Raw genomic sequence first — 278,520 nt, 5'->3', positions numbered from 1 at the left:
TTCTATGCAAGTAAGGATATTTTGAAATTTAAATGCCTTGAAAAATAGGTTTCTTTTAACACATTCACCTTCATACACTGTTTAGCCCTATAAGTCAGTATTACCATGGAGGCATGATATCACTCTACCAGATCAAGCATGTGATTCATGGTGGCCTCTGCTTCTGCTTAGGCAGTTTGGTAGATGATAAACTAAGATTTATTTGTAGATTAAGGCCAAAGTGATATTTTGTTGAAATAAAATATCAAAGGTTGAATTTTCCAGCTTCCAAATGTTAATTTTAACAAGAACTGGTCTAAAAGAGATTCAGTCTTGCTAATGCTGAGAATAATAAATACATCTACCAGAAGGTTTCAGTCGTTAACTCTGAGAAGCCTTGTGAACTTACCCAAGTCTGATTAGATTTCCATAAATTGTTTGTTAGTGTATTTTTAACATAAAGGGGGAAAGTTGAAGCAGCCATGGTGCTTAGATTGTTTGGGAATTATAAGAGCTGAACTTCTGTATATTAAATATTTACAAAAGTAGATGGAAGAACCTGAAACACTTAGGCAGTAGCACTCTCATGTTTCTGGTCATGGTATAAAGACACATCCTTTTGGCTTGTCCTCATGGTGCATTGGGAATTCTTAATTCCTGTGGTTTTAATTTTTAAAAAATTATAAAAATTTCTGATTTTCCTAATTCCTGTTATTTTAATCAATGAAAGTTACAGTTAGCTACTCACCCGGTTTTCTTCCATTTTTACCTTTTGTTTCCCACAAACATTTGCTGTGTCCAAATCAAACCCCCAAGAAATGTGTTTTCTCTTAATGCTTGATGCATTTGCAAGTCCACTACACCAAACTAAACTCATTCCAAGGTTGGTCAGAGATGCTCGCAACAAGTAACCGAAGGAAACAGGATGTTTTACTTCTCTCCCAGGCCTGTGCTCTACCAGGCAGCCTGTCTGACCTGCATATCCTCCTCATTCTGCCATTCTCTTTTCCTTTTCTGCTAATCAGGAAACAGGTTGTGCCATTTAAATTATTCCTATGCTTTTCACCTTGCCTTTATGTCAGCGCTGGACACTTTATAAGCTCTTAAAAAAAAAAAAAAAAGGCAAAAAGAGCAACATTAGGATCAGAACCAGTTTTAACTTCCCAGGTGCAGTTCACTTGGCTGCTTTCCAAAGCCAGCAATTGTTTCAGAAGGACTCATTGCATAAATGTGACTAGAAATGGGACCCCTTCTAGTCATAATTAATTTTAATAACATTTTGCATAGTAGCATTTCAAAATGCTTTATATTGTCCTAATCTCACAAATAAAAGAACTGAGTCATCAGAGAGTTAAATCTGCCATTAGACCAGATAGTGGGCTTGGACATAATTTTTTGACATCCAGTCCTGTCCTTTGATCACAGGATTTCTTCAGTGCATTCAAGCATATAATTTCTGTTCATTATCCCACATATATTATTTGTTTCAAGATGAATCATGTCTCCGTACACACGGTATAAAACTGTAAGTCAGCTTTATATATTTATTTATTATATTGATTTTTGAAGTGCCTGGTGGCCTAGTATCCATACTGATTTACCAGCAACAACTCTTGACACACAAAGTTGATTGTTCTGTCATGTTTATTATATTCTGTAAACAAATTTCATTTTAATCTTGGGGAAGGTGAGCTTGAAATAGTTTAGTTTACAAAAATCTTGACACTTTAGAAATTTCTTGAAGATGGATACTGCTTGGTATGTTGTTGAAATGGTAAAAACTCCTCTCTCGAGCAAGTTGCTTGAAAAAATAATAGATTATAGCTTTCTCAAGTGTATTTTGAAAGCTATATGAGACAGTAAAAAGCCTCAACGCTCACTGCAGTTTTACAGTTCAATTTTCTAGTAGGCTCCCAATTACTGACACTCATTTAACACACTCCATATCATAACCTGGTTGCAGTGAGGATTTCTGCAACATGTATAGACAGCGAGGCCTGTGGAAAAGAAATAGAGACCGATTCTTGATAGATGTTTTTCAGACATCTTTATTCTCCAGCCGCATGGCCAGACGACTGCCAAAGAGCCCCGACAATCAGGGGACCAGCAGGGAGTAGGGAAACCCCATGCCTCTACCCCAGGGTCGCCTCCCCCCAGACCCCACAGCAGGGGGGAAGAACCCCAACATAACCTAGTTCCTGACTATCTAAATCCTTTTCCAACATGGGAGTGGTATGGTGCATAATGTAATGTGTTAGGATATGTGATTACATGGGAAACAGATAAGAGGTTTCCAGCTCCTTCAGATCTTCAGGGTTTCAAATAGAAACCTAAGAAGTTTCTAGTGGAAGTCTAGACATCTGTGCCAATGGGCTTGGTTACCCTCCAAGGCCTCTCCAGATGAATGTCCAGGAACCTTCCGTCTGTGCTGTCCCTGGCTCCAAGTCCATGAACTGTATGTGAATAGTTACCCAGTTACACTTCCTGCTGGAAACCTTAGCAAACTAAACAAACCCCTTAACCAGGCCTGTTAATTAATCTCAACACCAGGAAGAGATAAAACCTGATAAAACCTGCCTAAGTCAGTAGGACCAAAGACATGTTTACACTTAAGCAGGTGCTAAATCAAAACAAGCTGCTTAGCAAGGAATTCTGCAGTTTATCCATTTTCTCCATGCTGTATATTTGTTTAGGGCTATTTATAAAACAATATAGCCACTGAGTTAAAAGAAAGAAGAAAAAAATCTTCATATTAATTACACTACTCAAAAAATACCTGTACAAAAATAGAGATTAAATAAAGCAGCACAAAATCATAATTAAGGCCAGTGCCTGCATTCATTTTAATAGACAAAGCTGTATTTTAATATTTGAAGAGTAGTTACAAGTTGACTGATCCTTGACCAAACTTGAACTCTACATGTGCCCAATGATTTACCATATCCTGGTGTTTTTCGCAAGGGCAATCAGTACACATATTGTGTAAGTACCCAAAAAGAGTCTATTTCGGCAGATTTAAGATCTCTTGCATTCAAGAATAAATTCACCAGCAGCAATACAGGAGGAGGAGTTGAACAGCTTTTGTACCTTCTAGAAATTTATGCTTTTCTAACATTTTATTGACTAATCAAACATCCTCCTACAAGGGAAAGTTATAAACACCAGCAATTTAAAACACGGTCTGTGAAAAAGACAATATCAAAAATGTATTTAAATGTCATGCAAGCTGTAAAAGAAGCCTGGAATACTTTTTCCTCTTTCTAAGGTACTATCAGAATGTCATTCTGTATTCTCTAGTGAAATCTCTAATCAATTTTACAGTATAAAGTGGGGCAGGGAGGAGATTGCTGAACTAAATTAGAACAATTAAAAATTGTGTAGGGAATTATCTTGAGGGACTGAGAGCATGGTTATCACATATAAATGACTGCCACTTTACATTCAACCTGAATCAATGAGAAAGGAGAGAGAAACCTCAGACTGAGACCTGGTTGAATGGCAGATCTCAGAGGGTTGTGATCAGAGCCTAGTTGGAAGCCTGTAGCTACAGTGTCCTCAAGGTCAGTCTTGTTCCACTTACTCATCAGTGACCTGGGTGACCATCAGCACATTCGTTGATGATACAAAGCTGGCAGGAGTGGCTGACCCACAAGAAGGCTGAGCTACCATTCAGTAAAACCTGAGCAGGCTGGACAGTTGGGGACAGAGAAATCCAGCAAAGCTCCACAGGGGCAAACACAGGCCCTACACCGGGGGAGGAAGAGCACCTGCACAGGCTGGGGGTGACCTGCTGGAAAGCAGCTCTGCAGAGAAGGACCAGGGAGTCCTGGTGGACAAGAGACTGTCCATGAACCAGAACTATGTCCCTGTGGCCAAGAAGGCCAGTGGCGTCCTGGCGTCCTGGTGTCCTGCACTGAGAAGAGTATTGCCAGCAGGTCAAGGGGGCTTTTATCCTCCTCCTCTACTCAACTTTGGTGAGGCCACCTCTGGGCTGTGACCAATTCTGCACTCCTCAGGACAAGAAAGGCAAGAAAATGCCTGAGACAGTCCAGTGGAGGGCTGTGGAGACTATTAGGGGTCTGGAGTTGTAAAGAAAGGCTGGGAGAGCTGGGCCTGTTTAGCCTGGAGAAGAGATGACTGTGAGGGGACCTTATCAATGCTTCTTAAGAGAAGTTGTCAAAAAGTGCTGGTGACAGGAAAAGGGACAATGGGCACAAAAAAACACAGGAAGATCCATCTGAATAAAAGAGAAAATATTGCTTTGAAGGTGACAGAGCACTGGACAGGCTGCCTAGAGAGGCCACGGGGTGTCCTTATGTGGAGATATTCAAAACTCACCTGGACTTGATCCTGTATGACCTGCTTCAGGTGAGTAGAGAGGTTGGACCAGAGGATCTTAAGAGGTGCCTTCCAACCCCAACCATTTTGTGATTCTGTGAAAGGCAAAGAAGGGTGTTGAAGAGGGGAGATAAGAGACAGAAGGGAAAGGAAAGAGCAGGAAATTGTTGCAATTCTGTGTCAGTGAGAGAAGAAATTACTAAACTGGCTTATATGTCTTCCTCACAAAAACACCATTCCCAGCAACCTTCTTGGTAGTTTCAAGAAGACAAGGATCAATAAAACCAGAAATTATGCAAAATTTGCACTGCACTCCTGTGCTTATGGCCAGTTCCTTTACATTAAATTGACAGATGACAGGAAGACTCTGAGACAACACCACATCCTTTTCCTAAGCATTCCAGCTTGCATGCTGAGGCCTGTGTATCCAGTAGACTCCAAGCTGGATGCTCTTTTGGTTCCCCTCTGTGTACTTTTTCTCTAGGCCTTACTTCAACCTTGTTCATAGCCCATTTCCTACAGAATCAAGGTTAATGTGACCAGATTTTGTGTCTGCCCTCCATTAATGACTTAAGAAGGAGCAACTTTAGAATTTCACTAGGTCTTTTAATCCCAAAGATAGCTTTAAATCCTATAATTGGGAATTACTGAACAGGTGGAGGCTACAATCTGTAGGTCATCATCTCAGGCTGCTTTTGAAAGCCCTACAGATAATTATTATTACTTTCAGGATTATTTTATTATTCACCTTGGAGATTTTATTAACTCCCAAGGTGTTGATTCTCAGAGGACTGGCAAAAGAAATATCGTGGGCACAAGAGAAGAACAGCTCAGAACAGCATGATATTTAATCACAGGCTGTAAATACCTTTTACAGACTTGTCTGTTTGCAACTGTCGCTAAGCATAGAAAATTACTAAATTAGTCAGCTTCATTTATACTCTTCTTAAGGGAGATCTTGGAACATTAGTTAAATTACATTTCAGGTTTAAGGATAATAAAGCTATGTATTCCTCTTGGAAAAGTAAAACAATATTATAAAAAAAAATAAAATACAATAAAATCATAGCAACTATATCAAAGGTAAAGGGCCAAACTTTGCCCAATTCTCTATTTTCCCTTCCATAGGGTTACAGAGTTCAACAGCCACAGGAAGCACAGAGGACTGCAGGGGAGAATTGCTTCCCTGGTTCCTGCAGCTTGGACAACCAGCACTAAGCAATCAGGAGGGTAATCAAGGAGAAAGGTATCAAGAGTTGCTATAAGAACATCGTGTCTTACTAGGAATTTCCATTGCAAGTAAAATTCAGAGTTTAAGTTTTATCAAAATATCTTGGAAGAGAACTGGAAGTGTCACTGCAGTGTAAGCAAACATATATTCTTAATCTTTACCAGCTTTCCTAGATTCTGTTTCTTTCTTCTCTTCCCTTAAAATATTTTGGATTGTGTAGCAGATCCAACTCTGCAGTCTTTGCACCTGAAGATGTGACATACCAGTAAGGTTTGTGGTTTTTTTGAATCCACCAAGCTTTTAACATGTGTAAAGCAAAGAATATTCATTCAGGCTTCCCCCCCCCTCCTCCCCCCACCCTTTCCCCCAGAGCACCAGAGGTGTGGACCCATGCCTGTGATTCTTTCTCATTGACTGGAATTTTGCATTTCTACGTCAGCTGGGCCTCCCTGCCCGCAATCCTTGAAGGCTGAGGTTTGCCCAGAGTACAGAGAAAATCTTGTGCAAACAATCGCAGCTGCAACATTTTGTTTCTTTGTAATCCGTGTATCTGTTGCTTCAATGTTATTATGATAGTTACATTTTTTTATCTAGGTTTTAAGTTTCTAAGTGAGGAGAATTTTTGTTTAGAAGATACTGTTTTCCCTGGTATTTGTTACAATCGGCTGTGTTTCAAGTATGTCCGGAGCTAGTCAGCTGTTCCTGCAACTGAGACTTGGTTTTCTTCTTTTTATCCCTTTCATCCAGTGGAAAAAGTTTCCTGCTGCTCTCCCTACTGATACTTGATATCCTATCTCCAACTGATGTACATCTTTAACTTTTAAAGAACAGCACCTCAGCTAGCTCTGCTAATTAAGACTCTTTCCGGTTTTGTATTGTTTGGTTTTCATTTGTTGTTTTGGTTTTTTTTTGTTTTCATTGAAAGATTATTTTGGAGGTATTGCTTCTCAGAGGAATTACTTTTTCTAATCCAACTCCCTCTTCTTAACAATAATAATTTTTAAAAATCACTTGCTCATACTTTGCAGCAATGTATTTATTTAATCTTCAGCATTAAAGGAACGCTTAGAGGGAGCAAAGCAGCCAGTCAGCAGCTTTTTTGAATGTCTGCTACAGGTCATTATAATGCAAAAAAAAGTAGGGAACTTGAGAGGTTTGTTTTTAGTTTCTCTAGAAGTGTTTTACATTCTAATAGCTTTCTTGATAATCATCTTTCCTCCTCTTTTTTCCCACAGGAAATAATCTTTCTGGCCCCAACAGCAAATACTTACGGTGGAAAGCAACAGTGGGAAGCCATTAATATGTAGTTATTGATCATGTTTTCAAAATGTATCACTAAGTCAAAGACTAAAAGCTGTCCACTGGTCTTTTTATGATGACTAAATGACAAAAATGCTTCCAAACCATTCAGTGAACACTAAACTCCCTGCTAACCTTTACAAGTATTTGTTCCCCACTGTCTTTGGGAACAGGAAGCTCCAAGTGGCAAAAACCCACAAGTACACAAAAGCAGGAATACTGAAGGAATGTTGCTTTGCTAAGTTGCGTAAAGTCATTGGCTCAAGGTCAACTTCTGTGTGATTCCTGAAGTGTCCCCAAACCAGCTCTGCCATAGCCTCAATCAGATCCTTTCTTACAAAGCTGCATCACATTCTGATGAAGGAAGTAGAATAAACCCAGATATCTGAACCTGCAGAACCTACTTTAAAAAAAAAAAAAAAAAAAAATCACCTCTAAAATCTCCTTGATGAATTTAAGGTCACAGCTTATTGGTAGTCCACTTTCTGCCGGTCAGGGATTTACATTTCCTCCACCAAGAAGGAAAACTTTTCCACCAAGAAAGTTGATGCCAAAACCTAAACCTCTGGCCAAGACTATTTTCCCTGTAATAACATATCACTTGCTTACTCTTTTATAAAGCAAACTCTTCAATTACTTCCAGAAATATTCTGGGCTTCTGCTCTTCTCTGTTGTATTTTAACTTGCCCTTTTTATTTTTGTGGTGTTTTTCAGCATCCTTTCCTGCTAGCTGTTCAAATTTGATCCTCATAATTCACTACATGTTTTCATTAAAAAAAAAGTGAGGCTTCTCTTGGATAGAAAAGATCATAAACAAGAGGTTTCACCTGGTCGAAAGAGCCTGGCAAAATCTGAATTTCATATGGGAAGGATCACAGAGTAGAACACAAGTACAAGAATATAGAGCACTTTTGATGCAGTTGATGAATGCATAAACAAGGTCAGAAAAAGGTTAGAAAATGAAATGTAATTTGTAAAGGGCTTGGGGATTTGAATACTGTATTGTGAAACACAACCTTAATTGGGAGGAGGGGGATGATAGAAAAATTGCATGATAGAGAACCTTCGGCTTGAAGTACAAGAAGCAGCTGAAATAGGCACAGAAGCAGCCATGGAGAAGTACTTCTCATGTCTATGACCCTGTTCTACAAAACCCCAAAGGTAATTCTAGTTTTACTTGAGGAAAAGGTGGTCCATGTGAACACAAGGTGAGTGAAAGCAGTACAGGCATTTAAAAAATAAGATAAGCTGTTTCCATAGGTATAGCCTAAAACTAATCATTACTTCTATGACCCTTATCAGCAAAACAAGGAATTCATGCAATAAAATTTATGTCCAATGAATTTAGAATAAATTAAAGAAAGGCATTTTTAGCTGAGATAGGCATGTAGAAAATAGTGCTTTGGGCAGTTCAGGTAAATTTTGTGGCTGAATAATTTCATAGCTGATAGTAATACATGCAGTTATTGCACATACCAAGCTAAGGATAATTAAGATAAAGGTGATTAAATCTCCTTCTCATATAGTATAAATTAAATTGCCAAAAGTCAGGAGGGAATTTCTTCTTCTGAACTTTTTTATTGCTCACTGTATATTTTTAGGGAATATTTGAGTATGTTCACCAAGAAGCCTCTGCTTCTTGGATACAGCTGGTAATAGAAGAATGGATCACTGATATCATCTGGCATCAGATTATTTTTGGTGTCTGTGGTAGAAAGCCACCGGGCCTGCAAACACAGCACTGCAGAAATTCGCAGTGAGAACCATATATTGCATTGTATGTATATTCAAAAGGATGCTAAAGTATTCATTTAGCCATCTTTAGTATGTTTTAAATTTCCTGGTTTGGTGTTCTGGAAGAATTAGAATCCTTTCCTACATTGAGTATTCGTAACAAATGCTGCTGCATGTTGGCGTGGAGATCTGAGGGAAATGAGTCCTGTCACCAAGCCTTTCTGCTGCCTTAATGAGCTTCCCAGCCCTTCAGTGGCTGCTGAGGAAATCTAGGTCCTCAGAGGGATAATCCACTGCACAAGCAGTGCACATTCCCAGCTGTTCATCAACTGGTGCTGCATGTGTAGAACACACACAGATTAGGTTTTAGTTTCTATACTTCTGTTTTCACAATTGCACTGTGAATGGGCATTACTCTGTTTTTATAAACTTGTCTGTTTCACTAATGTAATACACTTGTCAAAAAGGCAGAAGGAATCCCAGGATGTATTAGAAAAGGTAGTCACAGCAGGGACTACCTGCAAATCCAGAGGCACACGGGGTAAAGAAGTAGGGGGACTGTAGTACAAACACTGCTGAGACCTCATCTGAAACACCATGTCCAATTCTGGTCTCATATAGTAAAAAACAAAAAAGAAAACGAAAACAAGTATAGATAAAGGATAATGACATAATAAGGTAAATGGAGACTCCCATCCTCTTGTAAGTGAAGTCTGTAGCTTGGCTGGTTCCACCTCATAACAGAAGAGCTGTGTGTGGACAGAACCATTCATCACAAGTTTCTGCACAGATGTACCCTGAAGGCAAAATATACATTTAGGCTATAAAACAACATTAGTGTGCAGAAAATATATCCGGCATAAACTGATACTGGAATTCTACCCCTAAATTTCTAATCGTGCACAGGTCCTAAAACAGACTTCAAATATGAGCAATGGGGACAATAAATGTCTCAATTAAACAAAACAAAACAAAACAAAACAAAACAAAACCAAAACAAAACAACAACAACAACAAACCGCCACAAAACCACAAACAAACAAACCAACAACAACAAAACAAACAAACAAACAAAACTCCCCCAAATCAACCAACCAACAAGCATAGTTAAATCACAAGAATCCTAATCACTCTGTCCTCTTCAAGACTGAATCAAAAATAGCAGGCTTCTTAATGCTGGGTAGTGTAATATCTGTAAGGAACACCAGACATTCCCAGCAATGCTAGAGCTGTACTTTAAATTCAGCATCCCACTATTTTCAGTTGTTGCAATTTGGAATGAGGAGGGTGATACAGAGAAGCATAACCCCGTGTACATCCAGCCCACCTCTAGTTAAGAGTTTTGATATTTCTCTGCATCTGACCATGTGGTTATAACAGAATTTTTTTTTTCCAGATTACTTTTTAGCTGCACTTTTCAACTACCTGATTTTGTTCATCACAATTCAGATACCTCCAGTTGACAAAGCTGTGAGTGAGGATTGCATTTTACTACATAACAAAGTCATTTTCAGTGGCTGTGTGAAAAATATGTCTACCACCATGAACAGAAAATGAAACTGTGCCACATATCTGGTTTATGAGGTGAAGATCCCCTTCCCTCTGGGAGCCACTCAGTATCACAGAGAGATTTGAAATAAAACTTCTCACAGAGAGATTTGAAACACAACTTCTCTAACAGCCTGCTCTGATAACACAGACTCAGTTAGAGGCTGGAAAAGACCAGAGTTGCAAAACCTGCATCTGAAAGACTGAGCTGTTACTTCTCTGCTGCAAGCAGATAATAAAAAGTGTTCATGGAAACCATTTTTAAGCTTATCTAACAATCCCTGATTAAAAAGACCTTGAAAGATGTGAATTACAAAGGACAGGCAAGTATCTAAAATGGCAGGGGGAGTCATCATCCTTTCCACACTTTTCTAGTGGTACCCCACCTTGGTAGCATCAATCCCAAAGATATTTTGCCTCTTAGTTCTCTCCCATGTTCTCATCTGTCTAAGGCTCTGCGCTAAGGATTCCTGGCTCAGAGGAATATCAGAGTCCATGACAGTTAAACAGATTGTGTGTGTGCATGTCAAACACTTCATAATGTAATGAGAACTCCTACTCATGGATAATAAGCCAGCCACTTCTAGCAGTTTCCCCTAGGCCTTCACTCAGCTCATGGACTATGAGTAGTCTGACTACACCAACTACCAACCCCACATCAGTGGCTACATGTAAATTCAAATCTATCTGCAGTACAACTCTTCTATCAGGATAGTTCACATCGTCTTATCTCGGAGACACCTAAAAACCAAAACCAAGCCCTTACATGCATGTGTTTATTAAGAAAGATTGTACATGGCAGATATACAAGAAAAATGTTTCAAATGTTATCTGAGACAATTTGTGCTTTTTTTAAACTTGAAGATCAGTTCTATCAAACTGTTTCCCTACACATGAAAACAAAAACAAGGTTAAAATAATATAGATCTGTCTTAATTTCAAAACAATCCTCCAAAATGAAGGCTGATGAAGTGATTAATCTATTGATTTGAGGCACTGAAACTTAACATAGTGCTTTGATGTAATCTCTGGCATAAAAGGAAAATCGCTGGAAATGAAGGCCACAGATAAAATAGGAAACTCCAGGTAAAGGCAGTTAACTCTTCTGATTTAGAATTAGGCCTTCACACAGATCACAGCTATGCTTTGCAACAAATTCTTGGAATGGTTGTCCTTTGCAAACTGATTATATAAATTTCTTCACTGGAGGGTTCAGCACCCATAGCAATTAAATCAGGAAGCTCAGTAGGTTTTCATACTACTGAAAAGTCATCTGTGACTTCCTGTGGCATCTCAAGACTGGGAATGTAAAATTATAACACAAATTTAGTGAACATGTTCAAAAATGAGGATGGATGTACTGGAATATTTTTATTCCTCCTTGCCTTTTTCAGACTGCTAAAATTAGCAAAGGACGGTCTGTCCTTATATTAATAATGGCTAGGGAGTAGAGATCTTTCTTACTCCAAGAGCCTAAACTGTAGGATACAGCTCTTACAGGATGGCAATCATATACTTGTGTACATGAAAACTCTCAGCTACTGTAGAGAGGGATTTTTTGTTACTTCTTAAAATACAGTAGCACATCTCCTTATTTTGTGTTAAATACTAGTTTATTTTTAATTTTGGTAGAATTTTCCCAGCTGCTAGGTGCTTTGGTGCTAGGAAGTACTTTTGCAGTATTCTTCTGTATAATTAAGCAATTTATTTAGCAAGTATTTCTCAACTCATGCTGTTCATAATAATCTTGGCTAAGAAAATCAAAGCAGCATCTCCCTCAGCTGCTATCAAGAAATTCCAAGGTGATGATCATAATTCTTCCATACATAAAAGAAGAGAAAGGCAGCACAGGCCTGATGAAAGAGAATTTTTGTGCTTTGAAGACAGTCTGAAGACACTGTCCTTGCATTTCAAAAGCCCCATAAATTGCTGTTAACAGGGTCAAATGAAGCACTGAACACAGCTCTGCCAGGAATGAATTAAGACAGTACTCAAAGAACAAGCACCAATGATAGGCTTCTCCTTTAGCCAGCTTTTAGTGGACAAGAGTTTTTGCTTGAGAATTAAGATGGAAAGTAGTTTGTTCAAATGGCTAATAATCAAGAAAGTGAACTGGATTAATTCCTGTTGGATAATAAGGAATTATCATCTTCTTTCCACTGTACATAATTCAGTTTTATGAATCCACAGCTATATATACATTAAGAGTCTTTGAAAGGTTTGTGGGGTTATCCTGCAGTTCTTGAACTTTTCTGCTTTCTCTGTGAATGGATATTTCCTTCCGACCTTAGGTGGGTATGCATTCAGGAATAAAGATAAGTCTAAAAAAATTATTTGCTTTGTTAGAATTATTCATCTTGTTCCATTAACCCATCAGCCATGGATAAGAGGACTCAGAATTCAGATCTTGAGCCTCTTCAGTCTCCTTTGGCTTGGCACTACACAAACCCCTCTGTATCATGTTTTGACAACAAATAGGTATCGCTGTGTAGACACAAGCTTGAATTCCACTTCTGTAAGAAGCTGGATGTGAGGCATTACATGCTGCTAAAACCAAAACTCAGCAATTTGCTTTGTTAATGAGCTTTATTTTTTATATATTTAATACTTTAACATTTAATAACTCACATCACCATGTCCATTTCAAATGGAACATACAAAGCAAAAGCATCACATGATTATTAAGAACTGCACTCACTCCATGTTTTAGAATATAAAAATTTATTGTTTTGATTATAATCCAATTTAATGTCTTTAATGCACCAGAAAATAATTTTCATATCTTGTGAAGTATCTTGAAGACTATTCTAAAGATAGTTTATGCAGTTATTACAGTTGAAATAATCTCTTTGGCAGCACAGACGGACCTGTGGAGAAGCACTTATGTGTTCTTGCTGCCTGTGCCATAGTTGTTGATGAGACATACAAGGACAATGGCTTTAATAAGCCTTAACCTTCTTCAAAATTGGAGGATCATCACCTTTGATCCTGACAGCAATTTCAATATATAAATACATGCATTCATTAATATGTCCATGTTTTGGTGTGGGAGCTGAATAAATGATCTATTTATTACATTTAGGCAGGTAAAAGGAAAATACCAACATAAAATAACATAATATAACCAGCAAATATAACTGTTTTAATAACTGTGGAAGGCTAATACATATTACTGACCCAGTTAAAGATCTCATTTGTCTCAACCCTTAAAAGGAAAAAAGGCAGAAATGCTGAAGGTGTCACTGAAGGACTATTTATTTTTTAATGCTACAAATACTGCTGCTGACAACTACATTTAATTAAATTACTTACTAGGTATTGACTAATTAACTAGGGCTTTGTACACAGAAAGGACTCTGGGAAGTTATTATTATTCCACTGCTTGTAACTCAATATCTTTGCTAGCGCATGTGTGCATGGTTTCTGGTTCAATCTCTGCGAACTGATATCCCAATTATGCCATTGCCACTCATAAAAAGCACCAAGTCACATGCAGTGTTATTTCCCTCAGAACTGTGAGAAAGAGAAATGATATCAAATTACTGGCTGAGAACATGGCATCAGATCCAGTTGTTTGATTCCCCCTGTAGTCAATTGCATTCATTCCTGTGTCACTGAATATTTATTTTATCCAGTTTCTTTCAAGTCTAGATGGAAATCAAGACCTTCAGACAGCAATAGTATAATGAAACAGAATTATAATTATTATGATTTTGATGGCTCTCTATTTTTACAAATTGCTTGATATGGACCAAACCCCAAACTGCTGAAGTCCACAGAAGATTGACATGAGTAGACTGTTGGAAAGGTGTCACATTCAGAAGAATGCAAAGTGTTGAGATCTCATTTCCAAGGGAAATACTTTCATTTGATATACATGAAACAAGTGTACATAAAAAAATCAGAAATACAATTTTAGGACTATGACATATGGTCTTTGTTTTTACCCTCTTTAATGTAAGCCTTGAGAATAATTCTTGGCTTATTTTTTACCTTAAAGGACAACCACGTTTTATTCAATTCACTAGATCTTCATGGGAATATTACTCTGAATATTATTGGAATTAGAGTTCATTGGATAAGCTTTTTTCATGCATATTATGGGATATTTAAAAGACACATAGATGTGGAATTAGGGTAATGATGTAGTGGTAGAATTGGCTGTGTTGGGGTAATGGTAATTGAGAGTCAAAATGAAGTACATATTTCAAGTTTGAATTGGTTCTGCTCAGGCTTCCAACCTTCCCTTATCACACACCTGTTATATTAGAGATTCTTATGGTAGCAGGATTTTATTCCAGTAGATGGTAACAGACATTAATATTGCTTTAATCTTGTGTTTAAACAGCCTAACTACAGTGAGCTCCTCCAGCGTAAATCAGAAGCCTCAGTAATGAAGACTTGTTCATAATAAACCCCATATCTTCATTTCAGGGAGACAGTTTCACCTTACTGATTTTATTGAGAGAGGATTTCACTGTATCTTTTAATCTAATGAGAGGGATTAGGGTTGCAATGTCAATAAACATTAGTGACTAGGATTTTGCCCTTATCAAAATCCTTGCAGTGGGCATATAGCACAGCACAAATAGAGCAGAAGGAAGTTTGGGTTTTTTTCTGGGATGCAGGGGTCCTTTACTAAGGATCCATCACTCTGGATAAAGAACCCCTATGAGCATTATTAAAAATATTTTTAGACTGGTGTCCACCAGATTTAAGCCAGATTGATTTGAAAAGTGTGGTTAGTTTTACAGTGAAGTACAAGGATTTTTCCACAAACCAAAATCTGACACTGCAGTCTCCACTGTTGATGATAGCTGAAAGATTCCTGTTTCAAAGACTGCTTATGACAGTGAAGGGAATGAGATAAATTTGTCTTCACAAACAAACTGTGAGTGTGCTGATAGGTAAAGATAGATACAGAGAGATGAAAGAAGCAATGGGAAGAACAATAAATTCCATAGGAAAAGAAAAAGGGGGGGGATACATTAGAAGGGGGTCTCTATTAGGCAATTCAGGGAGTCTGTACCTCGCAACTTCCTCAGCCAATGGGGAAAGAGAGAGGGAAATGCAGCTGGGAAATTAGAATAAAAAGGAGGCTGTATCGTCTAACAGTTTGAGAGACCCCAGGGGAATACCCCACGGCCCCTCCCTTTATGCGAATAAAGTAACAGGACTCCTCTGTCTCTTTTTTGGACATAAACCTCTGGTGTTTGTGGATTAGTTTTTCTGACAACAGTAACTGCAATAGAAACTGAGCCAGTACCTTCTGTAAACCAGAGATAAAAAGCATTTTTTCTGTGTTTCAACAAACTAAAACCCCTCCAAAAAGCTTTTCATTCATTTCTGTTTGAATCAAGTCAAGACAATATAATCCAAAAGCACTTTTCCCTGTGGATAAGAGACAGCCCACCACATCCCAGGTCCTGCTGTAACCTGAGGAAAACCTAGACCACCACCTTCTAATCTCTATCTCGAAGGCTGGTAAACCAATATAATTGAAACCTACCCTGATGCGATGGGCCAGCAGACTGAAGTTACAAGGAAAACCTTATCTCTGAAGTATCAATTTCCAAACTAACATTCAACATGCATGTCTATCACAAACTCTCGATCTTACTTAAAACTGAAAAAGAAGGGACACATGGATCATTACATTTAAGTGGCCAACTCTCCCACAAAAAACTCTCCTATTTTTCTGACACTCACTGTCCCACACGAGATGACTTCAATATCGTAATTAGCAATATTCTTGTTTTTTTAGTTGAGTTACAGCGCCATTTAATACATAACAGTACCTGCTCAAGTAAGATAATGCTGCTCTTTAAGCATATTGCAGTGGTTATCTTGCTGAAACAGGACTTCTATTGTCATGACTTACTAAAACAGCACTACTAAGAAGAAGGGAAAAAACTCAGCAAGAAATAAAGTGAAATGCAAAGTCAGATATCACTTTTTTCCTTATGATGAAAATACACCTTTTAGTATTTTCTGTGGAGTTCTGGCATGCATATTACTGAGCATGTACATACTATAGCTTTAGTTTCCAGTATATCCATTATATTTGCCTAAAACTGATGGAAATTTAATGCTATTTTGGAAGCCTCAAGTAGTTTATAAATTCTAGGGGTCTGAGTATACTTTCAGCGGAGTCCCTGCTACCTTTCAGAAGTCCCTGCTGGCCCTAGACAACTGGAATGCCATTGGCAGGAAATGTGTGAAGTAACATGCTAATTTGTGGAAAGACAGGTCTCATTCTGCCAGTATAGAAAATCCTCAGCCCCAAGGCAGGTCTAATACACCAAACAGGTTTCTTAATGCATTAAATAATATCTAATTCATCTTTCCAAGTATCTAAAAACCAGATTGGAACTGAATCTCCAAAACAGGTGTTTTCTGATTTCTAGTCCTTTGACCACTAGAATCTTCCATTGAAAAAGCTGGATCCTCAGAAATCTTTTGAGAAAGAAATATGCATTGCATTAACCCCTGTATTTCATAATCTCAGAGAGAGGGAGATGTTCACTAGGCAACATTCGTAAAATGTTAGAAAAAGCAGCAAATAAACAGAAGTTTTGCCAGAAATAAAGAACACATGACAAAGTTTACTTTTACGTTGTTTTTACTTGTTTGAAGTCCAGAATTTATTTTACATTCCCTCAATCTTGGGCTCTAAAGCAGAGTACCAGAAATGAAAAAATGCCAAACAATCTGACATGGACAACAGGGAATGTTTGGGGTTTTCTGTAGTCCCATCTGCTGGTAGTTCTTTACTGTAACATGGAAGTTAAGAATGGTTGTGTTCACAAGTAGTGTAGTGGATCAATGGCCCCATTTTTAGGGTGAAGCAGTGCTGAGGACTCACCATCCACATCACACTGATGCCCTAAAGATAGGGTGGAAATAAATCCCCATAGACTGATGTCTATAGAGCAGGTATCTGTTTATTGCTGCGGTGATGGTGAGGGGGATTTTTCCTCCTAACTCACCCACCTTTGTCAAGTGCTGTGGTATATTTATACAGTAAATTTTGCTTAATGTTGCTATGTCATTACAGCATCATCACATATCCGCTGGAACTAATTTACATAGCATGATCTCATGGTTATTAGATAATTCTTTGCACTATGCATGCATTTCCCCAGTTCCAAGGTCTTGTGGGGGTCTTCTTTGATGAAGACTTCTAAAGTCTTCTTCGCACTTGAACTTTTCAACTTTGTCTTCGGGGCACGCGCAGTTACGGTGCTCTTCAGTCCGTCTGGTCTTAACTGGCCTAAATTCTTTGTTTTGTGGCTAAGTGGTTTTGGCTTGCCAATTTCTCATTAGTACTACACTTACCTATCTCTAAAACTATACACCTGGTGTTTTGTTTTGTTTTCTTTCTCTTTTTCTCTATTCTGCATATAAGCAACTAGTTAACTATATACTAGCCATTACATTGTATAAAAAGTTATTAATATTAGATTATATGGGTATCAAAACTTATGATTCAGGTTATATAAGCATCAGGATATATAGCTATAGAAGTTATGATTCAGTCTATGTAAGTGTAGAAGGCTATGCTTCAGGTTATATTGATAAAAAGTAATGATTTAGGTTATATTGATATTAAGATTACGTAGATATATTATAACCCAAGCTACATAAGCACTTTGTTACTTTGACCTAAGTTATATAGACATCAACACACTGGTCTGGTGGGTTATTTAATCCTGGCTTAATTTGCTGCCAGGGCCCAAATGCCCTATAACACCTACAGTGTATTTGATGTACTGCTACCATACACTTTTCTGTTCATATGCTGTATAACTCCCTGATTATGTGAGCCAAAACAACATTTAAGCAGGCAAGATCAGGAGATTCCACTCCAAAAGCTCATTTCTGGTCTGAACTAAACCCTTAACATTAGTAGCATATTTTCTGCTTCTGATTTCCTTCCTGGGTCTTTGCTCTTCATACCTATCCTGCTGTTGAGATTTAGGATTTTTCCTTTTGTTTCTTACTCTCACAGAATTTTGTCCCATCTGTCGTTAAGAAGCCATAACGACCGATACTTAAGAGAGACAAAAGAAGTTGCCACAGGAAGGGTGTGGCTGGCTCTTCTCGTAGCTGGGGGGTTTCTTGTGGAGGAGCAGAGATACCTCGAGACGTGGGCTGGGCGCAGCTCCCTGCTCTCTTGCTCTCGCGGTTTCGGAGGAGAAACAGGCTGTGGTTGCTGTCAGGAGATTTCAGCACCGCTGCTTGGTTCCGTCTCCTGCTGCCTTCTGCCAGGAGTTAAGCTCTTTTTGTGGGAGCGGCCGTTGCACTGGAACCTTATTAACACCCTACCTCACTAAAAAAAGGACCCTTTCACTATCTGCTCGGGTGCCTCAGGGGAAACTTCGGGACCCCGAGCCCTTTTCCCCTCCAAAGGAGCCTCTCCCGGCTGTGTTTGGGACCCGGGCTGCAGCTGCCCAGGCCCCGCCGTTTCCTTGCCACTGCTCCGGGTTTTTTGCTACGCTGTAGCCACGTACCCCCTGCCTGCTGGGACACCCCGCGGCTCCTGCCACAGCTGCCGAGTTTCTGCTACCTCTTGTTTGCTACCCCGGGTGAGCTCGCCCGCCCTGCCATTCTGGCCGCTGCTCCGAGGTTCCTGCTGCACCTCATTTTTGCCCCCCAGCCCGCCCGCCATTACCACGAGAGGGAGACGTGACGGAACTCGCGCCACAGCGCCCCCTGCAGCTGTGGGGGAACCATCGCACCGGCCCTGCCCGGCCGGGAGCCACCAGCGCCCCTGCCGGCTGTGAGCGGAACTGCACCCGAGGGGAAAGTGCTTAGAGAGCAGAAGGAAACTTTATTGGGTTTTCTGTTCTTGTTCGTTGTGTTACCATTGTTGGGTTTTGATTTGCCTTGTTTTATATATACATACTAGTAAAGAACTGTTATTCCTTTTTCCATGTCTTTGCCTGAAAGGTGCTTAATTTCAAAGTTATAATAATTCAGAGGGAAGGGGGTCATATTTTCCATTCCAAGGGAAGCTTCTGCTTTCCTTAGCAGACACCTGTCTTTCAAACCAAGACACTTACCTTGGGAGTAGTCTCAGAATCACAGAATCATTTAGGTTGGAAAAGACCTCCAAGATCGAGTCAAACCTTTGACCCATCACCACCTTGTCAACTAGACCAGAGTACTGAGTGCCACATCCAGTCATTTATTGAACACCTCCAGGGATGGGGATTCCATCATCTCCCTGGGCAGCCTGTTCCAATGCTTGACAACCCTTTCCATGAAGAAATTCTTGATGTCAAATCTGAACCTCCCTGGGCATAGCTTGAGGCCGTTTCCTCTTGTCGTGTCCCTTGTTTCCTGGGAGCAGAGCCTGACCCCCACCTAGCTGCACCCTTGTGTCAGTGAGTTGTGGAGAGTGAGAAGACCCCCCCGAGCCTCCTCTTCTCCAGGTTAAACACCCCCAGCTCCCTCAGCTGCTCCTTATCAGACTTGTGCTCCAGACCCTTCCCAAGCTGTTTCCTTCTCTGGAAACACTCCAGCCCCTTAATGTCCTTCTTGTCCTGAGGGGCCCAAAACTGAATGCCAGGTTTACATTGAGGCCTCACCAGTGCCAGGTACAGGGGGACAATCACGGCTCTGGTCCAGCTCGCCACACTATTCCTGATCCAGGTCAGGATGTCACTGACCTCTTGCGCATGTAGGCCCAGCTGGCTCATGTTCAGCTGCTGCCAACCAGCACACCCAGGTGCCTTCCTGCTGGGCCAGCCTCATTACAGTATTCCATTTAAACAAGGATGGATGAGTTAAAAACAAGCATTTAGCCTGTTTATAATCTACTTGGATATGATGAATACTGGCAACAGTATGGATTGTTCCAAGGGTAACTTCCAAACAAGCCCAAGAGAAAATGTGCTGTGTTGGTGGGACTAACTGCAGGTAGCCCGAGGACAGCCAGCCAAAGATCTTCTATACCTTAATTCCCTACATCACACACTGCTGCATTTCATATGGTTTGTTTGGAGTATCACATTGGAGTATCTAGCCCATAACATTATTTAGCTTTTTTGTAAAACTACAAAGAAGATAAAATAATCCCAGCAGATCTACTATTTGGCTCAACACCCGGCAAGTGCTTAACCAAAACACAAGGGTTCTTCTATGTTCCTGCTCCTGACCACACCAGCAGCACAACCCATATCCCACAGGATCTCACACAACCCGGTTCCATAATCCCACCTGTAGGACCACACCTGATCCAACTCCTGGCCCTGCTCCTTTGCTTTTTGCCAAGCTCCCACAGTGCTGTTGCCTAAACAAAGAGCTTTTTCAGGCATCAGAAAGTTACAACCTGGCTGCAAGAACCGTATCAAATCCTATTTCTGATAGCTAAATTCCGTTTAATCTATCCATAATCCTTCAAATACTGTAAATGTTTGTCTTTCGATTAAGAAAACAAAGCCAAACCCACGGGGAGGGGGGTGGGGGCGTGCTGGTGTTGAATTTCAACGCTTTACAGGACACTCCCACCGAGTGTCTGGGGATGCACGTGTGCTCCATGCTCCCTTTTAACTGGTATTCATCGCAGGAACTCCTTCCTTGGGAAAGCAGAGCATCCCGAGGGTGTACTAGCTCCTTTCTCTGGAAGGCAGAGTATCCGGAGGCTACGCCAGCGGACACAAGGCGGGATGCGATCCCGGTCCATCCCACCGCAGCCGGGACAGCAACTCCCGGGCATCGATGACTCGGCGCTCAGGCTGGCCTGGGCAGCGCCCCACCACGGAACCCATCGAAGAGTCGGCGCTCGACTTTTACCAGCGGCGTCCTGAGGCCGCGGGCGCCATCTTGGAGCCTGGCAGGGGCGATACCGGGGGATAAGGCCAGGTTTAGGGTCCGGACCTGGGGAGGGACAACCCCAAATACCAGCACAGGCTGGGGGTGACCTGCTGGAGAGCAGCTCTGCGAGGAAGGATCTGGGAGTCCTGGTGGGTGACAAGTTGACCATGAGACAGCAGTGTGTCCTTGCAGCCAGGAAGACCAGTGGAATCCTGGGGTGCACGGGGAAGTGTGGCCAGCAGGTCAAGGGAAGTGATCTTCCCCTTCTACTTGGCCCCAGTGAGACCACATCTGGAGTGCTGTGTCTATTTCTGGGCTCCTCAGGGCAAGAAGAACAAGGAGCTACTGGAGAGGGTGCTGCAGAGGGTAAGAAAGATGATGAGAGGTATGGAGGATCTCTAGTGAGAAGGGACTGTGAGAGCTGGGCCTGTTTATCCTGGTGAAGACTGAAAAGGGATCTCATTAATGCATATAAATATCTCAAACGGGTGCCAAGAGGACGGTGCCAGACTCTTTCCAATGGTGCCCAGCGACAGAATAAGGAGCAATGGCCATAAAGTAAAACACAAGGAGTTTAATCTCAACAGAAGGAAGCACTTCTTTACACTGAAGGTGGCAGAGCCCTGGAACAGCTGCCCAGGGAGGGCGTCAAGTGTCCCTCTCTGGAGACATTCCAAACCCACCTGAAGACGTTTGTATGTCACCTGCTCTAGGTGACCCTGCCTTGGCAAGGCTGTCGGACAGGGTAATTTCCAGCCCTAACAATTCCTTGACCCTACGACTCCTCTCCCGCTCCCCGCCGGCCGAGGGCGGGGCGGCCGTGGGGGCCCCGCGCATGCGCATGCGCAGCCGCCGTGCCCGCCTGTCCATGGCACAGGCGCGGTCGCGCTGTCCCTGCAGCTTGCGGGAGGAGGAGGGGAGGGGAGGAAGAAGATGCCGGGGAAGCTGAAGGTCAAGATCGTGGCGGGGCGCCATTTGCCGGTGATGGACCGCGCCAGCGACCTTACCGACGCCTTCGTGGAGGTTGGTGGCAGGGGCAGCGGGATGGGCGCGCCGGGCCCGCGCGGCGGAGGCACCTGCCGGGCCCGTCCCGCACCTCCGTGCTCCCGGGAACCAGGGGCAGGGCGAGGAGACAGTGCCCTGAGCTGCACCGGGGCGGGTTTAGGTGGGACATCAGCAGGAATTTCTTCATTGAATGGGTGATCAGACATTGGAACGGGCTGCCCAGGGAGGCGGTGGAGTCGTCGTCCCTGGAGGTATTTAAGGAAAGACTGGACGCGGCGCTCAGTGCCATGGTATGGTTGTTATGGTGGTGGTCGATCATAGCTTGGAGTCGGTGATCTCTGAGGTATTTTCCAACCTAACTGATTCTGTGATTAGGCAGACGTGTTGTAAGGAGGATGGAGAAGTAATAAGATCATCTTTAAATCAGTTATATTGCTTAATATATGAGTGGTTGTACAGGCTTTACTTTTAAGGCCAATATTCATCTTTCCATTTAAAATGTTTGAAATACTAAAATATTTTCCAAGGGGACTTTTAGTCAATAAATATTTGATATTATTTGTGCGTTTTAATCACTTTATTGCACCCAGAGTATCTAACTTCAACCTTCTTTACAGTCATATACTTAACAGGCAATATATAGGGTGTTTCTCAGGCAGGGATTGTAAAACAAGCTGAAGTGCAAAATAAGTGGAATTATTTAAGGCCGAGGTTGGAGGAGGCTCTGAGCAACGTGATCCAATGGGTGACATCCCTGCCCATGCAGAGGGGTTTGAATGAGAGGGACTTTAAGGTCCCTTCCAGCACAAGCCTTTCTATGATTTCTGTTATTTCTGTTACATGATCCTTATGTTTTTCGATTCATTATTTCCAATATGGATGACTTAGAACATTTCAGAAGCATTCCATAGATTCAGGAATCATACTCTCAGAAAAATCAGAGCTATTTTAAAATAATGTGCTATGAAAATCCATGTCTTGTACCACAAATAGTGATTGAGGTTGGCACAATACTAGAATTAAGGTAGGAAGACAGAATGCCTTTCTAGAACTGTATACACTGAAAAATATGATAATATTAATATTAAAAAAATTGGGGTATATAAGTCCTGATTTCATTTGGTGCTTAAAAATTTGGTTGACATTAGACTCTAAGGGCAGTGCTTAATGGGAGAGTTACCTGTAATAAAGTGAAGATGTATTTCAGCTTTTCAGTGGAGCTGAAATAGTACAGCTATTTTTATGTATTTATATTTTATTACATGAAACTTAGCATTTCACTGTTTTGTCAGCTGTTTCACTGGTCAGGTTTTAATTTATAAAATCTTCTCTTGTAGGTTGCCTATTAATCCAGTTTAAAATTACAACAACTGTGATGCTTGCTACCAGGAGACAGGGAAAACAGAACTAGGAAATACAGTTCACTGAGTTTCATGTGGCCTGTTTTTACTCTGTGTTAGGAGAAACAGCTCTCCTCTTCTGTGGGTTACTTGTTCCTAAGCGTGCTGTCTGTGTAGCAAAGTAGATTTTTGAAATTCATATAGTAAAATACTAGCATAGCAAAAAAGGAAAATAAAAATTTTCATCAAGACCAGTTTGCTTAGCTGGGTTAACATGAGTTCCATGAGTGTCTTGGCACAGATAAGGCTAAAGAAATACACAGATGGGGGCCTTGCTTTTAGGATTGTTACTTAGGAACAGTGTGGAGTAACTACCCTTTCCATGTGTGGAGTAGGCAATACAGCAGGTGAGATTTACTTCAAAATAAATTGAGCTTGAAACTATTGTTTTATTTTTCTGTATGAGATTGCTGAAAAACTTTACAATGTGTTTTTCCTTAAAAAAAAAAATGAAAAGCACATGTTAAAGTTCTGGTTGTTTACTAGCCTTAAATTTCCTTGTTAAATATTGCAATATAAACTTAGAACTAGAAAAGAAAATGAGAAGAGACTTGAGAGCTCTTACTTGGCTCAGGTTATGCAAAATTTGGACTTCACCAGTATGAGCACAATGATCCTTGTCCCAACTCAGAATATTTTGTTACAATTTCTTCCATAAATGTGCTTTTAACTTTGCACAGTGGACAGCAGTGTGGTGTTTGGTTGTCTCTACAAGCTTCAATGAAGTAGCTGGAGTACTGGGGAAATTCAGTTATAACTGCCTGGAGCTCTAAGGGAACTGATTTACTCCTGAGATAACATGTTAAAATAGGTGGGGTAGAGCTCAGGGCTGTTGCATCCTGGCAGCTTCTGGAGTCAGAAGCTCCCTTAACTTACAGCCAGTGCTAACATCACTTTATTGTACTTAAGCAAGTGCAAAATCTCTTCAGAGCTGGGATATGCACCTGTGCAAAATAATCACTATATTATTGAAATGTATGAAGTGGTTACTTAATACTGTCTTGAGCAGAAGTGTTAAAAGAATTACTACACAGTTTTCAAATCCAGGCCTAAATTTAGTCTCCAAAATGCATTTAGACTTTTAAAAGGTAACAGCTGTCAAAATCTACACACCTCTAACTCCAGCATTTCTTTTCTATCAGTATACTCATTATTTTCTTTAAGATTATTGAATAAACTTAAAAATGTAACTTTCAGTATTTTTAAGTACCATCAGATACTTGGTATGAGGTGAAGTGCTCATTTTTTTGAGAGGCAGCAAACTTGCAGAGAACTGCAAGTGTTTGTGAATGATTTGGAATGAAAGCTGCAGTAAGATAAAGGCTTTTACATGGTGCTGTGTGGTTTCCTGATGTATGGAGCATCACAGAAATTCAGTTTCACTTTAAAAAAGCAAACAAGAAACCCCCACAAAACCCAAATGGGCTTTGACTGAAGTAGACACCTGTGGAGACCGTATGGGTGCTGCTGAAATAGGTTATAATGTGGTTGAAGGTGCAATAAGCAATAAAAGTATGGAAAATATCTAATTTTTAATAGTACTCTCTCTTTATTTCTCAAATCCAATTTGGTTTTATACTTATTTTAACAATTGTCTATGAAGCTGATTGAGAAATCCTAGAGAGAAGAGTAATAGGACATAAACTATCAATATTTTTAATATTTTTTTCTTATAGAAGGCAAGGAGAGTATGCCAAGTGACTTTGAAAAGCCAATATAAGTGATATTTTTGCCTCTCAAATGATTGAGGAGGAAAAGAAACAATTTTAGTAGTATGAGAGAGAGATGATTGGAAATGTCATTGATACATGGATACTGATGTATGTAAATTGATTTTAAAAGGCACTCTCAGTGAGAAAAAATGATTTGTTGAAATATGTATTTGAAATTATTTGCATATGTCAATTTAAGGAGTTTCAAAATTTCTTTATTATTTGTAATTGATAATTGAATGTTTGTATTTTTAGGTGAAATTTGGAAATACAACATTTAAGACAGACGTATATCCCAAATCACTTAATCCTCAGTGGAATTCTGAGTGGTTCAAATTTGAAGTAAGTATTTTTTAAGAGTTTGCCTGTAACTATGTAGACACTCTGGTTTAGCTGCCCTTAATGAAATAATTGCATTTCAGGCAGAAGATGAGTTTTGAGCACTGAAGTGTGTTTGTGTTTAAATACACAACAAAGCCTTTTCAGGAAACCCAGCTCCAGTCAGTCCTTGTTTGCTGAGGGCATCTCATTGGCTTTTAGGAGTGTTTGTGAAGACAAAAGCTTGCTAGGTTGGATTCAACTTAAATTTTCTATTAGAAAAGAGAATACTGCAGAGAAGGTGGGGGGAATGTAGCAAGGATTAGGCTTTTTCAGTACAGTTATCAGTACAAATATGTATAAATATATGAAAGTATGGGTGTTCTTGTGGGTTTTTTTTTTTAATTTTGAGCAAGGAAAGTTAATTGGTATTTGAAGTCTTACATTTGGTTGCAAAGATAATGGTCTTGTCAAAGGAGAAAATGGAAAATTCCTATGCAAAGATTACAAAATAAAGAGCTTGGACAACAATTATTGGACACTTTATCTTACCGTTTCCTTATGTAATAATGAGAGCACTCAGCATTTTCCTATAATTGCTTGTTGCTTTCCGGGATTTAATTTGTTGATATCCTTTGACATTATGCCCTGAGCAAGTGTCTACATGTTCCTCTTTTGTTACTACATTTTTTTACTACTTAAAAAATGAGGATGATGTTTAGAATAAATTAATTATTAAAACACTTGAATGTGTAGTTCTGGTTCATTTACCGTGTTCTAAGGCAGTATCACAATTCTTCAAATACATGAGTCATCTCATTGCTGTTAGCAAACTTAATTCTTGGTTTGTGACATTCAACATAAAAAGTTGTGAAATGTCTGTCTTAGTCATAAAAGAAAATAGTTGAATTATCTGTAGATGGATTATTGCTTTTGTTTAGGAAATTGCATATGTAGAATTACTGAATTTTTACTGCAGACTGTGTAAAATATCTTCTTTTAAGCCATTGACCAGTGATGAGAACACCATAATCTTAACTTCAGAGTGTAATAGTCCTCTGAGATATTTTATCTTAAATTTTCTTTTTTTTCTTTTTTTTTTATTTATCAGTATGTGTTGTGGAGATGGGTGGGCAATCTAGGAAGTGTGACTTAAAACACTGTAGAATTTAAAAATGCCTAATCACTGTAATCTTGCTTTTCTATTCTTCTTCCAGTGATAGCTCTTTTTCCAGGATCTCATCAGTCTCTGAAGGATAAAATCAAAATAAGTGAACGTGTTGTTTGGCTTCAGGAAACTGAAATTACAGATTTATCTGTCAGGTTGCTGTTCGTAACTCCTCTCTTCTGTGTTTGTTTTTCATCAGTGTTTCCCTGCACATTTTTAAATACTCAGATTCCATGTTAATATTTGTTTTCCAGGTAGATGATGAAGACCTCCAAGATGAGCCTCTCCAGATCACAGTTCTTGATCACGATACATACAGTGCCAATGATGCCATTGGCAAAGTGTACATAGATATTGATCCTCTGCTCTATAGTGAAGCAGCCACAGTTATTTCAGGGTGGTTTCCAATTTATGATACCATTCATGGTAAGATTTTCTAATTTAAAACAGTCTTGTTTGAAATGTAATCTGCTTCTTATAATCTTGTAAACTGTCTTCAGAAATTTGTAATAGTTTTATCTTTGGAGTTGGAAAACTACTTTCCTGGCTTTTTTTTTTCCCCTCCCCTATTCGTTTCTGGCATGAGAAGATTTCTGGCATAGGAGTTCAGACCAGTGCTTGGCAGAATGCCTTCCATAGGACTTGTGACAAGTGGGAAAAATCTTCACTAGTTGCTGCAAAATTCAGATTAAAAAAAAAAAAGACTCAGACATATTCATCCAATTACCACGTGTTTGCTAAATGAGTGTAACTTTGCTGGAGTTATTTGGGGTGTGCCTTCCTGAGACTTGGGATAAACTTAATTGAGATGAAGGGACAGAATGTGAGATATCTTCAACAGGATGAAATTCCTTTTCCATGCAGCAAGTGCTCTCAGTGTTAGGTGAATTTCATCAGAATGTCTTGAAGGTATGAGAAAATGAAGTTAATGATATTTTTGCTTTTGATTTTAATGAAATAGCTTTTGTCTCAGAGAGCCAATGTCAGTTTAGAGCAATTAACTTGCCGATTGAATACCTTAGTGCAGAACATCTCTGTGGTTGCCATTATCTCCCTCGTTCATTATTCGGGGTGAATTAAATGACCTAATAATATTAAAAGCTAATTATAAATTATTGTTGGGCAATAATGGTGTTTGCCAGATGCTCGTCATAACTGATGCAAAGTATTTTTTGCATCTAAACCAGTTATAGCGAACAGAAATATCGAGAAATATTGCATGTATTTTTTTAATTACCTTTTTATCCTATGCACATTTTCCTGTCACACATTTTCTTCTGGAGCTAAATTATGCAAACACTTGTTTCAGGATGTGTACAGCTGGTAGGTTAGAGAGAGTTAGATTTCTCTATATTTTTTCAGATATGTTGGTATTTCACAGCTTTTTTCTATTTAAGTAAAATTGGAATTCTTATATTTTCATGCTCATAGCTCTAGATTCCAATTATCTTGACTCTTGGCAAACATTAATTGATGCTTCCTTAAAAAATAATAAATACAGTGTTCGTAAGTTTGTATTAAAATTTTTTTCTTTCAGCTCAACATGATTATTTGTGAAAATACATAACCCTGCGGCATTTCCTGTTATAGTAACTGAAGGCTTCTTTCTGTTGGCATTTTGGAAGGGAGATGCAGCTGATTTTATTGCAGTAATATCTGAGTTGAACAACAAATCCAGTGCTGCTCTTTGGGTATCATGTACTGATGTGGTAAAGGCTTCTGAAGATGCTAGAAATCAGACTCATCAAGAAGTTTAGTCCTCAATATGTCAGAACCTATAATATGTGAAATGATTTTGTTACTGGGTGGGGAAAAAGTAGAAAAAACTCAGAACAGGAAAATAGAGAAGTCGAAAGGGAATGGTTGTGTGTTAGAAAATATTCTATTTCTAGTAAGGTTTAGTCATAGTTGAAAATTAAGCTTTGTCTAAAAGGTCTGTAATTCCTTATTTTTTATATATTTCTCATCACAGTTAGTATTTTGCAAGCACTTCCTGTTCCACTTTGTGGTTCTAGAAAGAACCATAAATCTTTCTCCTTGGGTTGAACTTCAGAGAGGAGCTTTACTGCAATTTTGAAATTGTTTCAGGGATGAAATTCAGCAGAGAAAGCACCCTGCAGCAGAGGCCACTGCAGCATCAAGAGGCTGATGGCTTCTCTTTTCCCAGTCCCATCTTTCTTACAAAGTCTTGTTTGGTGCAAATAGGCATTTGAGGAGTGTTGCTTTTATTGCTTCAGCCTCAAAGCCTTGGCAGAACTAAAAACTTCTTCTGAGTCAGTGTTTCTGCAGCAGACCTGACAAGCAAGGATATGGCTTCCTGCTCCTCTGGGATTAATTACTAATAATAGGAAATAATTTGTAGGTCTAGTTTTGTATTGAACAGTTATATTGTTATAACTTCTGGTATTTAATTTTTTTATCAATAGGTATACGTGGGGAGATCAATGTGGTGGTGAAAGTAGATCTCTTCAATGATTTAAACAGATTTAGGCAGTCATCCTGTGGAGTCAAGTTTTTTTGCAGTAAGTAGAGGAAAAAAGTTTATTTGAACAAAAACCTTTTTTCCTCCTTTCCTTTCTTTGCCTCTTCTGTTGGCCTCCCTTCTCTTACCACCTCATTGCATAAACCGAGTGGAGATAACATTGGAGCAAAATGCAAAGAATTGTTTAGTTTGCTTTTCTTTTTTAACACATTTTTACTGTTCGTATCTCAAAACAATGTAAATAACTGATGGGATTTTTTAATCTCCATAAGTTGCATTTCAGTGTCTGTGCATACACATGCGGTGTTATTTTGGGTCCATATCCTTTTAAAGAGGCACAAAGTGAAAAGGTTTCATAATGGTACATACTGTAACTGGTGCACTGAACAGTTATCTTATCAGGGTTCGGTGATCTCACAAGCAAAACTGCCTGGGTATGTCCACATTGTCAAAGAAAATTGTCTGGAAAACTTTCTGGAATCATTTTTATGTCTAATTTTATGTTTTTCTTGCTATTCTTGGCTCATAGACCTATGTCTTACGTCTTTTATGTATATATTTTTTAACAGCTACATCTATTCCTAAGTGTTACAGAGCAGTAATAATTCATGGATTTGTGGAAGAGCTTGTAGTTAATGAGGACCCAGAGTACCAGTGGATAGACAGAATCCGTACTCCCAGGGCATCGAATGAGGCTCGGCAACGACTCATTTCACTCATGTCAGGTATTAAACATGTGGGCTGTAATGGTTATTGCTACTTCTAAAAATGTTCAGGATTTGAATAAGTGCCTTGCTTAAGATTGTATATGAGTTTTGTTGTTAATTATGTTGATTTTTTTCAGTTCACAGTGTCTTCTGTTTCTGAGGATTATGTTTTTCTAATTGATGGACAGGGTGACTGATTTTTTTTTTTTTTTTTCTCTTCCTGACGAGGCCATGCTGCTGCCTAATTTTTTGGTTGCTTTTAGCAAGGTCAAACCTGTGAAACTTTTCTGAAGATGTTCTTAACCCATATGAGGAGTATCACTAGAATTTTGACTCAAACAATTAAAGTAATGAACTTCACCCTCTTTGAACTGTTTTGAAGTGTGTGAGCAATTACACACTATCTCAGATACAGTGTATATCAATACTTACGTTACTCATCCTATCTCTTTGTGGTCAGGCTTGGTTCATTGTTTCTCAAGCATCTCCTGTGAGGAAAGGCTGAGAGATTTGGGATTATTCAGCCTGGAGAAGAGAAGGCTTTGGAGTGACCTAATTGTGGCCTTCCAGTACCTGAAAGGAGCTAGAAGAAAGATGAAGAGGGCCTATTTGCGAGGGCCTGGAGTGACAGGACAAGGGGAATGGCTTCAAACTGACAGTGGGTTTAGATTAGGTATTGGGAAGAAATTCTTCCCTGTGAGGATGGTGAGGCCCTGACACAGGTTGCCCAGGGAAGTTGTGGCTGCCTCATCCCTGGAAGAGTTCAAGGCCAGGTTGGATGGGGCTCAGAGCAACCTGGTCTAGTGAAAGGTGTCCTCGAGATCCTCAGTAAGTAGTGCAACATAAAAGATTATGGAGATGTTAGTACCTTCATTGGGAGGGCCAGCACGCTGTGGGGGAAAAAGATAACTAAACTGTTGTGATAACTAACATGAAGACACTTTTTTTAATATAGTTCCCATATTAGTTTACAGAATTCACATTTGCATATTTCTTGCTGTGCATAAGTAGTGCAGGGAGATAAAGTATTCTGCTAGATTTTATTCATGGCAATAGATAAGAGGATAAAAACCCAAAAGAACTCACAGCATTACTGTTTCATCTCATGTAATAAAATGTGTGATACTGTTATTGGTGGTCACACATAAAGAATCTTGCATAAATCTATAACTTCTGACAGTGAGCCAGGCTGTTTCACAGATCTCTGTCATATTATGTATTATGTTAAAAAGAAACTTTCATACTCTATCTCAACTCTAGAACTTTTTCAAGACAAGTACGGACTGTAACTTCAGTTAAGAAGTTTACAGTAGTAACCTGTGCTGGTAATTTTAAAATCAAACTTCCAGAAAGCAGTAGAAACCAGAGCCAGGAGTTGGACTTAGGTGATCCTTGTGGGTCCCTTCCAACTCAGGAGATTTTCTGTGACCATTTCATTCCACTTGATTTCTCAGCAGCAGTGACATTAGGACTATTAGGCCATCCTTTGTGACAGTGAGGATTTTTCAGTTTGTTATAAGAGGATTTTAGAAATCTTTCATTTTCATAAGAAGAGAGATGATATTTTCCACCTTAGTTATTACCAAGGCAATCCAACTACATAGATCAATTAATGTTTTTATGATATCCTCCTAAATAAGCATCAATGGCAGACCAGTTTCTTATAGTCACAGTCTTTCAGCCCTTGTGTGCAGCTAATACAGTGGTAATCTTTGGTTTGCAGTAGAGGGGCAAAAAGTATGAATTAAGTTGAAATATGCTTAAATAAATTGGTAAATGAAGAAATGTAGATTTCAAAGATGTTGCATTGTCTTGAACTATATGAAGTATTCAGAGAGAGACAGAGGTTGTGTTCTCGAACTCATGTAAGTTTCTGAATAAGTAGAAAAAAGGAAAAAAAGCCTACTGAAAATAAAGACTAGTGGAAAAAAACCCTGTGAAATAACATGTTGTTTTGGCAATCAGAATGGATTTGGAGAAAAAAGCAAAAAGCTGTGTAAGTCATTAGTATCACACAATGTTATAGGAGGCTGAAGTTGTGACCGGCTCCTTGGCCTAGCTACGTAGGATTGGATTTATTACTTGTTCTACTGACTTGGTTGGCACTCCAAAAGCAGAGGTCAAAGACCACAAAAGAGAATATAAGTAGTTCGCTGCAATTATGAGTTCTTTACCTTTTGTTTTGTAGGTGAATTGCAAAGGAAGATTGGCTTGAAGGTGCTTGAAATGAGAGGAAATGCTGTTGTTGGTTATTTGCAGTGTTTTGATTTGGAGGGAGAGTCTGGACTTGTAGTGAGAGCCATAGGAACAGCCTGCACTTTGGATAAAATAAGTAACACATCAGCATTTTTACCTGCATGTAACTCCCCATCCAAAGAAATGAAGGAGTAAGTATGAATTAGTAGCTTGTAGGGAAACAAGTTTCACCTCTTCTTTTCATACTCATTCAGTTTTTCATAACCGGTGTGATTTCTTTTTTTCCCAGAACTTGTTTTTCTTTTGTAGTTTTATTTGTCTGCAACCCAGTTTTATATTCTGCAATTCTGAAATGTTTTAGGTTGGATGATTAGTTATTTCAGTAGAAGCTGGAGTGGTAATTCTTACTTAAGATGACTTTCTTTGAATTTATGTAGTGATAGTACTACATATCTTGGCTTGTAATCCACCAGTTTAACTGTAATTAGTTCTGCTTTGGCGCTGTGTTTGTGTGATGAACATTTTTGTGAAGGCCTCTCAGAAATACACCTTTAGTCCAAGTTTAAATGTTTATGAGCATATAAGAGAAGATAAATTTTGAATTCTGATGGTTCTGTCAGTGATTTAGACAATGACCCCAAAGAGGTCTCATCTTTTATTGTGTGTTTTGCTTTTTACTGTTGTAAAACAAGTTAGGACTGTGGCAAAGCAGGTAGACAGTGAGCTTGCAGAGCAATCTTTATGATGAGAAGTATAATTTTGTGATTTTTGTCATATGTACTGCAGCACCAAACAGTTTGAATGCAGTATTTTGATATTAATAGAAATTACTAGAAATACACTTGCAGTCTTCTTCAAACTGTTGCTACTTTTTTGCTTGGATATTTTAGTTATCATCTGTTTGGTAGAGCAATCCAGGAAGGAAAAAACTGCACCAGGAAGTGTATTGCATATCCTGTATTTCTGGCTGTATTAATTGAAGTAGCCATTTTCATTAACTTGAACTGTTGTGTCACTACAATAGAGATGAGGCATTTTTGTTGTGCAAGCATCAGTTGCTCTGCAAAATATTGCAAAATATGGACTGACTTTTAAAAATTACTGGTTTCTATTTCACAGCATAGCTTGTGGTGACTTGTCTTGATTTTAAAAAATTGCCTTTAAAAGGACTTCAGGATACAGTGCAGCATAGAACAACAGCATGGTGTTTAAAAACAAAAAAAGATAGACCTGGTAATTATCAACTTAAAAAGTGTCCATAAATAAACCAGTGGCTTTCACTCTGCAGCAATATGTGGAAATTCCACCTCCCAAATTATCCATGTTCAGCTTGGTGATGGATGTTGTCTCAGTTCAAAAAATGGGAATGTTTCTCTAAGGCAGCAAAGTCAACTAATTTGATTCTTCTTATTCTTGGCTTTACTAACTTTATGGCTAGTTGCCAAAGAATCAATGATGCAGTCACAAGCAAGTGCTTAAGCTGTTCCTTTCCCTCCTTTTATTTCATCTGGACTCTTGCATGCTAGGAATTGAAATTCTTAGAGTCTGCTTAGAGTAAGAGATCTCCTCTAGCTAAACTTCCCTGAAATCATTGATAACATAACTTTGCAACCTGTTTGTGTGTATTGTTTTCTTTTCTTCCACCTTGGCTGCAAACTCTCTCAGGTCTCCGCTGGTTCATCCGCCAAGCCATGGATGCCGCTCGACTCACAACAGCCCAATTCACACTGCTACTGGCTCACGACTTACTCAGAACTTCTCTGTGTCTGTTCCCACTCTCATCTACACTGGTACGAGACTGCTCACACTCCAGAGCTGGGGAGAGGCAGCCCACAGGCACAGTGGTCCCAAAGGGCAGGCAGGCAGGCAGTGTAGGCAGGTACCACCCATCTTTCCTCCCTCATTTTCTCGTGGACACACCTTCTGTTATCAGGGAAGAAGCACCCAAGGTGCAGCTGCTCAAACAAAGGCAGAATAGTTTCTTGGAGATGCCTCAGGGTCTCTTCCACAAAGCCACACTCTTCACTTCAACATGCTCTTGCTTCCTGTGAAATTAAGTAAAAAAATAAGGTGATGTATCTGGGAAACATTGATTTGAGCTCATAATGATTTTCAAGCATAATTCAGATACAGTAGGTTTTAAAATGGTTCTAGGGAGGGTCTGTGCCATTTGTGGAAGAGATGGTTTTAGAGAGCAGGTAAGTCAGCTGTGCATAAGTAAACTGTTTGTCAATAGAGTTGTTCCCATAAAGATTCTCCTCTTTGCTCTGTTTTTAGCTGTGGCATGCTGCTGATGCTATAGGATAAGGAAACATATATTTTTTTTACCTTAAAATGCATATGTGTATATACATAAGTGTATAAATATGTATAAACACAACTATAACTTGAAATAATTTTTTCTTTATTAAACTAACTCAGAGCATTGTGTATTTGACCAGATTTTTAAGCCATAAACTTTTCAATTTTTTTCTTTTGCCTTTTTTTTTTTTTTTTTTTTGTCACATCTCATGCCTTTCATTTGGCATAATTGTTTCATTGTAGATGATTAGCATCTCTCTGTAGGATGCTGAGAGGGTAAAACAGCATTTCTTTGCCTCTGGCCTCATTCCCAGTCTCGCATCTAAGGAATAACTGCTGGCCCTGCCCCAATCACATCCTGGTGTTTGGATCATGCTGCTGTCAGCCAGGTCCCTTGGCACAGGATTACTGAATATGTTTCCACCTTCTTCTGGCAGGATTCCTTTCAATGAAGATCCCAATCCCAATACTCATTCATCAGGACCCTCCACCCCTCTGAAAAACCAAACCTATTCCTTTTCACCTTCCAAGTCCTACAGTCGACAGTCCTCTTCTTCTGACACAGATTTGAGTTTGACACCCAAAACTGGTAAGGCGCTTCCACCCACTTTTTGTTTAAGTTGTGTTTCTCTTTATATTTTCATTCAACCCCTTTTTGCTTTTTGGCATTTAAGTTATCAAAATGATGTGAAAATTGAAGACCTCACATAGCACACCTCAAGCCTCAAGAGAATTTCTGTAGGGTCAAAATTTCAATCCTGTCTGTATTTCCACTGTCCTGGATAACCTGAAAATGACTTTTGTGCCACAACTGTATTCGAATCAAAATAAAACATCTTAGAGCATTAAGGGAGTCCTAAGTAATTGCCTTTTTCTTATTTCCTCCATTTCATATCACAGATCATAGGAATGTATTTCTTACCACAATATGTTAAGGATGGTGTTACTAAAACTATGTAGCCTTCAAGCCTACTGTGTTGTGCTCTAAGTTTACTGCATACATTTATCTTAATATTGCAAATGCAATAATAGAAATGTAGCAGCCACTGTCATTTTATTCTCTTGGTATATGGAAATAGCTTTACATACACAGTATACACTTTCAAAGTAACTTAAATTACATTAGAGGTAATCCAGCCATCTTCAGAAAGCATTTTTCTTTCTCTATTGCTTTATCATAATTTTTTCAACTTGTTGTTTCCTCCTTCCTTATTTTTTAGTCTGTTGTTAGAATCATGTCAGTAATAATGTCAGCACAACTTAAAGAATTATTGTCTGTTTATTCTTCGTTATGTGACCAATGCCCTGAATTTTGCTACCATAGGGCAAAGAATTTTGCAGAATTGTTTACGGAAGTGTGGTTAGTTTTATAATGATGTTTTAAATTGTGGTATTTGAAGCTCAGAATATTCTGGTGTCCATCTAGTTAGACAATTTTAAAGCATATTAAAGTAGTTGATTCAGCTTTACTTGATAGCACCCCTTTCAAAAATTTTTCCTAGCAGATAAATTGAATATTGCATTCAAATGGAGTTGTATTAAATATTTCATGCAGTTTATTCCCTAAATATGTTTAAAATATTCCCAATTAGAAAGCTGTCTTTCTCAGTCCTGTCTTCTCTGTCTCATTTTTAAAACAAACAAGCAAAAGAAAGCACACTTTATTTTTTTGTCTTTTTTAAAGGATGGCTGTCCTGTGGGTAACCTATGGTGGTCACTCATTTAAAGGACCTACAGATATAACTGGATGCTTATTACTTAGGAGCACCCCAAATTCATGTGCTTGGTTTACTGAATATTTGAAAACCTGTTTCTTTTGATTAGATTTTTCATGGTAAAGATCATGTCATGTAAAGGATTTAAATGTAACGTAGGTGGTCATCTTTATAGATGTGGTGTGAATTTAGGCATGTGGCAACTCACTGTGAATGTGTTCAGGTTTTAAAGCAGCAGCCTTATATATTTCCTGGCAATGTTATGTAGATGGATAAACCCTGTTGTCTTTAGTCAGTTCATTCAGAACTGAAACAGATTGTGCATTTGGTGCCTCTTATTTGTAGGGATTTTTCAAGTATGTAAAGATACTTTTTTAGCTATCTTTCTAGTATTAAAGCAAACTGTGGGCATAGTTTTGCTTATTAGCACTGTCTTTTTGGCAGCTTTTAACTCTGCTACTGAAACTTGTCCAAAGAGGATTTGCTGGTTACATTTAAAACTTCTGTATCTTGTTATGACAAACTCGATTTTGAATCTTAATAGATTAAAAGGACAGTATGTAATGAGTAATTTGTTTTACTTTTTACCCAAAATTTGATGATGTGCAGAAGACACTTCCATAACATGCTAAATTCGGTGTGTTGTTCTTAGCAATTACTGTATATGTTTAGACCTCTGTTTTCATTTCCCAAGGCTATTACCAAGTTGAAATATTTCAGTGTGTAAGTTGGTGATCTTAGTGGTTAAACAAAGTTAAAGAAATGCAGACTTCTCATGTGACACATCAACCATTATCAAATTTGAGATGCCAGTTTCTCAGATTGGCTGATGTGAAAAACAAAGTATTTTCTGCTATTTCTGCAGTATATTCTTCTTTATTTCTCAGTCAGGTGGTTAGTGTGCTGACATGTCTGAGATGGAGACTAACCTGGAGAAACAGTGCAGATACTACAATTTCACAGTATGAGTAACAAAACACTGGAGGTTTAAACATGGATCTGCTTAAGCATCTAGTTTTCAATAGCTGCAAATCTGGAAAATATTACCTTGATGTCTTCTGTGAAAGACAGTTGTGCTTGTGTTATCCATTCTGGTTTATAAATACATTTGGTGAGAAAGCTTGTTTGTGTTTGAAGTTAGACTTCTGGGAGCAGGGATATATTTTATGCCACTGCAAATGAAAAGAATCAGGCTGACAAAAAGCATGATGTATTTTAATCAGATAATACATTTTGATATGCCATAGCATATGTTTGGAGGAAATGGAGAAGGTGGGAACTCCTTTTCTTGGTGTGGGAACTTAGAATTCTACAAGATTTATCACACTAGAAAATCATAAAACAAATCCATTACCTCTTTGGAAAATAACTTTTTCTATTGAGATAATGAAAGTAATCAGATTAAGTGTGTGCAAAGACTCTGTTATTTGGGTTTTACTCCATACTATTTGCTATCAGATTTTGTTTGACATTTAAAATAATGTTAAATTACCATGTCTCTAAAAAATTAATTTCAAAATAAAGTTAATCAGGTCATGATTTTTAAAAGCATGCTTCTCATGCACATTGTGGAGCTGTATTGTCATTCCATTTCTTTGTATGTCGAGAAATAATTTGCAGTAAGTGTTGATTCGTTTAGAGAAAACAAAAATGCTTCATTTTGATTTCTTTTGTCTGTTTCTTTAGTCATCTTCTGAATCTACATCTTTGTCTCTATTACTTTCCTCCACAGCACCTTCCCCACAGGGACCTAGGATTTTCCTGTTTCCCAGCTCCCCTACACTTTCTTGTGATTCCCCACATCTTAAAAAGTCCTGTCTCCTCCTCTCGGGGTCTAGCATTAAACCTCTACACTCTAGCCATGTCAGCCCAGTTGTTCTGAGGAAAAGCGTTTCTTTAACTGAAGAGCTGCTTCTGGCTGCTTCTGGTAGGATCTATCTATTATGGCCTTTTAAACAAACTTGTAAGGAAATTATGTTATTTGATTAACACACAGATGCTTCTATAACCCTGGGTTTGCTCAGTTAGCCTCCGAAAACTGCTGGCTACATGACTATTCATTCCATCTCTCACCTCTGCCCCAGAAGCTTGAAACACCTTCAGAACTTCTTAGAGGATTTGAAACAATTTCATTTATGCTACAGAATTTCTTCTTTACCCTTGCAAAATATCTTTTGATAATTGGTAATTGGACTGAAATAATTTACTCGATTTGTAATCCCACACATTCTCTTCACTTTGTTGTTCCTGCATTTTGCATGGAGCAAATGCTCATTGCACTTTTTCATGAATTCACTCATAATTTGTTGAAATAATGGTTATCAGATGGCTACCAACTCTGCTTTTTAATTTAACCTTTTAAACAAAGCCCATGTTTTTTATTTTTACTGCTCACTTTTTCATTTCACTGACATGGATTATTTTAATAGATTTCAATTAAATAGTTGATATTACTGCTTTTTTTTTCAGAAACTCTTTTGGTTAGTTTGTCATTCTTGAGTTTGTTTTATGTGTAGTATTTATGCTATGTTTGTCTGTATTTAAATATTGTATAGTCCCCGACAATGATGTTTAGAATCAATGCCAAATAGTAAAAGCAATTTAATCTTGTTTATGGGACTATACAGATACTAATATTTTTGTTTCCTTATCCAAGAACAGCTAAAAATACTCGTTGAAAATTGTAGTGTTTTTATATCTAATTATATAGTAATGATAGCCTAGTAACTCTTGAAAATGAATGAGTGAGTTTAGGAATGAATTTACATACAGTATTAAGTCTGATATTATTTCTAGATCTTCCGGTCTTTGGTTAAAAAAAATAACTGCGCTTTGATGTATATTTACAGTCTTGTTGATCTTTATCAGATGCTTGATAAGAAGAAAAAAGAAAGTAACAAGGAATTGTTATATTGAGTTAGTTACAAATTCTGTAAAAGAAAATCTTGGCTTCATTTCTAACTGTTTGCACTGTGGTGTTTGTATTTCATCCTGCTCCTGACACCTTTTTGTTCTTTATGCTCTGCTTTCCTCTACTACTTAGGGGCTTATTTTTGCTTGCTCATGTTAGCCCTCATGGCTTTTAGATACAAGGAATAGCAGTGATAATGTGTTTTTAGGCATGAAGTATTACCAAGAAAATCTGTTTCACTAGCATTGTGTTTACTTTAGGAAAAACACAATCTTGGTATGTGTTTACTTTAGTGATTTTTTTAACCACAGAGCCCATAATTTACTGTCAGACACTTAACCTGCATCTCAACATGCTCTGCTAAGGGGACAGGTCCTTAATAGCAAATAATTCAACATCAAAGATGTTAGTGAATCTAATAAACTCTCTGCAGAAGAACTCCTATAGTTGGGGGGTAAGGCTGGAGGTAAAAATCTGAAAGAAGGAAAGAGAGAATTACCATATTATGCAAGATTGGAGTTTATCTCATGTTCATTTACAGATAATCTACAGGTTACGTGTGTGCAAATATAGTAATCAAATAAGTGTAGTTTTAAATGCTGAGCAGTAGCCCCTAGCTTATTTGAATGAATCAGATGAGTATTTAATTATGTAAAATAATTTGTAATTTTTTTCAGAGTTTATATTTCAAATCAAAGGATGTGCATTGCCGTTGTATTTTCTTGTTCCTAATCATGCATTATGTAACTGCTGCTGTAATTATGTGTACAGTCTCCTACTAGTAGTTATGAAAGGTGATTTAGTTACCTGAAACTCTCTGAAAACCAGAATTTTATTACTTCTATTAAATAAAAATATTGTAATAATATTAGTGAGAGATACATAACTATAGAGTAGTCTGACAGTGAGACTGTTTTTGATAAGGGCAGAAAACCTGGTTATGTAGAAACTTTATGTGAAAAGTAGATCTATATTTAAATCATAGGCAAAAAGGCATAACAAGAAAATAAAAAAAAGTTACATGTCACAGGAAAAGTTTTAAACCTGCATCTTAAAGTTTTTCTGTTTAAAAGTTGATTTTAATTCAGGTTGACAGCAGAAAAAAATTTTAGTTGAGGGGGGGTTGTCCAAATACTGTAAAATCACTGCTAGTCGTGTAAAAATGAAAACCTAGAATAACCCCCAAACCAAAATTAAATTTTGATGCTCTTTTTTTTTTTTTCTTAAAAATTAAAATTATGGAGATAATTTGACTGTTTTCAATAGCTCAGTTTAATCTATTTTGAAATCACCCTTTGATTGCAAATTATAATATATGTTTCTTTGAATGTCATTTGTACTGATACTCTTCAGGAATGGGCAGTGGGAGTGCTGGAAAAGAAGGGGGGCCATTTAAAACTCTTTTAAGACAACAGACTCAGTCAGCTCTGGAACAAAGGGTAAGGCATTTTATACTTCCATTTCTAATCTACTGAAGTGAAAATTTATCTTGTAGTAAGTTAAATGTTTGCTGTTACTTTCTGTTTGAAAACGTGTAACTAGGTCTGAACTTACTACAAATGTTGGCTGTTTAATAGCTCTTTTTTACACAAATTATTTAAATACTAATATATTACTAAAGCATTAAGGAAAGTGGAGCAATTAACTGTGCACAGCACTCAAGTAATTCCAGTGGTATTAAGAAGTTATAGGAGAAACTGTCGTGTGGTCTCTGTAACGTACTGATGCATGTTAAGTTTAATACTTGAATAAATACATGATGATAAAGTTTTTACAGAAGCCTAATTCAGAAACACTGGCATAGCTTTAAACAAGTTGAAAATCCCGTTTGGAATTGGGAAAACTTTCAGTTTTTGGAAATTGAGTTGGTACATTGCTCCCCATTTCGTGGAAGGTAGCCTTTGATTGGGAACTTGAACCTGAACTACTTGCCAAGCAGAAAAAGACATTTATAAATTTAAACTTTTCCTCTACAGGACTAAAAATGCCATCTGTCATTATACTGAATAGACTATATGATGAAAATAGTGGTTTTAATTAATTGTTTACATTGTGTAATTGCAACTTCTTAGTATAAATTATATACTGCTTTGATCAAAATGTTGATAATGAGGTGTCTTGAAGGAAAAAATGTGAGTATTTTCCTACTCAGAAATAAATTTAATTGCAATTTCTGACTACCTAAACTAGTGACATAGGAGCATGTAAGTTAGTTGAGAAGAAAATCACTTACATCTGTGAAATAAAAGTGCCCAGCTGCTATTTTGAGTAAGTGGATGATTCTCTTCTCATTTCTTGTGTTATCCATGGCTAAGGGAGGATCTCCTCATAGGTTCTGTAGAAGGCGGGGTATGTGAAAAATACTGTGACTCTTTCTAGCCCTTTCTTCTTTTATTGGGGATTCCTAAAGCGTCATTTGAAATACTTTCTTGTTTTTCTTTTTTTTTTTTTGATGAGGCTTTGCAGATGTCTTTGTAATCTTATTTATGCAGAATTTTTTTAATTCGTTGTTTTTAAGAGAATTTTTAAAATCAGTGTACTTTGCATGTTGATACATTTCAGTTAAAATTTTTATTAAGGTATGAATACAAATCCATGGGTTTTTTTCTTTTAATTTTTTAATTTGGCAGAAAGAATGCTTTAAAATGAGCCTTTTTTCTGTTTACCTTTGATTTGACATTCCATGGCTGATCTTTTTGTTTCCTCAGGAAGCTTTTTAAAGACAATAAAAATGTAAATTAAGAGCCCTTAATATATTTTTAGAGCTTGAATTATTTGCACATTATTTTGATAAGGTCTGTGTATTGTCTAGTAGAAAAAAAAGTACTGTAAAATAGGATGGAGACATGCTGAGTCTGTTATTGATGACAATTATGATGTAGCAGCAAAGCATGTGGGCAGTTAATTGATATAAAATATGTTCATTCTGCCTTCTGAAAATTTCATATTGGATGTGTTTTTGCTATGGTGTTACCTCTTTTGGTTACCTTAAAGTGGAGTTAACTAGAATGAATAACATCTGTAAGTTTTGTCTGTTTTAATATTACACACATAAACAGTGCACTCTACTTGTCTGGATTACTTAGGATAGCAAGTATTTGGGAAAACCAAGAATAAATTCAATATTTTGAGTTTAAGGGACCTTAAAGATCATCTTATTCCAACCACCCTGCCATGGGCAGGGACACCTTCCACGACACCAGGTTTCTTAAATTGCTCTTTTGAGTCTTACTTAGTTTATTTGGGTATATGGTAATGCTAAGGTACCTTAAAATAAGTTCATTTAATTGCATGTCTCAACAGCTTTATTTAATCAAATGTATTTTTGGTGTATTACTTAAATAACCCTAACTGTAAGCAGAACGGAGTTAGAAGGGTAATATTCCTCAATTTCTTCCCTGAAAATAAACCTGTGGAAAATACAGCTGTGGAAAACTCATGTACATGTTACATTGTACATTAATAACTGTTAGCAATTCCCTGTACATATGTAGATAGCAAGAGTAACTTTATAACAGCTGTCTTTCTATATATTTTTGACTAAAAATATGTATATTGTATTTCCATTAGTAGGAATATTTGAGGTTATCTTACTCCTATAAAATTAGCCTATGTTTTTGTAGAAATGGCCAAATGCCGCTCTCAATGGTATTTTGTGTCTCTGACTTCCACTTGGACAAATTCTGTTTTCTTCCTGTTTTTACATTCTGCAAGTGCGTGAGAGATCTTTTCTGCTGCCTTTTCAGAATGGGGATCTGTTGGCCTTAATTTCTGAAGGGCACTGCAGGAAATCTGTTGTGTTAAGAGCACAGTTCTCTGGGAGATTCATTTGGCTGAAATCCTGACTTAAGCATCTTTTCTTTCCAGTGACTTCTTATCCACTCATCCCCTCAGTTCAGGTCAAGAAAAACTGTAGGGTTGTTTGGCCACCTTGTGAGATGGCACAGTGAATGTGCTTAGAATAAAAATAATTAGCCAGGAAACGAACAAGATCTTAATGTGGACCAGTTCCCTGCTCTGGTTCAGTCCCAAAAGCTCTGTGAGCACACCCGAGTATTTATCTGTGGGAGTGGTTTAATGATGGGAATGAGTGAATGACTGGAAGGGGATCAGAGAACTGCTTCAGTTGGCACTTACACCAAAGGATGTGTGTAGCCTTATTCCATGTGCTTCTTCATTGTTTTGTGTGTCTTTGAATGAAATGTACTTTAAAAAGGGCACTAGCAATACATGTCTGTGTATATACATTTTTAAATATTGTATTAAGCAAATATTTGAGGATTTGATTGTAACCTTATCAAACTTTGCCCCCCCCCCCCCAAAAAAAAAAATCTCTGTGCAGTTGCGAGGACTAAAACGGTGACAGTTCTTTCATGGTCTATGCAATCAATGACTGTAAAGTAGAATAGTGAATTGGTATTGGTAGAATGATTGACCATCTTCAGTTGTAGCTTGGAAATCGTTGTTTGTCATACACTGAAATACCTTGTGGTTGCATCACCTTGATGTAAAGGTAGTCCTTTGCAAATTGCAGTAACAGAGGGGATTTGTAATATGGCAACTGCATCTGGTTCTTACGAATTCTCTGTTTTCCCTGAAATAACTGTAGATTTATAATTTTGAACTATTACAGTTTACAGCATGTAATTGAGGCAGGAACTTGTATTTGACTAATATAATAATAAAATTCAAAAAATCTCTAAATGAGATTAAAAAAGAAAAAAGAATGTCATCATATGAAATGATGGAGTTCCATCAGTGTCAGAATGAATGACAGATTGTTAGCAGAATTGTGTCAAAATGGTTCAGTGAGGCTGTTACCCAGATTTGTCTGTGGCTCGAATTAACTGGTAGAACACCTTATTTTATAATGTAATACAGGCTTGGGAGTATTGATATATTGATTGAGATAAAGCCATGTTATTATTTGAGGTTTTACTCCTGATTTCTAGTATAGAGAATCAGGCAAACTGGAAGTCTGAACATGTTAAAATTACTTGCAGTACCCAGCCTTATGGAAATGAATAGAAAATGAAAAACCTTCTGAATTTCCATATAGATTAAAAAACATTGGATTTGCTTAAGCTTTAGAGCATGGAGTTGTTTACTTTGAGCAAAGTTGTTTACTTTGTTCACTCCTTACTGCTTCAGCACAGTGTAAATGTGAATGTATCTATAAAATGTAAATGTAGTATAGGCTTAATGGAATTTCATATAGCTGGCACATTCAGTAAACTTTTTTATTGATTTCTGCAGTCCTGGAAAAGCAAATATTTTGAGTATTTCGACTTTTCTGGTAACTTCCAAAGCACTTTGCAATCTTTTAGAACCTTCTGGGGGAATCTTTACTGTATCATTCTAGAGATCCATTGCTGCTCCTGAAGACCCATCAGTCAAGCAGGTTTGCATAATCCTGGGCTGAAATCTTCCTGCTTTTTAATTGCATCATAAGGCAAAACTGCAGGGTTTGGGTTTTGGGATTGTTTTGCTTCTGGTTATTGATACTATGGTTGCTGATTTCAAAGTTTGCCTCTTGATTTTGAAAGTCTAAGCCGAATGAAAATCCAGAAAACATGACGTTTGTAGGACCTTTTAAAAGTTTAAAGAGTTCCTGTAACAAGGGTGGTAAGAATCCTGGAGTATTAGTTTTTAAACCTACATTGGGCTTTAGTTTTAAGATGACTTTTCATGCCATGTATTGCTGGAAGAACCTGATCCTCATTGAATCTGCAGCATGTGTGCTGTTCAGGTAGAAGCTCAGTTGAATTGTACTGTTTCTAAATATGTGAGAAAGGAATCTATCCTATACTTTCTCTCATATAAAATTATGGTATTTATTTGTTCCATTAAATCAGTTACGATTATATGAAACATGATTGCATGCTTTTTATTCTTTTTTTTTTTGCTTTCTGTGTTTAGAATTGCTGAACATGAATTATTGCCTTTCCCCCATAAGTGTACTATTATGTATATATTAGACATATCGCAGAACATCTCTGGAGAAATTAAAATCTAATTTTGGGCTCAACTTCTTTGAATATGACTTTTATTTCATCATATGTGCCTTGAAAAATTGCTGTTATTACTTACTTTGCCTCTTTTATGAATTACAAGCTGAAGTAGTTGCTGAAACTTATCTCTTCATTTTACTTAAACCTGGTAAAAAGTAACTTATGCAAATTAATTGGAAGTGAATTACCCTAGTTTAAGAACTTACAGTTGTGTTTCAAGACCAATGCTTTATTTTAAAAGATGGATATTTACTTGTTTTATTTAGAGCTCACGAGCAGAGCAGTCTTTTGATATTTTTTCGGTATGTTTTCCTGTAATAAGACATTCCTCATTCTTGCAAGACTTCAGTTTGTTTCACCTTGTGCTTCAGAATCAAACTGCAGTCAGTTGTAACAAGAATACCTAAAAATTGAGAAAAATGTTTATTTTTTATCAGCTAATGAAAGTAGAATTAATTTAGCAGTAGTAGTAGTTTAGCAGCCATAGTAAAAGTGGATCGATAGAGGTTTTGTTAACATAAGTATGTAAAGTTTTGATTATTTATCATTGTTGTGCTGAGAAACAGCTCTATGGGGGAAAAGTATTCTTTCACTCTGTAAAAACTCTGCTTTTTTGATACAATGGGTCCGTGAGGACACATGGTTGTGTAGTGCTCAGTAAGCCTGAAGGACATGTCTGGCCCAGTGTAACTGCTTTGCTTGTATTTCAGGGAAATGATCAATTCATTGCATGTTAATTGGCACTCAGCAGTGGTTGGTAAACAGTCATTTAATGTTTGCTTTTAATCATAACAGGAATTCCCATTTTTTACTTTGACGACCTTCCCACCAGGCTTTCTTGTCCACGTTGGGGGTGTTGTCAGTGCTCGCTCAGTGAAGCTCCTGGATCGCATCCACAATCCTGGTATGTCAGCACAGGAGTGACTTCCTTGCACAAGGCCTGTCATCTAACCTTTATAACATATCAGTGCTTGAATAGATACAGATCTATTCTAACAATGTGTATCAAAAGCAGTGTATTTCAGACAATCATTTAAGCTTGAAAAATAAGTTACTCAGTGGTTATGTTTTTAGTGAGAAACATTTCAGCAAGTTAAAGTAGTACTAAAAGTACTTTGAATCAATAACTTTGCACTGAAAACTGTCTTTGAATTATTCAGGTCTTAATTAATTTTTTTGCCATTTTTTGGTATTAAAACTTGATGCAAGTTTTCTATTCAAACAAAAATGAGATTAAATGCTTGATCTTAACTATGAATGTTTTCTCATTTTCAGCTCCTTGAAATCGTTAAGGACTAATGGCTACAATTTAGCTCACAACATGGTTATTAACCTTTACAGCATTGTTTCTGTTCTTGAAAACCTTTACTGAACAGTACTTCAAGATTTTTATTTATTATTTTCCTGGGAACCCCAGTACTAGAACATGTGTATTTTGCATATCCTAGTTCTAATGTTAGAACTAAGTGACTTCTGACTCTGAAGACTTGGTTTAGTCACTGAGACCAGATGAGGAATGCTTTGCGAAAAGTTGGAGTTGACAGTGCACTTAAAAATGCAAGGGAGAGTAGAAATAGTACCTGTAGTGGTTTTGCATGCACTAGTCAGGAGTAATAAAAGGAAGTTTAGGCAAATACATCCATAAAAACAAGTACAAAAACCTAATATTTTCCTTTTCTTTCTATGGCCCAAGGCAAGCAATTCTCCAAGCAGGTAGATCAGATTGCTGCTGATCTAAAGATTCAGTAAACTGGCAACATGAAATTAAATCCAAGACTTAATTTGAATTAGATCCTCCTACTTTAAGGCATTTTTTTCAAGTATATTAGTAGACAATATTGCTCTTTAGTTTTCCTATTTTAAGATCTATTTACGCAGTGAAGTGAATATTAAAAGAAATGCCAAAGTATAATTTATATGTGAGTCTTTCCTTTCTTTGCCACAAAGTTATTTTAGGATTCTGTATTTTCAGCAGATTTCTGATACAGGTCTCTTATGTGCAAAATTTACTGTGCGATAGATGTAAGACAGAATGGGAAAAAAATCAATTTTTTTCAGAAGTTTTAAAAGCTAATTTCTTGCATTATGCATTCCTTCATTTTTACCAGCTGACTGGAAGCAGTATAAGACGTAAGGCAAGATAGAGATGTATGTTTGCACAGCTGCAGTGTTTCTGTGAGACTTGAAGATTGCTCCTGACAAGTGAATGTAAAATGCATGATCCTTGGAACTCAGTATATTGCAAAATAGTGAGAACAAAAGGGGAAATGAAAGCACATGGCTGTGGGAGGGAAGGTGGAGAATTAGAAAAATATTCTGATATAGTTATTATCATGAAGCATTTGAGTAAAATAAGTCTGTAAAATATTAAAGGAAGCAAATAAACTGGCCAGTGAATAAATCAGGAAAACATGGAAGAGGAGAGAACATTTGAAGGTGGATTAAGAACTTGCCAATAAGACAAAATTGCCATATACTGTCCACTTTGGTCACCTAGTGCCAGATTGCTACAGCATGCTCCTTTTTCCCTTTCTATTTCAGCCTCTTATTAACTCTGCTGTCTGTGTCTTTCCAGTTCCTGTGGAGTGGTGTTGTCAATTGTGTTCTTGTTGGTAGTTTTTTTTTCACTATTCTGCTTCTATAACTGATCTACTAATTTGCTGTTTTGAACTCAGCCTTTGTCGGAATTATGGGTAACACAAGATCATACAAACTGCTAGACTGGAATAGTTTCAATTCAGGTATTTTATTAGTCATTCAGTACTACATATGCTGACAGAAATTATGGCAGCTCAGTGAAGTTATTAGAAATGTTCTAGGATATTTAGGTTAATGTTTCAAATTTAAATCTATTTAATCATCAAATGCCTAAATGTGATGTTTTCATTCTATTAAAGACTTTATTTAAAATTAAAACCCATTGTTTTAGTATAAAATAGTATTGCTAAGAATAATTTAATATCAATCTGGAAAGCTGAATGTTCAGATGTTTATTTGGTAGTCACTTTCAGCTCAGCATCCATGAAGGAAGTAATTTAGGGAAAGAACGCATTCTTGCTTACACAGTTGGGATTGTGTCAAGTGTGATTTTTTTTGTTGTTGTTTGGGTTGGGGTTTTTTATGTAATAGGTTGGGGGTTTTTTTGGCCTATTGGTTTGATTTGGAGAGACTGTTGGGTTTGTTTTGTTTTGCATGAGCTTGCACTTTCTTCAACAAAGGCTTTCCTCCTGTTAATTTCAGGAAATTGATGAATGTTTGTTTTTAATAATAGCTCTAAAATAATAGATGTGGTATAGATAATAATAGATGTAAAAATTGTCCAAGAAAAATAGAGAACTATCAGGTTAAAGAGAAGGGTAGTATGTAGCCCAGGATTTGTTGGTTCAAAAATCTTGCATTGTAAAACGCAGCCAGTTTCAGGACTTAAACCATCATTAGTTGAACTTTTTAATCACTTAATTACCTAGCTTGAAAAAAGCCCCAATATTCTTACTTTTTTATGCAGTTTTAGTAATCAAAGTGTGTAATTTCCTTATACAGCTGTAGAAGGAATAGATGAATTGATGCAATGTAGATGAAATAAAGACTCTTCCCTCTCACGTTTTCCCTCTGGAAAGATAACATGCTGTGGAAGAGAGGCAGGTGTAACTTCTCTGCATATAACGTCCAAGCCAGCAGACCTTGTCAAGCCTTGATGTTTATAAAGCTGGCACAATAAGAAGATACAAAGCTGACCTCTGAGGGCTTTTTTCCCCCAGAAACAAACTTTCCTTCTTGGTAATTCAGTGTTGCCATGCAGCTCTGTGTCATGCTCTAAAATTCAGTTTAAATGTACAGTTATTAAAAAGGAGACATTTTTCATTTTGCAAATTGTTTGAAACTAGGGAGAACCTAAATCTATTGGCTCATTTTTATTGTTCCTTGTTACAGTAAGCATCTTTTAATATTATAATTATGAGCTTTTCTGATTTTGTTGGTTTTCTTCGCTTGTTCTAAAGTTACAATCTTTTAAAATTAACTTCCAGTATGAAAAGAATATTATAAAATTCTCAGGTCTGTGACTGGTACAGCATAGTCTGATCCAAGCTGTTAAAAACATGTTAAAATTTTTGTATATTGTGTGTGACCATGAAAAGTTGGAATTCATTGCTGCTTCTTCCAGATTGTTTAGTAGGATGTTTTTATTGAAAGAATTTTATTAGAATAATGGAGTAAATGAGTTACGTACAGACATTAAACATGCCTTGAACTAGACTAGAAAGTGATCCACAATGTAAGATTAGGAAGCTAAGTGGAAGTCAGGCATTCAGTTCTTGACAGACTATCCAAAATTGTTGTCTAAATTTTTTAGAGATTACAGGAAAATGAATGTGCTTATATGTATAAAAAACATTTTACCCAGAGGTGCTTGTTACCTAAAAGTGTTGGTTGGAGTAGAGAGGTCTAAACCAAACAGTAATTGTAGAGTTAATACCTCCCTGAGAACTGGCTGTGTTTCTGTAGCCTTGATGTGTCAGTAGTTCTGTAGGAAGAGCTGGTTAATCCTACTGGTTTGGGACTGAGCAGGTTACATTCATATTCCTGGAAGTACGGGGTTTTTGCAGTGCTAGGTTTGCTGCTGGACAGAGAATGTAATCACAACCATAAGTGGGCTAAAATTATTTTCCTTTTGGAAAATGTTCAGGCTTCATTTCTGCTTGCTTAGTAACCTGTGTAGTGCAGAAAGATTTTTTTTTTTTTTTTTCTTTCCTTGCCAATGGTTTAATTGTGTGTAAGATAAAACAGGAGCATCCAGTGGTAGTGAGAAGTCAGAGATTTGAAGATACTTGAAAATCAGATACAGAAGTAAAGACTGACTATTTCATGAATGGAAAAGAAGCTGTTTATACATCTGGGAATTGCATATAGTTCAATGAAGAGTTGTTTAAGTATAAAATACAAAAAGGTGGACATGAAGATGAATTTGCAAAAAAAAAAAAGTAGGGAGTTGAGCAAAAATTCATAGAAAAGAGAGCACATAAATACAGTGGAAGATACACTCTGATGCTGTCTCTGAGAAAGAATGTACTTACTATAAGTACACAAACATGCAAGGAATCCTCAATCCAGAAAACTAGATCTTTGTTAAAAGTTTGACACTGAGGTTAAACATGGAGCAGAAAGGTAGGCAGTGCAAGAACTTGTTGAATAGAGGCTACTTTTCCATATGGCCATTTCATAGTACCAACATATAGTTTCTCACATAATTAAATTTTAAACTCCTCATTCAGGAAGCTGCTCCAGCAGTGCATCTTCATCTACAGTAGTCAGAAACATGGAAAGATAAAAGATTGTTAAAAATTTCCTAAGAGTCTCCTGAGCTTCTTGTGTGATATCCAGTCTTGCTGTTGGAGTATGAAGTTCTCCAGAGTTAGTTTTGCGTAAGAGGAAATGCAAGAGGAAAGCTTGGCTATGTTTTGGTTCTGTAACTGAATGTTTTTCTTTCACAGAAATACAAACAGAGAACGTGCAAATTATATTTCAAGCTGCTTTCTGGAGTGTAAAGGTGGCCCATTTGTAGGAACACAGTAGGAAATGTCAGAATGTTCCTGTTGGTGTCTGATGTGGTTATCCTTCGTAATTAGTAGGGAAAAATCCAACATTTTAAGGTAGACTTCTTGACTTTTCTTGGAGAATTTCCAGGTTGACTTCTTGTCCATCAGTGTGCGTTGATATGAAAATGGGAGGTTAAGGCAGTCGTCAGAGGCTTTTTCTGAGAAGAGTGAGGAGTGTGATGTTCTGGTGTAATAATTTACTCCAGTTTTCTGCATCCTTTCCAGAGGAGTGAATGTTCCTAAGTAATTTCTATGGTTAATGGGAATGGTGTTTGAATATTCTTTCTGGAAGCTGATACACCCTTACATTAACGAAATAATTTTTGTTGGGATTGTGCATTAATTTTTTTTTTTTTTTTTTGAGAGTTCTAAGTAGATATTTATGTAACTGAACAAAGGGTGGTCACTGTCAGTGAGCATAGAATAGTATTCACATGTTCTGTTAGAGATTAATAAATAAACTTGACATTTAAAATCTTTGTTTAGAATTCTGTGCCTACCTAAGTAAAGCTATTTAATCTGTTCACACTGATTTAAAACTCTCCCTGAATTCTGGCTAATGGTGTGAAAGCCAATATAAACTTTTCCTTGCACAAGTGCTCCAAAAAAGTTGCTTATTGCACAACTACACTTTGGTTTTGAATTGATAGTACACAAGAGAGAACACCTTGGTCTTGCAGAAAATTGTTATTTTTGCACATAATTCATCCTAATTTAAAATACAGGGCTTGACTAAAACTATGGTCTTCATAAAATTTCCTTCATGGATTGCATTGAGTTTTTTCAGCCTTCTGATATTTGCTTCTGTGGTTGCAAACATACAGTTGTAAAACTGTTTGCCTGGGTCAAAATATATCATTGTTAGAAGAAACCAGAATGGTTCTGGTTGAATCAACTCCTTCCTAACTGCTACATAATTACAGGTAAACATGGCCTTGTAAAATGTCTATAGACAGTTTTGTAGGAAAATATACAGACAGAGAATACAAGTTCTAACTGACTGTAAAAGGATTGTAGGAATAACTGATAAATGTCAGTGGATAATATGAGGCACAAGAGATTTTCTTTTTAAGTCTCCTTGGATCCAGAAGTTGAAAGAGGCTTTTCAGCCTAGTTTGTCTTAAAACAAAATAAACAGTTGTGAGTGTATAGAAATAATGAATGCAGAGGTTCTGCGTTCCTGAGGAGTGCAAACAAGGAATAGGAAATTCCAAGAGAGTGTCATTTCATGCCAGATAATGCCATCCCTTTCCTGCTGCAATAAAATAGATAAAATCTGGTTTAGGAAGCCCTGTCTTGTTACAGCACAGTGTCCCCAGTTTTGGGTAACAGCCCCTTTGTTGTAGTCATTTGAAGCTTTTCTTTGAAGATAGCTCATGTTCTAAAATAGGTTGTATTTATTGTGTCAGGGTGACAAAGCAACAGAGACACAAAATAGAGTAAGTAGTTTATTACCTGCTGAGTCACCATTCTAGGATGAATGACTGAAATAATCACTAAAAGCTGGATTGACAAAGGTGCATATTTATGCATGGAACTGATTTTCCAGAGGCAAATTTACTTCCTATATTTAATGGTTTTTTATTTCTGGGCAGTATTTTTGGGCTTGTATAATTCTAAGTGTGATGCAATTTAAACCTACATTTTTAAGTATTGTAAGGTGTTATTTAATAGTTTAATTTTTAATATATTCTGAATGGGTTTTTTTTCTTCAAATGCCTTATCTTTTGACATTACATTTTTCATTTTATTTAACTTGTGTAACATGGTGGTTTCTTTTCCTTTAGCTCCACACTAAATAATTTCTGCTGCTTTGACATTATTGCAGGATTTTTTTTTTTTAGATAATACTTTTTTCAGCTTGTGCTGTTTCTATCAGACCTTCATCTACAATTAAAAGTTATAGCCACTGTTGTGGCTGTATTAAGCCATAAGGGGAACACCCTTCTGCTTCTCCATCTTGGAGTGTATTTTGGGATTAAAGCTAACACTTCTCAACAGTGAGCTGCCACTGAAGGGAATGATGTATGGAATTTTCTATATGGTTTCTATACGGAATCTTTTGGTGGTCATGTAGTGGTTTGGCCTGACTGACCCAGTAGAAAACTGCCCTGCACATGAAAGGGTTTGTGTTTAATCAGCCAGCCAATATCTCATCCTGGAAATGCAGTTTTAATCCTAAGTGTTCTTAAAATTGTCTCCTTAGTAATTGAAGAATTCCTTCAACTTTCAAGTCTTTTTTTTGCTCATTCAGCAGTTTGGGGTTAGGAAGTGAGATGTGTGCTGCTCTCTGACTTCATCTGGTAGAAAAGCACTGGTTATCAATGATATTTTGCAAGCTGGATGTTTTATTTGGAGTTTTAATTTTGTAAGAGTTAAGTGTACCTGTTGTCTTTGGGTGTGCTTACACTGTTGCCTGCTGGTTTAGTGTATCCTAGTTTTCTTTTGATATATCCCAATAATCTACTTCCTTCACTTTTTGTAACGAAGTTTTCATTTGTACATCTTTTAGTCATAAAGATGAATATAGGGAGTAGTTTTTTAAACAAGGATGGAGTGGCTTGGAAACTTTTTTGAAAGTTTTAAGTTAATCTGCTGTAGGTTTAGTTATTTTCTGCCTGAGTTTGTGTTAATCTTTACAGACCAGAGGATTTATGTTTCTGTACAGTTATTTAGTTGTTAAATATTTTAGAAAATTGATAATGTCTGTGTTTATGGGATAACCAGAAAAGATTAAATAGAACTTCAAGGTCCAGGAAAGGTTGCTTATCAACCTAACAAAGGTGTCAAAAAAACCCAACCAGCCAAACCTACAGAAAAATACCACACTTCTTTCTGTATAGGCTGTTATTAGGTTTTTCGTTAAGAAGATACAAAAATAAGGGAATATTGAAGGTGTGGATAATGGCTTTGCCTAATGAAAGACTCAAAGATTGAATCTGAAAGAATATTATTTGCCATTTTTGAAACAATGAGTCATTTATAGATGGTGAAAATTTTCCTCAGATGATTATCCTCCTCCTATCAGAATATTGTGTTATACATGTAAATATTTATTAAATTATACAATGTAAAGTTGGTTGAAATTAATCAGACAGTTTCTACTTTGGAGTAATTTCCTCAGGATGTCTAAGGATTCAGCTTTAAGGATACAGCAACTCTTGTGTATGAGCTGTGTCATCAAGAGACCAGTCTTCTTAATCTTCAGTTTAAAAAAATCTGTATGGACTAGCAAAATGCAGCTTCTGGCTAAATCTTGAAAGAACCTGTACAAGTGAACCTCTAGCAAATAACTTGGGGAAGGTGTTGCTTCTTATGAATCAGAAAGTGATAGTTTCTAGGTGAAAGATCTACACAGGCTACTGTCCCATGGATAGTACAGCTCAACCTTGTATTTTAAAGGAGATGGGTGACTTGGTGGTGGATAGAGCTAGCTCGAAGAACATTCTGGGTACAAAAGTGCTATTTGTATCTTATAAAACTGCTGAATAAAATCAGTTTTGAAAGTTTTCAGTTGGAGGAGGTTTGAGTTGGCACAATTTTTATAGAACACTGTACTATTGACAACATTGTTTCTCAAGTCCTCAGCTATAAAAAACAGTGTGCTTTGCTTCCACTTGGTTATAAATATCCTGCCAATTTGGAAACATTAATAAAGTAAGTTTAATATTCAGCCTTTGGTTTCTCACATAGGGTGCATAATTAGTAGTGGAATTTCCTGTGAACTTTTCTGCTTAAAGTTGTAGAGAAACCTTGGTCCCAACTACTCGGTACATTTGCTAGAAAAGCTTGTGACTGAGTGCTCTGTATGCTTGCCTTTTTGCTTCCACCTAGAATCCAGGGCCATTACTTTCTGTAACCATTTCAGTGAGCTGCCATAGTTTTCAGTCTGTACTGTCACCTGATCCAAGCATGCGCCAAAATACCCACTGTTTCTGGCTCCTGTCTGCTGAATCTGCTTTGCAAACCCTTGGTTATTAAGCTTTTGCGTTAGCAAAAAAACCAACAGGCACTCTCATGGAGTGTGCTGGACACATGCCATCCTGCTTCCCTAACTCCTCTAATTGTTTATGTAAATTCTTAGCTTTACTAAACTTGTAAATGCTACGACGGCATCCTCATGTGAAATTGTGTGGCTCATGTGTCAAAAAAGGCTGCTTGTGAAAATATTTGTCAGAAGAATATGAATGCTACACATTGCACTGCATTCAGTATTTTGTATCAACTTATTATTGCAATGTCATGATGTTTGATTTTAATTGTAGACAATTGTTTTGTGTTCTAATATGCAAAGGTAAGTTCTTGTAAACTGTGAATGTACAGTATTTTTATATAAACATAATTGTTATTTTTTGGCCTCCTTCTGGAATAAAAAATAGTCAAATATCTTAAACAGAGGTCCCAGTCTTCTTTACAAACAGTTGTTTATGCATGACTTATAGAAATATTTGTTCTTGTGCAATTGTTGGATTCTTTGAAAGATATTGGGCCTGATCCTGTTAACTCTGAAGACAGTGGCTGGAAAATACTTCTTACCTCTAATAAGAATGAAAATGATCCATTGCATTTCTGTAGTTAATAGTTTTGTTAGTGCTGATGCTGAACAGATTCTTAGAATACGGGGTTACATGTTGTTTTAGCAAGGCAGAGTTTTGACCAACTTCACAACAGTATGTGTTTGCCATAATGATAAGGTGTTCTTGTAGATGTTAGGTAAGAAAATAGTTAAGTCTCCTAATAACATCAGTAACTTAAACTATAAATTTCAATGGAGAAGAGCTAAATATTTGCATAGAGTTTGGGACCCGTCACTATTTCTACCTTTTCTGTTCACTTTAAGGATCCCCGTTTCCTTTCAACATCTCATTCCATTTCAGTTTTCACTGTGGCTACATTCCTTTTCAATGTCATTCTTGTCTGTAATCTTACCTTTATTTCGCATCACATTTTCTGTCTATCCTTAACCACTTCACCTGTTGCTGGCTCCCAAATCTTCATCATGACTTCACATTTTCTTGCTGTTTGTCATAGAAATGTCACTGGTGAAAAGTAGAAGCAGTTTTTACCACATGGAACCAAAAGGTGTAAAAAGTTATGGTTTTGAAATCTGGAACCTTTTTGCCTAGAAAAAAGGGTTCTCCTTTGCAGGTGGTTTTTTTTGTGAAGTACAAGAATTTGTGTGGCTTAGTGGTTTTTTTGTGGTTTAGTTAGTGTTTGTAACCGGCTGCCTGTGATCCAGTCTCATTGAGCAGGTGTTTTTCTGCATGGTCAGAGAACCACTTTTGCTACTACTTAGACTTTTTGTCTACAGAGAGAAACACATTGCTTATGAAAACAATCTCTGGCCCATGACTGAAGGGGGAAGGGGGAATTGCTCCCAAGATCCTTGTCCATTCCACCAAAAAGAGTTGAGAGAACTTTCACAGAATGTGCTTGTGGTCTCACATCTTCCATACACTCCGAACTTGTCAGATATTGTAGCCGGGCCTTACAATCCATTTCCAAGACTCTCCTTCGATTCAACTACCCCTACTGCTGTTACCTGGTGGCAGCAGAAGCGGCCTCTGTCCAGAGGTGTAACAAGCAAAGAGAAGACATTTCCCACTTTTTGTACTGACACTGAACCGTGCCATAAGTCAAATCCCTCCTGATGGGAGAGAATTTTCTAAAAGTCCTTGCAAGGAGTTTCAAAGATAAACCGAGACTTTTCCTTGAGTTTCAATACTGCCAGATAGTTGGTTATTAAGTCTTATCAGAGGAACAAAGCCACTAGCGTGACCTAGGTACAGCAATAGAGCACAGAAAGCAGGAGAGAAGTCTCTCTTTATCAAGATTTACACAGCCTTTTAAAGATAATTTAACCAATAGTTACTAAAAACGTACATTATTTTCACTTTCCTACCAGTTATTCAGTAACACGGCCAGGAACTGCAGAATTCTCCAGTCATTCCAGACTAATTTTACTGCAGAACATGGAGTAGTAGAAGAAGGAGAAGAAGGTTTAGAGAACAGCAACAATCCTCCATTTTGATATTTTTTACTTTTATCTATTTACTACAAAGAGAAGCCCAAAACCTCTAAATTTTTTACCGTGACAATCTTACATAGTAGTCTATCACCTAATTAACACGACTGTATTTTCTAGTTCCTGTCTGATCGTTGGTAATTTTTTCCAAGGTTGGAGGTTAAAACAGTGTTGTTCAGCGGGCTAAGAACCCCTAAAAACAGGCAGAGAAATATTCTCGGCACTCTGGGTTCCTACATTGTACCACAAATGGTTCTGACAGCTGAGCTGGGGAGCTCCAACCCTGTGTTGTGATGGATTATTTCTGTCAGATTCTCATTTTCCAAAGCTGAGAAGAGCAGGTGCTCCAGGAATCTGAGTCAGGGTTGCTGAGTATCATCATAAGCATTTATTTTCCCAGTCACTGAGTTAAACAGTGTTTTCACACTGGGAGTGAAGTGCAGCACATCAAGATTCTGCCAGTAATGCACTGAAACCTGCTAAAGTGAACTTGGATATAACAGAATATGATCGATACAATTCACAGAAATCCTTTGTTTTGTGTCCTAACGTGTATATTTTTGTTGATTGTGGAGAATATTCCTAAGAACTCTCACTGTAACGTTTTTTCTGTTCAGTGTTCATTTCTTAAAGCAAAGGTTGAATAAACTTAAATCTGAGCATCCAGGCTGCTGCTGGTCAGTATAATGTTTTGAGTTACACAAGCATTGCCATCTAAAGTTAGGTATAATTGAATATACAGACCTCTGTGTTCTTCCTTTGTATTAAAAAATGATCATTAGTTTAGTTTAGAAAAATGAAAGCCTAGTTCTAAATGCAAACTTGAGGTAAATTCATTAATGACTACATCTTACTTTACAACATTTCTGTTTCAGTAACTTTTAAATTATCTTGCATTTTTGTTTGTCATGTTGTCAGAGAACCAACTGTATGATACTGGGATTATCATACACTGTGTTGATAAACATTCCTGGTAGTACAGAATTGGTTCCAAATAAATTTCAGGTTTTGACCTTGGTATTTAAATTATGATTCAGCAAGGAGAACTCAGTGGCCAGAAGTTTGTGTCTGTACTAAGTTCAGTTAGTTTCAGGGAAATTCTCTTAAGAATCTCTCTACTCAGAACCCTTGGTAGCATCTGAGTGCTTATATTTTGTTACTGGTTTTCCCTTTTTGTATCAACAATTAACACAGTTGCCAACTACATTCATTCATTGAAACAGGTAAGAAGTTTTGAGAGAAGAAACAGCTGACAAATTCTAGTTGTAAGTTCACTATTTGTTGACTCCATGTGTAAAAAGCTTGCAAGACAAGAACTTTAGTTATAGGAACTAATTGATGAGGAATTAAAAGATATGGATTGCATGAACTTATTCTAGCAGCACAGGGTTTTTTTGTATTTTTGTATCTTGTAGTTTTCAAGAAAAGCAGGCAGGATATATTTAACATATAACCTTGAGGACAGTAAAGGTGATTTAAATCCATTGGTGGGCATGGAGGGAAGGTGCAGTTTCCAGGATACTGAAGCAAAAAAGCACTGACAACACACATCCTGTACTTCTTCATGTTGTAAATGTAGAGGTAGTTTCATGTCCCTATGGCTTCTCAGAGTTAGAAGTGCCACAAAACTGTCTGATTAGTGATACAGTCTTGAACAGGTATTTTTAAAGTCTGGTTAACAGAGAGAACTGCTTGCAGTAGGAAAAACTGTTTAGGTTATTCCAAAGATACCAAGTGTACAGCAAAGTCAAATATTACTTTGCTACTACAAATACTGTTTCATTACAGTTAGTTTTTCCACATTACAGAGTATCTGTGATGCCTTGTTGCAAGTTACACACTGCTCTTGTGTTGTTGGAAACTGAGAGTGTGGTTTGGAACTGAAAATGGGCAGAGATTGAAACAGTATCTACAGTATTTTGCTGTTATCTGTTATATGGACAGCAATGCGAATGCAGTAATTTGTCAGAACTTGCTCACATGGGGGCGAAACAAGATAATTAGTGAAAAAGTCCCATTTGTGTTTGCTTGAAATGTGATAAATAGGAAGGAAATAAAGTGTCCAGGTACAACAAAACACTTGAATATGAAAAACTCAACTTTTCAGATTAATTGCATGAAGCTTTGTGCTGGCATAGTACAGAATAGTGAACTGATTTATACTTTGTCTTTCAGATGAACCAGAGACACGAGATGCCTGGTGGGCAGAAATCAGACAAGAAATAAAATCCCATGCCAAGGCATTGGGTTGTCATGCTGTAGTGGGCTACAGTGAATCAACCAGCATTTGGTAAATCACAATGATGACTTGATTTTCAAAATGTCACAGAAAACATATTTCATCATCAGTGGATTAAAAATTAACTATTCCAACACAGTTGTTGGTACTGGCTATTCTGTAACTACTTCAGAGAGTTTAAGTGAGATTATCAAATTTCAGTATTAGGTGTGTTTTATATATGTTTACATCTGGGTTTTAGGTTTTTTCTAATGAATGTTACAATTTTTTCTTTTAAACTAAAGCATACAATTTGCTTTGTAGTAACAATATTAATTTATCCATGAAGTTTTCTCAGCCGAGTCTACCTAAATAATTAAGACTGTTCTTAAAAGTATCGTATTGAGGTTTCATTAATGGTTAACAACTGGCAGACCAGAACTTAAATGGAGAACTTCACATTTCAGGCCCAGAAAAAGCTTGTTCTGGGGCCAGGTGTGTCTGATGATACTAAACAGAAAATTACTCTGGTTCCCTATTTTGAATTGCTTTTGGGAAGTAATGAGCAAATTCAAACATCTGAATTTATTTTCTTTCAAGTTGATTTTGCCTAAATATTTTAGGGTAAAAGCACTAAAGATTTGCTTTTTTAAGGAGAGAAGTTGGAAAAGTTTTGGTTTACCATATTTACGTCAGAATTACTCCATCGCTGAGGGATGAACACACCAAAACGAAGCATTTATTCCTTTGCTTGTTGGTCTCCTTGTAAAAAGCATGAACAGTTTGTATTATCTCTTCTACCTTGACTATGGAGAAGGAATGTGCAGAGCATAGGCAATCAGTTATTGGGTTACTGATGCTTATGTTTCTCTAAACGAATTTAATGTGGTAGGGTTTGATTATTGATAAAATATTTATTGGAATTCCCATGCTTGTTGCCAGTTCAGCTTTATTCCATGCTTAAAGCACAAGCCTGTGTGTGTAAGTACTGCTCTGCCAGACATGTTATGTATGCAAAATTATTTTGGGAAGAGAAACAACAACAAAAAAAGGCACATGTATCATTCTAGAAAATGTGGGAAAGATTTTCTCTATTTTTTTTCAATATAGTATTTTAAGTATTGAATACTAGAGATTTGTTTCTTACTTGAGAGCTTGAGAAATATTAAAAGCTCTGTGGTTGTTCTGAGAGCTTTAACTCTGCTAAACCCTAAGTATAGTTGGTTACTTTACATGTGAAATGTACCATTATTGTAGTTCTTCCTAGTAAAATTTTACTGGTTTGCCACTTATCTTTCAAGAAGCGCCCTTGTCAGTGTTGGGGGTTCTTTTTGAAAAATTTTGAAAATTGAATGTTAATAAGATGCTGAGGCTCTCAACTTCCCTTCTACTTTAGAAAAAATCATGCCTTGTTTTTTTTTTATGTTTGGTGTGCTGTATTTCTTTGCATTGTTAACTGTAGAACTGAAATCCATACTTTAACCTGGTTAGCCTTTCTGATGTTATATTATTTATAACATGAGTCAAAGCTCTTTAGTCTTTCTGTTCAATCCTTCTTCATCTTGTATTTACGCAATGGTTATGGTTTAAATACCAGAAGTGGATTGTTTGTGAGTTTTAATGGATAAAATTGCACAAGTGCACAAAATTAGTGGTGATGTTGAACTTCTTTGAGACTTGTACTAGCCTTTTAATCTGATAATTTTATATAAAAGCACCATTTAGGAATTCACTCTGTTGTTATTCTTTTCTCTTATAGTGAAGAGGTCTGTATTTTGTCCGCGTCTGGCACAGCAGCAGTATTGAACCCTAGGTTCCTTCAGGATGGCACCATGGAAGGCTGTTTGGAACAAAGGTTGTCATGGCAGCCTGGCTTCTTTTCCATAGGGTCAGAGAAGGGAGAGGTTGATTTTTTTCCTCAGAGCCAAGATAGTTCTTCTCTATTAGGGTAGGTTACAGTGTTACAGTGCAGGATGCGGGACCAACCACTTTACTGCTTTTCACTAACAACAACCACCACAGGAGTAATGGAGCTCTGCACCAAATTAGATACTCTGTTTTTATTTCTAACAGTCTCAATAAGGTAACACGTTTGACTACTAACACAGATCATGACTCAGCTTTTCCTTTGCTGCTCTTCAGGTCTCTCTTCTCAATTTTATATCACACTATAAAAAATGACACATTTTTAATAACTTACATAAGCCAAAAGTGGCTATGTCTGTAATATGTGTATATATGCTCCATTAAATACTATTTATGTGTATATATGCTCTCTAAATATTCATCAAAAGCTGCATGAGAAATAAAATAGGTTGGTTATAAAACAAATATGATGCCAGATTTGTCCAAAATAGGTATGTGTTAGTTTAAGTTGATGAACAAAATCATGAAACTGAAGGCCAAACATGAGGTTTCCCTTTGTTTCTGCTCTTGCAAATAAATTTTGAAGAATGAGTATTGCCACAAAGTTATTTTTGGGGAAAAAAAGATTAGTTAATGCATATTGGTAATTTATTATGTATTCATCAGGATAGTAATCAAATATTTCAAGGGATTATTCTAGTTGTCAGCAAGGCTATTTATTACACTTTAGCACTTGCATTGCTTTTTCCATAATAAACCAGTCAACGTATATTATTTGTTATTCTTTTACTTTGTTAACAGAAGACCCTTGTCTTTTAGTGTAGATAGAGTATTAAAAACTGTAGCCAGAACTAAAATACTTGTTTTTGTAGTCACTATATGATGGAGAGAAAGAAAAATTATGTTCATAACATAAAGAAAATAGCACTTTTATAAAAAAATATAAAAACAGTATTTTGGTGCTTCTAAGAGTCTTGGCATAGATTAGAAATGCCAGAGGGAAGTAAAACAGGTAAACAGACAAAGTTCATGCTCAACACAAAATATATTTGCCATAGTCTTATGATAACTAATGTTCCAAATCTGTCAGATTTGCTTAAGCACCTCTTCAAAATCACTGAGAAGAATTGTTTATGTGAAACAGAATCAATTTGCAGTGATGCAGTTGACCTGCTTTTTCCCTGTGGTCATTCCTGGGTATTGCTCATGGGGGAGAGAGACTTAAGTGTTTTAAGCAAATAACAAGTTTTACCTGATACCTTATCTTAGGAAATAATCTTGCTGTTCTTTTCACGATGTTAATATATATTGTGCTGCTTCTCAGTAGGGTGATTGGTTTGTTGTTTGTATTCTGCTCATTAAGTTTTTATAGGGTTTTGGACACAATGAATGTAGAAGAGACTTTTTGGTGTGTTTGGTACAGTGAATTCTTGGGATTATATTTAGAAGTCACAGTGCTTAAAGTCAGTTCAGTAATGTTACAGGTTTATATAAACCGTTGGTCTCTGAATGTCCTTTTTCTCAATCCCTGCATAAGAAGTTTTAATGCAAGTTTTATTGATAGTATTTTAGCAAGTAGCGTGCAACCTTTTCTTCTTCTAATTCATATATTGCAAAAGTTGTCACATTGGTATAATGGAGCAGAGTTTATCTGTGGTGTATGATTTAAGTAGGTATCTGTAGGTGTTTATAGACGTGCACTTACTGATCATTGTTAACAAGATGCAGATGTTTTAAGTATGTTCTCCATAATGTATTTTTAGGATGGAAGAAGCTTCACCACCAGGTTGTGGATTTTGCCATATCCCATATGATGAATTGAACATGCCATTCCCTGCTCACCTCACTTACTGTTACAACTGCAGGAAGCAAAAAGTTCCTGATGTCCTTTTCACCACAATTGACCTTCCTGTAGAGGCAATAGTTATTGGGAAGGGATGTCTTATTCAAGCCAGGTATCTGTCAAAATATTTCCTAAGTCTAGTAAAGTTCTCAAAGATCTCAAAGGAGATCTTTGAAAGAATTCCTGTTGCTAAAATCCAGTGTGTCATCAAATCTTATAAAACATACAATTGCTATGTGTTATTGAATAAAATTTCTCTCTGAAAGTATCGTTGCACTGGTCTGGGGTTTGAATTTCAGCTTGTAGGACTAAACCCAGAGAGTGGAAGATGACTAACATATAGTCAGAGATGGGATTGCTATGCTTTTTCTTTTATTCTTTTCAGATAAGTATGGTTAATGCTTTAGCTGTGAGGGCACTTGGGTTTGGTTTGGTTTTGGGTTTTTTTTTTCTTCCTTCCAATGTGTGTCTTGAATAACAGTATTAATAGGAATTTTAAAAGTTCTGCCACTAGAAATTACGGTAGTAATTTTCTGTGCTTGTACCTGAAGTGCTTGAGGTTTGCAGCAAGCAAGAGAAATAGATGTTTGTATTGGGGGTCTTTCTAGAAGAAATGCTGAAAATAGAAGTTTTCAGATGACATTGTCTCAAGGAGTTCTTGTAAAGAACTGGCATTTTATTTTACTGTTGCAGCAATCTAGAAGAATTGAAAAGAAGCTGTATCAGGTTATACAATGAGGGAAAAAAAATCAAAATATCCTGTGATCCCTTTCAATCTTCAGAAATCCATTAAAGCTCTGTCTGTGCTGGTCTGTGTTGCCAGGTTGTGCCGTCTGAAGAAGAAAGCTCAGGCTGAAGCAAATGCAACTTCTATCAGCAACCTCTTGCCATTCATGGAGTATGAAGTGCATACACAACTGATGAACAAACTCAAGCTGAGAGGAATGAATGCCCTCTTTGGCCTGAGAATTCAGATCACTGTGGGGGAAAATATGTTGATGGGCTTGGCAGTAAGTACAGTTGGAATCCTGGGATTCTTTTGCTTTCTTACAGTATTTTTTCAGGAAGGACATGCAGATGTTGTGAGATTTGGAGTAACCAGACATACTGAAACGTCATTTTAAGAGCAAGGTGCCTTAATTATTGTAAAATCAGGACAGACTTGTCTTTCATAATCAGCAGAAGGCAATTCAAGTCTCTTGAAAATGGTAGAAGACAAGATTATTAGAAAAGGGATGAGAGGAAAAGAAGTTTTAAACAGTTTAATGGCACAAATTGTAGAAGAATGATGGTATTCTTTAAACGTCCTGTCAAAGAGATCCCTGTTTCTCAAATTGAATTGCAGTTCCATGACAAATCAGGTCAATTAAGTCTCAGTACATCTTTTGGTTATTTGCCAACAAGGGAAACAGCAAGGTCTGTTGCCTCTTCTTTGATCGAACTGAAGAAATAAATGATAGATTTGAAGTGTCTTAGAGAAAGTCAAGAAATGTTCATTAACAACCTTTTCTAACCCCATTCTGTCATGCCAGGTTAGAACACTGCATCTTCCTGCATCAGAGGGTGCTTGGGTAATTCTGGCTGGCATCTTTTGTCTTTCATGATCTGTTTCCCGTAAATAGAAATCAGGTTGTCACAACCTCAGTGATGCTGTAAATGGTTTGGCCAAGTTTTAAGTCTTCAAAAATTGTAAAAAACTATTTGCTTATGCAAAACATACTGGGGCAGAGGCTTTAATTTTTAGTTTGTTTGGAATTTTTAGGCAAGATTAAGAGTCCCACAATGAAAAATGAGGAGGAGGGAGTATTTTTAAAGAATAGTGAAGTTTTTTCATAAGTGAACAGAAGAGAGAGATCCATTTATTTATTTGCAAGAGATGGTGCTGTAATTTGCATGTTACAATGCTGTTTTAGAATAAGCATTATGGAAGGCTTTATATGAAAGTATTAGGAATTCATGCTTATATAATTGTCTTTTTCTGTGTGACTTTTAAAAAGTCTGCAACAGGTGTGTATTTAGCAGCTTTGCCAACACCTGGGGGTATTCAGATTGCTGGGAAGACTCCAAATGATGGCACCTATGAGCAGCACATATCCCATATGCAAAAGAAAATAAATGATACAATAGCAAAAAACAAGGAACTTTATGAGATTAATCCTCCAGTAAGTAAATCTTTTATTCTTAAAAATAAAATATTTTGAATCAAATATATACACTGTATATTCCACGTTTCTTCCTGAGTCAGTCAGAACATAAGTTATTTTACCAATAGAGATACAGATTTTTTTCACTGTATTTTGGAAAGCTGATGGAATTTTCAGATCTCTTTAGCCACATAGTCAAATCAGTTTGGTCTTATTTAGATATATTTCTCAGTAGAATAATTTTCAGAATGACCTGATCCTTAGAATTGTTAATAAGTTGTGTAGAGTTGAAATTATTTTTAAATCGTGCAGAATATTTGTTAATTCTTACATTGTTTTTAGGAACTACCTGAAGAAATCATTGGGTCTCCCATTCCAGAGCCAAGACAACGTTCCAGGCTATTGAGATCTCAGTCAGAAAGCTCTGATGAAGTTACAGAGCTTGACCTTTCACATGGGAAGAAGGATGCTTTTGTCTTGGAGGTGATAAACATTTTCACTACTCATGTTCATACTTTTCTTCTCCTGAAATATATATTAAAAAAAAAAAAAGTTTTCTTACTCATCTCCAATAACAGTTCCTAAATTGTGTATGAGTTTTTCCCTTTTGTATCAATAGAAGAAGTGAAGTATTAGATTTTGCTTTGTCTCTCTTTCTTACTCTGTTTGCTTAAAGCACAGCTCTATTATGTCTACAGACAATATCTGAAAAGCAATTGCCATGCTGTTCATGAACATGTAGCAATCTCTAGAATAATAATTAAGAGCTATTAAGAAATGTCCTTCTGCCTGCTTCAAGCAGCAGATCAGACTAATCAAAAAGTTAAGATCTATTTTTATAAACACTGAGGTTCTGTGTTGCCACATCTTATGTTTAGCAAAGAAGAAGATTGTATTTTCTTCCTGTTTCAAAGCTCTTACTGTTGTAGTTGAACATTCAGAATTATTAGTTTCCAGAATGGGTTGTATTCAAAGCATTCAAAAAACTGCATGTGCCAAGAGAGCACGTAAAAGAAGATCTTCTGAATTTCAGCTATTGCTTTTCACAATTTAGGAATTCACAACTTCTGACTGTACCTTCCAGTTCTTTCTACAGCTGCAACTATAAAGATCAACACCTATAGATAAATAAAGAACATAGATTTCTTTTACCTCTCTATTCACTAAAATTCAAAGATGTGACTGAACATTGTCCATTTTGAAGCCTTTAATACTCCAGCAAGTATTAAAGAAGGGCTGGAGTTTTGATCATCCTGTAGTACAAATACCTATCGCTGATTGAAAACCACTTTAAAATACAGCCTGTAATTGCAGCCTAAGGTACATTTAAGACTTTGTTAATCTTCACAAATCACCATCTTCATAGAAAATAATCTGGAAGAAAGGTTGTAGATAGGGAGAATGAAGGAGCTGTAACAGCAGTTTGTTTGAAAACAGAGGTATGAAAGGAGTGCGAAAAAATAATGGGCTGGGAGAGGTTGGGATAATAAATTAAGATTGGTTGGTGCTTTTGCAAAAGGGTTGAATACCTACATAAAAAATAGAGGATTTTGTAAGGCATTTATAGAAAAAAAGGACTTTTTATTGTGGTGTTGGAACCCAAAGTGCAGGGAATATTTCTTTGCCTGTCCTGAGGGATCCATCCCCCCAGGGAAACACTGTTTTTAACCTTTGTCCATGGAGAGAGCTGCCAAGGCTTTGGGGTGAACTAGAATCTATAAGGGTGTGAGTTAGAGGATAGTATAATATATAGTTTGTTACAGGGTGAAAAATTTCAAATTTTAGGTTTATTAATATGGTAAGTAGATGAAGGCAAGATGGAGGATCCCTGTGGTTTTTCAGGTCTCTTCCTTCTTCAACTACACCATTTTTTGCAGTGTTGGTAGTACAGAATGATTGGTTAGGAAATGCCACAGTACAGGGCTATGTGAATGGATAGTTCATTAGGCATGGGTAGAAAAGTAAAAATAATGTACGTCCTTAGTGACAATTGGGTGATTTATCTTCAAAAGGGCCTTGAGTTTCCTGCATTTTGTCTTTTGGTACTTGCTCTGCTTCATTCTATGTCAGCAGCATGTAAATTGCTGATAAGATATAATAAACAATCTGAAGACTGAGAAGATCCAAAAGTCCCATTCGTCTCTTACTCCTGGCAAGGACTTTCACCCCCATCCAGGGAGGACATGTGGGGGTTGAGAACCCGCACATGTGGAATCACTTACTACTGTCTTTTTTGAGAAATTGGATATTTGACTGATGATTAATTGGATATCAGAAACAATATTCCAGAAGATTTAGTTAAACTCCTGACTAAGCTTTCAAGAGTAAAATCATAGTTCACTGGAGCTATGTAAGAAAAAGCAGTAAAATTTTCATTGTGATGAGGACATGCTGAAAGAGGCTGGGAAGGCAGTTATGAGAGGCAAAGATATCTGGGTTGGTGTCGTTTAGTTTTTGGGTTGTTTTTTGAAGGAAATAAAAGACACCCCTTTTGCATGGAGAGCAAAAAGGAGACACATTACTTAACAGAGAACCCTTCAATACTGGAGTTAAATTACAAACCATTTCTAAAACACTTGATAAGAAAATGTTGGAAGGTAGAGGTAAATTTGGATCTCTTGCCGGTCAGTAAGACAGGATGAATGTAAAGACATGCCAGAAATATTTACAGAATGTAGCAGGGCACTCAGTCTGATCTAAAATAAGAGTGTTTAAAGGTTGGGTAGAATAGAGGTTATTTTGTTTCTTTCTGAAATGTCTTACTGGCATAGCAACATGATTTTCTCAATTACTCCCTCTTCCAGATTGATGATACCGATGCAATGGAAGATGTACATTCTTTACTGACAGATGTTCCACCACCTTCTGGTATAGTTACAACCATATTTTTCTAATTTATGCTGTAGGCTGCAAAATGACAGAATATGACTAGTTTCATTAAAAACTATTTAAAAAGTTCCAAGAGAACTGACAATATTACTGTTTCTGAAGATTTTTAGACTGAATTACAAGTTTGTAGGTTCCAGGTTAATAAAAGTAGAATAGAGAACTAATTATTGCCTAGTATCAGTTGTCTTTATACTATTTATCATTGTATAGATATGTCATACTTTCCCCAGCAGAACTCCTGGATCTGGATAAGAGGCAAATGAGGTTGTCCATTATATAGAAAATGCTCTGGACATTTGATTTGTCCTTGTCCTCCCTCTTGTCATTGTGAATTTCCCTGTGTTTCGTTTGAGCAAGTCTTAGTTTCCTTCCTAATAACTGGTATCAGTATTAATAATTTTGAGTCGTGTTGAGCACAGAACTGTCCTTGTAGTTATCTATTACTATCACCAAATCTTTTATTCCTCACTGATTATCCAGTCCTGCTGCAGTTGATTTTATTGCCCTAAATTAAGGCCATCAGCAGTCATCTTGTTTTATCCTCTTCTGCATATAAGTTATGTGTTTGAAGCATAAAATCCAAAATTATAGATGTCTTCGCTGTGAAAATGAAGCATTTTTGTTCCTCTTTTTCTAGTCTTATATTTACATTTCCTTTGATGATGCTTCATTCTTAGTTTGCTAAAAGAGACCTTGGTGAAGGATCTTTCCAAATGCTTCCTGATGTCCAATGTAGATGGTATCAGCCTTTTGTCTGTGTGCTTGTTGCGAGCTTGTGAGCAGTGACTGCTCCTTAGGAAACTGGTATCAGCTGCTCCACAGTCTTGTTTTTCCGTCTGCCCATGAACTTCTTTCTCTGGAATAGTTGCTATGGATCAGTAATAGAGATACCTGTACTAGGGAAATTAGTAGGACCAGTCACTTCAGCACCTTATTACTTGAAGATTAAAGAATGTTTTTCTCTGGTAGTGGAGTAAGTTAAGAGTTCAGTGCCAATTAGCTGTTTGACCTTTTGCCTATTCTGTGGTTTATAGGAATCTTTGTTTTTCATTGGCCTTTTTGTTCAGTATCTCCTTCAGACATTTGTTCAAGACAAATAAACAAGGGACTGGTTTTCTGCTATTGTGGGAAGCTCTACTACACTGCTGTAAAAAGAAAAAGCATGTTTTCTGCTCTCATTATTTCTGCATATCCTTTCTAAATCTTACTTGATTCTTCAACAGAATTTCTGCTTTTGATGCTCTGAAAGGCAATCTACTAATATTTATACCCTCTGCAAGCTGCTACACAATTTCTTTTCTAGCTTATTTTTTGCTTTTATATAGGCCCTACCAGGTTGGCCTCTTTTCTGCTTATTTAACTATCTTCAGGCTTTCAGAATTGCTGATTTGCTGTTAATAACTTATTTTACTCTGCCATTTAGTCATTATATTTCTGGTTTTAATTTGCATTCAGTCACTATGGTAGTTCCTTTACAGCCTTTTCTGTGCTCTCTGTTAAAGGTTGGCTTTTTAGCTTTTCATATCACACCTTTTAAAAAAAATTCCTCATTTGTGAATAGTTTATCTAATAGAAATAGGTGGAGCAGTTGTGAATTTTGGATATTGGCCCTTCCTACAAGAATTCTACATTTGTTTTTTGAATGTTGATCTCATTTCTACTATATTATCCAATATTCAAAACCACATTAGGGAAAATATTTGCAAAACCTTGTCACATATGTTTCCTTTACAAGTATTTCTGTATTGTAGTAGATAAACAAGATTTTTTCCCCAAATATTTTCTTCACAGGTTTTTACAGTTGCAACACAGAAATTATGCCTGGTATAAATAACTGGACACCAGAAATTCAAGTAAGGTTATTCAAAATTGAAACTTTTTGCTAAATTGTATTGAAATATGCTGTAGTAATTTAAATGTGTATTTGGAAAGATAAATTCAAAAGATACCCTTGTGACAGAAATAAAAGTAGTATTTTGGTAAGAACAATAGGGTATGAGAACCTGTTTCTTTGTTGGTTTTTTTAATGCTGTTATGTAACAAAGAACCTAATACAGAAATATGAAAGTAATTACAGTAAATATGAACTTAAAGATTTTGGCTTTTTAAAAGGCTTGGCTAGGTTTGAAGCCCCTTAAAGGAAACAGATTATTGACTGTGTTGCTTAGCTAATATATTTTGTTACTTAGTTAACATATATGTTAACATATTTTACATTATTTTCCTTCTTTATGAATTTGCGTTTAAGACACTGGATAAAATATATTGGCATATGTTGGCAAAAAAATAAACATGTTTGTTTCTAATTCAGATGTTCACAGCAGTAAGAGTGTCCAGATTAAGCAACATTAACCCAACAAATCAAACACTCAATAAGAACTTCAATGATCTCTGTGAGAATCTGTTGAAGGTAAGAAACTTATTTCAAATACTTCTTTAAGTGTTCGAATGGAAACCAAGTAAAATTCAGCTATACTGGAAATAACATGTGCCTCATCATTTTGAAAATAGACTGCAAAGTGTATGTAATTAGTTTGTGAGTTGCTATAAAGATAGGTTCAGCCTTTTTCAGTATATTAGGGATTTCCAAAGCTTTTGGAATCTGCAGGAGTCCTTTGACTGGCAGTGTACTCTAGAAATAGAAAGACGGCTCCACAGCAGATTGCATCCTGTCCTGACTTTTCACACATGTAATTCTTCTTCAAGAAAAAATTAATATCATTAGATGACTTCTACTATGAAAAGAGTTTTGATCCTTAATTTCTCTGAAATAAACCACACTTTCTTTTTTTCTGAGTAACACAAAATAATATCCTGTCTTCAACAGAGTTTGTATTTTAAACTCCGGTCTATGATTCCCTGCTGTCTTTGCCATGTAAACTTTACAGTTGCTCTACCAGAGGATGAATTAGTTCAGGTAAGTGAATTGCTGCTTTTAACTTCCAGCACATAGGCATGGCCCTAGTTAACATTTGCTGCTCAGGGTAAACTGGGCTGGGATTTGATTTACTGCTATGTCTGGTGAATTCTTAGATGGTTTTTTTCCTTATTATGTGTCTATCCAAAGAACTGCTTGTTTGCAAAATCATTTTTCAGATTGCACAAGAGATCAACTTACCTAATATGCCAAATATTTCTGATTTGCAGATTGCAGTCACAGCTGTTGCCATTACATACGACAAAAACCAAGCACTACAAGCCAATAAGGCACCTACAGAAAAATCACAGCAAAGAGGTAAATATTGTGAGGCATCTTTTCTTTTTTATCCCCAATGCCGAATGAGTCTGGATTTTAATTTCAGCTACATACACAGATCAAAGACCACAGAATATTCTGAGTTGAAAGGGACCCACAAGGATCATCAAGTCCAAATATATATATTTTTGCAGGGAGATTCTTTCAACACATAGAGGTTTTTCAGAGTTAATGTACTTGACCTCCAGCAGGATGACTTACTTATCAAGTATTAGCTATTTATTTTCCATAATCGATAAATTTGTAGTACTTTCTTATTCTATCTGTGATACTGCTTCAATTATTTTTCTCTAAAAGGTTAGTGTAACAGATAATGACATTTCTGTTGTATTTTGGAACATGTGGTGTAAATCATCAGAGAATACTTGTTCTTATAAGTAAAAATTTTGTCCATACTTCAAGAAGGCAGAAAATAAATTATTCTTAATACTTAAAAAAAAAAACCAACCTCCCTAAAATCCTTAAGCAGGTGAGTAATGGTTTTGGAGCTCAGTGAAGCACATGGAGGGAATGGAAGAGACTACTGTGATCTGCATATGTGACCTTGCTAATGAAGTAACAGCTTATGCTAGAAATGTATGTGTGCAGTCTGGATGTGGGAATTCAGACACAACTCTGAGGATACTCAATTCTTCAGAATGGAATTAGGTAGTAGAACAGAGCCATATGTTTCTAAAACATCAGTTGTAGCTGACTTCTTCAATAATAACAGTAAAGTGTTTTCTTTCATGTGAAATAAGTGTTAATTTTTATTATGGCAGCTGACTTAGATCCAACTGCAGAATCAAATTTAAAATGCATGAATGGACTTCATTTTTTCCTAAAAACTCCAAATCCTTTTCAGTGGAACACAAGTTCTGTTCAATGTTGCAGCTGGATGTGTTGTCACACACCTCTTTCTGCAGACCTGTATCACTTTATGCACATGCTGAAAATACCTGTTCAAGTCAGACCTGACTAAATTGACTCTGCTTGTAATTACTGGCAGATCTTATTTTGCGGGTTAATTCTCAATTGACCATGTTTTCTTTATTGAAGCATCTACAGACAATGAAGAACAGCTACAATTTCCCTTGGAGCTTTGCTCTGATCCCCTTTCTTCTCAACCATTCTCTCCAGCTAAAGGTCAGTTAAGGGGAAGAACGTTAAACTGTTGTTTTTTACTGATTTTGAGTTCTGCTCTTTCATGGTTGCAGAGGCTTTAAAATATGTGTATTTTCACAGGCTTTAAATGTGCTTTGCTGCCTAAACATAATGGGGTATATTTACTCATGACATCAAATTTTTTGAGAGTTACAGATGATGGCTTGGTTGATCATTCTGTCTATATTTCCTGTAGAAATTCCTGTCCTGTAGTTCTGTCTTTGCATTTAGAATATTGAAGATGCTCCAAACCACTGGGTGTTGGGTGTCATTTGACATAATTACAAATTACCTAATAATTAGGCTTGTCTCATACTGTAAATGGCCCATATAAAATACCTCCATGATTTCTCAGCCTCACATAATTAATCTCATTGTTTTCATGCTGGGAAATACTTTATCTACCAATTACTGGTTGCATGCAAATTTCCTTTAAGTGAAAGGAGCCTAAACTTGTATAGTAAATAATCTGTACAGTGCAGCATATTGTAGCTTTTAAACAGCTGCTTTATTTTACCTGAGATAGAGCTGCATTTCAAGAATGGTTGTCACAGTTCTTCTATGATTACATTAAAAATTCAGTTCATTGCAATCAGCTGTCTTTAATTCCTTCTCCCTTGTTGGATTATCTACCAAAATGGTTACTGAGAGGAAATTAAATATCTGGGAATTACTGTAAATGTTTGAGCTCCCTTTTTTGCCTGTTAACATCAGTTGTGTAAAGAAGGGTGCCTACCACACTCACTTGTATTTTCAGTGGCCAGATTAATTTCAGCAAAAAGATCCTTACTGTTTTTTAGTTTTTTTAATGCTTAACTTTTAATTGGCTACATTTTTTATTTTAAAAAAAAGAAGATACCCAGAAATTTCTGCTGGTGTCTCTCTACCCCATTACTGGACTGTTCTCCCTGTGTGCTGGGCACTGACCAGTGGAGGGCAGCCTGTTCCCATGTATCCTTTTTCCTGATGTTGTCCACATTCCATATTGTGCTGTAGACAGAGTCTTTCAGCCAGAAAATTATTCCATCTGTCATTTCCTCATAACTTCATTGTAGTTACATTTACTTAGCAGGTTAATATATTTTTACTTTTCTGTAGGATTGTTGTTTTAAAAATATTTTTAAATATTTGTTTACAATCTTACACAGTTATTTAAAAAATAAAATATTAAAATTGCAAGGTAGATCTAGTAAAGTGAATTATTTATACTAACTCTGTTATCAAAGTACACAGTACACTATATAGAGGGTGGGTTTTTTTCATACTTGACTCTAAAATCTTTTATAAGGGTTGTAGAATCGTGGAGTAGTTTGAGTTGGAAGGGACCTTAAAGATCATCTCATTCCAACCCCTTGCCCTGGGCAGGGACACCTTCCACTATCCCAGGTCGCTCTGAGCCCCATCCAACCTGGCCTTGAACACTTCCAGGGATGGGGCAGCCACAACTTCCCTGGGCAACCTGTGTCAGGGCCTCACCATACTCACAGGGAAGAATTCCTTCCTAATATCCAATCTAAACCTTCCCTCTGTCAGTTTGAAGCCATTCCTCCTTTACTGTCACTCCAGGCCCTTGTAAATAGTCACTCCCATCTTTCTTGGAAGATGTTGTCCTGTACTATCTGACTCTGCTTAATAGATTATCTCAACGGAATAAATTTTGTTTTATTAGAAGTCCTGGAGGGTGCAAGTTCCCACACAGGTATTCCTGCTGCTCAGAGAGGTGAGTTTCCTTAATTTAACCATCTGCCAGAACAGAATGAGCATTCTTGGGATGTTGGTATACCCTTTTTGGATGTGTCTTAATCCAGGAAGTGTTTACTACTTAACTGAGAATGCATGCTCCGGTGTGGCTTAATTATATCCTAATATTTCGATATGATTTTTAATAATAAAAGTTAGATTTGTTAATAATAACAGCCTCTCTGTCAGATACATTGCTATAGCTTTATCTGACAGAAAATTAGACCCCAGAAAGAGAGCTGTTTTGCCTGTGTTAATTTGAAGTTAGCATGTGTTCCTCCCGTTTCTTCAGGGTAATGAAGAAACAGTGTTTGCAACCCCCCCCCCTTTTTTTTAAAGATATGCAAACACCCCTACAACTAATACCAAAAGTCATAGCAGAAACAACTCTTACTTCTTATTGTAATGATAATGGGAGGAGTGTTGGAGGGAGGATGTTGGGGCAAGGAAGACTGTTGTGTAAAGAAAATTAATTTGTGTTTAAAACAGAGGTGTTGTTTCAGCTTGTGACTCTTATCCTCATCACCAAAGCTTTTTTTTTTCAGTCTGTAGGTTAGTTATTGATAAAGACAGTTGGGAAGTTTAAATCTTGATCAGCAGCTCTTTGTAAGGAAAAAAAAAGCAATGAAAATGAAAATTTAAAAAGGCTTAAATAAAGTTTAAAAAGCCATAACTTAAAACCTAAATTGAGATTAAAAAAACTAATCTAGCATAAGTCCTTAATGACTGTATTTGCATGTTTTTTCAGTGCTGAAGTCCCACTCAGACAGTTGGTTCAGAGCTGGGACATCACCAGAAATTGGTACTTTGGTTTGGACAAATCCAAACCTATCCTGTCACTTTTCCTTTTAAACAGACCTGCAAAAGGATGGTTGTTCTCTCTCAGACACTAATCATTGCTTCCTCAAAAAGGAGCATTGAGATGAGCAAGAGACATCATCCATATATTTTTTTTCTGTTTTTTTTTCTTTTGTTTTTCTGTCTGTGTTTCCAGCAACGTCAGTTGATTACAGTTCCTTTGCAGACAGATGCAACAGCTGGATAGAGCTCATTAAACTGAAAGCTCAGACCATAAGGCGCGGATCAATTAAGACAAGTAGGCGGCTGTTTCTACCACATTCTGATAATCTGAGACATATCTCTGATTTCCCAGTGGTGACTTAGTGGAGTGCCCTGCCCAGCAGTAGCATTGCAGGTCACATGTAGAATGAATTACTGAGTGTGAAAACTGCCGACATTGTTCTGTAAGCTCACACAGGGTTGATCAACCAGTAGCATAAAAAGCAAAATAAAGTCTTGCTGTAATTAGTTCTCCATACATGTGTACGCCTACTAATTGTATAACATCCACTGCATGGATGTAGGTGTATGTATGATCTTGGAAAATTGGGGGTGAGAAACAGGAAGCAATCACCAAGGGGACAGTCAAGTCAATGGTCACTAAATTAGCAAGTGGTGAGTTGGTTTTTAGTAGTTCTTTGGCCACAGGTCTGACTATCTTGCTTAAATTAGCAGAGATTAATACCTGTTTTAATGGAAAATGCTGCACTGGAGAAACACAACAACTTTCACACTTCCTATAATTTGTTCCTCCAGCAGAATAAGTTTCAAAATGTTGGCACTTTTTTCTTTACCTTCACATTATAACTGATTGTTGTATGTGCAGCTGCTCGCCTCAATGTTTTCCTTTTGCAGGAATGCCACTCTTCCAAATAAATGCCATTTCAGCTTCTTGTCTCCTTTTGCATGCTTTGCATGATGATTTCCTTTCTCACATATATGGCTGAGCATCACAGGCAGCTGAATGTTGTCACCAAGCTATTTGGAAAACCAGTAAGAAGAGTTTTTGTGTTTTGAGGAACAATGATGGATCTTGATAGTTATTTTCTCCTGTTTTTTTCCCATTTTTCAGCTACTTCCCTTGAAAAAGCAAGTCCATTGGCTGAGGGATACTTACGGCACCGTTCTGTCCCATCATGCACCAATTCCACTGTCTCAGTTGTTAAGATGACACCTCTTTCCTTTCTCCCTGGGGCAAAAATAACCAAATATCTTGGGATAATCAATATGTTTTTTATACGAGAAACCACTTCTTTGCGTGAGGTGAGCTGTGTGGCAAGGATTTATTTTATGTCAGGGAATAATTTTTTGTTAATTGTAAGAATCAGAGATTTTAGTTGAGGTGTGGCACAGCCAGGGAAGAATTTGTGTCACTTGTGGGAAGGTGCTGAGTGCGGAGCAAGTTCCATTGTATTGCTCTTGTCGTGGAGCACACAAAGCTGTTTTGTGTTTGGCACTGTTAGGAAGGGGTTACTTAACAATTGCCATTGCTGTTGAATTGGATAGAACACGAAACCAGTGAGTTCTTAAACAGAACTATATGGAAAAAATGGGTCTTTGACCAACAATGGTAGAAGTTGGGATCATTTGAACCCAAATTAAATGCTAAAGAAAAAAATAAATCATCCGTTCTTCTCTCATTTAGCAAGCTCAGTGATGAATTTTCACAGTGTATTTGGATTTTAAAATTCTTTGGTTAATATAACGTTGCCCATATCATAGATAATGTTATGCTAATTTTAAACATTACATTCTGTGCATTCTCTGTAACAAAACTGTGTGTGACGAGCATCAAAAATTACACTGTGGAGTCCATGACCACACAACCAGCTTAGAGGTGATGTTCAAACCATGATGTCCAGTCTGCATCTGGAAAACAAATAATCCTCTGAGCATGCCAAAATGCAAGCCATGTTCCTTATAATTTTCCTGTCCTTTCGGGAAGGAGCTGCATCTTTGCTTTTGGCCACACAAATAGAGTGTACCTCTTGCCTGGTTTGTCAGTGCTGAAGAGTGCTGTTTTTTCCTAATTACACATTGCTAAAATGACAGAGCAGATGTTAATAAAAATGATCAGGCTTCCTGAAAATGGGCTGTGAGCTCTCTAGAGAAACTTGGATCAGACAAACATTTTGTTTGCATCTTGCAAGTTACTTTTAACTTTCCCTTTTAACTTGAGAAATCCATGTGTGAAAAGGACCGTGTCTTCAAAAGGATGTCAGAGCAGGGAAATGGTTACAGGACATTTCTGTACTAAGTGCAGATTCTGTATGTACAAATTCAATAGCTGATACGCTTTTGTATCTGTCATAACAGATCCCAACAAGGATAGGTCATTCAAGTGTTTGATTCAGCTTTCCTTCATGAAGCTGGAATGTTGCAGAGTCCCTGGGATGCTGTTACTGCGCTCTTTCCAGCACCCGGGGAGCTAATTTAAATTATTTCAGCTACATAGGCTGAGTCACAAACTACTCTTACTGCAGGATTGCCTTGAGTTATAATGGAGTCAGAACGGAGCAGTCATTATATCCAACTCCAGCAATGTGGTTCAGGTCCTACAAGAAAGTAATTATCAGCATTTGTGTTTGTATTGCTTTATGTTTTGCTTGTGGTAGTGCTGAAATATATACTTGAATCAAAAATTAATGATAATTTCAAGTCAGATTAATCCACTGTTGTTAGGCTTTGCTGTTTACAGGTGGATTTTGTTACCTGTTGTCATCCAATGTTGTATTAGGTTTATAATGCATATTTTTTCCCCATCAGTTGTTGTACCTTTAAAAGACTTGGACAAAATCAAAATTCCATGAGAATTATGAATTTGTATTGAATTTTGATTTCTTGCTGCAGTTGACTTCATTCCTGCTTTATGCTGGGTTTGACAAATTATACCTGTCCTTTTTGTTTGTAAATTTTCATCCAAGATATGTTTTTTTAATGCCTTTATGAGTCTGTTCAGGGTACATTATACTTCTAGGAATGAACACAGCCCTTAGAAATTCAGCTCAGTTCAATCTCTTCTTCTACCTGCCTCTTCTGTTTCTTCTAGTGGCACACACACACACAGAAACATGTGAGAAGACTACTGGTCTTGCCTTTCACTTGAATTTTTAAATTTTATATGTATTTTGAACCAACTGTGAGTTCTGTTCTGATCAGTTTCTTTTCTCAGCATTTTCTGGGGATTTTTATTTCTTTGGTTGATTGCCTGGTTCGTGTGCAATAGGTTTTTCCCCACAATGTACTTGCTCACATTCTTTCATAAGGATTTTTAGGAAAATCCATATTTGGTTGTTTTCCTTCTCCTTTCACATTAATTTAAATTCTTCAGTTTCACACCAAAGAAGTAAAAATGCCCCACAAGCACCATCAAGTCAAAAAAATAATGAAATGAGATGGCTAGAAGTTCCTTTGGGCTTCAAGGGGGAAAATAAAATAAATAGTTTGAATAGTTCAAGTCTCTGCTCTGTCCCTTGCTTACTTTTTGAGGGATCATTTCTTTAGTGAGTGTTGAGAACTAATGACAGTCATTAATATACATGAAGTTGCAGTGATCAAAGATAATGGTCACTCCTTACTGGGAATTTCCAGGAATTTCATAGAACCATAGAATGGTTTGGATTGGAAGGGACCTTAAAGACTCTCTTGTTCCACCCCCCTGCCATGGGCAGGGACACCTTCCAGTAGACCAGGGTGCTCCAAGCCCTGTCCCTGGCCTTGGAAACTTCCAGGGATCCAGGGGAAGCCACAGCTTCTCTGGGTGGGCAACCTGTGCCCGGGCCTCACCACCCTCATAGAGAAGAATTTCTTCCCAATATCCAATCTATACCTGTCAGTTTGAAGCCATTCCCCTTGTCCTGTCACTCCAGGCCCCTGTAAATGGTCTCTCTCCATCTGATTTGTGACCTGTTAAACAGTGAATGGCTGTTAAGTTCTCCACACCATTTAGGATTCACTAAATTTTTCAGCTGATAAATATGGAAGAGAAGCACTCAGCATCTTGTAGCTAGACTTAATATAACATGTAATGTGTATTTTTTCCATTCTAGGAGGGTGGCGTCAGTGGTTTCCTCCATGCTTTTATTGCTGAAGTGTTTGCCATGGTGAGAGCTCATGTTGCAGCTCTGGGAGGGAATGCAGTTGTGTCATACATAATGAAGCAGTGTGTTTTCATGGAGAACCCAAACAAAAATCAGGTACATTAGGATGTGAAATAACAAGTGCTGTTGTGGTTTGTATGATACAAATACGCATTTTATGTCTTTAAAAACTTGCAGTGCTGTAGAGCCATATCTGCACAACATTTCTTGATATCTCACGATAATGTTTTAAGAATCCAAGAGTCTTCTTGTATAACACAAAATTATGAGGATGCTTCATAAATACCCAGATGGGTAAAAGAACTGAGCTTGCTAGAGTGAAGTAAATTGCAGGAAATAGTTGCACAGTAGTGCAGAACTTGATATTTCTGATGTTGCACTGTAGGATTTCCATCCTAACTCCACATAAAAACACCTGGAGCTGCTGACGTAAAATGCTCCATTTTGTACATAAAGGGACAAACCTTAATTTGTAAACACAGTAACAGAATGTTCAGTAAATTAAATCTGTTAAAAACAGTAATGAAAGCAAGTACAGATATCCAGATATTTCATCTGTGGTGGTCTTACAACAATCCATCTGCATGTTTGGTAGCACACAAGTGAGCAGATAGAAAAGAAAATGTGGCACATGTTGCCTCGCCGATAAATTCAAATAATTTGTCCTTCTGCCAATCTCTGTTGATTTTTCTGTGTAGTTATATCTAGCAGATATAAGTTAACATAAAATACGTTATTGTTTATTGTTTGGTAACTGGGTATTGGCTTCTTTTCCAGGCTCAGTGTTTGATAAATGTCAGTGGCGATGCCGTCATCTTTGTCCGTGAATCCGAGCTAGAAATGCTGCCAGTGCAGCCTTCTACAACTGCTCCTCAGCCCACAAGTTCTGCAGGAGATGTCACAACATGAAGGCAGAACAAGTGAAGTAGTCTCTGCTAAATATAAAGATTATTTAAAATGTGGGAATGTTTAGGTTTGCATCTTCAAAGTCAGTATCTCTCCATGACATTAATAGCCAAAATCCAAGACAATCACTTTTTTGTTGTTGTTGTTATCATATAACTTACGTAAGTCAGAGTGGTGAACTGGCAGGTGTGCTCTGGTTCTTCTGTTACTCTTTCTGGCCTCTGTGAAACCAGGCAGCAAGTGAAGCACTGGTAGGAGAACATGGATTAGAATAGCAGGCATCACATGGAACTGTGGAAGGAAGGAAAAATGGTGTTGCATTTTTGAGCTGTTCAGTGGGACCATGTTAAGTTGTTATTCAGAACCATTTCTGAGTTTGAGTGTTGTCAGAGCTGATTCTCAGGTCAGGGTGGGAGGGTTGAGAAGTCTATGTTGGAAACCTTTGATGAAGAAGGGAGAGATTGTGTGCAGGACAAGAAAACATGGGCCTGGACTCAGAAATTCCCTTACATCCTAGAGTGTGAAGAGGAAAAAGCAGTACTAAAAAGTTACAGTTTGAATTTCTACACATTAGAAGTATTTTTTCTTGTTTTGTTGTTGTTTTTGTATTTGGGGGGTGGGGAGTGTTATTTGTTTTTTTAGTTGTCTTTTAAAAGCTGCCAGGCCACAATGCTGTGAACCTGGGCATTCCTGTGGTGGAAAAAGAAAACAACAAACCAATAGAATATAACAAAAAGTTCCAGGGTGTGTCTGGTGCTATTACAAGATGTTCACTTCAGTATTGACAAAGCAGGTCTTCTTGTTATTTAGGACTTTGTGAAAGAATTGTCCTGAGGTTCATTTTCTTAAGGCAGGATCTGTTTCAATGATGGCATAAACAGTCCCCAAAAATCAGTTGTGCAGAGGTTATTCTGCACCCTCCTTCCTGTTTAAATGCCTGGCTAACTGGAGATTGATGTATGCATGTGACAGTGGTTCCTGCGGGTTGCTTTTGTGTTCGGGGTTTTGTTTGGAGTTTTTTGTGGTTTTTGTTCTTTTCCAGTGCTGTAGCTGGGAAATAATTCCTGTCGTTGTCTACTGCAAAGACAGGAAATTTGTCATTTCCAGTAAATGTCTGAAAGGTGGTGATTATTGTGTAAAAAAAAAAAAAAAAAGCGAACTTTGATTTGAAGATGCATTCTTACTTAATTCTGACAATATTGTACATGGAACTTGAACAAAGATGTAAACTTGAATGTAAATATTATGTTTAGTGTTGAAATTAGGCAATGGCACGATTATTTGTTAAAACTGATTATTTCATTGTAAATGAGCATGAAAATCATTCTTCCACAATAAATCTCTTTCTAAAATTCACTGTCTTACTATATGTGTATTAGGTAAATGTGTAAGCTGGATATACTAAAGATATCCCACCCCCATTCTCTCAGAGGAGTATTTTTTGTATAGAATGTTACAACCTCATCTGTATCCTGGGCTGAAATTTGTATCCTGGGCTGCATCCAAAGCCCTGTGGGCAGCAGGGGAGGGGGGGATTCTGCCCCTCTGCCCTGCTCTGCTGAGACCTCACCTGCAATCCTGCATCCAGCCCTGGGGTCCCAGAACAGGAAGGACATGGAGCTGCTGGAGTGAATCCAGAGGAGGACCAAGATAATCAGAGGGCTGGAACACCTCTGCTGTGAGGAAGGGCTGAGAGAATTGGGATTGTTGAGCATGGAGAAGAGAAGGCTTTGGGGTGACCTCATGGTGGCCTTCCAGTGCCTGAAGAGAGCCTACAAGAAAGATGGAGACTATTTACAAGGGGGTGGAGAGACAGGACAAGTGGAAATGGCTTCAAACTCACAGAGAGTTGTGGTGGCGGTAGCAGCAGACGCTGAGGTAACCAGGGAGCCAAGAAGGGCCAGGGCAACATTAGACTCATGGTGGACTGGCACTGAAGTGTAGAATCTCCCCCAAGGTGATGGAGAGTTCCCATAGTCCCTTACTGTGGTATGTAGATTATTGCTTTATGGGTGGTCAGTTGACCTTCCGCCTAGTTCTGTGTAGATCCCGTTGAATATGCATGTCCCCTAGTTATTATGTATAATGTTTTGGAAGTTTTTCTGCACCCCATTGGTTCCCTGTCCCTATTCCCACCTCCCTCCTTCCCTGGTTTGTTGCTCCCCTGTCACTCCAGGTTCTCTCCTCCCCCTAGCCCTCACCCAGTTGGTTTCTGGTGCTCTGCCTGCCCCCAAACCCCCAAGTATAAAATCCCTGAACCCGCCTCTATCAGGGACATTTTGTTACTGGACCCTCCTGGGTGTGTTTTGGAATAAACCTCATTGGAATCTACACAAAAGGCCCCTCCCGCCTCTTTATCTCTGGTGATGCGGCTTGTTACCCATCTGGGTTCATGCTGGCACGAGGCCTCTGTGAGCAGAGCCTGGCGTTGTCGTGCTGAAGCTGAGTATCTGGGATACTAGTGGAAGCAGCCCCAACCAGGACGCTCTCCAGGAAGGACGCGGTGGCCCCCCACACCAACAGGCTAGTGCGCATCAAGAGTAGTTTACTTAGGATATCAGGAAGAAATTCCTCTCTGTGAGGGTAATGAGGCCTGACACAGGTTGCCCAGGGAAGTTGTGGCTGCCTCATCCCTGGAAGAGTTCAAGGCCAGGTTGGACGGGTCTCGGAGCAATCTGGTCTAGTGGAAGGTGTCCACTCCCAACATGCACCCAACAACCCCTGAACCCCCTCCTCAACACCTCCCCTCTCCTTCCACCAGATGAACTTTTAAAGTCCGTTCCAACCCAAACCATTCTATGATCCTGCAATTCTAGTATTTTGGAAGTTAATTATCCTTTATATTTGAAGTGTTTGAATTTGGCCCTTACATCACTAACACAGTCAATCATCTTGCTAAATTCTGTAGCTGTTGCAACCAAAGCTGCCATGAATTAATTTGCCTGTCAGTTGCAGCTATTTTGATTAGTTTGCAAGGCAGATCTTGTTCCCCATTGAAGCTAATGGCAGAATGTAAATAACTTCAAAAGGTCTTGGATCTGGCACAAAAAAGTTGTTTCCAGTGTAAGTATTCAGCATGAAATATCTGAAGTAGCACAGTTAAGTAGCTGGTTTAGATTATTTTTCCTTTTGGGGAAAAGGGAAAAAAAAGTTGCTTCTATGGAAGCATTAATGCCATCTTTTCATTTCTAGCTGTTTAAATGTCACAGCTTCCTCTAGTGTGTTTCTTTAGACATAGAGCAGCTTTCTTATCTAAAAATTTTAATTCTTCTCCAGTTATTATTCCAGAAGTGACAGACAGTTTTTTACTGTTACTAATTGGGATTTAACTTTTCTTAATTGGCCCAGCTGAATAAATGTAACCTGTAGAGAGGTGTACACTTGAGTTTCATTGATTGTCTTTTTTTTTCTTTCCTGTATAAAGAAAAGCATAAGTATGTTGCATCTGGAGAACAAGGAAGAGCCTCCGCAGATGATGCTGGTGCTCCTTGGTGGTTCTTTCCACACCTTGCTCTAACCACCTCTATTTTAGGAGCTGTGTAGTTCTTGCTAAGCTTGGAGGTGGGCAGGAATAAACTTGAAGGGAATTGTTGGCTTCGTGTTGCAGTCCAATGAGTGGTGCTTTAGGAATGAATCTTCTGGAATAACCATTTTCTCAACTAAAAGCTTGTTTTAAGAGCTGGTTGGAAAGTCCTCAGTTTGCTTTTTTTTTTCATGTTAACATTTGAGTCTGCAAAGGTGCAAAGTGAGAGCGCATCTTCCCTAGTGAATGGTGTGGGGTTGATTGTTCCCCTCTTCCCCAAGTGGAACCAAATGTTTTTCTTGGTGTTCAGCTGGAATCAAAATTTCCTTGGAAATGAATCCTGAGGGTGTGGTTCACTTTGTCAGACTGGAAGGCAGCCCTGCACCTAAAGCCTTGCTGGGGGGCAGATACATGAAAAGAGGAGCAGGACAGATGCAGGGAATTACAAACAGTTGCAAAGAGTGAGACATTAATGACTTTGAGGTTTTTGGAGAGTTCTCAGTTCCCTTTAGGTGTTCATATAAGGGTGGATGGAAGTTTTGATGACTGATCTGAGTAACAAATTTTTTTTTTGCAATGAACAACTGTGCTGCTGTGGCATCTGCAGGATCCGAAAGTTTCCAGTGGCAGGAAAGACTCTCAGGGTCTTCCCCAGGCTCTCTTCCGTGCACAAGCTGGCTTTCTTCTCAGGTTTTGCGGGGAGGGGGGTGGGTTTCCAAGTGCAGGGGAGCCAGCCAGAGTAATGACACAAACACTGATACGATTTGAGCATCGTTCTCTGCTTTATTGTTTACTTACACTAACTTACATCTATTTTGCAAAGATTCACGCCCTATTCCCACAAGACAGCCTCTAAGCAGTGGGGGAACTGGCCAGTGTATAACTTTTCCAAGGACTTTCAAGGCTGCCTGCTGCCAGGTGTCTTCCAGGCCTGCCTGAAGCCTGAGGCCAATTCGGGGGTTTTTCCACAGTAACCCTGGGTTGGCCAGACTGTCCTGGGGTATCATATGCCCCTGTTCCACAAGGAATCCCTCTACACATCCCCCATTTTCTTTTTGGGCGACCCAGGCCTGGTCAATGATCTTTTGCAGCCCCCCTTTAAGGCAAGAAAAAATACACCCAAGTATTATTAAGCCTATTATAACTACAAATAGCAATTGGCAGCCTTCTACTACCAAGGTACGCAGCCTTCCGGTGATACCCAGACCCTTAAGCCAATCTCCAATAGGGTTTGTCTGTCTCCTGAAGGTTGTGCAGGCCCCTCTGGAGGTCAGAGAGGTGCTTGTGAATTGAGACAGAGTGGTCAGAGAGATTCATGCAGCACATGCCCTGGAAATCTTCACAGCCATGGCCATGGGCTAATAGTAGAAAATCAATGGCTGCTCAATTTTGTAATACTGTATGCCTAATACTAGTAACATCTATGCTTAGTTCGTCAAGCATCTGCGAAGTTATGTTTAGCTCATCCCTCACCCAGCAAGCAAGGTTATGTAATATTGCGTGAGCCCTAGCTGCTGAAGCACCAGGTAAAAACAGATGCTAGCCAAATTATGCCACAACTCCAAAAGACAGGCTCTTCATTCCTTTTACAGTTGAGCTCGGATTGAACGCCACACCCTAGTTTTAGTGCGGTGGGTGATATTTAAGAGTTGATGCAGGCTTGGATGGAACAGAGTGAATTTTCCTAAGTAGCACGGTCCCCCATGTGGGCGGACCCCACATATTAAGAACGTACCACTGAGGAGGCGTTTCGGGGCTTGACCTGTGAGGTTGATTCGGTGGTAAATTGCTTCGGACTTGTAGTTTCTCAGAAACCAGTCTGCAAGAGGGTCAACAGTGGCCCAAAGGTGCTTATTCACATTAAATTGACTGGTAGTGGGAGGCTCGAATGTCATGTAACCATCCCCAGTTTGGTTTGTGGAACCTAGTAGATCTAACTCTTCTGGTGTCCCCATGGTGACATTGATGCTTTTCAAGAATGCACCTTGCCAGCAGGCATGCTGCTGCGCAGGCTTGAGTCCGATCAGCCCTGAACACTTGCCATTGTTTGTGGCGTTCCCTATCAGGGAGCTATTGTCTAGCATCCCTCGGAAGTCTTGCGGGTTAAAATATGGGACCCCAATTAAACAGGTGCGAAAAGGGTCCCCTGGCGTGGCCAGGCTCAGACACATGGAATCTTGCCCTGTTAATTCAGCTAGGGTGACCCACATGTTTTGTCTCTTTTGGATGGCTGTCAACATTGCGCGGGACCCGGTTAGGATGCTTACGAGAAGCAAACCTCTCAGAATATTTGTGGGTCTAGCGCTGCTTTGTCGCTTTCCAGCACTCAGGGACCACCACATGCTGCCGCGGGACACGAACCTGTGTACTCTCGCCCTAACACTGCCACACTCTGTACTGCCTTCACTTGATCTAAATGGGCGGACAGCCGATCGAAGATGTCCACCAATGCCCTCGTCTCAAGACAGTCAAAACAATTCCCCGCTCTACCTCTGTGTCTGGTGCTATACGCAAGAATTTACGCAACTCCCCTTCTTGGTTCTGCCTTCGCTGAGGGTTCCCCGACAACCACCACAAGTCACTAGCAACCACCCAGGGCGGCTGTTACATTCACCCCAGGGTTTCGCTATTTCCCCCGCTACGGAGAGTGGTGGACCTGGCAAGTTCTCATCCCCCTCACTCAGCCACGTCTGCAGCCTCTCCCAAGGCTTCTCGGGACGGGGATCCCAGAGTTCCAGCTGTTGTAGTAGTGGCATCGCTTTCCTCAGGAGCCGATGCTGACTGTGCCTTCTCACTTCGGGGTCCTGTAGCATGGCACCACCTGCTGGGCACCCACCTCGGCCATTAAATAGCACTGGGCTGGGACCTTCCCACAGCCCCGTTGGAGGGTTACGGTACAAAACACTTATTCCTGGAAGAGCCTGCTCGATTCCCCTACAAACTGTCTGATAATGGATTGCCACTGGAGGCTCCTCCCTAGCCCAGGCCAGAGAGAGGAAGTTCAATGTAAACAGTACTTTGCTTAGCCGCTTACTTGGTTCCATCTCTCCCCCTTTCTGTCGGTCCAGATATTCTTTTAGTGTACGATGGGCTCTCTCTACCACTGCCTGACCGGTGGAGGAGTGTGGAATCCCCGTGATGTTCTATCCCCCACTGCTGCATAAATCTGGCTAGGCGACCGCTGGTGTATGCTGGCCCATTGTCTGTTTTGATGTTTTTGGGTACCCCCATTACTGTGAAGCAAGAGAGCAGATGCCGCTCCACATGCAATGCCTTCTCTCCTGTCTGAGCGGTAGCCCACAAGAAGTGTGAAAAGGTGTCAATTGTTACATGGACATAGCGCTGTCGTCTGAACTCAGGGATGTGCGTGTCATAGGTTAGCAAGCATAGTCCCGGAAGGGATGTCCTTGCTAAGGGGTGCTTACAGTTTCCTCTGGGAACTGATAGAACCTATCAGCTGGCCAGTTTGAATATGGACAATTCTCTAAGCCACTTAAAGTTGTGACCACCTCTGTGATCCACATTTAAGAATAGGCAAACTCCCCCTCCAAGCTCTCTCTCGTTTCCGGCGCTGGGACAGGTGGCTGCGGGCCCCGTGCGGGGGCCAGTGGGCCCAGCCAGGCCCTGCTTGGGCCAGGCCGGGCCGGGCCACGGCCATCCTGGAGTCGATGGACCTGTTCCAGCCGTGGAACCCCCCCCACTGCCTTGCCGTGGGCAGCCGGAGCGGCTCGGCTCTCCCCCCTCTCCACTTCGATAAGAAAAATTCAACATTCCAGCTGCAAAGCTGCAAGGCTGAGGTGAGATTAACCCTTTTAGTGCTGTGAAGAGCTGAAAACCTGAGGGAAGAGAAACAGGAGATGCTTAAAGCTGAAAGTCTGTTGTGAAGCTATGATATATCAGAGTATCCTGTTGTAATTTCATGAAGATATGGGGGGTGGAGTGTTCAACTCGTAAGCAAAAGCACCTGCACTGAGATAGGCAGATGCTGACGCAGCTGTAATTTCATGAGAAGTTTGGACAGGAAGAGATGAACCAGATGAGGACTTTTGCTCCAAACGGGAAAGGAGAAAACCTCAGTCCCTAGAGATGCTCCCAGAGATAGTCCTAAAGATGAAGATGATGAAGACCCTTTGCTCCCAGGGAAGGAGAAGGGCCTCTGTTTTTGTTTCTGAATGGCTCAACCTTAAAATTGTACCCCAAAAAACTTCAAGAGTGGACCCTCGAAAGCAGTTGCAGGAAAAGCTGCAAGTTGGGGGAAAGGACTCACACGCAGGCAGAGAAACTCCTCTTCCTAAATGGACTGAACAATATTTGGAAGTGGGCGGCTGTCTCATTGTGATAATGTTTTCATAGCATGAGCAAGAAGAGACTTCTCTTTCTAAATGGACTGAACAAGGTTATTATGGAAATGGTAAACAGACTGAACATCTTAAGGGTTGTCTTTTTACATTGTCAGTGGGAGAAGGGAGGAAGGTGGGGGGAGGAGGAGAGTTCTGAAGGTGGTATAATATTTTTTTTTCTTCTTTTAGGTCTGTTAATAAACTTCTTTATATTCTTTCAAGTTTGGTGCCTGTTTTGCATTTCTCCTAATTCTTATCTCACAGAAGATAAACAGTAATGAGTATTTTGGACCAAACCACTACAGTGCGTGACGTCCATTTGCCAAAGTTCGAGGGCTTTCAGACCCTTGGGGTTAACTCCCACACCCAACCCCAGGCCGTGATGGCTACAGCGGGGACAAGCCCGCACTATGCCTTTCACTTCTATCAGCGGGATCTTAAACTGTCTCTGAAGGGATTTTGCATTTTGGTGGAACAAATCATGGCTACATCTGGCTTGCTCAAAAGTGTTCGCAGGCAGGAGATGCACTATGGGGGCACAGGTCACCGCCTCATCTGCACGGGCATTGCCCTCTCCCAGCCCAATGTTCCACTGGTGGCTTCGAACGTGCAGGATACAGTAGGGGTGTGTCCGTTGTTGCAGGGTGTGCCGCAATGTAATAAGCAGTCTGCCCAGATGTTCGTTGTTGGTATGCCAGATTTCTGCATCATAGATCCCTTAGGCTACTCCAATGACATATAGGGAATCACTGACTACATTCACCGGTTCCTTCGACCACTGTTGTAAGGCCCATATCACGGCGCGCAGTTCGACTGTTTGCAAGCTGTCAGCTGGTTCTCCCGCTATGATATGAGTCTTCCAGTGGTCATTGTCTTTCCACACACAGGTGGCCTGCTTCATCTTCCTCCCCGCATCCGTGAACACTGTGCACCCTAGTACTGGCCGATCTACATTCAGCGGGCGGTCCAGCCACTCATAGCGCCCCAGCAACTGCGCCAGCCTTCCCTGTGGGCGCTTGTTATGGACCACGCCGGTGAATCCGAGCAGAGCTTCTTGCAGTGCCTCTGCATCCACTGCAAGTCCACTGTCTGGACTGGTATACTGATGTCCTCTGCCTCCCTGCCGTCCAACTCCACCACTCAGTCGTGACTCTTTTGGATTAAAAGCGCCACCATCTCTACCCTGGACTGCAGTCTGAAGCATGGCTGAGTCGGTGGGAAGATCCATTCGAGAATCCGGATGTCCTCCCCCTTTTTCTTTTGCCATTGATGGATGATGGCATGTGAACCTGCTGCACTGATCAGGGTGATGAGGATGGCGAGTGGGACTCCTTCTTCTCTGCGCGATACCCATGTGTGCCGCAGCTTATCTGCGACCTTGGCGAGAGCTGCTGCTTGGTCCGGGGAGCATTCTCGACGTTCGGTAGCGTTCGTCCTGTGCAGCCATGGTAGGAATGGGGCGAGGTCGGCGTTCGTGATTCCCGCGACTCCATGGACCCATTATAGATCTCCTAGCAGCCGTTGCGTATCATGGAGTGTGGAGATTTCTGTGTGTAGCTCGATCTTTTGGGGCCTAATTTGCGAGTCTGATATGAGCCAGCCCAGGTATTTCCATGGTGCAGTCCGCTGGATCTTCTGGAGGGAGATCTCTAATCCAGTCTCATGCAGGTGTTCTCTGACCCATTGCCTCTCTTTATCTGGGAACTCTGTAGCAGTAACTATCAGGATGTCATCCATGTAATGGTAGATGCTTCTGTGTAGCGTCGTTGAATCGGACGTAGTGCCCAGCCAACATATAGCTGACACAGCGTGGGAGAATTTTTCATTTCCTGGGGTAGGACAACCACTCGTAGCACTTAGTAGGCTCACTGCAATTCTCTGTGGGCACTGTAAAGGCAAAACGTTCTGTGTCCTTTAGATGCAGTGGGATTGTAAAAAACCAGTCTTTTAAGTCAATTACAGTGATTTGCCATCCTGCTGGGATCATTGTAGGAGCTGGTAGCCCAGGTTGCAGTGCCCTCATAGCTTGCATGTACACATTCACTTGTCGAAGGTCATGAAGGAGGTGCCATTTTCCTGACTTCTTTGGGATCACAAAGATGGGGGTGTTCCATGGGCTGACCGATGGCTTGATGTGTCCTGCCGCTAGCTGTTCTGCAACAAGTTGTTCTACTATCTTCAGCCTTTTGTCTGTTACCGGCCACTGCTCGACCCAGACAGCGTCATCTGTTAACCAGGTGAGAGCCTGTATGGGCAGCGGCCATCAGCATAAATGCCGGTCTGTGGTGAGCACAAGGCCTAGCTGCGCAAGGATGTCACGTCTGATCAGGCCTTACAGGGTCTGAGGCAGATGCATAACATAGGGGCGACACACAATGGTTTGATTGTCCTCAAATTCTAAGGTAATTGGGGTTGCACTTACTTCGGGGATTTGTGTTCCTCCCACCCCTACCAGCATGGCTGCTGGTTTTTCCAGTCCCCAACCAGGTGGCCATACCGCCTGGTTAATGATGGTAACATCAGCCCCTGTGTCGAAAAGCGGCTGTATTTTGGTGGCTTCTGCCCCCCTTCACAGGATCGCTTGCCGCTGAGGTCTCTGGGCCAGGTTCAATGTCCAAAACACGTCGAACCCAGAGGACCCAAAAGCATGGTCTCCGTGGACACTGTTGTTGCTGGTTCCCCTGTTGGCCATTAGGGGAATGGGAATGATTTGGGCAATGCGACTGCCCTGCAGGATAGTCACGGGCTGTTGCAGCGCGTAGGCCATGATCTTAATTTCACCAGTGTAGTCGGCGTCGATGATGCCAGGGAGCACCACTAGTCCCTGCCGGCTGGTTGATGACCACCACACGAGTAGGCCGCCCAGACGAGGGCCGTCTGATGACAGGGGGCCCTTGGCTGTGGTCGGGATCAGGGTGACCTGGCGGTCCGTCAGCGTGACTTCTATTGAGGCTACCACGTCCACTCCGAGGCTCCCCCGGGTGGTTGGCTGGTTCTGGTGAAGGAAACCACTGGGGTTGCACTCGACTCGTGGCTCTTTGGGGCGCTCATTTGTGTCCTGGCACGAGACCCCACCACGCTGCGCTGGCCATTTCCCGCATAGCGGCATGCTATGGTGGCATGGTTGCCAGAATTGCAGTTATGGCACCACACTGTTTTCTGGCAAGCACGCCTCATGTGCCCCTCTTCACCGCATCGGAAACAGGCTACTCTGCCTGTCTGGGGACCAGGAGGTGGGCCAGCGGCCTTCACCCCCTTTTTTCTTTGCACTCTTTTGGTCAGTACTGTGGCAATGACTTGTCCCTGCTTTTGCAGGACATTCTGCAGCGTTGCAGTAAATGCAGCTGTTTGAGATGACTGCTCCACACAGCTAGCACGCACAAGCGTCTCGTCTACTCCTGCTCCCTGGGGCAGCATGGCAAGAATTGTCTTAGTTTGCTTGTTAGCATTTTCAAAGGCAAGGGTCCGGAACATTTGCTCTTGGAGCTCTTCAGAGAGCTCAGTTGCGTCCTTCAAGGCTGCTGACAGACGGTCAATGAACTGACCATATGGCTCTGACAAGCCCCTGTTGGACTGCTGCATACGGAGGTGACTTCTTCTTTTCGGGTACTGCCAACAAGGCTTTGTGGGCAAGTCTGTGACAACTGATGAACGATTGTGGGCATGGTCAGCTGCGTCACCGTCGCTCCATAAGCCCCGCTTCCAGTTAGCATGTCAGCTTGGATCGCATGCAGTGGGTCTTGCGTATCACCTTGGTGTTTGCTAGCTTCTTCTTGTGCTAGCCTCTTCCACATTCACTCCCAGAGCAGGAACTGTGAAGGGGTTAACAACAATTGTGCGATGCTGATGCAATCATTAGGACACAGGACATCTGCTGTAAAGGTAACTGCAGGATGCTCCGTGCAGCTTCGGACCGTAGGCCATGCGTGGTGACCGTTTGCTTTGCTTGCTACAAGAGCTTCCAGTCATGGGGTTCCCACTTTGCAGCGTCCCCTTGTATCAGTACAGGGCAGGCGAGGGCATCTACGGCGTGCCAGTCACCTTCAATGATAGTGTCACGGATAACTCCATTCCATCTCCTTTGCAATGGGTCAGTCCTCACCGTCGGGGCTGATGGAGGCGATGGCTGCACCTCCCCTCGCGGGAAGGGAGGGATTGTAGGCACTGCGCCCGGTTCTCTCGATGGGAATGGAGGAGTTCTGGTGGCTATCTTGACTGGTGGGTCCACGGGATGCCACGGTACTGGTGGTGCGGTTTCGCAAGCCTTAGACTCCAGCGCATCCTGACCCGTAGACAATTCAGCAAGCTTCTTGATTACTTCATGCATCATCTCTCAGTGGTTCTCCTCCTCTTGGGGCTGACCCCCAGCAGCCCTGGCTGGCTCTGTCTCTGCAGGCGACAAAGCCATAGAGGCTGCTTTGCCGTCGGATGATGATCCGCTGTCTGGCAGAGGGGGGTTGCGCGCTGCCGCTTTCAGCTGGGAGATAGGACTGCTCGTTTCTCCTCTGCTCGCCTGCGCCCCGCCCCCAGGGTCAGGAGCCTGCACTTCCGCCTTTTTTCCCTCAGACTTCAGAGGGGTAACTTCCTTCCCCACCAGGTCCAGCAGCTCCCACAGCGAGTGAGCAGGTGGTGCTGTTCCCCTCATCGGTCTACCCGCGGTCAGCCCAAAGAATCGTGCAATCCTGGACTCCGCCCTGGTCTCTGGCCATCGCTCCATAACACCCCCGTCTGTTTCCTTCCCAGAGCCACAACCCGCCAGGGCTTCCATGGCCGCCATGGCCACCTTCCTCTCTGCTTTCATTTCTGCAAGGGTGTTAGTCATGGCTCTCCAAGTTAATCCGAGAGCTTTAGCTTCTTTACGTTCCTTTCCACCCTCAGTTGTGGACAGCCACAGTTTGCTCCCAACTTCCCACCACGCTTCAGTTGAAAACAAAAGCGAAGTGTATTTCAAAAATCCTTGTTCCCGGGCCCACGTAACGAGGGCATAAAGATCTCGATCTCTTACAGTCTCGCCTCTCTTAGAGAGGATACTGGCTAGGAGGCAAGTTCCTGTCTCGTACTCCGTATCTTCTTACTTGCGGGTGCTTGCTCAGCTGCGTGAGCTACGGTCTCTGGCTTCACTCGGCTTTGAGACCTCCCGCTCCGGCTCCCCAGGCTCCAACACCGATGCGATGATTCGGAGTCTTGCCGCATTCAAGTGAAACTGCATTTAAGTGAAAAACACACTGCATTTAAGCGAAACCGCATTTAAGCAAAAACCACACCGCATTTAAGCAAAAAAATCACTCGGGTCCCTGCTCGGGTGCCAGGTTTTGTGGGGAGGGGGGTTCTGAGTGCAGGGGAGCCAGCCAGAGTAATGACACAAACACTGATACGATTTGAGCATCGTTCTCTGCTTTATTGTTTACTTACACTAACTTATATCTATTTTGCAAAGATTCATGCCCTATTCCCACAGGACAGCCTCTAAGCAGTGAGGGAGCCGACCAGTGTATAACTTTTCCAAGGATTTTCAAGGCTGCCTGCTGCCAGGTGTCTTCCAGGCCTGCCTGAAGCCTGAGGCCAGTTCAGGGGTTTTTCCACAGTAACCCTGGGTTGGCCAGACTGTCCTGGGGTATCATACACCCCTGTTCCACAAGGAATCCCTCTACACCCAGGTGTTTGAGAAGTCAGGTGCATAAACCCTTCATGGTGTGAGAGCAAGCCAGGCTCCTGCTCCTCATTGTACAAACAAGTGTTACCCACCAGGTAACATTTCCCATGAGTGACACCTCCAGTGTTTCACAAAATGGCTTAGTGGCATTTCTCCATTTCATAGCTAAGTTAACTGAGATGGAGAGAGAAGAATCAATGTGCCAAGGATGTATTGGGGGCTGGGGGAGAAGCTAGTAGGATAATGCATTGTTACGGCAATCCTGAGCTCCTTCTTGCTCCTAGGACTTCATGCTCTATCAATTTACATGGATTTGGTTTTGTACTGAGAAGATCTGTCTTCCCAAGTACTGGGATCTAGCCTGATCTGCTCCTCCTAACCCATGTTCTGGTGACTTCCTGGCAGGAAATAATGAACTTAATTATATATAGGGAGACACAGTGTCTTGGTTTAAAAGACAGGTGTCTTGCCAAGGAAGGCGGGAACCTTCCTGAGATGGAAAATATGACCCCCTTCCCTCCAAATTATTATAATTTTGAAATTATGGCACTTTCAGGCAAACTTGTAAGAAAATTAATACCAGTTCTTTACTAATATATATATATAACAAGACAAACAAACAACAACACCAGCAGCAACAACAACAAAACCAGAAACCCAGTGACAGCCCTCTCTCAGCCACAGGCACTTTCCCCTCGGGTGCAGTTCCGCTCACAGCCGGCAGGGGCATTGGTGGCTCCTGGCTGGGCAGGGCGGGTGCGATGGTTCCCCCACAGCTGCAGGGGGCACTGTGGCACCAGCTTGGTCACCTCTCTGCATATGGTGATGGCGGCTTGGGCAGCAGGAGAGAGAGAGAAAAGGGGCTCCCCTTGCAAAATTCATGGGGAGCAGCTGGTCTCACTGCCACTCTGGGTGGCCAGCAGGGCTGTAGTATCAACCTCGGAGCAGCAGGCTGGAACAGCAGAGGTGAGCACACCTGGGGTGGCAAACAAAGTGTAGCAAAAACCCTGAAGTGGTGGTAGGAACAGCAGGAGTCTGGGCAGACACCAGGTGTCAAGTTAAAGTGTAGCAAAAAAACCTGAATCAGCAGCAGAAAACAGCAGGGCTGGGCAGTGGCAGCCAGGCTCCCACAAACAGCTGGAAGACATTCTCTTCAGAGAGTGGGAGGGGGTCGGGGTCCCGGGCTTCCCTCTAGGCACCCAAGATGGTGAGGGCCCCTCCTAATAAGGTTGGGGGTAGAAAAGGTCTCAGTTCAATGACTGCTGTTGCAAGCAGAAGCTCACCCTTGGTAAGGAGAAGCAGTGAAGGGAAAAACTCTGCAGTGGCAGTGAATCTTCTGGGCAGCAGCAGTCTGGCACCAAAACCACAAAACTGTCTCCACTCCGATCCCGAGAGCTAGAGAGGACTAAGCCCAGCCTGTGAGGAGCCAATTCAGTTTTCTTATGCCTCAACAATGGTTGTCAGAGGCATGTGGAGGAGGGGTGCACATGTGCCAGGTGCAGGAGGCGACTAGAAGAAGCCTTGTCTCTGGGAGGACTTCCCCTGGCAACACCTCCCATGAGGCAGGCAGTAGGAGACACTGTGGAGGGGCTTCTAAAATCAGGTCGCGAAAAGGTCTCCACCAGTGGGCGGCACAGGAAGGTTGGACTGGACCAATGGTTCCCTGTTAGCGGGCAGACTCTGGGAGGGGTCAGGGGCATATAAAAACCGACTGCGTTGCTGCTCGCTGGGGTTCAGTACTGTTTGCTACTCCCGCTCGCTCCCTCCCTCCCTCCTTTGCCCTCCCCCCAGCCCGCCTTCTGGCCCTCCTGTCCTTCCTGGCTCGCCCTCGCACCTGTCCTGCCTTCCTGTGTCCCTGACCGCCGCCTTGCCCTGTGTCCTTGCCTGGGCTGCCTGCTTGCTTCCCTGCTGTCCCGATCCAGCCATCACTGCCCACCCTGCCACCCCAATCCAGCCGGTCGCCGCGACCCTCTACAGGGTCCCGGTCCTCCCATCCAAGCGCCCACTCACTGCATGTCTGGTGCCGTCACTGTGGGAGCTGCACCTGTGGAGCCGTACCCCTCCGGGAGCCGCTCAGGCTCGGTCAGACCCAGCCCGTCCACAGGCAGGCAGCATGCACACCCCCCACCACCTGGACAGTTGACAGCACTGCCCTGACTCGTTGGTGGTAACGCCCTCTTACTCTCTATCCTCTCTCTCCTCTCCCCTATTCCATTTCCAGTTCCCTTTCTTCTTTTCTGTCTCTTCTAGCCGTCTTTTGCTCGGGCAACTCCTTTTCTTTTTCCTTTCTGTTATCAATAAACAGTTCTAAGATACAATGTTTGCCTCATTTGGCTTAATTTCGTTCCTAACCATCCATTTTTAAAAGAACTCCTCGTGGTTCCCCACAGTGGAACGCGACACAGCCCCTGACCCCCAGCCAAGTCTCACTGTATTTTTGCACTTTCCGAGAGAAAACCCCTCCAGCTACCAAGCTAACTCCCCAGCTAAGAGACTACAGCCAACTGCACCCCTTCCCCCTCCTGGCCACATCTCTTGTCTCTCTTAAGTATCCATCATTCCCATTTCTTAGGCAACAAATGGAAGAAAAATTTACTGAGGGAAAGGAAAAATCCTAGCCTCCAACACATTGCTTTTTACAGTCACCTGTCCTACAAATAAACTGACATTATTTTAATAATGTAATGAGAGTGGCATAAAATTCAATGAAGTTGTTGTTTACTTCCTTGGAAGAAAGGTTTATTATGATTTGTCTGAACTCACCATAGAGTTTAGACTTTAAAAAACCCAAGCAGGCCCCTCTGAAGAAAAAGGGGTTTGTACTACAGCAACTAAATCAATGTCCAAACTAAATGGGAGTGTGAAAATAGCCTGGACAGAAATTTGCTCAGATCTCAGCGCAAGCAGTAATTCAAAAATATGTGCATTGATTTAACCTGATATTCAAAAAACAGTAACATTGTCTCATTTAATTTAATGAACCACAAAGTCCTTAGTTTCTGCAATTAAAAAGGTGTATGGGACAAGCAGCTGATCTCTCAAGCACCCTGGCTGTACTTTAGAGACAGATTTGACAGGAAATGATGTGAGACTTCTCAAAGCAGTTGCCCAAGCCATTAGGAAGTCTGACAGCAGAGGCCGGGAGTGATTAATGACTTTGGTGGGTTAAGCATAGATTGGTTTGATATCAAACAGCTGCTCTGGGGAAGATACCAACAGTGTGTCATTAATTTCTTTGCAGCTCATTCTATTACAAACTTGCCCAGCCAACTGGTTTCAAATACCTTCTGCAAAGTCAATCTGTGTGCTGGATCCTGTCAGTGTAGTCCGTTTGCTTTCTTTGAAGCCCTCTGTGAGTATTTTTGACAGAATTTAAGGGCACAGTTCAAGCCCAGTCCACGAAACATCAATGTAGATGCTATAGCACAATGTAGACCTTCTAAGGAAATAGGAGATACCTACCTGTGGTGGTGGAATACAAGAATGTTAAGGTTTAGGTAAAAAGGATATTGCAACTGGGCAAATCCAAAAGAAGGTGCATGGTTTTGGTGCCTTGTTTGGTTAGAAGTTTGTTCAAGATAACCAGTGTCACATGTTCTGTAGCGATTGAGACATGGACTCAGACTGGCAGGGAATCTGAATCGTTTATTCAAATAAATGAGCTGGTTTTATACACTTCCAAGGCACAGTATTTCCTTACATGGTAATTCTCACTATGTGACCTATCCCGTGTTGCCACGTCAGCAACACACTTTCTAAATGTCCTTCCATGGGGTGATCATGCGCTGTTCACCCGTCCGTCAGCTCCCGGCAGGCTCCTTTCCATAGGGGTCTGCCATGTGACACCTCCTCCTCCCAGGGTCTGGTGGAGACGAGCCTCTGTGTGCCAACATGTGCTTCTTTGTGCCACCATGTGCCTCTGAAGGCACATCCCACAGCCCATAACCCAATTCTATCTTATCTCTCCCCACAATGTTCTGTAAGAGCTTTAAGGAAATCAGAGAAATACTTTGTGAGAAATTTAAAAGATGGCGCTTAATAAGGAAAAGAGTTTGAGTGTTGCTCTTCCTTTATGGAGTACTTGTCCATGGAATAACGCAGGAGCAGTTTTTTCCACTGTCTGCCCAGGTTTCATCTGGGATAGAGTTGTCAGTGGGATGGGGCACTGAATGAGTGGCTGTGTGGTACTCGCTGTGTTGTGATGCTACTGGAGAAGGAAAAAAGTATACACTCCAATGAAAACCGCAGATATTTTTGGCTGGCTAGACACAGATTTAATTCATGTGATTTGCTTGAATGTATAATTATGATATTAATTTTCCTCATGTTTCCTAAATACAAATGCAAGTGCAGAAACAGAAGACTGAATTGACAGCCAATGAAATGCAGTTAACGCCAGAAAATATCTCAAACTAAAGTAATTTGTAGATTATGAGAATGGGTGGGAGTGAAGCATCAAGAGAAAAGGAAAATATGATATAGGGAGATGACAAGAAATCAAATGAAATACAAATTTTACTTTTATGCATTTTACTATCTATCCTTACTTTTCCGCTAAGAAAATCTCATATTATATTAGCTCTGACTACCTTAATGACAGGGAATTAAAATATTTTTGACTGTTCTCTTGCATCATGTCCAAAAAACCTCTTCAGTTGCCAAAATGAGGGGACTAAGGCACCTGAAGCCTCAGAACAGTCAGAATTATTGAAAAAAATGCAGTCATTCAAAGGATAGAAGCGTGTATGGCTGGAACGAAGAGGGGAAACACCCAAGTGCTGATACAACTTCTGAGTAGTGACATCTGAGCTGTAAATCTTCAAACATCTAGAACAGACTGGAAAATTATGATTTTTGGGATTAAGGAAACTTCTGAAAATTAACTTAGACTTAGATGGATGAGGCAGTAAAATACTCACAAAATCTATTTTCTTCCTTAGCTTTCCAGTTTATCAAGGGAGGGGATTCTGCCCCTTTGCTGCCCACTGGTGAGACCTCACCTGCAGAGCTGCATCCAACCGTGGAGTCCCAGCACAGGAAGGACATGGAGCTGCTGGACCAAGTGCAGAGGAGGGACACCAATGTGATCAGAGGGCTGGAACAGCTCTGCTGTGAGAATTAGGATTGTTCAGCCTGGAGAAGAGGCGGCTTCAGGGTGACCTAATTGTGGCCTTCCAATACCTGAAGGGAGCCTACAAGACGGAGAGGGACTATTTACAAGGGCCTGGAGTAACAGGACGAGGAGGAATGGCTTCAAACTGACAGAGAGTAAGTTTAGACTACATATTGGGAAGAAATTCTTCCCTGTCAGGATGGTGAGGCCCTGGCACAGGTTGCCCAGAGAAGCTGTGGCTGCCCCATCCCTGGAATTGGATGGGGCTCTGAGCAACCTGATGTAGTGGAAGGTGTCCCTGCCCATGGCAGGGGGGTTGGAACTGGATGATGTTAAAGGTCTCTTACAGCCCAAGCTTTTCTGTGATTTTATCAAATATATTTGTGCTATTTCTGGATGTACAATCATGAACCTAAATGAGCAGTGCAAACATATTTGTGCTGTGGGAATTCCTACCTAAAGATGTAAACATGTGCATCTGATTTCATGGGGTTTTAACTGTTGAAAAATTCTAGTTAATGCTTGGAGGTAACCCAGCAAAAAGTCAAGGGGCACAACTGGATGGCTTGCAGAGAAACAAGGACAAAACCTGCTGCTCCTGAAAACCAGGTTACAGAATTGAAGACATTGGAAATCAAACTCTGGTCTGATACAGAGGTAACACAGAAGCCAATAAAACAGCAAGTCACTGATATCATGGCAATTATGTTATTTTTGAAATATTTTAACTTATATTTGGGTTAATTCCTATCCTATGAGAAAATTAGTGAAGTGAATCGGTTAGGACACTGCTGTACAGTGCTCAAATGCTCCTAAGTTAACAATCAGGGGGAAGAAAATCTTAACAGACACAATGAAAATCAACTTAAAAAGCTCCCCATTTTTTTTCCATACTGTGACAAATGTTTTAATTCCCTGTGAAATTAGGTAATACACTTGGTAGAAGTTGGTCTAAAAGATCCTTTTTTTATTAGAAGGGATGATGGGTAGTCAGCTCAGAAATGTCTTGCTGAGTTTCTCTAGGTTTAATATACGATCTTCATATGGTTTTATAAGAGTATTTTTGAGCAACTGAACCCTTTGAGTTGTGAGTAATTAACCCCTCTGGAAATCTGACTCCTGAGGGCATCTCATGTTGAATAATTATAAAATGAATCACTGGAATTAGGCATGGGAATATTTTGAACTCATCACCCAAAAATTTGGAGACACTGTTTGGACATACACTGACTGAAAACCCAAGGGATCTGCTCCTGCAATCTGTGTCATGCAGGAAAAAAACCCAGTATTTGAATTAATCTAGATGGCAAGAACAGCAAAGGCTATAGCTAAATCCTAGGGCTGAAATTTTGCCTGACTGTAGCTCTTATCCATGCTCCAAACCTAGCAATCATAAAGCTTCTGACCCCAGTGACAGAACATCCTTTGTTACATGAGTTCTGTGCTGATGAAGAGCATCACTTGCAGATTTACCCAGCTGTCCTTCCACATTCATTTCCTCTTCAGCCTCTATTACCAAACTTATCCTTGTAAAACTACAAACAGATGCCAACAAAGCTCCCAAATTTCTATCTCAGGAGTTATCTGCTTATTCAGCATTTAGAGTTTGGAAAATCTGTGGAAGGAAAAGAAATGCAAGATGTTTGATGTTTGTAATTATTGTAACTGCAAAACACAGCACAGTATTTGTTCCAGTAATAGGTCTCAGCAGCAACAGAGTGCCTGTCTTCCAGGTCTCAGCTGTGGGAAGTATTTTGACAGCTCAGTCCACAGTGTGGAACTACATGTGGGCAGAGTTGTGTTTTCTTTTTGCTGCTGAAGAGACTTTCAAGTTTGCCACAAATCCTGGGCATGTGAGCACATTTTCCTACTAAAATACATCCTTACACTCTTCCTCCCTTCCGAGGGAGGGAAGTTGATATCCACATTGGTGTTTACTAGTATCACCCTCTGGAAATGCTTCCTCTGCTCCTGGTGGGACACCACAATATCAGTTATGGCTTCCTGTCACAGAGTTGTGACAGCTAGGACTGTAAGATAAAATTTGACTCTGAGCCTGGAGCCAGCGAGCCTCCCCCACACCCTTCCACTGCTCTGGCCCCTATGGATGTAGGCACTGAGCTTGCCTTAGGCCTTTCCAGGGGCACATTCCACCCTTTTCTGGCATCAGCTGCTATAAATCATGACCCCTGGAATGGGGAGAGCACCCTAGCAGCCCATCATGTTGCAATGAAACCTCCCTGACAGTCATTTCCCCTTTTGTTTGGGAAGAGAAAGTAGGTGATGATGTGGGCTGACATCCCACACAGGCACCACTCAACCATCACTGCAGGATGTGTGAGACCTCCAGTTTACGTTCATGAACTAGAAACAGAAGCCGAATCTAAACCCAGTTCAAACCTAGAAGAAGTTGAAGGCAAGCATCTGGAGAATCCAGGGTCAGCTTAGAGAAATCCACCCTCCATCTTGCAAATCACGGGCTCTCTGTTCACCTAGAGTGACAGGCTCCTTCTTTTTTATACTCTGTAGAGTCCAGGCAGCTTCAGTTTGAGTATTCACAGATAATGTTTTAATTTCCACTTCCCTTTCTGAAGACAACTCTAGAAAGAGATATCCATCTCTTTATTTTTCTCTCAATTTGTGATTACAGTGATTAAAAAAATAGCTTTCACCACATTTTACAGCTTCCTCATCTCACATGAAGAAGCTCAGTGGTTTCATGTAGTTTGGTTAAATGGCCATTTTAAAGCTGTTTCAAAGCACTGTATAGCACTTTACTATGCATTTTTTCCCAACTTTTTTTCAGGAATATCATGTCTGTTTGAATCTTCAAGTCCGCAAAAGTCATCATACTATGCAAGTAAGGACTTTATTTTAATAACTGATTTTTGAATGGCACTCAATAATGTGTTATCTCAATTCAGACTGTGTATTGTACACAGTGTGTATTGTACACACTGTTGACCCTTCCAGTTCAGCAGAAAGCATGTTAATAATGATAGAATTACACCTGCTTCCAGGTGACTGATTATTTGCACATCAAAGATTTTGTTCTTTGCTCCATTTCTGATACACTGGCAATTTTCTGTTACTCTCTCAAAAAATTATTCTTTGTGCAACAGTGTTAAAATATAATGAACTTATGATGTCAAATTTCCCTCAAAGTGAATAGACAGGTTCAAAAGTTTGTTGAGTCTCCAAATAAAATAGCTTTGTTGATATTTATCTTTGCAAACAGTTTATGTTATCTATTAGACTCTGTCCCACCAGCTGGATGATTTAATGACTTGTGAAACTTCCCTTCTACATGACGGACATCACAGTGTGACATTTGTAAGACAAAGCCATCCATCTCCTGGGTCCCTTCTCAAGAGAGAAAACTTGTATTTCCCTGTCTTTCAAATGGTTTACAGGACTGTCTCGGTTTTGAAAGACAGGTGCCTGCTAAGGAAGGCAGAGGCCCCCCTTGAAGTGGCAGATATAACCCCTTTTCCCTCCAAGTTATTATATTTTGAAATCAAGAGCCTTTAGGCGAAGATGTGGGAAATAGGAATAACAGTTCTTTACTATATATATATATATGTATATAACCAGTCAAACAAAACAACAACAACTATGGCAGTAACAGCAATCACAAACCCAGTGCCAGCCTTCTCGGCTGTCAGGCCCTTTCCCCTCGGGTGCAGTTCCGCTCGCAGCCGGCAGGGGCGCTGGCGGCTCCCGGTGAGCAGGGCAGGTGCGATGGTTCCCCCGCGGCTGCAGGGGGCGCTCCGGAGCGAGCTCGGGACACACGCGGCACCGGTGCCCTGGGATCCCGGGAAGGGATGGGACAAAGGCTTCACAAACCCCTGGGCAGCCGATCCCGGACTCTCAGGAACAGCAGGCTGGAACGGCAGGGACGAGCACAAATCCCGGGTGGCAGACGAGATGTATCCAGATGGGAAAAACCCACGGAGGCCCAGGCAGGCAGGGCGAGCAGGGCTACAGCGTAGCGAAAGCTCGAAGCAGCAGCGGAGCAGGGCAGCCACAGCTCGGTCTCCAGCAGGGCAGGGAAAGCGGCTTTTGGGGTCCCGGCGTTGTTTCCAGCGGGAAGAAAGAACGGCCAAAAAGAAAGAAGCAGCAGCTCCTTTCTCTGCAGCTTCTCTCTCCGGACGCTCAGAGCGAACTGACCCCACACCCAGGTGTAGACAAAGGAGTAGCCAGGTCCGCCCCACTCCCCTTTTGTCTTTCTTAAGTACAGCTGTTTGTCCCCTAGCAACATGCATATGGGAGAAAATTCCTTTAACAGAGAAAAAAACAGACTAAACTAAAACCCCAACATTATCCACCCCGAATTTTTTCCCATACTAACATGTTACATGAAACTTAACTTTTTTAACCATATAAATCTATGCATTACCCAAATTATATACAAATATACATGCTGATACTGATACAAGTACAGAGCCATGGGTAGTTCACCCTAAAACAAGGTCCCCTTGAGGTAAGCATCGGGTCTCTCCATCCTTTTGCATCACCCACCAGGTGCAACCTGGTCCCTGAGCAAAAACAACCCCACGGATGGGTTTGTCTTTGCTCAAGGCAGACTTTACCCAAACAGTTTTTCCAAGCATACCTCTCATGTGCACCACTGGAACCTTATCCCCGTCTGTTGTTTGTAGGGGTTCAGATTGGGCAGGGCCTGCTCAGCTGGTGGAACCTCGAGTGTTAACTAACCAGGTGGCTCTTGCTAAATGCATCTCCCAGTTTTTGAAAAGTCCCCCCACCCAGTGCCTTCAAGGTGGTTTTAAGCAGTCCATTACACCGCTCAACCTTCCCAGCTGCTGGTGCATGGTAAGGGATGTGGTACACCCACTCTATGCCATGTTCTCTAGCCCAGGTGTTTATAAGGCTGTTCTTGAAATGAGTCCCATTGTCAGACTCGATTCTCTCAGGGGTGCCATGCCTCCAAAGGACTTGCTTTTCCAGGCCCAGGATGGTGTTCCGGGCAGTAGCGTGAGGCACAGGGTAGGTCTCCAGCCACCCAGTGGTGGCTTCTACCATTGTGAGCACATAGCGCTTGCCTTGGCGGGTTTGAGGCAGTGTGATGTAATCAATCTGCCAGGCCTCCCCATACTTGTATTTGGACCATCGCCCGCCATACCACAGAGGCTTCACCCGCTTGGCCTGCTTGATCGCAGCGCATGTCTCACAATCATGGATAACCTGGGAGATACTGTCCATGGTTAGATCCACCCCTCGGTCTCGTGCCCACTTATAGGTGGCATCTCTGCCCTGATGACCTGAGGCATCATGGGCCCATCGAGCTAGGAACAGTTCTCCTTTATGTTGCCAATCCAAGTCTATCTGGGACACCTCTATTTTCGCAGCCTGATCTACCTGTTTGTTGTTACGATGTTCTTCATTAGCCCGGCTCTTGGGGATGTGAGCATCTACATGACGGACCTTCACGGATAGCTTCTCTACCCGAGTGGCAATGTCTTTCCACTCTTCAGCAGCCCAGATTGGTTTTCCTCTGCGCTGCCAGTTTGCCTTATTCCACCTTTCCAGCCAACCCCACAGAGCATTGGCTACCATCCATGAATCAGTGTAGAGGTAGAGCTTTGGCCACTTCTCTCTTTCAGCTATGTCCAGAGCTAATTGGACAGCTTTGAGCTCAGCAAATTGGCTCGATCCACCTTCTCCTTCAGTAGCCTGTGCAACTTGTCGTGTGGGGCTCCATACAGCGGCTTTCCATTTCCGGCTAGCGCCTACAATTCGGCAGGAACCATCAGTGAAGAGGGCGTATTGTCTTTCACTCTCTGGTAGCTCGTTATATGGTGGGGCTTCTTCGGCACGTGTCACCTGCTCCTCTTCTTCTTCAGAAGATAACCCAAAAGTCTCACCTTCCGGCCAGTTCGTAATTATTTCCAAGATCCCAGGGCGACTTGGGTTTCCAATTCGGGCGCGCTGCGTGATGAGGGCAATCCATTTGCTCCAAGTAGCGTCGGTGGCGTGATGCGTGGAGGGAATCTTTCCTTTGAACATCCACCCCAGCACCGGTAGTCGGGGTGCCAGGAGGAGTTGTGCCTCTGTGCCGATTACTTCTGAGGCAGCCTGGACTCCTTCATAAGCTGCCAGGATTTCCTTCTCTGTGGGAGTGTAGTTGGCTTCAGATCCTCTGTAGCTTCGGCTCCAGAATCCCAGTGGTCGGCCCCGAGTCTCACCAGGCACCTTCTGCCAGAGGCTCCAGGACAGACCCTTGTTCCCGGCTGCAGAGTAGAGCACGTTCTTCACCTCTGGTCCTGTCCTGACTGGGCCAAGGGCTACGGCGTGAGCAATTTCCTGTTTGATCTGGGCGAAGGCCTGCTGCTGTTCAGGGCCCCAGTGGAAATCATTCTTCTTGCGGGTAACCAGGTAGAGAGGACTCACGATCTGGCTGTACTCGGGAATGTGCATCCTCCAGAAACCTATGGCACCTAGGAAAGCTTGTGTTTCCTTCTTGTTGGTCGGCGGAGACATTGCTGTGATCTTATTGATGACCTCAATGGGAATCTGACGTCGTCCATCTTGCCACTTTACTCCCAGGAACTGGATCTCTCGGGCAGGTCCCTTGACCTTGCTCTTCTTGATGGCAAAACCAGCTTGCAGGAGAATTTGAATTATTCTCTCTCCTTTCTCAAACACTTCGGTTGCGGTGTTCCCCCACACAATGATGTCATCAATGTACTGCAGATGTTCTGGAGCCTCACCCTTTTCTAGTGCAGTCTGGATCAGTCCATGACAGATGGTGGGACTGTGCTTCCACCCCTGGGGCAGTCGATTCCAGGTGTACTGCACGCCCCTCCAGGTGAAGGCAAACTGAGGCCTGCACTCTGCTGCCAGAGGAATGGAGAAAAATGCATTGGCAATGTCAATAGTGGCGTACCACTTTGCTGCTTTGGACTCCAGCTCGTACTGGAGCTCCAACATGTCTGGCACGGCAGCGCTCAACGGTGGAGTCACTTCATTCAGGGCACGATAGTCCACAGTCAATCTCCATTCCCCGTCAGACTTGCGCACAGGCCAGATGGGGCTGTTGAAGGGTGAGTGGGTCTTGCTGACCACCCCTTGACTCTCCAGCTCGCGGATCATCTTGTGGATGGGGATCACAGCATCTCGATTTGTCCGATACTGCCGGCGGTGCACTGTCGAGGTGGCAATTGGCACTCGTTGCTCTTCCACTTTCAGGAGCCCAACTGCAGAAGGATTCTCAGATAGTCCAGGCAGGGTGTTCAATTGCCTAATGCCCTCTGCCTCCACAGCAGCAATCCCAAATGCCCACCTGAGTCCTTTTGGGTCTTTGTAGTAGCCATTCCGGAGGAAGTCTATGCCCAGAATACACGGGGCCTCTGGGCCGGTCACAATCGGATGCTTTTGCCACTCCTTCCCAGTCAGGCTCACCTCAGCTTCCAAAAGGGTCAACTGCTGTGATCCCCCGGTCACCCCAGCGATGGATACAGGTTCTGCCCCCACATGTCCCGATGGCATTAAAGTACACTGTGCTCCAGTATCAACCAATGCATCATATTTTTGTGGCTCTGATGTGCCAGGCCATCGGATCCACACCGTCCAGAAAACTCGGTTCTCCCGTGCCTCTTCCTGGCTAGAGGCAGGGCCCCTCTAGCCCTGGTTATCATTCTTTCCCTGGGCGTACATGCTCGAGGTACCTTCAAGGGGATCCGACATATCATCCTCCCTTCTGTAGTGCCTGGCAGCTCGGTCACGGGAGGCTGAGGCTACCTTCACCTTAGCGGAACCCCCTCGGTTAGTGCCTCCCTCCTTGAGTTCACGCACCCGCGCTGCCAGGGCAGAGGTGGGTTTCCCATCCCACCTTCTCATGTCTTCCCCATGCTCACACAGGAAAAACCACAGCTCAGCTCGTGGGGTGTACCCTCTCTCTCTCGCAGGGGGACGACGGGCTCTGACTTGGGGGCCTGTGACTCGCACTGGTGCCACGCTGACCCTCCTCATCTCCTCCCTCATCTCCTCCCTCATCTCCTCCCTCATCTCCTTCATCTCCTCTTTGAGGTCCTGGACCACAGCAGAGACATGAGCTTTTAGCGGGCCGTTGATCATGCTGTCATAATGCCTGAGCCTGTTGGCAACAGAGCCCACTGTTTCTCGGGTATTGTCAGCATCAATCGTTGCAATGAAGGTGGTGTATTGTGATGGCCCTAGCCTTGCCAGGTTCCACATCATCTGTCCTGTGCACCTGACCTTATCGGGGTCATTATCATGCTGTCCATCCTTCCCAAAGAGTACCTCTAATATTGCCACCTCTCTTAGCTGTTGGATCCCTTGCTCGAGTGTCTTCCACTGCATTCTATGATGATACTCCTGCATTCTTTCTTTGTGAATGAACCTTTCTCTCACACTCATTAAGAGCCGCTCCCAAAGAGAGAGAGGCCCTGGCTCCCTCACAAATATCTGGTCCACACCTGGGTCCTGGGTCAACGATCCCAGATACCTTGCCTCACCACTATCCAGTTGCACACTTGTGCCCATAAGGTCCCAAACCCGAAGCAGCCAGGTGGTATAAGGCTCACGCCCCCTTCGCACAATGTCGTTTCGCATAGCACGGAGACTGTCGTGCGACAGGGACTCAGTGATGACTTCTGGCTCTGGCTCTCCTGCTGGTTGTGAGGGCCCTGGTTGCCCATCATCATTAACTGGTCGTACTGATTTGGTCTTATACTTCCTCCTTTGCACAGGGGCGACTGCTGCTGGCTGTGGTTGTCCTTGTGGTTCAGCTGAAGCCTGGATGGTTGTAACATCCGTGGGTTCCACTGCTGCACCATCGGACTCACCCTCTTTGGGGCAGGGAGAGGGTTTTTCACTAGCTGAGGAGGTGTATTCCCTTAGCAATTGGCATATCTCCTGGCGCACCTGGCCCATCTCCTGGCACATCTCCTTGCGCACCTGGCCCATCTCCTGGCACATCTCCTTGTGCACCTGACCCATCTCCTGGCATATCTCCTGGCGCACCTGACCCATCTCCTGGCATATCCCCTGGCGCACCTGACCCATCTCTTGGCACATCTCCTGCATCCCTTTTGCCAGTACCCCCACCCAGTTTGGGTAGTCCATTTCTGAGGTGGACTGTTGGGCAGTATCAGTCTGTGGGGCGGGATCTCTAGTGTCTGGGGCTGTGGCAGGCTCTGGCTCTGGGGTAGGATCTCTAGTGTCTGGGGCCGTGTCAGGCTCTGGGGCAGGATCAGGCTCTGGGGTAGGAACTCTACTCTCTGGGGCCATGTCAGGTTCTGGGGCAGGATCAGGCTCTGGGGTAGGATCTCTAGTCTCTGGGGCTGGTGTCCGGGTAGATATCCAAGCCAATCTCAACTTATCCTTGAATGCTAAATAGAGTAGGCCTATCAGCAGCAGATGGTTAGTATTCAGAGGGAATTTAAACCCTTCGAAAATTGATGGGGTGGGCCCAAAGAACTGGTTGAGGGGTTGGGAGAAAACTTCCCCTGGTGTCATTTCCTCACAGAAGGTACCATTGTTAACATAACCCCAAAAACATGTGCTCAGTGTGTGATAGCTGTTTATCCATGTGCCCACATTCCGGAGGAAGTTAAAAACCTATGAATTCCTCACCTTCTCGACCCATAACGCAAGCTGGATAACAGCAATGGTAGCCCTAGTCAGAGGACCCATATTCAAGTAAGGAGCTGCAAAGGGGAAGAATATAGCCACGGCTACATGCCACCCGAACCAGGGTAAACTAGACCACATAGTGCTGCCTAACAAGGTTCCAATATCCAGCACACAAAATAAAGTTATCCAGGAACTGTTATTCCTTTTTCACCTCTATCTCTTAATGCCCTTAGGCCGCACGTTGGGCGCCAAGATCTGTCTCGGTTTTGAAAGACAGGTGTCTGCTAAGGAAGGCAGAGGCCCCCCTTGAAGTGGCAGATATAACCCCTTTTCCCTCCAAGTTATTATATTTTGAAATCAAGAGCCTTTAGGCGAAGATGTGGGAAATAGGAATAACAGTTCTTTACTATATATATATATATGTATATAACCAGTCAAACAAAACAACAACAACTATGGCAGTAACAGCAATCACAAACCCAGTGCCAGCCTTCTCGGCTGTCAGGCCCTTTCCCCTCGGGTGCAGTTCCGCTCGCAGCCGGCAGGGGCGCTGGCGGCTCCCGGTGAGCAGGGCAGGTGCGATGGTTCCCCCGCGGCTGCAGGGGGCGCTCCGGAGCGAGCTCGGGGAGCACGCGGCACCGGTGCCCTGGGATCCCGGGAAGGGATGGGACAAAGGCTTCACAAACCCCTGGGCAGCCGATCCCGGTGTCCGGCCGGACCCTCGGGAACAGCAGGCTGGAATGGCAGGGACGAGCACAAATCCCGGGTGGCAGACGAGATGTATCCAGATGGGAAAAACCCACGGAGGCCCAGGCAGGCAGGGCGAGCAGGGCTACAGCGTAGCGAAAGCTCGAAGCAGCAGCGGAGCAGGGCAGCCACAGCTCGGTCTCCAGCAGGGCAGGGAAAGCGGCTTTTGGGGTCCCGGCGTTGTTTCCAGCGGGAAGAAAGAACGGCCAAAAAGAAAGAAGCAGCAGCTCCTTTCTCTGCAGCTTCTCTCTCCGGACGCTCAGAGCGAACTGACCCCACACCCAGGTGTAGACAAAGGAGTAGCCAGGTCCGCCCCACTCCCCTTTTGTCTTTCTTAAGTACAGCTATTTGTCCCCTAGCAACATGCATATGGGAGAAAATTCCTTTAACAGAGAAAAAAACAGACTAAACTAAAACCCCAACACCTGTATGTTTTCACTCATTCTTGTTCCACCTTTTTACCAGCCAACATCACTGTTTGCATAAAAAGATGTTTTGAAAGTCCTTTCAACACTGCTAGTAAAAGAGGTTCTCTGTTTTAAAGAATGAGCTCTGTCTTTCATCAGTAAATCATTTTCCCCCATTTTATGCTTCCTTCTTGTGCATTCTGATGCCTGTCTGCAGCTGGAAGGACGACTGTAGATGTTGTCACACTAATGATACCATTAGAGCATGATAGCTGAGGGAAAAAATGTGGCAAAACTGGTAATAATTTTTCAGAGGATAACTGGTACAAGCCAGGTAAAAACTGATTAGCTTTTGGACACCATGACTTTGCAGGAATTAATTTGATATTATAGTTACAATTCTCCCTTCCAATAGTGTTGCAGTGGGGATACTGCAACATACATATACCAAACCAGGAGTCCCGTGGAAAGGAAATATATATGGACAGACAGATTCTTGATAGCTGTTTCAGAGAGATGTTTATTTCTCCAGCCGCATGGCCGGAGCTCTGCCCAGGAACTGTTCCAGTCACCGGACCAAGGGTCCTTCTGCCCGCGCAGGAAACACAAACCAACCAATGGGAACGAGGCTGAGCAGGGGCAGGGAAACCCCGTGTCTCTCCTCAGGGCCCCTCTCCCAGGGCTACACAGCGGGGAGAGGAGACCCCAACACAATAGGATTATATAAAACTGTCAAATTAGGGGCTTAAAATGCTTTATCAATGACAATACACATTTGTGGGTGCTTTCAGCACAGGTGCAGAGTAAGTTCTGATAGGGAGAGGCATAATGGGAATTTTCCAGCGGGGCAACTGTGCATCCATTAATGGAGTTTACAGTGTTTGTGCTGCTCTTTCAGAGGGAGATTCAGATGCCAGTTTTTAGAACTGTGTCAACAGAAGGAATTCAGTGCCTGTAGGAGTACACGATACTCCAAATGAAAGGAGGCAAAATCTGGATATTTTGAAGGATGTAATTCTAATCTTCACTTGTGTTTTGGGCTTGTGAGCAAGGGAAAGAAGAAAACCTGGATTCTATCGCTTGGGAAAGGTGTTTGCTGAGCAGAATGTCAGCTCCACCCACAGGGGCAGGGGGGGAATGCAACAGGGAACGGAGGGGACCCTGCTGGTGCATTTTGGAGGGAAACTGGGAAAATCACAGCGACAACGCTGATCCATGAATAGTCATGCTGTTTCACCTGAGAATTTAAAAGGCATTCTATTCCATGCTGTCACTCGTTGCTTTTCTCTGTGCTGCTTTTTAAAGGCACCTCGCAGGAACAATTTTTTTTTTTTTTTTTGCGGTGGGCAGACCCTGCCCAGGCTACCTGGCCCTCTGGCTGGGATCTTACGTGGAACCAAGTAATGGAGGTGAAGTTAAACTCACCGTCGATTCTCACTAAAATGGAGTTCAACAGAGTAGACTCATGCCTGAATATAATTTTTCTGCTTTGATTTAATGATATGGATTGTTGCTCACGACATCTCTACATCTTCTCAACAATTGCAAAGTATCACTGAACTACTTCAGGCTGTTTGTTTGTAAGCAAGACTCATTTTTGGCAGGTTTTTTTTATTTACCTCCTGCTTATTCTCCACCTGCAGCTGTTATTCCCAGCAGAAAGCAGTGGTGTGCTGCTCTTCAGGGCTCACTGACAGAGGGAAAGGACAGTGACTGATAATGCTGCCTAGAAACAGATTTGACTCCAGAGTAATAGACCTGGCTTTGAGCTTGTCCTGGTGTGTCTGTAATTCCCACCTGTGCAAGAGCAGAACTAGGCCAGGCATTTTCAGTTCTCCATGGCAAGTCAGTGGCAACATAACAAGCTCCGCCTCATGTCTGTCTTGATCCATGCGGCTCCTTGAGGGTGGCAGGCAGGATACGGTGATGGAGTTACTGCCATGGCACCAGACAGACCATGGATGGCTCTGAAATCAATGAACAGCCTGGGAGCTTCATGCTGAAATAGATTTAGAAAACAAGGGAGGAAAGGCTTAGGGATGTCTCACAGGATCACAAATAAAAGATATCCCAAAATCTTGTGTGTATTGGGTGTACTTTAACTTAGTTCATTGCAAGCAGTTTGGATATTGGAAGAATAAGTCAGTCCTACTTTCTCTTGTTCTTTTCCTCTTTCTCATTTCCAAAGCAATACAGAGCCTCTAGTTTGTCTCTCTTCTCAACCAAAGGTGAACAAAGAGTCAGGATCTATTTTGAGATACAGCTCTGTACATTTCAATCACTTTTTTTTTTAAATTTTAATGGCCCTAGCTGACTATGTTTTGAATTAGTCTCCAGAGACTGAATGGTTCTGTTTGTTTTTAATAGATGTGACAGAACAGATTTTTGTTTATTCTGCTGTTGATAAATAGTTTCCTCACCAAAATAAAAATATTTATCTCGCTCTAATTTGTTTTTTTCTAGAGGTTAACCAAAGTGCCTTGCTCAGTTTCTTTTCCCATTTTTGTCTAGAGAAAACAGCTATAACACTCCAGACACTCTAGCATATCAAATATGAATGTAAAGAATATTTCTTATGCAATTACATGTTTCTGGCATTTTTATGTTCATTAGACATCATTAAGTTAATGTTCTGTTTGTCAGTGTATATTTCTAAACAGCGACACACTGTGAGAGAGAATGTTTTTCCTTCTCTCAAAGCACTGAAAGTCCATTGAGATTTCCAAGTTTATTTTTTACTGAGAACTAAGTATGTGTTGGGATCTCTAGCTGAAAACACTGTTGAAACACCCAGCTAGTATTTATAGTTATTTTATTGCTACCTTATGGCCAGGTGATACTAAACTAATTGTGTCAAACTTTCTTCTTGATTTCCTTCCTTCACCCAATCCCTTAATTACCACTCAACCCTGAAAGTTGCCCCAAAGTAGCCAAGTCTCCATGTGCTGAAGGTCTGGAAAGCAGCTGGCTACTAACTTATACGAAACTCTTCCTAAGGTTATGTGGTAGTCTGCAGTGTTTTTCAGTGGGTCTGAAAGGTATGTCTGGAGATGCTGAACACAAATGGATGGTATCAGCCTGAGCTGAATCTGCCTTTTATGCCAGGGAATAGAGACCGGGCTCTGAAACTAGGATCTGCCTCTGAGATACTGAGAGGACCTGAATGTGTCTCCCATGTTTCAGCCTACCTGATTATCACAGAGAAGTGCTTTCTACTGCTGGAGTCACTCTGTTGACATGAAATGATGACACTGGTGATTTAGGAGGGCTGAGGGCTTTGCATGTGGCACCCTCATCCTGGTGTGCAGATGGATTCCCAATAGGAAGGCTGAGCTGGGAATTGCAATAGGTGTGCAAGGTTGATACTGATGCTCCTTGGTTTGTGGGTGGCTTCTCTACCAACTCTCCCTCACTCTGAGCACTGCAGCAACAACCCCAGAGGGCTGGAACACCCATCAACCACCCCCATTCCACCCGGGGATATAACCCTCAGCGTATTCTCTTCAAAGACCCAACCACACTAGTGTGCACAGAAAATCATAAAATATCCTGAATTAAAAGAAACCCAAAGGATCATCAAAAATCCAACTCCTGCTCCTGCACAGGGCAACCTCAAGAATCCCACCATGTGCCTGAGAGTGTTGTCCAAATGCTTCTTGAACTTTGTTAGGGTTGGTACCATAAGCACTTCCCTGGGGAGCCTGTTACAGTGCGCACCACCATCTGGGTGAAAAAACTTTTCCTAATATCCAACCTAAACCTCCCCTGACACAGCTTCATGTCATTCCCTCAAGTCTTTTCACTAGTCACCAAGGAGATGAGATCAGTGTTTGCCCGTCTGCTTCCCCTCACAAGGAAGCTGCAGAACAGCCGTGAGGTCTCCCGTCAATCTCCTCCAGGCTGAACAGAACAAGTGCCCTCAGCCGCTCCTCGTAAGAGCTGCTGCTTTAGAATCAGTACTGCTGGCAGTGGCATGATCTGCTTTTGCGTTTCCCGTGCCCCCGGTTTGCTACATTCTCCCAAAAGTATCTTAATCCACAGATTTTTCTGTGTACTTTTTGCAGGATGTACTTTGTGCGGGGTGCACTTTGACTGGGCAGGCGGGGTGATCCCGCCCCCGGGGCTCCTGGCTTGAATCCGGGGTAGATACGGAGCGCTCGGGGCGGCCCGCGGGGAGTCAAGGTGCGGGGAGGGAGGACGGGACGGAGCGGGTCAGCGTCGCCGACACCGTCGGGTAAGACCGGTGCGACCTCTGCCGGGGAAGAGAGCCAGGCACCGAGAGGGAGGGCGGGTCGATGGGTGCCGGCGGCGACGCCCGTAGCGGGACTTCCCTCCCTCTCTTCTTCTCTGCGCTCCGCTCCGTTCGGTGTCCGCGGTGAGGCGGGAGTGGGCGTGGCGCCGGAGCGGAGCCCCGCAGCAGCTGGGGTCTCCGCTCCCTCCCTCCCCCGGCGGCCTCGGGCCGGGCTGCGAGGCCGGAGCACCTCGCGGCCGGGGCGGGGTCAAAATTTACCGGGTCGGTCCTCAGCAAGGCGGCGAGCGAGGGAGGCGGAGGGAGGACGGGGAGCAGCGGAGCATCATCTGGCGGGGAACGCGAGGGACCAAATGACTGTGAGGAAGGGCGGTAGCCGCCACCGCTGCCGACAGAGGAGCGAGCCGCGGCGCAGCGGCAGCAGCAGCCCCGCTACCCGAGGCCTGCTGGGCGGCGATGGCGGCGGGCGGCGGCGGGGCTGAGCAGTGCTGAGCCGGGCTCGCCGCCCGCGGGCGCCGCATGGCGCGGGCCTGATGCCGGAGCGCGGCCCGGCGCCGCGGCGGCGCTGCGGGAACAGGAGGAGGATGGCGGGGCTGGTGTGGAAGTGGCCGCGCACCCGCCTGCCCGTGGGCGCCAGCGCCTTGGGCGTCTTCGTCCTCTGCTGGCTCTACGTGTTCCCCGTGTACCGGCTGCCCGACGAGAAGGAAATAGTGCAGGGGGTGCTGCTGCAGCAGGGCAAGGCGTGGAAGAGGAACCAGACTGCGGTCGCCCTGTTCAGGTACCGCCGTGCGCGGCCCAAGGGCAGTGGGGACGAGCATCCGGGAACGGGCAGCCACGCGAATCCGGGGCCCGGAGCCCACCCGGGCGCCCTCCCCACCCCGCCGAGCTCCCAAGCTATTCTTTCTTCCCCGACCCTTTGTTTTTTCCCAGCGGGCGGCAGGCAGGCAGGGCCCTTTCTGCCCAGCAAAACTTTTTTTGGGGTGGCTCCGTTCGCTGTGGGGAGTAGAAGGGGCTCGGCGCGGGGGATGGAGGCTTATCCTCGCAGGGATACCTTTCCAAGGGGGATGAGGTTTCCGGGGATTGCGGCGGTTGCCCGCACAATGGGATCTTCTCGCTTCCCCTGTATCAGTGGCAGCGGCAGCCCCTATGGCTGCTAACAAACCCCAGGGCTGCCAGCCCGGCTTCCCTCGGTGCTGGGGACTGCCAGCTTGCTGCCAGGAGAAAGCCCAGCTTGTGGAGCTTCCCGGGATGCGCAAGGGAAGGTTTGCGTGGATGTGCATTCGTGTCAGCATACCCGCTCTGAGCAGCACTTGGGAAGCTCAGCGCTGGTCCTTGACTCCATGCGGTTTATTATAGAAGCCACGTGAAAAGGCACCTTTTCTCTTATCTTTGCTTTTGATGTGGCTGGGAAATGGCGATAATCCCTAGCGCCCATTTCACCTTGCCCAGCTGCTCAGGAGAGGAGGGATGTTGCAGCCAGGCTGCCACAGCTGAGAGCGTTGGAGAACAGACAGGGTCCCTGCGGCGGGGAGGATTTTTTTAAATCACTCCACTTTAAAAAGGAAATTTGCATCCCCTCAAAAATTTCTCACATGTTTGGGTAAAATACAGGGAATTGGAAGAGAAGCAGACTTCCCTCCCTTTCCCGGAGGGAAGCTGTTTTTTTTTTTTCTCCCTGTCCTCCAAGTAGCAAATTAAAGATCAGAGTGAGTGGTAATCAAATTGCCTCCAAAAAACACCCTCTTTAGTAAAATGAATCGGATCCAAAATTCAAGGGACTTATTTGCCCTTTAAAAATAATTTTGTTTGGTTTTAAGTGGCATACAGTTTTGTTTGAAGTTCTTCAGTATTTTCTGAATGTATTCGCCTTTGTCATGAACTGGAGCTCATGTGATCACTTAATATCTTGTCTGCTGGGATAACAGAAACTTTACAGTTCTTGAAAGGCACATTCTTCCATTAGCCCCCAAAGCCTGCAGAAAATCTGAGCAATGATAGGTGATAAGCAGGTGTGTGTTAATATTATCTCATTAGGCAGGCCTGGAAGAAGTCCTTCCTTTAACACAGAACCAGCAATAAGGTACAGATGCAGGATCCCTCTCCTAAAGCACTTAACTAACACTAGAAGCTATGTTGATCTTCTTGAATATTAATTGATCTTGATCCTGTGTACCATAGATCCCCATTTTGGGGGGTAGATGAATCCAGCTTTTTAAAAAATTACCCCACAGGTTACGTCGGAAAGAGTCTGGTCTATTAGTTGTCATGTTTGTAAACCAAATGTTTAAAGATTGGTAGTGCTGCTGCAGTTTCAGTTTACAAAACAGTTTTTAGACCATTTCCACCACATGATTTAGTAACAAAAACTCTGTGTGGCTTATCAGCTATTCCACTTGCCCATATGTTTTTCTACTCTCTAAGCATAGTGATTATCTCAGAAATGCTATTGAAGAGAGTCTCATGCAATAAAAGGAGCTGTTGTTTCTTGTCTATGTCTCTTGATGAGTTGGTGCAGCACTAAATACAATGAGCTTTGAATCAATCTGCTTCAAAAAGTATTTAAAATAAATTGTATGCTGGAGATATGTAGTGAGTCTAGTAAACTATATTATTCCAGCAGTTGTGATGTAGAAGTCTGTTTTTGCTGCTTAAATTTGCTTCTCTTCACGATAGAAGATTTTGAAGCCCATGTCAGTCAGGCAAGCTGCTGTATATTTGAGGCTAACAGAAACTCTTTGCTCTGGTCCTGCTGTCCCTAAGCAAGCTTGCTGTAAAAACTCCAAATTTCACTTTCTGCTGGAAGATTCCAGTGAATGTCAGTCTCTGTTTGAATGCGAAAGGAGGGATAAAGCTTCACAGAAAACCTGCGCGTGAACTTTCAAGTAATATGGCTTTCCATAATAGTCTAATATTAAGTGTGCTTTAATGTATTATTAATAAAATATTATTTAAGAAGAGTGTTAATTGCTGTTCTCCCTAGCCCTCCTGCCACATTCTGTTAACAAACAGTTTTGATTTTACTCAGTTTGAAGCATAAATTGGAATTCATCTGTGCTAAAAATCCATATGCAAATATTCATAGTACTGCTTTGTGTAATGCAGTGGCATTTTTGGTATTGTATAGCCAGGTTCTTGCTACACAGAGCAAACACCTGATAGGTTTGGAACTTTCTCCTATAAACTCACTGGACTCCTGTTGCTGAAGTAGATGTTGGGTAATTAACTCGATGAAATCATACTTTTCAAACCTCAGAAGGGCTATCCCCTCTTTGCCTTCTGTACCTGGATCAAGGACAACTTCACTAGGTGACTTAGCAAGGTCAACAAAACCATCTGGGTAATCTGGGGTAGTTTGGGTTGAACCCTGGCGACCAAGTGCTGGTAGCTCCTCAATCTCCACTGCTGCTTCCTTCTGCTCTCTGTACAGCCAGAAACCTTATGGAAAGATCGGACCCCTGTAAACCCTTGCTTATGCAAGAACCCAGACTGGCCTGGTTCTTGTGGAATGATTCGATGGGGGTTTTGTGTTTGAATGAGGATTTCCAGAACTGGTTTTCAAATATAAATACCTGTTTAAATAGCCATGAATTCCTTTAAATTTCAAGACACTAGTGGTTCAGGGTATTCAAACTGTGAAAGCATCTCCTGTCTGACAAATGCTCAATATTCTGTCAGATGGTTAATCTGCTTGATTTTGAAGTGCAAAGTGCTCAAAATAGGAGTAAGATAGCCGTTAGTTGCTCTAATGATGGATGTGTCTAATCTGCCTACAATAAAATGGCTTGTCATGCTCTGAGGTGGTTAATGTTATTGAGCCCTAACTGTTTTTACAGATTGTTTTAGGGCCTAGTGCTGCTGAGATTATTTAGGCAAAAATGTTTTTAATTGTCTGTTATTTGCTAAAGTAAATTACATACAGTAATACCTTTAGGATGGTTCTATTTAAAATACTGCAATTCATTAAAGGCAGAACTGGATCTTTTAATCTGCCTTACAAGCTCCATACAACCACAAATCCCAAGCACTGTGTGTTTATATGACACTTCTTTCATTTGTTTGTAGAGGGTGGAACTCCTCTAGGGAGTGAATATGCTTGTGGGGGGCAGCAGGTTTTGGCCTGTCAGGAGTCCCACTGAAGGGGTCGGATGATGATTAGTGTCTTAAAGGTTCTTCAGGAAGGGATGGGGCAATCCCTGCAAGACAACAGAAAGGCTTCCCTTGAGATGTAGCTTTTGCTAAATCTTGTTTCTGTTCTTGCTTCTGGTGCTGCAGTTTTGTGTGATGCTGAAAGGTCACCAGGGATTATTCTGGTGGTGACTTGATTAAACTGGTGGCAGATGTCTGCTGTAAACTCACTGTTCATGACCTGACTCCATTCCAGAGCATCTGCTACAACTTGTCTTTGCTTTCCAGTAATGTCCCCTCTGACACGGCCAAACTGGCTATGCTCACCTTGGCTGGTGGCTTCTCCACTCCTTTCCATCAGATTTGTCCTCTTGTCCATTTTCCATGGACAGAGCAGAGAATCTACTGCCCTGAAACCACACAGCAGGGTCAGTGGCTGAACTGGACAGAATATCCAGACTCTGGTGTTTGCAGTGTGAATGTGAAAAGACTGTGAAGCCTCGCCTACTGTTGGCTTTGTGTGCCTTGTGAAAATCCTGTTCTGTTCCCAGTGTGCCAGAGGGGCTTTCTTCACTGTAACTTCCTCTGTCAGCTGCTCTTTGCCAGTTGTTCCTGTCTGTGCATGGAGTGCAGTCACACGAGGAGCATCCCCCTGTGCACATCATTTTTCATTCTGGATTGCATTAACACAGAACTAGAATTCCAGGTCACTTCCCTGGCTGGGTAAGACAGATGCTATTGCCAAGTCAGCAAGGTTTTCCTTAGTTCAGATGGCTTTTTTTTTTCCTTCTCTTTTTATGTCAGCACTGCAAATTACATGAGTGTTGGGATCCTCACTGTGCTATTTCAAGGGAAATCTGAGATTATTGCTCTGGTTGACTTTAGATAAGAGTTTGGCCCTTCTTAAACGGCTTAATCAGACACAGTATTATTCCTGCTTTCATTAGATACATGTGAAGGATGGAGTTAGGAGTCGACCTGGGAGATGCTGGATTAGGTTAGTTCTGCCTCTGTGGCCCAAGAAGCCCTGCCCTGAAACTAACAGGTATGCCAACATGAGCCAAATCCAGTCCATTTTTCCGTCCTGAGTAGGTGTTGCTACTGCCTGGCTGTGTTTTCATCAACATTTTACTTGATTTTGTTGTTGTTGCTGTTGTATTTGCTTCGTTGATGATAAATGGAGTATTTGTAATTTGTGGTTTCCAGCTGAGATGAAAAGTTGTTTTGGTGAAGAAGTACAATTTTGAAGAGCAGGTTAAAGGTGAGAGGAAAGAAATGTTCTTACTCCATGTTATTATTTGGAAGCTGTGATGAAGAAAGCAAGCTGTAGAGAGGTTTGGCTCCGTATCTTCAAGGGTGGATACCTGAATGATATGAAAACAATGAGAATTAGTTATCTGAGTTAGCTCACAGTGTCTTTGCAGATGAGAGCTGTGCTGGCAAGATAGGAGTTGATTTAAATTCCTGAGTTCCAGCTCCGGGTCTCATCCTTGACCCTAAGTAGCATTTTCTTACAGACTTTGATTCGCAATCCTAATGAAACAGACTGTTGAGATCTGTAGTATCTTGCAAAGTGTTGGATTGCTGCCTTCCTTTGGATTTGTAAAAACCCCAGTCTGCCAGTATTTATGGGAGGATGTAGCCAGCTCCCTGAGGCTCTTTTCTTGTTAGCTGGGAGCAGCCGAAGGCCCACAGCCAGGCACTGGGGAACAGGAGGAACAGAGACTTCGTTGAAATTTAGGTTATCCAGCTGGGGCCCCAAAAGTCTGGTATGTACATACCTAGACACTGCTGGATGTATGTATTTTCCCATCTATGTTTTCCCTTTGTTTGCTGTGTAGTGGATGAAATGGGCACTGAATCATCCATACAATGTAGCAATGAGTGATTTATTCCTCTAGCTGTAATTTTCATCTTCAGAGCAGCCAAGAGTGCTGCTCCCATTTGACATATGTTCAATGACATATACGAAAATTCCTATTTTGAGGCTAGTTCCTAGTAGGTAAATGCATGGAAAATGAATTGTCTTTTTCCCTTTAGAATTTGTCTTTCCCCAGTGTGGATGAACCTTACTGAAATGAGGAAGCTGTTTGAACTGCAGCCTTCTGTTGTTCCAGTTTTCTGAGCACCAAAAAATACTTAAATTTTTAATCCCTGGATATACATTAATCTTTTTCTGTATGCTTCCTGGAGTTCTCAAAATGCAAGGAAATTGCTCCTAATGCTAAATCATTTTAACATAGCTGCATGCAGTTAAATTCAGGCTGAAGCACATTAATCCAAGCTAAGTAGTGTTTGTAAACCTCAGTGTTTTCAGAATCTAGAAACTAGATTCAGGTTTTGTCATGCCACAATTTTTACGTACAGACCAAAGATTCTTCTCCCAGGTCTTGGATTTTAATCTGATTAGAAAAACAGCAGGTGGGGTGGGACAAGGCTCTGATAAGTCCCTGGACCCTGGCAAAACGTTTTTTCTGTAAAGTAATTTCTACAGAAGCTCTGAGCTTCATGAAGAAGCTGCGCCTGTTGCCTTGACCTTAGTGGTATTTAAAATTTTTAACAAGGTGAATTATATTGTGGAGAACTAAATCCTGGCTTTCACCAGGATTCTGGAGGTCACTTTCCCATTGTTCCATTCAAGATAAAGGTGAAAGTTGTGAAATTAGATTGTTATGCAATATTTTATGGCTAACAGAATGGTGTGGGGTTTTTGTTCTTATTGCATTAAATCAACAGACTTTAATTTTGACTTCTCCTGTTCCATTTGCTGGAAAATGCCCTCCTGAATTTCTTGGTTTAGAGATTCTCTTTTCAAATGGAGATGTGGCTACAGTGAGGAACAGCTGAATAGAAATGCTTAACTTTTTTTGTCTTCCATGTTTGCTGAGAGCATCTTGAATATTTCCTGAACAACCATTGTGTTTATATTTTTTCCTTCTTTTTTCCCCTCCACCTCTTCTTCAGCCTATTCCCATTCTTAAGATGCCTGAGGCCCTCCTCAGCTTTGAGGGGAGCCCCAGATTATTTGAGTGACTCCTTTTATAATTATCCAATTATCATTCACAGCAGTGATACAAAGAACTTGTGTGAAATTTACTCCTTTATCTCCTTCCCCATCTGAAGTAACAATCACCTTCTCCAGGGTCTTGCAACTCCCACTGATGCTCAGGGCATCTGTTGTTTTGCATCCTTGATGTTCCAATAATTGGCTATCAGGCTTTCCAGGTAAACTGCAGACTTTGCCTTCATGTATTAGCAAGATAAAGGCTTTATTTATCAGGTTGCCTCTGCTCTGAGGAAGCACCATCAGGTTTAATTTAAAAGTTGCTATATAGCTATCCTATATTTTGAGGAGCACTGGTAAAACAGATCATCAGCTATTTTCCTTGCTTTCTTGTGAGAAAAACTTGCTCTGCATATTTCTGGAATGCCAGGAGTGGCCATTGCTGTAATAGAGAAATAACAGCTTTGTATTTCCTGTCAGAGATGGAAGACAAACAAAACTTTTTTTTTTTTTTTCCCCAGTGAAAATGTTTTGATATTTTTCTGTGTGGTCCATCTTGGCCAAATGTCAGTTCTGGGAATTCTATTTCATCTGCCTCAATGTTTCGAGGTTCCCTTGTTCTATTGATGCTGTTGGTCCTGCAGTGTGGTGTGTCCCAGGGCAGGGTGATGAGGGACCTACTGCTGTAGGTAGTACTCAGAAGTGCCAAAAGGGTTGAGGAAACCAGTTCAAAAAGCTGGAAATGTGCAGTGAGGGGGTGATGTTGAGCCCAAAGCTCTCTGATTGATGCCTGCCTTTCTCAGTGAGTCAGTAAGATTTAGGCCTAATGGTAATTGGGATGAAGACTATCAGGTTACTCACCTAGGGTTCAATCCTTCTACTTTTAACTGCCAGGGGACACTGGATTTTGGTTCCCCATGTACATCTATACAACAAAGGAAGCAGAGTTATAAAGGGAATTAATGAAACTACATACATGACCTGGTTATCTCTTATAACTGAACTTCAGGTCTAGGTCACCACTGGAGTCGGTTGGGAATTCTGTGAATAATTATCACTGTCCAGAAATTACTATTTTTACAGTGCCATAAGGTTGCAGAGAGACATTCTGTGCTCTGAAAGATTTTCCTTACCAAGAATGTTTGTAGTGAGATCCCAGCTATGCAGATTAGGAATTTTTATTAATGGGGTGGGTTTTCCATCTGTTAGTGCAGTTTTTAATGTGAAGGAATACCTGGGCAAGTGACAAGATATGGGAATGTTCCCTGGAGGAGTGATCCAATACTCGTGCTGCAGGTTTGGTGGATACTGGCTCTTGCTGCTGCTAGAACCTGGAGGTACCAGCTTACTACTTGTGAAGTGTGCAATGCTTTTGTTTTAGTTTTTTTTCTTCTTCTTTCCATGACTTCCATTGAAGCATTTATCTGTTTCAAAGGGAATAGAAGAGCTCTTTATTCCATATGTAGCATTCACTGGAGATATGAATCCCTGTTCCTGGATAGTAACTCACAGTTACTTAGAGTAAAAAGAATGAATTGTCAGTTACTGGTGAAATTCAGATTCTCTACTTCTGCTCCATCTGTGAGTTCTGTCACTAGACAACAGTAGCAGGTGCTGCAGCAGACATTCCTAATTGGAATGTAGTCTTTAGATTATCCTTGCTCACTGTGGGTGATTTACTGCCATCCACTCAGGGAACATTACCTTCTTATTTGTCTGAGTGAGGTTCAGACTCTTTGCAGTCTCCTGTGCTGTGCCATTTACTACTTAGTGGCAATGTAAAAAGCATGATAATAAATCCATATGGGGTGTAGCCATAATATGGGATAGAAAGGAGATGCAATGTTCATGAGGCAGGAGCAGAGGAATGCTGTTGGATCAGATGAGAATGGGAATGATGAAGTGAACTCTCTGTCTACAGCTTGCTTAAAGATCAATTTGAAAAATAATTTTGAGATTAATATATGCTGTATTTAATTTTTATTTGCTTTTAGACCTCTGTAATTTTTATGATATAATTAAGAAATGGGTTGAGAAACTTTGGTCTGTCTACATATGTCTGTAAAGTAGATAATTCACCTGTAAGTTCTCAGAAACTTTATATATCCACCACTATTCCTCAGTTATGTGGAGAGGAGTTTAACATTTATCACTGTGATGGTCTTAATTCAGGAGTATGAGGACACCTTTTGCCAAGGACCAGGATTCCAACTGTTTTCAGGTTCTAGAGCTCTGAGACTCAGCAGGCCAGGGGATGTCCACCTGCAAAATTTCACCTGGCTTGGTGATGCTTACTCCTCTCTCAGAGCAAAGCAGGAAAGGATGCTGAACTACATATTTTGAGGCTAGGGGCACTTAATATGACTTGGAGGATGCCCACCCTTGTAATAGGTGTGCCAGCTCTTGCAATCAAGTGAATTTGTGACAGTCTTCCTTTCATGGGATAGAAATGAAAAAGAATATTTCAGTCCTCATACCTAAAGGGAAGTGCTTGTAAATGTGAATGGTGGCTTGGCTCTCAAAAGGCAAGTAAAAATCCAGTGTGGGTTGTTGTTATTCAGATGCCTAATTTCTGTGCTTAGTCATCATTTTGGGGGCCTGACTCATGGTTTTTAAGTGCTAGGGATTGCTATAGTGAGAATTACATATCAGCCTATAATTAGATGCATTTTTTAACTAAGGAAACTGCAACAGTGAAGGGAATAGGAGAAACAAAACCAATCTGGGCATTCCTTCATAGGTTGTATTATTGAACATTTTGTCTTGGCAGCCAGCAAGCATCTAGCACAAACACACTTGCTGAGCCTTATGGACAAATGCTGAACATCTCCAGGTTTATGTATGCCCGGTTGGATGAAGCAGTAAAAGTGCACGTGAGATATTTATTCTTTCTATCCTGTTTAAGCCATTGCCTTTAAGTATATCCAGAAGGGAATGTCAGAGTGTGCAGTTTGAGCTTTCTGATCAAAAAATGGGAACAACACAAAAGCTAACCTATCATTAGAGAAATCATGTGTTTTGATAGTTCTGTTTAGACAACAGAACAAGGGAAAAACACTTATTTAGTGTAGTTCAGTAAATGCTAATGGGTCCAGCATCTGAGAACATGTTTATTTTTGCCTTGGGTCTTTGATGCTTTCTTTCATTTAAAAAACCCCCAAACAGTTTTGTGCTTCACTTGTCTAACAGGCCATTGGTACTGTAAGTCTTGTACTAAGAAGGTTGAGTTTGTTGTTTTTCCCCACCTAATCTGTAGGAAAATGTTGGTTTTACAAGTTTAGTACAAATTCTGTTTTCTCATCTGCTGCAGAACAGCAGATCTGCATCATGGAGAAAAGCAAAGTTCCCTCTGCTGGTGTAGAGGGAATTGGGCTGCTGGGGTTCCAGTGGGGTGTGGGCTCTCTTCTTTGTGGCATCACCAGGAGAACATGTGCAGTGTGCTGTCACTTGAAATCAGAGGTCAACCTAGATGAATATGAGCTTGCTCAGCATTTTAGAGCTTAATCAGTTCTTTCCTAAAGAACTTCTGGCTTAGTCATTTGGTTTCAGGTGGTGTCTCGTGTGGCTCTGCAGTCTATCTGGTGAGAATGTTACTCCTTTCCATTTAAGATCAATAACTTGTTTTGCCTTAGAGAAATTAAAAAGAAACCCCAAAGTCCTGAGAAGTAATTTGTTTCCACTCATGAATTGCTGCCAGTGTACAGGTATTTCTCAAACACCTGGATAACTGCTAAGAACAGATTAGCTTTAAACAAGTTTAAGGAAGAAATAGCCAGGCATTGTCGTTTCATCATCGCCTTTTTGGGTCTAAAGTGAATGGTCTGAATCTATCGCAAAGGAAGATCTCCCAAAACACACTGGGCAAGTCATTGAGCACATAAACATGATTTAAAAAGTATTTTTAAACCAACTTTCAGGCAATATTCCTGTCTTAAGATGCCTCATTTTAGGACTAAGTAGGTTGAATGATTTATTTAGTGCATTTTTATTTTTATCCTAATACTGAGTAGATATCTTGGTTTAATTTCTTGAAGGATGTTTAGGATTTTTGCTTGCTCTTTTTAGCAGCAGCTTTTAAATGTTGATACTGTAAAAGACCATAAACCTTTAGAAAGTTAATTCACGGTGAAAAGCACTGTGGGTCCTCTGGGCTTATGCTTTCCCTGAGCAAGCTGATACACCTCCTCTGAAAAGAGGAATGGGGAGGCACTCTTGGGATTTCTTGCCTCCTTTTCCTCACATCCCTCCCTGCCTGAAGGTGGTGGCTGTGCCTACTGTCCCTTGGGAATTTAAGGTGACATCATAGGCACGCCAGCTCCAGAATAACTTGTGCCCTGGTGTTTAAGAAGAGGATTGCCGTAATGCTTTGGATCGTTTCCAGAACCACCTCAGCTGTCACCAGCAACTCTTCCCACTTCAAAGAGTAATATGTTCTATAAATAGTGGTGCAAATTAGGCTCTGGTTTTGTCCCAGATCCCTGAACTTATGTCGTCCCTGGCGACAGGACTGTGGAGTGAGAGGCAGCAGGTGCTGCCCCAGTGTCCAGCTTGGACAGGGCAGGGGGCACAGCTCTGACATAATTTAGTCTTGTCCTGGTTGCTGGCTGCTGTCAGGAATAGGGTGCCTTCCTTCATATATTCTTATTCTTACTTAAAAACTGAGTTTTGTCTTGGGAAAAGTGTCAGAACCCTCTTGTTGGCTGAAAGGAAGGGATTGCAGAATGGAGTACTCCAGAAGGAAAGAAAATGCTCTTGGAGGGCAGGAGGGAAGGTGGTGAGATGGAGAAGCCTTGGGAGATTGTAAGGGAGGTGGAAGATTGCTAGGGCTTAACACAATGGAGACAAGGAGCTTGCAGCAGCAGGGGCACTGAAGAAGAAGAAACATTAAAAGCAGAGAATAAAAGACACATTTATGTGAAGCAGAATAGCAGAGAAAGAGCATAGGAAATTTGAGAACGAGTATATGGCTAAATCAGAAAGGCAATCAATTAAGGGTAAACCATTCAGTGAAGTGGACAGCTTAAGGACAGCTCAGTTGGTTAAGCAAGATAACCCAAGGAAGTAACAATTAATTAAAACAGCGTGAGGTAAATTATGATCTCAGAGAAGAAGCTCAAGTTTCAGATGGAAACAGATCACTTGAGTAAATTGAGGGTCCAGTTTCAATGGCCAGAGGTATAAGAGAGGCCATGAAACCATAAATAGGAGATGGCATTTTCATGCCACAGGATAGAAGAACCATTTTGCTCTTGAGATGATTGTTGAAGTAATGAGATTTGGAAGTGGAGTGATGAAATATGTGGAGTACAGCCCACTCACTGCAGCTATCTCTGGTACCTGTCCTACTTAAGAGCTGTGGTAGGGAAAATGTCCATATGGTTAGCAAAAAGACAGGAAAACAACATTTGTTGCTCTGTTTTTTTCATCCTCTGATTGCATTTTGCCAACTAGACAGTCCACAGGCTTGACATCTAGTGAACTTTGCTGAGGATTAGATTGCCCTTTGGGGCACCAGCAGCTCAAGCTGAGGGATGATGAATTACAGCAGGCAATTCTTTGACTTCTCATATCTCAAACTGAGGTTGGTTACTGTGGTTTTAGGGTGAGACAAACCCATTAAACCAAAGATAAACCCATTAAAGGCATGCTTTGTTCTGTCTGGATGCCATCCATAGCATTTCCGATGAGATGACTTCTCACTGTATGTTCTAGTAGGATCATACACATTGTTGGCATTAAATGGATGCATACATAATGTGTACTTAGAACTCCAAGCTGCACTGTTCTGGTGATATTCAGCTACTTCAGAACTCCTTGGCCACATGCACTTGGCCTAGTTTTGGTTCCAAGCTTTGGAACAGCTCTGTGAAGGTGAGGGATTTGTGGGGGCAGACATGGAGCTTCTATGCTTCTGGTTGTCAAATGCCAGCATCTTCTCCAGAGTGATCTTGCTGTGCAGGAGGCAGAGTGCAAAGCAGTGAAATTTTGGGTCTTGGGTGTTGTCTTTTTCTCTCTTCTGCAGCATTTCCATCAGGTAGCTTCTGCCCCAAATATGCCTACTTCCCAATGGTTGTAGGAATATACATGTGGGCACCTGCAGGAAATTTGTGAGAGATGTGCAGTATAAATCAACTGACAATGGACTTTTATTTCAGTGCATGAAAACACAGAAATGTCTTTAGCAGGACTAATTACTACTTCAGGTCCTTTTAGTTTAGTTTCCTATCTCTGTCAAGGCCTGGCACCAAATGCTGCAGAGAAAGTCATGCAATAAATGTAGTAGTGGTAGTATGATCTCCCAAATAAATCAGTGTCTCAGGTTCTTAGCATTTTGAGACTTCATTTAGTCTTCACTAACTTAGTTTAACACCCCATTCCAAATAACTGCTGTTACTTGTAACAACCTTTCATGTTCTTGGTGCTTACATAAATAATCGATTCCTTTTTAACCTTCATTAGCTTAATTTAGGAAGTGCAGGTGTTCTTGGAATGGTTAATTCTTAAATATATGTCTTATTCTTAGATTGCTGCTTAATCACTTTAAAAAATGTGTTTCCCCTTCAGCTCATATACCCTTTTTATACTAATTTGCTTTTTTATCTGGTTTATTTTTAGATTGTGACATTGTACCAGAAAAGAAAATGTCACCATGCTGTTGAAAACTAAATAGCTCATCTCCAACTCTGTAGTAAACAGTTTAATTACTGTGGAAATGGAATTATTGCTCTCTAAAATTGTTTGGTTGTTGCTTCTAAACTATCCTTTTTTTTTTTCTACATAATTCACTGCTTTCGTTTCTTGAAATGAGTAGCACAGACCAACTGACCATGATCCAGTAGAGCTTTGTAACTTATCATGCATTCTTGCGCTGCAAGGTGAGTTTTCAAGATGAATTTGAGACCTAAGAAGGTGGCAGTTGGACTGCCCAGTTAGTGGATGCTTTCAAATCAGCTGTATCAGGCCTGGGAGCTCTGAATGTAATGAAAGGCTCAGTCAAAGAAAAAGATATGTTGAGTTAACTTTTGTGTAGTACACATCCTGTAGGTGTGAATGTGGAAGTCTTCTCGTGCAGGTCAAGAGACTGACATTTATTTGCCTGATAGGGCACATTTTTTATTTTTACTCAGTAGCAGGAAGGAAAACCACAGACTTAGTTCATTGTGGAGTAAGTCCAGTGCTGTCCCAAGAAACTGGGGACAAAGAGGTCAGAAAGAGAGAATGTCCTTGGCAGCCATCTCTTGGGGCCAGGGACTGTGGGATTCTTGTTTCCAACATGCAGTTTCCACAATGTTCCTAAATTATTATGCGTTACTTCCAGTCTAAACTGATGAGTTCAAGCTCAATCAATAAACTAGAGAATCTGCCACCTTCCTTCCCTCACTCAGGATCCTGAATGCAGTGTTTCATGGGCCAGTGGTTTTATAGATTATATATCCCCAATCAGTGCTTTCTTGTTAGTGAATAGTAGATCCAGCTGTAACCTTACCTACCAATACCTGTACCAAAAATTATCCCTGACACACTCCAGAAATCTCCCAGGTTGCTTGCATCACTGTGTGTTGCTCTTCCTATGGGTGTCAGGGGGAGAGATATAAATCTACTAGTGGACCCAGAGTTTGCGATGCAGGGATTTCCTTGAGTCTTTTAAAAGAGGCTTTTATTCCCAGCACTATGCCTCACTCTTCTGGAATTGAGAATGTGGACTCCTGGGTAAAAGTGAACTCGGTTGGATACACTAGCCTGAGAGACTGCATGGCTGTGAGTTTTATGTCTTGTTTGAAACTGCTGGTTTATAAATTCCTCCCTCAGATCTTTTCAGAACCTAGCTCAAGTATTTTTAATATTTAGATTTCTTTGGATTATCGGTAGTCTGTGAAAACTGAAGCACAGCATTTAATTAAACTTAGGAATTCGACAGTACTTCAACCCAAAATAGTTTCCTGTGATACATGTGGCTGTATATGTCAAACTCTTCAGGCTTGGCTTTTATTTAGAATTTCATAGTGTTGAAGTATATATATTGCAGGCATTTCAAGGTGGCATGTTTTGCTTTGTTGTAGTATGCCAGGCAGCTCCCTAAACAGCAACAGGTCTCCTGTTTACTACTTTTACTCTAATGGATCCTGTAACTGGGTTCTCTCGGAATAAAGAAATCTATAAAGGATGGGAAACTCAGTCAGAAAGAGAAGGGGAAAGTAAAATTTCAGACTTGATTTCTGCCTGGAACATTTCCTGTAGCTGTTCTGCAGCACTTGGAAGCCCAGGGTTTCCCAGACCCACCCACTCATGCCTGTGCAGGGGAGATGTGATCGTATAGCTGGGGGTGGGTCCAACAGATGGCAGAGGCAGGAGAGGTGGATGGAGAAGAAAACATCTTGGCAAAGATGGGTAGGAGTCATAGCATGTAGTAATCTCTGTGGTTTGTGTTTGATGGGCTTTTAGGAATTCTAATATCACATGGAGTGTTAGCTTCTTAAATGCCGCTGGATTGGGCAGAGGGGGAAGTTGGATAAATTACATTTTCTGCCAGGATTTCAGGCCTATAAGAGCTTAGTACATAAATCATGTTTATTCCCTAGGAAGCTGTTTCATTGCTCTGGATAATGGGGTTTGTGCGTTCCTGGTTTATTCCCAGCAGCACAGGGCATAGCACAGCAAACTGCTTAGATTAGGATAGACTTGAACGTGCTTCCTTTCTCCTGCTCACCTCTTCTTTTTCACTGTCAGCTCTCTGTTTTCTACTTCTGCTTCTTCTTCTGTGCCTGTGCAGGAAACCTCCCGCCCCAGAACCACTAAACCATTGTGGTGTGTTGTGAAGCTACCTGTTTGTAGTGAGTGCTGCCAAATATCATTTGCTTAATGATAGAGGCAAAAGAGTGTGCAATGGCTTAAAAGTTGTAAATATGTGATGACCTTGATGGCTGAAGCTGTTTGGATTATATAATGTATAAGGACTATTCCAGAGCCCTGACAAGCTGTAGTGGTGCCTTTGAACTTCTGGGAGCTTTGGAAGTGTGAGTTTTGGAAACTCTGCTTCCAGCGCCATGTGAATATTTGTAGTGAAAAGCCAAGTTTATGTTCCTTGATTACACTGGAAAGTTCTTTCTAGTGGGTTGGGAGAAGTCCTGCCAGCTCTTTTTAGGGTCTGGAATAGCTCAGCTGATAAGCCTCTGCATGTCCTTTGGAAGCAGCTGTTAAGTAATAGAAATGCAGATTACATGTTTAGATGAAACAAGGAGTGCTTAGATCCCCACTGCTTAAGTCTGACCCAGGAAATTCCCAGTGTTTTATACACCCTGGAATCCAAATGGATAGTTGTGGTGAGCAGTGGATTGGTGCTGTGACTCTGTCCAAAGGGACTTGGCACAGGTGAGGTTGCCAGTGAAGGAGCAGAGTGGCTCAGAAATGAGATGATGTGGGAGGAAAGTCAGAAAATATCTCCTGGACTCCTCCCCACCTCCTGTTAGAGACTCCTGAGGTTTCTTTGCCGTAGCAAGCATTGGACAGAGAGGAGGTTTGAGAATGCTTTAAGTAATCACAAGAGGCATTTTACAGAGAGTTGTTAGTACGTTGGCAGCACTGTTGAGACCAAATGGCAAAAGATTACTTCTCCATCAGCATTTTGTCCTTTCTAATGTAGTGCTAGTGGGAGTAAGGCAAGGTTTGTTACTGAGATATGTTCAGAAAGAAAAAAAAAAAGAAAATCACTTTCCTGCGTGCAAAATGGAGCTTTGACCATCTCAAATCCATTAATACAACACACAGCTGTCACTCAGCCACTGGGAATGAAAGTAGGAGAGTAGCAAAAAGAAATTGTGTAGTCCAGCATTTGCTTTTGTTTTATCATAACAGAGTGCCTGTGATCATCAATAAACTTGATTTTTGGGTTTCACTGGGCCTACAGGAGAGAAAGGTGTGAAGACAAACAGGGTATATGGCTTCTTGTTCCTGGAACAGGTGTCTGGAGGTGACTTGTGAAAGTGTCTCAGCTGATCTTCCCAGTAAGAACAGACTCATTTCAATCCAGAGCTGTTGAGATCTTATTTCAGTAAGTCTGTAAAGAGGCAAAAGAGTTCAACTGTGATGGAGTTCAGTATGAGTGCAAGGTGACTGCCATTTTACTTTTTTCTGTGGCTTCACCAAAAGAGACTTAGAAAGACTTGGAATTGGAGTTTCTCATAAAAAGAGGTTCCAATTTGGATATGTCTGTATTTTAATCTACTTAGGGCCTTTAGCAGAGTGTTTCCGTCAATAAAGCTGATTTTATAGCACCTAGCACTTGGGCAAGATTTAAAACACATTAGCAAAATCTCAAAAATTAAGCTTTTACCTGTAAACAGGGGAATTGCAAGTTCAAGATGGGTTTCAGATAAATGGCTCTATTTTAATCTGTGGTAATTTTTCCATTCTTCTTCATCTGTTAGAAGCCATCTGTCAGCACACAGAAGGACCACTGAACTCAGTTCAGAAATATCTCTGGATCCTCGGCCAGCTGATGATCAGCTGTTCACAGAAGTGATGTTGGTGGTTGCAGCATCTAGGGCTGTAAGTCAAGTCCAGTGTCAGTCCTTGGTGATGCATTAAATCCTGGCTTTCATCCAAAATCAGACTATTACAGTTTAACGAGTGTATAATTCTGGGTGTACAGAAGCAACAAAGAGCACACTGTTTTGTCAATGTCCATTTCAAGGAAGCTAAAGAAAGGCGTTATTCGGCATTTATTGGATTATTTTCCCCTTTTCAGTCAGTTGGAAATGTGATATAACTGGAATCTCAATCATAATCCACTCACTTTAAGGAATTTTTCTCACTGGCAAATTTCATCCAAATTACGCAGAATAATAGAAGTCTGAAAAGTAGTGAGTTCCTACCAGTTTAATGAAAAACTGGATGAAAGAGAGAGGTCAAGCCCAAGACTTCCTATTTTGTTTGGCCTCCTGTTTGGCTGATCAGCTCATCCTGCTGGCTGGCAGGCATCAGATGGATACTTCCCAACCAGGCAAAACTCATTTCACCTCCTAAACAATTGATAGTTATGAGATGTGGGAAGCAGTTTCTGAGAAATGAGAGGAACAAGTTTCTCTTCAAAACCGGGCTTCCTTCAGTCTATTCCTTCAGATTTATTTATCCGTCTGTGATGGGTTAAAACTTTCCTCCAGATGTGCACCTTCATATGACTTTGAAAATATATTGGGTTTTCATGCCTTTTCCTGTGATACTTTTACATATTCTTGCCTCTGTCGTATGTATAGTCAATGGCAGCCTGGTCACCTACAGTTTTTGCATCAAAAACCACTTGGAGTGACCAGTGCAAGAGTATTCCTTTCCTCTTCATTTCTGTTGTCTCTGCTTTTAGAAAATCTGTGTAATGAAGGAATTTTTTTTTTCTTTCTGTCTAGTTCACCTTCTATCAAGGGGCATGACTGAATTGATCAAATTAGTGAAAAGCACTCTATGGACTTTTTTGGATTGGAGCATAGGGGCACTTTTGCAAGGAGCATTACTTAGAGGGCTTTTATCTGGGTTGCAGAAGCAGGTGAAGAAGTCACTGTGGTGTGATAATTGACTGCTTAGACCCAAGTGGGACCTATCAACACTCTAGATAGTGCAAGCTCAAATGTAAGATTAGAGCTGCTCAACTGATTTTTAGTGAATCTCTTTCTCCTGAGAGAAAACAGCCACTCTGTGCCCTTGTTGAAACCAAATATTTCTCTGTGCTTGTGGTGGCACAAAGCAAGCAGCAATTTCATTGGCAGGAAGGAGGGAAGTGGTGGGAACAACTAATTTGTCCCTCCTGCAGCAGCACTTCATGAAGTGTAACTTTGTGTCTCAGTTGATGGTTCTGCTATTTTGCAAGACAGCCATTCATAAATTTCACTTCATATCTGTGAAAACTGCTCTCCCCCTGCCAGGTTTATAAGATTAAAAAAAAAAAGGATAGCACTTGAAGCAATTAATCTTGTCCCCTGACCCGCTCCCCTTTGCCTCTGTATTCTGTGACAAAACCACCGGTCAGTGCAGCTGTGCCAGTTCATCTTTCTGACACTGTGAAGGATGTGTGAGCAGAGATGTTAAACCATCGGATGGGGCTGCTGGCAAACAGTATCCTTCCATGGGATGCTGTAGACAGGCAGAAGAGCTACAGTCCCTCTCTCACAGCTCACCTTTGCTGCAAAAACCTCCATTGACTTCCTAGGATCTGGAGCAGCAGGCCTGGCTTCATGGACTGGAATAAAGCTATCAAATGTAGATCTCTTTATCTAAGGCAGTTGTTCCTTTATGGCCATTAGAGAGGAAGTAAGTGTTTAGTCTGATGACTAAACACCCTAAAAGGTGTGGTCTCTATGAGGAAGGCTTGGAGTGATCTCAATTTGCATTTCAAATACTGTAAATGAGATGAACCCTGTGTCTTCTCTGACACAGTTGTATTTAGGGGCTGGTGGTGGTGGCATTAACAAAACAAAGGACCAGTTCCAGTGGATTTCAACATTGTGTGAGGTTTCTGGCTGCCACCCAGAAACCATAATTCGAGCTCCTGCTCAGATTCCTCACTTCTCCAGGAAATATGGCTGTTCATTGCAGTTCCCAGGTGAGATGTCAAATCACTGCTGCTGTCTCTCCTTGATGTGGTTGGGAACAATACAGACAGCTCAGAGACATCCTGCATTCCAGTAGATTTTACTGCATAACTAATTTGGATATCTTTGCTATTGCTAGTCACAATTTGTGGTGGTTTCCTTATGATACAGCTCTTTTATATATCTGATATGAGAGTCTTAGAAAAACTTCATCTGACCAAGTCCTAGAATTCATACTCTATAATTCATACCTTAAAATTTGTGTTTCAAAGCTTGCAAACAGGCTTTGTGCATAGGAATTTGAAGCAAGTTTGCATAAATCAAAATGTCTTTTCTCTGAAAGGAAGTGATTCAATAGCTTTTCAGATCAAAGCTCCTCCATATTTAAGTAAAAGAACTGGCAGGAGGAAATGTAAACTAAAAGCTTGTCAGGTGATCTGCTAGACTTTTATTCACTCAGTTACAGAATTATAGAATAGCCTGGGTTGGAACAAACCTTAAAGATCATCTCATTATACTCCCCTGGCATAAGCAGGGACACCTTCCACTACATCAGGTTGCTCAGAGCCCTATCCAACCTGGCCTTGACCACTTCCAGGGATGGGGCAGGCACAGCTTCTCTGGGCAACCTGTGCCAGGGCCTCACCACCCTCACATGGAGGAATTTCTTCCTAATACCTAATCTAAACCTACTCTCCATCAGTTTGAAGCCATTCCTCCTCGTCCTGTCACTCCAGGCCCTTGGAAATAGTCTCTCTTCATCATTCCTGTAGGCTCCCTTCAGGCACCAGAAGGCCCCAATTAGATCACCCCAAAGCCTTCTCTTCTCCAGGCTGAAAAATCCCAATTCTCTCAGCTTTATATCTTGGTTTCTTCTAGTTCACATTGTTCCATCAAAAAGGTAGTCCTGGCAAATTTTGGCCTCATCTGTATTTCTCCAATCTAAATAGGTATTTCTCCAATCTGTAGGTACCATCAAAATCAAACCCCATTTTCTATGACACTTTGAATGTGTCTGGAAGAAAAATGTATCACTTGTATATTAAAAAAAAAAAAGAGTTAAACAAAATCAGTCAGAGATTAGGATGAAGTGCTGCAATGATTCACAGCTCAGATTTTATCTTCTAGAAGGCAGCAGGGTTTGTTCATTCAAGGCCAAGACAGCAAGGATAGGGTAACCATATCATCCCACAGGATGCAAAAACAGTTTTATCTTTCTTTTGTAGTCTGGGAAACAGAACTGTGAATTCTACTGTGTGGGTGGCACCAGATCAGTGATTTTAAAATAGGTAATGAAAACCCAAATATTATCTGGATAAATAAGAGTAAGGAGTGAAAACTATATTCTCCGTTTAAATAAAATACTTTGTTTCCCTTTTAGGCACCTCAAAAAACCTGGAAAAAAGTTCTAAAAGATACTGATGATGCAGAAAAGGTGCAAGTGCTTGATTTCATAGCTTCCTCTGCAACTATTAATTTGGCAATTTGTAGCAAATTATTGTTAATTTATAGTTTAATTTCTTACTTTAAAAAGTCACAGCAGCTCTATTACTAAGCTAATGAAGATGGTATGCATGAATTGTCCTTATTCTGTGGTCTCTGCAGTGCAATCTCTTTCCTTTCATGCAGGTTGCAGTGCCAGGCATGATTTACTATCTGCAACCTTTTTATTGTCCTGATAACTTCTTGAGGAAGTTGGGGGAATATTACATGATCCTTCTAAAGTCTAGACACCAGAAATTGCTGCAGGGGGCATTGAAATAGGCTGAAAGTTTCATATCAAGAAACAATATAATAATAAATGTGAGGAGGAGAACAGTCATGACTTTATTAGTCTTCGTTAAATCTTACCATATTGTAGAGACCTTGCCTGGGGAGTAAATCAGATTATCTCTGTTCTGCACTGTGATATCCACTCTTTTCATATTTCTTTTTCATTGCATTTAGACCTATTCTTCAAGCTTAGGTAGCTGAGTATTTTCAGAAGTGAACCTGTGCACAGCAATGTATTCTTGATTTAGTTGTTGTATTTGGCAAAGGTCTTAATTTTAGCTAGAGCTTCAACCATGACTGCTGTCCCAAAAACCCAATTTGGTATGCTTTTGTGGATATCAAGAGCATTTGCATTGGCCATTTTCTTATTCATTTGGTACTTGTCCAGGTGATCTTTCTTAGGAAGACATTTTTAAGATCATATTTGCAAACAGTTGTGCTGCGGATAATTTTCAATTTCATCTTGAGTGGGGTGGTATGCCTGGAGTAATAAGGTGCTTTAAACACCACGAAAACCTCAAAGTCTCAGTACATTTTTCAAGCTAATCCCCAGTTACAAGTATTAGATTGAGCTTTTTAGGAAAGAGAAATTCAATGTGTGTGACCAAACCCAACAATGTTTTCACAGAATATTCAGAAGCCAAATGCCAACTGTAGCTTGAAGCTCACTGATTGTAGTAGAACCAGTAATTTTACTATTATTGAATGGCTTTGTAGCATTCTGTAGGGCCATAAAATTCCCAGACTGCTAGCTTGGAGAAAAAGATGGCCATGAGTAGAGCCATTATGTGGCAGTTTGAGAGAGCTCTATTACAGCTGCAGGCATTGGCTGCTGCCTACTCTGAGAGATGGGCCTAGATTTTTTTGTCTGTTCTTGGATGGCATGGGATGCGTGAGTAATGAGAGGTCAGTTTGTCCCTGTAGTTGGCAGGGGGTGGCTACCCTAGAAATAATATTTGCAGGCTTTATTTAGAATGAAATATTTAGGGGTGGGTCTTGAAAAAGATAGAATAGCCACAGGAATTATGGAAAGAGTAAAAAGCTTTGTTCATAGCAAGAAATTCAGGAAATTTCAGCCTTTTTGCTCATCAGAGGGGAGGCTGAAATTTCAGCAGCCTCCTTTAAGGATCTCTTAAAGGAGGAAGGAAAAATAATTTAAAAATCAGCCAAAACCTGAAGTGCCAAAAGATCAGACTCTGAAGAGGGTGCAAATTTATTAAAGACAGTATTTTATTAAGCAGTGATTTTGGTTTTTCCCCTGCCACCAAAACTTCTTTCAAAAACTTGGGGATGTGTTATTCTTATGGAAACATTACACCAAAGACCTAATGAGGAGAATTTCAGGATTAAATTTTGAGACTGTTAGAGGTGGTCAAGCCAGATGTGTTTCAGAGCCACTATTGATACTAATCCCTGAAGTATTTCCAATAGGGGTTGCACATGCTGGGAAATAGGTATTGATTTAGTTGAGGACTCCATCTTGGTAGGTCCTCCTGCCTCTACTGGGGGGTATGTAGATGGAAGCAATTAATAAATTGCAGTGAAATGGAGCTGTGCAAATCTTCCCTAGTGAACCCAAGTGACCACCTGTGCTCTGGATTCCAGCAGCTCCACAAAACCCTGGTTGTGAGTGATGACCTGATGGTTTTGTCTTGATAGCAACTGAAACTCCAAAGCCAGGTACTATTTTTTTTCTGGGTCTTCAGATTCATTTGATCCCAAAGCAAAACAAGGGAAGTTGAGGTGAATGGGAACTGCCTTGTAAAGGGAAAGTTTACGTCCAGCTGTGCTGTCAGATCCTGGCTCCATTTTGCAGTCACCTGATCAAGATTAGCATGATGCCACCTAAATCCAGGTAGCTGAGCAGAATCTGACTAAAGCAATTCATTTCACAAATTATTTTTATCTCAAACTTGAATGTGAGCCTCAGTCAGTATTTTAATGCTCCATTAAAGCCATACTGTAATGAAATAATAAGTCTCATGTTACCATTTTTGAGCAATGGTTGAATCAATGCCCTTGTTCAGTGAGAGGTCTGCTGGCATTTGCTGGGACCTGCAGGAGCAGCATCAGGCTGTAGTCTCTCCTGTCCTCTCCCCATCCATGTGCTCTGGATCATCCTTGTTTTTTGAACATTTCCAGGAATGGTGACTCCACCACTTCCCTGGAGAAGCTTTGTGAAGGTTCCTTCCTCTTGCTGCTGCTGCCTGACAAGTGGCTCCCCATCAGTCTGATCTTTTTCACATTAATGTAGTACATCTCGTTTGCATGGATTTAAAAGGAAAAAGCTGAGATGAAGAATTTTGCTCCCCCTGCCTTGCACAGTGCTGGTAGTGCTTACATGCTCCATGTAGGACAGCATCCCAAAGCAGCTGGAGAAATGGTGCTGTGCTGGGGAGGCAGGAACCCCCAACTGCAGAGAAGAGACAGCTAAAGAGCTATGACCTCCTGGCTGACAACCCATACCATGGAATTGTCCATTTTTTCTTTTAGATATTATATTTGCTGCATTTGGGATGTTCAAAATAGCTCCTGAGTCATTATTGACTGGGACTTGAGTCAAACCAGGATGTGATTAAGCATTAACTGTCTGCAAACTGAAATCAGACTGCAAAGCTTGTTAACTTAAGATGAAGAATAAGTAGTTTGGAAGTTTTATGAAGGCTTTGAGGATGGATTCAGGTTAAGACATCAGTGCTGAGGCTGCCTTTTGCTTAGTGACCTGCCTGGTGCCCAATTCCAACTGAAATCTGAGGGGCTTGAAGTGAGATTCTCCAAGGAACATTTCTCCTGCGTCTTTCACAAGTAGGGGTTTGTCCCCTAAGTGCTCTTGGATCTGAGGGCCCCCAGTGCCTTTTCAATCCCAATATTAGGTCCTCTTGCATACAGGTCTTCTTGGAATTGGAGAGAACTTTGAATCAAAAGCATATTGTTTATGTCCTATGAGTGAAGGAACGCTTGCAGTGAACTGAGTTTCCTGGCCAAAAGCTGCTGCAGTTCTGCAAATTCTATCATAACATTTCTACTGTGCATTTTACTCAAGCTCAGCAAACAATTCAGTCTCCCTGATCCTGCAAAGTATCCTGCTATAGGTTTGTCTTTGAATCCATTCTGCTTTTAAATAAACATTTTCCTATGAAGCTTTTCTTGCTTTGTAACTTTGGGATTTGGATCAGAAAGAGAGACGTCTAATTATTCTTTTCTGACAGAAAGCACACACGAGTACACAAGATTTTTGTGTTCATACACACAGCTTCATATTTGAACTAGTGGCTTGCCTATTTGTGGCCCTTCCAGGAGACCCCTACTGCTTTTCGTAATAGGTTTATTAATGAAGGGTTCAGCAGGAACTGGAAGAATGCGGTTTTGGGGATGGGAAAGAATAGAGATATATAGCTCATCTAATAAATAGGGAGGGAGTTGTACAAAGGTATGTTCCTTAGCTCCTTAGTCTACCCTGGCTAAGAAAAGATTCATTAATATAAAACACTCCCTAGATAATTGTCCACTACGTTATTTGGGGGTTTTTTTGTGCTTCTTGCTCAGACCAAACTTCCAGAGGAGGTGTGAGTTGCAGAATTTCACTGGAAATTTTGAATTTTGTTATACAGTTTTGTAACAAATGGCTCCAGCTGATCTTTGATTAACTTATGTTTTTTGAAAGAGTTGCTGTGCGGATAGAAAAATATGCAGAATTATTTTCTTTCCACTTGAGAAAGAGAAATAATTTTACAAAACCTGCAAACTGGTTTGTTGACAGCCAGAAAAATCTCCACTTTCAAATCTTGTATTTGGAACAGTATTCCATGCCTGTCTTACACTGTTTCACAAAGGTGAGAGATTTCAAATTTCCTGTAATTTGTTTTTCACAGTTCTGTGATGAAGGCTTTATTTGGGCATCAGCAGAAGGCTGATGTGAAGCCTTTCCTTGATGGTTGTAAATAAAGCCATTGGTGTTCTTGAAATGGGAATTGCTGATCTGGCTGGCACATTGCTGTCTCCTGCTCAGAGGGAGATAAACCAGCTCTGCAATGGCCAGTTACATAATTACATACCTACCAAGGTGGGAAGGGGCCTCAGATGATCACATATTCCAACCTTTTGCGGGAATGGAACCTAGATGAGAATATGCAGCACCTTGTCCTGTTGTGTCTTGAAAATCTCCAGCCTTGTGGACTCTACCACATTCTTAGGAAGCTGTTGCTGGGAACTTATTGTTACTTCAGTTGAAGTGTGTCTGAAAAATAATACTGACACATTTGCAGAGAATTATGAAGTTACAGCAAAATCAATTTTTGATAGGGAAAAAAAAAGTTTTTTTTCAAATACCTATTTTTAGAGACGAAAAGTAGCAGCAAAACTTCAAAAAATGCTGAAATTTAAATTTCTCTGAATGACTTTATGGTTCTGAATCAAATCTCTTTTGTAGAGGAGAACAGCTATACCAAGCATTTTAGTGGTCACTAATAATTGATGTTTTTCTGCTGACAGCTCCTGTGCAGCTACTGGAAATGGTTCCAGTCTTTTTGGGATTACCTTTAAAATATATGAGGAATGTATATAATAACATAATATTACACTGTAAGGGCAGAATTCTGCAATGTGTGTTTTACATACATGAATGTCACCCTTCCTAGTGCTATGCAGGCTTTGGAAAGATAGGATATTCTGGACCTTTAGAGCTTTTCATCATTCTGTATTTTAGGATATTAATTGCTGAGTTTGCTGTGGTACAGAATTTTCGGGATAACCTTCAATCACCTCATAAGCCCTCCAATTTCTACTAAGGCTGAGTAGTATTTTTGGGAAATGAAGGAGTAAGAAGATACGGAGTTTCAGCAGGGACACTAACAAGTATATTCACTCTCTCTATATATATCCATCATACTGGTATGACTCAAACTGGCCTTCAGTTAGGAAGCAGGCACTAATACTGCTGGGAATGTAGCACAAGGACATTCAGTAACTGAAGAGAGGTGCCAAAATTTCCATACGTAAATTATGTAACTGTGGGGTTTTAGGAGGCCTGCTCTTCATAAATAAGGTTTGATACTGAATGTTTATGTACCTTGGATCTAATTTTCAAACGAGCTTCTCTGATTTCTGTATGTGTTGGAGACCAGATTTTGCCCATTAAAATGGGCTGTATAGGGTGAAGTTTCTTTTGCTGAATCTTGGTTTTGTTTCTGTGTCAGTCTGAATGAAAATTTAGATTTTTTTTTTTTTCTCTCTATTCTAAGATTTTCTGAAATGAAAGCTGTCCCATGGTTCATCTGCTGGCTGGGAAGGGTGGCTTTGGAGCACCTGAGAGTGGCAGGAACACGGATATGAGGGGTGATGATTAACAAAGGTGTGACAAGGTTCCAATTAATACTGCTTTCTCTTTTGCTCCCTTCTCTAGGAAGCTGCTGGAAGAATGCTGTGACCCTGGGCAGCTCTTTGCTATGACGAAGATTAATTCTCCCATGGGAAAGAACCTCTGGTTTGATGGGGAATTTTTATATTCTGTCACAATTGACAATGCAACTTACTCTCTCTTCCCACAGGTGAGTAACCATGTTTTCTTTTCATTTTAAGTATTAAAATCTAAATGGTAACATGATACAAATGAGTATAAATAGGCTGAAGGGTCATCAAGAAATTGTATCTTCATTTTTCAATACCAAACAAGCATCTGCTTTTTTACTTCCATGTTCTGAAAATTTTGTTTGTATAGATGTTAATACTTCCCTGGCTGTTTTGGGGATGTACACAAGGGATGAAATTGGGTCACGTCTTGATTTTTAAAATGCTTGGTTCTGGCTATTTTAAGAGGGTGATTTCCGCATTTCAATTGGGGATCACAGTCACTGTAAGCCTGATCCGTCACCCACAACTGTTTCAGTTCGGATCTGTGGGACAGTGCTTTGTGTGAAGGTGTCCCAAGTTACTTCCAGGTTAATAAAGTTCTTTGATGGCAAACGATGAGACCCAATAAGAGAAGCCAACAGCTTGACTTTGTTGATTCTTCCTGTGTTTTTGAATGTTGGAAGTGGTTGGTTATTAATGTCCATCAAAGGTGCTTTGGCTTAAGTGCAGGGTTTTTGCGTGCTGGCAATATGTAATACTAGTCTAGGCTGCTTCTTGTATTTTTAATTAATACAGGAACTGATACTAAATAGTGAGTTTGTTATATTGAATTTTGTATGTTGAATACAAATATTTTAAGTGGCTACACACTTAAAGAAAGCCAAACATCTGGCTGTATTAATTGATTTACCTGCTACTTTGATCTGTCAAATTCAAGGTATAAGGATTTATTCAGCCTCCCAGTCAGTCTTGAGTCATTCACACAGGGCTTCTTATTTGTTGCTGTTTCAGTTAAATGAGTAGCAGAGTTCTTACTTGTTAACTTCATCCTGCAAATAAAACATCAAAGAAGTTTTAGGGGTTTTTTTAAAAGTAGTTTTTAGATCTCAAAAACAGAGTTATTACTTTGAGAGAGTTTCTTTTAATGGAGAAGAAGTGAGGGGAAGCTGCAGTGTGGGGCAGAGGAGATGGAAGCAGCACCTGTCTCTGTTGACATGATCCAGAGAAGCTCTGTTACAGCTGCGTCTTGTTCAGGATGCCAGGTCCTCTGTCTTGTCACTTGTCCCTGTTGCCATGAACTGGATAATGGACCTCTGCCTCCCTCAGGCTGCTCCTAGCTGCTGTGTCCAAGCAAGCTCAGCAAAAAAATAGATGCTGAAACCTGCCTGGCAAGTGGGTTTTTCCTGCAGTACGGCTGGAAAGGGGCTTCCCGACTGGAGTGAATTTCTGGAGACGGATAGACAGTTTATGATGTGTTGCAGAGCAGTGGCTGTAAGTCTTGTTTATGATGATTAGTGTGATTTGTTGCTACAATATTGTAGTGTTTATTGGAGAAAACTGGAATCCTTGGCAGAGCTGTGAACTTTGTACCACAAAGATACTGGCAACAGGTGCTCAAAGTGTGTGTGTCCTCTCCAAGGTTTCAGGAAAGCCCCACTTGGGCTGGCAGAGGGACGTCACTGTTTTGTGATGGATTTGGGATTTCAGATGTGGGGTTTTTTGGATTAAATCTAGCACTCTGCTTGGCCATGGTGGTGTCCTACCTCCTCTCACAGCAAAGAGCAGCATGCTGGATGGGCTCCTTCAGAGATGTTAGAGAGAAGTCATAGTCTTTGCAACTCCACTGGATCCCAGGATCCTAACACCTGTCCTTAAAGTTTATCAGTTGGCCAGATCAAGAGTAAAGACCTGGGAAGTCCTGAAGAGAGAAATTTCCGGGGGACAACATGAGCTAAGGAGCTGCGCCTTCAGCGTCCCTTAGGCTTGCCAAGCAGGCTGCGAAGGGGGTGGGCAGATGCTACTGTGGGGTTGGTGATGGAAAAGAGGAATTTTCATCATGTTCCAGCCCTAGGATGTTCCGACCCAGGAATGCTATCCCTTTAACGAATTGATGGGCAGTTTGTTTCCGACAATGCTACTCACTACTGCTCCTTCTTTCCTTGCAAGTACCACTGCCTCTAATCTGATGTGGTACTCCTATGCATTTTGCCCAGAGGAATTTTGTAGGCCTTTATCAGAAAAAATCCTGGTAGGCTTAAAAAATAAGGAGGATTTATCTGCAGTAAATTTTTAAATGTATTTTTTTACTTCTGTCTTTGTTTCAAGAAATGTACTTGCCTAAATTTTTCAGGCTCCTGCTTTGAAGAATGGTGTCTATTATTAGCTTGCTTGCAAGCGATTTTTCTGAAGATGAATATTCCTTTCAAAAGTATACAGAAGCTTAAAACAACTCACAAAATATGGTTAATACTCTGAAATGCCTAGGGGATGTAACAGGAGTGTTGCAGTGGTTGAGGCCACCATAGGATTGGCCAGGGAGCCTCAGGACTCCAAAACAGTGGAGGTCTGCTGGTGGGCAAGCTCAGAGGTCTAAGACCACCCCCTTTCACCCTTTTTAAGTCCATGTTCTAGATAGTTCTCCTTTCCTTGATACCCCACTGGCTCCTGGTTCCCTTGTTCCACCTCTCATCTTCCCCAGTGGTCACTGTCCTGTCACCCCATGTCCTCTCCACCCACCCCTTGGCCCCTAGAACATTGGTCTCTGATGTTATGTCCACCCCCGGTGCCCATCTGGATAAAACCCGGACCCCTCAGTGTTCTCTGTTCTTTGTCCCTGGATTCCTTCGAGCAGGGACCCCAATAAACCCCTCAGAACTCCATACAAAGGACCCCTCCCGCCTCTTTGTCCCTGGCGACACTGCAGGAGCTATCCGACTGTGTGTGTGTGTGAGTGGCAGCGAGTATCCACCTACTACGGTGTGTCAGAGTGTGTCCAAGTGCGTTTGCATGGCACCCCCCGGAGCTGCTCTGGTAAGGACGTGATCGGGATGGACACAATGTTCTTTCCACCCCCCCTCCACTTGCATCGCGTCACAGGAATGTAAAAGACCACAGTTATGTTGATATAATCAAAAAAATATTTCCTCTGGAATAAATAAAAATGTCTCCATCCACATCAGTCTGCTGGGCTTGAGCAATTTGGTGATTGCAGAAGACTTCTCAGTCCTGAACCAGTGACTAACTTATAGGATAATGTAAGTCAAAACTAAATAGGGAATTTGCTGTATTTCATGTAATACAGAAATAAATATGTCCAAAATTAATATGTAAAATGTCATTTATTTCTGAATGAAATATTTTCTTCTGAGCAATCTGTAGATAAAATTCTTACAGCTGAGTCAGCATTTTCTGACAGCGTGCTTTTCCACTAAAAATGCTATTTCATGAAAATATAAATTTATTATCAGTTAATTCATTTTTCAGTTTTGCTTTGAGCTGAAAAGCTGAAAAGGTTTTGGTGGTGTTACGACATTTCATTTTACTGTCTTTTTGAATGTAATACTTCAGCTGTTGGTTTTTTTTATCAGCTCTGTTGCTTCCTCTTTTTTCCTCAGACTTTGAGTGATTACATTACTCCTTTTATTTTTTCAAGTTTTTGACCCACCAAGGGAGAAATGTGCAAAAGAGAAAAGCTTTTATGTGGAAATAGTCATTCAATGCTCCATTTCAGTTTATGAGAACAAAATTTGATGTTGCAGAGTTTTGCATGAACCAGTAATTCCAGCTGCTGGAAGTGGCTCCTCTTAGTCTACCCCTCTGTGTCATTTTACCCCTTGATTTCAGGAATTAAAATTTTTGGAAGCAGAAATGAGATATTGCACTGACTGCACCATCTTTCCCCTCCCGTGGAGAAACTGGTCAATACTCAGCAATCAGGAGAAGCCAGACTGGGCACTAATGGTCATGGGTAGCTTGTAAATGTACCTTGTCACCATTGTGGACCTTTATTAAACAGAACACAGAGCTGTGTGTTGGTGAGTGTCCAGGACTGCTGTCCCTGATGATTCCTTAGCTGCTCAAATCCCTTGTAAAGTTTCACTTGCAGAAGCTGTCAGTTAAAAGAGTGGCTGCTTGCACTGAGCTTCTCATGAATAGTCATCACGAATGGTGTTGGAGAAATCCAAAGGAAAGAACTGCCAGCCACAAAAAAAAACTGGGAAATGTGACATCTCTTTCTGCATACTTTGTGATCAGGAGAAAGATGATATTTTCCAAAATACGTACATAATATAAATATTTGTTTAAAGTTTAAATTCCTGCCATTATTATAAAGGCAGAGAAAATGTTGCTCTAATTGTAAATGTAAAATGGAGACATTCTCTGACACTTTCTGGATTTTCTGAATGGTGTATTGGGTAACAGTGAATTATTTTATGATTATGCTGTGTGATTTGTGCTTTTCATTCAGGGTCCCTATTAAATTTTGGGAGCTTATTTGGTTTTTCTTGGTTGCTCACAACATTTTTCATTTAGCCAGAGATTTTGTGTCCATCTGCTGGTGCTGTTTCAAAGCAAATTCCCTGCTCTTACAGTTATAGCCTGCAGCAAGTAGAATAATTTGTAATTATTTCAGGAAAAAAAAAATTCAGATTGGGAAAGGGAGTTTGGTATAGAGTCTGCAGGCTTTTCCCCTTATTGCATGCTGAGAATAAAAGGAGAAACACCCTGAGGAAGAAAATGGCACTTTGGTTCCAGCAAAAGGTGAGGTGTAAGAGCAGAAGATTCTAGGAAGGATTAGATGGGAGCCAGCTGCTGTGCAGATCCAGGGTGGAATGTGAAGCTAGAGCTGTGTAAAGAAAGTGAACCCCTTTAAGGGGAAAATGGTACCTTGCTTAGGGCAAACACTCTGTTTTGTTGGACTGATTTTAGACCCTGTTGGTTTTGGAAGTGCTCCGTTAATTTTTTTGCTAGCAGTGTACTCTCTTCTCAGTAATTCTCTGTAATTAATAACTGCTTGGAGAAATACAGTGAAATATTGGCTGTAATATGTGATATTTTTTCTTGATGTCTTGGATATAGATGTAAATTTTAGGTCTACAGGCATTCTATTAAGCAGCTTTTATTTCTATTTCCATTAAGTCTGCTGTCTGAATAGTACCTCCCTGTCTGCCTTTGAGTTATATTTAGTTAGGATTTGGGGGAATTCCTTAGTGCTTTCCCTTTTGGTCTTCCTTCATTTTTTTCCTGCTCCCCATGCCTACTTTAATATGCAAACTCTGTTCTTTATTGGGCTACATATATTGACTCAAAATGAAAATGTGATAAACATTTGTTATTGGAAATGTGGAAAACACTGTACACTAAAAGGTGAAGAGGTATTTAAATATTGTGAAATAAAACCTGTGTTTTGGGAAAGAAACTAATAATTCTTTTATTATTTGAGAAATTGTGTTATACAGTGCTTTTCATAAACTAGGAGATTAAATACTATCTGTAGAAACCTGACAAATTGTGCTCTTTTGGAGCATGAGTCTTCCCTTCAGTCCTGGATAATCCCTAGCCATTGGCATCAGAGTGATCAAAACTAAAATGTGGCTTAATATTTAGTTAAGAGAAACCCCTACCTTCACTATGATTCCATCCTGACCGGTTAAGAACTGTGTAATTGGACCGGTTTGTGTGGCCTGTTAGGAAAGCTATAATAGACCATCCTTTATTCTGGCTGGTCAGTTAAGCAAAAGCCACAGTCTTTCTGAAACTGCTCTGTAGAGGAAAGATGCAAACATACATGATGGTGAAAATCAAATTTATGCTGAAAAACTTGAGCTGGAATGTGTTTAGTTTGAAGTAATTAACTAAAGGATGGGCAACATGCCCTTGTTGAAGTGAGTCAAGACAGAGCAAGGAGTTGCTTTCTGTCCCAGTTGCTTTCTGTCCCCTGTTGATGTGGGCTTTGGTCACCCTGGACTTGCTGAATGTCTCCAGCCAAGCAGCTCAGCCAGGCTGTCTTGGGTGAGCCTGATTTTTGTGTATTTTATCTGCAATAATGCACATGCCAAATGGGCTTTGTCTCAGTCGGTGCAAATGCTGCTGACCTTTCCAAATGTAACAGAGAGAAAGGGAAGGACTGGATCTGGCTGCAAAGTGTCAGTTTGGCCCACAGGCAGAGAGAGGATCAGCTGCCCTGACTCAACTTTTGTGTTTCAAATCCAAAGTGACTGAGCATCCATTACTCTCTTTCTTTGGTACTACAAGAGCTCATGTTTCTACTCATTGGCTGCACAACTGAAATGCTCTCCCTGAAGTATCATTTTTACAGTACCTACAGGTCACAACTACAAATGTTATGCTGTGGGATTGCAAAGTACAAAGCAAAAAGGCTGATCTCAAAGAGGAATTGGGGAAGCACAAGCAAAGAGGGACAGAGAGGCCCTGGAAATTTTATGGGCTTTTTAGTCAATGTTCATCTGATTTATGGCAACATAAACTTACTGCTTTAGAAGCAGGAACAGTTGCAAGCAAAAGAATAATTAAAGGAAGTGGGCACAGATGAGAAGATACAGGGGCGCCAGACTTGTGATGGCTGTAAGTGACTTCCGGGCGTATGAGCTGCCTGGCTGGGGGTGTAAAAATAGAAAGAGCGGTAGGTTCTAGTCTGCCCAAAGGCAATACAGTTAGGTTTGCTTTGTTTTTTTAATTGTAGTTTTATATAACCGATAAGATACTCAAAGGAGATTGTTTCTCCATGCAGAGGTTTTTCTGGCAGTGAACTCATTTATATACCAAGACTTCCATCTACAGGTGCAGTGAAACCTTTGCTTCTTCAGAAAGCTTTATCCTTTATATGCTGTCCACCTGCTGGCCTTTCATTTTATTTATGAATTTTGTTATTAAAATTCATCTTGTTAAGTTTAAAGATGTTTTGCTATATATGTGACTATATATTTGAATTATTCAGTGATCAGAGCGCATTACATTAATTTTCTCTCTGCAATAGTTGGCTTTTTTGATGAGATACATCTTAAAATAGGCATGATACCAGTACTGGCTTATTTGAGCCTTAGGTTTGGGTCCATTTTGTGCCCAGCTCTTACCACCTGGCAGGAGAATGAGTAGGAATTTATGGACTACTACATACTTCTATTTTTTGTATTGTTATTTGGTTTCTTGATATGGCTCATGTAAATTTTACTGGAATGTGGCAGGACACCAGATTATGTTCAGAAGGTATTTTATGTGTAGCAGAGATGCAGGCCCGCCCCCCCCCCCCCACTTCACCCACGAATTCCTAAATACAGATGGAAGTGTGGCTTAGTGGAGTCTGCAGGCTTGGAGAAAGTCAGAGAAGGTTATGCCACCACTGAAACTATTAAGAAGGGGTAGCAAAGTTACAAATCTTGTGGGAAGATTATATAGTGACTTTCAAGAGATCCTTTATGTCTTCTTGCTCAGGGAGAAGTGTAAACCCAGCTTTACATGTAATGAGAGCTCTGCTGTATTACAGTTCAGAAATTGACTTAATGTGGCCAGGCATGGTTTATTTAGAGTCCCTATGACCTCATATGATGTGGAGGGGAAGGGCTGTGGCTCTCTTCTGGAACTACTTTTATCACCTGAATGATTCCCATGCAGCAGCAAGCATTGGCTTCCAAGTGACATTTTGGACATAGGGAAAATACCACAGTACTGGTTTTCTTCCATCAGGATGCACTGGATAAATCCTAGATGTGCAGGTTGCTCAGACCAAGAATCCAGGCTGCTTTCTCCTTCTTGATCTACAAAGCTTATACTCTTTTAGAGTCTTTAAGGAGAAATTTGGCAATTAAATCTGCTGAGGTGACTTTGGAATGTGGTGGCCAAAGGGTTAGTCTGTAGAGGCAGGCAAAGGCAAGGAAACTGAAAGTACTGGCGTAAACTGAGCCAACATACAACATTTAATGGCCTAGTGAATTTGGACTTGTGTAATATAACTGTGAATCCCAAGAAAGAAATAGTTCTTTTTGGTGCAGAGGTGGTGTCTTTTTTTTTTTTTTTTCCCCTTCTTCTTCTATAATTTCTTTTTCAAAGACTGACTTAGAGATTTCTGCCAACCATGGGCATTTGGGGCTAGGGGCAGTTGGCAGTACCAGTCTGGATATGTTGTGGAGAAGAGCAATTTTCATAAAAACATACCTGGCTTTGCAGATGGTTTGAAGGAGGAATACTTGAGTCCAAGACCATGGCTTAGGCTCACTGACTTTAGTCCAGTCCACCAGTCCCAGGGAGACTGCTGGAGGCATTCACAGGGTATTTTCCTGCAGGGTCCATTATTGCTAATGCAATTTGCACACTTTCCTAGGTGAGCCCTTGATCTGTAAGCTGAAAATTAGTTATAAAGTCCTGTGAGTAGGGCTAGTGCAGAGGTTTGAGATTCTGCATGCCAGTTTGGTGGCTGCAGTAGAGCTGTTTTAATGTTGCCTCATGGAAGCAGTCTCCAATGGCTGTATTTTCCTCGGCGTAAAGCGTACTGGACTAATGGTCTCCAGTTTCAGAAGGTCTGGATGAAAGACACTGCATCCGGATGATCTTTTTTTCTGGAGGAAATCACCCAAATTCTATCCCAAATGTTAGCTCTGAGACCTGAAATAGTTTTTTAGGCACTCCCGTGGCCGTGATGCCACACGCCAAAGAGTACAGAATCCCGTGGATTAATATACGCTTTGGGCCAGGTGGGAACGCCCATGTCTCTCCCTTGCAGGGGCTAGCTTGACACTGTCCCTTGCAACACTGAGGGTCTGTTGCATCATCTCTGGTGTAGGGTCTGGGGACCCCTTTGGGAGGGCCTTTGACGGGCCATATCATCCCCTCTGTCCTTCATGTGGATGGCAGCTTCTCCCCGGGTGAAGGGGTCCCACAGCTGGGCTCCTCTGCACAGTTGAGGATGCTAGTCACTGCGCCTCTGACCACAGGCTTTTCCAACACACACCCAAAGCTTCTCTCCCCCCATCCTTTGGTGCAAGGGTATTCGAGAGCCTGGCAGCTGATAGCCCTGGGGCCGTGATATCCACTCCTGAGGTGTTAAGCTTGTGCTTTGTGTATGTCCCCAGCCCTGAGTGTTACTTTATCTTACCTTCATTATCGAGCCATGTAAGGCGTCAGTCAGGGCCCCATTCAGGGTGTGTTGGTCTTCTCTGCAGCTTTTGTAATACAGTTTTAAAAGTCCTTTAAGAAAATGTTTAAGTCATAAACTATAATATTTCAGTCTCTGACACCTGGGCAGCCTGTTCCAATGCTTAGCAACCCTTTCAGTGAAGAAATTCCTGATGTCCAACCTGAACCTTTCCTGACACAGCTTGAGGACATTTCCTCTTGTCCTCCTGGGAGAAGAGGCCAACCCTCACCTCGCTAAAGCTTGCACAAGAAGCACCAGCTACAAGAAAAAAAGGGCTTCTGCTATTCACACTGTTCCCTTTGCACTCATAAGGATGCATGAAGAAATGCATTCAATCACACCACATAATCCAGAGGTAAAGCACTATTTATGATTTAGTTCTACAAGGTCAGGCTTGCACCTTCACAGGGGGATTCATGGGTGCATTGGTTTTGCATGGCCTGGTTTTTGGTAGCAGGGTGGGCAACAGAGGTGGCTTCTGTGAGAAGCTGCTGGAAGTTTCCACCATGTCTGGCAGAGCCAATCCCTGATGGCTCTGAAGATGGACATGCTGCTGGCCAGAGATGGGCCAGTTAGAGATGGTGGTAACACCTCTGTGATAAGATATTTAAGAAGAAAATCAAAATAAAGTGGGCACAGTTTTTACTAGCCAGAGAAGAGGAGGAGGTGAGAACATGTGAGGGAAACAACATGGGGACACCAAGGTCAGTGAAGAAGGAAGGAGAGGAGGTGCTCCAGGCACCGGAGCCGTGATGCCTCTGCAGGCCGTGGTGATGACCATGGTGAAGCAGCTGTGCCCCTGCAGCCCATGGGGATCCACGGGGGATGCAGAGATCCACTTGCAGCCCATGGGGGAGGTGCCCATGCCAGAGCTGGTGGATGCCTGGAGGAGGCTGTGATCCAGTGGGAGACCCGGTGGAGAGAGGGGGCCCTGCTCCTCCTTGGAGGTCTGCACCCTGTGGAAGAGTAGCCCATGCCCCAGCAGTTTTGGGAGGACTGTGTGCCTGTGGGAGGGACTCACATTGCAGCAGTTTTGGGAGGACTGCTGCTTGTGAGATTGGAACCATGCTGGAGAAATTCATTGAGAACTGTCTCCTGTGGGAAGGGACCCCATGGTGCAGCAGGGGAAGGACTCCTCTCCCTGAGCAGCGGAAGAAGATCTTGGGTGACAAACTGACCAAAACGCCCATGCCCTGTCTCCCTCTGCTGTCAGTGGGAAGGAGGGAGGGGTTGGGGGAAGAAAAGGTGTTTTTAAGGGCTTATTTTACTTCTCGTTATCCTCCCCTCATTTTTTTAGTAATAAATTCACTTTGTACCTTTAAGCTGAGCCTGTTTTGCCCTTGGAGTATTTTCTCCCAATCCTTATCTCAACTCATTAATCCTTCGTTAATTTTTTTCTCTCCTCTGCCCAGCTGTGGCAGGGGAGGGTGAGTGAACAGCTTTCGTGACTGCCAGGTGTTTGGCCAGTGTCAAACCACGACAATGAGGCAGTGCTACACCAAAACACAAAGCACCATCAGTTCATTCTGGTGGAATCATAGTGAAACCTGTGCCAAGTCGTTGTCTGGAGGGGATGCTCAGAGGTCACTGCCCTCTTGCCTCTGTCCCATGGCTGACAGCTCTACCAGCATCATAGAATGGTTTGGGTTGGAAGGGACCTTAGAGATCATCTCATGCCCCATGGGCAGGGACACCTTCCATTACACCTGGTTGTTCAGAGTCCAGCCTGGCCTTGAACACTGCTGGGGATGGGGCATCCACAGCTTCTCTGAGTATCCTGTTCCAGCATCTCACCATGCTCATAGTAAAGAATTTCTTTTTAACATCTAACCTAAATCTATCATCTTTCAGGTTTTTCAGAAATATTTATCTGATAATTTTTTACAGCTTCCAGTAATGGAAACTCCGCAACCCATTAGGCTGTCCAATCTAGTAAGTTGCTGCCCTTATGCACAGGATATATTTCCTGACATCTAACTTGAAATTATCCCCTGGCTATAAGTTAAGAGATGTTTTTTCCTTATCTTTTTCACACATGACTGCTATCAAGTCTCCCCACAGTCTTTTTCTCTAGGCCGAACAACCACAAGTCTTTTAATCAAATAGTTGGGTTTTTTTTAAACTTCTGAATGTTTTTGTTTTTCTAATTGTCTTTAAGGAAAATATGTGCCAATTAACTGTGTGGTGCCCTCAGAAATGTATTCTCAGATTTATCCTTTGGAATGGTACAACACATCAATATCAACTACTCCAAAGCAGAGCTTAATGTCACCTTTCTGTTTGAACAAGCTTGTATTTAGTGTTGCTGATTATTCTATGCACAGTGTAGCTTGGTACTGTGGAGCAATGCTGCAAATTTAAGTGTTGGGACTGGGCTCAATAGCAGATAGTTTAGGTGAAAGAAGACAATAAATGCAAAGGCTACACAGATCTGTTCTGCGATCCAGTATTATGCCAGTCAAAATGAGAAAGCCAAAGAGAAATAATTCTTGGATGAGTATGATGCTCTTTATAACAGTTCCCTTAGGCACTTTATAGTCATTTAAATTCAATGTATGATGTTACTCCACACCTAAATCTATGCTTGGAGATCTCTGGAGAAAATTAAAATGAGGGTTTCTTCAGGTAGAGTTTGTGGGGAAGAAATACTGCAAGATCTCTTTTTCCCCACACAGTAAACAGATAGAGATGCTGAACCACTATTCCTTTTCCTTCACCAAAAAAAAAAAAAAAAAAAAAAAAAAAGAGATCTAGAGAACTCCTGTGATACTCAGGCCTGTATATGAATATAGAAAGAACTTGTGGTGGCGAAATGAGTATCAAAGTATGTGGTAAAATAGGGGAAGTGAAGCCTGGTTACTTCCGAGTCAACAGAAGTGTTCCAGCTGACTTCAGCATGGCCAAGATTTAGCCAACAGTACCCTTTTGCTGAGTGCAATTCTGCTAAGGACTCGTAATTTTGCTATTGTGGCTTGTTGGATAACAAATAATTACTTTTTTTTTCTTTTCCCCAGTTTCTCAGACTTTATTAGCCATTGTTTTCATGTAGTGAATGAGTTACCTTTGTCTAGTCTGACTGAAGGAGGATTCCTTCATGGCAAGGACATGGACCTGTTGGAGCGAGTCCAGAGGAGAAACACCAAAGTTAATTACAAGGATGGAGCAGCTCTGATATGAGGAAAGGCTGGGAGAATTGGGATTGCTCAGCCTGGAGAACAGAAGGCTTTGGGGTGACCTAACTGTGGTCTTCCAGTACCAAAAGGGAACCTACAGGAAAGACGGAGAGAAACTGTCTCCAAGGGCCTAGAGTGACAGGACAAGAGGGAATGGCTTCAAACTGACAGAGAGTAGGTTTAGATTAGATATTAGGAAGAAATTCTTTACCATGAGGGTGGCAAGGTACTAAAACAGCGTAGTTCTGCATATCCCATCCCTGTAACTGTTTAAGGATGAGGCTCTGAGCAACCAGGTCTAGTGGACGGTGTCCCTGCCCATGGCAGTGGGGTTGGAACTTGATAATTTTTAAGGTCCTTTCCAACCCAGGCTATTCTCTGACTCTATGTTATTTTCTGCAACATTTTGTTGAGGGACAATCAGATAGTACCACATTCAGGTATGCATTTACACCAAATTGTTGTCATGGTGCCAAAGTAGTCCCTATGTTTTGGGAATTTCAAATTGAATATCTGTTTGTTTGAGAATAGATGATCTGAGAGATAAGGAATTTGTAGAGAAAACCTATATAGTGATAATTAGCAATGTTGGTTTCTCTCTAAAGTTTGATATCTGCTCCCACTGAGTGCTTGTAAGGCTGAGTACTTTTCTGAAACCTGCTGTTATGTGAAGCTTACAAAATAAATAACACTTCCAAGTAGACCAGAAACTTGCTTTTTGTGCTTTCAAAGGGTCTTTGTTCATCAGAGATGAAAAACGTAGAGGCAAAGTTAAAAAGTGTTCAGCGTGGTTCAACTCCAATGTAAATTAAATCCTTCCTGCTTGCTTCATTATTAGCATTTTGATCCTGCAAGGAACTCCTCATTCACAATAATTAGCTATGCAAGATGTAATACCTAGTTTTATTCTTTTAAATACAAGCTTTTGGCCCTTCTTTCCATTTTTCCTGCACTCCGAAGTTTGATATGCCAGTTACCTCCATGCAATATTACTCTTGCTAACCATGTAAACTTGATTTTCACACTGATTTGGTTTGTAAAATGCATGTTAATAACTATGCCCCTGCTGTCTTTTCTCTTTTCTTTCCCCTTCCTGTGAGTTCTGCTGGGCCTCTGCTTTATGGAACACTGCACTTGATTCTCTCTCCCAGCTCTAGTTGAGGGTAATATTTGCCCAGGGTAAGGTGACCTGAAAGGCCAACTTGACCTGGGAGGGACCTTTATGTGATGGCTGGTACCCACTCTGGTTTGGTGGTTCTGAGGGGAGCTGCAGTGAAGGGGATCTGGTGTAACAGGCTGTCTGTGAGCATAGCTCTGTCAAGTCATTTAACACCCAGATATTTACAGAACTGTGAGCTTGCAAAAATGCTACCTTTTTTATTCAGCAGAGCTGCTTCTTTCACATCCCACTTAGTTTTATCTTCCCACTGATGAGCTACATTTTCATTCCTTCAGAGCATCTCCAGCTACAGAAAAGCTGGTTGGGCTGTAAGTTGCCCTGCTCCTAAATAGTGTCACCAGCTTAATTGGGTTTTTGTCATACATTTGTTCAGGGCAAATGTTTTATGTGACTCTTGTTACCCTTCCTTCTCCATGGAGATGACAATATACAGGACAGATCAAAATCAAACCTGATTTGCCAAGAGACCTCACAGAGGTCTTGATTTCAGAAGTTCTCATAATAGACACTTTGTCTTTAAATCTGTAAGAGCAAAACTCTGGCCTGTCAGTTGGGACAGGATCTTTACATGCCTGAGCTGAACTTTGAGCTGGTGTCTGACTGAGAGTGGGAACAATTGTAAAACAACAGTAAATATACCTTTTGTTGATAGCAACAGGTATTTTGGTAATAGAAGTAAGGTGAACTAGCAAGTATTTTCTGCTAAAGGTGCATTTGTGGTTAATCCTGTTACAGGTAAGAGGGTGACAGGAAATCAGTATTTTTTCAAAACTCTCTCATTCCAGTGTACTTTTGTGCTGGCTTTTGTCAAAGACATCTGCTACCCACAATATCCCTTTGGATCAGTGTCCCCTTCTGTGATGGAGAATGATGAGAGCTCCCTGGTCTGCTGCTTCAGTTCTTTATCCTGCTTTTCTCACAACATTTTTGTCTCTGTGTTCTCTCCTAGGTAGCCCCCAGGCCTCCCTACCTACTGCTGCTATTCTTCTATCTTTATTAGTATCTTTTTCTAGTTGGCCTTTTATTCACAGCTAGGGATCAATTGACTTCCCACTAATGCTTTCTGCTGTCATGTTGTGTGGAGTCCATGCAGCTTAGCACAGACCTCAGAGACAGAGAGTCATTGCAGGGATGCAGGCGAGGAACATGAATCCCATTTTTCACCTGCTTCCCACAGTCTAACGCTTTTGGCATCTCTGCTTTATCCTGCTGTGGGCATTTGAATCCTGCATAAAGATGAGGCAGCCCCCTTCCATGGAAGTACTACTCCATTAGTCCAATACCAGAGTAGTCTGCACACCTGGAGTGAAATTCAAAGTGTTCTAGAAAAGAATTACACATTTTCATGGTCAATTTTTCAACTGTAAAGTTATTTGCTCATCACTGGTGTCAGGTAGGAGCTGCAGTTGCTTTGCTGCTGCCTATTCTTTTGTTGTCTAGATGGCTTTTTTCTCCCACAGTGTAATAATGTTCTCATGTTATTCTGATAGCTTTGTTGTGGCTTTGAAGGTTTAAAACACAGATAAAACAAACCTTGTCAGGAAAGGTAGTATTTTTTTATAAAAGCAAGGTACGCTTGGCTCTTGCAGGGCATTCCTTCTCTGCAGATCCCACAAGACGGTTTCACTTCTCTTCTGTGGTTGGGGTAGCAAGCAGTTACCTGAGGGAGTAGCAGAATCTGAGTTTGCTTACTTAGCAAGTTCACTGGTGACAGAAAGCTGGGAGGAGTGGCTGATCCTGAGCCCTACAGAAGGACCTTGACAGGCTGGAGGGATGGGCAGAGAACAACTGTCTAAAGTTCAACAAAGGCACATGCAGGGTCCTGCACTTGGGGAGGAACAACCCCAGCACCAGCACAGGCTGAGGGCTGACCAGCTGGAAAGCAGCTCTGCAGAGAAGGACCTGGTGGACAACAGGCTATCCATGATCCAGCAGTGCCCTGGAGGACAAGAAAGCCAGTGGTGTCCTGGGGTGCATTGGGAAGAGCAATGCCAGCAGGTCAGGGAGGTGATGCTGCCCCTCTGCTCAGCCCTGGTGAGGATCACCCTGGAGTGCTGTGTCTGGGCTTCTCTGGACAGGGGAGACATGGAGGTCCTGAAGGGCAACAAATATAATTTAGAACTGGTGCATCTCTCTGATGAAGAAAGGCTGAGGGAACTGGGGCTGTTCATCCTTGAGAGGAGATGCTAAAGGGGACATTCTGTCAGTGTCTGCTCAGAGCATGGACCAGGCTCTGCTCCATGGAGCACAGCAATGGGAAGAGGAATGGGCAGGAACTGATTCCCAGGAAGTTCTACCTGAATATAAGGAGGGACTTCTTCCCTGTGTAGTGACCAAGATTGTCCAGAGAGGGTGTGGAGTCTCCCTCACCGGTGATATCCCAGAACCATCTGGACACAATCCTGTGCTCTGCTCTCGCACGGGCCTGCTTGAGCAGGGAGGTGGGACCAGATGACCCACTGTGGGTCTTTCTTACTTCAGCCAGGCTGTGAATCTGTAACCTAGAGCAGAACTCCAGTGGAATTAACTTATATGATACACATTTTCTGTTTGGTTTGCCATGTCTGAAGGAAAAGTGCACAATTCTTTGAGGTTTGGGTACATTCTGTATTTGCCTGATCTAAGCCACAGCTGCTTCTAGTTTTATCCAGTAAAATTTAGTGATGAAAGAGGACCTCAGATGGTAAAGAGTGTGGTGGAGTCACTACCCCTGGATGTGTTCAAGAAACAACTGAATGTGGCTCTCAGTGCCCTGGTTTAGTTGACAAGGTGGTGATGGCTCAAAGGTTGCACTTGATGACCGTGGAGGTCTTTTCCATCCTAAATGATTCTGTGATTATGTTTGTCTTTTGCTTTCTCTATTTGTTTCTGTGTGCTGTTTTGATCTTTTAAGATCACAAAAATACCCTGGTTCCATTCTGAATTAGCAAGTTGTGATGACATTTGTCTGTGGAATTTTCAAGTTAATTTGATGTTATTTTAATGCTCTACAGATCAGGGTTTTGGAAACCATATAAAATGACTTTGTTAAATATCTCATTAGTGGGTCAGGTGTGGTTCATTTTTGAAATCTCCTTAAAACTTGAGTAAATACAGAAGAAATAAGTTGTGCAGCATTCCTTATTTGGCAGCAATCCAAGTCAGTGACTTCATAGCCATTTTCCCTGTAAATGTAAGAAATTTCTTCCATGTTCTGGCAAATATGTTAATACCCTGTTGTACTTTCAGAGAAGCTAAATACAGTACAACTTGCAAAAGTATGAAAGGTATGCATTTGGCTCTGATGAGTAGCCTTTCCACCAGAATACATGGTCTTTCAAAAAGTATTTTCTCTGAAATTATGCTTTCAGAGTCTTTTTCCTTTCACTAATATACGCCTAACTACCACTTACTGGCAGTGCACTCCAAATTCTTGTCAGAAAGAGTAAATTTAAAAAACACAGGTTTTACTTTAAAATTTGTCTTTTGATAGTCATGTCTTTGTGTTTTGCCTTCAGTGTATGTCTAGCTACTTATTCGAGGGAGAAAAAAGCTGTCTTTTAAAAATGAGCTGAGTGAAAATTGTTTTTTACTTTGGTGGTGTGTTAAAAGCAATTTATGCTGTACTTTGATATTCTTCCCACTCTTTTGGGACTTGCAGTAGTTTCATTTGGATGGAGGAGAGAAAGGAAGGAGGGAACAGAAAATAAAGGGAGAGAAGGAACAGAAAATAAAGCAGCTGCAGTAGAGGCTGTGTTGCAGCCTGTAGGTTCTCTGGGGTTTGGAATTCTGTGCTTGAAGTGCCAGGGAAAGGCTGCTGGGAGATCAGATCCCAAGCCAAATCATGGAAACCCATGAACAATCGAAACAGAAATTAAACATGACACACACATCCTGATTGCAATCAGAATGCTGAGAAATGCTAGCCTAAATTTTCCTCAATTTAAAATTCATACATAGAATATCTCAAATTTAAAATTCACTGTAGAAATTACAGATTTTTATGGAGAAAATAATTTTAATTTCTATCCCCACAGCTGCTCGGGCTGTTAATTGAGTGGCTGAGCTTTACTCTTGTGCTTTAGGTTCTTTGAGGCACCTCTGCGGCTGTGAAAATGGATATAACTTACAACAGCGATTAGAGAAAATAAATTCAGGGGTGTCCAATCAGCTGTGTAGGCTATTACCTCATCTGCTGGGTCAGCACTGAGCACTTACTCTTCTCATATATTTATTACAAAATCATGGCAATATTTTTTTCATTCATTTATGGAGTTTGTACTTTTCTCTGTTTATTGCTTATTCTCAGACTCTATGGTCTATAATTGCATTTTTGTTGCTATAATCTGTCTTTGTAGATATGTGTGTGTGATACATATGAATATACAATTACATCATTCAGCACTTTGAAAGTAACTGAAAATACTGTATCTGCCAAGGAAATCTCTGTTGAAAACTCTCCATGTTAGGGCTTGATATTTCTTCATATGTACACATGCTTCATGTTAGGAATTACAGTGCGGGGTTTATCTGACTACAATGTGAGCTTTTGCCTTAGAGGTCCATCCTTCATATCAACCTGTTCTCCAGGCCTCAGCTAAAACCATTTTTTTTTTGTCTGTCTGCCTGTGTGCTTTTAGAATATGTTCTTGTGTGTGGCAGCGGAGAGAAATGGACAAGTACTGAGAGCTGTCTGCCTGAAATCTTGCATCCTCCTATGCAATCCTCTTGGAAAGGGGATTTTTTCACCTTTTGCTCACCCAATATACCAAACTGTGTGGAGCTATTCCCTAGGTCACTCCCTGGGATGAGTGGCATTCATAGTGCCTGAGGCTTGAGAGGCCTGAGGGAGTGTTTAATCTCCATCCCTGGCTGACCTGACAGAGTAGAGCTCCTGCTCTGAAGCACGTGGGTTTGTGCTTGTTCTGTAGTGGAAGGAGCTCTGTGTGGAGTCCTGTTACATATGAATTACTGCAAGTTCAGTGGAGTTCTTGCATTTCTCTCATGTAGTGAATTTGGATGTCTGAATTTTAAGTAGGAGTGGGAGAAGTGATTTAAACAAAACAGTGTAGTGACCCACCACTTTGCCAAACTCGTTGTGAAAGTCTTGCCCACTTTGAATTCTGATGTAGAATCATTGCTAATTTATCTTTAGCAGAGTGTTGTAAAACAGCCTCCTCTTCACTGGAATATTTGTAGTGTAAAGTCTGCCAGTTGTATCTACAAGTGTCCCCTTCAGGCTTAATGAAACCTTGGTGAAAATTCTCACTGTTTAAGTGGAAGCTTTTCCACTAAACTATTTCATGAATGAAAAATGCAGGCTGTTGGGGTCTCCTCCCCTGCCATGGAGCCCTGGGAGATGGGCCCTGGAGGGGAGACACAGGGTTTCCCTGCCCCTGGTCAGCTTCATTCCCCATTGGTTGGTTTGGGTTCCCTGGTGTGGCCAAGGACCCTCGGGTCCCATGACTGGAACAGTTCCTCGGCAGAGCCCCGGCCATGCGGCTGGAGAAATAAACATCTCTGAAACATCTACCACGAATCTGTCCATATATACTTCCTTTCCACGGGACTCCTGGTTTGATATATGCTTGTTGCAGTAATCCCCGCTGCAACAGCAGGCCATTAATTTATTAACATCCATAAACTTTTCAGTTGAATATTGATTTGATTTATGAAAGATTACAAACTTCACAGGCCTCCAAGACTTTCATACAAAAGCTCAATGATACTCAGTAGTTCTAGTAAGGTTTCTCTTTGGGATTTAACTCTGAAATAAAACACCCAAAAATGCCATTGCTTTGCTGACAAAAAGGAGAAGCTGAGTGAAAAAGAAGAGAATATATAGGCTCTGGCAGTCCAAGACAGAGTCACACTTATTTGTGGTGAAAAGAGAACAGAGCTATGTTGAAGGGTATGCAAATGTAAGTAAGATTACAACAGGGATGCTGTTAAAAGGAATCTGTTTAATCTACTTGTTCGCTGCGTATTCTAGAGTTGCTACAATCATATTTACTGGGAAAAAAGGGCATGATATCGTTGCTAACTTGGTTGTTAGCAGTGGGATGGTCTAATTATCTACTGTTTCCAGGTGTCATGAATGGCATTGTGAGAGGAGCAATACAAAAATGGAAGGTCTAGGTGGTTCACTTGTGTAGACTCTTTACTAGTGATACAAAAAAGAGAAAAGAACCTAATCTGGCTTTCTAATTACAGGTCATATTATAAGAGATTATATGCCATGGGAAAAAGCATTTTCTCTAAGTGTGACTTTTTTGGCTGGACACAATTGAGAAGGAATATATTGTACAACATTCAAAAAGTCATTTTGCAATCATTTTTGTCTGCCCTTTAAAGGCTATTTAGACATGAGTGGAGAGCAACAACACTTGAATATTTCTCTTTAATTGACTTAGAGAGCTCAAAAAAAAAAAAAAATAGAGATACTGTGGGAAGATGAAACCAGAGGACACAGTTAAATGTAGTGGCAGGGCAGGAGGGAATGGCTTCAAACTGACAGAGAGTAGGTTTACATTGGATATTAGGAAAAAATTATTCCCTGTGAGGGTGGGAAGGCACTGGCAGAGGTTGCCCAGAGACACTGTGGATGCCTCATCCCTGGAAGTGTTCAAAGCCAGGTTGGATGGGGCTCTGAGCAACCTCAGAGTGAACCTCATGGTCTAGTGAAAGATGCTGAAACAAGATGACCTTTAAAGTCTCTTCCAGCCCAGACCATTCTATTTTATATATCTCTTATCAAAAGCCAACAACCAATCTGTGCTGTCTTTTTCCATGAGATTCCTCATGTGAATAAAGAAAGCTAAAGGAAAATTTGGAAGCTTAAGTTTGAGGAATATCAAAATCAGACAACTCAGTTTTCAAAAGGTGAAAGATCATGACAATTCTTGTATGACATATCTTGGTAAAGGGATGAAAACTAAAGCAGCAGAGTGAGTACAAGAGGCAGAATGGAGTAATTTTCTCAGCCAGAGAAACAAGTCTGGCAAGGATATGTCTTTGGAAATGCTGCATGGAAGCTGCAGTCATCATGTTTGAATGTTAGTGTTATATGTTAGCAAGTACTGGGAGTGGATTCAGCATAGCTTTTTTAACAACCTCTCATCCCTACTGGGGACTTGGATATTCCCTGCTGGAACACTTCAAGTCGTTTGCTCTTTTACCCCATCCTCTTCCAGGTCACAAGGCTCAAATATTTGCTGTTAGGAAACTATCCCTCCTCAGCCTAGCCTTTAAACTGGGCCTGAAGTAGGCCCCAAAAATGAAGTGGAGGGAAAGGCTCTAGATTCAAGTAGCTTTCTGTTATGTTGTGCTTATTACTGAGGGAGTATTCAATCCAGTGCATTACCATTCTGTTAATAGCTTCCTGCTGCTCTGGATGTTCATTAGTTTGCCCTGGATTTGCATTTGGTTTGGGAATTGCTTTAAGTGAAAAATAAAATTTGTTTTACTTGATAGGAAGCGCAAAACCTATTTGCTGGGTCTGATTTTGTTATCTTAAAATAACAAAATAATATGATGTCCTAGCAGCTACTGTGATTTCACAGAACCATAGAATCATTAAGTTTGGAAAAGACTTCCAAGATCATCGAGTCCAATCTTTGACCAATCACCACCTTGTCAACTAAAGCAAAGCACTGAGTGCTACTTCCAGTCATTTCTTGAACACCTCCAGGGATGATGACTCCACCACCTCCCTGGGCAGTCCATTCCAATGCTTAACCCACCTTTCCGTGGAGCAATTCTTCCTGAAATTTTATTTCCATGGTTGTTTGTTCAGTGGCAGAAGAGAATTGCAGTTTATTGAAACTTGTCATTGTCTTCTCCAAATTGCAACCTCGAACAGAGGGTGGCACATCATTTGCTTTAGCCTCTTTCGTCAGGGAATGTAAGTACACCTCGCAGAGGATGGCGGGGAAAGCCGGGGGGTGCAAAGTGGATCCCAGAGCTGTCCAGGGTCCTTACATGTAAGAAACAGCATATAGTGACCAGGTGGCCCTGGCTGGAGCAGGAGGTGGGCTGGGTTATGTGAATTCTGTGATGCTAAAAGCAAGGGAAGCACCGAGTCAGTAAGGAAAGGCCTTGGTGTGAAATTAGTTTCCAGATTCTAATGCATAATTGTGCTATCTTGGTCTTAGGTTGGGTTGGGTCCCTGAGGCCTGGCCTCCCTGTTTGGCTGCACACTCAGTAGAGGAGTGAGCCCCAAAAGGACTTTTACAGAATCACAGAATCATTTAGGTTGGAAAAGACCTCCAGCATCATCGATTCCAGTCTTTGAATGATCTCCACCTTGTCAACTAGACCAGAGTACTGAGTGCCACATCCACGTGTTTTTTGAACACTTCTCAGGATGGTGATTCCACCACCTGCCTGGGCAACCCATTCTAGTGCCTGACAAACCTTTCAGTGAAGAAATTCATCCTGATGTCCAACCTGAACCTCCCCTGGCACAGCTTAAGGCCACTTCCTCTTGTCCTGTTGCTTATTACTTGGGAGAAGAGCCCAACCCCCGCCTGGCTGCCACCTCTTTTCAGGCACTTGTAGAGAGTGATAAGGTCTTCCCTGAGCCTCCTTTTCTCCAGGCTAAACACCCCCAGCTCCCTCAGCTGTTCCTCACAAGACTTGTGCTCCTGACCCTTCCCCAATTCTGTTGTTCTCCTCTGGACAAGGCTTCACGTAAGCTTGCAACAAATGACACTTTCTGATTACTTTTTAGGGAAGCTACACCCTTATATAACGAAATGACACTTTCCCCATTTTAATCTTATGTTGCTAAGTGTTTTATTATTGATGTAGAAGCGACTGTTGTTTATTCAAATCAGTTTTGACAAGTTATTAATGAATTATTCTCATGCCTCTACGTGAAAATACATTTTAAGTTTGTTTTCATTACCAGAAAAAATAAATAGCTAATGGAAACTTCATTGGTTCTGTAATTGCAGTAGTTATTCCTCTCAACCTCCTTGGCCTTCTAAACTTCTGTTTTCATAACTTTTAGACATGACATTACATGGCACTGCACTTCCCTCTAATTGCTTCCTTATTTGGTAAACATGGCTTTTTAAACACTTTGGTAGTCACTCATTATACGTAAATCTTTGATGCTGCTGACCTTTTTGACTTTCCAGCAAGGGCTTTTAACTGTGGCTCTACTTCTCTTCAGGAAGACTGCCCTGAAGAAAGTGTTCTAAATGTAAACCTGTACCACTGCTTAATGTGTAGTCTTTGAAATGCTTTGTGTTGTTTTCTTTGTGTGTTGTTACCTGCTTTTCAAGTCTTACTTGTCAGCTTTTCATGTCTTGTTAGTTACATGAGCCAGATCATGTGCCATATAGTTTTCTGCATGAAGGATAGACTAAAGTTTTAAGATGCAGATTGATACATTGGTAAATAATCTCCATATGTGTTGTAAAATTTGGAATTTTCAAAGTCTGAAATTTGTCTTAAAATAGTTATGTTTTGCCTCCTTATCTGTAAGGTAAGTGAAACTTTCTTAAGAGGCTTCATTTTTCTCATTAATAGAGGAGAAAAAAATGGAAATGTGCAAGTATTAAAAAACATAAGCAGTGTTTCCATGCTGCTGAGAAACCAATCTCAGTGTTTAAACTCTGCTTAAACTCTAATTGCAAATTTCCTGGACAGCTCAATCCTTGCTACTTGTCTTGGTGTCTTTTGAACTAGTGAATCTCAAAAGATGTCAGTGATTCATCTGAACTATATAGAGGCAAAGGAAAGGCAAGGATTACTTGTTGATGAGAGGATCTTTTCCTTGTTGAGGTTCATTGTCTAATATACTGTCAAAATGGAGGTGTGTTGCTACTTTGATACCTCTGATGATACCTAAATCTGTATTTTGATGCCTATATAAGTTGATTAATTACCTTTGTTGTAGCTGCTTATTCATATCAGGGGGATCAGGAATTCAGAGATCCATTCCTTTCTGTAAGTGTTATTGTCCTTTTCTTCAAGTAGGATTGAAAGCCCTTTTTATTTTTTATGAGCTGAAACTAACCTTATTTATTGCATATACTGTGTCTTGCTAATAAGATTTTGAAGAACATGAAATTGTTGATAAACCTTTTGTAAAACTGGGAAAAGTAAACAGTACCCTGTTGAAGAATGGTTAGAGGATCAGGGGCATGGATCATTATTACCGCAGGCCTGGTTCCTACGGTTTATCACCGTGTCCCGCAGCCATAGGGAGGAGGAGGAGGAGAAGATCCAGCAGGCAGGAATTGTGCAGCAAGATTGATTTATTTAATTATTTTACAAACTCTTTTATAGACTTTTTTCTTCATAGTCTAATTGGGCAAAGGACCAGCCACCCCTTGGGGGTGATTGGCCAAAATCCTAAAACATCCATTGTCAAAATATTTTCTACTATACCATAAACAAGACTTTTCAAGGTTGCAGGTGGCTTGGTTGTTTACATTCCCTGCTACCTCTTCTGTGAGAGAGAAAAGTCTCTCACGGACTTAGAAAAATAACAAGAAGATCCTCACTAACAGCATTTTTGTACCTACAGATCATTGATAGAATTATGGATCAATAAAGGAACTGTACAAGCAAAAGGCCTGCAAGCCAAAGCTAGTGTGAGAAACTGCCTGCATGAGAAAGCACCCGTGTGAGAATTAGCCTGAGAACAAAAAGGGAGTTTTGAAGAGGTGCAGCTGTGCAGATAAGATGTACTGACTAGGAGAAGGGAGGGTGAACTCTGAGTTATTTAATCATAACATAACTAGAAGCTTGCCAATGTAGTCTAATTATGTAGAAGCAGAAATGCGCTTTGATAGGTTTAAGCCAATAAAGAGTTAACAAGCTGATATACTATATAAGTGCCTCTGGATTGCAAATAAACAGAGCTTGCTTTTATAAATCATATTGGTTGTTCTGCAATTTCTCTCCCCGCCGAAGTCCCCGAACTTTTCCAACAGTACGCCTTACTGAACAATGGTCTTGCAAAATTTCCAGATATCTTCCTTGCTGTCTGTGTGTTGTCCCACACTGCCACAAGAGAAAAATTCAACATTCTTTACTTATTCCTACACCAGATATATGTAAGCAGATATCCTGCAATTTTCCCTATTCTCTTTTGGTTTCTGCTTGCTACTTAAACTGTGCATCTTGAAATCACTGAGGGAGAAAGTACAGGCAGAGTTGGAGGACTTTGTCACTTGGCAGTTATATTATTTGTTTTTGTCTTCATTTCTCTACCTGGAATGTAACAGTTATTTACTTTAACAAAGGCTTTTGTGCATGAGAGTTAGTGTGTGCCTACAGAGAATAACTTCCTCGACCAGGATACTGTGCACCGCAAGGCAGGAGATTAACTGCCTTGAAGTTTATACTGCATTTTCTCAGACCTGCAGAAAAACTCGTTGAACTATCATAAGATAACTACTCATGTTGTTTAATACATTTGCATGACATTAAAAAAGTAGTTTTCTTCCCAGAAGTGATGACTTGTGTTCATCCTTGTTTCCATGAAACATACAGTCAAAACTTGAAGAGGTTTTGGTGCACTTTTTTTGGCTTAAGCTTAGAGCATTTTATTAACGCAACCTTGGTGTTTACAGGTTGACACACAGCTTTTTTCTTCTGCTCAGACTTGGAGCAGATTAAGAAACAGGGAGATAAGTGCTGGAATACCTGCTGTTCCTACGTGTCTTTCTGCCATCTAGTGCCAGTGATCTGGGAGGCTGTGTAAATACTGGACCGTGCCAGCATTTAACCTAAATCAGCTGAAATGTAAGAGGAAGGCTGTTGTGTACCTGCCTCTGAAGGTGCTGGCAAAGCAGAGCAGGGCTGACAATCCCACACAAAGGATGGTGGTGTCCTCTGAGCCTCATGGCGTCTGGTGTTGTCAGGAGATCAGGCAAAAGGAAGGATTTGCTGAGTGTTCCTGTGGATGTTGGCTGAGTTTAGTGATTTGTCCTATGTCTTGAGGTTTAGCCTTATCACATAGGATTTAAAAAGAAAAAAATCAAAGGAGTCACTCAAGAGTATGAAAAGGTGGTGAGGGAAGCCAACAGAGGCAGTTGTTTATGGATTCTGGTCATGCTGTTCCTCAAGGAATTCATACATTATTTTTCCATTTTCCACCATTTACATGGGACTGGGTGACTCCACAGAACATTTAAATGCAGTTATTTAGGAGGCAGCATAAGTTCTTCTTGAGGCTTCCCAACTGTGGAAATGTTGGAAACTGTAACATCTCCCAGAATAAGAGACACCCTCCCCACCCCCACAATATCACCAAATGATACTTTCTTTTTATAATTTTTAATACAAAATTTGGAGTCTTAATGCATTGCAGGCCATAAAGTTTGGATCCAGAAATCTTGCAGATCTTTGGAATTTCTCACCCATTTATTCTTTTTGTCCTGTCAAGGTGAATTCCCTTGACATTGCCAGAGCATTCATTGTTTAAAATACTGTCTATGATATACAGTCTGTTCCAATCTACAAATGTGCTTTTTTTATTATTATTTTTTCTGTAATCCCCACACTGTGCTGTCCTGGCTGTATGGAAGCTGACTCTGTTGAATTAAATGCCACATCAGCAATTTGAAATGTTCTTTTAATTCCAAGCAAGTGCTCCCTTGCAGTGACATCATGATGGGTAGAAAGCTATTAAAGATCACACCATTTTGAAGCTCCTACTTAAAGTACAGCTGGAACTAAAAGTGACTGCCAGCTTAGTCGGTGCTACTCCATGGTTTATGTGAATAATGCTTCAAAAGTGTTCTCTCTTTGGTGTGTGGCTGCTCTGCAGTTCATGGGTCTTTTTGGATAGCAGAGCTTTTCCTGCAGCAGCACAGCAATGCATTCAGTCTTTCAAGTGGTGTTTTGCAGCCCTGTGTAAATAGTTTCTGAGGTTCTAATCTCATGAAAAACAACACTGCCTAAAGTACATGTTTGTGAAGAGCACAAAGTTTGCATAAGCTTGAACGTTGAATCCTACTTCAGGGCTGAATAGACACCACTGTCATGACTGAGTTATGTGGACCTACAGAGGAGCTAATCCCACCTGGACAACTTTTCTTCTGTACCATCAGTGAGCTTCAGGTTTCAACATGTACTTGTTGGTAGTGACAAAATAAACTGAAGAAGGTAGCTGGAGGTCCAATGTAGGCTCTCTTCCTTATCTCCTTTCATAGTCACTGTGACCATTTCTTCTTGTAATAATCACATTTTAATCAGAGCCCCACCTGTTCCAGTGAGAGAGAGTGGGTTTAGTGTAGATATGTGGAATTTGAGATTTATTTCTGTGAGGGTGGTTAGGCAGTGGAACAAGTTGCCCAGAGAAGTTGTGGATGCCCCATCCCTGGAAGTGTTCAAGGCCAGGTAGGTTTGGATGGGGCTCTGAACAACCTGGTCTAGTGGAAGGTGTCCCTGCCCAGAGGTGTTGTAACACGATGATCTCTAAGGTCCTTCCCACCCCAAACCATTCTGTGATTCTGTGTCTGTTACCTTGCTGTCACTAGTCACTCCTTGCTCTGGACTCCTACACCTGGGTAGGGATGATTGGAATTTGGCTGGAGAGAAGTGAGTGAAATGGAAAGAACCACAGCCACCCCACACATTCCCCTATCGGGAATATGCCTTCCCTGACATTGGTGGGTTTTTGTCGTTAAGCTGTCATGTCTTGATAGTTCTGTAGAATAGATGGACGCATCAGACCGAACATAATTTGTAAACAATGAAGAAGCAGCTTGTACCACCCTGCAGCATCTGACAGTGTGAAAAACCACCATGAACTCTCAGGGTTTTGCTGGCTCCTTAGGAAATTCAGTAGAACTCCACACTTCTCCTCAGGATGCCACCTTCTCAAAAGGAACAGCAAAACCACAGCATCTCTTTCAAATTCAAAATGTTAATTTAAAAGAGAAATTATTCTAATTAATGTTCTCAGTGTTTTCAATTATTTTTATATCTTCAGCATTAAATCAGAGGCTGAATACAGTAATTTCTCCTGTTTTTCCAGTAAGAACTTGGTTTCTGATTAAAGTCTTCAGCAGTGAGTGGACAAAAAATTAGTGCATTAACAACCTAACAATGAAATCAAAGTGATTTAGAGTAGCATTATCTAAAATTATTTTTTGTTAGTACTGTGTAATGTTCTTTTAATGGATGACAGTGATTTATTTCTACTTAGATGAATGATGAAATTAATCAGTGAATTGCTTGAGAGATGCTTTGTTAAATTAGTCCCGTATTCAATTGTGAGTCTTTAATCTATTGCTCTGTGTGCTTACTTGTCATTGAATTTGCAGGGGGATGTGCAGGTTCTTCTTTCGTTTACATGAATATGAGCTAGAACACCTTCACTGATTGTCAGTAGAGGTTCATTGTTTACAAAAGGGAAAATGAGACAATGGGGCCTTCCTGTCTTTGGTTTTGTTGGGAGATGCCTTTTAAAAAAATGCCTTATGCAATTCTTTTTAAATTACTTGACTTATGTTTAAAGGGAATTCATCCTGCTTATTTCCAGTATGAAGGGTGTTACTATTTTAAAGTATTTGTAAATTATATGGTAATTATTGCTTAATAATGGAGATAAGTTGGTGATATTTTTTTGTATATTTTCTCTATCCGACTAAATAAACTGAGGCTGTTTTTTTCCAGTCCACTCACAAGACACTGGCCATTCATAAAAATTTTATGAATGAAGAAAATAACATATGTGTTGCAAATGAAAATAACAGAGTTTCAGGAAGCTAATATTAGTGGAAATGCTTTTGTTACAACTATGCTGCCTAAAGCCAGCATTTGTTCGGCTAGCTTAGAATTCTAAGGAGAAAAACAGCTGAGCTTTTTGGGACCATTTAGCATAAATGACAGCTGGGTCCCTTTAATGTGAGCATCTACACGCTGTCAACTATGAACTGAAAATTTGCCTAGCAAAGTGTTGTGATGTGGAAGGTAAAATCGGAAAGCATTAGAAGATTTTGTAGACGGAGAAAAAGGAGCCATATGTTTCATAGTTGCTTATGGGCAACACTTGAGTCTAGGACTTGTATAATTTTTGTGTGACAGGTCAGTTTGTGTTTGTTTGGACAAAGAGTTCCTGGAATGTCCCTGCAATCACAGCAATAACACAGATTTGTGATTGAACGTCTGAAGAGAAGTCATGTGCAGGTTAACAAATGCAGGCTTCAGCAATTGCTCTTCATTAAGCTCAAAGCACCTGAAAGCCACCAAACAACAGAGACAGTTAATCCTTTGGACTTTGCAACTCCCTGCATGCTGGTAATGGCACTGGAATGATGTCTTTTGCTTAATGTCTGTGGAAAGTTTGTAAGTTTGGTCTTCTGGAAAATAGACCGTTGACCATTTTAAGCTAAAGGGTGGTCTGTAGACTGTGATGTCTGTGTCATGTCCTGAATTTTCAGTACTTTTCTGGGGGAGACAAAAGTGTCTGTGGGCATGGTGGCTTTCCACAGAGAACTGTGTTCAGCCTGGTTTTCCTCCTGTGTCCATAGAGTGAGTGGATCTTCACAGATTAGGCAGAGGGACAACCATGATATAATCTGCCCTTTCTACTTTCCTTTGGCTCCTTCACATCACCTCATCAGCCCTGATCTTGTTGTTTTGCTCCTTAGGTTCTCTGAAGTGATACGTAGTCCAAGATGTGAATGAAACTTGGGAATTATTTTGCTGTTAATCAGTAGCTATAGCTTGGCAGGTGTGATTAAGTAGTTGCATTGTGAAACTTTTAGAAATTTACAGGCTTGGATAATCCTTTGTTTTAAGGGAAAGGGAGTGCTATTTGAGATGAATAGGCTCTTTGGATAAGAGCCACCAGGAGTGAAGTCAACAGGACTGAGCAGTGAATATGGTGAAGAAAAATTAGAATGATAAGCAAGAGATATAAGTAGCAAATAAGGGTTTGATTAATTAAAAATGAGTGTAATTTGGAACCAATGTGTGTTGATGCCTTTGTTTGTTAAAATGTAGAATTTGTGTATATTTACACAATTCATGGGTTCCCACCATGCTCCCTACTTTGCACAAACTAGAATAAAAAATAGAAATACCTCACCTTGGTGTGGGAATTTTCTGTACACACCAAGGTAGCAAGCCAGTGTTCGGGATAACAGAAGGACAAGAGTTTTAAAACTTCATCAGATTTTGGAAACCAAAGTATGTATGCAAACAAGAACTGATATTATCATCTCTGAGCAGAAGCTCACAGAATTTGGAAGCATTTCGTAACTACTAAATGTCTATTTGGCTAAATGTCTGTTTGGGGGGTCTAAAGGCACAGAATTTATGTGACAGTGCCCACTACTCTTAAAAGCAAGAGTTAATATCTGCTGCCTTTGTGGTTTGGCACAGCCCTTGTATAACCAGCTGTCATGAAAGGAGCTTTCATGTATCTTGAATAAGAAAGGTACTGTTACTTACAGAACATACCAAGTCTACATTTCCTCTGCTTCCCACCCCCACCCCATTACAGAGAATGTGAGCTCTCATTTGATCAGGGTCACCTCAGAGATGAGATGTCCTTTGAATCTCAAGATATGCTCCTGGTTCAATAACTGTAAATTAAATAATGTTCTTGAGAAGGCAGACGCAGGACAAGAATGCAGCTGCATACTCAGTATTGCTCTGCTGTGCTATTAGTATATTTCTAACAATGGCTGGGTCTCAGGACACTAAAATTTACTTTTCTACACAAGCATATTTTAATCCAGAGTTAGTATTTTCACTAAAAAGCAGGTTGTGACTGAACAGCGTCTAGTTTGCAGCGAAAAGTAGACAAAGCAAGTAAATCTAAGAAGAGAGATAAGACGGCAGGAATAAGTTCTAAAAATGCAGAGTCTGTGCTGTAATACTGGGTCTGTTTTCTGGACCATGTCCTGTGTTGTAGTGCCTGGTGAATATATGATGCAATGTCAGATGTTGCTCTGTACGTGCAAGTGAGGCCACCCAGAGCGAATTGTTCTGTGATGCTGCATTCTCTCTCCGTGGCTTCTTTATTCTCCGAGGCCTGTGCACTAACTCCTGTCTCTGTTGCAAAGTCAGGCTTTGACAAGTTTGATAAATAAAATTCCCTGCGCAGTTTTTTTGCTTGAGGAGAGTTTTAACTCCTGCATTGTAGACAAATCACATTCTGTAACTAAATCACACTGCTTTAAATTCACGTCTCTTCACCACCTTTTTTTTCATATGCTGCTCTGCTCTGAAGTGCTGTGTGCTGCTTTAATGACTGCCCCAAGCTCACAAAAGGCTTGAGGCTGACAGGAACATGTCCCATCCACAGTTCTGAGATCCTCTGGAATGAGGACTGTACAGATCTAATATTTTACTGTGTTTGGTGCACAGGATCCCGTGACCATTTGACCTTGCACTTTCATGCCCGGTTAAGCAGCTACAAGAGCTCCTCAGCTAAAAATGCTCCCTTTTTAATTTTAATTTATACTAATACGAATTTGTTATGTGTCTGGGCAACTGGCTGTTTAAGGAGCTGCTGTCAAGCTCCAAATGTCTTTGCCTAAGGCTTTGGATTGACCTGTCCCAGCAACACAACCATCCAGAGAGCCAAGGTGACTCCAGATTCCCAGTGCACTTCTGTCATCACAGCATTCCCTGTTCCTCCCTTCCTTTCTTCCCCAGAGGTGTCTTTTGTATATCAGCTCAGGAAGTTCCCTTTCATGGATTATTTTTTTCCTGTTTTCCTGGTTGTCTTGTTTCCCCCGTCTTGCAGCTTGCCTGGAAGGCTTGCGAACTGCCCGACTTTGGTCAGTGTCTGCATCAGGACTTCAGGCAGTTTTGGTTTTGCAGAAAACCATCTTCTGTATCACGTTTATTGTGTCCTGGTTTTGGGAGTGGGGATCAGACCTGTTCTACATGCTCTTACCAGCTAATTTCTGTACCTTTTTTTTCCTTCACTCCTAATTCTCCTTTTTCTTTTTGTCATTGAGCCCTAACAGCTCCCTGGGTTCTCCAGGAGTGGCTGCTACAAAGATGTTTGTGTTCTCCTCTGTAAAACTGGTCCTTGTTTTGTGTTGCTAGGCTACTCCCTTCCAGCTGCCACTGAAGAAATGCTCCGTGGTGGGAAACGGTGGGATCCTGAAAAAGAGTGGCTGCGGCAAACAAATAGATCAAGCAGATTTTGTCATGCGGTAAGACAGAAACCTAACGACACATTGTCCCCCCTTCCTGCTGCTAAGCCTCAGACTTTTCAAAGCTGTTCATTTGGGATTAATCAATGATATTTTGCCTTGTTGCCCTGCCTTTGCAGGATCCTTTTCACAAGCAATTTGGGTCAAAGTGTGAGGAGAGGCAAAAAAAAGGAGTTTTGGCTTGGTTCTACAAAGGGGTATGGGGTGTGGGGACAATTTGCTGGTCAGTAAAGTTATGACAACTTGTGCAGTGTCTCAGGGAGGTACTGAGGAGCTGCTTTTCTCATAATTTATGCAGTGATAGCCAGAGTGCTTCATCCTGCTCTGTGCTCTGTCCTCTGAAACAAAATGCCATCTGTGCAACCCATGGAACTCATGAGTAGGGGCTGATTTATGGGGCAAGGCTTGAGTTGGTACAAGCTAAAATCTTCCTGTGTTTTTCTTCCCTCAAGACTGAACTGTGGTTGACTGTCTGAGGAAAGGCCAAACCTCTTCCCTTGATGTGAGGTTTTTGGGATTCTTGACATTTCCTTTCCCTCCAGCCTTCCTTGATTTAGAAGAACCTGTCAGGAGAGATGTCGAACGAGCTACTGCTTTCGTGATTAAATTTGGCACTTCCTAGGTCTGCGATCCTTAAGGAAGAAAGCCAGAAATTAGTACCTCCCTGATAAACATGAACAAAAGAGACATTGTGGGGGAGAAACTGGAGGAATGCTCCAAAAGAGATGAGAATGGGAACGTCTTTGGGTTTCAGAGGGATGTATAATGAACACCCACTATAAGTCTCCTTATTAGATCCTGATGGCTTATTATAAAACCATACAAATTTGCTCTAAACCATGACTGTAATTTCTGGTTTGCATCTCAAAGACCAAAAATGCCTTCATTATTAAATGCCTGCTAAAGCAAAGAAATAGAACACATTAACGGCAAAGGGAAACATATACTTGGAGCATTTACAGAAGAGAAGATGTAAAGCACAGGGGGAGAGGGCAGCACTCTGATTGCCATTACTGCATAACTCCTTAGGTGTTCCATCGACTAAATACAAGAAACTGCAGTGTATATGCCATGGTTATATTTTCTAGAAATTGAAATGCTGTAGGAGCAAAGTTACAAAAACAACAAGTTTAAAAACAAAACAAGAAAACAGCAGTTATTTTAGCTTGATCACAAAAACCCATCTCTCTGTAGGGAGGGTAAAGCAACCATTATATGTACAGAGTTTGTTTTGATTTAGGAATAAGTGATAGGGAGAATCCTGCAAAATCCCAGTCACTGTCTGCAGGCTCTGTTGTATTAGTGATATGAAATCATATTTATGGAAAATGTTTCAGTTCTTTTGGGTTACAAATTAATACACTGCTGGGAGAAAATATTTTTACAGTGGGTGAAAAAACAGAATTTAGTTGATTTTTTTGAAATCTGATTTCTATAATGAGAGCTAAGAGAGAAGGTGCACAATGTGACTTCCATGACATTTTTCATTTTTTTGGAAAAGAAATTTGTGTAAAACCTTCAAAGTATTTCTGCAGTGTGAAATGTCCTGCCAGGTTTTGCCCTTGTTTTTTAATTCCCTTCACATGAGTTTTGATTTCACTTATGTGTATTTCCATAAGCTTTGTCATATGAGAGAAGATGGCTGCAGTCATATGTTGTAATTGCTTAGGTTATTTAATGAGTTTAAACTCATCTGGTTGCTGAGTATCTTCTACAAACACAGTTGTTCCAACAAAGAGATGAAAAGAGCAGCAGTTTTCAGCCCCTAAGGCATAGCAAGCTGCATCTGCAATGAGAAAGATGCACATGGTCTGTATGTTTTAGGTATTGTGTTTATAATGGGCTCTTCTTCTGATTTTCAAGTTTGTAATTCTTATTTCTAAGAAAAAAATTATTTCCCCCTCCCCACATGCTAATGCTTATTTTAAGAGAAAAATGTTAGGTAGTAGTCCTAAGCCATGTTTATAACTATTTTTCATGTAGTTACTTCTCAGTACCAGATAGAACAGTGAGAGAATTTTAAAAATAAAGTTTCTTGGTATGAGTCTTGTGCTTCAGTGTGTTCCTCACCTGCACAACACTCAGCACTCTGCTGACCTATCCAAGAAAATAATTGGGAAGGTCTAGCAACTGATTTCCTGCAGTTTCCTCTGGATACTCAGGCTATTTCTTAATGTTTCCTGCAGAGTAAGGTGGGAATCAGACTTACTGATGAAAGGAATTAGACGTCTTTAAATAATGCATCTGTGACTGGCTTATGAAAGAATTTTCATTATTTAGATGCTGAGATGATAAAAAACCAGGGTGAGATCTTAGTCCTTCAGAGTGCTTTTAAATAAACTTCAACCAAAAATGGTTTTTTAAAAGCTTGCCCTATGAACTTGTGTTTATTCAAAGCAGAGAGCATTAAATTGTGACCTGCCAGAGGTATTTAAGCCACCTCTCTACCCTAAGGCAAATCACCTATGAATCTTTCTTCACAAACATTTGTTTGACTTTTATTTTATTTACTTTATTTTAAGAAACTTTCTCATTAAAATTTTATCATTTTTATGTCTGAGAATTAAAATTTCCTTATGCTCGTAGCCTTACTCTTTTTTTCTTTTTTTTTTCTTTTTTCTTTTTTTTAAATGATTGCAGCTTCTGAAACCTCTTATTTTGATTATTTTTTTCTGTCTTCTTTTGAAATTTTCTAGCTTCTCTTAAATTGTGGTAGAGCAAACTAGAAGCTGTTTCTTGACTGAAATCTCAATACATTGTACACATCTTAACAAATATAGTCATGAAAAGGAGAAAATGTTCCTGGAAATTTTGTGTTTCTTGGTGAATGTGATTGAATTCATCTATGTTCCATGTAGGTTGGACATTGCTGTCCTTTTCCTTGGCATTTCTTGATTATGAGAATTTAAGCTTTTGAGAGCTGGTATTTATATGCAGATAGATGCTGATATAGCACCGCTGTGGTTTTGGTTGGGGTTTTTTTTGTTGTTGTTTTGTTTGTTTGGGGGTTTTTGAGTTAACAAAAACTGCAGAGAGAAAACCCCAAACCCCAACAAAATAAACAACTAAAAAAGCCTTTCTCTGAAAAAAATTCCAAGTTCTGCTTGTCTCTGAGAATCATGGTTTCATTTGTGCCTTTTAAGCATTCCAAATACTGTTCATGTCTTTGTTTTAAAGGAGAAATCTGAAATAAAAAAAATGTTTGGAAACCAGTTCTTAGTGTAATTTTTATGTATTGAGTAGATTTCTCCTGACTAATTTTTGGGGCAGTGCATAGGCTTGGATACTGTTTGAATGTATCTTTATGTCCTGCACCTTCCTCCTTCTCTTAGGTCTTTACAAGGGAGCTTTTAGGACTGTTCAGTGTGGATGTTTCCCTCTAGCTCTGGTTTTTTTGAGTCTTGATTCTCTGCTTCCCAAAGTAAATTTGTTCAATTGCTTTGGCTTTATTCCATTATCCCCCTGCCCACCAGAACAAGATTGTGAGCAGAACTGACACATGCATATTTAAGAAGCCACTTAATTGTTTTTTCTCTGTGTTTTCTTGGTAAATTCTACAAGAGGATGGTACCCCACAGTGTAATATTAAAAATGCCAGTTATAATGCTTGTAATACCACAGAATGGTAGTATGAATCTGGAGCCTGATACTGGTAAACAAGACAAAACAGAGTGAAAACCAGAACTTTAAAAGAGTTTGAATTTTAAAAGACAGTTTTTCTATAGATAGTAACAGCCTCTTCCACAGCCTTTCAGCCTGTCAGAAATGTCAAGTATATGCCTTTGTTTCTGCTTAGCAGCTACACAGATCTCATCTCTGCAAAAGGTTTTATTTCTCTATTTCCCCACAGTCTGGTACAAAAATGCTTATAGGTGCAGTGCAGTAGGGAACAATTGTAGCCTGGGCCAGTAATACAGCATTTTTACATCTTCTGAAGCCTATCAGTCCTGAATGTCATTTAAAACCTCGACTGTCTTTGTGTGCAGGTGCAACCTTCCTCCTCTGTCCATTGAATACAGCAAGGACGTTGGATCCAAAACCCAACTGGTGACTGCAAATCCCAGTATAATTCAGAAAAGGTAGAGAGTATATTTTTCCTTTTCTGGTTAGGGATAGACAAAAAGAAAAATGCTTCATCTGTGTTATAAAATCAGTGCATCAGAGTTGTGTTCTTAATAATCTGATCCTGGAAGGGGGTCTGGAAAAGGTGAAATAGGCAATGGTTTGGTGTTAGGTGAAATAATTAAAGACTAAACCTCTGATCCTTTCAGTATAAGCAGGGAAAGTAAGGGAAGTATGTACTGATGGGTGCCCCATCCTACTCTGCTGGTCAGGCCAGCTGACTGCTGCATCCCACAGTTAATGAAGATGCTAATTTGGGTTTCTCTTTGTTTCAGCAGAGATAACCTCTGGGTTCTCACTGTCTTTGCATTATTTGTTTGATACTGACTTACAGAGTGTGAAAGGGGTTAGGACTGCTTGGCAGGGTGTGATCATACAAGCTTCACTTTCTTAGGAAACTGGGACAAATTGTGTTGTTTATTAGAGTTGGTTGAAATTCTCCAAATGTCAGTCACTGATGAGAGTGGGGAAGAGGGAGTAGGGAAAAAAATGTCAGTGCTATCTCTCTGATTTTGTCTTCCTGAATTTTAATTGCTATGTTCTTTGTTTATCATCTGGAATTAGGTAGCTTGTTCTCAGACAAAACAAGGTCTGGTAGTAACCTGCCATGTTCACTGGAAAACACAAGAGAAAAAATATAAACCAAGGGGATGAGCAGGAAATTATCAGGCATAAAGAAATGTATAATGTGAGTACTGGGAGGTGATGGATTGTGAAAGGAAGCAAAGCAGAGAAATTAAATACATGGTAGAAAGTCAGGTGTTTTAAAAAGAAGAAAGGCACTGGCTTGGAAATGGATGTTTGAGGGTATTTAAATGTAATATTTTTCCTCTTTCAGGAATTGAAGGGTTCTCTAGTTTTGTGTGGGGAAGAGATTACAGTCTTTGACAGAGTAGAACAGAGAGGGCGAGCAAGAAGGAAATGGAGTAATAATGAGCTTCAAGAGCTGATTGCAAGCAGAGAGTGCCTGAGTAAGAGAAGGCACAGCAATGCTTGTGGGATGAGATCAAAGCAAACTCCCATTGGCAGGGGATGGCACCAAGTGCGAGGCAAAATCAGGGAGTTATGCAGGGCAGTGGACCTGAAGACAGGGAATCTGAAAATCCTGTGGTTTGCAGATGGCTAATTGATTTATGAAGTGCAATGAAATGGCCAGAACATCCCATCAAGGAAAGATCAGTTTGGCCATGGCATTTGGGAGAAAATGAAGTGGAGCAGTGTGAAACACAAAGCTTGCAGAGGGTTTTACAGTTTTCAAGGCAGAGGATTATTTAACTCAGGCATATTTGGTTTGCACCCTCCCCTCCATCAAGGCCTGCAGTAGAAAGCTGACTGTAGTTACTATTTTTGAACATAAAAGGAAAGGAGTTTTAGTGATGCTTTGAGGAGACTGTGGAGCTACACTGGAGAGACTGTGGAGCAAGATCGGAAGGATAGAATGAGGACATGGTTGAAGAAGCAGATGGAGAGAGTGAGGTGCTACTTTGTGAGGGGTGGATATCACAAGGAGGAGTGGAGGGCAGTGGGAAATAAGAAAAAAGAGAGGAAGAAAACAGTATTGTGATTAATGTCAGTTTTCAAAGGGAGTGGACAGTAACTGTGATGCAAGACCTTGGATGAGAGAGTATTGTAGAGCATATGTGCATGTGTATTGATTAGGGGGAGATACACAACCAGTAACTGAGAATGACATGTAACAAATTCATAGCACTGAAAATTGGCAGAAGCCTCCTTTAAGGCTTTGCTTCCTCTGCCTGGTTAGGAAGAAATGTATTAATTTTTAAAATTTTGTTAAATAATTGACTGGTGTTTCCTGTGTGTTGCCCAAAGTCATTATTTTATCTCCTGCATGTTAAGTTAGCATGGGGGAAAAAAGGTTATATCTTGAAAGTTAAAATAGAAAAAAAAGACTACAACTCTATCACCACTCCTATGGAAAGAAGCTTTTTAAGGAATTAAGGTTGCTTATACGTCCAGACTTTCATGAAATTCGAAGACATTCAGATTTGTGACTGATGCATCTGTTCGTATGCTTTGAGTTATGTAGCATCACATAATGGAATTATTCATTGTCATTCTTTTCCTCTCCTCTTGTCCTTACTTGAAGTATATTGATATTGATGAGGCTTGGCATCTCAATTATCTCTCAAGTGTCTTATGGCAGGTTTAGTGAATTGGTCCTGCAACACTATTAATGGTTTCTAAAAGATTTACCCTTACCAGATAATTTATGGTGACGCATGTTGAGTAGGGCAAAGTTTTCATACCAGGGATGTGGAAGCAATTTCCTATGTGGTCTAAAACCAGAATAAGTGCCTTTAGAAAATCAAATTGTTGTCAGTAATTATTGCAGAGATACCATTTCCCTCTCAATTTAGCACCTTAGGATGGAAGAGTCACTATCTTAATCTAGGAGTATATTGACTTTAAAAATTACTTCTAAACATTGCTTTTTGCAAAATGTAGAGATCAAGTTCCTACTCTGTTTTCAACAGGAAATGTGACTGGTAGTACAGTTTTCACTCGTGAAATATTTTGCTCTGTTCTGATTTTGATTTGAATGTCCTGCCCTTTGAATGTCCTACCCATTTGGGTTAGGGGAATGTCCTACCCTAACTTCAATTGGTATAATACAGGAGAACTGACAATAGATGTACTGTGGTAGAAATCTTCCTGTCTAAGAGGATGTGTGATGACTGTCCCAGCTTCTTTTTTTGTCTAAAGTTTTTCACAGGCATCTCTTTTCAGTTAATATTGGAACTCATAGTCCTTCACTCCTGTGTGACTCCTTTTTCCACTTTGCATTCAAAACTTAGCTTGTCTGCCAAAGCCGGTGTTGAGGTTGCAGTTGGGATTGAAATGTTGCATAAAGCTGCTCCTGGGGCCAGGGTGACCTCTCCCACCCTCTAGCCCTGAGTATTGTTCTGGGACTGCAATCCCACATCTTTGATGTTCTCAGTCCTTTCCCCTACCATCCTACTCAGCTTCGCTTTGTCTGCATGGAACCACTTTTTTTATTTTAGGTTGTCCTGGATTTTATTTTCTTTCCATGAGTAGCTGCTGTAAGTCCCTTCTAGGAAAGAGGCAGTGTGGTAGCAAGACCTGTGATGTGCCTACAGCGATTCTTAAGACTCTGGGAAAAATCAACAAGGTTATGTCACTTACAGAGGTTGTTTCTGTATTCTGAACAGTTTTCTACAGCTGTGGAGAGGGACGAGTCAGTGGACATAAAAATGCTTAGGAGGCAGTGATGATTTTTGACCAATGACATAAGATTTTTAACGAAAAAATACAAGAGTTTCTGGATGTGGATTATTATCTGTTTCTAAAGTCACTGGATCTGGGCTGTTTAGGAAAAGCAAATTTTATGAATTTCTTATCTTCACCAACTCTTGCAAATGTCATACAATAATAATTTGTCTAAACTTCTAATTAAATCTGCAAACAGATGCTGTTTGCAGCAGTATTCCTTTCTAGTGCCATGTCTGCTTATCTGTCTAACCTATGCACACTTATATCATCAATGACATGGATAAAATACTCCGAACAGATGTTTCCCAGCATTCAGGGAGTTTTAGACCAGCTGCTGATGTTTACTGGTGAGTATTTTATCCATGAGCTGTGTATTTCTGGCCTGTGTGGAAATATGAACTTCCGTCACTGAATGGGAACATTTTTCTTTCAGTAAATTAATTCACCTTTTTGATCCCTGTGATATTTGACAAGGTTTGCTGCATCCAGTGTCTTGAACTAAAGCATGATGAAGGAATTAGACTAAAGACTAACAAATGCAGTGATTCTGCCTCTCAGCTTGGAAATGCCAGTTAAATATTGCTGCTGTTTATTAGGTTCCCAGGGCTTTTGAGTGGGATTAAATTTGCTTTCCGGTGTCCCTGCATTTTAGAGGCAATTCATAATCTTGCCTGGATTCAGTCCTGAAGACATCTCTGAATCCAACTGACTTAGACCATTAAGAATAAAAAGAAGCAGTAATTTAATTTGATAAAAGCTTCCTTCATCTTTGATTCAACAAATGTACAGTATTATGCCTGTTGTTTACGCTCATGAAAATGGTTTGTGAGAATTCCTCTTTACTGTGTCTCCATGTAAAAACTACATCTTCTTTTCCTGGGTAGTTACATTAATATTTGGTAATTGCAAAAGAGCAGAAAAAGAAAGATAGAAACCTACCCACAAAATATGTTCTTGAAGGAAAACCTTTCATGCTTATCTTGTCCTTTGTGCTCAAGTCAGATAATGAGAAGATCTTTCCCTGTAAAGTCAATTAGTCACTAGATTTTAAATACTTCATATAGAGGTTCTTTTTTCATTCCTGGTGTCTAAATATATCTCAGATTATTTCACTGAGAAGAAGTCCAAAGTTATAAGAATAATTCTTTTAATTCACATTTTATGTTCTTCTGCCAAGAGTCTCTGAACTTCTGTGCCAACAGCAAGGGGATAATATTTCTGGGAAGTACTTCTTAAGAGGCAAGACTGTGATACGGAGGTTGCTTGAAACCCCATTTGTTGGTAATCAATTTTTTTCCCTCCTCTAATACAAAGTTTCTTTAAAAACCTTTACATTTATAAGTGATGCCTTAGTTTCTCTTTGTGAACAACATCTATTTTTGTCCTTGTTTAAACAGAAAAGGAAGCGAAACATGGGGATGGAGGGGACTAGCCCAGTGCTACCACCAGACCAAAGGCAGGGCCAGGAAAGAAAACATCCAGAATTTCTGGTTTGCTTTTGTATTTTCTTAGCTGACAAACAGAAATATGTCGAGTTGGAAAAAAGTCCTGCTCTGATTGGAACAGTTTGTTGCTATTATAGCCATGTTTTGACCCCATTTAAATAAATGGCTTTTACTCTCTTATCCACCCGCTCTTAACCACAAGATACAGCAATGAGCAGGAAGAAAAAGATCCAGGAACCCTCAGCCCTAAGGAAAGTACTGTTGGGTTTAGAGGTGTCTCAAAATGCACCATTGGCTCCAAAGAGAAAGGTCAGGTGCTGTTGCTGAGATGAAAAATAATGGGGTGACATTTTGGGTTAGGGAAATGGGAACTTGGAGGAAAAGTTGTTTAATCTGGTAGGAGAAAAGAAGGGAGAAGGAAAGGCTGAGGAGAGCAGTAAGAGTTTTCTGAGGGTACATTTAGGGATGTTAGCTCATCAGCAAAAGCAATTGTTAGATGTTAGGATGAACTTCCCAGAGAACCTACAGAATTCTCCATGTTACAGTCATTTAAAGGACAAATTGATGTGGGGATGAAATGGGAAATTATAAATGAGATCTCATGAAATCATGGTTTGATGCTTTTTCTTAAACAAAAACAAATGTTTTATTAGTAGCTTTCATAAAGCAGAGATAGAAGATACCAGGATTAAAATAATCCATTTGGATTTGTGATTGAAATATCCTCAAATTTCAATTCTACTGTGTGTTTATTGTAGGATTGGAGAGGAATAGGATGCCTTACTCTACACATGCATTTGTAAGTCTCTTGTCTGGGATTTTGATGATAATCATCGTTATCTCCATTGTCAATGACACTTTAATTGCAAAATCTTTGCCTTAACAAAATCACCAATGCTTGCGCATCTGTGGGGATATTCATTAAAACATTGTCTCACACATTTTCATTTTCTTGGCAAGCTATGGCAGGAAGACTGTTGCTTTTCATTCCTCCCCCCTCTCCTACCTCCTGGTGTCTTCTTCAGACCACTGTATCCAAGAGTCTGCCAGCACTACCAAACAGAGAGACAACCAGCTGTCTGATTTTCCATTATTAGGTCTGTGAAATGGGAAAACTATATATGTCCTTGAGAAAATAATGCTTTTAATTAAGGTGATTTTTTTTCATCCTTATATTCCTGCAGTAGGACTTGATATGAGAGCTTCTAAATCCTACTATCAATATGTGGAATAGCGTAATCAAGTGCCTTATATTTAAGTATGTGACTAATATCTTCAAAGTCATTGGAATACTTTAGTGTCTTGTATGGACAATCCAAGTTTTTTCAGAGTAACATCTCCAAAGATTTTTAAGTGGCTAATCCATGTTTAAGTAACCAATCTTTCTTTACAGTCTTTGACGTTAACCTAGATTTTTTTTTACCAGTATTGCACCTCTTGGATATTTTCAGATACTGACTGGAAAGCAAACGTGTATATATATATATATATATATATATATATATATTTTTTTTTTTTTTTTTTTTTTTTTTAATGAAGATACAAGGCATTCTGCAATCTGAAGGACTGCAGATAATGAGAACACAGAATACTGCTACTTCTCTGTAGTCTGCCAGATTGTGACTGTTGGGGTTTTAGTTTAGTTTTAGGTTTTTTTCCTGTTAAAGGAATTTTCTCCCATAGGCATGTTGCTAGGGGACAAATAGCTGTACTTAAGAAAGACAAAAAGGGGGGTGGGGCGGGCCTGGCTACTCCTTTGTCTACACCTGGGTGTGAGGTCAGTTCGCTCTGAGCATCCGGAGAGAGAAGCTGCAGAGAAAGGAGCTGCTGCTTCTTTCTTTCGCCCGTTCTTTCGTCCTGCTGGAAACAACGCCGGGACCCCAAAAGCCGCCTTCCCTGCCCTGCTGGAGGCCGGCCTGTGGCTGCCCTGCCCCGCTGCTGCTTTGAGCTTTCACTACGCTGTAGCCCTGCTCGCCCTGCCTGCCTGGGCCTCCGTGGGGTTTTCCCATCTGGATACATCTCGTCTGCCACCCGGGATTTGTGTTCGTCCCTGCCACTCCAGCCTGCCGCTCTAGCCTGCCGTTCCAGCCTGTCGTTCCAGCCTGCTGTTCCCGAGAGCCCGGGATCGGCTGCCCAGGGGTTTGTGAAGCCTTTGTTCCATCCCTCCCGGGATCCCAGGGCACCAGTGCCGCGTGCTCCCCGAGCTCGCTCCAGAGCGCCCCCTGCAGCTGCGGGGGAACCATCGCACCTGCCCTGCTCACCGGGAGCTGCCAGCGCCCCTGCCGGCTGCGAGCGGAACTGCACCCGAGGGGAAAGGGCCTGACAGCCGAGAAGGCTGGGGCTGGGTTTGTGATTGTTTGCTGTTACTGCCATAGTTCTTGTTGTTTTGTTTGACTGGTTATATATATATATATATATATATATATATATATAGTAAAGAACTGTTATTCCTATTTCCCACATCTTTGCCTAAAGGCCCTTGATTTCAAAATGTAGTAACTTAGAGGGAAAAGGGGTTATATCTGCCACTTCAAGGGGGGCTTCTGCCTTCCTTAGCAGACACCTGTCTTTCAAAACTGAGACAGTGACATTCCCACTTTTTCTTTTGTTCCTGTCTCTAAATAACTTTCACGGTTTGCAGCATCTGCAGCTATGTGATCCCATAAACTTAAAGAAAACCTGCAAATTCAGGAGATGGGCACACGAGTGTAGAAATTATCCTTATAGATAGCAGGCCAAAAGCTTTAGGTTAAAGCACAGATGTCAGAGGCAGAAGCGTTAGTGTCAGTTTTCTCATTAAACAGCTGGAGATTGCTGAGAATGAGATAACCACCTGAGAAGGCTGAATCAGTAGCACTTGGAATAGATGCTGAAGGAAAGGATGAATGGAGAGAGAAATGCCTGTGTGGAGTCCTTTAGGGGAACCGACTCTCCTGTGTAAATCACTGTAGTACTTCACAAACTTAAGGGTTTTTTAGGTAAACCAGAAGGTAGATGAATCTTGAGAAAAGTTTATCAGGAGTTTATAAATAAATAGCCAGAACAGTATCAGAACCACTAAGGAAGAATTTTTGGGACTTTTTTCCAGATGTTCTTAGGAGATTGTATAAAAAGCAAAGTAGTGCCTTAGGAGAGGTTTAGATTAGATACTAGGAAAGATTTTTTTTCACTGAAAGAGTTATAAAGCATTGGAACAGAATAGCCATGGGGAGTCACCATCCCTGAAAGTGTGAACAAAATCTATGGATATGGCACTTGAGGACCTGGTTTAATGGTGAAAATGGTGGTGGTTGATGGCTGAACTTGATTATCTGAGAGGTCTTTTAAAACCTTAATGATTCTATGATTCTGTCTGTATTAAAAGAGGGGTGAGGGGGTGGGAGAAATCAAGGGCAGAAGGAATCAGTTATTCTGACTTGGTTTAGTCCACAGAAAGAGAGTGGAAAATGATTAAACATGGGAGAAATATCTCCATACTCAGAAGGCCCTTCCTAGGAGGTAACAAAGAAGTTAAATGGCATCATCATTGAGGGAAAAGTATTGTCAGGGATTAAAACCTATTTTCAAAGCCAAGGTGTGCAAGGTATGAAAGCCAAATTTCCAAGTCTGTCTCAGAAAGTTGTGAGTTGCTGATCCTGATTGATTTATGTTCCATAAGAAGCCTTGTGAACAGCTTAGTTCTGACCACTCTAGAAAGTGGTTTTAAACCTAGAGGCAGGCAAGTGGGAGAAGAAAGTGTTGAGCAGCTCTACCCAGAGGCTCATTACTGTTCATTAAGAGGTCTTTGGAGGAAATGTTCTGATTTTATTGTAGAGATGTCTCTGTTTCACTTGTATGCCAGCTGAATAAACAATTAGGTAGTTGTGTATATGCAAAATGGGTAGAATATTTATGGAAGCCAGCATTTCAAAATGACACATCAGGGAGAAAAAGACAAGTTTTGGAATTTTTTACCAGAAATCTTTGTTTTTTCTCTTCTGAGTTAGTTGAATTTCTGAAGCTGGTCTCAGAGCAGCCAAGACAGTGAGTTGTGATTGCAGGGTGTTCCTCTAATGGTTTCCCTGGGCCTCAGGTGGGATTTTGTGGTGAAGAGGGATTAGAGGAATTCAAACAAACATGTAACAGGTGGCCTAAAGGGGCATCAGTTCATCCACATCTTCCACCAGAGACCTTAATAGCAGGAATTCCTCTGCAAGAGGGTAAGAGGACCTCAAAAGGTGGATGGTGGTGACAGGGAAGAGAGTTTAGTGAAGAAAGAAGTCTTGCTGTCTGTGGTGCTCCTGGTGTGGTTTCAATTCTCCCAAATGTAAATGGAGAAAACACACAGCAGAGGTGTCTGCATTTTAGGATGGGATGTGAGAGGCTGTTGTGATTATTTGTAAACAAGGAAGACTGTTCTTTCAATTTCTGTTTTGTTTTCTGACTAAGAACCACAAAGCCTTCTCCTGAATTCCATCAGCACACAGGGACATATCAAGGGATGGCATGTTGATTTGAGCTCTACCTCCTGTCAGTTTTGTCATCCCTGTGAGACTTAAAGTTTTCAGGGCATTTATTTGCATTAATTAAAGCCTGAATATCTGGGGAATAATCATAAAATAAGATCAGGCTTCCATAAGTTAAAATTTGAAAAATTAGAATACAAAGCTAGATCAGTGTGTAGACAGCTTGTAATGTTGAACTGTGTTATTACCAGCTAATAAAAGATGGAGCTGTAAAGTGGGAGTAAAAAAGATCTCCAATAGAGTAATTTTAACACTCTCCCTTGAGTATGTGAACATACAGTTGTAAGATTTGGCATTGCTGATTTTGGCAGCTGTCTATGCATTTGCATCACTTGTGCACTTCTCACTGAGGCAGGAAGGGTGCTAAAATCAGACCCTTAAAGTTCGATTCTTTAAGTCAAATTGCACACTAAAATTAAGTGTCTGTTTCACATGAGTTTTGAAACAATACACAAGAGATTTCTCAAGTGTCTTAGAATAAGAAATTTTAGCTGCTTTCTGAAATTTTTGTACAGGAAATCTTACTATTGTTTTTAACTTCATTTGTGCCAGCCCCTATAGCTGGCTTGCCTGAAAGAGTATGGATTCTTTGTACTTTAGAAGGAAAAAGAAATTAATTTTTCAGACTAGAATGTTCCACTGTGACTTTCCTACCTTTTTTGCTTTTTCTACAAGCATAGCAAACAATGTGCAAAATGACAGCCTGGTCTAGTGGAAGATGTTCCTGCCCATTGCAGTGGGGTTGGAAACAGATGATCTTTAAGGTGTCTTCCAACCGAAATCATTCTATGATTCTCTAAAAATACATGTAGTATTACATCTCCAAACTTATTTTATTACATTGTGGGAGGGTGTTGATTCTTGTGTGGTAATTATTACTCCTGCTACTCTTGACAGGCCTTACTTCTAAACAAGACAGTGTCTTTCTGCCTGGGTTTATGCCCAGAGCAATGTTTCTAATGAGTAGCAGTGGTGAATTTGTACTCAGAATACTCTTAGCTGAATTTTTCAGTGCCCTGCCTGTTTCATGCAGCAGGTTGGCATTGAGTAACACTGATATGAAGCACAGTGTAGAACAGAGAGCTGAACCTGTCACTGTTTCCATGGCAAAAGTTCATCCTGTGGTTTAAAATATTGTGGCTCATTTAAAACTTCAGTCAAGATTTCCTTCCTCATTCTGATCTGACTCTTATCAATTTCAGTCTCTGCTCTTACTACGCAGTAAGGAAGTGCTGTAAATCAGTAATGTAGATTTATACCAGATGGTTGTATTTACTATCCAACTAAGAGGGAGTCATCTAATGTTACCTTTTCCAACCCCATTCCAGGCAGAGACTGGCTAAACACTGTGGGTAGACTTTTAAATCCCCACATCTAAGCATGTAATTTGTAAAATTCTTCTGGAGATTTGCATTGCTGAGGTGACTTTACCCAAGTCTTGGCAGTGCTGCAAATACACAATGAAAGCAGCTATCACCTTGGCGGTTTGGGTTGAAATCTTTTTTAAAGCTGAGCTTGAGGAGGACTCACAGAATCATGGAATGGCCTAAGTTGTGAGGGATCAGCCTCTGCTTAAGCAAGGCCACCTAGTCCTGGCAGCCCATGTATGCCTTCAGAGATTATTAGAAAAAACTTGAAGTCTGGTCTGTAGACATACCTGTAGCACTTTTCTACTCACTCCCAATGACAATCGTAAAGGCTTTCAAAAAGAATAAAAGACAAAATAGAGTAATCAGGATAAAATGATGGAACATTACTCCGTTTTCTTTTTATAAAGGTCAGCTCTGTAACTGAAAGATCTATTTACACTCTTCAAGGTAAAAGGGTGTGATTCTTAGATTCCTTAGACTAATTAAGCTTGCTCTTTGATATGGTAAAGAGTTGCTTTTCAGATATTTCTGGCCAGTTCGTCCTACCTTCCATTATGGTTATGCCAGACTAATGTTTGGGGAGGAAGGCAATCCAAGAAGTAGCCAGATTTGAATCCTGACAGTGGGCTTGTTGAGCAGTAGTCACGGCAAGAAAACAGTAAGCAAGCTTTATTTTTTAAGAAAGCAATTGATTTATAAAACAAACAAACAAAAAGCCTTGCAACCAAACATACCATTCTCTTATAGCAGTTGCAGTGATCAATTTTGTGAGACCTGGGCTTTGTAACAGAAGATACAAATTTACTCAGATATATATATATATCAGAGGTTGTCAGTTAAATACAGTGAAGACCTAGCATCAGTGCCAGGTTTGTTGTAGGCTTCTGTTATTTGTGGAAGATAGGAAGGATGAATAGCCAGAGGAAAGCCCTGTAAATCTGAATCAAAGGTGGACCTTCTGTGCTGATCAGAATGTGATCATGCTGCATGTACAGATCCAAGTGCTTTCGTGAATGTAAAGCACAGCTGTGTTAGCCAGCAAAGCTCATTGTTCTCTAAATGGCTCATTCAAGGAGATGGGCAGCCCATCATCTGCTCAGGCTCTTCCCATCCACCCTAAAAGGATCAGGTAAGCTCAGTTTACTCTGGGGTTGCCCAGCTGGAGCTTTAGCAGGTATGTGCCAAACAGATGGATATCCCAGGAGTCCTAGTTGCACTCTGTTCTCACGTCGTCCACCTGTGGGATCCAGGCATGGATCAGCGAGTACTTGGAAGTAGAACAACACTAAATCCAGGTGTTCATATTGGCATGAAGGGGCCTGGATACCGCTAAGGAAAACTAGAGGCAGTTCAGAACTGCAGCTCCTTCACGGGTTGTCTCTTAGCTGGAGTCCACTCCCACCTTGTTCCAATCATCCTCCTACGGAATGATGACTGAATCTCATCCTTCTGTGTCAGGCAGGAAGGAATCTTCAGAAAAGCTGTGGAGCTTTTGGGAGGAAGGCATGTTTGACAGCGCGCGGCAAGGTTTGAGTCGGCCTTTGGGAAAGGCTTCTGACTGCTGGTTCTGTAATGGAGAGCAGGGACCAAAAGGTTTGTTTATGGGGCGTGATTTAAAAGATTTGATCTCCCTCCCACTTTAGAAGGTGCATTTTTTGTAAGTTTAAGTCAAGCTGCTGTTTACATTCTGGTGCAGAGGTGAAGCATTTAGGAAGGTGGACAAAATACCCCTGTCCCTCATTTTCAGACAGGATAACAGAAACACGAGGGAGCTGTCACAGTCCAGCAGTGAGTCATTGAAGTCCAGAGCAGCATATCCCTGGTTCTTTGCCCAGTCTTTGATCATAAGTGTTTGCTGCGGTACCTCATGTGAAGAAGACTTAATGTTCTTGGCTGCTCACACAGTTTCTTTCATGAGTATTAAATCTGCATAAAGAGATTAATGAGACCTGCCAGGAAATCTGTTTCTGTCCAGAGAGTTGCTAATTGCTGTTCACACACTGTCAGGATATTGTAGGGTTTGGTTCTCATCTCTGATGCTTCTTCCTCAGATGCAGAGGTGCACATCAAGTGACAAACTTACTGTCCAAGAAATTTTCCTCTGGCACAGTGGCAGGACCCTGAGCATCCTGCTTTCCTACGAGCCAGTGATGTGCATCAGGGATGTGTCTCTGTTAATTTTCCACAATCACTGAGGAGCCACAGCGGAGAAGGACCTTCAACATCCTCTTTTTATTTTTGTCAGTGTTCCTGCATGTTGCTGGGTCAGCTAAGTTCTACAGTACTGTTTGCCCTTCCTCTTCTTTTGCCCTTTGCAACCTTGCATGAAAATACGTCTCTGTGACATGAAGCCTTAAATAACCACCATTAGCAACAGTCCTGGAATCCCAAGGAAAAAGAATCATAAATTAAGAGTGGTGGTGATTAATTACTTTAAATTATTTACTTACTTGGAATAAAGTGGGTGTGAGATATCAATGGGGTTTTTTTCCCTGTGTGTGCTGACCAGTTGCAAAGGAAAATTCTGTCCTATAGAGTGAAGTGCCTTTTAAGGGACTGATTCCTTCTTCACATGAAGGGAATTCATGCTTGACAGCTTCCAAATTGTGTTTTGTTGTCTTCAGGTGGCTCTACTGAGGATCTGCTGGCAATGTTTAGATAACAGAGGTAGGAGAGCTGAAGCCCTGACTCAGAATTTTCTGTATGAATTTTGCTTGTCTTGCACTATTCAGAAAGGCTTCTCATTTCCTGAAGGACACTCAGTGTTCATAGTGGCAGCAACATTCCAGTGGTCAGGGCAGAAACTGGGAAGCAAGGTTTATGTTGTGTGCTAACTTTCAGATGTCAGGAAAGATCTTTTGCTTTAGATAATTTGTTTGAGAAATTGGCTGTAATGTTACTAGCAAAGAAGGGGGGTGGTTTTTAGAGTAGGGGTGGAGTTCCTGATGACCTTGGTTAGAACTCGCGTAACATTTGCTTAGAACTGAAGGGAGACTGCTTTTGCCTTTGTAAACAGGGTGAAGTTCCTAAGTTGAACTGGGATATGAGGTAATCTAATTCCCATTTTCTATTCTATGCTTTATTCAACCATTTATTCTGGCTTTCAGTGTAAACATTTTCTAGCTGGGAGTGTGCATGGGGGCTGAATGCAGCCTTTGGAAACCTTCTGTCCAGTCTCGCTTTCAGTGGAGGAGATGGGGGATTGCTGGTCCAGCAGCAAACACAGTCTGAGTAGCCAAGAGACTCTCCTTCCCAGCCCAACAAAGTGAAAATTGCTGCTGCTGAAACCAGGGAGGAATGGGGTGGACTGACAGGCAGAGACAAGGTGCAGGAAGAGCTTGGGGGCAGGGGGGGGGCCAGTGTTGGCAGATAAGATTTAAACCCCAGATCTACTTCTCCCCTTTCTTTCGTTGTGTTTTCCCCTTTTCTCACTGAAGATTTAACACCAGATCTGTGTGGAGGGAAGCCAAACTATGTCAGTGCTGCAGGGTAGTTGGCCAGGATAATGTATGGGACTGATGTGAGGGTAATGTACGCCCTCAGGAAGGCACATGGTCCCTCTGTGTTGCAGATAGACCAGCCATGAGCATGCTTCTGCAGCCTCTTGGCAAAGACTCATCTATGAATTGCTCATAAGGGTCTTTGCCACTTCTTTTAGTGCAGTTTGCCAGAAGTTTTGAGCCATGCAAAGTGACAGAGGGGTTGCCTGCATAGACTATGATCAGTGAGTGCAAACTGTTCAGGCAGCTCTGACAACAGCAGCCTCAAGAAAGAAGACATCCTAGGACGTGATGAAGGGATGGCTTTCATGAGGGTGGCTCACTAATAGAGTCAGGAATATGTTGTCAGTGGTTTTCTGTGCATATTGTTTCACTTGGTGAGAAAAATTGGTACGAACCTAGATTTTCCCTCCCTTTGTACACTTGCTCACAATAGATAGGAAGATTTATTTTTAAAATATTTGCTGTAAATTTGCCCTGAATTCTAGAGCAAATTAAGGAGAGGGGAGAAAAGGGGTGGCTGAATAAAGAATTCGTTAAGTAAACTGTATATAAGGTAGGAATGAATCAAGTATCTCCCATCTTGCAGCAGCTGTCGACTTTGAATGAGAACAGCTTGAATATGGAATGTTCAGTGCTTATAACAAACTGCTTACAAATTGTATAACACAGGTCATTTCAACAATTAAATAATTTCAATGACTTTTTGATGTGCACATGGATCACTGAGTGGGCTTAGGATCACTTAGGAGCCCTCCTAAGAACTCTGGTCCTGGTTTATTTGCTCTGCCATATTCACTTAGCTCTGAGTCATGGTTGATGCAGAAACTATCTATGAGTCTCTTCTTGATATATTATATTATATCATATCATATCATATATCATATCATATCATGCAGCATGCTTCATGCCATATAAGCCTTGACTCAAAGATCTGGCTGGATTAGCCATGCAGGCACAGCTGGAGTTACAGATAATGAATAACATCCTCAGCTGGTGTATTATATCCATATAATTCTAGGGAAGCTAAGGGAGCTACACTAATTCTCACCATCTGAACAGCTACAGTTCCTGCAATTGCTCTCTTTCTCACAACTGCCAAAGCTTATGTTTGTGCCTTTGTGCTTCTCCAACGGAACTTAATGATATCCCATGTGCCTGAATGGGGCAGAGTGCCCTACAAACAATAGGCTTTGTTTTGAGTCGGTGAGTGTTAGTGTTGGGAGCTGCCTTAGCCTTTCCTCAAAATTGAGGTGTGTGCAGCACTTCCAGAGGACCAGATTTAGGTCAGTTGTGAGGTACTTGTATTTTTAACTATACCCTTCATTAGTGATGGAGGTAGGACTGAACTAAGGCTGGTTATTTAAATTAGTAATTCATAAGCCCACTTCATACCACAACCCTTAATTAGAGACCGATTCCCCATTTCTTTACCATTTAAATTATTTGCACTTGTGTCTGCTTTCCAGCTGTCCACAGTCAAACATAGACAAATACAAATTATTACAGAAATTTATTACATAAACAAGTCTGTACTTCTTAAAAACTCAGGTCAATAATTTCTGAATATTTTTCAGAAAAATAAGGGGTTTTCCCTAGTCCCTGGGAAAATTTTTATTACAAAAAACCTACACTCCAGCATTATTTGTTGTTTTGGCCAAATGTATTAAAAGGAGTAGTTTGAACTGTTTTAGCCCTCCTCCAAAACCAATCCTCTTCAGTCTTTCAAAGACAGGACAAGCTGCTTTACCTGGTGAACAATGTTTGCAGCTGCTGTATTGCACTTCTTTGATAACTATATATGCATCTAAACATTTTGGATGGAAGGACACATGAAAAATGTAGCCTAATTCCCATCAGTTAAGGTCAGCAAGCAGAAAAACTCTGAATCAAACTCTTAGTAGCCTTTTATTTTCATTGTAGTGTTCTATCTCCCAAACCAGTTACTCTGGATTTGCAATTATGTAATTAAAAACAGAATTTAGGTTTGTTTTGTAGGAAAACTCAACTTATTAGGAACCAGAAGCTACAAGTTATTAGCTGAAATTGTAATTTCTTGTTTTTATTCAGTGATGAACTACAGAATGACTAAGACAGCCCTTCTGGCAATGATTAACCTTGATAGAAACCTTAATGTTTCCAAAAGCCCCTCACTCTCAGTTCCTATGTATTTTCCAATGCCTATGCCTTTAAATTCATGTGGTTTCTCTAAAGAATGCGATTGGATATTTTTGTGGTGCATAGCAGGGAAGGCTCCTCTTATTTTGCATCCTGACATTATGCTGACTACCCATAAACCAGCTTTTGGCCACCAAAACACTAACATTCCTTTTTCTAGGAATCAGCCAGTCAGTAACGTGTTTGGCAGCAGCAGCGTATTATAAAAAAAAGACTCTGTTACCCCATTTATAATTTACTGCTGCTTCATTTTGCTTTTGCCAGGAGACATTTGGAGCAGTTTGAGTATGAGGAAAAGCTCCTTTACCTTGGATGTAAATATCCAGCATGGGTGCAGTTTCACAGCTTTGCTGTTAGTGAGAACAGTTTTACCTGGTCAAAATGTGAGGGTAAAAATACAAATCTTTTTGCTGAGCACTGAGAACTGGAAGTAGCACCTGGCAATCGTAGGCTCAGACAGAGCAAACATCTGAAGCGCAAGAGCTGATGGCTGAGCTGGACAGACAGACAGCTCACGTGTGGCAGCAGTGCCTACCTACTGTTTCACCCTGTTCTAGCAGAAGTTAAACAGGAATTTATATCCTCCCTGTAGGACATTAGGAGATCCTAATCTCCATTCAGTTCTGCTCTGAAATAAGAAAATACTTTTTCCTGTTTATTTACTGTTCTAACAATTTAAAATTGAGCTAATGAGTAGTTTTACATCTTTAACTTTTGATGTTTAAAAAAATTCTGATTAAAAGATAATCAACTAATTTAGGGGTGATCAATAATTTCCTCAGAAAAAGCATTTTTACACCAGTTGGTAAAATCTCTCAGAATGATTCTTCTTCAGGAAAACTTTGAATTTCTGGCCCCTTTCCATAGACACACAAGGGCCTTATGCCTTACGTGTGTATTTATTTACCCAATGCTGTACATGGATTTAAGTGCCTCATTCCTAGCTGTTTGCTACTGATTTGAGATGGAATTTGTGGAGTTTGGTGCATGTTCCATAGCTCAATTCATCTGCAAGAGTGGCTTTAGCGAAGTTGCAGAGCTTGGGGTTGAACCAGCTTTCACAAGTTTCATTTTCCCAATTTTCCTTGGAGGTAGTAACCCCTAGCAGGAGGTGAGAACAAACACTTGGGAAAACAGGTCATTACATTTTAAATCATCACAATGAATGTGAGTCAGAGCCTCTAGCAATTCTGAAAATCCCTCCAACAGTCTCTGTTTAGCTTTCCACTGTGAATTGCAACTCCTATCAAAGAGGCATCCTTTTGTCTTGTCCTTGCAGTCACACATCAAACCTGGGAGGATTGTTCTTGTGGAGCTGACAGTCACATCTGCCAGCACCAGTGTCTCTTAATATCATAACCTGTGGATTTTAAAAAGAATCACCCCTGAAGTGCATTTAAAAGTGAGAAATCAGCAGTGATTTGTGGGAAAAAAATGCACATGTGCAGGGAATTTCAAGTTGTTCAGAGAGTGACAGAAGGACAGATGGATTCGGCCACGCTGTGATATCTGGAGGGAACATTATAGTCCACAATTTTGAATGTTCCACAGACAGGGTAAGTTTTTCAGTGAAGTGGCATCAGCCTGTTTGCCTCAGCACTGCAAAAGTTTAGATGATCTTTCTAAGAGTTCCCTGGAATGGAATGAGAGGGAGAGCTTACAGTAAAGCTTTTTTTAAATCAGCAAAAGGGGGAAGTTGATCCCTGAATTACACGACAGCCATGCCAGATAAAAACGGATCAGAAAAAGCTGTTTTCAATATCAAGAGTTTTCTCCCCAGATAACCAAAAATTTTCTCTCATTCACAAAAAAGAAAATGTAATTTTTTTTTATTGCCCTGATAAGCTGGGGCAAACACATGATTCAGTGTGTTCCAGGACTGAAACAGGGCTCAAGGTCTTTGATTATTTCCTTCTCTGTTACAAGCAGCCCTTTCTTCCCCCAACCCTACGCCAGAGTAAGAAGTCTGGTACATTTAGCAGAGTCACAAAGAAAGGGATGGTGTGTCTACCTTGCTTCTGGCGTAAATCTACCTCCAGGAAAGAAATACTGCATAAAAGCAACATTTCAGTGATGAAGGTGAAAGCATTAGAACTGCTTGGACTTTACATGCTGTTCTGCACTCATTTCTCCTTGGTCTCAGTACAAATTAAATGAAAGAAGTTCTATAAATGTGTGCTCAAGAGATCTGAGAGTGAAAGCTGTGTTTTTGTCTCAGGTTGAGACAAGTTTAGGGGGAAATGCCCTGGAAGGGACATCTCTTCCACAGAAGATAGGTCTCAGCACTTCCTCTCCTCCACCGATGCAGAAGGAATTTCTTGGAGGAAAGTGAAAAAAAAAAATTATTTAACAAACAAAGTGCCCGCAGGGCACAGGAAAAAAAACCCCAGAAGAATAATGTCAGATAATAAACCTCCTCTCTGTGGAGAAAGCTGGTGGATTTAGAGTTCCCTCTCTAGCTGGCTCAGCCGCTCCCAAGGTCTGGGGCTGGGATGTGGTGTTCCCGCAGCCTCCTCACTGGTCCACAGGGTCCAGTGATCTTGGTCTCAGATCACAGCTAGTCCAAATAGTTCCAGAAGTTACTGGAGGATTTTGGTATACCAGTATGCAGTCCTGGGAAAACTTTTTGCCTCAGCCCACAAGCTGTCTAGAAACAGGGAAAAAATCTCTCTCCCGCTGCAAGCAGAGCCAAGCAATATGGGGGACTGTGTGAGTCCTTGAACACAAACCGCGCTGAAGAATTCACCCGGCTTCCTCCCCACCTCCTTTTCCTCAGACCCAGTAAAGCTGCAGGACCCATTTTTGGGCATAAAGCAGACGATAGGGAAATACGGTATTGTCATAAAATCACCCCAAGACAGATTTGAAATCCCAAAGATGATTAAAGCTTATTTCCTCACGCTGTGGCATGGGTCACTCTTCCATGGGCTGCTGTCCTCCAAGGACAGGCTGCTCCAGCCTGGGAGCAGGGCCCCCTCTCTCCACTGGGTCTCCCACTGGATCACAGCCTCCTCCAGGCATCCACCAGCTCTGGCATGGGCACCTCCCCCAAGGGCTGCAAGTGGATCTCTGCATCCCCCGTGGATCCCCATGGGCTGCAGGGGCACAGCTGCTTCACCATGGTCATCACCACGGCCTGCAGAGGCATCTCGGCTCCGGTGCCTGGAGCACCTCCTCCCCCTCCTTCTTCACTGACTTTGGTGTCCCCATGTTGTTTCCCTCACATGTTCTCACCTCCTCCTCTTCTCTGGCTAGTAAAAACTGTGCCCACTTTGTTTTGATTTTCTTTAAATATCTTATCACAGAGGCGTTACCACCATCTCTAACTGGCCCATCCCTGGCCAGCAGCATGTCCATCTTCAGAGCCATCAGGGATTGGCTCTGCCAGACATGGTGGAAGCTTCTGGTAGCTTCTCACAGAAGCCACCTCTGTTGCCCATCCCGCTACCAAAAACCAGGCTGTGAAAAACCAACACAACTTGCTACAAAATAATTTATCAGGAAACATTATGAGATTTTACTTTATGCTGTAAGTCAATTGACAAAGGTCCTTTGGAGAGGTTTGTGGGGAAGGAAGCATGTTACTAAGATGCCTCAGTTTAATTGTTACTTTGCTAGTGTTCTCATAAGCAAAATAAATGCTCTTGCTGTCATGGTTGCGACTCCCATTTGCCAGGGAATGAAATGTGAGAAATTAAATCAGAGTTTTCATTTATGTATTTATAAATCCAAGTCTCGCAGAATTAGGTATCTGAGGTAATGGCTAGGGTTGCTTTTTCTTCCCCAGAGCTTTCCTCTGTGATAGATGTTCCAGAATTTTAAACCTCCACAAGCCCCAGCATCTGTTTGAGCATGGATGCAGGTGTGAGTTTCAGCCCTCTGCAGATTAATCCAGAAGATTTGAAATGGGAAATGGGAGCAGCCTGTGTGGATTCACTGCTGTTCACTCATCAAAACCTGAAACCTCTACCAAACCACCAAAAATCAGTGTGTCCTCATCAACCTAGCTACAAAGATGTTGTCCTCATCAGCCTAATGATAGAGGATGTCCTGAGCCTGCCTGGCCTTTGATGAGGGGAAACCCTTGCAGTCACAATGAAGGTATTGAGATGTTTTGGGGTGTGGAGACATAGTGTCTGGATCAAAGAGATGACTAATTGTTACTGTGCCATTAAAACTGTTCAGGAAAGCTCTGTAGGACTGACCAGATGGGAGATTCTCTCAAGTTTTTGTTTGTTTGATTTCCCTCCAGCATGAGGGAGGCAGGTCAGTCAGACACTCTCTGCACTTGCAGCTGTAGCTGCTCTCACTGATGTGGCAAAGGGACTTCAGGGTCTTCCAAAGGACATTTTTACTCCTTGCTAAACTCAGCTCCTAGTAGGAACCATGTGGTTCCGTGGAGAACAGCATGGATGTGGGATGACAAAGTGGGTTAAATGGCAGTGAGTACTACTGTTGGGGTTTTAGTTTAGTCCTAGGTTTTTTTCTGTTAAAGGAATTTTCCCCTATACATGTTGCTAGGGAAACAAATGGCTGAATACTTCAGGAAAACAAAGAACCTGGCTGCTCTTTTTGTTTTGCCTGGGGGTGGGGGCAGTTCGGTCTCCGCGTCCAGAGAGAGAGGAAGCTGTTTTTCTACGGCCGCTTTTCTTTCTGCTAGAGAAAACACCAGGATCCCACGCCTGCTTTCCCTGCCCTGCTCGGAGACGGGCTGTGGCCGTCCTGCGCCGCCGATGCTTCAAGCCTTCGCTATGTTGTAGCCGTGCTCGCCCTGCCTGCCCAGACCTCTGGGGGTTCCCCGTTTGGATACATCTCATCTGCCATCCGGGATTTGTGCTTGTCCCTGCTGTTCCAGCCTGCTGTTCCAGCTTGCTGTTCCCGAGGGTCCAGCCGGACACCGGTGCCAGCTGCCCAGGGGTTTGTGAAGCCTTTGTTCCATCCCTCCCCGGGACCCCAGGCCACCAGTGCTGCGTGCTCCCCGAGCTCGCTCCGGAGCGCCCCCTGCAGCCGCGGGGGAACCATCGCACCTGCCCTGCTCACCGGGAGCCGCCAGCGCCCCTGCCGGCTGCGAGCGGAACTGCACCCGAGGGGAAAGGGCCTGACAGCCGAGAAGGCTGGGACTGGGTTTGTGATTGTTTGCTGTTACTGCCATAGTTATTGCTGCTTGTTTGACTGGTTAATATATATAATAGTAAAGAACTGTTATTCCTATTTCCCACATCTTTGCCTAAAAGCCCCCTTGATTTCAAAATTATAATAACTCGGAGGGAAGGGGGTTGCATCTGCCATTCCAAGGGAGGCTTCTGCCTTCCTTAGCAGACACCTGTCTTTCAAACCAAGACACCCACTCATTGCATATAAGAAACAGACTGATTTTTTTTTCTTTCATGTTTCTGGCCTTTAAATCATTTAACAACAATGCAATGAGCCTGCAAGCTCTGCTGCTCCTTTTGTTTGCCATTCCAGTTGCCTTGTCCTTGTCTTTGGTGATGACCTGTCAGTCCCTCATGACCTCTTCCTGGTTAATCTTTTCCACGAGCAGTGTTTGAACATGCCACCTTTCCTCAAGAGGCTTCATTCCCTGCGTGAATTTCCTTTGGCCCCTCCTCTGAGGAGCTGAGCACATCCCATAACAAGACATACATTTCCTTCCTCCTCATCTGTCTTTTTTCTTCTGGCCATCCATGCAGCAATTTCCAAGAGACTAATGGGAGTAGAGAATGTGTAAAAACACATGCTGGGCCAGGTCCCCATCTGTAATCATTAAACCACATTATCACAGCACATACACAAACACAGCAGATCCACAGCTGGGCTAAAACTGTCCTGCTACACACCTGACCTGTTGGAGAAGCTCTGGTATGAAAAGTTCTTTGCAAAGTCTCCTAAAAATGTGGTTTTTCACATGTCTCTGTAGTTGCAGTATTTTAGAGGGTTTAGAGTGTAGCCACTCCCTTGGCTTTTGTTTTTGCTGGGTCATAAAAAAGCATAAAAATACCTGAGCCTCATATTCTGTGCGGCTTTAGTTATAGTGTGTGAGATATGCTTCTTTGGTATTATTTGGTGTCTCAGCAGTGTTTATCAGTTTGCTTTGTTTTCCTTCCTAAACTGTAAACTTTTCCTTGCAGAGCCTGTATTGGGGCCATACCATACCAACCATTTCAAATACCCTTATTGAGCATGGTAGTAGTGATAAAACTAGAAAACAAGGAATGTCATAATTCACCATGAAAAATTTTATAGAAAGACAGGCACCAGCACATCTTTTTCTTAATGAAGCTTTCAGCTGAGTGGCCCTGGCATCCTGGAAGTAAGGAAATAGAAGGTGGATGATGGAGCTGACTGTGACACATTGGGTCAGCAGGTGGCTGGTAGGGACAATGGTGGTCTCTGAGGTCTAGATTAATGTTCATTAAGAAGAGAGAAAAGATTTTGCTAACAGATGTTAGCAAAGCATGAAAACCCTGTTCCTTTAGGCTAGAATCATAGCCTGCAGAAGGCAGTGGAGAGATTTTTGAAAGGTGTTTATATTTCTATATAAACCTGTGTCACCTTAGGTCACCTTTGTCTTTCTCACCCTCTCATAAACTGAACTCAATCTGTGACTCGCTTGTGGCTTGCACATTGTTAGCTCTAAACATTTCTTTCCACATAATTGTCTTTAAATGTTTTATTGGGAATTTGTTCCCTTGTTTTTAGGCTGCACCTCTCAAAGCATTCTTCCATGGCTTTGGCCTCAGCCTGTTCCTGGGTGATCTATATAACCTTTTCATCTTTTTTGTCTCTGCCTTTTGTTTGTCTTATTTTCTTGCAATCCCAGCTTTGCAACAAAGGCATGATGAGCAGTTTAAATAGTTGGCATCTACTGGCTGATGTAAGCCCATGCAGCCACCTCGTTTCACAACTTTCTCAAAGTACTCCAAGGTAAAGATGATTTTGCACAGTGCAATTTTCCTTTTTTTCTTTTGCAGAGCAAGGGAAGTTAAACAGCTCAAGAAATGTGTTAACTATGAAAAGACAAAAGGCTGGGCCATGTGCTAGGCAAGGCACTGCCTTGGGGAGTTAAGAATGGTCAGACACTTATACATTGTCTTTGGCCACCTGTACTTGTGCTATATAAGCAGACTTTCAAGTTGTGCTGATGTAACTTTGTTTTTATCCACAAATGCAGCTGCAGTGTTTTCCCTGCACTGTGGGGAAATTGTTTTCATCATTCCAGTTGCTTCCTGCATAATAGACATCTCCACACATGTCCTTTCATTATTTATTTATGGGTCTCAGCATTTAAAGGCCAAGCAAGTTTTTTGAGTGGTCACCCTTCAGGGATTGTGGCTTGTTTCTTGCACAGCGTTTAGCTGAGGCTGGTGGACTGTTGTTGACTCCAAAAGGCTTGAAGAAAGGCCTTCTTCCTTTCCTTTACTCCTTCCCCTGAGAGTGCATGTTTCAAAATGCTGCTCATGGGGTAATTGTGCCCTAATTGAGGAAAGTCCTGGAGTGGCTCCACTGGAGTCAGACATGACATCAGCAGCGTTGCCCAGGCAGTGAGTTCTATCCATTGTTCCTGTGCCACACACACTTCCCTAGTCCCGAATCGGGTGGTGTAACCACATCCAATGACCACCATCTTTCAACAGGAAGTGCAGCCTCAGCACTTCAGGCACAGCACAGGGATTTGGATGTGGTCAGTGTTTGCAGTTGGAGAAACAAAGCAGACTTCGCTTTGTTATCAATAATTTTATTGTCTAAGCAGCACGTTCAGTGTAAGATCCTGGCATTAGGGAAGGAATTATTCCTTGTTCTCAAGCAGATTGTCATAACATGTTCAGGGTGCACTGCTGGTGCCTAACAGACCGATCTGTCATCCCTTGAATTTACAAGGATAAATGCAATCTCACATGCTAAGGTGATAGATATAATCTCAAAAGTGCATCTGGGATCTATATCAGGATGATATTGAATTAATCTTTGTTAGATTTAGATAACTTCATCCTAGTGAGTTTTTTGCTATGACAATGATGCAGGTGGATTTTTAAGTCCTCTTTCATCAAATAACAGCTTGACTTCCAGACAATTCTTATCCTATTTGATTTGTGCTGTGTGTTCCTGTAGGCTCAAGTCAACAGGAATTTCTTTTGGGGCTCTGTTGAAGTGGGATCAGACCCTTTTGTTTGAAAGAAGTCTCTTTTCTTTGATGGCATCTGTTTCTAGAATATGTTGGAGTTTTTCATGTTTCCATCTCTGAGCTGTTTATTCCTACTTGCATTTTAACAGCTGCTTCTGGCTGTTTTCCCTTGCTCACATCAGAGCTTTTTTGGATCTCCAGCTGAGATGATGAGACATGGGATTTTTATGCAGTGTTTTTTCACTCGGTCTCACTGAAAATACAACATACTTGAGAGGATGTATCTGGCTGTGTGTGCCCTGTCACAGAGCCAGCATGGGTGGGCTTCCATCTGGATTCAGCAGTTAAAGGGTTACCAGGACTGTTTGCTCATTAACATTCCCTGTTAATATACTGATCGTCACAGATGTGCATGTCATTTCCCCCAGCCACAGTATTAATACAGCAAAATCTACTTTTAAAGGTGTTTTGAGTTTTGGGGTACATTTTTCAGAAGAGTAATTAATTCATTGAAAAATAAAATTCACATTTTTCGTATTTTCAAAAGCAGTTTACAAGTTCTTCTCAGGATAGTATTTTTTTCAATTAAAAAAATTAGTTGATTTTTACCTTTTCTAAATGGTCTGCAATGGTGATAACTGAAAGTCCAGAACCAAATATAAAATAGGTCCAAGTATAAACACAAAAAAAAGTGTGTCAGTCAGATCTCAGGTCAGCAAGTGATTTTTTTATTGCAGAACATGATAAGATCCCTCTCTGGGATGTAGTTTTTGGTGAAAACTTGAATGATTGAAATTGGTTCTGGCTGGTTTATTTGGGTATCATAGCAAATGCCACAGACCACTTTCCTATTAAGTTCAGCCACTCTCTTTTTGAAGAAGTTTGTTTTAATCAGTTTTTTAAGCAGTTTTCTGCCATCTGGTCTGGAATGTATCAAAGGCAAGAACGTCTACAGAATTAATTAGATAAATTATAAACGTGCTACCCTAATACTTAATTTCTACTCCCTGTCTCCTTTCTTATTTTTTTTTTTCCCCACTGGCAATGATGCTTTTTAAATTCCTGATTTGAAAGAGTAAACAGTGAAAGGACAGTGGTTTTCAAGATACGAGGAGCAATTCAGTAGGTTAAAGATGATCCACTGGAATTCTTCATCTTGGTTTCATCCTTTTTCCACAATAGCTGGTCTGTTTCTGGAAGAGGAAACAGAAACCTGCCAAAAGCCATCATTGTGCTAAGAACAAATGGTACTGTTGAAAGATAAAGCAAGATGGGGCAAACCAAGCTGTCAGGATATACAGTGCAATTCAACAGGGCAGAGAATCATGTGGCTCTCATGGCAGAAAAATTGCCCCAGAATGAATAAAAAGTAGGACCTGGATCTCTGCATCTTACTTTAGTAGCTATTAAATAACAGTTTCAAGGAACTTTGAGAATAGATGAAGATGGAAAAATAGATTGGAGAGATTTTACTTACTTCTGTAGCCAATTCCTGGCTTCACTCACTTGGCCTGCTTGATCGCTTCCAGGAGAATCTGGATGATTTTCTCTCCTTTCTCAAACACTTCTGCTGCGGTATTCCCCCCCACAATGATTTCATCAATGTACTGCAGATGTTCTGGAGCTTCACCCTTTTCTAGTGCAGCCTGGATCAGTCCATGGCAGATGGTGGGACTGTGCTTCCACCCCTGCGGCAGTCGATTCCAGGTGTACTGCACACCCCTCCAGGTGAAGGCAAACTGAGGCCTGCATTCTGCTGCCAGAGGAATGGAGAAAAATGCATTAGCAATGTCAATAGTGGTGTACCACTTTGCTGCTTTGGACTCCAGCTCGCACTGGAGCTCCAACATGTCTGGCACAGCAGCGCTCAATGGTGGAGTCATTTCATTCAAGCCACAATAGTCCACAGTCAATCTCCATTCTCCTTCCGATTTGCACACAGGCCAGATGGGACTGTTGAAGTGTGAGTGGGTCTTGCTGACCACCCCTTGGCTCTCCAGCTCGTGGATCATCTTGTGGATGGGAATCACAGCATCTCGAGTTGTCCGGTACTGTCAGCGATGCACTGTCGAGGTGGCAATTGGTACTCTTTGCTCTTCCACCTTCAGAAGGCCGACTGCAGATGGGTTCTCTGATAGTCCAGGCAAGGTGTTCAACTGCTTAATGCCCTCTGCCTCCACAGCAGCTATTCCAAAAGCCCACTTGAGTCCCTTTGGGTCTCTGAAATACCTGCTTTGGAGGAAGTCTATGCCCAAAATGCACGGGGCCTCTGGACCAGTCACAATGAGATGTTTCTTCCACTCAGTTCCAGTCAGGCTCACCTCAGCTTCCACGAGGGTCAAATAGAATAACAATATAAATAGAATAGCAATAGAAACAGATTCTACCCCCCCATGCTGCGATGGAATTATTGTACACTGCGCACCAGTGTCAACCAAGGCATCATATTTTTGTGGTTCTGATGTACCAGGCCAACAAACCCACACAGTCCAAAAAACACGGTTTTCCCTGGCCTCTACCTGGCTAGAGGCAGGGCCCCTCTAATCCTGGTTATGCTTCTTTCCCTGGGGATACATCTTAGAGGTTCCTTCAAGGGGATCAGAAGTGTCATTGTCTTTTCCATCATTTCCAGCAGTTTGGCTATGGGCAATTGGAGCTACTTCCTTTTTGGTAGAACTTCCTTTCTGAGACTTGCGCTCCTTCAATTCACGCACTCATGCTGCCAGAGCAGGAGTGGGTTGTGCCTCCCACCTCCTCATGTTTTCCCCACTGTCATACAGGAAATACCACAGCCCACTTTCATGGGAGGTACCTTCTCTCTTTCTCTGGGGAACGTCTGCATTTGGTAGCAGAATTTCTGATCTGTACTGCCAAGATTTGAAGGCGGCCCTCTCTGATCTCCTTCTTAGGTTCCTGGTGATTCTTCTCCATTTTATCTTCCAATTTCTGTACACGTTTTTCCACAGCTGCGATTCTTGCATGTGTTGGGCCACGCATAGCATCTGCATATGCTCGGAGCTTTGTCGCCACATCCTGCACGGTCTCATTCACACCGTAATCCAGTTTCATCATTGCTAAAGCAGAAGCGTATTCTTGTGGCCCAAGTTGTATGAGTTTTCGCCACATCACTGGATTAACTCTGACCCGGTCTGGACTCCTCAATCCTGGGTCATCTGTGAAGACAACCTCTACCACCCCTAGTTCTCTCAGGCACTGGATCCCTTGTTCTATGCTCTTCCACTGGGTTTGCTGCATGTAGAAATCATCTCTGCACGGATATCTATCCCTTGCGCCATTCAAGACCCATGTCCAGAGACTGTCAGACTCAGCCCTCCTTATTATCACTTGGTCGATAGCTGGATCATGTGACAAGGATCCCAAATGCCTCGCTTCAGCACCATCCACCATTACATCATCACCTGCAGCATCCCAAATACGCACCATCCAACTTATTATGGATTCATCAAACCATTGGGTATAGTCCTTTCTTAGGCTACGAAGGTCCCTTATGGACATGGACTCAGTAATGGTCTCTGTGCCTGAGTCAGTTGATGGCTTTGAGGTTCCTTCCCCTGTAACATCATCATCTTTCACTGGGCAATCAGTTTTGGTTGTGTGCTTTTTCCTTGTGACAGGAGCCACTGTCAATGGCTTAGGCTCTCCATCTGGTTTGGCTGCAGCCTGAATGACTGGGGTGTCTGCTGATTTATCTTCCTGCCCCTCTACCTTTGCTCTACCTCTGCTGCTCTACAGTACCTAGCAGTGTGTGATAGGCATATGCCAAGGCCCAACATATTGCAATGAGCTTTTTCTCATTAGACTTGTCATTGTATTTCTCTTTCAGATATTTCCCCACCTCCGCTGGGTTCTGAATTTGTTCAGGGGGAAAATTCCAAGCTATTGGGTCAGAGAATTTCCTCAGGATTTGGCCCATATCCTCCCATTCCCCACACCATTTAGGATTTTCCACATCTGGCTCACCCTGGAAATCTGAGCTCTTATTCTAGACAAGCTGCAAACCACATAGAGGAAGCTTACCAGATTAAATACCAGGAGGGTGGTCTCTTTAACATCCAGGGGAAACTGAACATTCTCAAAGGAGAGGGAGATGAAAGGCTGGGAAACCCCGTCTCCTCTACCTCTAACAAACTGGTTGCAATTACTAATAAATTCCCAAAACAGGCTACTGAAACTAGGACTGGGATTAGGATGGAGGACCCACATACCATACACACTTTGAACAACTGCCTGTACCTCTGTTAACTTCTTATAAATCATTATCACCGAGCACAGCAAAATAGAAATCCGGATTTGTGCCCCTGCTTGGCAAAAGTTACGTATCAGGGACAAGACTGGAGCAAGCTGTGGATAGGCAAAGAGGCCTAGGGCCCAGAAAGGTATTAGTACATCAAGCCAGAGAGACATTATGAACCCAACCAACATGGTGACTTTACCCCAACACAAAGTAATTAAATGCAAACCAAAATGTAATTAGTACACGTTTTTTCACTTTCCTTTGAGCCACCGCGTTCGGGTGCCACTAATGATTTGTGCCGGTTTGGACAAATTTAGAGGAAAAATATCCCCTGACAGAAGGCAGGTTACAACCACACCTCCCCCACCAGTTTCAGGAAAAAAGAAATTTTCCTCGGAGGAAAGTGAAAGAGATAAAAACTATTTATTTAACAAACACACAGGAAAAGGATAGTAATGCTAAATAATAAAACTTCTCGCTGTGGAGAGAAACCTGGGAAAATTTCAGAGTCCTTCTGTAGTCTCTCTCCCCCTCCTTGGAGCTGGGTCGTGGTGGGCCCACCTCCAGAGCCTTGATGAAAAATTCTCCTGATGTATTCTGATGTTGAAACAGTCCAAAAAAGAGGAAGGGAAAAAACCAGAAAAAACAAAGTTCAACTCTCTGTCTCTCTCTGGAGATAAAGGAGCTGGAAAACTGGCTGGAAAGCAAGCAGGGTGCTTCCTTCCCTCTTGCTGCTGTTAGAAGCAGAGGAGTCTGTATCTCTGTGTCCTTGAACAACCGCTTTGAAAAGTCTGCTCGGTTTTTTTTCCTCTCCCCCCTCTCAGGCTCAGTTTAAAGGCACAGAAAGGTACAAAATTAATTTCTGGGCATAGAGCAGCGATAGGCAATACACATCATAAAGTCACCCCAAGACATGGTCACAGGTAGAATTTTCCTAGGTAAAAAACCTTTAGCAAAATTCTCTCTTCTGCTTTCATTGATTTTTTAGCCAATGTGTACTTCACTAATGACAGTCACTAATCCTTCATCAAACACACAAACAGCAGTGCAGATGCTTGGAAGTTTTATGGCACTGAAATATGAGGATTTGTGGAAGGAAAATGAGGAAGTAACTTCTTCCATTATGGTTGTAATAAGCTATTCTTATGTACTGGATTTCTTGTTAAGTTATGGCTTAGCTGTGAATGCTCAGGGATAATGTTAAAGAAATGTAAATAGGGAGTTTTTTCTTGCAAATTGGTTTTTAAGTTATTTGGGAGCTTTATTTAAAATATTGCTGTATATTTAGAAATGTTGAACTGGTAACATAACTTTTTTAAATGTGGGTTTGAATGTTGTGATCCTAGATTTTTATTCTTTATCATATTTTGTTTTCAAACATGGCGATGATTTTTTTTTTTTTAAATGAAGTTTTTATGTGGAGGGAATGGGCTGCTAATTTATCACATTTATATCTGAAAATTAAACATGCTCTCAAGTGTTAGAATGTTGCAGAAGAAAGTTGAGGGCTTTTTTTCCAAATCAGGACTGTAAATCAGAAGGTGGCTACTTGAATCTTCTGGGAGCTTCCCCAAAGGAAATGCAATTCAGAAGGATGACAAGCAGGATATTTTAAGTGGGAGCTTGTACACATATGGAAGTTGAAAGCATGTGAAAGCCTATAGCACTATAGTCAGTGTAAATGTAAAAATAAAGTGAAAAAACTGTGGACAGTGCACAGATTGTGCTATAAAAAGTATTATACAATACTCCCTCCCCTCCTGTGAGTGTGAGGAATATGTTACTGTGATCCTTCAAAGCGAGGCACTGAGTTACTGTCCTTCCTTGGGTCCTTCCTCCCTGAGCTGACAGCTAGATACAGCCCTGCTCTGCCCCGTCCCCAGCCTGCAGTGGCCTCACCCTGGCTTTTTTCCTGCAGGCAGCATCTGGAGCAATTGGGAATCCAGCTCTTCTGCTGGCTTCAAGGTCCTTTTGAATGGAAAGGGGACAATCCGTTTCTCAACAGTATCACAGCACTGTGTCCCCAGCTGTTACACAGGAAGGCTGTACAAAACCGTTGTCCTGAAAATGGGAACTTGCACAAATTCTTGCTGTTCTCTCAGAAAGAATTTTTAGAACAAGGTTTAGACCCTTTAGAAGATGGTGTGGCTGTGCTCAGTTGTCTATACATCTAACTTTGAAAGAAAAATTTTCTCTGCATCTGGGCTGAGCAAGAATTTTTCTCCATGTCAAGAGTGTGAATTGTGAATCTACTCATAAATTTTGCAGGATAGCCACAGATGGCTGCTTAAGATCATCTGTGAGCTTTTTATATAGCAAATATCATCATAGTTTAGAGGCAAGAGGACACTGGTGATATCCCTAATTTCTTCCACTCACTTTATGTTTGTTTTTTCAGCATCTGACAGTCTAGCATTTGATTCTTTATCCCAGGCTTTGTAGTAGGTAGTTACAGGATGTTACGAAGCATTTCAGGGCTGCTGGAAGGTTGTAAAGAGCCTTCTGAAGTCAGCATCTCTTACAATGCAGACACTGCAGGATTTCCAAGCAGCCTTTTGCATCCTCTCTGTTCTTCCTTGGGTTCCCTTGTGGCATCCCTGCTCTGCCAGAACACCTGTCCCTAACCCAGCCCTAGCAGAAATCCTAAACCCAGGTGATCCTTTGCTCTCTGACTATTGGGGAAATCTAAGTGTTGCTACATGAAAACGAGCTGTTCCCAAACAATTGGAGTTAGATTGTGCTGAAAAAGATCCAGCTGCTGGGCTTACCCAAGGGACCTGGGGAGGTTGCAGCTGAGCTAGGTCATCATCTGCCTCCAGTGTACCTGGTGCTCCAGCACTTGGGAATGCAGAGGTGGCGTTGGGAAAAACAAGCTAGGAATGAGATGGCATGTACTGGCTGAAGTGCTTCCACTGACTGGCTTTCCTTAGGCACACTAGCATGCCCTCATGCAAATTGTTTCACTTTTCACTGCATGCTCCTAGGCCCATTAAGCTGGAAATGGAACTGGGAATGGCTTCTGGAACACAACACACAAAACTGTTTTTGTCAGAGCATTAGTGCTCCGTTTATTTTTCTCACTTCATGCTCCAGCACAGTTGCTGCTATCCCTCATTTTTCCTGGTACATTAAACCTGGTTCAGGAATACAAATGATTATGCTGAATGAATCATCTCCATAGCCTTATGCATCCAGATGATGTCATTTGTCTTTAGTTGTATGTTCACAGCATACTTCTTGAATAATGCAGTGTGCCGGTGGTCCCTGAAACTTTAAGTATCTGGCATATGATATCACCAAGACTGAGGTATATCCTAATTTGATGAAAGTTGGTGTACATCCACTGATACCAGGAGAACTGTGTCAATTTAAAGACTCAAGACAGGATCTTTATGATCGTATTTCTACTCTGTGTCAAAATATATTCAAAATAAAGGATTCGTCACATTTGACAGCACTTCTTAGGTTGGTAATTTTTAACATAAAAATGTAGTTGTGGGGGAAAGTAGAAAAAATGGTCTGATTTTTGGAACAAGTAAGACCAGTCTAAAAAGGACTTGGTATTCCAAGCAAAGTGCTGGATATACTGGAGTGTGTAAGGTTACTGCCTAGCTTGGTGAAGCAGAGCAGCACTGCGCTCTGTGGCTTGCTGGAGTAGCAGATTAAGGAAGGGAAATTCTGGCCCTGAGACAAATTCAGATAAAGATGTGTCTCTTGTTAAAAACTATATTTGTTTTACAAATCATTATCTGGGTAAAGCATGTGGATAAAAACCTCAGCAAGAGCTTCCCAATGTTGCACATCACCGGACAAATTATCCTGGCCCCTGTCTGTAAAAACATGGAGCTGGATTTCACCACTTGTGCTGTTTGAGTTGCTGCTTTAGGAATATGTGTGCTGAGCTGCTGGGGATGTAAGGGTCTGTCAGGCATCATCCCTGAATGGTCCTTCCAGTATTTGGAAGTCTTCTGGTTGTGTGACTGATTCCTCAAGGGGGTGTTCATGGCTGTGACTGTTCCAGTAATTCATGGCCAACCTCAGGTTCTTTGGAGCTGCTGATGGACTCGACATTTATAGCTACTTTCAAACCTGCAATTTGGACTCATCTGAAAAATACCTTGGCCTTCTCTAATGGGTGCCCTTAAAGCATTCTCTTTTCCTATGTCTGAGTTGTGCTGTAGACCCCAGACCACACCTCCCTCCTCCCTCAAAAATACCCTCAGCCTGGATTTTAGGTCCACATCTAAATTTTTTTAGGTAATATGTTACTGCTGCTTTGGGGAGTCAAGGCACTAATGGTAGCTTTTGTTCCTGTTTGATTAGTCTGTAATACTTTAAAATAATGGCTTAGTCTGTGTTTGTATCTTTGGTGTTTATTGTAATCACATAAGCATGTGGAACTTATTTAGTACTAATGTGATTGTCAGAAGTTTTTTGATAGAATTTCTACTGTAATTCAGAATACCCTGAACATTAAAGGAGCTTATTATTGTGCTGCCTGAATCTGAAAGAAGTGCCAATGCTGTCTTCTGCAGTCAAGCTCCATCCAGTTCTGACAATTCATTGGGATTGACCATTCCCTGAGATAGGGAGCCAAAGGGAGAAAGGTATTTTGGCATGGTATTTCAGATTGTGAGAAGGGGGGGGCCACATCTGAGTTGTGGCATATTATATAAAAAAAGGAGCCATAGCATCTTTAGATGTGTGATAAGGGGAAAACCACCAACCACAATTATCAAGTTGCTCCTAAATAATATAAATATCTCTGCCACTGAATCTTCACTGGCATTTGGAAACTACGCGAAACAGGAAATTGAATGTTCTGCTCCACTTTCCTCAGGCAGTGCATAGAGGGCTCTAAAGTACTCAATGGCTTTCAAAAGTATCCCTTTGTCCTAGCAAATAGCACTTCTTTCCTGCTACCTTAAAAAAAAAAAGGTCGCTTTTTACTTCTTTTACATTGTGTCTCCTTTAATTGAAGGTAGTGAGGGGGAAAAAGGTGTAGGAACTAGAACTTGCACAGATATCAAAATAGTTGGAGATATTAGAAAAAGCTCCAGCATATTTCAGCTATCTGTACTTTGATTCTATTCTATTATTTTGGTCAAGAGTGTTGCAGCTATAGCAATTTAAATTGAGTACAGGCTGTACTAAGAATTGAGGGGAAACCTTGGCAGTTTGACTGTGTTGAAAAGCAGTTTAAGCAGCATTCTCAGCCTTAAACACCAAGAAGCATCTTAGAAAATTCATCTGGATGATCTACCCAACATAATGGACTCTCCTAAGGGTATTATACTGGACAAAGTGCCAGGAGTATCTGTCAAGCCTTAAGAAAAGGTAACAGGAAGTTGACATTACTAAAGGACAGAGAAAAAGGAGATTAATGGAAACAGAGAAACATCCTACCAAAAGCTGGAGCTGTTTCCAAAGGAAATTGAATCTATAATAAGCTCTGGCTGATTAAATATTTTATCTATGTGGCAGGTAGAAAAAGTTTCCAAGAACAACTAATCCAAGGAATGAAAGCGTAGTGCTACAACCTCTTTCCAGCAACTGCATAAGCCAAAAAGAAGCAGAAAACACCCACCCCCACCTGCTGTGTGTGTGTGGTTAGTTGATGGCCAGCTTAAAAAACAGGCTATAAAAGGGAGGCTGTATTAATTGTTTGCATCTTTGTTCACTGTGGAAGACACTGAGATCATCCCCTGTGCCCATGGGGAGGCTCATCAGACTGAGACTGAGATAATTGTAAGTGAATTTATGGTATAGATACAGGATGGATGTGAATTTATAGGCAGAACTGGGCTCGCCCATGAAAGAAGACTAGTGTGTGTACTTCCTCACTGAAACTGCCTTGGTACTTGAAGACTGGAGGGTGTTAGAAATGGGATCAGTGTTTAAAAATAGTCCAAATTAAAAATAGCTCAAGTGTATCTGTAAGCCTGAGATCTCTTCCAGCTGATTTGGTGGAGACTATAGTAGAAGATAATATTAGTGAACACCTGGAAAATGTATGCGCTCTTGTAAAACTTTGGAGGTTCTTTGATGAGGTGCATGTGGGGTATCCAGTAGGCAGAGTATACTTGAATTTTTAAGAGGCTCTTGACAAAGGGATTGAGGCAATCATGAAGTAAGAGGGAAAGTATGGGTAAAGTAATTGGTTAGGAGGATGCAGAGGATAACAGATTGGGCAAATATTTGGAAGTAAGATTCACTGGGGTTACTGCATTGACAAACTACACCTGTATCAGGAAATCTGAGCTGAAAATACTGGATGTGCAGTTGAAAATATACTGGTTTTGTTCTTAGTCTTCCTCAGGGGTCTGTGTGTGAGTTGCAGAAGGGAAGGAAGACTTTCAAAGACCCAGTGTGCAGCAATCAACACACCTTGGACCCTGCTGGAAGCCTTAGGGAGCATCTAATGCTTCCAGGCATGACTGAACAGGACTGAGATTGCTAGGGAAATTGCTAGGCTGAGATGGAAGGAAAGTATTTTTGTTCTGAAGATCTACAGCTGCAGTCCTTGGGCTTGTTTGGATCCTCCTGGCTTATTTCCAGGAATTTTACTAATGGCCTGAGATTTTATGTGCCAAGGACTGGAAGAAACTTCCTTGGCTGTTGAACTGCTGTTTGTTTCTCTCTTTTTTCTATCATTTGAGCCTCATGTTTGGATCCAGAGCAATTTGTCACCGCCTCTGTTTATACTCAGGTGGCCACTAGTACCTTGATCAATTGCAGTGCTTGTTCCCTTAGGAATGCAGGTCAGGTTGCCCAGTGGAAACAGCTTACAGAAAAAAATAGATCTTCTTTTATGTATTTTAGAGTTATGTGAATTTATTTTACCTGATTTTAAATATTTTATATTCACCACATATTCCTATGGGCTCTGAACATCTGATTTTCTTACCAAGCTTTTAGTTGACAGCGTTTAATAGGGATCTGTGCTGCAGCTGTGTTGATCTCAGAGAACACCAATGATTCATGTACTAAAGTTTAAAAAGGGTGCTTATATACTTAAAAGAGAGCCCGTCCTAGTTACAGTTCTTGCCATAATCCCTGTTGAAGCATTTACTGTTTTAAATAATTTCAGTCAGTCTATATTTTTTGTAGCACAGAGCACCTTTTAAAAGAATACACATTCAAACATTGCTGTTTTCCTCTCTCTTTCCAGGTTTGTTTTTTTTTGAGAGAGAGCTCTAAGAGGCTGAAGAGAGGATGCAGTTGAATGTCACCTTCACTGATATTTGCAAATTATTAATGTGTGAAGGATGTCATGACAATAAAGAGAAAACTCAAGACTCAGCAAAAGTGTTCTCAGCTATGAATAGGTCTTTCAATAACTGCAATCATTTGGTAGGTTTTACACTTGGGTTACAAAGCACAGGAGGCCAGCACAATCAGGAAGGCATAATGTTATTAGCCTTGTGTTTCTGCAGTGCTTCTGTGGGCAGTGATCCACAGGGACCTGTGTCTGGAATGTATTTGAGTGAAAGATCCAGGTGTGCAGGAGATGCTTCTCTGTTCTGTTCCTGTTCGGTTGCTGTCCCAAAGACACAGCAGACAGTATTAGGGATACCATCTTAATCCAAGGTAAATCTCCTAAAGTCTCTGTCCAGGCTTTGCTGTGATTCTTTTTCCATTAAAACCTGAGGACATGTGTGTTCTGGTTATGTTTCTTCTCAGCTCTCTCTGTCCATGCAGTCCAGTGAAATCAAATGCCAAAGATATTAGACTTTGTGTTGTTTTGGGTTTTTCCTAGCTGATTTCATTTCATCCTACTTTCCCACCCTGCTGACTTCCAGCTGTAAGAGTTTGGAACTATTCAGAAGACTTAGAAATACCAGGCAGCCATTTTAACAATGCAAGTAATTTGCATCCATGCTGTTCTGCCTATCCTTTAATATTATTTCCACTTTTGTATGACTACAGCAGCCACAATTTTCGAAGAGTCAAACTAAGATGAGCAGCTCATCTTCTGAAAGCTAAGATCCAAGCTGTCAGATAACAGAAAGAATTGATGTTTAGCTCTGCTGGTTTTGGAAAGAGTAGCTATTAAAAGCACATTCTAATTTGAGTTGGCAGAATAAAGATCACACACAGTCCCAAAATACCAGTGAACACCGATTTTAATGTTTCACTGCTTTGCTGTACAGGATAGCTCTATGTTCTATTGAAAAACTGTCAGCTTTCCCTTCGCAATGTATATAGTATTTCCAGGGCCACAGAGTAAGAGCAGTAATGGGTGGAGATTTCAAAAAAGCTCTAATAAATACTTAATTCAGTCAGAAAAGGAGTCTACCTCTTCATGGGGATTAAAACTTCCTTCTGCCATGTGTAACTGGACTTTCTGAATGCATCAAATTATTCTGAAGGTCATGTGCTAAGGACAGTGTGTCATTAAGAAACAGATTGGCCCAGAAAATCACTGGAAAGAGTGTTTTTTCCTTCTTTTGGGTATTGAGAGATGATGGTGGAAGTACCCAGAATCCCTGCATTGGAAAACACCATTCAAAAGGTTTATAAAAAGGAGAATGAGGCAAATTTGTCTTTAATTATTGGTATCAGAGAGGACAGAGAAGAACAGGCTGTTTGAAGTTGGAAGCCCCTGTCCATAAGAAGCAGCAGTGTGGGGTCTCAGCAGGCTGAAGGATGAACAGAAGGGATGAGCTGGAGTGAGTCTGGGAGTCAGTCACTCCCTGAGAGGACCGAGGATCTGGTCCATAAAGAGCCAGCAGGGAAGAAGGGCAAAGCGGAAAGAAAATATTGGAATAGCATCACCTCACCCATGCCACGAACTCTCAGCTGGGTGACCATGGTGCCTGTCGAGGGACCCCCAGTGAGAACTGGGGAGAATCCCTCCTGCTGAAGGTGTTTGAAATGAGGTTAGACAGAGCACTGGGTATCAGAGTTGGCTGTGCCACTGACTTTAATGGGATTATAATTGATTCTTAAGTCAGGTAACTGTCCGTAAGGTGAGTAAGCAGTGGCTTGTGTAGTTGGGAAAGCTGGGATAAAGTAAGAAAGGGGGTCCATTTATAGTGCTGTAAGTCCTCAATTCTGGCTCCCTGTGTAGACAAGTAGAAAGTTTCCCTTGCACCTAATGCATGCCAGAAGTGCCCACATGGGGAATGAGCACATGAAAACAATTTGTTGAGACACAGTCTGTGTGTCAGTAAGATTGTCTGCATAAGCCCCAGAGGGGCAGATTGTGAGGAACGAGACAACTCTTAGAAAAATTAAGATAATTAAAACGGAAAAATTGAAAAATTATAAAAATCAGGAAAATATCAAAATTTGGGATCCTAGTGGCTCAAGAGGTATTTCCAGGAACGCAGGGATTAGAGATCTTTGGGTTTAGACAGCACTGGGCCTCCGGTGGAAAACTTGCAATGCTGGGCTGACTTTTAGCTAACCCAAAAGTCAGAGAAAAATTATTGAAGGCTCCTAAATAGGAGTAAGGCTTAAGTGCCCAGTACTGGCACCCACTACAGCTAAATCTGCAGTGGTCCGCCCCTGCTCTGAAGCTGACTTACTATTTTATAGTACCCTTGCTCCACCCCAGTCCGCCCACAGACCGCCCATGGCACACCCCTTTGGTCCTAAGTGATTGGTGCTTCCCTTTTGACAGATTATCTCTGTCTACCAATAGCTCGTCGTTGTCAGGGGGGTAGTAGCAGCTGGAGTAAGAGTGGTAACTTGTCCTTATTAAGATTCAGGTTGCCGTGGAGCTTACTTACAGACCAACGGCTAAAGGTCTAAAACTGGCTGTTGGCTGTTAGAAACTGGGGTTTGGAGCTGGTTCTGAGCAAAGTAGAAACCCTTAAAATAAATATTAAAATACATCCAACACATCTTAAAACATTTGCAAAAGTATACAGAGAACATGAGAAAAACAACTTTTTTTTTTTTTTTAAAGTTGGAAAGGGAATTTTAACTGGGACACTTTTAACTAGGGGATTTTAACTGGAACTGGTGCAGATAAACTGCTTTGAACAAGTGAAAACACTAATAGCAGAACTTGATATTTGTACCTGGACTGATGGGTGAACATTAGCACTCAATTAAAGTTGTATAACCCAAAATTAACTAATCAAAACACTTAACATGCAAAGACCAAGCTAATTAGGGAGTTCATGTATGACACAGATCATAAGAAGAGCCTGATATGAGTGAGAGCACAGGGCACTGAGGAGGGCATTGCTGTTTGAAAAGCACTCCGAGAAATGAGCGCAATACAACCCCTCTGTCACAGCAGAGGAGGCTCAGATGTGTGTTTGCAAGCTGACTGGTTATGACCCCAGCTGTAAGCAGAGTCCAACAGCTTCAACAAATTGCTAAATCATTCTTGGCTAATGCTGACATCAAATTATCTAAATCATTTTTGTGAGCTTATTGTTTGTCATAGGGACATGACAAACATAAGTCTTTACACCTTCTGCTCTATTCCCTTGAGGTCTATCTATCGTAATTTTAAAATAATACACTATTTCTTTGGCATTTGAGCTGTTCCTCTCATTATTCTATTTTTCTTCTCTGGTAAGTCAACTCCCAATTAATCCAGAATGCTGAACTTGTGACTTTGCAGATGCCAACACAGTCAGTGCCTGGGATATTGTCACACACATGAGATAGTGACTCTCTGGGGAGATCAAAGAGAAACCAAGATGCAAGAGAATGCTGCCATAATTATCCACAAGAGGGTTAGCTCAATGTCACTGCGGCAAATTCCTTGTGGTTACTGAGAACTGTCTCTCAGTACCGGAGAGAAGCCCTGTCCCTGAATATCTGCTAAAGAACATCAATAAGAACATTAAAAACAGATTAAAAACAAAACCCGAAACACTTAATGCTCTTAAGTCTTTGATTGTTCTGTCATGACAATGTGCCATGGCAGTTTTCTCTTGGATGAATCTTTCTCTCTGAAAAAGTGGAGCAGAGCATTTGAGGGAATTCTCCAGCTGGTAGCAAGGAAATTATTTCTCTGGTATCTGTGCAGCTCTGCCTCCATATGCTGCTGAAAGTTGCTGGTTTTAAGTTGATCTTTCCTAGGAACCTAACAGAAAAATGTGGTGCTGATGATTTGAGTTGTTCACCGTCCACTGATGAGTGCAGTGGAAGTAAAAGTGTCTGGGCTGGACCTGCTGTGATCTGTTTTCACCAGGGTTCAGTCACTCGTGCCTCTCTGGGCTGTGGAGCCGCCATGGAGCTGCTGGAACACATCACTGCAAATTCCCAAGCTGCTCATGGAGTCTCCAGGTGGTGCTCAGTGTAGATATTCTCACAGCACACTTAGCCGGCCAGGCTCATAGTTCAGTGCTTTAGAAAGCCCCGAGCTGCCTAGAGAGACTGCACGGGCGATCTGGCACTTCAGTAGCTCCAAAACGCGGCAAGTGATAGCTGCAAAGCTACTATCAAGAGCAGAAGCAAAGAGGCAGAAATACAGCTCTAGCTTGTGCTTCAGTCCTGTTCGTCTTATTCCTCCCTTCCCGAGAAAGAGACAGAAGCAGCGGTCAACCGAAGGAGAGCCAACCAAGGGGGGGCGGAGCCCGCTCGGCTCCTCTTTTATTCGGGGGAAGGGAAAGGGAAGAACTAGGGGTGGACCCGGGATAACCAGCCAATTGGACTCTGTTTCGGTGGAGTCTGAGTTACTTTCAGTTTTACCCACACTTAGAACAAAGGGGATTCAGAGCGCATGGCAGGGACAGGTCCTGACTTGTCTGGCCAGTGTCGGGGGGGGGGGAGGGCAGCCCCTTCGTGCAGGCAGCAAGCGCTCAGGGCTTGGAAGATTCCAGCTCCAGTTTTATCCCAGTGCTAGCAACCCACCACACATTTGTGTGAGCTTGGCTGCAGAAGGTCAGGGGAGGAGCCTGAAAGCAATTCAGCTGTTTCTTGCTCCAAGCTGCGTTGGGGAGATAACATTGCCCAAGATGCACTCTTGTGCAAAGGGCTAGGTCATTTGGTGCGTTTCTTTGGAAGCTCTCTGTGTGTGTGGTGGAGCTGCATAGTTTCTGGGCTGTGCCACTGAAAGGACTGAAAGCTCAGTAGATGCCAGCACTAACCAGGAAGCAGCAGTTCCTCATCCTGGGTGAGAATTGGCACAAGTGAAAGCATTTGTGTCCATGTGGATGCAAGGGCTGCACCAGGCTGGCGGTGTCTATGCCAGGACAAGCAGGAGACAAACATTGTCGTGCATTGTGGGGACTACAAAGCTTGAGGGGAAAAGCCTTCCTGGTCTCTCTGTCAAGCATGGAGTAGCCTTCATGCTGCCTGCTGGGATGGGTGTGGTATGGTGTTACAGTGCGGATACTGCAACGTGATGTATCAGACAACGAGGCCTGTGGAAAGAAATATATATGGACCGATTCTTGATAAATGTTTCAGAGAGATGTTTATTTCTCCAGCCGCATGGCCGGAGGTCTGCCAAGGAACTGCTCAGTCACGGGACCCGAGGGTCCTTGCCCACGCAGGGGAACACAAAACAACCAATGGGGAACGAGGCTGACCAGGGGCTAGGGAAACCCTGTGTCTCATGCCCCAGGGCCCCTCTCCCAGGACTACATGGCAGGGGGGAGGGCCCCAACAATCTGGTACCTTCAAAGCCTGCAGGACTCCCTGTCTGGATTGGGAGTTAAAGGAAAACACACTTGAGCTTCCAGCACCATCTCTAGAAACTTGCTTATGCACAGCATTTGTCCTCAGATTTCTCAGCTTCTATCCAGCCTATAAAGTGTCAGAATGCTGGAGAGCGCTCCCATTTTTACAAATAGGGAACAGAAATTTTCATTTGTTTCTAATATGTCCCCTCATGAGGTGCTCAAGATGGGCAGCAGCTTTTTGGCTGTTAGACCATCAGCCCAGCCATAATCAGCATGTTTTATGTTTCTCCATGGGCTCCTGGCCACCTGTATAATGTCTGTCTGCTGAACTGGGCAGGATGCCTACCAGCACTGCCATCCAGATCAGTGGAATGAGGCATGGGTTTCCTGAGGTGATGATGTTCCTGAAGGACAGTTAGCAGTAGGGTGACAAATGCAGCTGTCCCTCCTGCATGGAGTCCCTCCCATGCACCGCTCTCATGGGTCTGCTGTTCACTTCTTGTTACTTTATTGCCTATTTGGGGAGATTTATCCAGAAGAATTGCAAACATGTTGTGGCAATGATAGCAAATGAATATTCAGAGACAGTCTCTGGCCCTCTGAGACTGAGGAATTTTAATGTGTTCACCCTGAGCTGCGTGGGTTTTTTCTAAGAATGGTAAATTTGCTGGAAAGTGCAGGTTGAGAATAACCACAACTATTTGCCCTCTGAAGTAAAATTTGTGGACTAGTTCTAAGTGGGAAAGGACATAGTACTCAGGAGTGACAGTGAATGTGTCTCTGGCCTTTCCTCAGCCAAGGTGCAAAGACCCTACAACATAAAGCCATTTGCTCAACACCCCTTTAATGTGGAAGGAAGTTTGAGCCTACAATGCCCAGTGAATAGCCCAAATTATGGGGACTGAAAGCCTGCTGTTGGTCTTAGGACCATTCAAAAGTGATTAGGGATATTAGAACAATGTTTGGGTACTGGGGGTCTGAGCACTTAGGTGAATATTTAAAGTATTAAGCTTGAGATTTCTTTTTAATTTGTTTTTACCCCCTCAGTGACAGTGTCCTGATGGAAACAGAATAAGCTTGGTAGGATAGAGCCAGCTCCTGTATCTGATAATCTGCAGGTTGTCCTGCTACTCCTTGAGAAGAGAGGATGGTAAAGCTTATTTTGGGGAACAGTCATAGGTCTGATAGTGATGGAGGGAGAGGCCCACATGAAGAAATACAGGCAGACAATGAATTTCTGCCAAGCTCCTTGGTCTTGGCTGGCCTTCTACACTCAGCTGTGTCTTGGCTGTTTCTACAGGAAAGAATGCCAAATGCAGTAAGTTATGAAATAATTGGGTTTTGTTTTGTAGGTGGGGGTTGAATTGATGTCTTGTTTGGAAGCCAGTGGCTCTGTCTCCATTAGCAAATAGCACCATGCAGTAGGAGCAGATCTGCAGAGCAAAGAAGCCATGAAGACCCAGACAGACTTCAGTTTTCAAACCAGCTCCATTCTAATACCACGTGCAGGAAGTTTTGCAAGAACCTTGCAGCAAATGAGGAGACCAAACATTGCATATTAAAAATGTCAACAAAACCTTTCAATTTATCAAGAATATTTCTGGGGGGTTTTTTGCCAAAACAAAGACTTTAAAAAGACATGGCATATATTATGAGACATTTCAATGCTGTTGAAGCTGTTCGGATTTTTTTGTTTTCAGTCATTTCAGCTGAAATTTTGTTTGATGATTCTTGAGGTCATCTGGCATTCTATTTAAACCAGTTTGTGTAATTCTTGTTAGTTTCAAAGAGGTTTATACATAAAACTGATCTCTTTATAACCATTTAAAAACATATCATTATACCTATTTCTGCTTGCACAAGAGAAAGGAAAAAAAATCCAGTGCTGCTGACTTAACTTTCTTCTTCTGACTCTTCTGGTGTGTGACTAGGGAATTAGTCATGACACATCTGCCTTGGCTGCAGGAAACAGGGACAGGAGGCAGCAACAAAGGCAAGATGGGCATTTGGGAGCTGAGGAAAAAATTAGGGATCACATGCAGGGGAGAAGCCCAGCTGCAATGAAAGGCGTGTGTGAGGCTTGTGCAGAAGTTGTTTTTTGGGAACTAAGCTTTGCACTCTCTGAAGGCTTTGGATATTGTCAAGTGATAAAGGTGGGGAGGAAACATATGGCCAGGAAAGTTTATAGTCCAGGATGCTGGTTATGGAGTAGTTTGTCAGTCAAACATCAGGAATAAAACATTCATTAGCAAATAACTATTGACAAATAAATTGTAATATGCTGTTTTCATATCAGAGAAATAATCTGTACATATACCTTGCCCTTTTAATCTAATTTGGGGCCTTATTTCAGTCTGCCTTTAAGAACACAGATTTGAAAATTTCTTTTACAGATTCCCGTACCTGAAAAATCTAAGTTGGTTTTTGGACAAATGAAAAATATTGCTAAAAAGGATTGAGTGTTATGGAATATTGTCAGTGTTGATTTGGGTTTTTTTAGAAAGATGAAATCAGAAAAGTTTTGGAGTTAGCAGGATACCAGATAGTTTTCAACTGTCTATTCAGGTGCCTGTTTTCAAAAGAGAGGCAGTGTCAGAGAGCCAGAAGTTTGTGTGGACTTTCTCTGGGCTCAGAAAAGGTATGCAGTGAATTGTAAATACGCATATGAAGAGCCGCCCTTAGGTGGATTGTGAAACATCTGGGAAAACCTGTGTGTGACCAACTCATTTTTCCTTGTGATTTTCCAGGTTCCAGAATCTGCTGTGGTCCCGAAAAGCCTTTGTGGACAGTGTGAAGGTCTATAACCACAGCTACATCTACATGCCAGCCTTCTCCATGAAAACAGGGACAGGACCCTCCCTCCGCGTCTACTACACCCTGGAGGATTTTGGTGCCAAGCAGGCAGTCCTTTTTGCCAACCCCAACTTCCTGCGGGACATCAGCAAGTTCTGGAAAAGCAAAGGTATTCACGCCAAACGCCTTTCCACAGGACTTTTCCTGGTCAGTGCTGCCCTTGGGCTGTGTGAGGAAGTAACAATTTACGGCTTCTGGCCGTTCTCAGTGGACCTGCATGGGAAGTTTATCAGCCATCATTACTATGACAATGTCCTGCCTGACTCTGGATTCCATGCCATGCCAGAGGAATTTCTACAACTTTGGTTTCTTCATAAAAGTGGTGTACTGAGAATGCAGCTAGAACCATGTGAGGACCCTCTAATCCAGCCTTCAGCCTGAGGATCATAGGAGTTGATTTGGGAGATCCAATAGTTTTTAATTTCCATGCTCTCCAACAGAGAGTTTTGTTTTATGTTGGTTGTTTTTAAAGGGATCTGCATGGACCATAAAGATGCTACTTGAACGCCAAATGGAATATGTCCTTATTGTTTAGTGCTTAATGGAATTGGGAGGGAATTAAATGTATCTCTCAATCAAGTCCATTCAGCAGCAGTGGGAAAACACGTCAGAAGCAGCACAGCTGAACTTTCCGGGGACGTTTTTAAGTGACAAGTGTAAAAGGGCATTAAGGCTCAGAGAATCACCGGGCCACTCACAAGCTTTTGCTGACAGTGCCAAATATGACTACCTGTTCCAAATTCCGTTTCATTCCAGATCAGCACCCTGTAGAACTTTACTTTTCCCTTGCTTTTTTCCTCTGTTTGGGTGTGTGTGTGTGTGTAGGACAGCATGTGTGTGTCATTGACTCTTTGTTTCTTTTCGTTCTATTCGTTTTTTGTTTGTTGGTTTGTTTTATCCACACCCCCTCCCCCTCCCTGCCCCCAGCAGTGGAAGGAAAAGGAAGGGCTTAAAAGCCCAAGGAGCAGAGTACCATCAGCCCCTCTGAAGACTCTTGGGAGAGTGAAGGTGCTAAGAATCTGGTTAGAATGTCATAGGAATGCCTTGCTACTGGGGATGGATAGACCTATGTGTTGTAGGTTTTATTGGGATAGTTCAGGTCATTGCACTTACAGCTATACCGGTGCTGTAGTGAGGGCAAGAGCTGGTTAAGGCAAACTGGTGTGAAAAGAAAACATGTTACAAAACCACTAGTGAAGTGCAGCCTGATTTCAGTGCCCGCTGCAAGATTTCCACAGTGACTTTCAAAGCAGGGATGGTTCCTGACCTGTTTTGCTGTCCAGCCTTAGGGATTAATTCTGCATTCATTCGGACTCCAGATGTTCATGGATTGTTGAGGGTATTTGAGGGGTTCAGTGGCATGCAGAATGAGGTTCTTCATGTGCTTATAGCAGGAAAGTTGCAGAAATGAATGTGTCATTTAAAATTAGTCAAAGCTTCAAAAATCGTTTCTCTGCATATGACTTACTCTTCTGCTTGGATTGTAATGTTAGCCTTAAAGACTTGCACTTCTCACGTGAGATTGTCTCTGCTTAAAGAGAGTCTGGGAAATAAAACAGCCTTTGGGAGCACTGAAAAGCTGCACAGCCAGCAAGAAAAAGGAAAAATTAGAAGGGCATGCCTTATGTAAGGCATCTCTGCTTGCAGTGGTGAATTCCATCAGTGTGCACATGCCTGAAGGACTGTTTTATTTTGGGTTATTACTTGGGCAGCAGATGGTCCTCTCACCGTGGAAATGAGAAATCTTTTTGTTTGCTTGCTTTGGTTTAGCACTGGAGGACAAGAGGAGAATCCCAGCTCAGTCTGTGGTGCAATTTCAGCTGCAAGGTATTACCACCATTAACTTGAAAAATCCAGATCAGTGTTCTCTTTCTTATTATCTTATTACTGAAAATCTAGTCAAGGTGTTGGAACAACAAAACTGTCATCAGCTTTCCACAACAACTTCCTGTGCTATTCTAGCTCTAAAGTTCTAGTATTTTCGGGGATGTGTCTTCTCATGTGTTGATAAGGTCTCTCCTTGTAGACTACCAGCTGCAAGTTCTATAGATACAATTAATTTTTTTAAGAAGCAAAATCCATGGCTCTTCTTTAAATATGAATAATTCAACTGTCTGTGTAGGACACTGGGGAAAAAATAGTCATGTTTTTCTTTTTAAACTTATGTTTCATAATAAAAATTTTCCTTTGGAATATGGGTATTCCAAGCATAAAGTGGACACTGTTTCATAGGATTACAGGGCAATGCTAAAGGGTAATGTGGAGATTTTGGAGTGCTCTAGTTATTGTTCTGATAAAATCTGAATGTACCTCATAGCCCGTGTTATCTTTGTTCATGTTTTTGTTAAAAGTACAGTCAGCACACTGATGGAACATCACTTGATAATTCATTCCATTTCATTAGTGCGTTACCTATGATGTGGGGACTCAGTGGCAAAAGATTTGAAAGTAAAATATTTTCCTTGATGCTTGTTATGGCAGAATTTGACTGAGCTGCCTTTCTTGGAGACGAAGAGGTGCCGGTATGGTTTTTATTGGGTGCATCAGGTTTGCGCTGTTTAGTGCTTTATAGATTGCATTATCTGTGAAAACAACAGTTGGAATATGATGTGCTAAAATGGCACTTCAGCAGGATGCCAGCATTGCCTTGAGGGCAAGAGGGAACAAGAAGAGAAGGGGGGAACTGCCTGTTTGCTGGTCATCTTTTGGTATTTTTACCAGTACTTAGGATTAACTTCTGAACCTCTCTTACAGCTCTCCAACCCCTTGGAAATTATTTGTTCCATGTGTGGGAAAAATAATTGGATTAGAAGAACAAGGGGAAAACAAATATTTTTGTAGGAAAACTCTGTCCAGTGTTTCATATCAGTGCTCTGGATATCTGGAGGTGTTGTATTCCCCACCTCTCTCTGTAAGACTGAACCTGAGGCCTTCGTGAGTCCCTTCTGGTGTCTGCAGTCCTGATGTTTGCTAGGAGATGGCTTCCAAGGAATTATGGGGGCAGGAGAGACCCAGGCCGTGTGTGATGTGTGGCTGATATTGGAGAAATTTATAGTTCTGGCTCTGTTCACATTTACATATAGTGAGTATAATTGTATTGTACAAAGGCAACCACATTTGATGAGGAAGTAATGGCTTCAAGGGTAAATAATTTTTTATAGCTTCCAGAAGACTGGCAGTTGAGAAAAGGAGAGAAACAAAAATAAATGCTGCTTTTGAAATGCAAAATCTGTTTTGGCTGACTTGTCAGTCCATGGAAACACTGGCCAGCAATCGGCCTTTTGCCCAGCAGGTAAAAAGGGATGCAGGAGAGCACTGCAAGTCTTTTGTGGCAAGAGCAGTCAAAAAGACAAAACCAAGCAGCTGGGCGATGCAGTCGCGCTTTGGTGTCGCTGGCGAGAACGCTGCGTCTTCCCCGAACGTCCCACATTAGGATCCAGCTCTCCCAGAGTCGCCAATCCCTGTCAGGGGCACACAGGCGAGACCACGAGGGCATTCGCGCAAGCACTCTCAACCACCGGTGCGGTGGAGGCACACACACACTAGCAGTCTCAGAACTGCCGATCGGAAATAATGGAGCAGGAGGGGTCTCTCGCATAGAATTCCGACAGTTTATTCCAGGGAGGGTCCAGAAGTGAAAGACCTTGAAGGCAGAGGGTTCCACTATAATATAAGGGGAGGTACAAGGGGTGGACAAAGCAACAAAGTCCAATCCAGTAAGGGCCAGGGTGCGGGGAGGGTGCAGACTGACGATAAAGGGACCAATGAGGAAGGAGGGGGGAGAGGCAAAGGATAGAGAACCAATGGGGTGTCAGGGTACACAGAACCTTCTAGATAACATACATATTAACAGGGGGAAATACATATTCAAAGAAAAAGGGGAGGGCCAATGGGCCAACTAAATATAGTCATTTGTGGGTACTCACTCTAACCCAGGGGGAAGATGCTACACCTCGGAGCTGGCCCACCATTGAACCTCAGCTGATCTCGGGCCTTGCGGCTCCCCAGCTGGTCTGGTGGCGGCCACAACCACCGCAACAACTGAGAACGTAAGAGTGGCTGTTACCTGACAAAAATGTTGGAGTGAAAACACTCCATCCATGTGGAGTGTGGTGCTTCCCTTCTGGATGTCTTGGAGGAGGGCAATTCATGTGTAGGATCACTGATATGAAATACAGCATTGCATGGAAGGGCTTGAGAATGTATCCATCTTCAGGAGGGAGGTCATTGCTTGTGTTGCTATATTTTCAGTGAAGTCTTTTGAAATCTTAATATTTGTTAGTGAAATTCTCTCCTGTAGCACCTCTATTTCCACTGCCAGTCCCTGAATTTCCCTGATAGTATAGCTAAAACTGCACAAATCTGCCAGGTTGAAAGCTGCTGCAGTTCATCTTCAATAAAAACTGGTTCAGGCTGGCTAAATGATTTGTTAATACTCATAGTTATTAATTTTATCATAGAGCTGACAAGGGACAGAAGTGCTGGAATATTGCCCTGCCTGCATAGGAATCATTGTCCTGTGTTTTTAAGTAGAATAAATTAAATACCTTTACAAGAAAGGTATGCACTGAAATCACTCTTGATACAATCCTTTTGAGGAAATCAAGACCAATTTTTGAACTTGTGATAGAACTATGTAAACCTTTCCCTCCTTGTTGATTGGAAAGCCTCTGGAGCTCTTTCTAAATCAGACAAGCAAAACACAAACCAGCAAAGCAAAATCCTAGAGAAGGGAGTGGGAGATGTGCTCGTGAGAATAAAAATACCTCTGATTTTGTCACAGACCTTGTTATAGTGCTAAGAACTCTTGCTCATGAATGTTGTATTTTTATCTTTTTGCTGGAATGAAGATAACTGGTTTGGTGTGAGGCAGCTACTAAAGTCAAAGGTCTAAGCCTCTGTTACAACTGAAGTTTTACAGAATATAGAAATATTGGCTGTTTTTTCAACTTGACTAACTTTCATCTTTTTGTTATTTTTCTCAAAATCATGTTGCTATCTAGGCAGCTGAGTTAGCACGTCTGAAACTAAGAGCTGAAACTAAGCAAAGCACCTGCTTTTTGAAACTCAGTGTCCTGAAATGTGGTAGTTACGGAAAACCATTCCTGGAAACAGCTTCATGAATACTAACTTAATATCGGGCTCATCCTTGCCTGTGATTAAGGAGTAAGGGACCTTTTGATCTAGAAGTGAGGATAATGAAGGAGATTATAGCAATCTCACCCTTTGCTGCCTCTCTGACTCTTCTTCAGCTTAATAGATCAGTAAGTATTGGAAGAAGTCCAGGTGATAGGAAGGACAAGCTGTTTTTTCCTGCCATTCCTCTCAAAACACGGATATAAAACAGACTAACCAGCTGCTATCTTGAATCATGGCCTCCTTTAGGAAATCATATGGTGAGGTTTCCATTAGCCAATACTTCCAAGTAAGCAAAATTCATCAGGCTTTGTCCAGAAATGCCTACTCCCCATCTCCATGGCTGTTTGAGAGGTGTTCTGGGTACTGTACCTGTCCTGGTGTGCAGTGACCTCCTCTTAACGTGGACTTGTATTTGTGCCCCAAACCATCATCCTAAAGGATCTCTCTTCCCTGTCCTTCCAGATGATCTCTCCCCTTGGGGATAGAAGTGTGATTTTTAAAAATCCAGCCATAAGGTAGCTAATATATTTTGTTATTTGAACCAGCTTTTCTTTTAAAGTGTTGACATACCCACCAAGAGTTCAAAATAGCTCAAAATAAAAAATACTACTTCAACCAGGTGTTGGTAATTCCCTCACTGGAGAAGAGAAAGAGGATGGAAGAAGGATGTGTTTTTCAAGGCAATTGTAAAATAATATCTGTTTCCTTGAATTCCCATATTTTATCTCTTGGAATCTATCATATGTTTGACTTTTTTGTAGTTTCTGAACAGAAAAACTAATAAAATACTCAGAATTCTTTTTGTTAAATATTAACAAACACATTTCCCTAAGTGGAATGCAAAGAGCCAACAGGAGGCTTAATGTATTCTCCCTGGCTGACATTTTTTTGGCAGCAGTGAGAACTTAAACATCTACTTATCCCTTTCTAATTATTCATTTTCATCAGTTTTTATTGCAGCAGGTTGAGCTCTGGTGTATTCTGCCTCTTCAGCTTAATGCATGTGCTTTAGAATGAATCTCACTCTGCTTTCCAGCTGTTGTGGGGGGCGGGGCGGTGGGGGGGTGGTGGAAATATGTTGCTAATTGAAAATGCTTGGGTAGGTTCTGTACAACCAGAAGAGAGGCACTGCCAGATTCAGGCTTCTTCTGGCCATTCTGAGTTCTCTGCAGGACTGTGAAGACACTCCAACTGTGGCTGTGAGGCCCAGCTGTGCAGGACAGAGCAGGAGCTGGAGCTTTTTCCCTGGTGGAAACGGCTGATTGTTCCTTGTGGCCACTGCTGTGGCTTTGCCCAGTGCCTACCGATGCCACCCTGACTGGGCTCAGGACCAGGGGATGCAGCTTCATGACCAGCTCATGATCCCAAATAATTACCCATGGCATGGTAAGCCCTGTCCTGCTTCACAGTCAGAAGTGCTGGGCTTACTGGAAATTATGGCCGCTCATCCCTTAGGACACCAGCCTGCTTCTAGCAGCACTTGAAATGCCTGGCAAGTCTCAGAAAGGCCTATTAAAGCTGCATCTTAAATTACTGTCTGGGTACTCCCTCTGCTGTGGAGGGGATCAGCTTTCTGCTGAGCTGAATATTTATCCTGTCCGGGACCTTCTAAGGCAAGGGAACCTTTAGCACTCCGACCATGTGGAATTTACTATTACTTGATGTCTTCACCTTCCAAGTTAAACCCTTTTTTTTCCCCTTTTATCCTGGATTTAACTCCTGTGAGTGACTCCAGAGTGAGTTTAAGAAAGCAGCACCACTCGTTCTCTGGATTTATGAGTAAGATGGTGTTCAGTAAAACACTAAAGTACCTTTTGGACAGTTCCTGCTGATTTCTAATTGTATATTCAATTAATTGTTTCTCTCAGATGGGACCCATAGCAGAGATGAGTTGCATCATTTTCTGTTTATTGGAAGGAAACAATTACAGAAGCTTAATACATTTCAAGCTAAATTCTTACCAACAGCTTAAGGAATCTTCCTTCTGCAGAAGCTTTGTTATTGTGTGATTATCTCGGTAGTAAATGAAAATTTTTCACTGAAAATAAATGCATGGAGGAAAAGCAATTTTGATTAAAACTGCGTAATCTGGAGTACTGAGACCCCAATTCAAGCGTCTACTCAGGTGTCTCCAACAGATATTTTGGTGTTCTGCAAAAGTGCCATAATTACAACTTTTTTTTCTTCTGTGCATGGGTTTTTATAGGAAATGCTTGGCTTTTTGTTTTTTTTTAAATAAGCCCTCCATATCCTGAAAATAAACACTCCTTCTTCAGGAATGCAAGTTTTCTTTTTGGGTACCCATCATATGCAGAGTAAAACTGCCAGAAGATGTCCAGTTTTCAGGAAAATGCTTGTTTGGAGTAGTCTGGCAGGACTCCTTTGAGCATGTGAGTTGACTGCTGCCTCTTGAGCTGTAGAGTTTGGGCAGATGATACAGAGTGTGCTGCACTAATAGGAAAAAAAGATATTTTAGCCATAGCTCTGCCTGCTGAGTGATACTTCTTCGTTCTGTGAGGGCCCTTCAAGGACTCTGATCCTACAGATCGATCATGTGTTGACTGGTTTTAAAGGCCTGGACTTTGTACTGAAAACTGCAAGGAGCATGGAAATGCCTGGAAATTATGTCCTTTAGTGTATTATCATTTGGTCACGCTGCATGGTTTGGCCTGTTACAAAACATATGCATAAAAATAATTCTATCTGAGTATCCAAAAGCCATCTTCTCTGAGACTTGCATGCAGGAGGAGGTCACTGGAAGGTGACTGCCTGATGCTGCAGAGTGCAAGGACTTAAAACACTGCTGTGGTCTTATTTCTATCAGTAATGAAATCCCCACTGAGGCAATATTGGATTAGGTCAGCTCTCAGTGCTCTTGAAACTCCCACTCCATAAGCATTTCCAAGAATTGTTCCATGCAAAGGCAGAAACAGAAGATTTTTTTTTCTTGTTCATGCATGTCACCTTGCATTGAAAATGGAACAAAGAGTCAATCAGAGCTCTTACTCTTTTCAGAAGTCTCTGGAGACTCCCTTAAAAATAGATAGCACACAGTTATATAAATATAAACAAAATAGTCTGAAGTTTATCGCTCAGATGCTGGTTAATATCTTGAAGAATTACTTTCAAATCATTTAGAGGAAAAAAATTCAAAAATTTTACATGTGAAAAATATCCCCTATTTTTTTTCTCCTAAAATGCACTAATAACTAAAGAAACCATGTTAAGAGATCTGTGAATTTCCCCAGGTTTCCAAATTATTCTGCACTTCTAGCTTTGCATTCAAGTCCATACTTCTGCAAGATTTTCAATTCTAGATTATCCCATGTGGTGTCCACAGACTAAAAAAAAAAAGTTATACTCGAAATGTAGTCAAAAAAAGAAAAAAAACAAGCGCAGGATGGAGGTTCAGCTCTTCTGAACTCTGTGACCATTTATGTGCTGCCATTTAGTAGTGGTGGCCAAAGAAGTAGACAAATATTAGAAAGGAGATAAAAGCACAAAATGACACAGTATCTCTGGTAAAGGTAACGGGATGGAAGCATAGGTTTAAATGCTTGGAGCCCGAAGTTATTAATAGATGTTCAATCTTTATTCTTTTGCTTCTCTTTCCCTCAATTCTTTTTGAACTGGGGTGAAACTTGCTGTGTTCACAAGTTGATTAAAATTTTCTCTGCACTACATTGAACTTTCCTCTTGCTCTAAACATAAAAAGTTAACAGAGAGACAAAAACCACTTAAGGTTTATCAGTATTTGTATGCAGCATTTTACATCTTCCTAGTAGTAATTACTCTATTAACTCATAATTAGATGAAGGCTCTCCTATTTCCACTACTACTAATCCCAGAGTTTTGAAGTCTTTCTTTCTGTGGTGATTACTCTGTTAGGTGAATGGAGATTACTTTCAGCTCAGATGTTGTGAGAATTAATTAACTCATGCTTGGAAAGTAAAGTGAAAAAAAACCCAGAAATTTTATTAAGGTTATCTGTTTTGAACAGTGAAAACAAGCAAATGAACTACCCTTTTTATCTGAGTGAATTTATGCTTTTGTGATAAAATCCTCCCCCATTCTTAGGAACTACAATAGGAGCATTACCTTCAGGGTGCACCTGGATTGCAGGACAGGGAAAAGCTGTGCATTTTTTATGAGAAAATAAGGTTTTCTCCTCTCTGCCACACCCCTCAATTTATAAACCAATTTGTCTGCTCTCTTTCACTGTTCTGACTCAATCAAATCAATAGAATTGCCTGGATTTTAACCAGTTGATTGTTCTCAAACCTGAGGGAATTCATCCTATGAAAATTTTAAATTATTTTAAAGCACTGTCAGGTTATGATACTTAGTCAAAGGTTCCTATTCTGTAATCTACTGATTCTTTTTTCCCCACAAGTATAGATCTTGAGCAGTTTATGCTGTTTGTTGGTTGCTTTTGTAAGGCAAATACCTCACTGCATTTCAAACTTCTGCCACACTAAGGTGTCAGATTGGAATCAAATAATGATCTATGTCATGTCCTTGTTTCATGGAAGTGATCCCTGAGCTGCTCGATCTGTCAAGTGTGCTGTATGAGCCAAGTAAAAATGAAAAAAGGATTTTTCTACACTGGGAAGCTTCACCATTCACTGGCTGTAACTGAGAATTAGATATCCTGAAGTAATTTATTGTTCTTGATGGATCTGATGTCTGCAAGTGTTTCCACTCATTGTCAAATAATTCTGTTAGACTTTACTGATGGAATGGGATGATCTTTTCCCCGTGCTTATCAACTGCAATTCTTCTTTTCTGATAGTGTTTGCAGGGAAGAAATCCTTCTTTCTTCTCTTTTTTTAAATGACAATTTTTATCTAAGGCATAATTCTAATCTCACATGCTGGTTTTCTTAAAAAAGTTGGTCTTATGCTTTTTTTTCTGTGTTGTGCACAATATTATCTTTTCATAACTGTACTTATGTTTTCAGCAACGAAATCTCTACAAATTATCATTCTCTTTAAAAACAGAAAGATTTTCTGGCTTTCATAAACCCCAGTCTGGCTGTAAAGTGTCTTTGGGTTTTATCCTAAATTGAACACAGTGACATTTTGAATCTTTGGAATATCTTAGTGCACTCATAGTCAATCAGGTGTCAATAAAATAGAAATTAATTATCTGAAATAGCTTTCAACTTCAGTTAGAAACAAGAAGTTTTCTCCTTAATAAGGGCCTGTAGCTGCCGTGGTGCTATTGATGCCTTAAAAAACCTAGAAATAAAACAATACACTTTCAAGATAATATTAGTGTAGGAGGCAATACAAAGGCTGGTCTTTCTTGGAGGCCTCTAGGGGCAGACATGGAAAATGTCCACAAAATGCCCACCCCCCCCACCCCCCCCCCCCCAGGGTGAATACAGTTTTATAAGTTTAGCACGTTAGCATAATTGACAAAAATCACCAATTAGAGACATAAGGGGTGAGACGATTTCCCCCGGTTCAACTCTTTCTGAATCCTGCCTCCCCCCCACCTTCAGACAGAAACTAAACTTTGTTTATAAAAATATGTCTCGAAGAGCTAGTCTCAACCTTGGGTCCTAGGGAGAACCAAGATAGGATAGGGGCCTTGGAATTTATTTTGTCTTTTGGGGAAACTAGCTAGAATACAATAATAGGCTGCAGAGCTACAAATATATGTGTAAAGAATAGAGAGAATATACATAAAAGGAAAAAGGCAAAAATAAATTTGGCGTCATTTCCCCCCCTTTTTAGAGACTAACAAGACTCTACTTTGTCTAGTCTCTACTCCGTATTTAACCACACCACTTTATCATACAGCCAACTATTATTTAAATAATAACTACAGATACTAGTGGTATGAACAGTTCATTTTATCCAGGCCCAGTTTGATAACCATGAGGTGATGGTGTCAAACATATATTCAAAATTCAGTGGGCCTTTTGAAAGCTACCTGATGTAGAATTTGAGTTTGCTTTCAAATTTCAACCAAATCCTTAATAATTCTTTCACTCTGATCTACATAAGAACAACGACTAGTGGTAATGATTTTGCAGCTAGTAGGAAATTGAGAGTCATTCTGTTTTGTAAAACTATACCAGACAAATCATTGACTTCTTCTTGTAAGGCTGAAATTGGATCTGAAATTTGCTTTTCAATATGTTCAATAATCCTTACTGTGATCAAATATTATGTTTGGAATTACTGTCCCATGGGCACAGGCCCTATCTTTATCTAGAGGCAAAACATACCAGACTTCATTTTCACATATTCAATACCACCCTGACAAGTTGTTCTCATTAAGAGCTTTTGGATACATTTTGAACTGAAACCACATGCAAATTTTGGAACCAAATCTGAACCATGGTTACCAACTGTGCATATAACAGGCACAAAAGAACAATTTAAATCACATCATCCTGATTTGTATCAGTCTCTGTTTTCCAGTTTTTTCAGGAGCAGAGGTCTCTTAACTTTGGAGCAGTGAATTCAGGGTTCCCTGCCAGCAACTCTGGCTTCAGTGAGGGTAGTCAGGACTTCGAATGGTCCTCTCCACTTAGTTTGCAAGGGTAACTGTCCCACCATTTAACATAGAGCCAGTCTCCAGGCTGGAATGGATGGACAGATGTGTCCAGTACTATCAGTCTGGGCAATGCGATGAATCTCTGAAGCTTCTGCAAAGTGGAAGTTAAAGCTAACCCTAATCCTAACCTCAAATAATAAAAACATTCAGCATAAATACAAGTATTTTTTATTTTCATTTTATGCCTCATGGAAGTTACAAGGACTTCTAAACTTTTCTGTTTCTTACACATACCAGACACCTGGCTTTAACCTGTGTTAATGCTGTTTCACACTCTGGCTATTTCGAAAGCTCCAGAGAAAAGCAGACAAACAAAGACACCAGGGTGCCTCGCTGTGATGTTTTTCTAGAGTGGTACATTGCTCTGATAATGAACTGTGAAATGTAGCATGTGGATGATGATGAATGTAAAAACATGCATGTGTTTTTATTTGAATGTTGTGTCCCTGAGATGGATTATTAGTATGAGCTCTGTAGTGTAAAAATACTGAAAAGAGAAGGGAAGAGAAATGGAAAGAAGATATTTCTAGCAGGTTTTGCAGTGAACCACATCCCCTTTTGACTATTTTTCCTTCTCAGATTCGGACATGGTAATGTGGCCCTTACCATTATGATGGCAATAAACAAACTGCTCTGTTCCTAAAGTTAAATCTGCTTCTTTCCAGCACTGTAACGAACAATCTGTTTGCATTTCCAGCACATCCGATTAATTCCCAGGTGTGGGCTTGTGGGGCTACACTGACTGGGAGATCAGTCAGGCTCACTGGTCATGCCACGCCACGTGTTTCCTGCCCACATCCTGCATGTCTGTCCCTGTGCCAGGAGATAAGTGACTGTGGTTTGGTACATTCTAGCTTATGGCTAGAAGCTGAAGTGCAAACTAAAACTTTGTGAATTCCCTTCTATTTCTTGTAGGCACAGCCACAACTTGGGGAAGTTTTGTGCTTGACAGAACAGAAATGGGTTGGGCAAAGGTTTTTCAAAACTGTTAATTTTGCATTTACCTCACTGAGGTATTTACAAGAAGTCAGTGATTTCACAAGGCACCAACATTTGTTGTTGGAGTTGTAGCCATCCTGAATATCTGCCCAGCCAGGGCACCAGGGCATATCACTGGGGTTATCCCAACTCCCTGGTGTTTTACTTTGAGAACAAAATATATCTGAAGGCAATCAGCCCAGGAAGCGCTGCTTGAAAGATTCTGTTTGCTTTGCCCGGTAGTTGCAAGGTCCCAGCTGTCACCTTCCCTGACCTACCATCTGTACATCTCAGACCTCCTGCTTTGTAGCTGACCCTGGCTGTGAGAAGGGGCAAGGCCTCCTGGTGCAGTACTCAAGGAAGTGCCGCTTGGATCAGTGGTGCTACCAGAACTTAAACAGGTGTTGGAAAGGAGCTCAGTGTTTGGATAAAACAAGGTGATTTGGGATCAGTCTGTGGTTTACAGGAATGCTGGTATGCAAAGCCCTGGCATGACAGACACAAGGTTTCTCCTGGCTCTTTAGGGACTGGGCACAGTTGCCATTTTTGCTCACTCACACAATATTCCCAAAGGAGCCGTGTGATGTGGGATGTCAGTGTTAGCTGGTAAATTCTAGTACTTTCATTTGCGTTCCTTCTTCTCTTGCCCAGTTTATTGAAAAAATGTGATGGTAATGTGGTAGTTCAATGTCTTGAGGTGATTTTAAAGTAGGTAAGCAAACAATTATGCCTCTGAGATTGCATAATACCATGAATTTGTTTTACCTCCAGTGCCCAGCGTGTAATACTTATTGTCTCATTTCTGATATGTGTAAGCTTTACAGGCTGGATATCACGTCCAAATGACAGGAGCACTTAGGTGAACATCTCAAATCATTGGTTTTTTGGCATGATCAGGAGCAAAGGTACTTGTGTGGAGTGTGTTAAACATCCCAAACCGTGATATTGTTCCAAGTCTTGTGATTAGGGCTTCGATCTAATTCACTCTCCAATGTAGCAAATGTTTGCTGTCAGCCAACACAAGGACTAAGGGAATCTCTTTCTTTGCCCTGCAATAATGTATTTTCTATGATTATGTCTGTAGAATTTGTTCATTTTTCAAGTACTGTGCAGTGCTTCTTTGAAGAATGTCCCTTTTTCAGATGGTTTCATGGTGACTGTACCCCAAAATGTCTAAATGTCTCTCAATAGCAAAAATTGCTTTGTTATTGAATGTATTATTTATTAACAGTATCTTGTCTTTTTCTAGTTGCATTTTACAAAATGTGCCACAACCATCTCATGTGATTTTTATAAGGAAAGTCTTATTTATAATGTTTGTGCAAGTGGATGGAAACAAATAATGATTTTATAGTAGCCCATGCCTTTTTTCATAGCTGCTGAGTCTTAATGAGCATGATCAGAAAGGACAGGCTCATTGTTTAATTTAATTTTGATGGAGTTTTTCAAAGTTAACTATTACATTATTCATTATTTGAAATTAATTATCTTAACAAATAAATATCACCATTTTAAGAAATGAAAAGAGTATTTGTGAGGCTTCTTTTTCTTCTCTGTTCCTCGCTCTCTAATCCAGTATGTCCAAACAATCAAGGTAATTCCCTGTTCCTCTTTACATTTTAAACCTCCCCACCCCAGCCCCCTTTAAAAACAATGGAGGATAAAGGGTCAGATGATCCTGGCCACTGCAGGGACAGTTGGAGTAGGGTTCCTCGGTCTGGTAAGTACCAAAAAGCAAAGATCTCTCTTTTCATTTTATTGGAAGGTTTATCCATAGCAAAGGTAAGGTGGGAAGACAGATGTTCCCTTTCCTTTATCCATGATGGTTCTTTTTCAAAAAACTGTGTTTCAAGATGAGCGGGAGATCATTTAACTTCCAGTTTACTCAGGTGTGGGCAGATATAAATTGCTGAAGCCAATCAAGGATAATATCCCAGTGATTATGTTTATGCTAGAAATTCTCAATTATGCCTTAACTTTCCTTGTTTCTCTCACATATTTATTTCCTTTCTCTAAATGCATGTTTCTACACAGTGATTAAATGAGAGTTCCTCATTCTTCTTGGTTAATAGTTCTTAGGGTTTTTATAATATACCATCTCCATCAAGGTCACTCTCTAGATTTCTTCCTGTTTCAAGGAGGGTTAGATGTCAGTGGGGGCTCAGAAAATGCGAACTCCCTGCCTCTGACAATTTCTGCCAGGGGAGCTCTCCATGGGTGGAAACTTCTGTGCAGGTTCTCTCTGTGGGTGCTTCCTTGTGAAGGCAAAATTGCCTTGAAAGGTGTCCAAGTCCTTGAAGGTACATTTGCACTTTGAGCTGGTGAAATGCTACTTGAAAGGGATGTCTTGCAGTTTTTCCTTCTGGAAAGGAATCCTACCTTAGTTACACTGATCCCCCAGGTATTTTTGTTTAGTCCCGTGCCTCTTCTTCCTAACCCTTTAACCTTGACACTGATATTCATTCCTTGTATGAAAATGTTCTGTGAAAAGGCAAAATGTTGTCAGTATCAGGGCCTTAGAACTCCTTCTGTCTGGCTTTGACAGGAGATGCTTGAATGTCATTGGGGGGTCATGGCTGGGACAAGAGAAGCACATCCAATGCAGAAAATTCTCTTGGTATCTCACTTTAAGGGCTCTTTCACCCAGATTTCCAGCCCATTATCAGGTACCCAGCTTGGACAGCCTGGTGTGGCTGTTATTTTTTGGCTTCTAAGTATCTATTTCCTTGATGTGCTTTTCCAGTTCATCCCTTCATGGCATTTTAGCAGAAGTGTTGCACATCTTCTATTGTTTGATCTGGGTGTCTGGTAGAAAATACACTCCTAAATGCAAGGTCAGCTGGCAGAGAGAGCTGCAGTGGTGTTGATGACAATGAGTTAATGGAGATATTCCCATCTGGTGCAATTTTGCCTAACTCTGTTGAGAGGTTTTGTGGAGTTGATGCATCAGGCACACCGGGATCTATCATCTGGCTGGGACATTCTGCTTGAGCCTGTTCAAAAACTAGATTTCAGCCTCCATCAGGTAGCAGATGATGTGCAGCACATGCTGTCTTCCTAATGACCACAGAAATTGTATGTAACATGAGTGACAACTTCAAGAAGAAGATTTTCAGAAGACCTGGGACTTGGGACAAAAACCTTCATTTTTGATTTCTGCTGCGGATTTTTTCCTTACCCCCTCAAACTGATCAACCACTTTATGTCAAGTTGCTGCTGTTTGTCGACGAGGACCAAATCTTTGCAGTCCCTCAGATATTAAGGCAAAATATTCTTAATGTACTTCAAAAATTTTGGCAGAGAGAATTGGAATCTTGAAAGAAACAAGCGGCCCTGCCCAGAAGTTCCTCCAGTTGGACACTAGTCCCAGGTCACATTTTGTGTTGCCATATCTGCTTAGAGAATATTTTAAGTGTGCCACAACCATGGGATACTTCATTATGTCCATCTTGATTAAACTGCTACTTCATAAAATATCCTCCTGTATTGTCCAGTCAGGTTGGTAATTAAACTTCCCATCACGTTGTGTGGCTTTTCCTCGATCTATCAATACAAAGGCCTTGAGTCTTCTCTCCTCCAGACAGGACTCCCTGTTTACTTACTGCTTTTGATGAAAGCCATCCAGCAGCTGTGATTATTATCCCTGTTGTTCTTTGCTCTTCCCTGCAGTCTTTTCTGGTCCTACTTCTTTCTTTTTGACATAAAAGGCTTAGCATTCCATCGAATCTCAAGTGCAAGGTCTCTTGTCACTGTTTTCAGTGGTTGTCAAATCAGGCCATACTCATCTCCAGCTTTTAGCCTCTTCCCTGAAAACCTCAAGATCTGCAAGTCTGGTGGGCTAAGCAACTGAAATTAAAATTTAAAACGATGACATTTTTGCATTTTCGTTAATCTAATTGTTCTGTTTAATTTCTGTATACATATATATCCTGCGGTTTGGTGAGAAGGCTTCAGATATCTAAAGTAGACTTCTGACTAAAGAGAGATTTATACACAACCCCTTTGGATATCTGGGTATTTTCAAGAAAGAATGTTAGGACTCAAGGACTTAACTACTTTCCATGAAAAGGTCTGCATGGGCCCCTTTTGTAAAGGCCATCTGGCCTTTTGTGAAGAACTAATTTAATTATCTTGAAAGATACTGGGAGGTGGAATAATTTGCTCTGGTCCACTCTGCTACAGACTCCTTTTATTTTGTGGGCATTTAACAGGGGTAAGATTGTAATGTGCTTTAGACCCTGTCCTTTTCTCAAAAATTTTGATCCAGTTCTCAAAAAGATCACTGTCGTATTTTCAATATTTTGATGTCAGTTCATCTACTTTGTATTTTTCCTTTATTATGTACCCATAACTGAGCAAAACCCAAGGTTTTCTTAACCAGTACCAGCAATGCATAGATCTTACAAAACGGTTTAAAAAAATCAAGTACCTGTAATACACTGCCAAAGAAAAGGCAATATCACTATAAAAGAAGATCCTAGATAATTTTCATGCAGGATTTATGCATCAATTTCTTGGAGCTTTGTATTCACTATTTAGAATTACAAGTGGTGATACTTGCAGCTCTACTTGTTGAAATTAATCTGTACCCATGTTATTATGCAAAAATATTTCATAAGACATAGAGTACTTTCCCAAAAAGGGAATGTTTTTATACTGTGTTATGCAGGCTTACTACCAAAAAACGTTATAGATGATGAGGAAAAGCTTTTCAGAATCCCTGTTTTAGAAATTATCTGCCACGATACTAAAAATAAAATACAACTGTGTATGCTGAATTACCATCAGACTCTGTGTGGTGTTTAAATTTAAAAAGAAGTATTCTAAAATAAAACAAAATACTTAAAAATCAAGCGAGTGTAAGATTTTCCAGTAAGGAGATGAAACTGAAAATATGCATGTGAGCAAGAAGACAAAGTTCAAGATAGTTCAGTTGCATTCTCTTGTAACAACCCTGTGCCATAACAGAGCATTTTCACCTTGACTTAATATGTTTTTCAGAGTCCGTTTTAGAATCTAGATCTCCCAAAAGTTGTTTCACTCAAGTTATTAAAACGAAGATTTCATTTGAAGGCTTCAACAGTTTGGAAAAGCAATTTAACAAACGTTATAACCCATCCATGGTAGATCAGATGCTTTCCTTTCCTTATGCTCTCCAAATCCACCACTCATTGCCATTGGGACACCAGCTGGCTGCTAACAAATGCTCAGTGAGAGAAACCACCTTTGGTGACACACCAGACATGTCTGGGGATGGGGAAAGTGTGACAAAAACATGATAACAAAAGGAAATCATGAGTGACAGCACTATGGCCTTAGGTCCATTAAATTATGCGACACTTTGGGTTTAGATTGCACATGGCCTGGCAGTTGTGGTTTAGCTCTTGGAATTATCAGCTGTCGGGATGGATAATTGTTAGAGGGATCAGGTGTCCTCAGAGCTCATGTCTGATACAAAAACGGCAAATGCAATGTTTTTATGAAGGACAGGCTTGGGGACAGTGCTTGTGACAAGAGGGCTTGGGAGGGTGTCAAGTCAACAATGTGGACTTGCCATGGCCAGTGACCATGTGGTGTGGCCAGAAGGCTGAGGCAAGGGATTTTCCCATGTAGAGTAACTGAATCAGTATCTGGAATGCTACATCTGATGTTGGGGTTGGGCCAGATGGCCTTTAAAAGTCCCTTCCAGCCCAAACTATGATTCTTCAAACTATGAGTACTTCCTTTGATCCCATTGCCCTGCCAGCTTCGGAACAAGTGACATGGTGTGACTGCTGCTGTTTCTTCAGTGGGGCTGCTTAATAGCCCAAGGACCTGTTGGCTTTTCCAAGTCCAAATGTTCTGACTGACACAGAGGAGGACAACTAGGCAGTGTTAAGGGTGTGTATCTCTTCAGCTGGTGGGACAGGCTGGTGGGACAGTGGGAAGGTGGCTGAAAATGGGGGGCTGGAGCATCTCCCTTCATGTTTCTGTGGGATTGGGTCATGGTGGGTGAGGGCTTGTTTCCCTTTGCCTTCCAGATCCCTTCCTGCTCCCACCTGCTCTGGCCAAGCCCTCTCAGAACTTTCTCCTTTCCCAATTTTTTGAGTACTTCACATTTCTTCTTCTTTTCTTTCATTTCATCTCCTACCTCTTGCTCCTTTTCTAGTCCCCAAACTTTCTCTTCCCTTTAGGGCCCTGCTGTTTGTGGTGTTCCCTGCCCACTCCCCCCACTCTGAGGGATCCTCTAAGCCCCCAAATTGTTCCCACTCTGATCCCTACAGGAATTGCTAAAGCTGCCGCTCCACATTAAAGACATTTGACAGACTGAGACAGATGCTGTAGAGAAAAATTACATAAAAGTAGCCTGGAGGAAGCAAATACTTTTTCATCAGTGCATGTTTTGATGATCTGAACTCTAGAAAGCTCATGGCAACCGCACTGAATATAAAAGCGGTATAAATAACTATTTATTCAGTGTAAAAAGAAGAGATTCATGTTTGGCAAAAAAAAAAGTTCAAAAGAGTACAGAAACCAATACAGCTGAAAAAGTGCTTTTGAAGATGATGCCAGCATCATCCTTCTGACAAATACTGGTATCCATCCATAATTCAGATTGGTGTTACCTACTGCCTAAGCCTGTTATGAAAATTTTTATAAAAGCATGTGCAATTCTGTGTTCATAGATCCCCTGGGCTTAATTCTGCAAACCCTGCTGGCACTAGGCAGAGCTCAGAACAGAAGTACCTAGAAAATGGAAACAAATATTATGCAAGCTCTTCCACAGATATCTGGCACATGCTGGCCATGTTCAGGGTTTACTGACAGCAATGCAAACCCATGGAACAGAGTGGGAATGCTGATCTAAAATACTCTGTGCAGAAAAAGAAGCCTTGTACATTAAAATTATTGTTGTTTGATATCACAAGCGATGACTGTGACCGGTGTGTGTCAAAGATCATCTGGTCCAGCCTTTCTTGGTAAAAGCATGGCCTAGACAAGATGGCCCAGCCCCCTGTCCTGGTGAATCTTATACTTCTCCAATGTTGATGAATTCACTACTTCCCTGGGGACATAACTCCAATTGCTGATTGATCTAACTGTGAAAAAGTTTCCTCTCGTGTCTAATTGGAATATCCATACATGTAACTTGTCCTCATTGCCCTTCATCTTTTCCATGCGACTCCTTCTGAAAAGGGAGCCTCCATCTTCTTTGAAGCCATCCTTTAAGCACTGGAATATGGTCCTAAGGTCTCCCCTAAGCATTTTTCTCTCAGGGCTGTGGAAATCCATTTCTCTCAGCTTTTCCTCATATAGCAGATTCCCAGCCCTTTGAATATCTTTGTGCCCTGCTCTGGACCCTCTCCAGACTGTCCATATCATTTTTGTGTAGTGGGAACCAAAACTGGACATGGTACTCCAAGCATGGCCTGACAAGCGCTGAGTGGGACATTGGTTTCTTTATCTCTGCTGGTCATGTCCTTGTTGATGCAACTCAGCATCCTGTTGGCTTTTTTTTGCTTGTTTTCCACCAGGGTCCAGCATAAAATTGATAGTGGAATTGATCTGATTAGTAGGTAAAGTTTGGGAAGGCATCTGCACTGCAGGGAATTGAGTCAGAGGGGATGTAAGTAGAAAAGAGTTCTGCAAGTCCAGTAACTAAAGCTGATTGACTTTTGTATCCATTTTTTTTTGTCTCTGCTGGCTGATTTTCTGGATTAGAATACTCTGTGTTTGGTTCAAGTTCAAACTAGGTAATAATTCCTTATTTAATTTTCAGTTGTTGAATAACTGAGCAACCAGTGATGGGGCTTGCTTGGACAGGTTCATGTCACTGGTCCATTCCACAGAGCACGAGCCTTGTGTGGACATCCCATCAGCAGTGCTCTGCCAGGATGGAAACAATTCAGGCAAGATCTTTAGATCTATGTTTATTTTCTTCTTTTAGTTTTCTTTTTATTCTCTTTTTAAAAATACATTAACAAACTGGCCTGCTATATATGTATGTGCACATACATTTTTCCTTAATAATGGACTAATATAGGACCAACTACGTTGGTGGAAATGTTCCTCACATGAAGTAGGTTCTTCTTTTTCCAGCTTGATTACAGAGCAGGGCGTTTACTGTTTCATAACTTGCCAGACAATATTTTCCTCTTCCCTTTTGCTTCTCATTAAGAAATGATTGTTGAAGTCTGTCTCAAGATATAATGTGATTACAAGGAATGTGTTCATGTTTTAATCCCTTTTCAATAGTTCATAAGCCTTTTGCCATGCAATTAATGAAACAGAATATGAACCAGACTTTTCTGATTTCAGATGGATGTGTAAGGGGAAAAGTTCAAATCTGTGTTAAAGAAACTTGTGGGCTGATGATCTGAATTTAATGGGAAGAGTAGCAGGATTTCTACAAAGATTACACAGGATTAACAAAAATGTAAGATGAGTACAAGCTCAGTTCACTAAAAATCTCAAGGAGAAAGAATTAGAAACTGTATTTCAGTCGACTTGAGAAAAGCAGAAATAAAACTGCCCAGAAATAAATACTGAAAAATCTTGCTGGTAGTATACATTTCTGTTAAAATTGTTGGGAATTATCAACATCCCTGCAAGCCTTTAATACTCCTGTCAGACCCAGATTATTGTTCATAAAGGGTAAATATACATTCACCCATTCAAAGACAGACTTCCAGAGAAAGATTAAATTGTACTTAAGTGCTACCTGAGCAGCATTGGAGAAGCACATCTGAAATAGAAATCCTTAGGAGAGTTTAGAGCTGGAAGTTACTGATATTCTGGAGACAGCTGCTTTTTTTCAGATATGAGAATCTGAATATTACCGCAGGCCTGGTTCCTACGGTATATCACCGTGTCCTGCAGCCATAGGGAGGAGGAGGAGAGAAGATCCAGCAGGCAGGAATTGTGCAGCAAGATTGATTTATTTAATTATTTTACAAACTCTTTATAGACTTTTTTCTTCATAGTCTAATTGGACAAAGGACCAGCCACCCCTTGGGGGTGGTTGGCCAAAATCCTAAAACATCCATTGTCAAAATATTTTTCTACTATACCATAAACAAGACTTTTCAAGGTTGCAGGTGGCTTGGTTGTTTACATTCCCTGCTACCTCTTCTGTGAGAGAGAAAGATCTCTCACGGACTTAGAAAATAACAAGAAAATCCTCGCTAGCAGCATTTTTTTACCTACAATTCCCCCTTTCTGTTTTATAAGATAACAACTCTACTATTAATCCTAAATAGAAATCTACATCAGTTATTAATTCTAAATATGTCCTTAAGGCTTTAACTATCTGACTCCATAACAAGAAATTTAAAGTTCAGTCTCTGCTTGTGGAAGGACCATCCCAGTCTCTGCTTGTAGAAGGACCATCCCAGTCTCTGCTTGTAGAAGGACCATCTGCCTGATGGTTGACATCCTGGTAATCATCAGAAGAGTCATTAGGCTGATGATCTACATTCTGGTCGCCATTTGGATGGTTGGCGTTCTGGCCATCATTTGGAGGTTGCCTGTTCTGCCTCTGGTGCCGTAGGTCAGGGCGAACACATTTTGCAGGTAGCCACCTGTCATAGGTTAGCAAGCATAGTCCCGGAAGGGACGTCCTTGCTAAGGGGTGCTTACAGTTTCCTCTGGGAACTGATAGAACCTATCAGCTGGCCAGTTTGAATATGGACAATTCTCTAAGCCACTTAAAGTTGTGATCACCTCTGTGATCCACATTTAAGAATAGGCAAACTCCCCCTCCAAGCTCTCTCTCGTTTCCGGCGCTGGGACAGGTGGCTGCGGGCCCTGAGTGGGGGCCAGTGGGCCCGGCCAGGCCCTGCTTGGGCCAGGCCGGGCCGGGCCACAGCCATCCTGAAGCCATGGACCTGTTCCAGCCGTGGAACCCCCCCCCCCCCGCCTTGCCGTGGGCAGCCAGAGCGGCTCGGCTCTCCCCCCTCTCCACTGCAATAAGAAGCATTCAACATTCCAGCTGCAAAGCTGCAAGGCCGAGGTGAGAGTAACCCTTTTATTGCTGTGAAGAGCTGAAAACCTGAGGGAAGAGAGAGAGGAGATACTTAAAGCTGAAAGTCTGTTGTGAAGCTATGATATATCAGAGTATCCTGTTGTAATTTCATGAAGATATGGAGGGTGGAGTGTTCAACTCGTGAGCAGAAGCACCTGCGCTGAGATAGGCAGATGCTGACGCAGCTGTAATTTCATGAGAAGTTTGGACAGGGAGAGATGAACCAGATGAGGACTTTTGCTCCAAACAGGAAAGGAGAAAACCTCAGTTCCTAGAGATGCTCCCAGAGATAGTCCTAACGATGAAGATGATGAAGACCCTTTGCTCCCAGGGAAGGAGAAGGGCCTCTGTTTTTGTTTCTGAACGGCTCAACCTTAAAATTGTACCCCAAAAAACTTCAAGAGTGGACCCTCGAAAGCAGTTGCGGGAAAAGCTGCAAGTCGGGGGAAAGGACTCACACGCAGGCAGAGAGATTCCTCTTCCTAAATGGACTGAACAATATTTGGAAGTGGGCGGCTGGCTCGTTGTGATACTGTTTTCATAGCATGAGCAAGAAGAGACTTCTCTTTCTAAATGGACTGAACAAGGTTATTATGGAAGTGGTAAACAGACTGAACATCTTAAGGGTTGTCTTTTCACATTGTCAGTGGGAGAAGGGAGGAAGGTGGGGGAAGGAGGAGAGTTCTGAAGGTGGTATAATTTTTTTTCTTCTTTTAGGTCTGTTAATAAACTTCTTTATATTCTTTCAAGTTTGGTGCCTGTTTTGCATTTCTCCTAATTCTTATCTCACAGCAGATAAACAGTAATGAGTATTTTGGACCAAACCACTGCACTAAATTGGTGTTTCTGCCCGGTTACAAACCGAACCCGCGACACCACCGTACCCCAGTATCTGTGGAAACGCAAGCATACCCACGACCCCAAATGATAAGCTCATGTGGGCCTTCCCACTGGTTAGTGAGTAAATTCCGTACCCAGACTTTTGCCCGGGGCAGTTGTGTCTCGCCTGCAGACTGCAATGAGAGAAAATGATTCAGAATAACAGGATTATTTGAATTCTGTGGTACTGTAAGGTGATTAATTGTATACAAAGCTTTTGCTAGTTGGCTCTGTGGGGTTTCTCCATGCATTCCCCTTTTCTGTTTGTCCAAAACACGCTTCAAGGTACCATGAGCGCGTTCGACAATGGCTTGGCCAGTAGGAGAATGTGGGATACCAAAGGTATGGTCTACACCCCATAGGTGTAAAAACTGCCGCGTCTTCTCCGAGGCGTAGGCAGGACCATTATCGGTTTTCACAGAAGCTGGCATGCCCAGGACTAAGAAAGCCAATTTCCAATGGGCAATAACATCACGGCCCTTCTCTCCAGTGTGAGCAGTAGCCCACATAGCCGAGGAGAAAGTGTCAATAGACACGTGCACATATTTCAGCCGACCAAATTCTGGGATGTGAGTTACATCCGTTTGCCAAATCTGCAAGGCTTTTAGCCCTCTGGGGTTTACCCCCGCTGGCAAAGGCGCAGCAAGTCCGTGACAGTCAGCACAAGCGCTGACAATGTTGCGCGCCTTGGTTGGTGTTAAATGAAACTGCTTCTGCAGGGTATGTGCACTTTGATGGAAGAAACCGTGCAATGCCTTGGCTTGTGCAATTTTGTCAGGCTGAGGCCCTACCCACGCAGGGTTGGCCAGCATGTCAGCCCTGGCATTGTCTTCTGTTAGAAACCCTGGTAAATTGGTGTGGCTTCGAATGTGCAGAATGTAATACGGATGCACTCGAGCCTGAATTGCAGACCACAAGGTTTGCAACAGCGAAAACAGAGCCGCACTTCCTTCAGAAGTGAACAATCTAAGCGTTGGGTGATATCTGCTACATAAGCAGAGTCAGTAACCAAATTCAAAGGTTCCTGTGAGAATTGCTGAAAAGCCATGGTAACAGCCCTTAATTCAACTAACTGAGCAGAGTCTGACTCGGATTGGTATGTTAATCAACCACTGCAAAGGCAGTGTAGGATTCTGTGCGCCCTTACTCACAGTGACTCCTGCTAAAAATTTGTCCCAATCCGTACGCCCCAAGCTGCCAACACATCCCATCCCCAAAGGTTACGGGAAGTGGTAGCAACATAAGGCCTAATTGTAGCTGTGTGCCCCTCTGGGTCCCTCACCACCACAGGCCGTTCGCTTAAATAGCTCTGTGTGGTTCCTCCTAATCCTGCGATGGCCGATCCCACTGGGGGTAAAGGCCATGAGGGAGGCCATGCAGAGAAGGAGGTAACAGTTACATCAGCACCCGTATCAATCAAACCTCGAAGCTGAATCCGGGGTGGACGGGCATTCAGCAGGATCAGGGTACATGTCATCTGTGGCCTTTGGTCAGAAATATCTGCAGTACAGAAGGCCTGTGGAAGTCCCGTAGATCCACTGCCGTTATCTTCGTGAGTTTGTTCTATCCTGGGGACACAAGACTTAAAAGGCACTAATTTAGCAAGGCAGGTCTTTTCAGGAATAGTTACAGGGGGGTTTTGCGTGGAGACCATAGCGCAAATCTGACCTTTAAAGTCAGCATCAATAACTCCTGAGTGCACTAAGATTCCTTGATGGGCAATGTCAGGTTTTCCCACCAGCATTGCACTGGATCCCTGGGCTAAGGGTCCATATGCGTCCAAGGAAACCTTATAAATACTGCTAGAGTCTAAGACGACTGCGGCTGCGGTGTGGACGTCAAACCCGTCTGATCCCTGGGTGCCGTCTGATCCCTGGGTGCCGTCTCTAGGGTGGCTGGGTAGGCCTGTGCCTGTACCTGTGCCACTCTCTAGGGGAGAGACTGCATCGGAGAGCAATTCCCCCTCCTTGCACCCCGGCAGAAGTTTCCCAGCAATGGCCAACCATCGGCATGAGTCCGGGATCTACAGTAACCCGTGCAATGCCCTGGCCTGCCACACCTTTTGCACTGGGGGATCGGTGTGTTCTCTTTTTGTCTCAGCTTAGGCTGCTTCCGTTTCTTCACCTGTTTTGGTTGCTTTGGTTCACGACCAGAAGATGTGTGAACAGGCTGCAGGAACGCAGCCAGAGCAGGCCTTTTCTGGTTCCCAGATCCCACCTTAGCACAGGCTTCGACCATGTCTGTTACCTCAGGATCCCCTGGTAAGGCATCTATGATTTTTCTGCACTCCTCATTTGCATTATCTCTCACTAACTGCCTTAACAACAACTGTCTTAACCTGTCATCCTCAACCTGCTTCTCGAGAGAAGCAGCGACTTTCTCTACAAAGGAGAGGAATGACTCTGATTTCCCTTGAACTATTTCAGTATATCGCTTTCTGGGCGTAGACAACTCTATGGTTTTCAACAGGGCAGCCATGCCGACCTGTTGAGCTTGCTGCAGGATGCTAGAGGACTAGGTACCCTGTAGACTGGGATCAGAGAAGGGACCAGTCCCCATCAAAGTATCCATTCCTGCTGTCCGTCTAGGATCGGCAGCAGGGAGCTGCATATTCCCTAATGCAGCCTTGCCGGCCAGCTTTCTCCAGGTTTTCTCAAAAACTGTAAATTGTACAGGTTGAAATAGAATTTGACCTAAGTATCTGATATCAAATGGAGAAAGCAAATCTGTATTTATCACCCTTATTATCTGCATAACCTCAGCAGAACCTAGCCCATATTGTGCCACCTTGGATTGGAGGTCCTGGGCAACTTTCCAAGCAATTACCTCATGCTTATCACGCTTGCCTGAATTTGGGAGAGCCTTATACACTGAGGAAGCTTGGATCTCCCCTTTTGGGGAAGCACTACCATCCTGAACTTCTGGCACAGCCTGCGGATGGAGTGTAACAGCTCCCCGGTTACCCCCTGAATCCTCAGATCTATTTGGCATTCCAAGGGTTTCCAATTACCTCCAGTCACCCTCCTCCAACGCTCGCATCTTAACTGACTCTAAGAAGCGACTGTAATGGGTCGGACGCACTGTTACCGTGCAGTCTTGAAAGGTCCAGGGGCGAGACCGGCGCAGCCTTTTCCTTCGCCGCGCGGCTACAGCCGCCTGACGACCTGGGTCCAGAACCTCATCTGCCTCACTTCCTGATGAGGAATCATCAGGCAAAGGCAACTTTGAGGTGCTGGGAGTGAACAGAAATGGACGGAGAGGGGCACTTTGGCTAAGTTCGCTAGAGGCAGAACAGACAGCACAGATTGCAGTTGCCTGCGCTGCAGTTTGAACAGCAGTTTCTTTACAGGAGGCCACCTCGGCCAGTCCCGACCGAACCGGTACTGGAGCTGCAGCCACCGTCTCTGAGGCTACGGCCACGCTCGGCGCTGTGCTTGTCTCTTGCACAGCAGCCGCGTTCAGCGCGGTCGCCGCTTCCGCGGCTGTTTTGCTCTCCCTGGCCGCATTCGGCGCCGCTGCCCCTGCGGCCGTTTCGCGCTCCCCGGCCGTGCCCAGCGCCGCTGTCTCTGGCCGCGTCTCCGCAGCTGCGGGTTTTCCCACGGCAGGGCTGCTTCCGATTTCGCTGCTGGCCGCACCGTTTCCTGGCTCAGAGCCGTGTCTCTCGTGGCCGGCGCGAGTGGTGCTGGCGGCACGGGCGGCACGGGCGGCGCGGGCAGCGCAGGCTCAGTGCACCCTGCACGGCAGGGTGCCTTGGGCATCTGCTGCTCTAGCAGGCTGAGCAGGTCCTCCATCCTTCGGGATAGGTTCGGTAACTCTGTCAGCAAAGGCAGATGCTCTATTAAAAGGTCGATGGCTCGGTTCTGTGACTGTGCAGAACAGTTCAGCGCCAAGGAGGGCAGCGGACCACAGCCAGGCAGTCTCGGGGCAGGCACGCCCGGCGCTACGCTGGCTAAGAAGTTAGATCCAGGTGCATACGCAACCGAGATAGGAGCCGCTCTGGGGGTCCAGTTGGCTAAGCCGCTGATTTGCGGCCCTGGATAAGCCGTGGCCGCCACCGAGCTGAACGGCAAGGCAGGCTGTGCGCCCTCCCGCTGCCCTGACCCCCCTGCCTCTGCCGGCGCGGGGTCCCTGGGGGCTGCGGAGTCCTGCGGTTGCCTGTGGAGCCGGGGGGGTTTTTCCGAATCCACCATCATTTGCCCCAGAAGCCCAGTCAGTGGGGCCCCCCTCGGACATTCCTCCATCACTCATCACCAAAATAGGCGATCCAGCTCTGCTGCTACAGTCAAGGTCTGTCAGCAGAATAAATAATGAACGCCAGGTTTTGTATAATTCTAACGCTGCTGGGTCCCCAGTCGGGAGCTCGTGTCGGACAGCACAGCCAAGTTCCTGCCATAAGGCAAAATCCAGGGCAGTATCTCTGTCCATGGAAATGCCTTTTAAAGTAGCCCAGTCTAATAATTCCCGAACTGAGTTTTCAGGAATGGAGGTGTGCAATATGCTAAACACACCTTTCCAGACCAGTACCACAGCGTCGGTTTGTGAGCCGCTGTTCGCCATTTCTCAGTCACGTTGGACCTCCCGGTCCTGGGGGGGAAGGGAAACAGCGTACCTCTAGAGAAATTCGGCTTGGCTGGCAGCAGCAGGACATGTCAGAGAGTGCAGATCATGTTGGGCAGCACCAAATATTACCGCAGGCCTGGTTCCTACGGTATATCACCGTGTCCTGCAGCCATAGGGAGGAAGAGGAGAGAAGATCCAGCAGGCAGGAATTGTGCAGCAAGATTGATTTATTTAATTATTTTACAAACTCTTTTATAGACTTTTTTCTTCATAGTCTAATTGGACAAAGGACCAGCCACCCCTTGGGGGTGGTTGGCCAAAATCCTAAAACATCTATTGTCAAAATATTTTCTACTATACCATAAACAAGACTTTTCAAGGTTGCAGGTGGCTTGGTTGTTTACATTCCCTGCTACCTCTTCTGTGAGAGAGAAAGATCTCTCACGGACTTAGAAAATAACAAGAAAATCCTCGCTAGCAGCATTTTTGTACCTACATCTGAATGCTAAATACCTAATCTTGACTTTTTGTTATGACAACAAAAGATTAAGGTCTGGATTTTCAAATGCAACCAGTGGTAGTTTAGCTAAATTCTGGGCAGTTCCCAAATTCGGCCTGGGGCATTTCTAGGTCCTGGTTTTCAGCAGTTGTCTGCTTTACACTTTTTAAGAACAGAGCTGCTCTTGGACAGGCTCTTAAACCTTGTAAAATTACTAAAAATACAGCTGGCTCTGGAGATGAATTTTTTTTTTATTTCCTGAAATAAGTAAATATCCCTTGCAGAGCTCTCCTGTCGTTCTGCAGTAGATGGATAAACCAGCAAACACAGGTCTAGGAGGGCAAATCCCATGGAAGTATTTAATGGAAGCATCATTCACAGCTATTGACACTGGCTGACATTTGAATACTGGTAGGGGGAGTTTGTGTAGCACTCAGAGGGCCATGCACATAGCTTTTTTTCTAATCACCTGTGAGGCTGTTTTGTGTCTGATAATGACTTGACTGTAGCAGTAAGAGCATTCACTTCAGCAGGAGGAGATGGGTCTAAGTGTAGTATTACACTCCTGGTGTTTTAGGTTGTCCTCTGTGGATTCCCATGCTGGAGAAGTGAGGATGAGTTATGATCCACGACTTGTAACTGCCAGAGACTTTATGGCTGCATCCCTTCCACTAAACTCCTCAGTGCCTGGGCTGGCTCCCAGGCACAGAAACACAACTCCTTATACGGGGAAGTTGTCAGCATGATTCTCATGTCTTTGCCAGCTAGGGATCTCCCAAATATTTTCCAGTTTAGAAGCTAGGATAATCCAGGAACCATTCCCAAAAGCACTTTCTGTGCTGGGCTCTTGTTTTGGACCAAAGTTTATATTAATTATGGATGTGGGCAAGACTGACTCAAGGGAATCACTGGGCATAATTTATTGGTATAGGTGTAGTCTCTGGGTCCATCTGTTGAAAGAAGGTTTTGGAAATGGATAATACTTTTAGCTTTGCAAATGTGAAGAAACTTGTCAGTAGCTATGGTAGACAGAAGTGAACCAAAAGCATATGCAAAGCTCTCATAGTCTTCTGGATCTGGACTTGGGAACAGGGCCATTTATAAAATCAGATGAAGTAGTTTGGAGTCTGTATAGGAGGAAGAAGCAATAGATCGGTTGGAGTTTTCTTATTTCTAGTTTCTAAGATTGACTTTTGACATTCCCATGATAAGATGTAGAGCACCACAATATCAGCCATGAGGACTGACTCAAGATTTGCACAGGTGGATACCCAGACTCCCAAGCATGGGCTTCTCATGGCTTGTGGGCTTTCTCTTTATAGAAGATGAAGAGTATCTCTTTATATCTTCTACCTCAAATCAAAAACCCATTGGTACTATGGTCTATGGTATATCACAGGATCACAGAATCATAGAATGGGTTGGGTTGGAAGTGACATAAAAGATCATCTTGTTTCAACCCCCTTCTATAGGCAGGGATACCTTCCACTAGTCCAGGTTGCTTAGACCCCCATCTAACCTGGCCTTGAACACTTCCAGGGATGGGATATCCACAACTTTTCTGAGCAACATGTTCTGGTGACTCATCACCCTCACAAGGAAAAATTTCCTAATATCCAATCTAAACCTACTCTGACATTTTGAAACCATTCCCCTTGTCCTGTCACTCCAGACCCTGTGAAAGGAAAGAGATAGATTTGTCTTTACAAACAAACTATGGGTCTGCTGATAGGTATAGAGAGATCCTGAGAGATGAAAGAAGCAATGGGAAGAACCATAAATTCCATAGGAAAAGAAAAAAGAGGGGTTTACATTAGAAGGGGGTCTGTTTTAGGCAATTTGGGAAGCCTGTACCTCTCAAGTACCTCAGCCAATGGAGAAAGAGAGAGGGAAATGCAGCCGGGAAATTAGGATAAAAAGCAGGCTGTGTCCTCTAACAATTTGAGAGACCCCAGGGGAATGCCCCATGGCCTCTCCCTTTATGCGAATAAAGTAACAGGACTCCTCTGTCTTCTTTTTGGACATAAACCTCTGGTGTTTGTGGATTAATTTTCCTGATACCTGGAACTAGTGTCTCTCCATCTTTCTTGCAGGCTTCCTTCAGGCCCTGGAAGGCCACAATTAGGTCACCCCAATTTTGGCAGGTCTCTCAATAGCAGTGTTAGCAAGGCATCTTTCCACATTTTGTCAGCTCTGAGACCTGGGTGCACTGCAGCAGGCTCAGCCCTCTTGCCTCTGTGCACATCAGCCCATTGGTAGCTCCAGGGGAGTTAGAGACAAGATGGAAAGATCCTCCAGTGCTTCCTGCTCTTCTCCCTCAGACAGCCAAGACTGGGCATGAAGAACAGCACCTGGATTCACTTAGTTTGAGGTGAGTCAGTCAGAGTTTATCCACATCCCCATGCCTTACCCGTGTGAGAAAACATCTTTTAAATGTCCTGCTCCACCCCGCCAAGGGGCATCCAGGGCAGAGCATAGGAACTCTTTGAGAAATGCACATTAGTCACTGACTCCAGTGTGTAAACAACCCATTAAAAAAGGATGTCACAGGAGAGAAGCTCTCTCTGCAGCAACCAAGGTGACCTTTGCAGAGCAATTAGATATGCAAAGATTGCACAGGCATTCATCTCACATGTCCTGATAGATGAATGTAGTAACTCTTGCAGTGTGTGTTTGTTACTACAACTGGAAGTCTGTTTGGAGGCAGTGGGAATACCGTGGATCTCCTAGAGCAGTTGAGCTGCTCACACTCACAGGAGCAGCCAGGAAGCAGCTCCTATGATCCATGAACTTGCAGATATGGAAAATACAGTTAGAGATGCTCTGAGAAAGGACATGGATAAAAGCTAATTAGTGACTTCGTTTTTTCTGGAAAAACAGATTGAAAACCTCAGGAGGGCAAACCTTTGGGCAAAAGTTCAAAGCTATCCCAGCTGCAGCAAAGCAGTAATGAAGGGACCCGTCCTTAGTCTTCTCCCACCTCCCCCTCTGTGGCCAGCTAGGCTCTCAGATCAGACTCTGAGTTTCGGACAGGAACTGCAGCTTGGGAATGGCTCAAAGACAGGGAAGCTCTCTTCTGTTAAAATGCCAGGATAGCAGCCCTGGAGTGCTCGTCCAAAAGCAGCCAAGAAGCTGAGGTTGTCCACTGCTGTTCTGTTCATAACATCCATGTCACAACTGTTCAGCTGTGGGTACTACTGGGATGATTTTTTTTGTGACCAAAATTGCACTTTGCCTCCTTTCAGTTCCTAAATTAGCTGCCACCTTTAATGAAGTCAAATGGTTCCTAGCATAAACATAAAGTACCTCCACATCTCCTCACCTCTGGGTTATCTGCAGCTGGATTTCCCTGCAGCTGTGATGCTCCCAAGGAAACACTGCCCTCCTATGTTGCAGATGGGATGAGTTTTGCTGACCTGAAGCCAAACCAGGCTGTTGTGCTCAGCCAGGTCATTTTTTTTTATTATTTTTTCAGCTGTTTAGAGCACAGACTGGGTGCGAAGTGTCCAGATTTTGTTCCAAGCTGGCAAGCCCTGTCACGGCTCTCAGGATATGCCAGCCACCAGTGCCCTGTTCCCACACAGAGTGGTGGAGATCTTTGCCAGGGAGAACAGAGCTTTGAGGGGAGCATTTGCCAACACCAGCATCTTCTGCCAGTGGAAAACACCTCACATGGGACTGTGGTAGGCATAGAAAAGGGTGAATTGGTGCAACCCGCCTTTGTTCTGAAGGAGTCCCAAAATGTATGTGTGTTAGTGGCAGGATTTTGTTCTTTAAAAGGTCATTTAAGCCTTTGTGATTTCTTCTTTGGTTATGTTGGGCTGGCAGAAGGGGAGAAAACAATCTTAAAAGATTTATTTTGGTATACCCTTGTCAGGAAAATTAATCCACAAGCACCAGAGGTTTATGTCCAAAAAGAAGACAGAGGAGTCCTGTTACTTTATTCGCATAAAGGGAGAGGCCATGGAGTATTCCCCTGGGGTCTCTCAAATTGTTAGAGGACACAGCCTCCTTTTTATCCTAATTTCCCGGCTGCATTTCCCTCTCTCTTTCCCCATTGGCTGAGATACTTGAGAAGTACAGGCTCCCCAAATCGCCTAGTACAGATTTCCTTTAAATGTATGCCCCCCTCCCCCCCCCCTTTTTCTTTTCCTATGGAATTTATGGTTCTTCCCATTGCTTCTTTAATCTCTCAGTATCTATCTTTGCCTACCAGCAAACCCACAGTTTGTTTGTAAGGACAAATCCCTCTCACTCCTTTCATCAATCAGTGGAATTCCTCCCATTGTTTCTTTACCTCTCAGTATCTAGCTTTTACCTATCAGCAGACCCACAGTTTGTTTGTAAAGACAAATCTATCTATTTCTTTCAGCCTCAGTATAGATGAGTGAAATCAAAACTAACCCCAGGTTCAACTTGCTTTTGGTTACTGTTGGCTATTGCAAGGTTACTCTGATGAGACTGAAATTTTGTCTCTCTCACAGGAGCTGTGCTACAGAATCCACACAGCAATGGCTTTCTGAAACATTTATTTTACTCTCGCCCCTAAAAGTGGCCCTAAAGATGTGACAGTGGCCATAGAGGAGCCTTCTGAACACAGTCAGGGATGTCAAAGTTGGCTTTCCATGAACAGGAAAGTATTCAGTGTCATCCTCATGTTGTACATGTGTGGTAAGTGTTATGAATGTATTGTGATGTTGGCTTTTTGCATGTTACATAATGTTAGAAAAACTTTACCTAGGTTCTGTAATGTAATACAAGATACAGAATGTCTATTGTTTATGTAGTCAATTTAGAAAAGATAGGCAGAGAAAGTCTTCACATTCCTGGAGTATCTTATCAGAGAAGAAGGAAAACCAGAAACCAGAGAGAAGAATTTATGGAGGGAGCAGAGACGGAATGGAGCCAAGAAGGAAGATAAGGCTGATGGGGTGATACATAGAAACTCCAAAGAATTTATGAATCATGCATGATTGTGATGAATATGCAATAAGAGATGTACTTTTAAAGACGATCTTTTGGATGTAGAGGGCTGCCTTTGGATCTCTGCCAAAGCACACAGCCGTAATACCCTTTTTGCTATTGTCTCCTAATTATCCCTTTTATTAAACTTCTTTTGAAAATTTTATAAAGAGTGAACCTCGTTTTTCACAGTAAGCACAACATATAGGCAAAGAGAATCATAGAATCATGGAATGGCCTGGGTGGGAAGGGACCTTAAAGATCATCTCTACCCCTGCCATGGACTGGTAGGATCAGAGAAGCACCTAGTTCTTAGTTTCTAACGAACAGGGATAGATATTACTGGCTACAAGCCATACCTCCACATGCTCCCTTCCATAGCCAAGAGACAACTTTCAAGAGGATAAATTCTTACAGCTCCCTAGAGTCTTGACATTCGTATCTTTTCTCCCTGACTCCTCACTTCTTTTTTTGCCTCAAGACCTAAGATGGAGAGGAGTTTTTGTTGGTTTCATTTCCAGACTAATTTGACACATATTTTATCTTGTATGATAAGACAATCTCCCACACAGGTACTTGAATCTCTTCTGGTTCATTGTGTGCTGTTTGGAAAGAAGTCTGGGGGAAAGTAAGGCAGTCCCCTGACTCTCATCCTGAAATTCAGTTGTTGGCATAGAGGATTTTCTCCAGCAGACCCACACCATTTCTACTGTCAATGTTTTGCTGAGATGTATGAAGTCTGGACTCTCTTTCTCCTTACAGCAATTAGCAAATAGTTGCCATAGTTATGCCAAGTGACCTTTTTCCAGCCTCACAATTTGTGCTGCAGGGAAGTGGGATCTCCCCTTCTCCCACTGGCAGTGCCAAAATCCGCTGCTGTTAGCCTGCAGACTCCTGTGTGGATACACCAGTGGGTCCCTTTGTGGTCCCAGTCTTCCTGACTCCTTCTGCACTCCCTGCACAGAGGGAATTTTGGATTTGGTGAAGTACTGCATTTTTCTGTCTCAGAAATCTGTAAAAAATTTTTATAATTCTTGGGTTTCTTTGCTGTATCTGTAAATAGCAGAAGAGGTGGATTTCTGTCCTCTGGGGATTTCTGAATGCTCAAATGATAGTTAAGGTTGTAAATCCTGCCTGTCTGTATCATCAGATAATACTGAAAAATAGATTAAACTAATACATTTCAATTAAATCAGAAATCTAATAAGCAGAGGGCTGTATACAAAATATGGATCAACAAGAAAGCTTGCAGAAATGTTTCTTTTTTTATGGCTGGAGTGACAGGATGACTTGGAAAGGATGTTTACTTGTAAAAAATATCTTCCAGATGCTCTGTCTCAGGAACTATGGTTCAACCAGTGTATCAATCTAACCTATTTTTCAGAATTAACTGACAAGTTAAGAATGTGGGCACCTTACTCTCCCTTTATTTTGTATACTATATACTCTCCGTTAATATTTTAAGAGGTCTTGAGAGTTTTCCCAAGAAGACTGAATTCTTTGGAATAATCCTACAAGCCTTATTAGCATGATTCTTACTACTGTGTTCCTAAAGAGACAATTACCCAGCGGAGAAAAATTATGTGCTCGCTTTGTCCGAGCCATTGTAAGAACCAAGGTCAGTGCTGGGATAAAAATTCATGAGTGGTTTACACAGCACCTTCATCACTGTTGAACCGGCTGTGATGCCTCAGCAACTGAAACAAAATGATCACCTGTTTGTGGGGTGTCTCTGCTGCTTCCCCATGCAAGATTGCTGCCCTGCAAAGCCCATGTAAATAATTTCACTCAGTAATTACTCCAGGGTCACAGAAATGATCTCACACCTCATCTTGGGAAGCTGTGATTCTATGAGGACAAATGTTTTTAGTGGTGTCACCTGAGGTGGAGGGGGTGTGTGAGTATTTTGGCTCTGCTTGAGGAGAAAGATCAATTAAATTTTCTCACTGCCAGGCCAGGCTCTTTGTAGAGACTTCACAGAACAGGTCAGTGTTCTCTTTCCCTCAACAGCACAGTTCACACCATCATTGAGTTCTTGATTTGCTGCCTACTGGAGAGGTAAATGAATTTAAAGATTTTTTAACACCTACATTGTAGCTTCCTCAATGTTCTTAGCACCCTGTGCTGGGATGATTCAAGACTGAAGCCTCTGGGACCTCTGTGAAAAATGAGGTTCACTCTTTAGAAATTTTAAAAGAAGTTTAATAAAAGGGATAATTAGGAGACATTAGCAAAAAGGGTATTACGGCTGTGTGCTTTGGCAGAGATCCAAAGGTACCCCTCTACATCCAAAAGATCGTCTTTAAAAGTACATCTCTTATTGCATATTCATCACAATCATGCATGATTCATAAATTCTTTGGAGTTTCTATGTATCATCCCATCAGCCTTATCTTCCTCCTTGGCTCCATTCCGTCTCTGCTCCCTCCATAAATTCTTCTCTCTCTGGTTTCTGGTTTTTTTTCTTCTTCTCTGATAAGATACTCCAGGAATGTGAAGACTTTCTCTGCCTATCTTTTCTAAATTGACTATATAAACAATAGACATTCTATATCATCTAGGTAAAGTTTTTCTAACATTAAGTAACATGCAAAAAACCAACATCACAATACATTCATAACACCTCTACCAGAGAAACTCATGTAATGACCACTGAACAGTCCTGCCTTATGTGGTTTGTAATATCCTTCATCATGTGGAGCTTTTCCCCCACCTCTCCCGGAGCCATCAAAAATAAGATGTTCTTCCAGCAGAACCAAAACCTTTCCCCAGTTTGGGTCAGCAGAGCTGTGTGGCCATGATCACACTTACTGACAAAACTGGGTTTGTGACAAAGAATATAGGTGTTGGGGTTTTGGGAATTCCCCTTCTGGTTTTTTCCCTCTTGAGGAATTTCCCCCATGTATGTAGCTGGGGCAACAAATTGCTGGGTACTTTGGGAGGACAAAGGACCTAGCCATTGAGGGTGTGGTCCAACAGGCTACTCTCTTTCACCTGGGTGTGTGGGTGGTTGGTGCTCAGCATTCAGATGGAGGGAGAGGCTGCTGCCATCTCAACAGTGCTGCAGGCTTTCGGATTTAGGCTGCCTTCTTTCTACTGGAGAAACCCCGGGATTCCCAAAGCCGCCTTTCCCTGCCCCCGCCGCTGCATTTGAGCCTTCACTACTCTGTAGCCCCTGCACGTCCTGCCTGCTGAGACATCCCAGGGTTTCCCACTGCAGCTCCGGAGTTTCATCCATCTCATCTGCCACCTGGGATTTGTGCTCGTCCCTGCTGTTCCAGCCTGCTGTTCCAGCTGGACACTGGGATCAGCCGCCCAGGGGGTTTGTGAAGCCTTTGTTCCATCCCTTCCCAGGATCCCAAGCTGCCATTGCCGCGTGCTCCCCGAGCTCGCTCCGGAGCGCCCCCTGCAGCCGCGGGGGAGCCATCGCACCTGCCCTGCTCACCGGGAGCCGCCAGCGCCCCTGCCGGCTGCGAGCGGAACTGCACCCGAGGAGAAAGGGCCTGACAGCCGAGAAGGGTGGCACCAGCTTTGTGGTTCTGTTTGCTGTTACTGCCATAGTTATTGCTGTTTGTTTGCCTTGTTAGACACACACATATATATAAAATAGTAAAGAACTGTTATTCCTATTCCTCATACCTTTGCCTGAAAGCCCCTTAATTTCGAAATTATAATACTTCGGAGGGAAGGGATTTGCATTTTCTTTTTCATTTCACAGGAGACTCCTGCCTTCCTTGGCAGACACCTGTCTTTCAAACCAAGAATGGTTTGAAAGAAATGGCTAAAGCCATTCATGATAAGAAGAGATGGCATGAAATTGTTGTATTTTTTATATTAGCAGCGACAGGATTCCAAAGAGGACTACTGTGTGCACCTCATTTCTACTCTGAAGCCATCTGACTTCACAGAAAAGTCCCTGGATCTTCTTGTGCCTCCCTGCTAGGTTGAGCAAAGCTGTATTTGCACTTACTTTCCTTCACAGAAGTATCTGTAGACCTACAATCATCATGCCACTGCTGCCTCACTAAATTTAAATGCAAGCTCCTCAAGACTGTCTGCAGAATGTTTGTAATACTTTAACAACTCCCAGATTGTTCTTCTCAGACTTCTACTTTTTAATTTTCTTGACATGTGGGCAGCAAAGCAGCTTGTAGTATTCCCAAAGCATTTGTACCAGTATTAATGCAGAATTAATAGAGTAGGAACCATCACTGTCTGCATTTTATCCTGACAGAATGCTAGAATTTAATTACATCAATTCAGGAGGAAGTTTTCATTTCTTTCTTTCTTCATATGGTTTATAATTATTTTTTTGAATGGTGATAGCCTAATATTCTTACAGATTCGTATGTCCAATCAACTGTAATGGGTATGTTCAGAGTGCGGCATTTTTCCACAGACTAAGCCTAGATTTAAAACCACATCAAGATACTAAGCAAAAATATAGACTGTTGCTCTGAGCAGGTTTCTTTTTCAATTTAAACTTAGATTTGGTTTGTGAAGCCACAGTAGTTGCACATTTCGAAGCAGCACAAGCAATTTTATACTCTTGTAGTATCTATTGGACATTCTGTCCCAGAATTTCTATGTTCACACACACAGAGTCATGGTATATTCATATAATCAGTAATGAAGCAAAAAGACACATTTTGACTTAGTTCATTTGATTTTCCCCATGGGGAAGATATGGCTATTACCTTTTGGCTATTCAAGCTCTATTCAGTGCTCCCTCTTTTCCATTTTCCATCATAGAAAACCCATAATTTATTGAGCAATTAGTCAGCTGGGCAAGACTGACTATGGGGATAATCAAAACCAGGGAATTTTTCAGCTGTCAAACTGCTGACAGCAATTGTCTAAATGGGTAAATTACAATTCTTTTGGTAGTTTATATTAGTTTGGCTTAGAGCAATGCAGATGTTTTGCTGTTGTGCAAAGCAAACACTCAGAGATGTGAACAACAGGCACAAATTAATTGTCATTTCAAGTGAAAAACATTCTTGGGAAATGTATCAAACATTTAACTAACTCCACTCAACAAATTTGAAATTCCCCATGCTGGTGTTATTCCCACTGCATATGCACTAATTCTAATAAAATATTGTTTTTACAAATCACATTTTACAAATCAGAAAAATTCTTATGAAAGCTCCTGTTTAGGGAGAGTGTAGCATCAGCATTTCATGAATTTACATGTCAGGGGAAAATATACAGGACTGAAGGAAAACTGAACTGTTGGTTCAGATGATTTAAGCCAGGCTGATTCAGGAGACAACCTCCAGCCAATCTGTCTTTGTTTTCATGGACAAACATAAATTCATCAAGAATTAACCACTCATGATTTCCCAATTAAAAACAAAACTGAAGGTCTGGTAGTCGGGGGCAGAGGAGAGAAATTACAGTTGACTGTCAGAAGTCTTCTTCACATCTCTGCTAGCTGAATATTTTGGGAAGATAAAATGTACACCTGCTGTAGTGCAGCAAGACAGAGGTATGCAAGAGTGGGCTGGCATGGATCATAAGGAATCCAGGATGCTTCAGTGGCAAGTAACAGGGGACCCAAGCCAGGGGATAGAAATATAATGTAGTGACATTGTTTTCAGATTAAAAAATTTTAGGAAAAACCCTATCTAGGACCACTTCCCCATTCCTTGTTCTCTTTTCTCTGCATGGTGAGATCTTGCACCACCTCTTCAGAACTTCTGTGTGAAACACCTTGTGAGGAGTTCCCTCACACACCCTCCCCTTCAAAGACACGTTTGATGCTCTTTGGTATCACTTTTCCTGAGTTTTTGTGCTCCTAAAAGACAATTCCAGCACAATAGTGCTTCTCTCTATTAATGTTATTCAGCTTGTATGGAGCCCTGCTCTAATGGGGATGACTGAACACCTGCCTGCCCATGGGAAGCAGTGAATTAATTCCTTGTTTTACTTTGCTTCTGTGCATAGCTTTTGCTTTACCCATTAGACTGCCTTTATCTCAACCCATAGGTTTTCTCACTTTTCCAATTCTCTCCCTGACCCCACTGGTGGGGGAATGAGCACGTGGCTCTGTGCGGTGTAGTTGCCAGTTGGGATTAAACCTAAACCATGACACAAGTGCTGAGATAATTTCTTCTTTCTTTAGAAGCTGGAGGGAATTTACTGTGATAAAAATATGACTGATGAGGTTTTCCCCCCCTCATCTCTTGTTCCTTATTTAGAGTCCTGGCAAGCTTTTCTGGTGGAATAGCTCCACATTGCTCCCATATCCCCACACTGCTTTCTTTTGACAACTTCATTGTTCGTTTGGCCATAGCTGAAACCAAGCTGTGGTAGGACTTGTGTGCCAAATTCATTTTTACTGGGAGACCTGGTGCATCTTCAGTATTGCTGGGGCTCCTTGGTGCCCAAAAGAGAAGGAACAGGTGAGGTGACATGTGATGAAGTACAGCTGAAATAGCAGTAGGTGGGATCCATCGGTTGCCAGTATGTCCTTGGTGTAAAGGCAGAGCCGCACTGGGATGTGGAATTAACAAGTAAAAACAACCCCCTGGATAGACACTGTGCCACCTTTACGATCAGTGTGTTCCTTTGCAAGAACCGGCTTTTTTCTAAAATAGAAGTAATGATTCAATTACTCTGACACCAAATAATGAGTTGTCTCCTAAACCAAATTGAAGAAGATTAGAGAGATATCTAATTATTAAGCATATAAATCTTGCTTTCAACAGTCCAGATTTGCATTACAGTGCATTACAGGCTGTAAGCTGTAGGTCTAATTTAGTGATAGGACAAACTACTAAAAAGGAAAAAAAAAACCACAGAGCAGATGAATCATTCTCACTGCAGGAAAGTACTTTTAATGTTACAATGAAATTATTGCTTTATCATAATTTCAATTATTTCGATTTCACTAAAAAAGAAAAAAAAGTCTTCCATGCTATATTATGCAAGTTTAAGCAGTAGGGATTTGAGCCACAGAAGTGTGAGAAATTTATTGCAGTCAGGAAAATTAATCCACAAATACCAGAGGTTTATGTCCAAAAAGGATACAGAGGAGGCCTGTTACTTTATTCAAATAAAGGGAGAGGCCAAGGGGCATTTCCCCTGGGGTCTCTCAAATTGTTAGAGGACACAGCCTGCTTTTTATCCTAATTTCCCGGCCGCATTTCCCTCTCTCTTTCCCCAAATTGCCTAATATAGACCCCCTTCTAATGCAAACCCCTCTTTTTTCTTTTCCTATGGAATTTATGGTTCTTCCCATTGCTTCTTTCATCTCTCAGGATCTCTCTATACCTATCAGCAGACCCACTGTTTGTTTGTAAAGACAAATCTCTCTCATTACTTTCACTGTTATTTTTTCAAACTTTCCTAAGACTTAGAACAGGTGGAATATAATGACTACATCAGGTTATTTTAAAATTTGATCACAGAATCCTAGAATGGGCTTAGTTGGAAGAAACTTTAAAGATTATCTTGTTCCCACCCCCAAGGCAGGGACACCTTCCACTGGACCAGGTCGCTCAGAGCCCCATCCAACCTGGCCTTGAACGCTTCCAGGAATGGGCCAGACACAGCTTCTCTGGGCAACTATGGACATAATTCTAAACTAGGGAAACCTTATTTTTAAACATGGGGGCTTTTTTAACCTTTGGGAATCTCTTTATTTGAGGGGTGTTAGAAATAAACTCACTTTTTTGTATAATTAAGTGGAGACAAAGTCTTCAAAGCAAAAGAAAACTGTTTATTTGTAACGAGTCATCTGAGTCGGGTGTGTCTCTTCCCCCCCTTCCCCCCCCCCCGAGAGGCCAACACACACACCCTCCAACAAAATGGCAACTTTTTATGCCTTTTCACGGCCAGGGGTGCCCTGTCCCCTTTCCCATTGTATGGGTACTCATTAACTTACACTCTCTCCCAACCTACTCTTCTGTCCCCTCCCCTCTCATCCTTCTTCCTTTTCTGGCCCTATCTTCAACCCTGTCCCTCTCCCAGTTCTCAACAGCACCCAACAGATTAGCCAAAACACATCCAAACCATAGATAACAGCAAATACGGAACAGAACCAAATATGGAACTTTTATTCTTTTACTCAGTAATCTTTTTGGGCTGCAGTAAAATGTTATTTCATCTCTCACAGGGAGATGAGAGCATTCAGCATCACCTTGTCTCTTACAGCTTAACAGTTCAGAGTGATAGGAAAGATGTGTGCTAATGTCTTTACAAAGAAAAGGAGGCTGCATCCTCCGAAACCTCAAGGAAGAAAACACCATGGGCGTGTGCCCCAGTGGACTCTCTCCCTTTAATTGAATAAATTTGCAAGACTCCTCTGTCTCCTTTATGGACACTGGCTTTTCATAGCGTGATTTTCAGTACAGAAGTGACTGTTGGAAATGGAGGTTTTTAGATATTGCCTTCATCTTCAATATTACCATAGTTTTAGTCTCACTAATTCTACTTAGAAAAGGTAGAATAAAAAGTGATAGGTGGAAATAAAAGCCAGGAAATTTCAAATTAGAAGGAGGGTGAAACTTTGCAAATATCTTCAATAAAATGAGTACCACTACAACAGAACTAATCCTCTTGTACAGAAAATCATGCTATGAAAAGCCAGTGTCCACAAAGGAGACAGTCCTGGAACTTTATTTGAATAAAGGGAGAGAGTCCACTGGGGCACACGCCCATGGTGTTTCTCCCTTGAGGTTTTGGAGGACGCAGCCTCCTTTTCTCCTAAACTCTCGGCTGCATGATGCCCTCTTCCTTTCCCCATTGGCTGAGGTAATAGGAAGGTACGGCCTTCCCAAACCTCCTACCACATATACTCCCCTGAACCTGTCGTTTTACCCCAAAGTTCAGAAATTCAGGCTTGTGCAGACCCCCTCGCTGTTTGGGGAGCCAAGCTGTCCGGGCTCTGTAACAAACCTGCTGCTTGAAGTTAATAGAGACATTAAGACCCATTTCAAAGACATTAACACCCATACCTTCACCCATCAAATTGTTTGTAAAGACATCTTCACTATCATCTCTGATAAAAATTCTTTTAAGAGACAAGTGGCACGTGAATGTTTTGAGATAGAGAAAATTGATTTGTCCTGTACATGTTTTGGGTTAGATCCAAATAAGAGGTTTAATCACTGCACTGAACCTTGTGCTAGCCCTGTTTAGCCTCAGATAATTTACCTGGTGCTGCTCACACATACCTGGAGTACCTTAGTTCACATTACCAGGCATCTCTCAGTTTTTGCTGTCATTACACACGGTCATCACATAGCGTTTTCCCTCTTTCCCAATCCCCAGGGAGCTCCAATGTGCTTCCAGCAAAGGCACTGCACTTTCCCAAGAGCAGGAGCAGCTCCAGGGAAAGCACTACCATACACACACACCTACAACACCAAGTACGATGAGAATAACCATCTCCAAGGGCCATATCAGCAATAACTCTCTGCTTGGTGTTGCTTTCAAACTTCATCCATCCCCATTCCAACCATTTTTCCAGGAGGTACCTCAGATCTAGCATCAATTTAAGGAACCAGACTCCAAAATACTTTCCTGCAGTCCCATCTTACTGTTACCCCACACTCAGGCTAGCAAAGCTTCCTCTTCAGTTATCACACTTTCTCCTAATTACTTATTCCAGCTCTTATCCTGCTGGCTTTTTAGTACTTCCCTAACTGTGATTGACAAGGATGGGAATGGAGCCTGTTGAGGGTCACAAGAAGTAACAGCTGGATAACAGAAGGTGGCAATGCCAGCAGCAGTGAGGCAGGCAGGATGATATGAGAGTAGGAATGTGATGACTGGGGACTGACAAAGGTAGGAATGACATTGCCTCCCTGTCCCCTTGAAGAGTTGTAATAATTCAGTTATCACCTTGAAGAAATGCTGTGTTTTATTCCTGGGTTAGTTGTTGGTTTGCTGGATTCTCTGTGAGTGTGATGATTTACACAAGGGCTGTAAACCACCTTCTTTGTGCCTGATAACAAGAATCACAGTTGAAAGGGTTTTTTGGTATATTTGAACACGGCCACTACAGCTCCCTTCAGTCATTTCTTCTTTGTCCAAAAAATGCCAAATCCTGCCTGGAATAATGCTGCATTTTAAGGTACATTCACTGGCAGAGTTCAATCCCCAGATTTTCATGACTGAGATTCACCTTCCCCTCTTTTATCAGTGAGTTTCAACTATCCAGCTACAGAAGAGTTTGTTAGGGCAAAAATAGCAAGTACTGGGCAAGTATTTAGTAGAGTATATCAGAGTTTAAAAAAAATTAACCTAAAACCCCACAAAGAACTTGCTCCTTGATCCCTGTACTTTTCCGAAACCTGCAGAATTCTCCAAGGCTGCAGAACCCCGCCCACCTTGGGAGGACGAGTGCTCTGGAGGCTTCCAAAGGCAAACAATGCCTGGATTCTGAAAATGCTCCTCTTTTTGGAGTGTGTCATGTGAAGCCAATGCCAGTAAAACCTCCATTATTTCTGTGAAAAACATCCCAGGAATAACTACTATAATGAGAGTCCATGGATAGACACATTTATTTTTATGGAAGAAGATCTCACATTGACAAATGAGGTTCAATTCTATTTTGCCAGTGCATTGCAGAGCAGTAAAATCAGTACAGAGTGGCAGTAAATGCTCTCTAATTTATGCATATTTATTTAGCTTTAAGCATCTTCATGGTTCCTGGTTTCATAACCTCCCTTGGCTGCTTATTCTACTGGTTATAAAAATTTTCCTTGTTTAAGCCAAATTTTTGTGACTGATGTTTAAGCTCATTAATACTTGCTCTATCTTCAGTGCTAATGAGAACATTTTTTATCCTGGTTGTTTCCAAAGCATCTTTTTGTCCATTAGTAAGATGCTAATGCTTCCTCTGCTGAAAATCATCCATCATAGGCATTGCTGGGCCTTTTTCAGGTATTTTGTTTTTCTACCTGGAATCTTTAATTTGTCTCTCTTTAAGCAAAGTGCCCAGATTGTAAGTGCCATATTCCTGAATGGAAGCCAGTCTGTGCCATGGAGAAATATCTCCTGCCTTAGACTCTGCAAGGCACAGTCCTTGGGTCTTCATGTGACAATGTTAACCTGCCCATAGTTACCCACTGGGGATAATGAAATCCTACCATGGTACAGCTTGCCACCTGCTGACCAGAATACACTTAATACATTATTTTTTGAATCATGGGTATTGCTTATCTGTAAATTATAGGAGAAAGTTTCATGAAGGATGTCTGGACTTCAGGCAGCTCTCTTGAAAGCTGTTTATTGCATAGGTGAAGTTACAGCATTTCAGGGAGTGGGTATCCAGAGCCAGCCCTACACTGCCAGCTCCAGCTGTAGGCATACCTGAAGCCACTTCCTGTTCAAGTTACAAAGCATTATATACTTTTCTTTGTAGAATATCTTAACACATAACAACCAATAAGCATCATACACAATACCTTTACATTTGCCTATAGCCTATCATAACTACTACCATCACCATATTATAGTAATTATTATCCAATCACAAGAGTAAGTAAGTTACAATTTAAGCTTACAGTGGAAAATTCTGACCTTTCTTCTTCTTGCTACATCAACATTTCTTGTTTGCCTGCCATATCTCTCTTTTTGGTAAAGACATGTTTTCTATTTACTTATGCTCTTCTTGAGACTTATTTACTTGGTGAAAAGCATGTCTTTGTTTGTAGTCACATACCTTTGTCTTACTCCTTCCAACTCATCTCCAACCTTTGCTTTCTCAGTTACTCAGTGATCACTGTTTCAGCAAAACATCTTTTATTCTATATCAAAACTTGCTTTCATTTCTACCTCATCCCCAGCTTCTACATTCACAGACCTTTCTGCCAAGCCTACATGCCTTACTAAACTTTCATCCTCCCCAACAGTAAATTTTGTCCAGTGCTCAAGGATATAAATAAGACTATCTTTAATCACATCAGTGAAATATCTGGGAGTGAGAACCCAAGCTCAGCCCCTCTGCATAGTATGCAAGGGACCTTGCGAGAACTCACTGACTGGCCTCAGGAGTGTCCTGGGGACTTGGCATGGGACTCTTTGGAGAACAGACAGGAGAATCATGGAACCATTAAGGTGGGGAAAAGAAGAATCTTGGGGAAAGACCTCCAAGACCATCTCATCCAACTTTTGGTCAATCACCACCTTGTCAACCAGACCAGAGCACTGAGTGTCTCATCCAGTCATTTCTCAAATGTCTTCAGGGACAGAGACTCCAAAACTTCCCTGGGCAGCCTTTTCCAGTGCTTGACAACCCTTTCCATGAAGAAATCACAAGGAGGACACAGGAGGTGAGCATCTGGAGCAGACTTATGGCAGCTGGTACAGTGCACATCATCCAACTAGAAAAACAGGAACCATGACACAAAATACCATTACTAGAACAGGTTGCAACTGGGAAAGCTTTGCTTTGTTTTGAGGAGTAAGGTGGGATGAGAATACAGAGGTTTTGCAAATCCACACTGGAGGCCATGTTTCCATCGCATCATTTGGCTTTTATCTTCAGATATTTACACAAACCAAAGATTTTGGACAATGTCTGTACCTGTTTGTGTATTACACATATTAGGTTCACATTAGATGTCTTAATCATACTGTTTAAGAACTGCCTTTCATAATATTTTTTGATATTAAATGTTGATTTGCAAGGGCAGAGAGAGTAATTGGGCATTTAGCATCTACAGCAAAATGAATAGGTGCCTAATTCACGTTTGTCCTTTAAAGAAATCCTCTCTTAATTACTATCATAGTGCTTGCTAATCCTGGAACAAAGCTTCTGTTTATTAAAGGATAAACCAGAATTATGACTCCTAGCTCTGCTGGGCAGCCAAGTGTGTCTGGTTTTGGAGGAGGACACTTCAGATATGCCCCTACTTGCAGCTCTGCTAATAACCTGGTACAGGGCACCAGGCAAGTCATATTCCCTCCCTACTGGCAGCTGGGAGTGGGCTTCTGATGAAGGAACAGCTGATACTAATATTGTGACATTAGTCTCTCTGAGTACTGTAGATAACAAGTGCTAGTTAAAATTTAGCAGCCTTTAGGATTATTTGTTTTCCTCACCATAGGTTTTTCACTGGTTTTGCAGTTATTTGAAGTACAGAAACAATGCTATCTGTAGGAACTAGGTGTACATGGAAGAAGAAAATAAAATGCTGTGGGTTTTTTTCTTATCCCACATTTTTCCATTTCACTGCTGGATCAATAGGAACAACAGTAAGAGAGACTTTCTGAAGTGGTTGAGAAATAGGAGTATGTCCATAACTTGGATACAACTTGCAACAAATCCTCTTCCAGATTGAAAAAAGGATGGGATGGAGACACAGCTAAAAATCTCAAGTCAGGAAATGTTTTGAACAGAACCAAGTTTTGAAACATCCCTTTGACCAGTGATACTGTCTTCATTTCTGAGCTCTGTGTTCCCAAATGACTGTGGGGTCATGATTTGGAAGTGGGGCTGCTCTGCCTTTCATGCTTGCTGTGATTTTTTCTCTCTTTTAAGTTTCTAGATAACATTTCAATAAAATGTTGTTGAATTTCAAAGGCTTTTGACACCTTTTGGAGAGATCACTCCAGGTAAATGCAATGTACAGCTGATTCAGAGTATGTTACAGCCCCAAAGAGCACCTTCCCCCAGCTTGTCCTTCTCCCCTTCTTAAATTGTCATTGTTCCCCTAGATTTTCACTGGGAACAACCAAATCTGTGTTACTGCTTGTGGTTTCCTGACATGCCAGAAAACATGGTTAGGAAAAACTAGAAATCCAGCTTCCCAAAGGAAGTTTCATTTAGACAGAATTATGAGAAAGAAAAGAGAGAAGAAAAATCTGTAATACCAAGCCACACACACATCCATCCTGTGCACATTCTGTCTTGCTGTTCCAAGTGACTATTTCCTAGGATCTTTCAAAGCATCAGGCTTTTGATGATGGATCATTTTGTACTAATGGTGACATTACCTGATGAGAGAAAACACTGCTGAAACTGTTCATTGACATTTAGCAGTGGCTAATAAATAGGATTTAAAAAGAAGATGGTGTGAAACACTGCTTGCATTCAGTGTGATAATTGCAAGTGAGAGTCTGATCTTTCTTCCTTTAAGTCAATGAGAAAGCTGTGAGTAACTTTTTAACTGTAACCTGTAAGTCTTTTTAACAGACTAGCAAGGTATTTTATTACTGTCTGTAGTGCTTTGCTTCAGACCTCACACCTGAAAAAAAAAGCATCCAGTAGGATCTGGAAATTAAAACCTTCCGGCAGGATCTCATTATGTTTTGAGTAAGTACTCAATGCCCTTCCTTCCTGTATATTTTAACATGATTCCTTTTGATGCCTTGATGGGGCTACCTGAAAACAGAGGCTAGACAAAATTAAGAGAATAAAAGCAGGTATTTATTGAATGGCCTTCAATAAGGTACACTTATGGGCAGACAGAGCCCTAGGGCTACACCCAGAATGGACAACGGGTCAAGCGTTTTTCACACTTTTATAAACTTGGTCCATTTGCATATAAGGGTGTCGTGGTTTGACGCAGCTAAGTGTCAAGCACATGAAATCTGTTATTTTCATAAGGGGAAAAATAAGAAAATATTGAGGAAAACTAGAGAGCTGCGAGGCAAAACAGGTTCAAACTTAAACAGTTGCGGTACAAAGAAAAAGTTTATTACTAACAGAATTAAAAGTGAAAAGAAATAACAAGAAATTAAAGCAAACTTCCCCTCTCTTCAGCACCCCCTTCCCTTTACCCAACTCGCACAAAGGATAACAGAACATGGGATTTTAGTCAGTGTTGTAGTTCTTGAAAAGTCTCTTTCTTATGCTTAAGGAAAAAAGGGTTTTCTTCTGCTTCACGTGGTTCCCAAACTGCCACCAACAGCAGACCTGCCCAGAAAGAAACAATCTGCTGTGGTGTAAAACATCTCTCCCATGAAAAATCTCACAGTTCCTTCACACTGCAAAACATGGGCCATCACATGGGGTTATTAGTCTTTTTTAAGGATGAGTTATTTTGGCCTGAACACAAAGTCTCTTCTTCGCAAGTCTCTAAAAGCCTCTCACTACCTGGCATAGGCACTCTTCACAATCTTCACAGGCCACGCGTGAATTCTCCATCCCCCCATGTACTTCAAATGGATTAAAGAGACAAACAGTTTGTGATATTACAGTTTCTTACCACAGCATGCAAGAAGTATTTTTAAGCTACGGGCGAAAAACGCAGCACTGCCCTCTTTTCTCCCGTCGCCATTTTCAACTTTGTCTCACATGACTCACTTTCTCTTTCTCTCTGACTCTGAAACCACCATGTTGAAGAGTGTCCTTGTTCAGGCTTTACAGTGGAAGAAAGCCTCACTCCCTCTGTGCTGCTGGCTGCATGGTGTCTTCTTCAGCGCGGAGTGTGCTGGCTGCAGAAAGGAGGCTCCGCCGGCTCCCGCTGGCTCCGCTGGCTCCGCGTGGAGAGGAGAGGGACCCGCTGGTCCCAAGAAGCCACACTGGATGGATTTAGGCTGTGTGGCAGTCCATGGCTGGTTTTAGCTGCCTGCGGCTCTGAGACAGTTCCCCCACCAGCTACCCAGGGTCCGTGCCACGACGTTGAGAAAAGGGGAAGGCTTTCCAGCAGGCTATCTGGAACAAAAAGGAAATTCCCACCTTTCCGCACAGTTTAAATATGTAAATTGCAAGGAGCATCATTGGTCTAGAAGTCTGTCCATCAACTCAAGTTCAACCCACTATGCAGGGTTAACTCTCCAATTACAATTTCAGGTAATGATGTCATTACCCCAAGTTTGTCCCCCCTTTTACAGGCTTAGTTTACATATTTTGGGACCTGGAACAAGATGCCCTTGAGTCTTAGGCCTAGAGAGGATTTGTTATGTCTAACCAGAATGGGAAAACAGTAGCTAACAGGCTATATGGAGTTTTATAATTACACACTAAAGCAGTACAGGATCTGAAAAACATAAAAGCCAAAATCCTAAGGCATCACTTTTCCATAGATTGCAGGGCTTGTTGCCTCCAAGAAATTTACAACTCTGATGCTTTCTGTTTCCATTTCTCTTTGACTTAAGTGGCATTGACAACTGTGCCAACAAAATAGTTCAGGAAAGAATTGATTTAAAGAGGTTTATATGAGTATAACCTGAGAGGGAAAAAATGGAATAGAAGAGTCATGTGAGGGTCTCTGCCAGGTTTTTGGTGGGGAAGAGTGAGATGGTGGCCCCCATTTTGAGGTCCATGGCATCTGGCCCTGGGCTCTGCTTCCCCAAAACAGGCTCAGTCCAGGCTCTTCTTCCCCTGTGCCATGTGGCAACAGCATCTCTCAGGTGGAATCCTGGGGAGTTGGGAAGGGTAGCTGACATGTAGCTTTGGGTCCCACCACAGCATTGAGGTGGCACCTGTGCAGGTCTGCTTTTTGTTTTTCTTTCTTTTTTGGTGTTGTTTGGTTTGGTGGGGTTTTGTTTTGGTTTTGGTTTTATTTTTTATTTAATTTTGGGGTTTTATTGTTGTTGCTTTTAATGAAAACACCAAGATATTAAATGTTTTGCATTGGAAACAAAAATCTCCTTGTTTGTCTGCTACAGAGCTTTCTTAATTATTTAAGATACAAGCTCCTCATTATTGAGCTTCCAGTTATTTTCCATCACATTGCACCATTGAAAGGGCTGTATAATATTAATAGATGCTTTACATAACATTTCTGAAATCCTGAAATCAAGCATATTTTATAGATGCCACAGGAGGTTTCAGTAACTCTAATAAATAATGCTAATGGTGACCTGGAAAAATATACTCTTTAGGAAATTTTGTAATTCCCAGCTGCTTAAAAAAATTATGGTAGCACAGACTGTGTGTTTGTTATGTACACTGAATAAGTTATCACTTATAAAAAACTGTTCATCATCTTTTTTTCTGATGCTACCAATAGATTTTATTGCTTTTTGAGCTAAGCCATTTATGTGCTGATTTTATATTCATAGAGAACTAACTGGAGTGTGTCATGAAGCCAAATAAAGTCTTTTTAGATGATGAATATACTGATATTTGCAACTGTTGATGTGTGAAGCTGCAGAGTTGACACCAAACTCAAACCATCTGCAGTTAATCTTTCCATTGTAGCCATTTATGCAGACTAAGTGAAAAGGGTATTGCAAACATCACTGAAAGAAGACAAAATAGAAAAATATGTCGATGTTGGATGCATACAAATAGAAACGGAAGATTCTTGATTGTCATTTTGTCATCAGCTGTCTGTAAGAAGGATCCTCAAACCACCTCTTCTGTAGATTTTCTGTGAGAGCTGAGTCACCAGCCAGCTACGTCTGCTTAGGATGAATTTGTGTCATTGTTTGCTGTTTATGTCTTCTCATTAATTTTTTGATTTGCAACTTTTTTCTGATTAGCCATTCTCTCTGAGACAAATCATTATTTCTGAATAATTGTCTGGACTCCTGTGGCAGCTGCTGTGGGACAGAACAGCTGATCTTCCTGCAACACAAGACATCTTGTGGATTACATCAGATAAATACTTGCCAGGACTCCTTACCTGGTGATGCATTTATGAGTATGACATTTTATGGCTAATAAACCAGCTTTAATACAAGCCTAAGGGCCCTCATTATATCAAGACTGATACATGGAATACATTTAAACATCAATAGAGATCAAATACTCTTAGCAACACTGAAAATCCAGGGAATTCTGATAATGAACTTAAATGTGTCCTCAATATATTTTGCTAAAAAAGGATTTTCTTGAGATCTCAATATTTGCAATTTTTGCATTGTAATGGGGAAAGCTTGAAGAACAAAGAGAGATTAATTTAAATTTAAAAAAAATATTAAAAAAAAAAAAAGAAAGGAAAAGAATGTAGGATATCTCACACTCCATGCTGGAGGCTAAGGTGCTCCTCAGAAATTATTTGATACCTGTTTCAGATTAGTCAGGCCAGGGGCTTGAACTTCAAACTCTGCCATTGCAGCAGTGATGTGCGGACAGGGATAACCAGGAAGTAACAGGGTCCTGCAGGCTTGGGAAAGCAAAATTATTTTTTTCATACTCCAGACATTGGGTTGTGCCCTGTGTGAGCTGCCCTGGGCAGAGGTCAGCTCTGCTCTTTGCTAATTGGCACCACATGGTTTCTCCCAGATCTTTCCATGGATCCAGGCCACTGCTTTCTCCACAGTGTCCCAGCAAAGAGAGGATGCACAAGGCTTGGGGTATGAGCCAGCAGCACTTTGCTGGATTAGGTTTTTCCCATCTGCCCAGGAACCCAAGTACACTGCAGGGATATTGCAAGCTGCTCTTCCACATGTTAAATACTCCATCTTGGATAGCAGAGCTGATGCTTGCTGGATTTTGCTGGTAATTCAGTTTGGCAATTAGTCGGATGGTGATAATATAGTTTGGGCAAGGAGCATCATGGAAAGGAAAGAAGTGCAGTTCACTCATGCATGGAGACCATCTCTTTCTCCGATGGAAAGCCAGCTGATTTAGGGTTGTTCATTTCTTCTGGGAACTGGGTACGTTTTACATTCCTACCATACTGGCATACCATGATTCCCTTCTTGTGGCACAATTAACTTTGTTTATTTTTTCTAAATTCTGTTATTTTCTTTAACAAGCTGATGCTAAATTCTACATCTACTTGATAAATGAGTGTTGTGATGACTCTGTCTTAGGTTACAATGTAAGATGTAACCAAAAGTACATACTCTATCACTATCTGTTAAAACCAGGTGGGGCAGTGTTCTCTATCTCTTTCATGACACATCCCTGGTAACACACTCCGGAGACATACCTTCTGTTAATGGGCCATCTAGCCTCACTGCATGACTCATAAAATTGCATCATCCCATTGTGAGATGGTCTGCCCAGGGGGAGGAACCAAGCATTCCTACCTGAATATAATCTGAGGTTTGGAACAGCACAGTCAGCCCTTACCTACTGGATTCCCAGAGGAGAAAAGCTGCATAACCACCATGGCGCTTCAGAGGAAGACCAGACCCTTCTACAGGATCACCGCTTCTACAGAACCACATCTATCACCTCAAGAGGACTGCAGCCGCCATTTAATCGGACTGCTACCACTACCCTGACCAACACCGTGTCAGGTCGTATCCTGACTCCATCAGTTGAAGCCAGTGTTTCTGTATTATTGCCTTGTTATATATACTAGTAAAGAACTGTTATTTCTATTTCTCATATCTTTGCCTGAAAGCCCCTTAATTTCAAAATTATAATAATTTGGAGGGAAGGGGGGTTACATTTTCCTTTCCAAGGGAGGCCCCTGCCTTCCTTAGCAGACACCTGTCTTTCAAACCAAGGCTCTTATTTAACATTTGTTGTCCCTCTGTGTATTTCCCACATGGTGGAAAATATAATTTGGTTATATAATTTACAAGGAAAGTGTTTTTAATTTACTTTATAACAAATTCTTTGTCAGGTATTGTCTGAACCAGATGCTAAATTCTTATTTTGTATCTATGTTGACTTAATCTTTGCTTCAGGGAAGAAATTACTGTACACAGTGCTAGACAATCACTGTGACACGCCCCCTGTGCAGGAGAATAAAAACTGCTTTCTCTGTGTCACATATTTTGCTTGGGCTTCTTATTACGAATTTTCTCAGTCCCTGCTTTGTATTTCTTGGCTGTCCAAGAGTTCTTCTCTGACTGCTTTGTATTCCCTGCTTGAGGATGAATGTGTTCCCTTCCTTCGTGTATCTTGCTCCAGAGGAGTTGCCTTTTTTGCTCTCACTCTCATCTTTCAATTTTTATTTCCCTAACTTAAACCATTAAGTGGCTTTTCTGGGGGAACATTGAAGTAAAGGAAGGGTGAAGTTTATATTCATCTGAATGCTGTTAATGATTTAAGTTAATTACTCTTATCTGCTCTGTTTACATTCTTGCATGTACAAAATACTTCTGATAATTATACAGTGATGCCTACTGTTTATTCAAAAAACATTTATTTCAGTTTTTAGGACTAATATCTAATTTTAAATGAGTGTATTTTGGAAACCATGACTTTGCTGACATCTTATTTCCTCTGCATGGAGACTTGCTGCCCCAAATGACTCATCAGCCTGCTGGCTCTATTTCTATCTACTGTTTTTGGGTAAAAGTTCCAAGCTGAGTTTGGAGCCCAGTTTCCCGTTCATTTTCATTTGGGCCAGTGAGGGGGAGTGTGGAAGACTTTTGAAATGTAGACATTTCTCAAGCCCTCAATTTGTAGCTGGCTGGAATTTTTTCAGTTTTTATTTTTCAAAGTCACTTTTTCAACATTTCTTGGGGTTGGTGAGTGAAAGAGTTTGAAAAACAAAGCTGCCACACAGATTCATGCACTGTCACACTTGAGAGGAGCTGGGGTTGAGGGCTTCTCTGGCTTTTTCTACTCCTCCCTCCTCTTTTGTTTCTTATTTTCCAGTGAAAATTTCGAATCCTGTTCGGCCAGTTCCCTGGACTATGGAAATTTAAATCCTTTGAAATAAATTTCCTGAGTCCTATAGATGGCTCCTACCTTACCCCTACTCTGCCTTCCAGACCTGATTTCCCACACCCTTCAGCCTTAAAGAAAATGCTCTAGGACAAATATTAGCAATTTATTTATTATAATATTTCTTGGAACTGCTCTTGCCAGCAGTAGTTCCTCCTGGATTTCATGGAGAGAAGCAGCATGTGGATCCCTAGACGAGGCAATGAGCTAGCACTAGAGACGTTCATCCTCCTGTCTCTGCGGTATGACCTTGCCCTTTTCATCTTTTTTCCTTCTCTCTCCCCTTGCCTGGTTTGTCTTTTTTAGACAATAAACTTCTTCTTATGTGTGCCTAAGGTTCTTTCATGCCTCAGGTTTACAGTGCCTACATCAATTATAATCATAGATGGAGCCCCCAGGTGTAGTTGTAGCACAAATCTTTGAGCAGAGTAATCTGATTCCAGCTGATTGGAATGTCTCTTGCTTCTCAAGTACAGGATAATCATCAGAAAGTACCAGGCAAGCACTGCATATAATGCCTCCAATTACTTTTCTTCTCCCTTTTTCCCCCCCTCTCCTGTCCCCAAAAATAAGAGAACCCCTTTGAGACCCTTATGAGGCAGAATGTTCTGTTTACCTGTTCCATTTCACTGTTTATTCAATTACATACTCCAGCCAGATGAGGTCTGAGGAGGGTATCTTCAAAAACTCCCTAAATTCCTGTTACAGTCAACAGCAGATGCGAGCTGGACTTTAAATGCTTTAAATTGCCCCCAGAGAGTATCTTATGATGGGGAAGTCAGGAGAGTTTGCCTTCCTAGGTGTCCTAAATTACAATGTAAAATGTAACCAAAACGATGTATTCTAATATCATCTACGTAAGTTGTTAAGATAGAGGGGCAGTGTTCTTTTATCTTCTCCATGAGTCAGACCTGATAATACCCTTTGGAGGGGTATCTCTGCTAATAGGCCATCAAGATCTTCCCAGCATGACTCATAAAATTGCATCATCCCATTGTGAGATGCTCCGCCCAGGGGGAGGAACCAAACATTCCTACCTGGATATAATCTGAGGCTTGGAACACCATGGGCAGCACTACCCACTGGAATCTCAGAGGACAAGAGCTTGATTACTACCACTGGACCTTGAGAGAAAGACCAGACCTTTCTACAGGATCACCACTTCGACAAAACCACATCCATCACTCCAACAGGACTGTAGCCACCATTTAATCAGACTGCTACCACCACCCTAGCCAACAGGGTGTCAGGCTGTATTCTGTCTCTGTCAGTTTAAGCCAGTGTTTCTGTACTGTTGCCTTTATTTGAATTTTCCTAATAAACTGTAGTTCTGACTTGGAATCTCACGCTGGTTTGCTTTCAAACTAATACACTAGGCTAGAAGCAGTTTTGAGGAATAATGTCTTAAGATAAAAGACCTGTGTTTTCCTCAAAGTCTGTGAAGATATTTTGTTGTTGCTTTTGTAAATGAGCAATCCCTAACCTGGAAAAAGTATTAAAGAAACAAAAGTAGAAATTAGGGTCCAAGTCTTTTGGTTTACACATTTACCCTTTCTTTCCTGAAAAAAAAAAATGAAAGAAGGTAAAGTTAGGTTAGCTATTAGAAAGAAATTATTTCCTGTGATGGTGTTGAGGCCCTGGCACAAGTTGCCCAGAGACGCTGTAGCTGCCCCATCCCTGTTCAATGCCAGGTTGGATGGGGCTCTGAGCAACCTGGTCTAGTGGAAGGTGTCCCTGTCCGTGGCAGGGGGTTGGAATGAGATGGTCCTTAAGGTCATTCTGTGATTCTATGATTCTTTAGGAGACATTTGTCATACGCTGCACAAGCTGAATAAACTCATCTCTGCTACACATAGCCTTGCTAATGGCCTGGAATACAAGGCAGAGATGTTTAGGGCTGGTGACAGATTCCTTAGCAGAACTTACCCCAGGCTGACATTCCTGCTCTGGTGAAAACGGAATTTATAAAACTGTCCCATCCTTGTGTCTCATGTAAGATACACGTGGCAGGGTGGTGTGATTCCCCCAAGGAGGCTGCAAGGAGGCAGATGGCGCCAGTGGTGCTTTTCAGAATGCGTCACTCGCAATGCTGTACCATTGGGCTCAATTTGTCTCTCCTTATTATCTGGGACAAATGACAATGGATTCACCTTTCCATATGAGACCTGTATTTTAAAACTGCAGAAGTTTATCAGACCCTGTTTCCAGAACTTCACTGTCAGCTCAATCATCTTATTCTCTGTGCCCTTCTCCATGTTGTTTCACTTTTGCACAAAAGCCTGACTGTTCCTCCTGAGACAAATTTTTGGGAAGAGTAATTTGGAATATGAATAGTGACACATGCTCACTGAATGCCTCAGTTTGTCAGGCCTGCCAGTGCCCTGTGCAGGAACCCCTCTTCCTGGATGTGTCTTCACCTATACAAAACTAAAAATGAACCTCCCTGCAAATTTCATGTTTTCCTGTTTTCTTCCTCCAGAGGAGATCCTGTTGCTACAGCTTCTGGAAATCTGTAGGAGTGGTTTCTGGCATGCAAACAATCACTGGTATGACTTTTGCTTTCAAAATAATCTAAAAATTCTAGGGGGAAGGTCTCTGCATATCACTTTCTAGATTTCTTCATTCTCTCTGAGACTGGAGGGAAAGACGGGCCACCAGCATCACAAAGAGCATTTTGAACATTTTCAAACCCAGTAGCACTTTGGTTTTGAAGAATTTTTGTACTCGTTTACTCCATTATTTCTAGAGAGTTTACTGGCACAAGAATTCAGGAGAGCTGGTGGCTTTCCAAGGATGTTGTATGAAAGTTTTATTTCAACTCACAGGATTTTTCTCAGTTGAAGCCAAATATGTTGTGCTTTCTCCTGGAAGAAAACAGAAGGTAATGCCAGGAGATACCACTTAATCACACCAGCAAAACATCCCTGGCAGTTCTCTGGAAATACATGAGTCCCAAGAAAGAATGAATCAGATAGTTCCTAACTGGATCCTAGCAGACAAGCTGGCATATTTTATAGGAGGCAAGGACAAAGAGATCTCAAACACATACAGTACTCACAGCTGGAGTCTTGCTCTGTGAGCATATTCTCCTGTACAGAACAGTGCTGAACTGCTCCTGGTCTCTATTTTGAATTGAAGAATTCAGAGAATTGTACATAAGTTTGCTAGAAAGGAGAGTATTTGTACTTCTCCCTTTCATCTTGTGCTGGTGTGGAAACCAGCAAGCTGTTCTGAAAGCTTCACAGAGCTTGACTTGGACGCAATCACTTTGTATCCTTGAGAATTAGGTTTGTACCAGTGAGAATTATAGCATCAACAGAAGCGAGAAACCATAAACAACAGATGTAGAAAGCACAGCTGGTCTAGGGAGGCTGATGTTTGCTTTAGATTGTTTTAGATGGCTGTTAGTTGCAAGTAACCAGTAGTTTTGTAGGGTGTTAATGTAGAAGCCAGTGGGGAAACAGCACGAGTGCCAAGAAACCGTATAAAAGAGGCTTTGTAGAATTAAAGATGCTTTTTGTCTTCTGAATGGAGTTGGTGTGCGTGATTTGTGTCGTGTCCATCTCAACTGCGACATGCTGGAACAGCCTCAGAGGCTTTGGGATAAATTCTTGCAGCACCCCCTAACATGTTAATAAGGGCCAGGTGTCAAGGGGCATAAACTTGGTTTCAAGCAGAAACCCAATTTAGAGATGCATTACTGTATGCTACCATGGAATCATATTGACCCTCTTTGTTTACAGTGGACTTCGTTTAACCAGAAGGAAAAATATCCATGATTTATCAGTGGAACAAACCAAGATTCCTTGCTGTCAGCAAGTAACCCACTACTCACATGGTGATTTTCTAGTTTAACTACTCTGTTATTGCACGTGTCCTGATAGCTCTCGCAATATGTCAATCCCTGTCTCACACACTTTATTTTCTCTAAAGAGCTTTAATAATTTTGTTTCAACAGACTGGCTTGGCAGGTTCATCTGTACTGCAAAATCCATGTTCCAATCCCAGATCTCAGGAAGATATTCCTTTTAAATGCAAACAAAAACCAGAGGTCAGAGTGGGCAAAGAGCTTTTGAGTGTGATTTCTCTGACAGTACAAGTTTATTCCTTGAAAAAAAAAAAAGCCACTCTGTGTATATTTATATTTGAATACAAAATATTCGCACTTTATGGAGAATATTCTGTCCTACTCTTCTTAAAATGAACATTGACAAGAAGCTAGTCCACAAAAGAGAATCTGCTGTTATTTATATTGCTAATGGCTGTCAATGTAAGCAGTAAAACAGAATGGATGCATTAAAAATTAATTATTCAGCAGCACCTGCTGGTGTCCTTAGAAATATGGCAGCATATTTCTGGGAAATGTTTTTTCATTTCCCTAAATTTTTTGTTACCCAAGCCATCATTCAGGTGATTACAATACAGGGAAAGGAAAAAGCATAGTTTGTTTTAATAGCCTTCTTTTTTTTTTTTTTTTTTAAATTAGGCTTCCATCCATGTCTAATGGAGTTCTGCCTCTCCAGAGAGCAGCAAACCCAGCACAGAGGATCTTGGTCCCATCTGTGCAGGAACAATTAGAAGCATTTTAACTCTTGGAGTGTGGAGGAATAAAATTCCATTATTCATGAAGTGGTCTCTTGCAGCTGTCTGGTGTTACCTCAGCTCCTCTCATAGATTTGTCACTCACTCATTTTCAATA

General features: G+C 41.5%; 2 protein-coding genes across 18 annotated transcripts; both read left to right on the top strand.

Annotated features, from left to right (window-relative positions):
• The first annotated feature begins 21,804 nt into the window (after positions 1 to 21,804).
• Positions 21,805 to 80,575, top strand: C2CD5 (C2 calcium dependent domain containing 5). Of its 16 annotated transcripts, none has more exons than XM_032105621.1 (27): positions 21,805 to 21,973; positions 25,323 to 25,409; positions 26,808 to 26,979; positions 28,980 to 29,075; positions 29,605 to 29,760; positions 31,931 to 32,129; positions 34,677 to 34,828; positions 40,219 to 40,304; positions 45,672 to 45,780; positions 47,552 to 47,617; positions 58,671 to 58,785; positions 60,473 to 60,568; positions 62,343 to 62,534; positions 63,246 to 63,432; positions 64,420 to 64,584; positions 64,909 to 65,049; positions 67,371 to 67,434; positions 69,247 to 69,308; positions 69,767 to 69,865; positions 70,283 to 70,372; positions 70,603 to 70,690; positions 71,750 to 71,836; positions 73,524 to 73,574; positions 74,589 to 74,690; positions 75,507 to 75,697; positions 78,484 to 78,630; positions 79,312 to 80,575. In XM_032105621.1, the coding sequence occupies exons 1-27, from the start codon at positions 21,884 to 21,886 to the stop codon at positions 79,441 to 79,443; spliced, it is 3,222 nt and encodes a 1,073-aa protein (XP_031961512.1). In that variant the 5' UTR covers positions 21,805 to 21,883; the 3' UTR covers positions 79,444 to 80,575. The 16 variants fall into 16 exon arrangements, 15 of the variants coding, with proteins under 15 accessions (XP_031961512.1, XP_031961510.1, XP_031961507.1 ...); XM_032105619.1 differs by having other exon boundaries at positions 60,473 to 60,601; XM_032105616.1 differs by having other exon boundaries at positions 60,473 to 60,661; positions 74,619 to 74,690.
• A 32,985-nt stretch (positions 80,576 to 113,560) lies between these two features.
• Positions 113,561 to 237,214, top strand: ST8SIA1 (ST8 alpha-N-acetyl-neuraminide alpha-2,8-sialyltransferase 1). Of its 2 annotated transcripts, XM_032105415.1 has the most exons (5): positions 113,561 to 113,868; positions 139,972 to 140,116; positions 171,439 to 171,548; positions 175,535 to 175,627; positions 219,641 to 237,214. In XM_032105415.1, the coding sequence occupies exons 1-5, from the start codon at positions 113,624 to 113,626 to the stop codon at positions 220,125 to 220,127; spliced, it is 1,080 nt and encodes a 359-aa protein (XP_031961306.1). In that variant the 5' UTR covers positions 113,561 to 113,623; the 3' UTR covers positions 220,128 to 237,214. The 2 variants fall into 2 exon arrangements, with proteins under 2 accessions (XP_031961306.1, XP_031961307.1); XM_032105416.1 differs by lacking the exon at positions 175,535 to 175,627.
• The last annotated feature ends 41,306 nt before the right edge of the window (positions 237,215 to 278,520 follow it).

The sequence above is a fragment of the Corvus moneduloides genome, chromosome 4, assembly GCF_009650955.1.
Source record: "Corvus moneduloides isolate bCorMon1 chromosome 4, bCorMon1.pri, whole genome shotgun sequence".
NCBI classification, from domain to species: Eukaryota; Metazoa; Chordata; class Aves; order Passeriformes; family Corvidae; genus Corvus; species Corvus moneduloides.
Note: the sequence above shows the minus strand (reverse complement) of the source record. Positions and strands in the feature narration are given on the sequence as shown.

What these genes read in the sequence shown, in the direction of transcription:
- C2CD5 (XM_032105614.1), top strand. Translation starts at nt 21,884, where the DNA reads ATGCCGGGGAAGCTGAAGGTCAAGATCGTGGCGGGGCGCCATTTGCCG. An exon ending in AGATGTTCCACCACCTTCTG is followed by an intron (nt 67,435 to 69,246) that starts GTATAGTTACAA and finishes TTTTCTTCACAG; the next exon opens with GTTTTTACAGTTGCAACACA. An exon ending in ACCATTCTCTCCAGCTAAAG is followed by an intron (nt 71,837 to 73,523) that starts GTCAGTTAAGGG and finishes TTGTTTTATTAG; the next exon opens with AAGTCCTGGAGGGTGCAAGT.
- ST8SIA1 (XM_032105415.1), top strand. Translation starts at nt 113,624, where the DNA reads ATGCCGGAGCGCGGCCCGGCGCCGCGGCGGCGCTGCGGGAACAGGAGG. An exon ending in CAAGCAGATTTTGTCATGCG is followed by an intron (nt 171,549 to 175,534) that starts GTAAGACAGAAA and finishes CTTTGTGTGCAG; the next exon opens with GTGCAACCTTCCTCCTCTGT. An exon ending in CCCAGTATAATTCAGAAAAG is followed by an intron (nt 175,628 to 219,640) that starts GTAGAGAGTATA and finishes GTGATTTTCCAG; the next exon opens with GTTCCAGAATCTGCTGTGGT.